The sequence below is a fragment of the Dipodomys merriami genome, unplaced genomic scaffold, assembly GCF_024711535.1.
Source record: "Dipodomys merriami isolate MVZ:Mamm:240054 unplaced genomic scaffold, mDipMer1.0.p SCAF_6, whole genome shotgun sequence".
NCBI lineage: Eukaryota > Metazoa > Chordata > Mammalia > Rodentia > Heteromyidae > Dipodomys > Dipodomys merriami.
Genome location: NW_027206179.1, coordinates 13,097,574 through 13,382,996, shown reverse-complemented (window position 1 = coordinate 13,382,996; position 285,423 = coordinate 13,097,574). Strand labels below are relative to the sequence as shown.

The 285,423-nt window shown below is 47.7% G+C and overlaps 4 protein-coding genes and 1 long non-coding RNA gene across 11 annotated transcripts; 3 read left to right on the top strand and 2 right to left on the bottom strand.

The window, feature by feature from the left end:
* Nucleotides 1-43,354: 43,354 nt before the first annotated feature.
* Ankrd10 (ankyrin repeat domain 10) lies at nucleotides 43,355-74,895 on the bottom strand. The gene is made up of 6 exons (XM_070002608.1): nucleotides 74,614-74,895; nucleotides 71,463-71,615; nucleotides 66,410-66,501; nucleotides 58,007-58,242; nucleotides 48,546-48,641; nucleotides 43,355-45,070 (listed from the first exon to the last, which is right to left on the bottom strand). Exons 1-6 carry the CDS (start codon nucleotides 74,818-74,820, stop codon nucleotides 44,607-44,609), a joined length of 1,248 nt encoding a protein of 415 aa, XP_069858709.1. The 5' UTR covers nucleotides 74,821-74,895; the 3' UTR covers nucleotides 43,355-44,606.
* A 545-nt stretch (nucleotides 74,896-75,440) lies between these two features.
* Nucleotides 75,441-122,138, top strand: LOC138813967 (uncharacterized). The gene is made up of 6 exons (XR_011367882.1): nucleotides 75,441-75,911; nucleotides 76,262-76,323; nucleotides 113,708-113,750; nucleotides 113,833-114,116; nucleotides 114,206-114,300; nucleotides 119,488-122,138. It is a non-coding gene; the product is annotated as an uncharacterized lncRNA (long non-coding RNA).
* On the bottom strand, nucleotides 83,071-100,996 carry LOC138813484 (sperm acrosome-associated protein 7-like). Of its 3 annotated transcripts, none has more exons than XR_011367811.1 (6): nucleotides 93,021-93,088; nucleotides 92,535-92,597; nucleotides 91,669-91,761; nucleotides 90,378-90,464; nucleotides 84,417-84,497; nucleotides 83,071-83,253 (listed from the first exon to the last, which is right to left on the bottom strand). XR_011367811.1 is itself a non-coding variant. In XM_070001927.1 (6 exons), exons 1-6 carry the CDS (start codon nucleotides 100,937-100,939, stop codon nucleotides 83,171-83,173), a joined length of 501 nt encoding a protein of 166 aa, XP_069858028.1. In that variant the 5' UTR covers nucleotides 100,940-100,996; the 3' UTR covers nucleotides 83,071-83,170. The 3 variants fall into 3 exon arrangements, 2 of the variants coding, with proteins under 2 accessions (XP_069858028.1, XP_069858029.1); XM_070001927.1 differs by lacking the exon at nucleotides 93,021-93,088 and adding an exon at nucleotides 100,846-100,996; XM_070001928.1 differs by lacking the exon at nucleotides 93,021-93,088 and adding an exon at nucleotides 100,846-100,996 and having other exon boundaries at nucleotides 84,417-84,494.
* A 16,558-nt stretch (nucleotides 122,139-138,696) lies between the features above and the next one.
* Nucleotides 138,697-244,742, top strand: Arhgef7 (Rho guanine nucleotide exchange factor 7). Of its 5 annotated transcripts, none has more exons than XM_070002603.1 (22): nucleotides 138,697-139,086; nucleotides 165,078-165,164; nucleotides 186,796-186,880; nucleotides 189,292-189,422; nucleotides 195,320-195,521; nucleotides 203,195-203,283; nucleotides 213,817-213,911; nucleotides 214,317-214,412; nucleotides 214,787-214,909; nucleotides 219,793-219,931; nucleotides 220,656-220,715; nucleotides 221,655-221,801; nucleotides 224,210-224,296; nucleotides 225,639-225,717; nucleotides 225,853-225,992; nucleotides 228,352-228,576; nucleotides 230,614-230,707; nucleotides 233,787-233,876; nucleotides 236,102-236,278; nucleotides 242,975-243,074; nucleotides 243,261-243,315; nucleotides 244,387-244,742. In XM_070002603.1, exons 1-22 carry the CDS (start codon nucleotides 138,922-138,924, stop codon nucleotides 244,507-244,509), a joined length of 2,589 nt encoding a protein of 862 aa, XP_069858704.1. In that variant the 5' UTR covers nucleotides 138,697-138,921; the 3' UTR covers nucleotides 244,510-244,742. The 5 variants fall into 5 exon arrangements, with proteins under 5 accessions (XP_069858704.1, XP_069858705.1, XP_069858707.1 ...); XM_070002606.1 differs by lacking the exon at nucleotides 138,697-139,086 and adding an exon at nucleotides 164,938-164,988; XM_070002604.1 differs by lacking the exon at nucleotides 236,102-236,278 and having other exon boundaries at nucleotides 138,839-139,086.
* Nucleotides 244,743-253,289: 8,547 nt separating this feature from the next.
* Nucleotides 253,290-263,007, top strand: Tex29 (testis expressed 29). The gene is made up of 6 exons (XM_070001926.1): nucleotides 253,290-253,451; nucleotides 253,705-253,798; nucleotides 254,525-254,635; nucleotides 261,302-261,371; nucleotides 262,035-262,180; nucleotides 262,908-263,007. Exons 2-6 carry the CDS (start codon nucleotides 253,741-253,743, stop codon nucleotides 262,934-262,936), a joined length of 414 nt encoding a protein of 137 aa, XP_069858027.1. The 5' UTR covers nucleotides 253,290-253,451; nucleotides 253,705-253,740; the 3' UTR covers nucleotides 262,937-263,007.
* Nucleotides 263,008-285,423: the final 22,416 nt, after the last annotated feature.

The window sequence follows — 285,423 nt, the reverse complement described above, 5'->3', positions numbered from 1 at the left end:
TATTCTAAGGTTTCAGAGTCAGCTTGCCAACTAAGCCCCACCCTTTGTCCCTACCTGTTTATAAGAATCCATTAAGTTTCTATTTCCCCGATGTTAACTGTTTTCCCAGTGTGACTACAAATTCCTGTGCCAGTTGCAACAGTCTCGCTACACTCCTTCTTGGAATCTGACTTACTCCTCCAATTCCTGTAGTTTATGTAACACCTTCATAACACCTTCTTCTCAGAACTGACTCTACCTCCCAGATTCCCACAGTCCACATAATGTGACCCATGTGATTGCCCATGTGACCTCTAAAATTTTGTTTAAATTCTGCCCACTTGTCCATTGGAGCTGCCTCCATTTCTTTCTTTTTTTTTTTTTAAATTTTATTTGTGAACATACTGTACAGAGGGGTTACAATTACATGGGCAGGATAATGCGTACATTTCTTACCAAGCATTGCAGCCTCCTCCTTTTGTTTACCCTTCACGTCCCTTCCCAGCCTCCCCCCTCCCCCCCAATCCCAATCCTTCTCCTTCCCCCCCCATTCCCCCCCCCCCCCCGCACCGACGTTATAAAGCTCGTTTTGGACATGACAACTTGTACTTCTCATTGTTGCAACAGGTCCACCTGTATCCTTAAACAACTGGTTTTTCCCCATCTCCTCCTCAAGTTATACTGATATCAAATATAGTGAAAGCAAGGGTTATACTGTGGGGGAGGGACATACAAAGCAACAAAGAGATAATCTTATAAATGCGTTAGAAACACATGCATGAAAGAAAAAAAACATTAAAATACATATCTAAGGGTTCATTTTCCTGACATCACATTATCTGACCTTTTCCGCTTGACTCATGCATATACTAGATATTGCAAATAAGGGAAACCATGGGACCTATGCTTCTTTGGGCCTGGCTTACTTCACTTAATATAATTTTTTCCAACTTTTTCCATTTCCTAACAAATGGGGCAATGTCATTCTTTCTGATGGAGGCATAGAATTCCATTGTGTATATATACCACATTTTCTTGATCCATTCATCTACTGAGGGGCATCTGGGTTGGTTCCATATCTTAGCTATGGTAAATAATGCTGCAATAAACATTGTTGTGCTGGTAGCTTTAGTGTGGTCTTGTTTGTAAACATTTGGGTAAATGCCCAAAAGTGGGATTGCTGGGTCATAGGGGAGTTCTATGTGAAGTCTTTTGAGGAACCTCCATACTGCTTTCCAAAGTGGTTGAACAAGTTTACATTTCCACCAACAATGAAGTAAGGTTCCTTTCTGTCCACATCCCCTCCAGCATCTGTTGTTGTTAGAGTTCTTGATTTTTGCCGTTCTAACTGGGGTGAGGTGATATCTCAATGTTGTTTTGATTTGCATTTCTTTTATGGCTAGGGATGTTGAACATTTCTTCATGTGTCTATTGGCCATCCTTCTTTCTTCTTCAGAGAAGCTTCTCTTTAAGTCTTTCGCCCACTTATTTATTGGGCAGTTGTTTCTTTGAGGATTTGTTGTTGGGGGGTTTAATTTTTTGAGTTCCAAGTATATTTTAGATATGAGACCCTTGTCCGTTGTATGGCTAGTAAAGATCTTCTCCCAATCCGTGGGCTTTCTATTGATCTTGCTAGCTATGTCATTTGCCCTGCAGAAGCTCTGCAACTTTATGCAATCCCATTTGTCCAACCTTTCTTTGATTTGTTGTGTTTCCGGGTCTCTATTCAAAAAAATTTCGGCCTGAGCCAAGGAGACCTAGGGTTTCTCCTATTCCATCCTGTAATGTTTTCAGAGTGTCTGCTTTGACTTCAAGGTCTTTGATCCATTTGGAGTTGATTCTGGTGCAGGGTGATATATAAGGATCTAGCTTTAGTTTTCTACATGTAGTTAACCAATTTTGCCAGCACCATTTACTGAAGACTGCCTCCATTTCTGCTTGGAGCAGCCCAACAGGTCTGCCCTCCAATAAACCTTGAGCCTGTATTGGTCACTCACCTCTCATTTCTTACATCCTGGTCTTAACACTTTCCAGGTAGGCCCTGCTTAAGAATTACTTTTAATGATCTTGTTTCAATGAACCAGAGCTAGGAGGTCAAGAGAAAATAGTTTATGAGCATGCCTATCTAATGCCCATACCTGTCTATCTTTTAGCTGGGCAAGAATTTATCTCTATTACCTGATATTTCTATTTATAGTGGGTCTTCCATCCATACTCTATAATTCAGACATCTATAATCCAGGAAATGATCAAAGCCTCCCACCAGCCCCTTACACACTCCAATGCAGCCCCAGCTTCTGACATGTAATTCTTAACCAGTCCATCATGCTCTTCCCTACCCACTGGCCAGATGTTAATCAGTCAGAAGTTGTTAGGAATATGATCCAACAACTCCAGGATTGCCTGGAATGCAGGAGACAGGAACTAGCCAAGTCAACCAGTTTTTTTCTTTTTTACTTTTTAAATTGTTTTGGTCAGTCATGGGGCTTGAACTCTAGGCCTGGGCACTGTCCCTGAGCTCTTTAGCTTAAGGCTAGTGCTCTACCGCTTGAGCCACAGTGTTACTTCTAGACTTTTCTGTTTATGTGGTGCTGAGGAATTGAACCCAGGGCCTCATGCATGCAAGGCAAGCACTCTACCGCTGAGCCACCTTCCCAGCCCCGTCATACAATTTTTTCTTTTCTACTCTGAATAGATTGCTGTCCTCCCTTCTGCTGTTTGTAGATCCTCTAATAATGTTTTTTTCTTTTCTTACTGTTTGGCCCTTGCCTTGTAAGACTTCTTTCAGACTTCATCCCAAGATACATATGCACATTCACCATCAAGGAACTCTTACTTGTCCCTTCCTTGGACCAGATGACATTTCCACCTTCTATCCTCAAACTGACACTCCTGACCAACAGGAAGCAGCTAGAGAACATCTCACCAACCCTCTACCTCTTACTTTTCTTTTTCTTTCTTTCTTTCTTTTTTTTTTTTTTTTGGTCAGCTGTGGGGTTTCACCTCTGGGCCTGAGCGCTGTCCCTGAGCTCTTCAGCTCAATGCTAGCATTCTACCACTTGAGGTACAGCACTACTCTGCCTCTTACTTTTATACCTATACATAAAAAATATGGGAATCTAAGGTCTCAGAGTCAGCTTGACGATCAAGTCCCCGGCCAGTGTTCCCATCTGTTTAGAATCTATTCTCCCTGCAAATTCCCACATCCATATAATGTGACCCATATGACTTCCCATGTGACCCATGGGACTGCCCCCCAAATTTTGTTTAAATTCCATCCACACCTGTCCAAAGGGGCTGCCTTGGAGCAGCCCAGCAGGTCTGTCCCCCAATAAAACCTTGAGCCCCTACCAGTCACTCTCTTCTCATTGCTTACACTTAGCAAGCACAAATCCCTGAGTTCAAACTCCAGTACCAAACATCAAACAACAACAAAAACTGACTATTGAGAGACCTGGGTTTCTTCCATTAGGAGGACACCCAGCAAGATGATGTGCAGAAATATCTGATACCATGGGGATCCATGTTGTTAGATATTGGGCCTCAAAAGCTCCAAAAGTTAGTGCTGGACTCCCCAGCCCTTCAACTACTGAACGTAGCCTTCTTTGTCTTAGTGGCTGAGACCAAGCAGAGGAAGAAAGATGTAGGGCATGAGATGAGAGATGAAACCAGAGGCTGGAAGAAAGGCAGGGCAAGTGTTCGGCTCCCCTCCAAAAAGCACGGATGCCTCTTGTCACCCCAACCTCCAAGACCCCCAAGTAAAGGGGTTTGCTTTTCCTGCCAACAGTCTGTGCATCAGAGCACAGAATGCTTTCTAGAATGACAGTCACCAAATACCTGCCACTCTGCATGGAAGAAAAAGCAGCACTGGACACAGATGGCCCCAGGTGTGGAGGGAGCAGGGTTCCAGTGCAGAAGAGTGATTGTTGGCCAGGCTGATCAAAATGGCCCCGTCCCTCCACTGACTGGCCACACAGGCCCATCCGCATTGGAGAGGAGCCTTGGGTGACTGGGCATGTCTGGTGAGCTTACTCTATTCCTTCCTCATGACAGAGGTTACTGTTCAGTTTTTACTCATATCCTGGGCTCTTTTTTTTTTTTTTGGTCGGTTGTGGGTCTTGAATTCTGGGTCTGAGCGCTGTCCCTGAGCTCTTCAGCTCAAGGCAGGCACTACCACTTGAGCCACAGTGCCACTTTGGTTTTCTGGTAGTTAATTAGAGATAAGAGTCTCACGGACTTTCCTTCCCGGGCTGGCTTTGAACTGAGATCCTCACATCTCAGCCTCCTGAGTAGTTGGATTACAGGTGTGAGCCATGGGTGCCCGGCTCCTGGACTCTTCTAAAACCTGCAATATTTTGGAGGCAAAGTACCCACCAATTTGCCTTTTTGTGTCCCAAAATGCAATCACAGTCATTCACACATATTTTCTTGCCTTGTACTAAGATAGCTCTGCTGTTCAAGGCCATTTGAGAATTTCATTATCTTGCCCAGATTTCTCTGAGAAGCAAGTTTTGTTTTTATTGTTTCTCTTTATTGTATATTAACTATTTCAGTAAATTTTTTCCTCCCCCTCTCTCTCCCTGCCTCCTCCTTCTTTTGCCAGTACTGGGATTTGAACTCAAGGATTGCTCAACTGAGATGACCATTGAGCCATCTCTCTAGCCCAGCTTTTTGCTGATTATTGTGAAGTATCACAGACTTTCATGCCTGGGCAATCCTTCAATCTTACCCTTCTGAAAAGCTAGGATTATAGACATGAGTCAGCACTCCACTGCTATTTCTTTCTTATGTTCTTTCCCTCTCTTTGTACTTATTTTGTTGTCTCTTCCCCAACGGTCTCTTTAATTCCTGCTCTCCGCAACCCATGTTATCTCTACACCACAGGCAGGTCTGTATGTTTGGCCAGATTTTCTGGTTCTGTTCCACAGAACCTGGTCCAAACCACTGAGCCAGTGAGCCTGGTCCACACTCCTGCTCTGAGAACGTGCTTTCAATTTTCTGTTGTTTTCTTACTTTGCTCTTGCTATGTTTTCCCTGTGTCTATCCATGACTCCTTTCTCTCATGGTACCAGGAACCTTTCTCCCTACTCACTGCTGACCAGTAGCCTGGGCTGGGTGACAGCACTGACAAGTTTGGTTTGTCTACACTTGTTTAGGGCTTCCTGAGTCTCCTCAGGGTCTTGTAACAAGGGGTGAGAAATTGGTTTCTCATGGTTGTGGAAGCTGGACATCCAAGGCAAGGCCATACCACGCTTGGTGCCTAGTGACTGCCCACTGTCTGATTTGCAGATAGCTGCCTTCTAAGTCCGTGTGTGTGTGTGTGTGTGTGTGTGTGTGTGTGTGTGCATGTGCATGCTAGTTATGGGTATGCTTGTTGGGTGTGTGTGTGTGTTGGGTGGGCATATGCATGCATGTGTTGATGTATGTGTGCATGTGATGGGTATGTGTGTGTGTTGGGGATATGTGTATAGCCTGTGTGTGCATGTGTTGGGGTGTTTGTGTGTGTGCATATTGGGGGTGAACAGGCTGTTTGGGAACTCTTTTATAAGGGAATTAATCAGGTCATGAAGCCCCTGTATTCATAACTAATCTCTTCCAGAGGGTTCCCTCTTAAACACGAGCACAGCAGGGGGTAGGGTTTGACATGTGCAATCTAGAGATGCACAAACAGTCCATGGCAAAGGCAGAGCACCAAAGCTATGGTGGCCTCACAACTGAGCCAGGATACAACCCCTTTGTACTTCAAAGGCTGAGGATTCTTCCTTAAATGTTTAGGAGAAGTCACAAGCTAAATTCTGTCACCAGTAAGTTCTATTTTTTAGGACCTCATTGGTTTCATCAAAATCTTTAATAATTATCATACATTTCTCATAATATCCTCTTACTGCCGTTTTAAGCTTTATTATCTTTACATAGTTGTACAAAGGAGTTGCCATTTGGCAAAGCAGTTAATGAGCACATGTATCTTGATCAATGTCACCCCTTTCAACCTTCTCACCCATCTCTTCCTCACTCATCCTAATTTTGTAAGAAATACTTGACTGCATCCTTCCCTTCTCTTCTTAATTTGTTCACCTTTGATTTAGCCTTTCTAAGGAATTACACTGTACTCTCCCCCGAATCTACCAAATTTCAGTTAATACATTTCTGTCCTCTTGCATGCCTCTCAAATAATTTACTTATATATTTATAAAATAACTCTAGCTTCCATATATAAGGAAAAAAATGTAACCTTTGTGTCTCTGGGCCTGACTTCACTTAATTTTTTTCCAGTCTTTCCATTTCTGTGCAAATGATACAATATCATTTTTTTCTAATGGATGAGTGGAATTCCATTGTATATTTTTACCACATTTTTTTGGGGGGGTCCAGTCTTGGGGCCTGAACTCTGGGCCTTGACACTGTCTCTTCAGCTCAAGACTAGCGCTCTACCACTTGAGCCACAGCACCACTTCCGGCTTCTTTTTCTTTTTGCTTATGTGATGCTGAGGAATGGAACCCAGGGCCTCAGGCATGCAAGGCAAGCACTCTACCACTGAGCCACCTTCCCAGCCCCTATACCAGTATCATTTTCTTGATCCATTTGTCCTTGTGAGGCATCTGGGCCTTAAATAGTGTGAATAGTGCTGCATCTTATTGACATTTTTAACTTTGCAGAACTTAGAGTAATACCTTCCTTCTTTGGCTTGAAATTCTCTGTCTCTCTGTCTCTCTCTCTCGCTCTCTCTCTTTCTCTCTCTCCTCTCTACTCATCTCTTTTGCCAAAAGCTTATTATTTTGCTAGACTTCTCTGAGGTCCCAGTTAGGGTTTTATTGACTCTCCTTATTGTGTGTTAACCACTTCATTAATTCTGCTGTGGTCTTTCTTATGCTCTTCCAGATAGTGTTTCTGTATTTATTTTGTGGTTTTGTTTCCAGTCTCGGGTCCCTGGCTGCCAGCCTGGCTGTTCTGTGAGCTGTGTTATCTCTCCCAAGCCACAGGCAAGGTTTGCCACATTGGCCAGCTTTTCTGGTTGGACTCCACGGGGGACCTGGTCCCAGTCACGCAGCTGGTCATTCCTGGAAGCACAGACTCCTCACTCCTGGTCCCAGTTGTTTCTGTCTGCTGCCTGTACTCAGTGTGCAACAAAACACAGAAGGAAGGTGGTGTGGACATGTGTGATGGAGCTGATGTGTGTGACAGAATGGACCGCAGAGTGAAGGAAGGTAGGGTGGATGCGTGTGACAGAGTGGATGTGTGTGATGGAATGAGCCGAGGAGGGATTTGGAACTGCCATCTTGCCAGCTCGTTTTCAAAGTGCTAGCATGCTCAGAGCTTGTGGGCCTCTTTCTGGGAGCCTCCCCAGGCCAGTCTCCACAAAAAACCCACTTCCTATCACACCTCCTCTGTGAAGACCTCAGGCTTGCTTCCAGATGCAATGGGTGTGTAGGGGCTGGCTGTATAAGGTCTGGGTGTGCACACTGTCATGTTTTTGCTGAGCTGAGGGTATGTTGAGAAAACAGCTTAGTATTGTACATTGTCTAGCAAGCTCAGACATAAAACACTGAAACTTCTCTTCAACAAATGAAACTTTTTGTCATTCAAAATAATGACTAAAATCAGAAGGTTGGAATCATCCATAAGCACTGACTGCAGTTGGGTCTCGTTCAAGCCCTGTTCGGATCACAGGGCTCCTGCTGCCGTTCACTCCCCTCTGAGGATGGGCCAGCCTTGGGGCTTGCTCAGGATCAGAGGTGGAGATGCTGAAGAGATTCTCCCAGTCTGCCTGACTTCACATCAGGAAGAACTTGAGAAGAAATTTAGGAACAACCATCACAATTGCAAAAGCAACTTTCAGTTCAGTTTTCTGCCTTGAAACAGTTGCACCGCTCCCTAGACCGGCGTCCTAGGCATGGGGCATTCTTTTTCTTTTCTTTTCTCTTTCTTTCTTTCTTTCTTTCTTTCTTTCTTTCTTTCTTTCTTTCTTTCTTTCTTTCTTTTGTTGATTATGGGGCTTGAACTCTGGGCCTGGGTGCTGTCCCTCAGCTCTTCAGCTCAAGGCGAGGGCTCTACCACTTGAGCCACAGCACCACTTCCAATGTTCTGGTGGCTCATTGGAGATAAGAGTCTCTCAGACTTTCTTGCCTGGGCTGGCTTTGAACCACAATCTTCAGATCTCAGCCTCCTGGATAGCTAGGATTACAGGCATGAATCACTGATGCCTGGCTGGGGCATTCTTTATATTAGAAAGCAACAAGGCACAATCTAGACGTCCCTTCAGTGAGGGGCTAGCAAGGAAACTCCCAGCACAAATGCTCTGGAATGCTGCTCATCAAGAACGAGGAGGGTCTGCCTGCCCTGATGCCGACAGCCGTGAGGAAGAGAAAAACTAGGGAAGATGGTGTGCGCCACCCAATGAGAGGCCGGAGTTGGAGAGCCGCAGGGCACCCAGCAGCCCCATCCTGCTGTCCACACCAGAGCCCACCTGCAAGCGTATACAGCGTGTCCATCACAAGACACCACAGGGGGAAAACCTGATGCCCATCAGCTGGTGAGTGCACAGATGAGCTGTCGGTTGCCGGGCCTGGGGTGTGACTTGCCAGTGAACAGGAGTGGAGCACTCGGTAACATTGTAACACAGAGGAGCCCCGAAATTGGTGTGCCCAGTGAGAGGTGTCATTCTCCCAGACAGGGATGCCCAGAAGACAGGAAGCAGGTGACTGACTGCCAGGGACTGGACGGGGAGGTGAACGGGAATGAGGGCTTTGGATGGGGGATGGGAGTCTTTGAAGGAGATCATACATGGTGATGTATAACTCTCTCCAGTAAAAGTCACAAAATCAATCTAAAATGACAGACTGTATGACACATGAATTCTGTGTCAGCACAGCTGCCATGTAAGGGCAGTACGCAGGACTTTGTCTCAGGTTTGTGTGATGATGCGGTGGAGGGCATGTTCTCTGGGGTGGGGTTCTCCAAGGGACCCCTCTGTTCTCAGACATCCTATCCTCGATCACTTCCTTGTATGGTTCCCTGCTTGCATCTGTTATCAGTATATATTACTTACAAAAGTAATTTTCTTACAAAACAAAGGAAGAAGTTGAGGAAAGGAAGAAAGCTTGTCCTATAGGGACTACGGCCTGACAATAGAAGTCAGGTGACACCAGATTCCTTTGTCAACTTCATGACAAGTTAGACACATCCCCACGGAAAAACACCACCAGAGGTCAGGAAAATATAATTAAAAATATAATTAAAGACCTGCCACAGAGCAGAAGAGAAAGAAGAGCATGTTTTTCAGTGAGTGAACGAGAAGTCAGAATGGGCTGTGCACCACGGGCTGGCACCAGGATCCTCAGCACCGGGCTCTGGTGGAGGTAGGCCGGACTCCTCACCACCACACACACACACAGGTGTGGCACGGGGCTTCTGTCCACAGACATGGTGGGCAGTTCCAAGGCAACCCAGCAGACCTGGCTAGCCTGCATTCCCTGGTAATAGGAGTGGCATCTCTGAAGACTGAAGGTTAGGACCAGCTGCTCCCTGCCCACAGAGCCAGGTCATCTTCCTTCAAAGACACAGCTGTTCCCATATCCTTGAAGGGAGAAACCCCCAGAAATGCACCTGGATTGTAATATGGAGAGAGGCATATTCAACTCTGAAAAAGATTTCTACTTATCGCAAGGAAATAAAGAATTTACAATAACAACTTTCCTAAAGACAGCGCTCTAAAAGAGATGGAGGAATCTTTTTTCCTTTTCATATCAGGGACACTTTTCAGTCTCATTTGTTTTGAATTACCATTGCACCACAAAGGCTGTGTGAGAATCAACTGCACCAAGTTTCCTGAATGGCCCACAGCCCTTGCCCTGCTCCTACCTTGTGGGACCCACATTCCTTTTCTCTTATGGGTGGCAATTTTGCACACACAAACACACACACACACACACACACACACATATTGACACTGAAGTTGATGTGCTCTGTCCTTTCCCCTTCTAGAATTTTTTTTTGCAGATTTAATCACACCAATGACAAAGAAGTATGAACACAAAATGTCCACTAAGTTATGTTGAAATGGCTTGTTGTAGAAGTTTTAGTTAGGCACACACAGAGGAGAAAGCAACTATGACTTTGCAGGTGCCACACGCCAGCTGTGGACAGTTGGTTGTGGCTGCTCTTCTACCTCACTCCCTTCTGGCTACTGGGTGCTATTCTAAAACAAGCCCAAAGTTCACACCTTTTATCCTTACCCATTAAAAAAAAATGAGAACTAAAGATAGCATACAGTCATCAAACCTAAATAAAACAGCAACTATTCCTGAGTAATTAAGTGGCCAATCTGTTTGAATTTTTTTTTTTTTGGTCGGTCATGGGGCTTGAACTCTTGGCTTGAGCGCTGTCCTTGCATTCTTAGCGCTCTACTGCTTGAGCCATAGCGCTACCTCCAGTTTTCTAGTGGTTTATTGGAGATAAAAGACTCACAGCCTTTCTTGCCCAGGCTGACTTTGAACCGTGATCCTCAGATCTCAGCCTCCTGGGTAGCTAGGATTACAGGCGTGCGCCACTGGTGCCCAGCTTGTTTGAATTTTTATTTCCACTCCTTGAATGGAAAAATGTGAACACTTGATAATATTTTTCTTTAGATTAAAAAATAATGAAATGTCACTGGTAATTAAGCCTCCTGTTGACTTTCCCTGTCTCTCCTTAAAGGTCATCTCCCTGATGGACCCCATGTATGCACGCTTCTACTTCCAGTCAGTGTGGTTAGGGTTCAACCACATCAGCTCACACGGCCACACATCAGCACGCATGGCCACACGGAACATCACAGTGATGCATCTTCCTCGGGTGTGTGTAGATGCTTGTGTCAGGGCACTGACCGCACACATCTCTGTAAATAGCTTTCTTGTCCACTTCCCTTCTTTTCAATAGGCCTTGTAGACAATCCAGACTTGGTTATGACAGTCTCTGACCTTTAATTCTGGAGCATAGGTCATCATATTCAATATGTTTTCTGATTTGTTCAGATTTCAGTCTACCGTCTTGTTAGCTGTTTTCATCTTTTCTCTTTTCCTCTTCTGTCTTCTATGACATTTATCATTATTTTAATTCATCTCCACTGTAACTTATTTATAAGCCTTTTGAAAAGTGCTTTGGTGGTCGCTCTCAGGTTTACATTATACATATCTAACCAGTTGCAGCGTGTGCTCAGGTAGGAGTACACAGCTCTGCAAGGGGCACAGCAAGTTTGTGGTTGGTGGTGGGCTGAGGTTCCCATTTCCTGCAGCCAGAACACGTTCTGGACGGGGGCCCTGAGGACTGCCCACACCTGTCCAGCAGTAGATGGCTAGATTCATTGCATGCTCTAACTCTGACTGCTAATTCTTGATTCTTGGTCCTCAGCCAAAAAGAGTTCTCTGGAGTGTATGTGCCATTAGATCACATGGGTGGTCTGCAGGCTTGCATTTGCCACACAGAATGCCATATGCACAGGTTCCAGGACTTAATGTGGGGATGTATTTTGGGACATACTTGGGCAGAGTGTGGTGTCAACCACAGATGTCAGAGTCCATTAGCATTTCTGTGATGGATGGACATCCATGGGTCATGAGTTCTTTTGATTCTTGCTCATTTCTTGTTCCTGTTGAAGGATATTTTTCCTGGGTGTAAAATTATATATATATATATATATATATTGTGGTCATGGGGCTCAAGCTCAGGGCTTGGACACTGTCCCTGAGCTCTTTTTGCTCAAGGCTAGTGCTCTACCACTTTGAGCTGCAGCTCCATTTCCAATTTTCTGGTGGTTAATTAGAGATACGAGTCTCACTGACTTTCCTGGCTGGGCTGGCTTTGAACCATGATCCTCAGATCTCAGCCTCCCGAGTAGCTAGGATTACAGGCGTGAGCCACCAGCACCCGGCTGTTTATATTTTTTGTTCTCTTAGTATTAAAAAGCGGTTATTCCATTGTCCACTGGTATTAATGGTGCTTGGTGAAATGTCTGCTGTAAGTCCTCTGCATGCTTTGCTTTGTTCATTTCTCCTGACTCGTCTCAGTTGTCTTAAATCATTTTTGGTGTTTTCTGAGCCTCTCAGATCTGAAATTTGCCACCAGTCATTTACTTTGGACTATTCTTAGCTATTATTTAGTAAAACTTTCTCCTGCTCTGTTTTCCCTTTCACTCCCATGTTGGTAAGCTCACTGATTCTTTCCTTGGCTGGTCTACTGGGCAGTCCTCAAAGGCACTCCTCTCCACTTCTGTGTACCTGGTGTTGCCAGAGGGTTGGGTCCTATCATTTCTGCCACCTCATGTGTGGCGCAAGAATCTCACCAAGGCTCACTCCTTAATCATCTGTCCTCAGCCTTGTGCTGTTGCCATCCATCTTATTTTACATTTTATCTTACATTTAATGTATTGTGTAAGCTCACATACTTGCTAACATGTAGTTCGACCAAGCATGGCCAAAAAATAAGCACATAAATTTAAACAAATTTGAAGACCAATTTTAATCCCTGAGCATGTATTGTACAGCTGGGTTGACATGGAGAAGCTCTGTCACGTCCATGCTTGTTCAGTTGTGTTTAAATCAACACGTGCTCTGCTGAGTGTTCTCCTTCCCTTCCCTTTATGAAAATCTCCTTCCCAAAAGCAAAGGATGCAAAAAAAAAAAAAAAAAAAAAAGGTAAAGTTAGGGCAATCCAGCAATCCTCTCAAGCCACAAAGGCACATAATATGCTTAATTGATAAAGTGAAAACATGAGATCTGTTATAAGGAGATACTTTTAGTGGAAGTTGGGCAGCACTGTGCCCAGTACTTACCTCCTTGCACCTGAGCTCCTGTGGTTTTTCTCCCTGGGATCATAAACCTGAAGATACCTTGGGTCAAATCAGCTACCTTCTGCAGTATTAGACATAACAGGTACTGGTGCTCACACCTATAATCCTAGCTACTCAGGAGGCTTAGATCTAAGGATCATGGTTCAAAGCCAGACTGTGGACAGGAAAGCCTGTGTGACTCTTATTTCCAATTAACCACCCAAAACCAGAAGTGGTGCTGTGGCTCAACATGGTAGATAGTTACCCTTGAGCAAAAAGAGCTCAGAGACAGTGCCCAGGTCCTGAGTTCAAGCCCCATGACCAACGAAATCTGCCCCCCCCTTGCAAAAAAAAAACCAAAACAATCCAGACTGACTGGCCTAAACACTAGACATTTATTCCTTACCACTCTGGAGGCTGGAAGTCCAAGATTGTTGTGCCACTGGCCCTGCCCTGGTGAGAACCTCCTTTCTCCCTCACTGGCCCTGGGGAGGCCCTCCCTCCTCCTCACTTGTAGGTGGACAACTTCTCCCATATCTCACATCGTATCTGAGTTGTGTCTGAACTTGGTTCCTGAGCTGCTTTGTCTTTGGGGTGGTCCTGTTTTTCTTCCCTTGGTGTGTCATACATTGGTGTCACATACCAGGCATCATGAATCGGATAGTGAAAACTGAGAAGATGCAGCGTTTGGAAGTGAGCAGGAGTTTGGGTTGGCAGCTCACATTATCCAGCCTGGAGCCAGGCTGAGTCTGAGGCCTGTGCTACACTGGCTCCTTACCACTCCATGTGTCTCTCTTTGGGCTGTGCTTGCACAAGGTTTCTCTTTGGTCCATGCTTGGCTTTTGACTGTCCTGGGTGTGGTGGGTGGCCTGGACCAGGGAGGTTCAGCTGCTTTCCCAAGGCATACTGATGTCTTATCCCTGTCCCTACCCCTCATGCAGTAGGTTCTTTTTTTGGGGGGGGGGGTCCGGTCATGGGGCCTGAACTCTGGGCCTGGGCGCTGTCCCTCAGCTCTTCAGCTTAAGGCTAGCGCTCTACCACTTAAGCCACAGCGCCACTTCCGGCTTCTTTCTTTTTGCTTATGTGGTGCTGAGGAATCGAACCCAGGGCCTCAGGCATGTAAGGCAAGCGCTCTACCACTGAGCCACCTTCCCAGCCCATACAGTAGGTTTTTTGTCCCAGTCCTGGGGCTTAAACTCAGGGCTGGGGCTCTGTCCATGAGATTTTTTAGTCAAGGCTAGTGCTCTACCACTTGAGCCATTGCTCTACTTCTGGTAGTTTTGTTTTTTTTTTAATTTATTGGAGATAAGAGCTCATAGACATTCCTTCCCCAGACTGCTTTGAGCCACAGCCAGATCCTCAGAGCTCAGCCTCCTGAGTAGCACGGATTACAGGTAGAAGCCACTAGTGCCTGGCATGGTAGGCTTTCTTGAATGCTTTAAGGACAAGTTTCTGAGTGTTGGGGTCCTTGGTCAGTACCGTGTCACCTCCTGAGCTGGGCCCTACCTCTGCTCTAGCGATGCTAGTCAGCTGAAGAGGGGCCCATCACCTCCCATTCTGGTTACATTCAGTGTCAGCACCCTGCTCACCACTCCCCTGGCTTCCTCAGGGGCCAGAAAGGTGACCTAAAAAGGCAAGAGCAGCCTGTGTGTGGTCCCAGGGGTTTCCTGTCCTTTCCACCAGTCTGAATTCAGCCTCTATCACTTTGCGATTCTCAGTGTCAGCCACCACCTGTCTGTCCTGCCTGCCTGCAGCCGGTCTCTCCTCGGATCTCCAGAGAATGGCTTGTCCAGCGACCGTGGCTCTCTGGCAGCTTCTGCAGGAGTTGTGAGCTGTACTTTGCCATCTTTCTTCTGGGAAGGGTCAGGCAATGCTGTCCACATATCCATGCCTGACAGTGGAAATTGGAAGAGTATTCAGTTTTTGAAATCCATTCATGCTTTCCAGCAGCTCTGTAGACGAACTTGTTCATGTGTTTTTTTTTGTTGTTCATGTTTAAAATAAACAAAACTATGCTGAGATTTTACAAAATACCTGTTTGGCATTGCATTTATGATTATGTGATGGTAGGCTCTTATTTCTTTACTGTTATTTGCACACAATGCTGTGCATAGACTGTGGGCATTGATTAGTGTACACTCCATCATCTGAGGGATGGGTTTTATGACAAATACATACACACACATATATATATATATATATATATATATATATATATATATATATATATATATATTTTTTTTTTTTTTGTCAGTCATGGGCCCTGAACTCCGGGCCTGGGCACTGTCTCTCAGCTCTTCAGCTCAAGGCTAGCTCTCTATCACTTGACCAACAGCGCCACTTCTGGCTTTTTCTGCTTATGTGGTGCTGAGGAATCGAACCCAGGGCTTCATGCATACAAGGCAAGCACTCTACCACTGAGCCACCTTCCCAGCCTGCATTTATATTTTTATCAATAGTTCCTAGCCCACTTCCCAAATGACTACCCAAATTTATATTACTACTAACAATGTATGAATTAACCAGCAAAAAGCCAGAATTAGCTCATGTGGTAGAGCAGGCCCTGAGTTTAAGCCTCAAGATTGGTACTGGTAGCTTTTACCAGTAATCCTAGCTATTTATGAGGTTTAAAAACAATCTAGGCAGAAGATTTCAGGAGACTCTTATCTCCAGTTTACTAGCAAACAGTCATGAGTGAGGTGTGGCTCAAATGGTAGAATGCTAGCCTTGAGCAAAAAAGCCAAGTAAAAATTTAAGAGGGCCTGGTGCTGGCAGCTCATGCCTGTCATCCTAGCTACTCGGGAGGCTAAGATCTGAGGATCATGGTTCAAAGCCAGCCCAGGCAGGAAAGTCTGTGAGTCTCTTATTTCCAATTAATTACCAAAAAGCCAGAGGTGGAGCTGTGGCTCAAGTTATAGAGTTCTAGCCTTGAGCTGAAGAGCTCAGGGACAGCATCCGGGCTGAATTCAAGCCCCATGATCATCATCATCAACAACAAAAAAGCTCATGGACAGTGCCTAAGTCCCAAGTTCAAGCTCCAGGACTGGCACAAAAAATATATAAAGGGCTGGGTGCCAGTGGCTCATACCTGTAATCCTACCTACTCAGGAGGCTGAGAGCTGAGATCATGATTCAAAGCCAGCCTGCCTGGGCAGGAAAGTCTCCATGAGACTCTTATTTCCAATTAATCACTCAAAAAATGTAAGTGACATTGTGGCTCAAATGGTAGAGCACTAGCCTTGAGCACAAAGAGGCTCAGGGACAGCGCCCAGACCCTGAATTCAAGCCCCACAACTGACAAAAAATAAAACCACAAAACAAAACAAAAAATGTGTGTGTGTGTGTGTGTGTGTGTGTGTGTGTGTGTGTGTAAGAGTAGAGATTTTTTTTTTTTTTTTTTTTTTTGTCGGTCGTGGGGCTTGAACTCTGGGCCTGAGCGCTGTCCCTCAGCTCTTCAGCTCAAGGCGAGCGCTCTACCACTTGAGCTACAGCGCCACTTCCGGTTTTCTGGTGGTTTATTGGAGATAGGAGTCTCACGGTCTCTCCTGCCCGGGCTGGCTTTGAACCGCGATCCTCAGATCTCAGCCTCCTGAGTAGCTAGGATTACAGGCGTGAGCCACCAGCGCCCGGCAAGAGTAGAGATCTTAAGTGCAAGTCCAGGTACCAGCACACACACAAAAGAAAGGAAGATAGGAAGAAAGAAAGAAAGGAAATATAAACATTGAAGAGATATGATAATCATGATTTGGACATACATAGCATGTCAGAACATTGTCTGGTACATTGTACATACATATGACTTTCATGAATCAGTTGGAAAAAGTCACGTGTGTATTCTAGCTACTTAAATTAGTGAGTTATTTAAAGTACCAATGACAGGATGAGCAGTCTGCGGTCTGGTCTGGTTTAGACTGAGGTTGTGGGGGAACCTGCAAGCGGGTGGAAGCAGACAGCCACATCCAGCCCACCATGAATGATGTGACCCCACAGTCCTCTGGCTGGCTGCATCTAGGCAAGGGAGCCCGGCTATCCCGAGCTCATCCTGCGCGCTCCACTGGCTCACGCTCAGGAAAGTGTGGAGCCATGCGCATGGAAGTGCAGAAAACAAGCCTTTCTGTTTCCAGTGTGTTGGCAGAAGGACCAAGTGGCCTGGGATTTATGAAGCATCACACTGCGCTTGCCAGGAAAGGAAAACCCATTGGCTCAGCTAGACTTTGAAATGTACTATTGGGTCACTGAGTAAAAGCAGATGTTGTTTCCTGTTACAGAAATGAGCTATTGGATCGTGTACAGTGTATAGCGGCCCACATCCCTTGTCCTCTCTCCACGATCAGACTGGCAAGGAAGAAGGCAAAGGAGAACTCCTACCTCAGCTCCTCGGCACGGTGCCCCGGGAGAAGCAAACAGGACCGTGTCCTGCTAAGCTGGGTCTCATTACTGTCTCTTCCCTTCCTGTGGAAGGCCAGCGCAGAGCCTCCCACTTCTCCGCCGTGTGTTCGGGGCTGGCTCTGGGTGACCTTGCTTCTCATCAGAAGGAATGGCAGTTGGGTCTTGGGCTGCTTGCTGCTGGGTGTGCTCCTTCCTGGGCCCGCTGCGTGATGTTTCCCACGTGGGAAGGCAGCATTTTCCTCTCTGCCTGCTGTGCAGTCGCTGATGCTGGAAACACCTCAGTTTGCGCCCATCTGGAGCTCAGAGCAACCTGGAAACCCCATGGTGGGACCAGCCCTGGCTCAGTGCCACTGTGGACAAGCTCACCCTGCAGGCCTCGTCTACCCAGCCCTGCTCCTGCACGCTGCCATCGCCCCTCCCTGTCCCCCACTTCGCCTCCACCCTCAGTTGGTCGATTCAGTTATGGCTCCAGAGGGCTTTCTACTCAAAATTGTAATTCTTTGCCATTCTAATAAAACTGCTCCACAATAAACCATGGGACACATCTTAACACCCTCTGGCCACTTGAGTTGTGTGTGTGTGTGTGTGTGTGTGTGTGTGTGTGTGTGTGAGAGAGAGAGAGAGAGAGAGAGAGAGAGAGAGAGAGAGAGAGAGAGCGTGTGTATGTACATGTGCATGTGCATGTGCATGTGCATGCCAGCCCAGTGAACTCAGGCCTGGGCACTGTCCCTGAGCTTTTTTTGCCAAAGCTCTGCTTCCGACTATTTTGGTGCTTAACTGGGGATAAGAGTATCACAAACTTTTCTGTCCAGGCTGGCTTGAATCAACAATCCAGAGTAGCTAGGATTACAGGTGGGAGTGGCTGTCTTTCGGCACCTGGAGACTGATTTATGAGGCATTGACCCAAGGCAAGGGTGGGTCTTTTCAAACTGCAGGAGTGTATACTGCTCCCGAGGGCGTGGGGGACCTACGCTCTGCGTGTGGCTCCTACAACCCCAGGGGAGTTGAAAAGGGTGCCATGGGTGCCTCAGTCTCCCTAGTAGCTAGGAGAGAGAGAAGTCAAGAAGAAAATCCTGCAAAGGAAATGGAAGCCCAAGCCAGGCCTTGTCTGTGCAGTACGCAGCTCTGCACCTGTCAGCACAGCCCGTGCTGTGCCCAGCCAGCTCTGCTAGGAAGGCCCTCGGCCGAACAGGACCCAGCTCAGCTCTGAAATCATGGCACCAAAGGCATAGGACGTGCCCCAGAGCAATGTCCTAGAGGAAGCACATCCTGACCGCCTCCTCTGTGCGTGGTCAGCACAAGGGGGACCAACCCAAGGGACAGTTCATCGGTGTGTACCGCACCCTGGTCGGACCTCGACCCATTTTGGTGCATCTATTTTACGAGACTTAATTATCTGGGTTTGAGGTAATACAAAGTTGTCTTGTAAAGTCAAAAGTTGTCTTAGAAAGAATCCCCCCCCCCCTCCCTCGATCACCCTGCTGGCCATTTCAGTGAAGCAAACCTGAGCAAATGGAAGGTAGAAAAGTGCTATTTTTGGAGATAGGGTCTCATTACTTAGCCTAGGCTGGTCTGGAACTTTCCATCTGCCTGCCTCCACCTCCTAAGTGCTGGAATTACAGGTCTACCTCACCATACCTGGCTTGGACAAGGTGGTACTTGTACTTTCACTGCAAAGGTTTGTTGGTCACTCAGCAGGCTAAAAACTGATGTGTAAGCAAATCTGACAAGAAGCCTGCAAAACTCAGAATGATCAAGCTTGAATTGTGGATGTACATGGCCAATCACTGAGAACTGCCCACATGGGAAGTCTATGTGTGTCTTGGAGTATTAGCTACTAGTGTGAAATGATTAAGATGAGGGAGACACTTGAGGACTAAACACTTGAAGATAAAGCCTGAGGTGATAGTGCATGCTTTTAATCCCAGCTACTTGGGAGGTAGAAGGAGAAGGATGGAGAGTTCAAGACTTTGTCAGCCACATTAGCAAGGCTCTATCTCAAAACGAAAGACCAGGAGGTGTGGGCCAAATGATAGAGCACTTGCCTAGCCAGATGTACTGAAAAGTGGAGGAGGAAGAAGAAAAGGAGGAGGTGGAGAAGAAAGAGAAGGAGGGACAAAATTGGGAGCCCCGCCCCCGCTGCACGCTGCCCACCGCCCCTTGCTCCAATGAGTCAGCCTCGGCTCCCATGCGCCATGTCTGGGTCCTCCAGCATCACCACGATGAAGAAGGTGGTTCAGCAGCTCCGGATGGAGGCCGGGCTCAACCGCGTGAAGGTTTCTCAGGCAGCTGCAGACTTGAAACAATTCCGTCTGCAGAATGCTCGACATGATCCACTGCTGACTGGAGTGTCTTCAAGTACAAATCCCTTCAGATCCCAGAAAGTCTGCTCCTTTTTGTAGTCTAGTAAATCTTTCAAAGGATCTCCAGACTATTTCCTATGAACCAGTGAATATTCAAGAGAGAGAAAGTTGAAGCCTGTACAGAACCTTCTCTGTAACACACGTGCCATAAAATACCAACTTCTACTTAATGTCAGTCCTTAACATCTACCTCTCTGAATTTTCATGAATTTCTATTTCACAAAGTTAACTGTTTTATATACACTGGCAATGGCAGACAATAAAATACTTAATGTAAAAAAAAAAAAAGAAAGAGAAGGAGGAGCAGGAGGAGTTGAAGCTTTTTTTTTTTTCTCACCATTTTTGGGAACCTAAGTAACGGCATATTATAAAAATTCACTAAATGTTCAATAAATTTCTAGAAGCCTCCTTCGGATTTTGTGACTTAGTAGCAATTTTAGTCAAATACGATTGAGGAAACACATCCATCAGTGGGTCAAATAGCTGAAATACAAACCGAGCAGCAGAGTAGCAGATGGTAAGGTGTTCCTCTATCGTAAGTCGAGGCTGGAGCTGCGAACCCGTGGGATATGAGCCTGTGGGCTGCGGCTTAGAACACGCCACAATGCAGGGGCCCCAGCCATCAGGTGGAACTGTACACACTCCTTTCCAACTTCCAATTTTAACCCAATTTCTAACTTCCTGAAAAACAGCAGAGCTGGAGCACGCACAGGTCCTTCCCCTGCCGCTCCCCAGGCCCACGCACCCGGATGCTTTCCTAGGGTTCACCAGCCTCTCACGTCTGGCGATGCTCGCCTTGATACGAGGCACGGCTCTGCCGTCCCGGGTCTCCGTGAGCATGCTCTGCCATCTCCTGATGAGGAGGTGTCTCATGGAGAGATGCCCGAGACTCTGCAGATACCTGGTTTGTGATCACAGCACACGTGTGTTCTGTGTGTCTCCGCTCCTGGTATTTGCTGTCTTCTGTTTTGGAATTTAATTTAATTTAATTTTATTTATTTATTTTTTGGGTCCGGTCGTGGGGCCTCAACTCTGGGCCTGGGCGCTGTCCCTCAGCTCTTCAGCTCAAGGCTAGCACTCTACCACTATGAGCCACAGCGCCACTTCCGGCTTTTTTCTTTTTGTTTATGTGGTGCTGAGGAATCGAACCCAGGGCCTCGAGCATGCAAGGCAAGCGCTCTACCACTGAGCCACCTTCCCAGCCCTGGAATTTAATTTTAAAGAGATGTATTTCTCAATGGGGAATCTAAAGGAAGATGTATCATAGAATGTATAATCTTAATAATAAGCAGCTTCTAAATAAAAATGTATGATGGAAAAAACTTTAACCAATCTCATAAGAGGAAGAAAGCAGGAGAGCTGGCCTGGGTGACAGATTCCAATTCCTGAGAGGGTTCAGCAAGCTGAGCCAGAGTCCGCAGTGCCGGCGCGCCCTCTCTCAGTGCAGTTATGCTGGCTGCAAGATAAAAGCAGGCAGGAAGTGATGGAAGGAGCCGGGTGCCAGTGGCTCATATCTGTAATCCTCAGAGATGAGATCTGAGATCACACCTGTAATCCTCAGGAGGCCAAATTCTGAGGACCATGGTTCTTTCTTGCCAGCCAGGGCAAGAAAGTCCATAAGACTCTTAGCTCCATTAATCACCAAAAAAAAGCTGGAAGTGGAGTGATTGCTTAAGTGGTAGAGTGACCAGCCTTGTGCAGGGACAGTGCTCAGATCCTGAGTTCAAACCCCAGGACCAGCACAGGAAAAGAAAGAAGGGAAGGGTGAAAGGAAGGAAGAAAAACATGAAAACATGGAAAGATGTTTAGAACACTTAGAAATGAGAATGATTACAAAAATCATGTACAACACAGAGTTTTTGTGATTAAATTTTAGCAAGGAAGTCACAGAGCTATAAGGTTATAACTTACATAGTTGTTTAAAACCTGTGACCTATCATTGGGAAAACAAACAGCTGACAGGTGCACACTTCTTAACAAACACTTTAAAAATAACAATAAACATTGCTAATTTGTACATACAGAATCAAGGTGGCTTCCCCCCCAAAATGAGTAAGAAATCAACATCTTTTCAAAAGAAACAAGAGAACTTTTTGATAACAGATGGACTAAAGTGTTTACTGTTGCCCAAAATAGTGTATGTTACTAAGGAGAATGCTCCTGAGTGTATATTTAAAAACAACAACAGACATCATTTTCTATCTTATTTCACAATATTCCAACAATGGTGGGTTATATTTCCATTTGTTGGATACCACAATGCAATACATGTGTGTGTGTGTGTGTGTGTGTTTGTGTGTGTGTGTGAGAGAGAGAGAGAGAGAGAGAGAGAGAGAGAGAGAGAGAGAGAGAGAGAGAGAGAGATTGCTGGTACTGGAGCTTAAACTTAGCCTAGGTGCTGTCCCTTAGGTTTTTCTCTCAAGGCGGGTGATCTACCACTTGGCCATAGCTCTACTTCCTTGCATGTTTTATAATACATGTCACGAGCTGGATACTAGCACATACAGATACTTTATAAGTGTGCGTCTGTGTGTTGGGAGTTTTGTTCATGTATTTTCACTACTGGGTATGTGGGAGCATGCTCAGAGACCTCTGGTTGAAGGTGGCAAGCCCAAGTGAATTCATATGTATATTCCCTGGCTTGATTCTCCCAGCAGTGTGGTAAGCAGTATTTGTATGAAACTAGTAGATACAGTTTTGAGCTCAGGAAAATGTGAGAAGCGAGGAGTTAGGAAATAAGTTGTGGTCGCAGACAGAGCTGAGCGGGAAATGTCAGGCCCGCAAGCTGTGGTCCTGACTTAGGGGAAACTGTCCTCGGGACAGGCGAAGCTCTAAAGTGGACTAAATTCATCCTTAACTTTTCCAGGAGACTTGTTCCCTGTACAGGGCCTGAACTGAGATTGGTGTGTGCAGAACTGGTGTGTGGCAGGGTGAGGTAACCTGGTGTCCACCCAAAGCCGCCTCTCCTCCGAGGCAAAGCCACTGTGACCCCACATGGGCTACTTTGTTCCTTTCATCATCATGACCTGTCTCTGGAGCTCTCTTACACACGCTGGCTGCTCCCTGACCTTGGGGAACCCTTCCCTGTCTTACGTTCCCTTCTTCTGCAGTCATAGGACTGCATAGTCGCTTGTCAGACCTGACCTCCTAGCCAGAAGGGAAAAAGCTCATTGTGGTGTCCCTCCCAGTCTCCTTTTCCCATTCATTTCTGTGACTAGTTCTTCCTGCGGTGCTCTCACCTGGTGGCATTGCTCCTGGTACTGGTGGTGGTCTTGGTGATTGGAAGCAGAGTTTGGTGTGCAGCTGGCTAGGGCAAGGATGATGGAAGTTCTATAAGGTGCGGGTTTACACACACAAGAATGGACTTGAGTCCATCCAGTCACGGAGGGCACTGAGCACGTCCAATCATAGGAGGGCAGACTCAAGCACGTCCAATCACAGGAGGGCAGACTTGAGTACATCCAGTCACAGGAGGGCAGACTTGAGCACGTCCAATCATAGGAGGGCAGACTCAAGCACGTCCAATCACAGGAGGGCAGACTTGCGCCTTCCAGTCACCGGCACTGCATTCTCATAGAATGGTTTCACAGTGTGTGTAGAATGTACAGCCACAGGAACAGTCCTGAGAGAGACAAAGGACACTAGAGTCAGCCTGGCCCACACTCTAGGCTCAGCTCCAGACATTCCCTGGGAAAAAGGTGTAAAGGCCACATGCCCTGGGGAAATGGAGGGAGACTCCTTTCAAAAGTCTCTGTGAGGGCTGGGAAGGTGGCTCAGTGGTAGAGCACTTGCCTTGCATGCATGAGGCCCTGGGTTTGATTCCTCAGCACCACATAAGCAAAAAACAAAAAGCCAAAGTGGCATTGTGGCTCAAGTGGTAGAGCACTAGCCTTGAGCTGAAGAGCTGAGGGACAGCGCCCAGGCCCAGAGTTCAGGCCCCACGACCGGACCCAAAAAACAAAACAAAACAAAAAGTCTCTGTGATTCTTGTTTGAAAATTGTTATTATTAAGGAGTTAGTTGTACAGGGGGATTGCACTTTCATAAGTCAGGTAATGAGTACAATTCTTGGACAATGTCCCCCTTACAACACTGTCCTCCAGTTTTCCCTCCCATCCCTGCCCACAAGTTGCACAGTTTATTTTTTTCACACAGTGTGTATCGAATAACATGGTAGCACGTGTTCACCCTTCTTCCCTCCCTCCATTCCTGTGCCCCACTTTTGCTCCACATTTGTTTTGACAACATCAAAACCAGAAAAAAAAACACTGGAATTAATTTTGTAATATTTCAGATGTTCACAGGAGTAACGCCTTTGGATTCCTCCCCCAAGTAGACCTCCTTTACTCTGTTCATGTGTAATGCATGAAGCCTTGTATAAATTATCATGACCAGTTGTGTTTTAGATATATCTTCCACAAACGAACAAAAACATGCAGCTTTCTGAGTTTGGCTTACCTTGCTTAACATGATTTGTTCTAGATCCATCCATTTCCCTACAAATAACATAATATTCTTTCTAATGGGTGAGTAAAGTTCCACTGTGGATATGTGCCACATTAAAAAATTTTAATTGTTATTATAAAAGTGATGTACAGAGGGGTTGTGGAAGTCAGGTTAAGAGTACATTTCTTTTTTCTTTCTTTCTTTCTTTTTTGTTTTGTCAGTTGTGGGGCTTGAACTCTGGGCTTGGGCGCTGACCCTGTGCTCTTCAGCTCAAGGTGAGCACTCTACTGCTTGAGCCACAGAGCCACTTCCAGTTTTCTAGTGGTTTATTGGAGATAAGAGTCTCACAGACTTTCCTTGCCCGCGATCCTCAGATCTCAGCTCCTGAGTAACTAGGATTACAGGCGTGAGCCACCGGCACCCAACAAGAGTACATTTCTTTTTAGAAAATGTCACCACTTTCCCTGTTGTCTTCCAGTTTTCCCCTCCCATTCCCACCCATAAGTTGTATAGTTCATTTTCAACAGTGTCCAGTGAATGCCATTGCTGTGTTCATGCTACACCTTTTTTTTTTTTTTGATCTACTTATCTGTTTTAGGGTATCTGGGCTGTTTCTATGATTTGGCTATTGTGAATAGTGCAGCAATGAACATGGACGTGCAAGTGTCTTTATTGTATCCTGGTTTATAATGTTCTGGGTAGATGCTCAGGAGCAGTATGGCTGGATCATAGGGAAGTTCTATGTTTAGATTTTTTTAATTTATTTTTTTTAATCAGTCGTGGGGCTTCAACTCTGGGCCCGGTCACTGTCCCTGAGCTCATCTGCTCAAGGCTAGCACTCTACCACTTGAGCCATAGCACCACTTCCGGTTTTCTGGTGGTTAATTGGAGATAAGCGTCTCACATACTTTTCTGCCTGGGCTGGCTTTGAACCACAATCCTTAGATCTCAGGCTTCTAAATTGCTAGGATTACAGGTGTAAGCCACTGGTGCCTGGCTCTATGTTTAGTTTATTTTTTTAAAATTTGTTATTGTAAAATTGTTGTACAAAGGGGTTACAGTTATATGAGTAGGGTAATGAGTACATTTCATAGCGAGCATTTTTACTCCTCCTTATGTTTAGTTTTTGAGGAGCCTCCCAACCTCCTTCCAGAGTGGTTGTACTAGTTTACATCCCACCAATGGTGCAGTAGGGTTCCTTTCCTACCTCATTCCTGCCAACATTTGTCATTTGAATTCACAATGTTGCCCAATCTAACTGAGATGGAATCTCAGTGTTGATTTGATTTGCATTTCCTTTATGACCAGGGATGTTGAGCATTTCCTGGTGTGTTTATTGATCTCCTCCTCTTCCTACTTCCTCTTCCCTCCCTCTCCCCTCTCTCCCCCATCTCTCTCTCAAAGGTCATGGGGCTTGAACTCTGGGCCTGGGCACTGTCCCTCAACTCTTCAGCTCAAGGCAAGCGGTCTTCCACTTGAGCCACAGAGTCACTTCTGGTTTTCTGGTCGTTAACTGGAGATAATAGTCTCATAGACTTTCCTGCCTGGACTGGCTTTGAACCACAATCCTCTGATCTCAGCCTCCTGAGTAACTAGGATTACAGGTATGAGCTCCTGGCACCCAGCTTCTTCATCTCTCTTTAGCTCCTTTTCCTATTTATTGTTTGGTTTATTAGTTGGAAAGGGGGTAATTTCTTGATGTCCTGTATATTTTGGATATTAGGCTTTTGCTGGATATATTGCTGGCAAATTTTCTCCCAGTCTGTTGGCTGTCTTTCTAGTTTATTAACTATGCCCTTTGCTGTGCAGAAAGTTGTAGTTTGATGCAATCCCATTTTTCAAGTCTCTCTCCTATTTTTTTTTTTGGTCCGGTCGTGGGGCCTGAACTCGGGCCTGGGCGCTGTCCCTCAGCTCTTCAGCTCAAGGCTAGCACTCTACCACTTGAGCTACAGCGCCACCTCCGGCTTTTTTCTTTTTGCTTATGTGGTGCTGAGGAATCGAACCCAGGGCCTCAGGCATGCAAGGCAAGCACTCTACCACTGAGCCACCTTCCCAGCCCCTCTCTCCTATTTTCTGTGCCCCGGGACTCTTCACCTAGCTCCCACTTTAACCAGGCGCCCGTGGCTCACACCTACAATCCTAGCTACTCAGGAGGCTGAGATCTGCCGATCAAGGTTCAAAGCCAGACCGGGCAGTCCGTGAGACTCGTAACTCCAATAAACCACTCAAAACACCGAAAGTGGCACTGTGGCTCAAGTGGTAGAATGCTCACCTTGAGCTGAAGAGCAGCACCCAGATCCAGAGTTCAAGCCCTATGACCGACAAAAAGAAAGAAAGAAAGAAAGAAAGAAAGAAAGAAAGAAAGAAAGAAAGAAAGAAAGAAAGAAAGAAAGAAAGAAAGAAAGAAAGAAAAGAAGTTCCCACCTCTGCCTATAAGTTCTAGTATTTTTAGTATTTCTTACTTCATCTTGCAGTTTCAGGTCTGACGTTGAGGTCTTTGATCCACTGTCAGTTGATATTAGTGCATGGTAACAGAAAGGATCCAATTTTAGTTTCCTACATATGGATGTCCAGTTTTCCCAACATCGATTATTGAAGAGGTGACCTTTTTTCCCAACATATGTTTTTGTTTCCCTGTTAAATATCAGATATCCTGTGTCTTCCATTCCACTGATCTTCAGGACTGTTTTTGTGCCAGTACCAACCTGTTTTGTTAGTATAGTTCTGGGGTAGATTTTGAGGCCTGGAATCATGATACCACCACCATTAAGGGTTTTGTTTTTTTTTTTTTTTTTTTTGCCAAAAAGGGCTTTGGCTGTTGGGGGTCCTTTGTTGTTGTGCATGTATTTTTGGATTGTTTTCTCTATCTCGAGAAAGAACGCCATGGGATTTTGGTGGGGATTGCATTGGATTATTTGGCGCTGTCCCTGGTGGCTGTCTGGGGAGGATTCAGGGGTTCAGGCTGGACGCTTGCTCCCCCCCAGTGTTAGGGATCCCTGCTGAGTCCTGTCGCAACCTCCTGGAAATGTTTTGTCTCTGAGTACGGTGGTCCCAGTGTGTTCCCGTGGCTGCCTTTCCCATTCCCAGACTTCAGCTTCCAGATGCCAGCTGCGCTGCTGTCTGCTGCTGAGGCCGAGTCAGTCGCCCAAGGTGACCAAGGGGGAAAAAGGAGAAAAAGAAATCAGGAAGCCGCTGAGACCAGAGTCTGCTTGCGTTCCTCTCTTAAATTTGGAACCTTGGTGGGCACCACACTCCGTTCATTATCACGTGCTTGATGTGCGTCCTTCGCGTGGAGCTCTGTGCTAAGGCCCTGGGCCTCTGATCAGCGGGAGCTGGGGCTGCTGCCTGCCACGACAGTGCCACCTCCATGCTTCTGCCTTCTCCATCATTCTCTGGGCGGCCTTTGCTGTGGAAGTCTGTGTGAGTCACAAACGCATTTACTGGAAGGCTTTGTGGGATCTTAGGAGTGTGTGTAATGGGACGTGTGGGGTCAGGTCCGGGACCGTGTGCTCTCTCTGCTTTATTTTGGAGGTAGGGTCTTGCAGTGTGGCCTAGGCTGCGCTGATTTCACTGTTGCCCTACTCCAGCCTTCTCTGTGCTGGGACGGAGGCATGAACGGCCACACTTGTCTTCTCGGTCCTCCTTTCTTTGACATGTTCCTCCATTTTTTTGGGGGGGGGGTCCGGTCATCGGCCTGAACTTCTGGGCCTGGGCGCTGTCCCTCAGCTCTTCAGCTCAAGGCTAGCACTCTACCACTTGAGCCACAGTGCCACTTCCGGCTTTTTTTTTTCTTATGTAGTGCTGAGGAATTGAACCCAGGGCCTTATGCATGCAAGGCAAGCGCTCTACCACTGAGCCACCTTTCCAGTCCCCGTTCCTCCATGTTCTTTTTTTTTTTGGGGGGGGGTCCAGTCATTGGCCTGAACTCTGGGCCTGGGCGCTGTCCCTCAGCAATTCAGCTCAAGGCTAGTACTCTACCACTTGAGCCACAGTGCCACTTCCGGCTTTTTTTTTTCTTATGTGGTGCTGAGGAATCGAACCCAGGGCCTTATGCATGCAAGGCAAGCACTCTACTACTAAGCCACTTTCCCAGTCCCCGTTCCTCCATGTTCTAGGTCTCAATGTCTTTATTTGCAACATGGCATGGAAAGATTACTCAGTGAGAGTCACACAAGCAAGGCCCCAGCCTCTTTCTACTGCAGTTCCTGTTTCCTATTTGTCTTCTCCCTTGTCTCAGGTGAACGCAGCCTGTTTAGCTTCCCACTGCCCGACATTCCCATGGGTGGAGTGGACCAGTGCTCAGAACACTCTGCAGCTGTCCTCGTTAACAAACGAAAATAACTAAGTGCTGCCCACCCTGGGCATGGAATGGAGGGGTGCTCTGGCAGTCAGACTGGCACATAGGCGGCTGCGGGGACAGGGTCTGCGTGACCCCAAGTTCACAGAAGCCCCGAGAGGGCTGCCTGCACGGAGTGCCACCGTGGAGTGGGGACTCATAGGCCACGTGTGCTTGGGGGATGGGCAGGCTGCTGCTGGGCATGTACCAACCAGCTGTGAGTGTTTTCCCTCAATCCACACACAGTGTGTGCCGCTGCGGGTTCCCCTCGCCTTGTCTGCTCTGTTCCCTCTAAACCACCAACGCCAGTGGAGAAGACGATGGTGCCAGGAAAGGGGAGTCCGGGCGGGTCCAGGATGTGCCAGGAGCTTCTGCCTCCATGGTGGTGTGTCGCTGCACGTCCTCATCCAAGCTCACGTGTGCCGACAACCAAGCAGAATTATGAGCTTTAGGGCTTTCCAGTTCGGTTTGCGTTAGCCCGTGGCCAAAGAGAGTCATGCCAATGACGAGACATGTATTTGGGTTTCCGCCATAAAAAATAGCTTTGAGGCCCCACGTCATTCGGTTCTTTCCAAGAACGAGTCTCGGGCAGTGTCCCAGGGCTGGGAGGATGGCGTGGCTGGGAGAGTGGGGTGGGTTGAGGCTCCAAAAGCACCCGAGTCTCCAGTGGAAACCTTCCAGCAGTGTGGTCACAGATCTCTGTGGATTTCACCAGAGCGTCCCTGGGAGGCAGCTCCGGGACGTGGCTGGCGCAGTCCTCAGCCTGCACTTCTTCCTTGTTTCAACCCGCTGTGGGTGGGCTGGGAAGGTGGCTCAGTGCTAAAGCGCTTGCTTTGCTTGCATGAAGCCCTGGGTTCGATTCCTCAGCACCATATAAGAAAAAAGCCAGAAGTGGCGCTGTGGCTCAAGTGGTAGAGCGCTCGCCTTGAGCTGAAGAGCTGAGGGACAGCGCCCAGGCCCAGAGTTCAGACTCCACGACCGGACCCCCCCCCCCCAAAAAAAAAAGAGAAAACCCGCTGCGGGTGTCACAGGCCACGCCTCCGTGGTGCTGAGCGGGAGCACAAAGTCATGGAACATGTGGATGGAACACATGCCGTGGAACATGTGCCGTGGGGTGTGTGTGGTGGAGCACACACCTGTGGAACCTACGTCGTGTAACATGCAATGTGGAACACGCACGGCACATTTATGTGAAACATACACGTAGAACATATGTCATGGAACATATAACTTGGAACACATGCCGTGGAACATGCACCATGAAACATACATGACACACACATGTGGAACACATGTGGAGCACATGTGGAACATATGCCGTGGCACATGCACCATGGCACATGTGCCGCAGGCCCCTGTTCTCCCTCCCCATTCACACCCCAGCACACAGCAATGTGAGCGAAGAGGAAAGGTTTAGGGCAGAGGAGACAATGGAGGAAGAGGCGGAGACAGGTTCATCAGACTTGTGAAGGGCCCTCTTATCCCTGGGGCTTCAGGGAGCCTGGGAGGCTCAGAAGTGAGCAGAGTTCTGCTGCAAAGCTAGGACACTTGCGTGACACTTGGTCATGGTGGTGGTCAACACGAATTTGCTCTCTCCTTCTCCAGGCTCAGAGAACCGTACTGGGCTCTTTGCAGCCCAGGCCTGTGGGTCATGCCTGTAATCCTAGCTACAAGGAAGGCTGAGATCTGAGGATCACGGCTCAAAGCCAGCCCATGTAAACAAATTTGAGAGGCTTTTATCTAATTAACCACCAAAAAGCTGATAGTGGAGTTGTGGCTCAAGGTAGAGCTCCAGCCTTGAGCAAAAAAGCCTAGCAAATGGGTAAAATCCTGCGCTGAAGCCCCAGAGTGAGGATTCCTGGCTCGCCCGGACAGAAGGTCCACAGTGTCGGGGTTTGCTCCAGCAGTGCCGTGTTTGGCTGCTTCTCGTGGGAGGGCAATTTTGTCATCCCGGGGGACATCGAGTAACATTGGGGCATGTTTTTGGCTTGTCACACTGTGGTGGCTGCTAATGTTCTATAGTAAGGTAGAAGCAGGAAGTTATTGGGTGGGAATCAAGACTGGGCTTTCGAGTCTGTGGCCTACCTAAGATGAATGAACACTTCATTCCGGCTTGAGGTGGATCAGCAGATGAAGGACCTTTGACTCACCCACCCAGCCTTGCCTAGAGGTCAAACGTAATTCAGCAAGCCTAAGTCCCATGGTGGCAGCGATTGGCCACTCCGTTTGCTCAGAGGAAGGGCACAGGGCAGCCTTGCCAGAATCATCCCATCCACAATGGCAGCAGTGGAAAATGTTTCCCCTTCCCAAGAGAGTACACGCCACGGAGACTCACTGGAGCTCACTCAGGTACCGGGGTTGCAGACAAGTATTGTAAAAAAAATAGCTATCACAGCCTTGCTCAATGTGGTGAGGAAAATATGGCTGTGGACACTGTTTCAAAGCCTCCGCACACAGGTTTGAGATGCAAGGAGAAACTCTGGAAATTCTAGAAAAGAAAAGAGGACACAGACATTGCCCGAAATAGCGTATCTCCAGGTAGGGTTCATGGTCGGATGGCAAAGAAGAGATCCTGAGTGCAAATCCAGACTGTGGGAACGTATCTTGGGCAAAAAGCATAGAGGGGGAGAGACTCAGAAGTACACAAAGGACAAGGTTCACAGAGCTAGTGCAAGGTCCACAGCGCTAGCATGTCAGCAATTATAATAATGGCAGAAGGAAGCTAGGTGCAGAAGAATAATTCACCAAATCATGGCTGACTTACTCGAATTTGCCAAATCATGGCTTGCAGATAAACAATATAAAGAAAAGCTCACAGGATCTGAGTGCAGGTGCTGTGCCCCTAGGTGGATGGGTGGGAGCCGGACCTCTGCACAGCTGGACTTCTGCAGAGCTCCTGAGGTGATGGGGACTTTTTAATTAATGCACACACAAAAACGAATAGCCCCCATTTATACAGAAGAGCTGTTGGAATACAGCACTCCATTTAGTAGTAACAAGAATTAACAGCTTTAAAGCACTGCAGATCACACAAGACTAATGACAAGCTACAGAATAATTATGTGCAGAAATTTACCTTGTCATAAAACTGTCAGTTGTCTAGCTTATTTGTAAATGGAGATTTTTGTTGGTGGTGGTTGTAAAGCTTGAACTCTGGGCCTGGGTGCTGTCTCTCAGCCTGTTAGCTCAAGGTGAGTGCTCTAGCACTTGAACCATAGTGCCACTTCTAGTTTTCTAAGTGATTTATTGGAGATAAGAGTCTCACGGAGTTTCATGCCAAGGCTGGCTTTGAACCACGATTCTCAGATCTCAGCCTCCCGAGTAGATAGGATTACAGGTGTGAGCCACTGACACCCAGCTGGAGGCTTTTTTTTTTTTAACGCCATTTAAAATACCAACAGACAAGAGACAGTCAAGGGCCATAAATATAACCAAAATACATTAGGCAAGTATGAAGATGTTGAAATAAAACCAAATGTTCCCCTCCACACACCCAGTCTTGGGGCTTGAACCCTGGGCCTGGGTGCTGTCTCCAAGCTTCTTGCTCAAGGCTAGCACTCCACCACTTGCTAACCACAGCTTTGCTATCAGCTTTTTGGTGGTTAATTGGAAATAAGAATCTCATGGACCTTGCTACCCTGATTGGCTTCAAGCTCCATTCCTCAGATCTCAGCCTCCTGAGTAACTAGGATTATGGACTTAAACCATGAGCCACCCAACTATGAAGTGGCATTTTAAATCAGCCAGATAGGTGCATAATAATCAAAGAAAGGAAAGCTGGATTCATACTCATATTTCCAAAGCAAATTCTACAGGGATGAAAAATGAAGCTTAGAAGAAAAATAAGAGAGCTATCAAATAACTTCTGACTTGGAAAGGCTTTTCTGACAGAAAATCTGTCAGCCAGCATGTGTTGGTGCACGTCAGCATTTGGGAGGCTGAGGCAGGAGAATTTCAGTTGGGGACAGACTGGGCTACATATAGGACCAGGTTTCAAAAACCAGAACAAAATTCTGTAGGTCAATTTGAACAACATCCCCATCTAAGATATTACTGAATAATAAATATCACCGTAAACAAGATAAAATGAGAATAAATTCACAAACTGTACCTCAAATCAGAGGAACATGGTTAGTTTATTTCATAGTTTCTAAAAATCAGTATTTCAAAAGGCCAAGAACTTAACTGAAAGATGAGAGAAGAACATGAAAAGTTTATACAAAGGCAAAATAAAAACACAAAACACAATTTTTGTTGCTTATGTGCTGGGCGCTGGTGGCTCACGCCTGTAATCTTAACTACTCAGGAGGCTGAGATCTGAGGATTGAGATTCAAAGCCAGCTTGGCCCAGAACTCTTATCTCCAGTTAACCACCAAAAAGCAGAGAGTAGAGCTGTGGATCAAGTGATAGAGCAATAGCCTTGAGCACAAAAGCTCTGGGACAGAGAGAGAGGGAAGAGGTGACATTGTCCAAAAAGAAATGTACTCCTTACCTGACTTATGTAACTGTATCCCCTCTGTACATCACCTTTATAATAACAATTTAGGGGAAAAAAACTGCTGGGCACTGGTGGCTCATGCCTTGTAATCCTGGATCGCACTTCAATGCCACCTGGGGCAGGAAAGTCCCTGAGACTCTTTTTTTTCCCCGTACAGAGGGGTTACAATTACATGGGCAAGGTAATGAGTACATTTCTTATCAAGCATTGTTGCCTCCTCCTTTGTTTCCCCTTCCCATCCCTTCCCATCTCCCCCCACCTCTTCCAAATACCCCCCCCCCCCAAGCCAAAGTTGTAAAGTTCTTTTTTCTTTTTTTTTTTGGTCAGCCGTGGGGCTTGAACTCTGGGCCTGGGCGCTGTCCCTCAGCTCTTCAGCTCAAGGTGAGCGCTCTACCACTTGAGCTACAGCGCCACTTCCGGTTTTCTGGTGGTTTATTGGAGATAGGAGTCTCACGGTCTCTCCTGCCCGGGCTGGCTTTGAACCGCGATCCTCAGATCTCAGCCTCTTGAGTAGCTAGGATTACAGGCGTGAGCCACCAGCGCCCAGCTCCCTGAGACTCTTTTTTTTTTTTTTTGGTGGTCCGGTAGTGGGGTCTGAACTCTGGGCCTGGGCGCTGTCCCTCAGCTCTTCAGCTCAAGGCTAGCGCTGTACCACTTGAGCCACAGCACCACTTCCGGCTTTTTTCTTTATGCTTATGTGGTGCTAAGGAATTGAACCCAGGGCCTCAGGCATGCAAGGCAAGCGCTCTACCACTGAGCCACCTTCCCAGTCCCCTGAGACTCTTATCTCTAGTTAGCCACCATAAAACTAGAAATGAAGCTGTGACTCAAAGTGGGACAGTGCTGAACTTGAGCAGAAAAGCTCAAGGACAGCATCCAGACTCTGAGTTCAAGTCCCAGGACAGGCACAAAAACAAACCAAAATTAAAAAATAATTCACAAAACTGCTTGCCATAACCCATTCTAATGTTTATTTTTCTCTACCTGCATCATTTGTGTTATTACAGGTACTGATGGTACATATGTACTGATAGTATACACACATGTATACACATACTCACAGACACAGAGGTCTTCTTTTGGGAGGGGGAGAGGGGGGATTAGTTGTGGGTTTGAACTCAGGACTTGGGCACTGTCCCTGAGTTCTTTTGTTCAAGGCTAGCACTCTATCACTTTGAGCCACAGCTCCACTTCTGGTTTTTGAGTGGTTAATTGGCAATAAGAGCCTTATAGCCTTACAGCCAGCCCAGGCTGGCTTTTAATTTTTTTTTTTTTTTTTCGGTCTGGTCGTGGGGCCTGAACTCTGGGCCTGGGTGCTGTCCCTCAGCTCTTCAGCTTAAGGCTAGTGCTCTACCACTTGAGCCACAGCGCCACTTCCGGCTTTTTTCTTTTTGCTTATGTGGTGCTGAGGAATCGAACCCAGGGCCTCAGGCATGCAAGGCAAGCGCTCTACCACTGAGCCACCTTCCCAGAACCCCAGGCTGGCTTTTACTCTGACCCTCAGATCTCAGCCTCCCGAGTAGCTAGGATTATAGGTGTGAGCCACTGGCGCCTGGCTACACATAGGTATTTGTCTGGCTGCTGCCTCCTGCTGCCAGCACCAGGCCCCTGGTTGGCTGGCCTAGGCTGCCTTCCTGCAGGGGAGTCTGCAGTGGGCTCAGCCAGGAGGCCCCTCCTAAAACCAGCTCAGCTCTGACCAGCAGCCCCAGGAGCCAGGGTGGTTGGCGTTCCTGCTCAGAGCAGAGGTTTAAGAGAGACTGTGATCTTAAAGAAGTACAAAATCCCCCCCGAACCAATTGCTTTTGCCTTATTTGAGTGATTTTGATAAAAGCATGTGTCTCAATAAGTCAAAAATAGCTCTTTTGACAAGTGTAAAATGAACACCCCGGGTGCCAAGAACATGGTTTTCTGGTTTAATTGGGGGGCAATTTTTCCCTCCGCTGGTTGAATACTGAATGATGAAACATCTCTCTCTGAAGTTTGTGCGGATTGTCTGAGGATGGGTGGGCATAGTTTATTCACCGTAGCCCTGTTTGTGCAAGGAGACAGTTCTGCTGAGTATCCTGCCTGTGGCCGGTGAGCTGGTGCAGGGCCTGGGGATTGGGAGAGTTTTCATTCCAGTGTGGATCTGTCAGTGCCTCACTGTGTTTTAAGTACCTTCTATTATTCTGTCAAAAACATCCTAAAATTACACTGCCTCCCGTGGTCCTCTGAGATAGGGGTTGCTGGAGAGCAGCCACAAGTGGATGGCGCTGCTGCCCCCTCCTGGCAGTGAGTGGCATTGCCAGACATCTGAGCAGGCAGAAGACTGTCACTGGGAGCTGGGCAGAACTGGGGGTTTTCCTACACCTGGGATTTGAAGGAGCTTCACCAGGCCTGTGGTGCACGGCTGCGGGACTCAAAGTCAGCACACTCTGCTTTCCCTACAGAGGGCACTGCAGCTCCTGCGGCTCCTGCCTTCCCTGGGTTCTGAGCAGCTCTCACATCCCGCCTGGATGCACCCGTGTGCCCAGCTCAGAATTTCCCATGATGCACCTGTGTGCTCAGCTCATACTTCCCATCATGCACTGAATGCCCAGCTCAGAATTTCCCATGATGCACCCATGTGTTCAGCTCACACCTCCCAGCATGCACCTTGATGCTCCGCTCAGACATTTCCCATGATGTTAGTAACAGGTGAGAGACAAAGTCTCAGTGTGTTCGTAGGACACAGCATGACCAGACGCATGCCTGTTTCATGAGTGATTCTACATAGCACTATGGCAAATCTGAAGCACAGGGCAGCACCCAGGGTGGGAAGGCAGAGCACAAAATGTCACCTCTTCAATTATGTGGGGATGCAATGGGGTTCTGAACAGACCCTCCCGTGGGGATGTGGGGGACCACGGCACTTCGTGAGTGTGCTCCGTGGGAGAAGATGCGTGACAGTGACAAGCACGTTGTGAAAGACACCGTGGGAGCTGGCAGCACAGAGCCGAGGGTCCCGGGGCCTGCAGAGCCCAGCACCTTCCCGCCGTTCATGTAGGAATCGAGCGTATGCTAAAGGTGGCATTTCAAGAGGTGCGGGAAAAGAAGCCGTTCGACAAGTATTTGTGGGTGGTGTTCTTACATTTATTTAGAAGGAAGTAGAATGCTTACCTTAAACCATTGGCAAAAATAACATCTAAGTAATTAAGAACTAATAAAAAGCAAAACTATAAATGACAACAAATATATAACAGAAAAATTCTGAAATCCTGTGGATGGGAATGCAATCTTGTGTCAGAAGTTAAATTCAGAAGGTATCAGAGAATAAGAGGTCATGTTTGATGATTTGTAGACAACCATCGCTTGGTAAGACAGCAGCACAGGTTGGAAGGCCAAGAGGCTGATGGGACTGGGTGGGCACGAAGATACAGATACCGACAAGGAATCACATCCTGGCCATTGACAGAAGATGATATCCAGCAAGGTCCTGCTGACACACGGTCCTCATGGCCCTGCTTGGCCACCCAATGCTAAGCAGACCCTCCACCTATGTGGGACGGGCCAGAGACACAGCAACCTAGTTTTCTAGGACTGACCGTCATGATGGTCCTGAGACCCCTAGATGCTGAGGTCTTGGCTCCCAGTGACGCTCATGCATGACCCTGCCCTAACATGTGGGCACCTCTGCCTGCCCCAGCTCAGCAGTCAGTCCGTCCCTGCAAAAATCCCCCACTGCTCCACCCAGCATGAGCACAGTGCCTCATGGGAATGCAGAGCCCGTGAGCAACACCCCAGGACTGGGAGGCACCAGCGCTTCAGCCAGATGCCCATCTCTTCTCCCCATGCCATCTTTAGGCCAAGGCCTGGTGGACACGGCACCTTCACTGCCTTTGCCCAGAGGGCCATGATGGTCACACGGGATGCTGGCGAGCCACGGCGCTGCACGGGCCTCTAAGAGGGCCGTGTGAGGGGCTCCATGGCGCAGGGAAACAGAAATCCCAATAGGGCTCTGAGGCCGGAGACTCAGGACCCCAGAGGGGCAGGGCCAACTGCAGGAGAGAACCCCCCCACTCCCCTGCGACCTGTCTGTCCATGCCCACCGGGTACACGGGGACACAGACAGCTTGGTCCTCACTGCGGTGAGTGTGAGAAGCACGCACCGTGCATGGCTGGCTGTGCTCAGCCACAGTGTGGTCAGCTCCTGCCGTCACCAGCCGCCTGCCCACCAAGTTGTTAAGAGATACACTCTGCACCCCAAATCTAGAGTCAAGTGAGCCCCCTGGGTTGACCACAGGGCCCAGAAGGGCTATGTACACCAGGGGCGGGGCTCTGCTCAGGACTGCCTTCAGTGGCATGGATGGTGATGGCTTTCTCCTTTTCATGTGACCCACAGAAGTTCCTCCTCCCCTTCTTCTTCCTCTGAGCTGGTCCTGGGGCTTGAACTCAGGGCCTGGGCACAGACCCTGAGCTTTTTTTTTTCTGCTCAAGGCTGGCATGCTCCCACTTGAGCCATGGAGCAGTTGTGATTCTAATCCCTTCCCTAGCCAGGGCTCAGAGCCCATCCCACTGAATGACAGCCCTCTGCTCTGTGAGTGTGCTCATTCTCTCCCTCTCTCTGTCTCTGTCTCTGTCTCTCTCTCTCTCTGTCTCCCTCTGCCCCCCCCCCGCAAAGAATTGCAAAGAGTTTCAAAACCACTGGAATAAGGGAACAGCACGATTGTGTTGTGTTGGAAACATAATGTGCCACTCGCTGTCATGGCTCATGTTGTTTTGCTTGTGAAATTGGCTTCAATTATCTTGAATTATGTGAACTGTCAGAAACCGAAGCAGCAGATGATGGTAATAAAAAGTATCTTTTAGCAGAAAGGGAGCGGGAGGGACTCACTGGAAACCTAAGCTGCGATGTTGGTGGCTGTTTCTTGGCCTGTCACAGCATTGGAAAGCAGGGGACACAGCACCAGAGGAGGCTCGGGACCAGAGGGAAACTCGGCGCCAAGGAGACTGGGAGCTGCGAGGGAAGATGCTGAGCCTGTTCCAAGTCCATCAATTATTATTATTATTTTATTATTATTTTGTTACTGGGGTATGAACTCTGGTCTCTCACTTGCTAAGAAGATGCTCTACCCCTCAAGCCATGCCAACGGTGCCTTTTCATGTTATCCTTGAGATGGGGTTTGGCTGCAGTCCTGGTCTGTGATCCTCCTATTTGTATTCCCCTTGTTGCAGGTATGACAGGCATACACTACCACACTCCGCCACTGATTGAAATGGAGCCTTGCAAGCTTTTATGCCTGGGCTGGCATTGAACCACAGTCCCCAGGTCTCTGCCTCCTGAGTAGTTAGAATTACCTGCTTCAGTCACCATGTCCACTGTGTTTATAGAATTTGAAAACATTTAGCAAAAACTAAAGTATTTAGCTAAATAAAAGTATTTAGCTTGAGCTGTTCATTTATGAAAAAGCCAAAACAAAGCCCCAATGCCACTCCTAGTGGGCCTCCTGTCCCCTCACCTGTGGGTGCCCTCTGCAGGTGGGCACCATGCTGGGCCGTGTCTGCACAGGCAGGGTGGGGCAGTGTGGGACTGCACTGTAGACAGGCTGTGGGAGACTTGCTCACCCTGCTTCCCGTCTTCATGGGTTGTTTCACCTCTGAGTTTGCTGCTACAGTGAGTGGACGCGGCAGGACCTGGTGGCCCGTGTGTAAACTCGGCTGCTCAAGAGGCAGGGATTAGGAGGATCCGAGTTTAAAGCCAGTCTGTTGTAGTGAGGCCCCATCAGGACACACAGGCCAAAGATGCGATGAGCCTCAGTAATCATAGCCACAGGGGAAGCTTCAAGGTGACCTTGGTTGAAGGACGGGCATGGATCCGATTCAAAGAATGATTAAAGCAAAAAAAGGACTGGAGTTGTGGTTCAAGTAGCAGAGCACCTAGCTAGCAAGTACAAGGAAGGCCCTGAGTTCAAACCCCCAGTACTGGCAAAAACCAAAAATGGGAGCATCCCTGTCTGTCATGGCTGACACGCTGTGACCCAACCCAGCTCAGCCTCCTCCAGCATCTCAGAGGGACTGCGTCCGTGGACTTGGGTGGGCTCAGTTGAGTGACATGGCCAGGGGCAGCAGCGGTGATGAGTGAGGCAACTCCTTCCCTCCCTCGCTCCCTCCCTCCCTCCCTCCCTCACTAGCTCGCTCTGGGGGACATCCGTGACCTGTACCTACCTATGTGGAGTCTGAGCTGAAGAACTGGTGACTGTGAGCCAAACCAGCCCACACCTGGAGGCAGCAGCCCTGTCACCCTCTGCAGAGGGCTAGGGGCAGAGACCCCCAAGAGCTGGCCAGAGAGCCCAAGCCCCCACCAGACCTGGCCACAGGCCCCCAAGAGCTTGATCTGAGCACCCCAGGTTCTGAGAGCAGCTGCTTCCGCCTGTGTCCATTTCAGATGGTTTGTTCTGCACAACAGATAGTGCTGTGCAAACTGTGGCACTCATTCCAGAATGAGATCGCTGGGGCTGGGACTTGTCTCCACTGAGCCCCAGGACAGCCAGAGTCCCGTAGACCGCCAGCTGGAAATGAACACGAGGCCTCGATGTCTTATGTGCACTTACCTCACAATGTGCTGCTGGCTCCGGTCCCGGCTCTCCTCTGGGAGCCCGGTTGCTGTGTCCTTTCACGCAGCTGACCTCACCACCCCATGGATCCTGTGGTTTGTGAATCTTGTAGTCCGGAGTGTTGCTTTAACTCAGTGAATTCCGCAGCATGGTGTCGGGCTGTGCGTGGCTCCCGTGTGCTTCTGCTCACGTTGTTTTTTTAAATCAGTAGATTTTTTTTCTTCTGTCAGTCGTGGGACTTGAACCCAGGACTTGGGCACTGTGCCTGAGCTCCTCTGACTCAAGGCCAGCGCTCTACCACTATGAAACATAGTGCCACTTCCAGTTTTCTGGTTACTCAAGAGGTCTCACAGACTTTCCTGCCTGGGCTGGCTTTGAACTGCAATCCTCAGATTCAGCCTCCTGAGTAGCTAGGATGACAAGTGTGAGCCACCAGCGCCTGACATCATTAGATGTTTTTATTGTACACATATTGGGCTTGGCTCACATTTTCGATTGGCTAACACGAGAGCTGCTTTGTGTGGTTTGTGTCTCAAGACGCTTTATGAACATATGTTGTTGCTTTCTTAACACTGAACCTGGTGCAGGCTGAGTTGTAACTGTGAAAGCCACTCATCTGACATCAACGCAAGAGGACGGCCTGGAGCATGCGCAGCACTGGAGACAGCATGTGTGCCTGCCTCACACAGTGAACCCACCAGCAAAAAGCAGACACGAAGAACACGTGTGCAAAATGCCCAGAAGGTCGTGTGCTGACTGCACAGGGGCGCACACACGCAGGCAGTGCGTCCAGAACCCCTCGGCTGGGAGCACGTGGGCAGGGCTGGCAGCAAAGGCACCGGAGCACAGTGGGGTACAGAGAAACCTTAGTGATCTGCAGTGACGTCACCAGGACCACCACACTGCATCTGTAGGACTGGGTTTGGAGACCGAGCCCTCCCCTTTGGCTTCCTTTAACGCCATTCTTTCAGGGACAATCTAGCATGGATCCTGTGGCGTTATTGATTCTTGGCACCCTGAACCCGAATGCACCCTGTATCTGCTCTCCATGAGCGGATGCAGCAGCAGTGGGGCAGTTGTGTGTGTGTGTGTACACAATGACCCCACTGCCACTGAAGCCCTGTCCATGGCCTGGCCACCTCTTCTCCATGCCCCCTGCACAGAGGTACCGGGCATAGCAAGTCACCATGCTGGTGCAGTGCCCGAGTGAGCCCCAACTAGTCCTGTCTGTCCTCCTCCCAGAGGTGTGGCCTGCCTCCACTAGTCTGCAGCCTGCCCCAGCCCAGGCCTGGGGTGTGGGCCTTCCCAGACCTCCCTTCCCATGCTGTCTGCCCGGGGCTCACAGCCAGGGAACCCTCTCTAGGATGCAGCCCCTGGGGTCCTGAGTGGCTTCCTGTGTTCCCCACTTTCTCCTCATTCCTCCTGTGCAGCTTGGGCTGCTGTTTCTTCCTTCCACCTGGCTCAGCTCCTTCCTCAGCTTCGACTGCTGATCTAACTGCACCTTGAAATCACCACCCTCCACCCTCCAACCTCAGCAAGACCCAAAGCACCAATCCCTAAGGTCTCTTTTGGGGCTGGTTTAAAGACCATCTCCTTCACACCACAAAACGTTTAAGTAAACCCAGGGCAGGGCGCAGGCCCATCTGGTGCTACTTGTAACAAAAGTCACACTCTTCTCACTGGAGGCAAATTCACTTCTTCGGCTGCACACACATCTGGTCATCTCCTAGCCATTCTCGTGGCCTACAAGCCAAGTGCCCAGTACACCACACACACACACACACACACACACACACACACACACACACGCCATTCTCGTGGCCTGCAAGCCAAGTGCCCAGTACCACACACACACACACACACCTCTAACACACACACACACACACCTCTAACACACACACACACACACACACACACACACACACACACACACACACACACACACACACACACACACACACACACACACACACACCTCTACCTGCAGCCAGGTCAGCCCCAATCCCCTTCCCTTTGGTCTCCGTCTCTATCCACACTGCTTTCATCACGACCTGGGGCTGAGCAGTTTCAGTGTTCACCATGAGTCCCTGTCCAGCTACTCTGTCTCTTTCCCATCAGTCTTCAAAGGTGACACTTTTCCTACCCATCTGGAAACTCTTTGATGACACACTCCCTCTGCCCTCTCGAGAACTGTCCTGCTTTTGATTTCCTCTCATTTGTCTTCTCCCATCCTCCGCTACCTTTGTTTTAGTCTAGTAACAGTGGGGGTACTTCGTGAACCCCCTCTTCATTTCCTAGCACCCATCGCTTAGTTGCTTGGCTTTTGTTCAGGACCTTCAATGTGGTGAGAGCAGGAGTTGTCAGGCTGCTCTGCAGAACCTCTGGGAGGGGTGGGGCTCCAGCACTGTCTGGGAGCCACAGGCCTAGGCTCTCCTGCCCCACGGCGGATTTCTGCAAGGATGACTGAAGACCGGCAGGTCACACAGCCAGCAGACAGCAAAAGCCCTAGTAACAAATCCTCCTGGTTATTCTTTACTGCTGTACTATGAAAAGGAAAGCCTATTTTATTATTCTGGTTTTTCTTTATGCCACACTGAAAGAGAAACTCTAACTTAAGGAAGTCCTTGACTCAAGTGACAATGATTCACCTTGTTAAACTTCACCACAAGTCCACCCTGATGAAATGGGACGTGGGATCTCTACCTCTTACCACACGGACAGCGCAGGGAGAGATGTTTCCAGGAAAATCCTTTCCCTGGTGTTCTGTGTCACAACGCAATGCCTTCCTACTTGGAAGGGTGGCTGACAAGTGACAGCCAGGAAGGCTTGGGTGTTTAGCAGACGATTAAAAGTTACTAGCATAATTGGGTTGTACAAAGCATATCATTGTGAATGTTGTTATCCCACCTCCTCTCCTTGGGTACCACCGCTCCCCCCCGCCCCCGCCCATTCCCCGAATGCCTATAGATCAATGGCTTTGAGATCCTTTATGCTGTAAAAGACTGCAAGATTATTTGACCACTTCCTCCTTTTCCTTTTCTCCTCAGCCAGTCATCCCTCAGAATCACATTCTAAGTGTGTATGTATCTGCACACGACACACGTAGTTTTAAATATGTAGGCATATGCACCTATGTCTTCTAGGCTGCTTCCACATGAGAAAAACCCTCCACAGTATGTTTTTTTGAGGTGATGTTCAATTCCAATCCATTTTCCTGGAAATGATATGGTCTCATTTTCTTTTCAGACTGTGTAGTATTCCATGTTCTCTATATGCACCTAGGTGGATACAGATATATTCCTAGTATTTCATGGTTCTGGTGCCTTTTAAAGGATTTTATTCCAATTGTTTGCTGTAAGTAGACAAGAAGGGTCTTCAGAACAAAAAGACCGAGAAACAGCCAGCACTCTGGAAGTTTGTGACTACAACGAACGTTGTATCAACACCTGTCTACCTCTGGAAACCGGGACACTGCCTTGGGACGGCCCATGCGGATGGCTGCTGCGTCATGCTGGTCAGCAGTTCCCAAAACCAATGGAATGTCTTGTTCTTTGCTTGAGGAGATTCATCTGAAAATCTTTCAGCTACCATGAACTTTGGCTGAGCCTCTCAAATACCCTGAAGAATGGTGGTTTTTTTCTTAGCCTTTAAACGCTTGGAGCAATGCAGGCTTCTTGGCTGGGTCCATCAGAAGGAGACTTCTGAGGCTGTCTAGATTCTAAGGGACTCCAAAGCAGTAGCACGTCCAAAGCTTACTGCTCACTCGGGCTGGTGCTAGACTTGTGAGCTTGCGTATGTCATGGCTTTTAGGAACACAGGAAGGGCGCAGAACAGCTCTTCAGCTGGCTCAGTCCACGTCCTGACTGTAATTTGCATTTTCATGCAGCTATGTTAATTCTGATATTTGTAAAAAACCAAAGGAGCACTATATCTGCTGACTTTTGTGGAAATAAGCACTCAGGACAAGGTTAGAGCAGACATGACATTTATACCTCCCTGCAGCAGACTTCATACAACAAAGTACTGGAAACATGATACTAGAGTGGAAAAGAAGAAAAGGAAAGATTGTGTCAACAGATTATAGCAGGCAAAATAAAACAAAATGCCAGACTTAGTAATCCCTTCCCATTCCTTCTCCTGATACCCTGATACTCTTATCAGCCCTGGAGAGAAACTGAACTTCAGCAACCAACTGGCTGTGTTTTGATTTTTAATTCAATTTATAAAGAGCAGCTTTAAAACAAAATGTTAGTACACTCTTAGAACATTAGTTTGTTCATTTGACAGTTTTTATATCTGCACCAATTGTTATTACAAAAATCAGAAAAGTAAAAACATTACAATGTTTGCACAGTGTAACCACTAGTAGACTAAAAACAAAAGCTAATTTCTATAAAAATCATAAACTTAATGCAGTTTATTAGGAGAAATTAAAAATTCCCCCAGTTAAATGGACATGTGTGTATATGTATATATAGTGAGAGAAAAAGTAGTATATATTTTAAAGCAGAAAACCTCAAAAAAGAAAAAAGAAAAAAAAAGTCAAAATAGGTTACTATTTTGACTAGATAGTTCCTACAAATAGTAATTTCCTTTACTTATCTGTGGTAAAAAGTCTCTATAGAGCCCAGGTAGGAAATGTGGAGTAAAAATAGCAAACCTGAGCTCACCAAGTGGAGCCTGCTCCTAAGGAAACCAAGGCAAGAGGTCTATTCCTTGAACAGGGGCACCCGGGAGCCCTCTACAACTAAAACCATCACGAGACAAGTTACAAAGTTTCCGTGAAAAGACTGTTGGAAAAAGACAAAAGTTCTTTCCTTGATATGGTTCACCGGAAGAAATCGTAAAGCTGCACCTTGCATAGGAAATAGCCGTGTGGTCACAAATGCTACAGGAGAGTAAAAAGCAAGCTTTCTAAAACAATGCCCATATGTAAACAGATGGAAGTATCGGGCGCCTCCTGGACTGACTGACTGCCCCAATCCATCAGGTACAATCCGGTTCACAAAAGAAAAACGGCCAATTTTGGTGACAGTATTTAAAAAAAAAAAAAAAAGATACTCCAAAAGTGCATCTTACAAAGGGAGCGGCTTGCCTGTGGCGTGGTCCGCACCAGGAAGCTCTCCTCCACCAAGCAACGGGATGGATGGAAGCCTGCCTCTGCACAGCTGCCCTGTGCCCGGCCAGGGGTGCCTGCCGCCCTGCCACCCTCTCGCCAGCTCAGGAGCCGTGGTGCAGATGCATGGCGCAGTCGTACCGCTGTTCCACCCGCACGCAGCTTGAATGCTCTAGCACACTGCTCAGCTCGGGGATGCTCTCGGCTGTATCCCCAAAGCCGTGGTAGTGGCCGTACTGCAAGCTGTCCCCGAGGTCCTCAGCCCAGGAAGGCCTGCTGGCCACACAGCTGCTCGGGCTCCCGTTCAGGTGCAGAGAGCCGCACATCTCAGGATTCACACGTGCCGTCTTCTCCAAGTCCTCAGTCCCGTCAACAAGGACAGAGGCCAGCCCGCCTGGAAATGGCTGTCCTGGAACTAATCCATTGCTAACTCCGTTAGGGCCTGCTAGGCATGGGTCATTCCCGCTTTCCATCCCACTGGGCTGGGTCATGCAGGGGAAGTCCATATGTCCATTGATGACACATCCATTTGTCAATGTATTCGACGTGGAGCTACTGTTTCTCATATCTGCATTAAGAAATACACCTGTCATCAAAGCTCAGAACCAGATGGGGGAAAAGAAACTATACAATGTGTCATGGCTGCCACAACGGGTAAGACATTTAGTTTCTTTTCTGTTGCTTTTTTTATATAAACCAATGTCTTTTGTAAAGTTTAAAAGTATGCACAGGTAGATTTAAAAATAAAGCACGAGGGTAGTGTGTGCCTGGTATGACAGGAAAAATGTGTGTGTGTGAAAAACTCCAAATACACAAGAGCCATCCAGTATGTTCTCTTTTTAATATGACTTCTGAAAAGCAGCTCTAAATTCATTGTGAAAAGGGTCCATCCACACGGGATGTAAAGCATTCTATGAGGTGAAAGCCAAACACAACACTGCTGCAGTACTTGAAGTAGGGAGGAGGAGGAGGAGGGAAAGGACAGGTGAACAGGACAGGCGAATCAAGGCAGCTCCATCCCAGGACACCTCTAAAGCCTCTTTCCTCACAGTGCACACAGGAATTGTAAAGAAAACTGATTACGTGACTCCCAAACCCCAGATTCCCCCAAGGCTGACGCCAGCACCTCTCAATGCCTTGGACAAGAGCACAGTGCTGGCCATGCTGGCTAGGGCCTCATCTATCAGCTGTGGCATTTAACCCACACAGACATCTTTTGGGACAGAGTTGTCCTACAAAAAAAAAAAAAAAAAGAAAAGAAAAAAAGAAAAAAAAAACCTCACAAATGCCCGGGCTAAGGAATTCACAAGTGTAGCTCTGAAGAGAATTGTAATGTTCTGTTCACAAGGACTCAGAACAGGTGTGCAGTCTTTTACTTGGTAACACAAAGCTCGTTATGCTCTTGGTGGTGCTGGTGTTGGAGCTCAGGGCCTGGCCTTGTGCTTGCTGGTCTGGCCTGCCGCTGCTGAGTTGTGCTTCTGGTCCTGTTTCTCACCCTGTGTTTTTAGGACAGGGTCACCTCCTGCCTAGGTGTGCACCCAGGCCGCAGTCTAGCTGTCACTGCCCTCACTACACCCAGCCCCTCCCCCACCTCCATGGGAAGGAAGGAGTCCTGAGAACTTGGCTGTCCAGAGCGGTTTCATAGGTCCACCTTCCCTAGGTTGGGATGGCAGACTGCACCATGGTGCCCAGCTAGGGGCTGAGGAAGGGCTCTCCTGAACTCTCCTGCCTAGGCTGGCCTCAAACTGTGATTTTCCCATTCTTTGCCTCAACATAGCTGAATTCATAGGCATGGGCCACAGGTGCTCACCAGTAACATGAAATTTTATTTCATTTGTGTGAGGCTGTCCAGATAAGGCATGGGTATCAATACAGAAGAGCTCCGTTCTAGTAGCCTGTAGGAGGGCACATTGTGAACACTCTGACTTTCCTGATGGGGGTGTTTCCAAGAGCTTCCTTTCTATTCATCACTCCAAACCTGACAGAGGCCTCTGTTTCTTGGCAGACTTCTTGCCAAGAAACAGTCCAGCTGTTCACTGATCAACATTCCCTCCTGATCGTCTTGGCAATTTAAACAACAATCGCAACTTAATAACTGTTGTGCCTTTGCTAAAGATAATAGCGTTTTACCAAATTAAGTGATAGCTTTTCTTGTTAAAAGTTAGGCTAGAAGACAAAGATTTCAAGAGCTAAATTGCAAATATACTTTAAAATAAGAAAGCTACATTTTCCCAGGGCAAAATGTATTACAGAAACAAAGTGCATGAAACTCCTAACTGCGATGGCAGCTGTGGTGATCATCATTGAGTGTGCAGTTTACCAACACAAAGTAAGCAGATCTTTCTTTAATACCCAACTGAAATAAAACAAGTTTTATTGCTTCATTTGAATTCAAGGCCCTGACCTTGTCCTGGGATGCATAACCAGCTGAGGGTCAGAAGCGATGATGCCCTGGAAAGATGTGCAGCCGACTATCCCTAGGTGGCGCTCTGCAGCGCACCTTCCCTCTGTTTTGAGCTGGCTGGCAAGGCCTTCCACACTTCCTGCCCACCTACAGGGCCACCCACAGCCACAGCCACCGTGTCCTCCAGGCAGCTGGGACACCACCAAGGAGCCGGTGAGGAGCAGGCACTGTCCTCTTGTAAGTCTTTCTGTGGCCCTCAAACGAGGAGCATTCAAAATACAAAGATATTATTTAAGAAGCTTTTTAAAAGGTACTGTCTTAAAAAAAATTTTGGCCAGAAGATGCATATGAATATTTAAGGGACAACAGGCTGAGGCCTGTATCCCTTCTCTACAAAAGTAGGCAGCAGTTCCCGCACAGGGCACAGGACAGTTTCCTCTGTCTTCTCCGAGTGTACAGAACTGTGGTGGAAGATCAGGGCTGAGCTGACCAGGGCAGCCTGCTTGCTGGCCAGCTCAGTACACCACCCTGCTGATCAACAGGGGTTGTTTCTGTCTGAGCATCCAGCCAAGCAGGCTTTAAGTTTTGGATTTCATCTTTAGTCAAGCAAATAATCCCAAACTACAGGAAACACAGAGTTTCAATATACTATCTGATCAGAACAAGTAGAAAGTCACCCATTTTGTTTAGTTATTTGGCAGAAGGCTAGCCCTGCTTAGAACAACCCCATGGCTCCCAAAAGGAGCTCAGCATTTTCCACTCATTTTAGTTTATGGAAATAGTGCTTTCATGTGGGCCTGGGAAACAAAACACAAGAGTTTTTACTCCTAATGAGAAACTTAGCATACTGAAATCCCTTTGTATAACAAAAAAAGAAAAAGAAAGAATTTAACATAAAGATACAACAAAACTTAAAAAAAAAAAAAAGAGCCAAACTACTTCTCTGGTCACGTAGACAAAAGAGAATGGTAAAAGCATGAGCTAAACAGAGAAATCCTTAAAACATTCTAAGTGCTAAAGGAAACTTTTAAACATACGACGATGAGCTTGCATATGCTAAACATTTCACATGTACGATGCTTTGAGAAAATGCTCTGCACTTGAATGTCTTAGGGTGGGGGACCCCATTCTGGCACTCGGGCACACGTGTCAGGGCCACTGTGTCTACCGGGATCCATGTTTGCAGCAAGCCGCAGGGTCTTGTGTGGACACTGGCACTGGCAGCATTCAATACATTTGCCCCAAGGTGAGATCAGAACACTAACACCGCAAACCCCATTAAAAATTAAGCAAGGCACATTAAGCGAAAGCTTGAATGAGGACAGCAAGACTGCACTTCCCTTTCTCACATCCACAAAATGCAGCAACACTAATCTGTGAATCTATACTCCTGCCTAAGAGATGCGAATGATAGGATAACAGTTCTTAAAAGATACTGGACAACCAAGTGCAGACAAGTTTGAGAAAAAGTGCTGTCAGAAATAATATGCATACTGATTCTTGCAACGACAAGGGGTTTGCATTGCTGAAACAGTATATATTTCTATTTCTTTGGGTCCAACAGAACCACTCTCCCGTGGCTCGGTGTCTTCGACCACTGGGCTGTTGTTGCAGCTAACAGGAAACTGTCCACTCCCACCTGTTTCAGCGGCAAGCTCTCTATCAATGTGCATTTTGTCCGCGTCGTCTTCAAGCTCACCATTCACTAGTGGCATGACATAATCCAGGGTTGGAGCTGCACAGAAACAAAGACATTTTAGATAACTGTACAGACAAGAAAGTCATACTGACAAAACTGAGCATAATTGATGACTTTAAAGCTGTCAAGGAATCAAAAAAGCAAAGGTCACTAATGAACTCTGGATACTAGGGAGAAATTATTTTCCACAATAAATTTTATGTCTTGAAACATGATTTCAATTAAAAGTCATAAATTCTAGAGCCCCTGCCTACATTTACTAGACAGCAAATATTCTGACTGCCCTTTCAAGAACATCAAGAGGCTCTTTGGAGAACAACTTAAAACCACTGAAGAAACCATGTTCAAGTTTTAAAAAATTCACTAATTCCACTAACAAAAGGCATCAGACTGGATGCTGGTGGTTCACACCTGTAATCCTACTCAGGAGGCTGAGACCTAAGTATAGAGGTTCAAAGCCAGCCTGGACAGAAAAGTCCCTGAGAGACTCATCTCCAATTAACCACTCAAAAACCGGAAGTGGTGCTGTGGCTCAAGTGGTGAAGAGCTGAGGGATAGCCCCCAGGCCCAGAGTTCAAGCCCCACAACCAAAAAAAGAAAAAAAAAGTTCAAAGCCAGCCCCCTAGCAGACAAATCCTGGAGACTCATATCTCTGATTAACCAGAAAAGAGCCAGGAGGGAGGCAGGTCTTAAGGGGTAAAGTGCCAGCTGGGAGTGAAAAAGCAGAGTGGGAGTACAAGGTCCTGGTTTCAAGCCCCAGTAGCAGCACAGCCCCCCCCCCCACCCCCAGCAAACTACTTCAGCTGCTAGCTACATGAATTACAACACCTCACTGAAGTCCCTGGAGCTGCCTGTGTACTTCCTTTCCCTTCCACACATATCTAATTAATATACACAAGTGCATCTCTGATGCATTCCAGATTCTGAAATATTCAGAATTGTTTCTGGGCCAAAGAATACAAATAACTTGGAGCAATACATTTAAAAATAGAGAACTGAGCTGTGTGGCTTTAGTGATAATTTTAGAAGCACAAGTCACTAGCAACTGCTAGTCCTCTACTGTTCCCCAGAGACACCACGTAGAGAACCAGAACCCAATTATGAATGATCAGCGTAAGGTAGAGGCAGAAACAGAGCAACGGGATTTCTAGAGCCGAGGAAAGGCATCTGAGCTGGGGTGAGGCCAGGCAGGTGCTCTGAAACCAGAGCTTCAGGCTTTCCACCCAGAGCTCTGGAATCTACCTTCACTGCCAACCTAGGATGCACTTCCCAAAGACCAGCAGCAGATGGGCCACTTGGGGCGGGGGGCGGGGGGGAGAAGAGGTGGTGGTGGAGGAGGGCTGTGTGTGACTCAGGGCTGGACAGCTCCTGCCAAGACGCTCCCAGCTGGAGCCACTGAGTAGTGGCTCAGTATCTTTGTGTAACAAGGCAAGAAGAGTTATTTTTGTCACGTCACCCCTCTGAAAAGCAGGTTTAAAAAACACCTGACAGATTAGGATATGGGGGGGTGAGGTGAGGGGGAAGCCTCATGAAGCAGGGTGGTTTTTCTTTCTTTTCTCTGCATCCAGGGCCCAAGACAGTTCTAGGTCAAGCAAGGAGGGACACTCACTACCGAGAAGGCAGGGGACGGACAGGACAAACTATTAACAACTCGAATACCACGAAACCCTAAGAACCTCAGCTGCAGACAAAACTCAAGTAGCTAGATACTCCCCAGCTACTTCCTGGGTTCAATCCCCAATGCCACTACATATATGGGGCTCTCCCACCCATCTAAATGACCTCAGGCAGGATGGCTGTGGTGACTTGTGAACCAGGGCCCCATGGGGACACCTGAGGATACTCCGTGGAGTAATCCCAACATGGCAACCATTGGGATTGAGGCTCAATCTATAGCAAAACAAACCCCTAATGAGGGCCTCCGAGAGGGTTCAGTTCAGTGGGTGCCTACGTTCTAAGGTGGCTGTGAACACAGCAAGCAGGGCAAGAATGGAAGGATCTCCAATTTCAGCAAGCAAGAAACCAGTGTGAGAATCTCTCAACACCTTCCTAGGGTCCCATTTCCCCCCCTCCCCCCAGCTCCTGAGCCTCTGTGCTGTGATCATCCCACCATCGCCTGTCTAGACACTTAGGCCCTGTGGTTTTATGTGGATAACCCCTCCTCCTTCACAATGAGAAATTGTTTTTTTTCCTATAAGTCATGGGGCTTGAACTCTGGGCCAGGCGCTCACTTGAGCCACAGCGCCACTTCTGGTTTTCTGGTAGTTAACTGGAGATAAGAGTCTCAGGGACTTTTCCTGCAGGGCTGGCTCTGGACCATGATCTTCAGATCCTAGCCTCCTGAGAAGCTAGGATTAGTATTAAGCCCTGAAAGTGCACTGGCCTCTCAAGGTCCAAAGCATTCCAGCTTTGGGCTCCGTCTGCCTCAACCACAGCACCCAGGGCATGCTCTCCACTAGCTCCCGCGCTGTGTCTGGGAAAGGAGGCCTGCAGGCATGTCAGGAGAGGTCTGCTCATTGCACTTAGGAAGGCCGCTCTCTCCCCACATCCTTTTGTTGACTCTAAAACCAGCTGCCTTTCCTGGAAACGTTAGGGTAAGTATATCTTCCATTTGGGACACCCAAGCCAGTACCATGGGAGGTCAGGCTTCCAGTGCCTTTGAGACACGAATGCAGGGTGGGTGTACAGGGCTACTCAATAGCCAAAAGGAGAACAAGATGGAAGAGCCAGTTGTCAGCAATCCTCTACAGTGAGATTGGAACTGGCAGGAGCATGAATAGAGGGTGTGGGGACTTCTCCAACTGAGAACAAGATGGTGGGCTGCGCTGTAGAAATAATGTAACTGGACACCATGACCGCCCGCTGTAGCCTTGTCTGAATGCTGACCGTGGCAGAAGGGGGTGTGTGGCCTAATACTCTACTGGCCTGCAGGGCACAGGGGCAGTGCAAGACTCACTGCCAGCACATGTGCAAATGTACCGGGACCTATTTTAAGACCAAGTGTCTGACACTGCTACATGACGAAGCTGCTCGTTAGCCAGGTCACCGCTCCTAAGGCCTGCCGACAGCACCACGTCCTTAGGGCCACAGGGCAGACACCAAGTTTGCCAAGGACTTCCCTGCAATGAACTCGAGAGATCAGCCAGGACCACCTACTCCCTAAGCAGTGCCAGGCAGGTTGTCCCCCAACCCCAAGGCACTTTCTCTTCTCACGTGTGCAGGTAGCACTGGAGACACGAGCTACAGAGGCCTCAGCTCCCCTAAAGGAGCAAGCACACACCATGTCCCTTTCCATTTCCATCTGCCATTGTGAACCACAAGGGTGCTGACTTAAGCATCTGGGTTTTTGTCTTTGTTTTGGGCCCAGCTTTGGTTATATGTATAGGCCAGCCTGTCCTCAAACTTGTGAATCTACTCTGCTTCCAGCTCCCAAATACTGGGATTAAGGACCTTCACCACACCAGGCTTAAATGTCTACTTTTTCTTAGAAAGGTTCTATTGTTAACCAGCTCTCAAGGTTCAAAGCAAGGTTCTTGGACTACAGGGTGGACCTTGTGTGGTGCCTGAACCTCTGCCAATACTGGAACTCCAACAGCAGAGAGCTTAGGGGATACAAGAAAGGCTGAAAAGACAAAAGAGGGGCAGGGTTTGTTCAAACACTGCAGAGAAGAGGTGGACATAAGGCACTGTGATCCTTACAGCGGAACGTGTGTGCTACAAAGCACGTCTCTAGGGCCATCACACTGAGAAAGCAGGAGGCACACTCCCACTGCTGCTGAACTCTGAAAGCACCTGTCATGCGAATCTGAGGACACTAAGCCAGTGAGAAGCTAAAGTGGATTCTGTTCTAACTTGAAGGAATTTTAACTGTATACCTGCAAAGTATTTTCTTTTTGACATCTCATGTTAAGGCAACTAATAAACATCTGTTCTTTCCCAAACGAGCTGGTCCTGAGTTCTTTTTGATTTTGTGGTACTGGGATTGAACTTGGGGCAAAAGTGCTCTACCATTTGAGCCTCATCCCCAATCCTTTTGTTTTTTTCAGATAAGCTTTCCAGCCAGCTTAGCTCAGGTTGTTCTCAAACTGAGGCACTCCTAGGCGCTGCGACTGCAGAAATGGACTACCACAGCTAGACTATTTTTCTGATAGGAAGGGTGTAGCCAAACCTTGCCTGGGGTGCCCTTGAACCTAATCTATACCCTACCTCCACGAATCAAGTAGCTGGGGTTACAGGTATGGACTACCACAACCAGCCACAACTCTTCTGTGTGTGTTCAAGAGTTATTAAGAATACAAAAAGGAGATTCTTTTTTTTTTAATTGTAAAAAGGAGATTCTTTATTCCTGTTCAATGCATTCTGAAACAAAGTGTACTGAGAAACTTTGCAGGGCTGGTTTAAAATTACATCACAATGCTGCAGATGTCTTTCCTAAAAAAAAAAATGTCTTTTCATTAACTATGAAGTCTCTACATCAACTGCATACATTGGTGGTCCTGCTCCCACGACATCTACTCAAGGCAGTGGCTTCCAGTTAGAGCACAGAGGGCTCCTGGCCTGGACCACCAAAGGAATCCACCACAGAAGAGATGGGATTTGAGTTTCAAGGAATACCTATGTGCAATGTATATTGCATTTGCTTAGCCTGGAGCACTAACAAACCCAAATCAACGGCTATGGAAGAGTAAGTAGCTGTTTTGCAGTTCTGCGGTCCTAACGTGAATGGTTGATAAACAGAAGAGGACACACACTGGCTAACTTGCACCACAGTATGGGCAAACCCCATACTGGGGGAACATGACCCCCACTCTTCATCAAAACCACTACTCAAGGAACTTGAGATTTTATCACCACTACCCCCAAGCTGTGCCCACACTGGCTGTCTCCATTCTAATCAGACTGTACCTGGGACTTGAGTAACTTTACGCGAGTTTATTTTATACTCAAGGCAATCAGCTGTTCACTTATGATGATTTATAGCACTTCTTTCCCAAGGGAAAACAGCCCCAACATACAATGCTTGAAAGCTACTGAACACGCATAGATACTGTTTCTATAGAAAAGTGGGAACATGTCCCCAAGTTCAAAACAAAAGCATATTTTATTACTATTTTTGGAGGTCTGGTCGTGAACTCTGGGCCTGGGAGCTATCCCTCAGCTCTTCAGCTCAAGGCTAGCACTCTACCACTTGAGCCACAGAGCCACTTCTGGCTTTTTTCTTTTTGCTTATGTGGTGCTGAGGAATCGAACCCAGGGCCTCATGCATGCAAGGCAAGTGCTCTACCACTGAGCCACCTTCCCAGCCGCAAAAGCATATTTTATAAGAATCCCTTTAAGAGGTGGCTTAGCCAGAAAAATTTGAGGGATTGCTTTTTTTTTTTGGTCTATCATAGGGCTTCAACTCTGGGCCTGGGTGCTGTCCCTCAGCTCTTGAGCTCAAAGCTAGCGCTCTACCACTTGAACCAGTGCCACTCCCAGTTTTCTGAGTGGTTTATTGGAGATAAGAGTCTCGGGGCTGGGAACGTGGTTCAGTGGTAGAGTGCTTGCCTTTCATGCATGAGGCCCTGGGTTCGATTCCTCAGCACCGCATAAGCAAAAAGAAAAAAGCCGGAAGTGGCTGTGGCTCAAGTGGTAGAGTGCTAGCCTTGAGCTAAAGAGCTGAGGGACAGCTCCCAGGCCCAGAGTTCAGGCCCCACAACCGGAACCCTCCTCCCCCCACAAAAAAGGAGTCTCACAGACTTTTCTGCCTGGGCTGGCTTTGAATCATGATCCTGAGATCTCAGCCTCCTGAGTAGCTAGGATTACAGGCGTGAGCCACCAGTGCCTGGCGAGGTATTGCTTTTATGACTATGAATTCTATACCTTAAATCATTACATGATTCTCAGATTGCAGGACAAAACAGACTTAAATTAATAAAGTCCTAACTATGTATCTATTCTTGGTCAGTATTACCCAGGGGCTGGTAAATGAAATTCAAAGTCTTGTGCTTGCTCAGCTTACTTGCTTGGGTTGGAGTTCTGAATCATGCCTCCAGTTTTGTGGTGATTATTTTAAAGATAAGAATACCTCAGACTTTCTGTAGGCTGGCTTCCAAGTCTATTTAGGATTATATGATACCTGGCTAAAAAATTTTTGAAATAAGTGGAGAAAGAAAAAAAAGACCAACTTCCACTCTTGTAATGTAATATATATATATATACATATATATATATATATATATACACACACACACACACACACACACATACATTTATATATGTATATTATATATGTATACGTATGTACGTCAATCGTGGGGCTTGAACTCTGGGCCTGGGCGCTGTCCCTGGGCTCTTCAGCTCAAGGCTAGTGCTCTACCACTTGAGCCACAGCACTCACTGCCTCATACATGTGAGGCAAGCATTCTACCACTGAGCTACCTTCCCAGTCCTCTTGTAATATTTTTATATGTAAAATTATTTTAAAAGTATTTTTATATGCATGAATGGGTATTCTTATTTTTACTCTGGCATGAGAATAAAAGTTTAACAAAGTGACTAAAGTTGAGACAGCAAAACCTCCATCCATTTAATCAGAAAATCAAACAAAAAGTAGTAATTATAATGCAAAGAAGCAACCTGTTTTGAATTGCGAAGTACAAGGCTGGTCTGAGGATGGACAAAACTATCTAATCCAAGACACTCAGGACATGTGTAACTGGGGATGCAGATGTTCTGGTGAGCACCATGCAGCACCTGACAGTGAGAACAGCAGGAGAAGGAACACAAACACCCAGCTGCTCGAAACACACAAGTGCATAAGGGTCACGCCCAAGGGCTCTGAACCACACGAGGTACTGAAGTATGAGCAATGCTAGGAGATTGGTCACTAAGTCGCAATGAGCAGACAAATCAGGGACAGGAAGGAACAGCTGCAAGTCGTGTATCATGGCACGAAGACACCCTTCCTTGAAGCGCACAGAACCTCATGCTCCAGAATGTGCATCCCCAAACAGTTGTTTGCCATTTCATCCCGAGAGGACAAGCTAGGCTGGACCACAAAGATGGCCTGAGTGGGAAGGACTCGTGGTGAGTTGGATGTGGTAACTGAACCTCTACCACTGAACCCACCAGTCAACTAGAAATCAGCAGGACTCCAGCCAAATCTGTGCAGTGATAAGGTTTAGGTGACTTAAGGAATCCCTAAGAAATACTTTTCAGAATACTTAAGCAATAAGAAATTGGCAAATTCAACTGACATTAAAAACTCTGAGATTAGTTTAAAATATTCCTTAGGGTCTAGTATTTCTGAATCTAATTTAAAAAATCCAATTAGTGAGACCTTTAAAGACACAATTTAAATTTAACAAGGGAAAAGAAAGCATCAACCACTTTGAAAGGATACTTATAACACCGCAATGTACAATTGATACATGATGGTATAAAAAGGCCAACACTAAATACCATCTCACTATATTAACCAGGCATTAAGTGAAACTGCAAACTTTTTAAAAGTAGATGCTTCTTTTGGGTGATACTGGGGTTTGAACTCTGGGCCTGGTGGCTGCTAGACAGGTGCTCTACTGTATTAGCCATATGTCCAGCTTTTTCTTCTGGTTATTTTTTAGATAGTGTCTGTGGGGCTTGAACTCTGGGCTCTTCAACTCAAGGCTAGCACTTTACCACTTGAGCACCGTGCCACTTCATTTTCAGGTGATTAACTGGAGATAAGAGTCTCATGGGGCCTTTTGAACCAGTAGCCTCCTGAGTAGCTAGGATTATGGCATGTCCTAACTTTTTATTGATACAGGATCTTGTGACATTTTTGCCCGGTCTTGCCTTGAACTACAACACTCTTGTGACCTCTGTCCCCCAACTAGTCAAAATAGATGATTTTAAAGGCTTTTTTTTTTTTTTTGGCATTGGTCCAGGGGCTTGAACTCAGGGTCTGGGTGCTATCCCTAAGCTTCTATCCCCAAGGATAGTGCTCTATCACTTGAGCCACAGGTCCCCTTTTGGATTTTTGGTAGTTAATTGGGCGTTTAGAGTTTCATTTTCTTGCATAGAGGGGACTTGAACCACAATCTTCAGATCTCAACCTCCTGAGTAGCTAGGATTATAGGTATGAGCCATCAGCACCCAGCTTAAAAGGGATTTTAATATACATTTTATTTATTTATTTATTTATTTTATTTAATTTATTTATTTATTGTCAGTTGTGTGGCCTGAACTCTGGGCCTGGGTGCTGTTCCCCAGCTCTTCAGCTTAAAGCTAGCGCTATACCACTTGAGCCACAGTGCCACTTCCAGCCTTTTTTGCCTATGTGTTACTGAGGAATCGAACCCAGGGCCTCATGCATGCAAGGCATGCACTCTATCACTGAGCTACCTTCCCAGCACCAAAATGTACACTAGAATGTGGTACAAATGACAGTGGACACTTCATTAAGAAAAAAAATCATCCTAAAATCTACTCATACTTGCTTCATGACTTTCATGTCTTTTCTAGAAATTATTAGGCCTGTAACTTAAAATGTTGATGAACTATTGCATTTAAATTCACACACAATCCTATATATGCAAACTTCAACAAAAAGTGACATAGTCACAAGGAATTTTTAGTGGTGAGATTTACAAACACGGCTTCACAGTAAAGGTTATGCTGAGTGAGGCTGGCGCTGGGCCCAGTATCTACCTGTCTACTTTGACTGCATTTCTTTTAAGACCGCGGGACACAACTTGTGACTACCCTAAGCAAGTCTCGCCAGAGTCTGTGATTTCAGCTGATTTCACACTCATGGGTCCCTGTCCCTCGATGCTTTGGTTAAGCCAGACACTGACCCCTGGCTGAGGGGATTTATAAGCAAGCAGAGGCAGTTTAGACATGCCTCTGGCTGGGAGTCTGACGTGCAGGCACTGGCAGTCTGTCTGTGGGAGACTCTCCATCTTAAGAGTGACCAGTGGCTGCTACTACGCAAAACTCCAAAACGGTTTTTAAGAAAAACCACCTTACTTACCCAAATTCCTCAACTTCAAGTTAATAAATGAATTTGCACTACATAAGACACAGGGACGAGACCAGGTCACACCCTGTGCCTGCGGTGACATGACAGAAAAAGTAGGAAAAGAACTTTTATTCTCAGATCACTGGCAATTTTTATAAGCTCAGGAACAGTCCAAAGAAATTTTAAAGAAAAAAAAATCAGGCTTGGTGGCAGACTTCTTTTTTAATAGTTGCATTTTTTAACAATTCCAATGAAGAAAGCACATGTGGGTGGCACCCCGCCAGCCTTCATCCTCACAGTGGCCACACGGACAGTTCTCCACCTTGGCACGCATGGCTTGCTGGAAGATGCCCACAGCCATGAAAGGAGACTTGCTAAGGTGGCAGCCCCTGCTCTGTCCCACCCCAAGTGGTCTCACCTCCAGTTCTAGCTTTCTTCACTCCCGAGGACGCCACATCTTCCAGACATCGTTTTCGATTTGTTCCCGCACTAACGCAATCGGGAAACACGTTCTCATGACTCCCACTCAGAGTGCCATTATGATAGAAACGGCTCAGATGGTGGTTCCGGAGGCTCAAGAGAAACTGGGTGCACTCCCGGAAACCCTGGGTTTGGGCAATGTCTGCTGCTGTCAGGCCACTGGCATTTCTCAGGCTGCACAACACAAAAACACTGAATTAAACCCCACTGGCATCAAGTTGGTCTCTGCTCCCACTGAACTGACTATCTATCTGAGGTGATATGGAAAAGCCAGTCAATTTACAGAAAATCCTCGTTAGGGGAGCAGTTAATCACCCTGGCTCCCTAACTATCTTCTCTAATACATACGTGATTTCTAAGCAAGATTTTGGGAGATATTAATTTAAAAATCAAGACACTAAATTTAAAAAGGCATCTTCCTATTAACTTCTCAAAATCACATCTTAAATTAGTCTGAAGAATCTAAATTTAAACTACTTCAGACTTCACCTAAAACTGAACTCTATATTATCCTTTAGCTTGAGTAAATCATAACAAACAAACATACACTAGCATTGTCCGTGGCATTTATAGCAAGTGGCTTCTTTCAAATAAAGTCTTGGCTTAGCAACGAGTCAGGGTTCAGCTGACATGTGGCACTGTAAGCAGAGGTCTGGGGGCTCTCTGGTATCACAATGATCTACCATCAAGTGGACTCACTATCTGGAAAGCTGTATTTCATTCGGCCTTTGGGGCCTTGTGCAGGGAATCTGCAGGAGTATTACCTGCTGAGCTCTTGTGGTATGTGTGGACATTTGCTTTCAACAGCCTGTAACACTGCCTTTGGAACCCATCTCCTGGGCTGACACCCTACTTTCCTTTTGTCCAGTAACACTAAGACGTAAAGACCTCATGTCTTCTGTCATACTAAGACTCATCAAGTAGGAAGTGTTGGAAGAACTTTCGTGACAGAGCTGAATAACGTATGAAACAATCAGCCAAACGTGTAAATGTGAGAAGACTAAGACTGAAAGTGAGGCAGCATTATGTACCTGTAACTCCTCTGTACACCACCTTTATGATAACAATCAAAAAATTAAAAATGGGGAATCCTCAAAATTCCAAATAAAGTTTCATTACATTTAAAAAAGAAAAAAGAAAGTGAGCAACAAAAGCAGCTCCATATTAAAGGACAAGAGGGGGGGACAGGGCTTTCCCATGAACTTATCCCATGACAACCACAGACTTATAAACAGGAACTAGAGCAATGCTGAACAGCAAAGACAGCTTCCAGACCTCTTCAGCCAACCAGGCCACAGGCCCAGCCAAGAAGCGGTCCAAGGCCTCCTTAGTGCCCCAGACAAAACCAACCCAACCCTGAGCATTTGTGCTTTGTGGGGTTACTGGTAAGGCAAAAAAACAATCTGAGAGCAAAACTACACATTCAGGGACAAAAGTTTTTATTTTAAACAGTTAGGTATATCCTTTTAAATTCATATAGTTATTAAGTTCCTGTTATATTCATATTTCCAAGCTGACCTAAAGCTCTAGCCTCAGAAATAAAAAAAAAATTATGGGTATTTGGACATTTGTTCTCTAAACATGTCTACTCTGAAAGCCTCAGATAAAGAAATGCAGTATATAAGTGGAAGAAAAACCCAAGTCCAATTTAATGAGACATAAAATAAGACTTGAGATTCATAGTAATTTGACAAAAATTTGTTTATAAGTAAAAGGTAATTATGTATTGGATTGTTAGGAACTAAAATTAACATTTTGCTTTTCCTAAGACTTTATGGTTGTGAATTCTGACAAATAGTCTGTCATAGCACCATTTCAACTTTCACAAATTAAACCACCAAAGTGAACTACATACACTGTTCTAGCACAAGGACCTGCTTGTTACTGAGTGGACACAAGCCCTGCATGGCTCTCAGTTCACAGCAGGGCGACTTCCACAAAACTGCACCGGCATCATCAACCAGAGTGAAGATGGTCTAGACTAGCCTACTCTGTCAAACACAAGCTCTGTGTAAAAATCCATGAACTCCTGACTTAGAAGAGACAGGGAAGAGAAGCAAAGTTCATAAAATCATCATTTCTGAGCCAAGTCCTGGGTCTCGCTCTCTTAACATCAAAGAATATAGAGTGGAGTAGAGTCAGGAGAGATAGGCGCGCTAGAGAGGTGTCTCCTCAGATATGAGCACTAACGACAGCTGACTGGAAAAGTGCTCTTCAGTGGGTGGCAGAGTAAACTACCCAGCACTAAGCTTTCGATTTCAATCTGAATGACCATTCAGGGAGAAGAGGCGTGACTGGCAGTGTGCAGACTGCCAGACACACCCAAGCCCGCTGGCTGGCTCCAGGCCTCACCTGACTGCCCACTAAAAGTACAATTATTGGCACATCACACTTGAATTAGAACCAACCCTACTTCTGGGTGGTTCTGGCACTGTTTTCTAAATTTATTTTAACTAAAAGAAGAGCTCGGAAGAAATGGACAACTAACTCATGCCATGCTTCCCAGTGCAGAGACTACATGAATAAGCAAGACCAGCCAACAGGACAAAGCTCTGGGTTGGCCGCATCTGCCCACCCTAGGAATCAGAAGGGAGTTTGAAACTGGATGGGAGAATGTTGAAGCCTGTGGTATAAATGAAGTTGTGCACACTGTATTTTTAGACTTTATCTTTACACGACATACTCTCTGAATTTAGGTCTGAAGTGTGATTCCCCTGGGCACAGGCTGTGACTGCCATACAGGTTTACCTCTGTCCACATGTGACAACCAAGTAGTGTACTACCAAGTCACACGAGAGCTCTGCTCTGCCCTCTGGTCCAACATCCACCTGAGACATCTTTGAAAATGGGTAGCCATTTCAAAGAAGAAAAAAAAAAACCAACAAGTTAATGTTTAAAGGGATTCTAGTTGTGTGAAGTTTAAAAAACTTTGCTGTGCCTCCTGAGGAAACTCACGCTACTGTCTGTCAGACGCATCCTGGGTGGGCACCCAGTCTCCTAACCCTTCCTATACTAGTCTGTTCAATGTCTCTCTGTGTGCTGGGGTCAAATGTACGACTTCATGTATGCTAAGTAAATGTTCTGCCACTGGGCCATACCTAGCCCTCTGGCTGGTCTTTGAAATACCAGCACCTGAGAAGACAGAACAATCTTCATTATGAATTTAGTATTCTGTCAGACAGACTAGCAGAAAGGAATCAAACTGTAGTAATATTCTGAAGGCAGTATGTAAATTTTACTGTACCTAAGAAGTCCTCCAAGGGAACTTGAGAATGAACTAGCTCCATGCTGAGGTCAGCTGTGTCCTCCTGGGTGTCCACTTACAGTGCCACAATGCCAGGACCGAGAAGCCATTTGATCAGAGCAGATTAGGAAACAGTTTTTAGAATCTGAGGCATCTTACCACCCTCAGAATGTTTTCTTTTTCTTAATGCCATGTGACAATAAAAGATAACCACAATGTTTACATAAATAAAATTTCTGTTAAAATTCTGATCTCAATTTAGCTATTGTTAGTTTACAAATAAAAAGGTAGATATCATAAATTAGGGTAAGCAAAGCATGCAAATCTAAAGAATCTATATCTGAATTCCTAGATTAGCATTAAAACCAATCACCGCAACAAATACCTCAACAGTATGCCTTGTGTGCAGAAAGGAAGCGATACTGAACATTCAATGCCACAACCGTAAGGTTTCGGAGAAGCACCTGTGGCAGTTTCAGCAGTTTCTATAGGAATGCTCCCCCTTTCTAGGGTTACTTGAAAAAATCAAGTCAATTCGAATTACGCAGCTGTAAAACATTGACATGTGTGGTTTTTACAGATTCAGAATCTTCTGCGTGACGTAAACGGGCAATGGTTTATACACAGGAAACTTAAATAATACGGGATCACATTTGCAGGCAACATTTGGATTAAAGATACATACACACATGAGTTGCAGAAGCAGTCATGGAGCTAGGCCGCTGGTGTGTGACCACCGGCACGAGCAGTGCCCGGCAGTGCTGCCTTCTATGACCTCTGGTCACTTTAGCATGAAGCCAATTTAACTATGTCAAATATTTCAACGAAAGTTTAACAGTATGGACTAAAAACCATCAACTCACGATTCTGGTTACTTTAAAATTTGGTATGCTGTATCGCAAATACATTAGTAACTATTCCTAGATGGAAATAAGCAAATAAATGGAATCATTAAAAAAAAAGATAAAAACATTACTAAATGTCCATTTGTACAGTCAAAACATTAGCAACATCCGAAATTACTTCAGTTAAATAAATACGTGTATTTTTAACCCTTTGGTATCCAACTTTTATATATAATTATAGAGCTTATACGTATTGTTCAGTTAACAATAGGAAGAAACAATTCTTTTTCAAAGTTTCTACCTGAATAAATTTGGTGCCAAGTTTTCAAGTTCATTTACTGAGGACAGTTTCATATTTAACTGAGCCACAACTGTTTGCATACATTAAAACATAAAAAGCATGATCATGAAGTTAAAGAGATACTGAAGTTTGTACAAAAAGTAAACAAAACTTCCATCTAACTCAGCCAACAGCTATGGAGTACTGATAGGCGGCATGTGAACATGTGCTCCTCTCTGGTGGGCAAATCTGAAGCAGCTGCCTCAGAAGGCCTGTCCTCCATACTGTGGCCTCTGGGTGAAGAAAAAAGGAGCAGGAAGTAGTAAGACCAGACAAGTCTGCAGAAGTGACAATCAGACACGGAAGCAAGTACTAGAATATGAGGAAGACTAGTTCACAGCATCTATAACATAACTAGTTTAAGTCAAAATTCTAATAAATCTTGTGTTGTAACACGAAGATTATTCTGAAGGGCCAATAAGTAAATGATGAACAGGAACAACTAATTTCAAAAATGAGTGGCTGAGACAGCAAACCTGGGTTGCATCTCTGCCCATAACAATTGCAATACTAAATATGCGCTCATCATGTCTTTGTTGAGTTTTGCTTTGAGGCATAGCTCTATGACAGCATAAAGTTAAGAAAGCATGACCAGGGTTGAGGCATACAAACTACTTCTGTCTTAACTAAAGATGCTAAATGCCCACCTGCTGGTCTTGCGGCACTGTCTGTGAGCTATGCCTTAGATTCCTGCTGTCACAGACCGCTGTGCCCTTTTTCTTATCCAGGCAAATCCTAACAGGCATAGCTGGTAAGACTCCTCCAGTTTAAAGTAGTTTTATCAGCAGAAGGTAGCCAGCCTGCTCTGGCTACCACAGAGCACAGGGCTTCTGGAGAAACCCTTTCCTGCAGAGGGTAGGGTATCAAGCATTGGCATCTGCACCAAGTGTGATTCAGACAGGAGCAGAAGTGTCAGTGGTGCAAGTGATCCCTCCATCTTAAAAGCCCTTTGCTCCTAGCTAAGAAACAGGCAAAGCTGTAATATAGGCAGTTGCTGGGCACTTTCTCTCTCAAGAAAATAAAAGACAAAGTAGCCAAAAGGTTAAATGTACAGCTCAAGATCTGCTACAGTAGCAACAGGTGTTAGTAGTAATAGCAGACAGTCACCACATTTTGGAGTCTTTCTTCAAAATCATATTACTCTAATCTTACACTGTTAATTTATTCTATCATCCAAAGAAAGAAATGAGGGAATATTTTTCTGTCTTGGTACAGGCCCTTCTTCTAATCAAAATGTAAGGGTAAAGAAAGCAGCAATGGAACTCTAATACTACACAAAAGAAGACTAAGGACAACTACAATTTACTCTGACACAGGCCTAGACACTTGAAGGCACGCAAACATGTAGTCTGGTTACAGGACTGAGACTTAACCCCATGTATTTTAAGTTTTAGGTGTAATGGTTAAGTGTTAACCACCATTACATATGCCAGACACAGAAACGCATGTGAAAAAGATAACTTGGCACCAAAACTCAGATTTAAATTAAAAGAAGAAAACAAAAGTCCATTAACATACTCACGTGTGGTGCTAGAAAATTTAATACGATGCACAGCAGCTGAAATGCGTTACCTTAGGGTTGCAACCTACATTAACCAGTGAGTGTTAACAACCGTTCTGGCCACAGACACTTAGCACACGACCACTGCCTCACTGTCTGGGACCAAAACAACTGAAACTGTGGCCACTGTCAGGTAGCAGATGGACGAAAAACAGGAATTAAGAGCAAAATTATTTTTTAAAATAGTGGTATGAGGCAGCTTTTAATCTATTCATAGGAAAAACTTATCTCTTAAATACTGTAGAATACAGAACAATCTGATCCATCCTGAACAGGGGAAAAAGTAAGTAATTCTATACCTCTGATCTCAAAAGTAAAGTATAATTTGCCAGCACTACACTTATCCATACAAACAGCATCACAAGGCATAAGACAGGCCTAAGTACCATCATCTTGGGAATTCAAACAGCTACACTCTAAACGAGATGGGATGAATTATAAAATAAGTGCTTATAAGATATAACAAAGCAATTCTTAGCTTACCAGCAAAACTGACATTTTAACTAGATGTTAAGACTAAATAACCACATACACAAAGTCAATAAATCATGATTACTTGTGTTCTATCTCCAGGTCAAAGATAATTTTTAAGAATTGCTTTTGGCTAGGTAGCTCAGGCTAGCATTTCTTCTAAAAAAATAAATAAATAAAAGTGAGAGCTCAGTCCAGGGCAGTCACCATAATGCAGGGTCTCGAGGGGAGGTTCCTGTACTGAGGAGGGGAACTACGCGAGGCCATGCTCAGCCACACCTGGTGGAAAAGAGACACTTGAGGGTCCTGTAACCAAGGACAGAATCGTAAATAAAAGATGCTCATATTTTAAAAGACACCTACTATAAAAAAGGACAGTGATATTTATTGGCTCAAAGGATTAAGCTATCCATTAAAATGAAAGTAACATCTTTGTAATAAAATGTTTAGGACCAATCAGAGTGTTGTTTAGAAAGTTAAGAGGTCTAATTTTAATTATCCATTATTCCCATAATAATTAAGCAATTTAATCAATTATGTTATATGACTCTGTATTTTAGTCATAGTTAATAAAATTTCATCCATAACTTTAAAGTATTTGAGAATCACATTTTAAAACAATATAATCATATTATCAACTGCTTTTACATTACCTTGTCATACTACATATGAAGTCACAAGGGTCCCTGCAATGAGCAGTTAATACAGGCCATATTTATAACACTGACTTACTACAAAAGTAAAGGATGGAAACTCAAACTAATGGCAAATGTTGCCAGTGGTACTGGAACAGAAGCTGAGGAACTGAGCCAGGGAGCACAGCCTCTGCTACACAGACATGCCTAGATGGCTTAACCTACATGGTTTTGCTGTCCATCTATGTGCAGTATTTATTGTAATACAGAGTCAAACAAGGAAATGGAAACCAAAGGGTTAAACTAGTCTGTGGCTTTTACTTCTCCCAAAGCCATTAGAATAAAGTGATTTCTAATTATTTTCTATGAATTATTTGTAACATTTAAGGTAAAATTTAAAAAGCTGGTACTTCAGTTGTTATGTTGGTCATGAGAGCTCTATAGCTTACACTTGACATTTAAGGAAGGAAAATCGTATCCATTTTGTTAATGCTGTGAACTGCAGAAAAAAAGTTTTAGAATATGCACATCTTCAAGAGAAATTTAAAACAGGTGAATCTCATGCCTTAACAAATGCTACCTAATAATTTTCATTTAAGATCATACTTCTTTATTAACAATTAAAAATCAAATGCTAAGACTGTATTTATCTAGCTGATATCCTAGATACCATCATTTATCAAAACATGAGGTTTGAAGTATCAACTCCAAGTCTCAAATCGTTATTGTACTCGGTTCCATTTTATAAAGGAACCAGTAAGCCATAACTGGCTTTAGAGCAGTAATGTTCTCACGTTTTCCAAGATGAAGAAATCAAGACTTAGGAAAAGCCACAGTCCTCAGAGGACTGTTTCAAACTGGAGAAGCCTGCAGAGGTTCTTTGCCAACCAAGAGCCTCATGCTTGTTCTGAAACAATAACCTAGCCAAGAGAATTGTGAAGACCTGCTGCCACAGTGAAATAACAAATGAGTGGCTGAGTTGGATGTCCAGTTCCAACTCTAAGTGACTTTCTCTCCATACTAATGTGCTTGCTCTACATAGCCACTGAGGCTACTGTGAAAGAAGGGTCCCTCTGCTCATGATCAACTTAGCTCATAATTTTCCTTACCAACAACTGATCTACAAGGCTAAACTGTATTCACTCTAGACACAAGTCCTAGGGCTTCTGCTTACTCTACATGCTTCCTTTCAATAGAGCACCTTGATTACAAGTCTAGCTGGGAGGAATAATCCAGGGTACTTACTCGGCTTGAGCCCCATTGGCCACCAGGGTACTGATGCACTCCAGGCTCCCTGATCGGGCTGCTTTGTGAATGGGAGTTTCTCCCTCACAGTCCTGAAACACACAATGCACTTACTCAGATCTCCCAAAACCTCTCACACTGTGAAAGTCAGAGTAATTAGTACAGATGTGTGATGTGTGTGTCTGTACACTAAGTACACAGTAATTAGTAATTAGGTCAGCTGCCTTCCCACTGATCTCCAAAATGAAACAAAATGGTAAGCAACATAGAACACACAAAGACATGTATTCAAAGGGAAGATGGAAGCAGGGAAGGTGATGCTTTCCACACTGTTTAGCTATAGATCAATGACCATAATTCCTATGCCCTCTTCCAGAGTAACAGCATGAATGCAGTCACTGGTGATTTGAAAGTCATTTTATCCTAAACCATGGCACAATGTTTTGTATACAAATCCCAAATCACTATCATGTAAGTTAAGAAAAATTCACGTTAGAGCAGCAATCTAACCCAATTCATAGCACATAAAAACTAACTCACAACCCAACCTATCCATGCCCCACTTCTGCTACCACAGTGCTCACGAGCCAAATTATCTGCCTCTGCCTGAGGAAGCATATGGGAGGCATATAGTTTGAGGTCAGAGGGCAGAACTAAGAGGAAGAACACGAGGTCAGACAGGACACGCTTCCTAGTCAAAACAGACCTGTTTTAGTAAAGATACTGAAGGAGGCAGCAAGGAACAAAGGCAGGAGTCTATTGCTGGCATCCAAAAAAGATGAACGTGTTTATATGCATGAATAAATGAAAAAACAAAACCCTGAAATAACAACATTCCTAGGCTGTCAGATCAGTAGAAGACAGACACAGCAACTACAATCAATCATCTAAGCAATCAAGAGAAGGGGGTCATTTCTGCTAGGAACATGAGTTTAAGGCTTCATCTACGAAAGCCTGGTAACAATTCAATGCTAGTGGGAGCTACAGTTGGCACAATATGGAATAAAGACTTAAAATGCAGGAATGGGTAACTGTGAATGATGCATGGCACTGGGAAAACAGCTCATTCATAAGCTAAGTAAATTTCTCAGCTCTTCTCCACTGCATATGAATTCTCAAGAAAAGCTGGGGTGTGGGCCTCCCGAATAAAAAGAAAACAGAGTAACACATGACTGTTAGTTTGACACAAACCTCAATAGGGTCTGAGGGGAATATAAGGTGGCATTAAACTCCAGAAAGAAAATGTTCCCTTTCAAAAGGAACAGAATGGCCAACCTCTGTTTGTGATGGCTGTCTGGGGAACTAGCTAGCGAACTTATATTTAAAAGAACAAAATACCTTCCTAAAGAGGAAGGACAGGAGAAGTGGTTTATAATAAACACACATCATAACATCACATGAAAAATAGCACTGAGAAAAACTGCCAGGAAAACTGCAACTCAGATAGACAAGCTCCACAAAATACCCTCAAGGAAGAAAAGCTAATATTAGAAGATGATGAAAAATTCGAAATTTGCTACACCACTTCAGAAAAAGAATGGGATGTTAGCAAAGAAAATATAATCACTGTGTCACACAAAGAACTGTTGAGGTAGATGAAACTGGACAGACACCTGCAGGAGCTGGGGCCTTCATCGAGACAGATGTGTCCTGCAGCACGTTATTTTCACTTTCATTTGAATAAATGTTTTGTAATTTTCAGTTTCCAGTAAGTTTGCAGTAAGATTCTAGAACTGTTGAACACTCCAGAAGAAAGGGACAGGGATAGAAGACAGAAGACAGACAGGGCACTTTGACACTTAATGTCTAACATAAAGAGCACAAACTGGAGATATATAGCAAGGCTGGTTAACACAGGCACTGAAAATACATCTCACTAAAGCCAGCTTTATGTCCTCTTTGGGGAAGCCCACAATGAGGAGCCAGACAATATTTTGTCATCTCACAACTCACCTGACAGATGGCCACAGGAAAAACGAATGTGGCCTGCCAGCAGTGAACACGCTCACAAGGAAGCAGAAGAAATCTACGGTGGATTCTAAGTTAAAGTGCTCTAACAGCAAAGGCAAATCTGGACCTGGCTTTTTAAAGTGGGAAACAAGATAAGTCATCTACCTCTAGAGGAACCAATGGTGTGCTAACACAGCTGAAAAGTTGCTGTGACCTCAAGAGCCAGCAGAAGAGGCCCCAGTCTACCCCAAACTACAGCACCAACTAGTGTCAGAGACTTAGCCCTATGCTCCATATACCGTGATGCCCTAAAACCCTCCTAGAAGAAATTCTAGGATGCTTTTAAGGGTTCCTGCAGTGCTCTGGCACACATGCAAACTGGGCTGTGCATCTGAATACATGTAAGGCTGAAGGGAGAGGAGCTGTGGTTCTGTACTGGGGAGCACAGTGCAGAAGACGATGTTACGAGGTACTCAAGGGACAGTACAAGACACACCCATATACCTTCAGCCCACATGCTCAACACCTGTTGACAATACTCAGCTGCTTTAGGATGCTGGTTGGAAAGCTGCTGCTACACTGAATAATGTCTGAAAAACTACCAGACAATTTCTTTAGAACACACTGAACTTGATATGTAAAATTTAACATTCTATATTTAGATTCCATGTTACTTACATCCATGGAACTGTCCTTTTAAAATTGTTATGATGTACACAGGGGTGACAGTCACATAAGTCAGGTAATGAGTAGTACATTTCTTCTGGGACAGGGACATCCCTTCCCCTGCCCTCTCCCAGTATTGTCTGTATTTTATTGATGACGACTCAGTTGTATGGTCAAGTGCCTTGTCTGAGGCTACAGTGACAAGGCAGTGGAAGCAATGTTCATTTACTCAGAAACCAGAAGCCAAGAGTACAGGATATGATGTTAATGGATGTGGGAACTCTAGAGCCCTGTGGGGGCTGTGACTGGCTGCAGGAGACTTGGCAGCATGCTTAAAGTATGAACACAGTGGAAAATTACTGGCTGAAATACACAGGATTATGAGCGCTTGACCTTTTGCTCTAATTCCTGTCAACAGACAGAGCCCCTGAATGCACTTAATTTAGCGAGGGAATTCCTGGATCGCTTACTGAAACTGTGCTTCCTGTCTTTTGTCATCTACCCCTCCTCAGATGCTCCCTTTTGTCTACTTTCCTGTAATCCCCCTTAAGTTTTCCAAGTGCTAATTTGAACTTATAATAGCAGAGGTGGAGAGATATTGTCAGCTTAACCTTGCCCAGGTGGTTGAGCTCATCCCTTGAATGATGGTGGTTACTGGGATATTATTTAATAAATGGAACTCTAATGTATCACAGCACTGGCTACTTCTTCATCTATCACCTGGAATCTGCTGATCAGAATTGGTAAATGGACAAACATGCTGCTATCCAGCAAGGTGGACACACAGGAGACAATTCACATGAATTGAAACAACAAAAAGGTGGAGAGCACACTTCTAAAGAAATGTGAGTGGAGAGGAAAGGAAGGAAAGAGAACATGAAAAATATAAAAACAAAACAACAACAACAAAAAAAAACTGTCTCTACTCTTCAGGTCTGAAACCCCAGGCCTCTTTCAATACTGCCATTTTTTACGAGGAGTTGCATACAGAGAACAGCTTGCCAATTACACCTTGCAACTCTTTTCTCAACTTGGCCTTCAAGTGGGTATGTTCAGTACTTTGTTCAGTGGACTATGTTCAGTACTTTACACTTGGTTATAATCAAAGAATGAACCTTAGGAAAAAGAAAAATAGCAGAGGAAAGAGTTCCTCTGCACACAAAGAACCTTAATGACTGAGTGGGAAAGCATACAACACCAAGAAAACCACCACCATGCCAAGGATACGCCTCCCTCAGGAGACTGAGTGTCAGGCAGCCATGATCCATCTGCTGGATGCTTCTCTACTCAGAGCTGACAACTTAAGGGCTCACGTGTGCCTTTCACTTAGGTGAGAAAATGTGAATATATACCATGAAAATCCTGGCACATATATACATTGCCATACATACACACTGCCATCTTTATACCTGACCTTAAATACAAACTCCTATGAAAACCTTAGCACACACATACACCATCATTTCATTTACTTCTTTTTAAAAAATTTCTTTTTGAATTCAGGGCCTGAACTTCTTTGCTCGAGGCTAATGCTCTACCACCAGAGACGCAGTTCCAATTCTAGCTTTTTGTTGGTTAACTGGAAGCAAGAGTTTCAGGGACTTTCCTGCCTGGGCTGGCTTCGAACCACGATCATCAGATCTCAGGCTCCTAAAGTAATTAGAATTACAGGAATGAGCCAGGTGCTGGTGGCTCACACTTATAATCCTAGCTACTCAGGGGGCTGAGATCTGAGGATCAAGGTTCAAAGTCAACCTGGACAGGAAAGTCCATGAGACTCTTATCTCCAATAAACCATTCAGAAAACCAGAAGTGGTGCTGTAGCTCTGGTGGTAGATTGCTAGCCATGAGCTGAAGAGCTGAGGAACAGCATCCAGGCCCAGAGTTCAAGCCCCATGACCCACCAAAAACAAACAAACAAAACAAAACAAGTAAAGAATTACAGGCATGAGCCACCAGTACCCAGCTGTATAATCTTAAATACAAACTACGTGAACCATTATCACTTCTTCCTCAGTAAATGAGAATGACTTTTCTGTATCTACCCGTAATCTAACTTATATCTTAAGCAAAACAAATTCACCTTGAAGAGGACTTAAGCCATCTTTTTGCTAGTCAGGGTGTGTTTTTACAGTGTATGTGTGAAGTCAAGGGAAGACAGCATTGAACACAAGCCAAGAAACCTGGGCTTTAGGCCAACTACCTTCAATTACAAGCTGTGACCTTGGGGAAATCACCAGATCTCAGCAGAAGATTTTAGTGAGTCACATAATAGGTGAAGGCACACTATAGACAGAATGCATGCTTCTAGAAAGGGCCTATTATCCAAGATAACTGAAGGAGTAAATTCTAACTGGCCTTAGGAAACATACCAAACTCTGATGAATGTCTCAATGTAAAACAATGCCGTGTGAGGAAGAAACAACAAAAGTCTTACCGGTTTGTTAATGTTGGCCCCCGCTTGAATTAGCCAGACTAGGCACTGAGGATGTCCCCCAAAAGCAGCAATGTGCGCTGGGGTCTGGGCGTAGCGCGTGGTAGAGGTGTTCAGTGTGGCTCCAGCTCTCACCAACTGGATTAAGCACTCCAACTTTGAAAGAGGGGAGGGGGAGAGGGAAGCAGGCAGACATGTCAGCTTACTATTAATACTCCACAATAATCTAGGCCTTTCTCTTACCAATTTTAAGAGAATAAATTTAGTACTTCCTCCCCAATCTTATGAAAACTTTAAAAGGCATTTAGAACTTTTCCCTTGTTCTTATTTAGAAAATGGGCAAACAGAAAGGGAGGGAAGCAGGATTTTTTGAACATGTCAAAGATTTTATTTACCTTATTATTCATGAGAACCAAGCTGATGTCATAACCATTCAGAGAAGCACAATCTTATATGAAGAGCTATGAGATTGATTTACAGAGATACAAAACTGGCTTTTGTAAGAGGAAAAGTCAACTGAACTTCCAAAGGACAGAAGTTGCCTGTTTATAGATAAACACTTTAAAACATTCCATTTTAAAATGAATAAAGAAAGGCGGGTGCCAGTGGCTCACACCTGTAATCCTAGCTACTCAGGAGGCTGAGATCTGAGGATCACGGTTCAAAGCCAGCCTCGGCAAGGAAAGTCCATGAGACTCTTATCTCCAATAAACCACTAGAAAACCGGAAGTGGTGCTGTGGCTCAAGCGGTAGAGCGCTCTCATTGAGCTGAAGGGCTGAGGGACAGCGCCCAGGCCCAGAGTTCAAGCCCCAAGACCGACCAAAAATAAATAAATAAAATAAAATGCATAAAGGAAGAAAGGGGAGGAGGGAGAATGTAGTCAAGAAATCCTTGTATATACCACAAAATTAAGAAAAATAAGAGAAGGGGTGGGCCAAAGGAGGGTGAAATTGTTGAAGGGGTAACATACATCAAGATGCATTGTATACATTGCTTTGTTAAGTGGAAAAAAATCAATACATATCCTACAAGAGTAAGAAAAGTAAGGGAAGGGGTGGGCTGGGTAAAAATGTGGAAAAGGGGTGATGTTGATCAAGATGCACTGTATTCTTAAACTGCTTTGTTGAATGGCAACTCCTTTGGACAACTACTCAGGCAATTATATTTTTAAAAAGACTTTAGAGCAAAACAGTATCTTTATTGTCCTTCAATTGGAGAAGTGAAAATCAGAAATGATTTGCCTGTGTTATTCAAAGGTTTTTATTAGGACTTTTGTACATATAATAAAAATATTAGCTGGGTGACAGTGGCTCACACCTGTAATCCTAGCTACTGAGAAGGTTGAGATCTGAGGATTGAAATTTGAAGCCAGCTTGGGCAGGAAAATCTGTGAAGCTCTTTCCTCCAAATAGCTACCAAAAAGCTGAAGTGAGGTTTTGGCTCAAGTGGTAGAACACTATCTTTGAGCAAAAAAGCTCAGGAACAGAGCCCAGGCCCCGAGTTCAAGCCCTGGTACACCTGAATCATGTGCAGGCACACATACTCACATAAATAAAATTTAAAAATATTAAATGGTGGCAGGCTGTTAGGTTACAAGAATTTGTGTAGCCAACCAAGATCGCTTCCCATCCTTACTGTCCTTACCTGCACATAAGCAGCACTGGCTGATCTGAAGCTCACTCTGTATATTACTTTCTTAGATTTTTAAAACTGTGAATGTAGGAAGAAAATGGCGCCCTCAAACCCCAAAACAAAAGGTACCACACAGCTCAGCTCTGTGCGGAACAGGTGACTTATGTGAAGCAGGGCAAGCTAAGACAGACTATGGGCAGGTCCAGATACTACAGCTGGTCTCTGAGGCCACCACAATCAACAGACCTACAGCAAGTGCCAAGTGCCTACCTACTATCTGCTGACTGTTAGGTTCACCCACCATAACACAGGCAGTGAAAATGCTGTGCCTGACTGCAAGAAAGAGGACAGCCTTTACTACCAGGACAAAAAGTACCCCGAGTCTTCCTTACCCTCCTCACTGAGGCCAACAGATGCTTTTGTGACTGAACTCTCTACAGTTGGAAGTGTGCAGATTTAAAGCAGGGTACCTTTGATAAGCTGGAAAGGCAGTGAAGGCCCAGAGCTGCCTTTATTTTACTCAGAGAAAAATGAACGTACTAACTAGTGATAAGATAAGCACGTTCTAACTTAATATGAATGTACAAAGAAGGAGCGCGCGGCGGAGGGTGGGGGTGGAGAATGTGGTTAATCGCAGGGCTGGCTGGGAATGTGGCTCAGTGGTAGAGTGCTTGCTTAGGATGGGAAGCCCCGGGTCTGATTCCTCAGCACCCCATAAGCAGAAAATGCGGCAAGTGGTGCTGTGGCTGAAGTGGTGGAGCGCTAGCCTTGAGCAAAAAAGTAGCTCAGTGCCCAGCCCTGAGTTCAAGTCCAGAACTGGCAAAAATTAAAAAAAGGCACAAAAGCGGTTCATCTTTAACACCAGACTTCTCTTGCCTAGACATGTGTTCAGTTTAGAAGCTGAGTTTGTAACTGTTTTTAAATACCACGCTACCTACATAAAAGCAGAGTGCAATCAGAGATTTACAACAAAGGTCGGTCCCGGGGGAGGAGACGGCTTCACAAAGGAGCAGCTACCTGGGGCACCAGTTTCTCGACGGCGCACCACTGGGGTCCCACACAAAGGCCGGCGCCGGCTAGCCGGCCAGGGGTCGGGGCCCGGGCCCCCTCCCGGCTGGGGCGTGGGAACCGGGCCCAGAGGCCCGGGGCAAGGCCTCCTCCTGGGTACCACGCGGGCCCCCGAGGAGGCCAAGGGCTCGGGGTCCTCCGACGCTGGCTTGGAAGGCGATCCCGGTGGATTCACACACGCGCACACTCCCAGCAAGCCCGCCGCTGGCTTAACCCCGTAAGGCTGCGGGCACCCTGGGGCCCCGCACACCGCCGGCGCCCACGGCGCGGAGGAGGGCGGACCCATCGGGCGGCGGCCCGCGCAGGCCATCTCCACCGCAGGCCCCCGGAGATGCGCGCGCCGAACCCGCGCCGCGCCCCCCCCCACCAGGACCCCGGCGCCCGCCACGCGCGCCCCCCCCCCCGCAGTCCCGCCGCCAAGCCGCGGAAGATGGCGCCGCGGCGCGCGCCCACCTTGCCAAAGTGCGCGGCCCAGTGCACGGGCGTCCAGCCGTAGAAGGCGTCCTCGGCCGCCAGCTGCGCGCGCGGCGTGCGCGGCAGCAGCGAGCAGAGCGCCGCCAGGTCGCCGTCGCGGCAGGCGCGGTGCAGCGGGAAGCGGAGCGACAGCAGCTCCTCGCTGGAGAAGCCCGCCTCCACGCCGGCGCCCGCGGCCGCCGCCATGATGGGCCGCTGCGGAGGGAGCGCGGGCTAACGGCACGCGAGCGCCGGCCGCCCAGGCCCGCGAAACCGCCGCGCCCGAGCACAAAGGAGAAGCTCCGAGCCTCCGACGCCGCCGCGTCCGCGTCCCGCCCGCCCAGCCGAGTGCGGCGCGCGCCGGGGTGGAGCCGGGCGCCGGGGGCGGGGCCTGCACGGAGGGGCGGGGTTTATCTGGGGTCAGAGCCTGAGGCAGCGCTGACTGAGATTGACGCCTGGGGCGGGGCCTGGCGAGGGGGCGGGGCCTAGCTGTGATGGAAGCCTGAGGCTGCAAAGACTGAGTCGCGCTGTTCAGAGCGGGGCCTGAGGCTATGGGGCGGGCTGGAGCGCGATGGACAGCCGAGAGGACCAGTAATGAGAGCGATTCGGTGCCGCCGCAAGGCGGGACGGGGCCGGACGTGGGACTGTGAGGCCCGAAGGCCACGGACGGTCCGCGGGCTCCGCCTCAGCCCGCGAGGCGCCGCCTCGCGCCGAGCCCAGCCCGGAGGCCTGGGCCCTAGGCGGCAGGTGTGAGTGGCTGGCAGCGAGCCCCGAGCGCCCCCAGTTAGAGCTTCCGGGACGCCTGCGGGGCCGGGGCCGGGGCCGGGGCCGGGGCCGGCCCTTCCCGGGAGCCGCGCGGGGCGCGGGCGGGTCGTCGACAGGTTGTCCCCTCCCCCGTCGGCGAGTCGTCCCTCACACCGCATCCCCGCCGTCGGGGGGGCGTCCCCCACTGCCCCCTCCCGGTGGACGCCGCGGGTCGCTGTGCGGTCGCAGGGTTGCGCCGCCGGCCCGCGCAGGCCCGAGTGCGGTGGAGGGCCAGGTCTTCAGGGAGCACGTTTTTTCTGGTTTCCACGGCGGGGAGGCCCCGCGGCGTTTACGGCTAATCTGGGTGTGCATCTCGCCATCGTCGCGTCTGCCTGTAGCTTTCCTTGTGTAGATGGCGTTTCCCTTGACCAGAGCTCCTTGATGGACTTCCAGCTTCACGTAGGAAACACGAGACTGAACACGCCTCGTGGAAAAAAACAGCAGTGTGTACCTTCAGAGTCGGACCCTGTCTGCTCAAGCTCGTAATTTATTAGGTGAGGCGAGAGGAGCACCTAGTGACACACACACACACATATAATCTATATCTATACATATATGCATTTTTGTCGGTTGTGGGGTTTGAACTCTCTGCCTGAGCGCTGTCCCTGAGCTCCATCCCCGGGCTCAAGACTGGCGCTTTACCACTTTGAGCGAAAGCTCTTCTGGTGGTTCATTGGAGACAAGAGTCTGACAAACATTCCTACCTCGACTGCCTTTGAACCCCCATCCTCAGTTCTTTTTGTTTGGACCAAAATGGTAAAAACTTGGACTCTTAAGTCATTTCAAGCTTTCTTCACTCTAAAATTCTATCCCATTGATTTTAATCTAGTTATTGTCTCTTTAGGACCATCCCCCGGTAATGACTTCCATTCACCTTAGGCAAAAAGTCACATTCTACAAAATGAGGTAAGCCCACCTTGTTTCATATACCAATAGAGGGGATTGCTGATTACCATGTATTCTACAGTTGGTTGCGAGTCTGAGGTAGATAAGCCAACTTGCAGAGCTCGAGATCATACTCAGACCTAGTTTCTGGGTCCGCCTAGCCTAGTGCCTACCGGTCTTAGCTCTGGGGAGTTCCTTTGGTTCCTGGAACACTTCTCTTTTACCAATAAGAACTTCCTCTGTAGGCATGCAGCTTTATCTGGTTTCTTGTTTCCTGTTATCCCCAAGTGAAACAATGTAAAAACTAGTCAAATAAATGTTACTTTCTGTTTCAACCTTATGAAAGCCTCCCTGGAAAAAAATAAATAAATAAGGTCTTGCCTGGGGCTGGAGGGAGAGCTCAAAGGTAGACCACTTGCAGAGGCTCTGGGTTAGTCCCAGCGTCTCTCTATCAAAAGGTAACCTAATGAGAGGTGCCTGAGGCAGCATCTCTGTTTTTTCATTCTTGCTGTTTAGTCAACTGCCAGATAGTTACTATGTTGCCTTGTGTAGAAGGTGCTTGGTGCTTCTATCTAAGCCCTGGAGCCTTTCTGCCTCTCTAATTACTGTATCCCAAGAACCCAGGATAGCACCCAGCCTGCATCTAGTATTCCATCTACACTTGCTGAATGATGTAATACTTGAAGCCATTGATAGCTCCTTTACAGAAAGGGGCACATATAGAAGAGAGATCTCAATTATAAAGAACATAAAAATTCTAGAAATGAGGCAGGTCATGTTGGCCCACTCTTGTGGTCCAAGCTATTCAGAGGGTAGAAATAGGAGGCTCCAGGGTGGAAGCTGGCTTGGGCAAAGTTGAGAGAGATTCTATTCTGAATTTTTCCTATTGTATCTTCTTTTTGTCTTACTAAAACAGCGATTAGCACAAATACTCTCCCGGTTTATTTTGGTTCATGGTTCCAGAGGTTCCAGTCCAAGGTTAGTGCTGGACTTGACCATTGTAGGAGTGTATGGTAGATGAGATTGCTAACTTGGCAAGAATGGAGGCAGAGACGGAGAGGCAGGGGCCCAGTCTCCATCAAGGGCACACCTCCAATAACCCAAGGACTTTTGGCTAGCCCTCTCTCCTGCAACAGTGCCACTTGGGGACCAAGCCTTTTACACATGGACTTTGGGGGATGTACATCCAAACATGACAGATACTCTGAAAAACAGGACAGGGTACCCATGGGCCTGCTCCCTAAGGAAAGGGCCAGTAGGGAGTGGCTGGGAGTGGTCCCTGGGGTAAGATGTCATGCTGGTGGCTTCCTGACACCCTGACTTTTAATTTACCATCCATATAGTCCCTTCAAATGTTTCCGGCTGATTCATTAATTCCCCTATGTCACTGCCATAGAGAAAAGTTCCTAGCAGGTCATTGCTATTATTAAAAGATGCTTCATTGGGTCCACCTAGGAAAGGGATTGGGACACACCCACATCCTCCCCCCAACCCCCCACCACCACAGATGGGGCCAGGAAGTCCTCAAGTTACCACTAGAGGCTCAGATGGGTATGCTTAGCTTTCAAGCAGAGGCTTTTGCCTGGTCACTAGCCAACCCAACACTGGTACCCAGTGTACTTTGATCAGCCTTCCTGAGAATGTTGTGATTATGTTTACTCCATAAGTAGAGTACAGAAACAAGACTCTAGGATGAGAACGCTTTTGCCTTCTCATAGTTGAAGTGACCCTTGCCTGTCAGTGCCAACATTGAGCCAGTGAATGCTGTGTCAGAGTGGTCTCCACCTGAAAGACAAATACTGGATTGTTATCTAGAACTTTCCACCACCCTTCCTGGTGCTTATACAATTAAGACCAGTCTCCACAAGTGAGCAGTAGGATTCCAGGGAAACAGCCAGAAGTGGAACAGAGGCCAAGGAAACAGCATAGCTCAGGCAGTGGCATACTGCCAGGATAGTTCATTTCTCATTATGTCAACCTTCTCCTTTCTCTGTAAGATGAGTGTAAGGTCCTTTGCTGGAAAGAGTTCTTTAGCCTCACTAGCTTAGTTTCCTCATACATGAAAGGAATACTGTAATCATCCTGTGTAGGTAAAATGGACACCACCAACATCAGAGGAAATGAAATGGACGTTTACATTTTGAAGTCATAGGTTACTAGCCATTCTCCAAAATGCCCTTATTAATTTGCACCTCTATTTGTTTACAGAAATCTGTTGCCAATTCTTGTTAGGTTTTTAAAAAGAGGTAGCTGAGTAAGAACTGCACCACATACATGGTATTCAGGTAAGGGGTAGGTTTATTCATCGTTCAGGCTGGCACCAGGCCATCTTGGTCCTCCACATGGTGGGGAAAGGCCTGGGAAAGAGAGAGCTGGGAAAGAGAGAGAAAGAGAGAGAGCTGGGGAAAAGAGCTAAGAGAGAGCTAGAAAAGAGAGAAAATAGCTAGAAAAGAGAAGAGCTAGAAAAGAGCAGAGAGAGCAGAGAGAAGGCGTCTTGGGCCTGGGGTAGACCTTATCTAGGGTATGGGCGGAGAAAGGTGTGGCCACATCAAATTCAGATGTGACCTCAGTGGATGCAGATGTGACCTCTTCCAGGTGTCCCAGTTGCCTAGGTAACGTAGATACTGGGTGGAGACTTTGCTGCAAGGAGGGTGGAATCTGCTAGCCATCCAGGAGCAGAACTTACAATTTTTTCTTTTCTTTTTCTTTTTTGTCTGTCATGGGGCTTGAAATCTGGGCCTGGGTGCCATCCCTCAGCTCTCCAGCTCAAGGTGAGCACTCTACCACTTGAGCACAGCACCACTTCTGGTTTTCTGGTGGTTTATTGGAGATGAGTCTCACAGACTTTCCTGCCCGGGCTGGCTTTGAACCGCAATCCTCAGATCTCAGCCTCCTAACTAGCTAGGATGACAGGCGTGAGCCACTGGTGTTCTGCTGTTACCAGTTCTTTTTGTTGTTAGGTGTTGCTCTCAGGTATTTCCTCCCCTGCCCCCAAGGCTAAATTACAGTGGTGATGGCCTCCAGGGTTGTCTTTGTGAGGATCTGGACTCACTCTGAGTACGGGTCAGCTGTTACTATGTCCCTGGTTCCCACTCTGTTCCTCTGTACTGCAGTATGGTCTGGGAGATTGTCTCTCCTGGGCACGGCACAGAATTCTCACCTTTCACAAGGACTTGATCCCCTGACACCGCTCCTATTTTTTTGTTTTTTGTTGTTTTTTTTTTTTTTTCCGGTCATGGGACTTGAACTCTGAGCCTGGGCACTGTACCTTAGTTCTTCAGCTCAAGCTAGCACTCTACCACTTGAACCACAGTGCCACTTCCAGTTTTCTGGTGGTTTATTGGAGATAAGAGTCTCACAGACTTTCCTGCTCAGGCTGGCTTTGAACCTTGATCCTCAGATCTTAGCCTCCTGAGTAGCTAGGATTATAGGCATGAGCCACTACTAGCGCCTGCCCTGCTCATCTTAAATGGGAAATGATCCCTTCCTCTTAGTTTTCAAGTACAGCAGAGATCAGAATGTAACTTTTAACTGATTCCTTACTGAGTTCAGGTTTGCATATGTTGGCGAGGATATGATACTGGAATACTAACTGGGAACCAGCTCTTGGAACCCAAGACTCAGAACTGAGCCCCAGCCTGCCTCTTCGTTGCAGTAGGCAGAAAGAAAGTTAAACCTAATGCTCTATTACTATTTTTTTTTCACATGAAGTCATGACCATGGTAACTGCAAGTTCTGTGTTCCATTTTTATGCTTAGTTTTGAGCCTCTATAACCTAACACTCAAATCACACATCACATTCCACATGATCACTTGACTGATAGATGAAAGGTCGGAAAGCCTAAATAGGGTAAAAGAGTAAAGGAACTATAGGAGTAAAAGGGGGAAATGAAAAATGTCACTGTGGGCAGTCAGGTATTCTGATCACAAAACAGTGAGTCGAGGTTAGAGTGGGAGGCAGTGATTGTGTTAGGCAGGATCTCGGACAGTTGGGAGTTTGTCACCAGGTGGAGAGGCCTTAATGAATACATCAGAGTGGCCCATGGCAAACTGTGGGGCTGGTGTTATGTGCTGTGATCTGAAGAGTTGTTTGTGCACCTAGCTTGGTTTGCCCTGGTCAAGTTAAAAAACCGGGTGGTGTTGTGTCCAAAACCGGGTGGTTGTTGTTCAGTTGCATCCTGTTCCTGTTGTCTTCAACTCTTTGACTGGAACCAGCTCTGCACTTTGGACAGCCTTGCACCTGAGCTGCTGTGACAACTGAGTTCACTAACACTTCATCTGACCACGTGCAGTGACAGTCTGTCTGCAACTGTGCCCACTCTTTTCTTTGTCCTTTATTGGGTCCCTTTGAAGTCTCCTCTGCTTTAATACTGTCTTACCATTCTGCGGTCTACATGTCCTGTTGTGTGAAATACAAAGTGAACTTAAAGTTAATATTCATAGTTAATATTGGAATAAAAGAACTTGGGTGTGCTAGTAGTCCCAAGTCCCAAGTGAAATAAAATAGTATTTGGAAAATAAAGCCAACAGAATTGTTACAGCTTATGCATTAACTGTTATTCAGTGACATTATGGAAAGACACAGATATGGCTAGCTGACACAGCTTGCTCATGACACAGTAGGTTGGCCACTTGTTCATTTTTTTTTTTTTGAAACACCTCCTCTCCTAGTGTTTTCAACAGATCAGCTTTCTACTTGATTTCTTGAGTATTCAAGATCCCTCAGGGCTGTGGCTTCTGTCTTTGGTTAGCCACTTGCATTTTCTTCCATACTTTCAGGCTCTATATGCTCATGACTCTGCAGTTGATCTCTCTAGCTTAATCTCTTCCTGACTCCAGACAGCCCCAGCACAGAAATACAAAGGCTGACTTGGTATCGCTTAGCATCTCCATGTCTGCCCCCAAAGCAGTCTTTGAGTTCCCCCCAAGGCACACCTGTCACCCCTCACCCCCAAGCATTCTCTAGCTTTGTGACACTGGTGTTTATCTGCTGGCTGCAGTGTAGCCCCTACAGATCAACCCTCCACCCCCTCATGTAATCCATGCATGCCTTGGTCTCTCCAAGTAAAACCTCCAGTCTCTCTACTTCCTTTCTATCCCTTCCTGCTGTTCTGCATGCTCTTGATAAAACTGATGTAATATCTATTCACCATTTCTGGCAACAGCTGGGGGCCTTTTCAAAGTGAAAATCGAATAATAGCATTAGAAGAAAGCATTCCAGTGCCTTTGTGTTGAACTTAGAACAAAATCTGAATGGTACAGAGGCTTGCCTTGCTTTGTTGGACCTCTGCCAGTTTCCTCAATCCTGCTGTCTGTGATTGTGGGGTTCTGGTCCTGGGGGCTTCTCCCACCGCAATGGACAAGCCTGCAGAGCATACGCTCACCAGACTCACACTGGTGCAATGTCTTTTATAGCCATTGCTACAGACATTCTTTGTTTCCTGGGCATTTTCTTGCTTTGGTCTCTTCCTGTCCCTCGTCACTGAGGTAATCTTATTTCTCATTTACTCTCTGGTCCCTGGAGAGTAGGTCTTGCCTGTAGAGACAGGTCTTTGTTCATAGCAGTTACTCATAGCAGTGAACTGATTAATAGGTAATTTTTACTAATTTTCTAGTGGAATTGCATGTTGAGGAGTTGGAAAGTTGTGTTTTTTTTTCCTTTTTTTTTTTTGGTTGGTCATGGGGCTTGAACTCTGGGCCTGAATGCTGTCCCTGAACTCTTCAGTTCAAGGCTAGTGCTCTACTACTTGAGACACTGTGCTACTTCCAGTTTTCTGAGTGGTTTATTGGAGATAACAGTCTCATGGACTTTCCTGCCCAGGCTGGCTTTGAACCCCGATCCTCAGATCTCAGCCTCCTGAGTAGCTAGGAGTACAGGCGTGAGCCACCGGCATCTGGATTTTTTTTTCATCCTTTATTGTGGTGGCTGGTGAAACTGATAACTGAGGAGTCTATCTCTGCTGCAGAGAGGTGAGGAAAACCCCAGGGTCTCTGTAGAGTCTGAAGAACGAGCCCTTTTAGTCCCAGGTAGCCTGACCCTCTGACCAGGAATAATGACCTGTGAAACAGGAACACAGAACTTGCAGTTACCATGGTCATGACTTCATGTGAAAAAAGAATACTCAGTAATAGAGCGTTAGGCTTAACTTTCTTCCTGCCTACTGCTACAAAGGTCTTGTACACCTGCCTGCCACCTGTGCCCTGGGGGCTATCCCACTGCTCCATTCGGGGACCTGCTTTCTCCCAGCAGCTTCATTGCTGCCATCAAATTAGACTGTAGGTTCTGTCCACTTTTGACGTTCATCCTGAGTCTAGTTTGTTTCCTTTTGTTATTAGTAATACACACACACACACACACACACACACACACAGAGAGAGAGAGAGAGAGAGAGAGAGAGAGAGAGAGAGAGAGAGAGAGAGAAAACTATGACTAATACACATACTACATGTCTTTGAAGACATGCATTGATGCCCATCCTGTTAAGACAATGGCAAGAACTTACTTTTGAATCCTCGGGTTTGAACTCACACTCTGCACCTGCTAGGCAGGTGCCCTCCTACTTCAGCCATGCCCCAGCTCTTCTGACTTTTTTTTTCAGATAGATCCTTGTACTTTTGCCCAGGGCTAGCATTGGATCTTAGTCCTCCTTCCTATAATTCCCTATTTGCTGGGATTAAAGGCGTGTGCTACTATGCCCAGTTTCAATTAGGTTTTCATTTCATTTCTGCTTGTTTTAAGGAAAAAAAAAATTTCACATTATCGATAACAATATTTAAATATGCTAATTTTATTTGGCACTCCATAAATGTAGTTCACATGGGGTGATGAGCAGCCTACTTTGTTCTCACCCTAAGGTGGTCTTGTTGCTCACTCTATGCTCGATTTCCCCTTGTTGGCTCGGGCTTTCAGCATGATTTTGTGCAGCTTTCGAGTGTTCTTCAGATGACTTCCTGTGTGGAAAAAAGATTTTCCCAAGAAGGGTACAGATGTTTCACTGATTGTTACCTCTTTCTGAATGTCAGACTTCATGGTTCCCCTTTTTTTTTTTTTTTTTTGGTCCGGTCGTGGTGCCTGAACTCTGGGCCTGGGTGCTGTCCTTCAGCTCTTCAGCTCAAGGCTAGCACTCTACCACTTGAGCCACAGCGCCACTTCCGGGTTTTTTCTTTTTGCTTATGTGGTGCTGAGGAATCGAACCCAGGGCCTCAGGCATGCAAGGCAAGCGCTCTACCACTGAGCCACCTTCCCAGCCCTTGGTTCCCCTTTTTTAAATAAGTTTTTTATTGTGAAAATACTGTACAGAGGGGTTACAATCACATGAACAAGGTAGTGAGTACATTTCTTATCAAGCATTGTTGCCTCCTCCTTTGTTTTCCCCCTACCATCCCTTCCCTCTTCATGGTTCCCTTTTAACAAAGAGACTGTTATAATCGGTAGCCTCTTTGATGACAGGCAGGGAAGGGGTGGTCTTTGGGAACCCATCAGGTGTGGTCCTCCCACCTCCTGTGTGTCAAACTCTGCTCACACCCTGCAAACATCATCACCTTCCATCTCCTTGGTACCCAGAATCGGGGCTAAGATGTCCTCTGAGGACCAACAGGCTGAGGCCCAGGACCTGTATGTGATCACTTGGCAAGGTCACTCCCAGGTCCTTGTACAGGCAGGCCAACGTGGGATTTGAACTGAGGTCCTATTTACTCCAAAGCCTGTGCTCTTATCCTCAGCCCCATTTCCTACGGCTGAGTTGGCCTCTGCATCCACACGGAACTGAGGAGACCAGTGAGAGAGATTGTTGGGTTCAGTTTCCCAGGAGAACGCTGTGTGGCTGGAGGAGAGAGCAGGAAGTAGGGAGTGTCCAGGGGTGTGGAAAAGATAAAGCACTGATTGGTACCATGGCCACTGCCCTTGAATTTGACAAAGCTTAGGTGCCTGACCAGCAACCACTATGGAGCTTTGCTCTGGCAACTTGGAGGCTGAGCAATCTGCTTCTCCCAGTGCTGCTCGGAAGAGACCCAGAGCTCTGAGAGAAACTTTCCCTTCTCCTTGGCCCAGGAAGGGAGCTCCCAGGCCAGCTGCCCATTATCCACAAACCAATAGGAACAGAAGTTCTGCTTACCTATAGCTCTTCGAAGACTGTCAATGATTTTCTCCAGAGCTGTAAGGCTTTTAATCTGAAAAAGTATTTCTTTCTCTTCTTCTATGAAAAAATTGACAGTGATCAAGATTTGGCAAACAAGCCTTAGTTTCAAACTTCTTTTTAATTAGCCAAACTAGCCCAGACCCTGCAGCCTATACCCTTACTTGCTTCCAAGTTCCTGTATCTCTCTCCTGTATTCTCTCTCTCTTTTTTTTTTGGTCCGGTCGTGGGGCCTGAACTCTGGGCCTGGGAGCTGTCCCTCAGCTCTTCAGCTCAAGGCTAGCGCTCTACCACTTGAGCCACAATGCTACTTCCGGCTTTTTTCTTTTTTCTTATGTGGTGCTGAGGAATTGAACCCAGGGCCTCATGCATGCAAGGAAAGCACTCTACCACTGAGCCACCTTCCCAGCTGCCCTTTATATTCTTTTTGTTGTTGTTGTTGTTTTGTTTTGTCAGTCGTGGGGCTTGAATTCTGGGCCTGGGCACTGTCCCTCAGCTCTTCAGCTCAAGGCGAGCACTCTACCACTTGAGCTACAGCGCCACTTCCTCCCCTTTATATTCTTAATAAGTGGTTTGTTTTTAATTTCTCATCAGTTCAAAATGCTGGGAGGGCTGACTGGGCCGCATCAGAGAGAGTAAGCAGATTCTGTGCATTCACTTGCAGGTCTACAATGGGTTACTACTGTCCACTTCTTACTTTCATGTTCTAAGGCCATCCTATGAACAGCTATTATAATAGGGAAAATACCATTAAGACCAAATATGAATGCTAAAAATAAAAAAATCAAACACCAGGAAAAAAAGAAATCACATTATAAATTTCACATGGTTCAGAAAACAGAGTGAGCAGATTTTTAGTTATCCCTGTGCTGATAACTTAACTTCCTCCTGAGAGATTCATTCCTTTAAAACCTTCTTTGCATGCTGGGAATGTGGCTTAGTGGTAGAGCACTTGCCTAGCATACATGAAGCTCTGGGTTCATGTCCTCAGTACCATGTACACAGAAAAATCCAGAAGTGAGTGGCACTGTGGCTCAAGTGGTAGAGTGCTAGCCTTGAGCAAAAGAAGCTCAAGGACAGTGCTCAGGCCCTGAATTTAAGCCCCAGGACTGGCAAAAACAAAAACAAACTTCTTTGCCTTATAATTCCATGGGGACACAATTGTGAAGTCCTCAGTTTTTATAATCATGGAAGTCAGTGGTAGAGCTCAGTGAGCTTTGAACAAGGACCATGAATTTTAGGTCTCTTCTATTTATGAAGGAAATGAACATAGGGCCAACTGTCAGGAGTCAGACTTTTTTTTTTTGTCCGTTGTGGGGCTTGAATTCTGGGCCTAGGTGCTGTCCCTGAGCTCTTTAGGCTAAGGCAAGCACTCTACCACTTGAGTCACAGTGGCACTTCCAGTTTGCTCATGGTTTATTGGAGATAAGAGTCTCATGGACTTTCCTGCCTGGGCTGGCTTGGAACCAGAGTCCTCAGATCTCAGCCTCCTGAATAGCTAAGATTACAAGTATGAGCCACTGGTCCCCAGCAGGAGTTAGACTTTGTGTGGGTATCTGTTGGATCCTTAGAGAAGAGGATTGGGGTGCTGAGTAGTGGTCCAGCTGAGACACCCTGCCTGTGAGGGCAGGGGCACAAGGATTTTCTGGCTGTCAGTGGTATCTGGGCTTCTCTGAGCACCATTGGTGGAGAGCAGAGAATGGACATCTTCGGCAGGAGGAGCCCTTGGGAGGCCATGGGACAAGTAGATGTGTGTATGTGTGTGTGGAGTGGGGAGGGCAGGTCCCCAGGTGCTCCGGGTTTGGGACCTGGACCACTCTGATCTTTAGCAATATTTGAATCTGGATGCAAAAATACTTAGCAAATACAAATTAAATAAAACAAAACTGAGGGATATATAGTAAGAAAGTAGTGCTCAGTGCAGGAATGCAAGGTTGGTTTAAATAAAAACATCAATGTTTTTTTCACCATTTTCACATAACAAAAAAAACACACTTCATAGTAATTTCAATATAGTTGGAAAAACATTTGAAAAAGTTCCCAATAAAAACTCTCAACAACATAAGATAGGGGCTGGGAAGTTGGTTCAGTGGAAGAGTGCTTATCTCGCATGCATGAGGCCCTGGGTTTGATTCCTCAGCACCACATAAGCAGAGAAATAGCCAGAAGTGGCGCTGTGGCTCAAGTGGTAGAGCAATAGCCTTGAGCTGAAGAGCTGAGGGACAGCGCCCAGGCCCAGAGTTCAGACCCCATGACTGGACCCCCCCCAAAAAACAAAAAAACATAAGATAGACAGTAAAAGCATTCTCAAACTAATCAAGTACATCTATAAGAAACTCCCAGCCAACAATGTACTGAAGGACAAAATACTTAAATTTGTTTCTCAGTGAGATAGGAATGAGCTGTCTTTGGCAGGGCTCTTGTTAGGTGACAGTTTTCTCATGCTTCTACCATGTTTCTCAGCATCATCCATGCCAGGATTCCAGACTGTATTTCTCTCTGCTTGACCAGAATGTACAGACAGGACCAAACCAGATCTCAAGCTTCATAATCCCATGTTTATAAATTCCAAGGCAATGTCAAAAGACAATTGACTAAGGAAAAATATTTGCACCATATATCACAGACAAGATACATCATCTTAGCCTGGTACCGGTGGCTCACCCCTGTAATCCTAGCTACTCAGGAGGCTGAGATCTGAGGATCGCCGTTCAAAGCCAGCCCGGGCAGGAAAAGTCATGAAACACTTAGCTCCAATAAACCACCAGAAAACTGGAAGTGGCACTGTGGCTCAAATGGTAGAGAGCTCACCTTGAGCTGAAGAGCTCAGGGACAGAGTATAGGCCCAGAGTTCAAGCCCCATGACCACTAACAAAAACAAAAAATACATCATTTTCCTTCATGCATTAAAAAAAAAGTCTCCAGAAATAAGAATTGTGAAGAAGAGAAAGACATACCAATGGACAATTCACAGAAATATGTGCAAATGATCCATGTATGTGAGAAATGCTTCAGTTGACTTAAATGTAGATTGAGGGGGTTGGGAAGGTGGCTCAGTGGTAGAGTGCTTGTCTTGCATGCATAAGGCCCTGGGTTCAATTCCTTAGCACCACATAGATAGAAAAAGCCAGAAGTGGTTCTGTGGCTCAAGCAGTAGATCACTAGCCTTGAGCTAAAGGGCTGAGGGACAGCCCCCAGGCCGAGTTCAAGCCCCACAACCATCCAAAAAAAAAAAAGAAAGAAAGAAAGAAAGAAATGTAGATTGAAACACCAAAGTGCCATTTCTCATCTTCAGTCTGCTGAAACTAGAAATGTACTAGAATATATTCTGTAGCCAGAGCTGGGGTTTAGTAGGGTTAGTCCATGCTGGTGGAAATGCAGACATCTGAGCCTCCTTCAGGGAAAGGGAATGACCAGAATATAGCTGTGTGTACCCTTACATTTTAACTCAGTAATGTATTTATGGAAATATACCCTGAAAATACACTTCCAACAATATGAAAATATTTAAGAGCAGATGCCCATCAGGGCATTGCTTGTAATTGCACAGTACTAGAAATTACCCAATGCATAGGAGAGTGGTTGAATAAATTACGTAGAATATTCTCCACAGCAGGAGCTATGCAATCATAAAAGTAAATGAGGAGGAAGATATCTATAATTAGTATGGATGGATTTACAACATATAATTGTAGGTTTATTTAAAAAGGTACAAAATATCTGTAGTGTGATGCCTTTCATGTAAGAAAGAAGGTGCAAGAACATACACATTGCCAGGCACTGGTGGGTCATGCCTGTAATCCTAGCTACTCAGGAGGCTGAGATCTGAGGATGGCTGTTCAAAGCCAGTCCAGGCAGAAAAGCCTCCACTGTGACTCTTATCTACAATTAACCACTAGAAACCAGAAGTGGAGCTGTGGCTCAAAATGGTAGAGCACTAGCCTTGAGTGAAAAAAGCACAGGGACAGAGCCCAAGCACTGAGTTCAAAACCTACAACTGACAAAAGCAAAGAAAATGCACATGGACCTGCTCAACCAAGACAAGGAATATGGGAAGGATAAATTAGCAAAAGGACTGACCCACCAGACACAAGTAGGAACAGGATAGGGATATTAGAGGAAGTTATAACACTTCTAGGAACATTGCTTTTTGTATTAGAGCCAGGGAAATGTTTCTCATACTCTGAAATAAGCCAAGGCAAATAGGATAGAAGGAGGCCCAAAATGGAACAGACGCCTCCAAGGATATTAGGTGTAAATAGCATAATCACACGGAAGAGGGTGAGAGAGAAAGAACTCTGGAAAACAGAATTTGACTATGTAGAGTAAAATGTAAAGCAAAAGAGTATATGCAAATCATGTCCTCTAGTAAGCAAACTTATTTGTACAGTGTTCTGCTCTAGTAGTCTGAAGCCCCTCCTCTCCAATCTCCCTCTCCCCCCACCCCTTTCCCAAATGATCCAAATTACCAGGGTCTCATATTAGTCTCTGTTTCCCCTCAAGACCTAGGCTTCACTTCCCCTGCTGCAAACTTATAATACATTTTCATTTCTTCTCTGAGAAAAACACTCAGATTAAGAGGTTCATTTATGTTAGAAGGTGGCCTGGGTCTTGGGATCTCAATGACTCAGGTCCCTGTGGCCTGGTGACGCAGGACCTCACATAGTGGCCACACATCAGGCCCTGGGACTTGCCAGGGCATGTGTGAACAAGGCACTGTGGGTCTACAATCCTTTCTGTATATGGGGCTGGTCTGGGGGAGGAGCTTCCCCCAGTGGCCCTAGCTCCAGAGCCCTAGCTTTTCTCAGTACTCGCTCACCTACCTCCAATCCCTCCTAGCAGAGTGTTCTGAGTCCTAGCTCCAGGATTGTGGTTTATTCTGTCCTGCAGTTGCCCATTCCCTGAAGACCGTGTGCCCACTGCAAGTGACTGCAGTTTATACTCATTGCAGCCCCACCGGCTATGGGTAGCCAGCAGAAGGACCCCTACCTGGTGAATTTAATCAAGAACCACTAGGCTATTTGCTTGGGTCACTGACTGGCACAAACTGCATTTAAATATAACATTTTTCTTGGTTAAGCCCTGAAATAATGGCCTCCATCCTCTGCACAGCAGAGGTACTCACTGGAGAAACCTTTTGGGGAATGGACTGAAGTGCAGATTCCTGGGCTCATGTAGAACCTAGGAGGCTCAGAAATGTTGAGAAGATCCCCTCCCCCGTGCCTGAGGCCACCAGGCTACAGCTGTCCCATACATTTGTTCTATGCATTAGAGGTCTGGTTCTGTGTGTGGGTGTGCCATAGGCATCCTACACATTTGTTTTACGCACTAAAAGTTTGGTCCTGTGTGTGAAAGTTGTCCTACAGGTTTGTCCTATGGACTCCTAGTAGTCTGTTTCTGTGCATGGGAAATCTATGGACTTAATTAATACATTTTTGTCCTGTGCACTAGAGAGCTGGTCCGTGTAGGTGTGCCTCAGATGTCCTACACGCTGTCCTTTGCACCACAGGCACACTTCCTTGCAGTCAATCTTAGGGCACAGAGGTCTGTCATCCCTGGAATCCTGCTTCCTTTCTGAGCCTTTGCCCATGGCTGTTCCCAGAGATCTTATCTGTGATTCCTGGGGTCCCCTGGGGCTGCTCTGGCTCTCTTTGCCACCTCACCACAGGAAGGAGAGGTCACTCAGCTGGGCATCCAAGAGAAAGACAGTGATGTGGCAGTGCCTTACTTCTGCTCATGGCGTCTGCCATGGATTCTCCCGTGCTGTTTTGCAAGGCCTCGTGTCAGGGCTGGGGAAATCTGCCTGACTTGGGTGGAACAGCCGTAATCTCCGATCACACGTTCCTCCCTTCGCTGTGGAGCAGTTCCCACCTGCATCTGCCTGACTGTCTCCCCAGTTACTTTATGAATCCAGCAGGGGCATTGGTGGGTCATATTTACCATCAAAGGAAAGTCTGTTCATTTTCCCAGATGTGAGTTGCTTCTCCTGTTTTTTCTTAAGATTAGTTTCATACATCTCTTTAAGGACTTTGATGAAGAACATGGAAAAGAAAGGGGTAAAATTGTCTTGGTTACACTCTTGTGAACATTTTTGATGCACATTTTATTTTAAGATGTTGGCTAGGAATCCTAGCAAAGTCTTCAAGACCTTTTTGAAAATGCACATGTGTAAACAGCTGTCACCCAACCACCTTGAGCCAAGCTCTGTGGCAGATGTCAGGTGAAAAAATCCCAGAAATGAATATATTTTAATATCTGAACACAAACTCCAAGAAAATGCTGAATCTGCTGCTGCAGAGTGCATTTTTATGGAGTGTGTGGGTATTTCTGATATGCACATCTCCTTAGCCATGGACTGTCCCTCTGTCCTCTCTGGCCTTCGTTGTACTGTTTTACTTCCTGTGGACGGTTTTGGCAAGCGAAGGCTGTACTTTGGGAAGCGCATCTTTATTTCTGTTCACTGCTTTGTGGCCTGGTTGTCATGTGCTCAACTTTGGTTTATCTTTTTTTCTTTTCCTGCCAGTCCTGGGCCTTGAACTCTGGGCCTGGGCACTATCCTTTTTTTTCTGCTTATGTGGTGCTGAGGAATCGAACCCAGGGCCTCATGCATGCAAGGCAAGCACTCTACCACTGAGCCATCTTCCCGGCCCTTGGGCACTATCCTTAAATTCCTTTTGTTCAAGGTCAGTACTCCACCACTTGAACTACAGCACCACTTCTGGCTTTTTCTATGATTAATTGGAAATATCTCACAGACTTTCCTGCTGAGTCTGGCTTTGAGCTGCAAACCTCAGATCTCAGCCTCCTGAGTAGTTAGGATTACAGATATGAACCACTAGCACCTGGCTGGTTTACTGCTTGCCCAATTAGGTAACAGACCTGCCTTGCCCTCTCAGAAACTGTAGGTGAATGCAAACCACAGTGTACATTCCACTATCACCTGCTAGCCCATTCAAAGTTCTTTCTGTGAGCCTCATGTTCTGGACACGGCTCAATCCCACTTGCGTCATGAGAACAAGAACATGCATGAATGTGTACTCAGAGATCATCCCAAATAAAGGCATGCCATCCCTGCTGTGGAGGGGTGACCTCCTCAGTCTCAGGAGGACCTGCCCAAAGCCTTGGAGGATGGCTTCTTTCAGTGTCCACCTGCCTCTGCCCACAGCTGCTGCTGTGTTCATAGGTATCTAGGAACATGGACAGTTTTATAGGTGAAAAGGGATATACTTGCTTTTTTTCTGTGGTGGTTGTGATGTCAGTGGTTTTGGTCTTTCAAGAGATACTGATTTGTTTGGGTCCAAAAGCTCTTGGACTAGAATTTCATCTGGAGAAAAGCACACAAGAACATGTTAGAGACAGGAGTGACATGCAGGATTGATACCATGTGTGCAGTCTGAACCTGAGGCTGTGAGCAGAGAGGATGAAAAGCTGGAACCCAAGGAGCCAGGGGACAGGGACCTGACTCTAGAGATCCTCATCTCAGTGGGCAGACCACTAGCTGCCTAAACAACAAAAACATGAGACCATCTGGGCAGTTCTTCACCATCACCTCCTGCTTTGATGCTAACAGTCTCCAAAGGTCCATGTGTTAAGGCTTGGTACTTGGTCCTAGGGTGGTGATACTGGTGTTGGAACCTTTAAGGGATGGCGCCTATCAAAGTCTCTACATCTTTGGGACTATGTTCTTGTGAGGGGAATTATGGGACTCCGAGCTTTTCTCTTTTTTGGTCCGTGGCCATGAATTGAGTGCTTTGCTCTGCTACAGTCTCTCATCAACTGCTCATGAACTATAAGCCAAAATAAATCTTTTCTCTTTATAATTCAGTTACTTAAGGTTTTTTTTTGTCACAGTAATCAAGAACTGAGTTAATACCTACTGCTCACTCCCTCATGTCAGCATCCCTCCCCAGGGAAAACACGATGCTGAAAACCTTGGCACAAGATGTGATCATGATTCTCTTTCCTGCCCTGCCGCCAGAGCCCAGAGTAATGTGCTTCTGGCCTCAATAACCTCTCACAGGTTATTGAGAAACACCCATAGATAGTGAACGACTCCCTCCCATAGAGATCAGATGTTTGATGAGGGGGGCTTCTTACCAAATACTGTGGCCACATCATCATCCAAACTTTTAAGCTTTGGTGGTAGTGCGGAACTTGACTCTGGCAGGAGAAAAGGAAGCATTTGCTTTAACACTGTTCCTTGAATTTTCACTTCCCCCTCTGCAAGTGGATATTTGCACATGTCCACCCGCCTGCTCCAGGGGATGAGCCTCGTTCAGAGTCCCAGTCCCACCCATAATCACCAAGAGAAGGTCAAGGAGAATGCCTCTGGGAAAGCTGCTGCCCCCAGGGCAGGATTTGCCCTGATGTCCTGAGTGGAACCTGCCTCCTAGCCCCGGCATCGCCCTCCAGATGGGTCCAAGGCTGACTGGGCTCGCTCAGGTGGTGGGTGGAGCAGAAGAGGGGCACACATTTCCTTTGGTAACAAGCTACATTTGCCTCCTTTGATCATGGTGGGGGACCCTCATCACACTCTGGGGTCCTGCCTGAGCCACCCAAGCCCAGCCCACAGGAACAGGAAACCTGCACTCAGCCTCTGTCCAAGGCTTTGTCAACCAGTCGTGTTCATTTTGCTCTAAGAACCTCATGGATATTTTGCTCTTGTTCTCTGTTGGCTCGAACTGCTTATTTGCTAGTGCTGACTCTCGCTGTGGTCTGTACTGGGGGGCAGGAGAACCCAGAGGCCAATCTCTTCCTTCTTCTGCTTCTTCCTTGAGCAAGCATTTTCAGGTGGTGCCATCTGTTGGTAAGAAGTGGAGTCTCCTGGGTGAACTGAAAGGTCCATGATGGCTGTTGTCTTTAGGGTCCAGGGCCATCTGATCCAGGACTTCCGCTCCCTGGTGGACAGGAAATGCCATGCTGGGCACCATGCCGAGGCAGATGGCTTCTAGTGCCACTTCCTGCTCAGCCATTCCCACCCAGGATGCCTCCTGACACAAGTGCCTGTTCTTGATCCAAGGTTGTGGCATCTGTGGATCCTGGTACTTGTCTTTGGCTTGAGGTCAAGGTCAGCCTCAGGCTCTCCTTCTAGTGCTCAGGTCATGGGCACCCTGGAAGGCCAATTGGGCAGGCCTACTCCACCTTCCCTTACTGAACACATAGAGCCTTCTGTAAGAATTGAAGTTCCTGCACAAACCAATGACACAGCTGATTCTCAAGTGGTCTTAATGATGGACAATCTGCATACCAATGGCTCATCTGCACACATGCTCAGAACAATGCAGGAAATGTGTAACAAGGTCTGGGATGGTGATGACAATTGCTTCCAGTATGCTGACCTTCAGTAAAGGAAACAAACAAAAGTACAGTTCTCTTTAGAAGTGACATTAATGGATCATTAAGAATGGTTTCAGCTGCGCAATGCAAGCGCTTTGTTAGAAATATTCTTTTCATCTTGTATGTGTCCCGTAATTACAATGGAAGCGTTGTGCAAGCCAGCCGAAACCCACACAGGGAGGCTTTATGTTCACAGCACCCTGGTGGAGGGCGGTGTGCATTGTCAAGTGTAGCGGCTTCCTGGTCACCTCCTTGTGAGAGTCTCAGTTTGCAGACGGCAGGTGCCCTGTGGCCAGGACACTACAGTGCACTCATCCACGGCTGCCCCCTGCTCCTTCTGGCTTCTTAGAGTTCACGGTTGAGTGCTAAGTCTTCCCTGGATAACTCAGGACATAGCACCACTCCTCTCACCATCACCAGGACCATGTCCACTGTTGCCTTCCTCTCCTGACCAGCAGCTCCATGTGAGGGATGCACTGTAGCCAGCCCAGCTCACGTGGCCATGGCTGGGGAGACCCCAGAATGGGGTGAGCAGATGCGTGCCGACATCAGAGCTGCCAGAAACTGCCCCTGGGCAGTTTGGGGCTAGGCAGCCTCTCCCCTGTCCCAGGAGGCGACAGCCGGTGGTGGTGTCAGGTGAACCCTGTAACAGGCTGAAGAATGCCTGGGTCCAGCAGAGCAAGGTGCTGGGCACTGCACCCAGCAGTGTAGGTGTAGGTGTGGCAACGCTGGCGAGGTGCTGCTCATGTGCATAGTTTGGAGGGCATACACACACCTTCCCTGTATAAGCACCCAAGAACTAAGTTCTTTTAAGAAGACAGAGCATGGGCTGGGAAGGTGGCTCAGTGGTAGAGCACTTGCCTTGCATGCCTGAGGCCCTGGGTTCGATTCTTCAGCACCACATAAGCAAAAAGAAAAAAGCCAGAAGTGGTGCTGTGGCTCAAGTGGTAGAGCGCTAGCCTTGAGCTGAAGAGCTGAGGGACAGCGCCCAGGCCCAGCGTTCAGGCCCCACAACTGGACCCCTCAAAAAAAAAAAAAAGAAGAAGACAGAGCAGTTCCTACTAGTATCTTGGTAGATTCTTGAAGAACATTTACAGATCTTAAAGAATAGAGAACTTAAGTGACCAGCCAATGACTTGGTCCCAAGCAGGCATGGCTGGAGCTACCTGAAGTCCTTTATATAGACTTTCTCCCATAGCAATAAGTAAAGAGTAATAACATAGTGGTGATGGACATTACATCTATAATTCAACATAGACGGTTCCCTGTCCTTTCAAACCACATTCCTGATGAATCTGAGCAGGAACGATAGAGAGTGCACTCAGTATTTTCTGCTGTCTGTAGTACCTTTCTGAACTACGAAAGCTACTACACTTGGTGAGATCTACACTGAACGTAGGTCCCTCAGGCTCTCCTGCAGCCTGTACTGTGTAAAACCCTTAACTACAACCAGAAAAGCCATGGAGAAATTAGACTGTGGAAGCCAATGAGAATTAAACTCAGTAATACAAAACAAGCTGATAGCCCAGGGCACACCAAAAGAGCAGTCTACTCAGTAAGAAGACTACATAAAAATGGAAGAGAGAAACGTTCAAACAAATATGCAGATCTTGATATAGGAACACAAGAAATATGAAATGAGCAAGGCAGAGTGACTTCCCTACCTATAACCAATTTTTAAAATCCTCAGGTGGTTGGAAACTGGTACTTGAAACATGAGAGTGGGGACAATGCAGTTATAATATTCTATGCTGGGTACTGGTCGCTTACATACTCAGGAGGCTGAGGTCTGAGGATCGTGGTTCAAAGCCATCTTGGATATGAAAGTCTGTGAGATCTTATCTCCAGTGAACCACCAAAAAGCTGGGAGTAGAGCTGTGGCTCAAGTGGTAGAATGTGGGTCTTGAGTGTAAAAGATCTGGGGTAGTACCCTGAGTTCAAGCCCTAGGACTGGTGCACACACACACACACACACACACACACACACACACACACACACACACACACACACACTCAATGCATGAAATTAAGAAAATAAAAGGCGGGGTTGGTTTGGGAGGAATGGGGGAAATGATAAAAATGGTGACATGAAGAGGTGTATTTACAAACTGATTTGATAAATTGTAACTCTTTTGTACAACTACTTAAAGACAATAGAAATATAGTTTGGAATCTTGAAATAAATAAAAGCTGAGCAAAATATTCAAAAGAATAATTTTAAAAATGACCTGTGAATTTGCTGGGCACTGGTGGCTCATACTATAATCCTCGATACTTGGGAAGCTGAGCTTGGAGGACTGCAAAACCCCTCCTCAACCAATAGATGGGATAGTGATATTTAGCTACAATGAGAAGCATCAAATAGGCAGATCTCAGTCCAAGCCTGTGCTTAAGCAGGAAGTGAGACCCTATCTTAAAAGTAAACAGCAAAAAAAATGGGTAGGGATATGGCTCAAGTGGTAGAGCCCTTGCCTAGAAAGGACAGGGTTCAAACCCCAATACTACCAAAAAATAAATCTATGAATCAGAGAATACAGGTAAAATAGAAATCGAAATAGAAATAAATAGGTGAATGAACTAAGGAAGACAGTATAGGATAAGAGCTCCATTCAGTTTAGAGAGGTTCAGAAAAATAACCAAATGGAAATCTTAGTAAGTCATATAAAATTTTTTAGCAGAAAGTGTCACCAGTAGACTAGAACAAGTGGAAAAAGAATGTGAGGGCTTGAAGACAAGGTAAAAGAATGATCACATTCAGAATATAATAGAGAAAAATAACACAAGAGGTCTATGGGATAACATTAAAAACTAAAATAATGTATAACTGGAATAGAAGAGGGAGGAGAGCAATATGCAGAAGGCTATCTATTCAGTCAAATAATAGAAACCACCAAATCCAAGAAAGATATAGTCCTGCAGGTGCTGAAATATTTAGAACTCCAGACAGACATGACAGACTGGAACCTCTTTATGGCACTTTTATTAGAAAAGGCAACTATATATTGAAATTTTAGCCAGATGAATTAAACAAGAGAAGGTACAAAAGATACAATAGAAGAGGTACTTAAATTTTGTTTGTAAATTATATGATTTTTGTACTTAGAAAACCCTAAAAACTGCACCTAATCTCTTAGAATTGACAAACTCATAAAGTAGCAATATAGAAAAATAAAACACAAAAACCAGTACTTTTTCTATGTACCAATAATGAACTTCCTGAGAGAGAAATCAGGAAAACAGTCATTCACCGTAGCCTCAAAAGCCATTCAAATAGCCGGGCGCTGGTGGCTCACGCCTGTAATCCTAGCTACTCAGGAGGCTGAGATCTGAGGATCGCGGTTCAAAGCCAGCCCGGGCAGGAGAGACCGTGAGACTCCTATCTCCAATAAACCACCAGAAAACCGGAAGTGGCGCTGTAGCTCAAGTGGTAGAGCGCTCGCCTTGAGCTGAAGAGCTGAGGGACAGCGCCCAGGCCCAGAGTTCAAGCCCCACGACCGACAAAAAAAAAAAAAAAAAAAAGCCATTCAAATAGACCAACAACCACAGCAAAAATAGCCAACTTGGTACAGAGTTAGCAAAGGTCAACAGAACTCTACAATGAAAATGACAAAATGAAGATGGGATGGTAGGCCCTTGTTCATGGATTAGAATAATATTGTTAAAATGGTCATCTTTCCAATGGTATCTACAGATTCGATGCAGTCATTATCAAAATGCCAGTGGTAGGTCTTTTCACCAGTCTTCACAGACCTAAGGGAAACTAAATACTAAAATGCATGTGGTAACACAAAACACCCACAGAAATTCTGAGAAACAACAGCCAGAGGTGTCAAAATATCTGATTTAAAATTATACTATAGAGTGACTCAATGGTAGAGCACTTGCCTAAGCATGCCTAAGCATGCATGGCTCAAGTGGCAGAGTGCTAGCCTTGAACAAAAGCAGCTCAGGGACAGTGCCCAGGCTCTGATTTCAAGCCCCAATATGTGTGTGTGTGTATTAGAAAAAAATTGCATGGTACTGATCCCCAAACAGACAAGAAAGGAGTGAACTCATGCAGAAGTGGAGTTGGAATGGATTACCCATAAATAAGCCCACACAGCGACAGCCAAATGATTTCTCCATAAAGGAGGCCACAGCATATGTTGGGGAAAGTGCAGACTCTTCATTCAACAAATGGTGCTATCTCATCCTGCACAAAAAATCAACTCAAAAGGAATCAAAGACCTCAATGAAAGACTTAAAACTTTGAAACAGCTAGAGGAAAATTAAATATTGGCATAGCCAGTGACTTCCTGAATGGCTAAAGAAATAATAGCAAAAATTAACAAGTTGGATGATGTCAAATTAAAAAAAATTTGAACCAGGCACTAGTGGCTCATGCCTGTAATCCTAGTTACTCAGGAGGCTGAGATCTGAGGATTGTGATTTGAAGCCAGCTCAGGCAGGAAAGTCTGAGACTTTTCCCTCTAGTTCACCACCAGAAAACCAGAAATAGTGCTGTGGCTCAAAGTGGTAGAATGCTAGCCTTGACCAAAAGGAGCTTAAGGACAGTGCCCAGTTCCAGAGTTCAAGGCTCAGGACTGGCTAAATTAATCAATCAATCTGAAAAATCTAAGTAATTTAATAAAAATAGACAAATGACCTGAATAAGCAATCTCAAAAGAAGTTATAGAAATGGCAAATATGTGAAAAATGCTCAGTATCTTTAGCCATTAGAAAAATGCAAATTAACCCACCACCAAGATTGCACCTTACCCCAATCAGAAAGACAGTCATCAAGAATACTAAAAAAATATCAAATGCTGGTGAAGATGTAGAGAGAAAATAACCCAATATAGTGGTAATGTGAATGTAAATTAGTTCAGCAACTACAGAAAACAGTATGGAGATTCCTCAGAGAAGCTAAAAATATGTCAAGTATGGTGTTGTATGACTGTAATCCAGTCCTCAGGATATCAAGTCAGGAGAATTTATAAGTTTAAGGAGTGGTCTGAGCTACACAGGGAGACTGCTTCAAAAACATAACATCATTTTCAGGAAAATGGGTACAAGTGGAGGTGTCATGCTGAAGGAAACAAGCCAGACATAGGAAAATACTGAAGTACTGTATGTTCTCCCACACATTTGGAAGGTTAAAAAAAGGAGAGAAGGAAGAAGAGGAAAAATGACCTGAAAGTAGTAGGTAAGGGATTGAGGAAAGGAACAGAAGATCTGGTGTTTTGGGTGGAGAAAAGGGCAAGAGAGGATAGAAGGGATGGTGTATATAATGGAAATACAATATATACATGTATGAAAACAGGAAAAGCCTAGCAATTAAGATGCATTAATTTCTAAAAGAAAATAAGTAAGAATGCCAGTGTCTCACTGGTTATTTGTGGTCCTGGCAGCCACCTGCCCTCCCCCCCCACCAGACACTGGTCCAAGCCAGGCCAGTTGTGTCAGGGGCTGTGGTGTGCCCTGCTCTAGGAGGTCCTGGAACCTGTGAGGGCTCAGAACCAACTTGCCCATCCTGAGTCCTTGGACTGGGGTCCTGGTCCACCTCTTTTCTTGAGCCTCTGTCCTTGGGTCCCTCTGTGGAAGGCTGAGTGGCCAGAGCACTGTTCCCCAGGTTGGGGTGGGGAGGAGTGGAAAGGACGGGATCCACCGCTTCTGAGGCCTCTGTTCTCCACAGTGCCATCCTCCCTCCCATTCCTCACACAGTCATATGGGAACAAAGTAGGCGAGGGATCCAAAGGCCCAGGAGGCTCTGCTGGTATCCAGCCGACTGCAAAAGGGCTTCTGAGGAAATGCGAATTAAATATGGACTGGTTGTCCATATTAATGCCCATTAAATATGGACTGGGTGTCAGCTAATAGAAAGGATTTTTGTTAATTTTGCTAATGTAGACACAAAAAAGCAATGCTTTCGGGGATGGGAAGGTGGCTCAGTGGTAGAGGGCTTGTCTTGCATGCATGAGGCCCTGGGTTCAATTCCTCAGCACCACATAAGCAGAAAAAGCCAGAAGTGGCACTGTGGCTCAAGTGGTAGAGTGTTCGCCTTGAGCTGAAGAGCTGAGGGACAGTGCCCAGGCCCAGAGTTCAGGCCCCACAACCGACAAAAAGGAAAAATAACAACAGTGCTTTCGCCCATTTGCAAGAAACAATGTGACCTCCAAGTCCATCTGGGAACAGTGCTGAAATACACCTTCCAAGTGTGCATGTGTGTATACATATCTGAGTGTTTTGCAGCATGCAAGTATATGTATTGCATGGGTGTATATGTGCATGTGTATATGTGTATGCACATGCACATGTCTGTGTGTGCACATCAGAGTTATATGTGTATGCATCTGTATGCTCACATGTGAGTGCATATAAATACACATGTGTGTATGTTTGTGTGCATGTGTGTATATATACAGATGGAGTTGACATAATGTACACAGTTACTGAGACAGGAACGAACACGTAGAGGTTCATGACAGTCTTCCTGTACTGTTGGATAATATCTGCTAATAAAAAGTTAAAAATACATAATATACAGAACTCTTTCTTGGAGTTATGGAATTAAAGGGGGCTTCAAAGATAGTAAAACTTGTAGTTTTCTTCATTCTTCAAAGAACAAATGTCTGGTGGTGAATTTGGACCAGCAGGAAAAGAGTTTCTTAGTCCATCTGCACTGCTATCACAAAATGCCTGAAACTGTCATTTAAAATGAGTAGAAATTACTTCTCATAGTTCTGTAGACTGGGAAGTCCAAGGTCACAGTGCTGGCAGCAGTAGTGTCTGGCCAGGGTTGCTCTCTCATTCCAAGATGGCATTCCACTGCTGAATCTTCACGTGACAGGAAGAGGCGAGGTGAACTAACCAAATGCTATGTAAACCCCCTTTATATGATGGCCACAATCCACTCACTGGGGAGACTGGTCATGATTCCATTACCTTAAGAGCCCCAAGTCTTTATCACAATGATCTTTTCAGCATCTAAATTTTGGAGGGGACACTTTCAAACCAAAGCAGAGAAGGGTGTCACCTGCTGGGTTTGGACCTGTGGATTTCTATTTACCAGTCTCCTTGGAACTCTATCTACCTGATTGTATTTTAATCGGCCAGTGCTGCACTTCTTGCCACCTGCACAGCAGGAGAACGAAGGAGAGGGTCCACGCTCCTCTGCTCGTTGCCATGCTCCCTCCAGCTGAGGAAGGAGGGCCTTCCCCCTGGAGACTTCCGCTTCCACAGCCTTGGTCTCCTGGACACATGGAATGTCAAGGGCCTGTGAGATCACGGCCAGGAAGTGAGCTGGGACCCGCCCTGAATGTAGTGGTCCTCTCAGGGGCCTGTGATATCATGGCCAGGAAGTGAGCTGGAACCCACCCTGCGTGGAGCAGTACTGGTCAGGGGCCTGTAACATCACAGCCAGGAAGTGAGGTGGGGTCTTGTCCAATGTGGGGGTACTTTCAGGACCTGTGATTGACCAGGAAGTGAGCTGGGGTCCTGCCCTTTGTGTGTGGAACCTGTCAGGGGCTTGTGACATCACCACCAGGAAGTGAGCTAGGGTCCTATGTCTTGTAGATGAGAATCATACCCAGGATCTGCTCCTGGGAGGAGGGGCTGGTGGTGTTCTCATGGTAAGGAGTATCTCTGTGCCTTCGCCTCAGCCCCCAGACTGTTCAAGCTTTAGCTTTTCAGTTCCAGGAACTTGAAGCACAGGGACTTAGGGCCCCAGTCCCAGACCATCTCCCTCCTTCTATGTGGGCACAACCCTAATTTTGACATGGCTGTCACACTGTCAGCATAAATCACTGCAGAGCTGGAAGAGAACATGGGGATCTGGGGCCCTGGGCATGCACTCGCTAGGACCTCTGGACCTGCCCGTTCTGGCATGTGCTCTGTAACTGGTTGGGTGTCCTAGAATCCCTCTAGCACGTCTGTTCATGGAAAGAGATTGTGCTGAGTTTTGACCACTTAGAGTCTCAATTGGTAATCCATTCATTGGTCCTGGGATCCTAAAGATGGAAGCTCTTTCCTTCTCATGTCTTTGTATGCTCTCAGTCTGCCTGTTGGGTTCTTGACTCAGGGACACCAGTGATTCCAGTGTTGGTCTTTCTTTGTCTTCAACATTGATAGCAAAATGAGCTCCCTTCCCATAGCTTAGTCTACTTCTTCCCCTCTCCACAGCTTAGCATGCTCCCTTCCTAGGCAATACTAGGCCCATTTAGCAAAGGCAGTAAATAATCAGCCTCCAACCCCCCTTTTCCTTGGGATGGCACTTCTCTGGGGCAGCTGCCACCATATAAGGCAGCAAGAGCCCCTTAGAGTGACCTTCAGGTCTGGGCAGCTGCAGGACCCCTTAGCTCCTATATGGGCAGCAGCCATCAATCCTATCTGCCATGATGAAGCCCCTGGCCCTCATGTCCACATCAGGGTCTCTGACTCCTAGCCCCTCTAGCCCCTCCTAAACCTCCTAGGTTATGTAGGTCATCCCAGACAATAGCCGGCGCTTCTCATTTCTCCCTTGTGAGAAGGAGTCTTGCCCACCCCTTTCCCAGCAATAAATCTTTCTTTGTTCTCTGTACTTGGATGTCTGTGTGGTTTTCCGGCAAAAGTCCAAAATAATCTAACAAACATCTTTTAGCTTTTCTAGGACTGGTGTAAGTCCTTTGCCTCGTTCACCTCTATTCGTTGTGGATTTGTACCCAGTCATTTAATTTTTCAGAGAATCTATTTTGTCACTAATTGCTTCAGTTATCTCTGTAATGCTATTGTTAGGCCCTCAATTTGTTTAATCCTGTTACTAGTCCATTTTTGTTGCTATAATGAAATACTTTAGGCAAGCTAAATTGATAAAAAAAAAAAAAAAAAAAGGTTTCTAGAGCTCAGAGTTTTGGGTTCTGCAAGTCCAAGCAGCAAGGTGCAAAGCCCAGAGGGAGATGCAGAGCCATCCACAGTAGGAACAGTCAACACTGAAATGCCAGAGGCCAGGCTCAGGCTTCTGTAAACGTCCTCTTGGGAGGACTGACCAAGGTCCTACAGGAAGAATTCCCTTCTAGGGTACATTCCAGTGTCCTGAAGATGTCCCAGTAAGCTGCAGCAGATTCTCTGCACCACCCAGGGAGCTACACAATCAATGGATGGACGTGGAGAGACAATCTACATCAGTCATAACCCTCTGGGGGGTGATCTAGGCTGTATTTTGCATCTCAGGGCTTTTCTGCAATGTGTTAGGTTTTCCATCATGTGAAGAACAGAGTGGTCCATCCTTCCCTCCACCATGTCACATTTCCTCTGTGTGGTCTGTCCTTTCCTGCTCTGTGCCACATTTCCTCTGTGTGGTCCGTCCATACCTGCATTTTGTCATGTTTCCTCTTTTCCTTTCAGTGTTGTACACTTTTGCTCCCTGCATTTCTTTTCTGCTTCACACTTGGGCCAGTTATCCAGATGGTGAGATACTACCAAATGCTCTTCCTGTCTCCTTTAAATCTCGTGCAATTCCTCCTCACTTTTCCACATCCTGTTCTAAGCAAGGATTGAAGCCTTCGTTCTTTACCGTGGCCAAAGAAATACCATTGGAAAATGAAGTTGGAATGGAAGGGAGCCATGTTTGGCTCCAGACTCCCAATTGAAGATCCTGTTCAAAGCACACTTGCCATTGTTTTTGCTCATGAAAAATAGCCTGCAGACCCATAATTTGGCAATATACATACAAGCAATTATTTTAAAAACAGAAGTGTCGCTGCCTGTTGTGATGTAAACTGTCTTCAAAATGAATTTAAAGAACATAATTGAAGAATTATACAAACAGTGGTTAATATGCTATTTCATGCAAAGACATATTACAACTTATAATCTTCCTTTGTGGGTGTATGTTGGTGTTCAATCGGGTATGTGAGTGTATTCAGGTGTTAAAACCATCCTATTAGCTGCAAATTGTTCTATTATTTTCTGAGTTGTTTACGTTGCATTGTTTTTGGCTCTGCAAGTTCCACTCTAAACTCCTCATGCTGATCTTGCAATCTGTATAACTGTCATCCTTTTTTTTTTCGCTGTTTTATCACTGGTTTATTGTAACCTCTGGTACAGAGTTGAGTTCATCACATTCCTTAGAATGTAATACTTTTTATTATTTTTTTAAATTGTGAAAATACTGTACAGAGGGGTTACAATTACATGGGCAAGATAATGAGTACATTTCTTATCAAGCATTGTAGCCTCCTCCTTTGTTTCCCCTTCCCATCCCTTCCCATCTTCCCTCATCCTTACTTTTGTTTGTAGAAAGCTTTAAATAGATATCTTGGGACAATTGACTTCAGCAGAAGCACACAACGCTGGGGCTTTTGGATTAATGTAGAGATGTCACAGATGTTTGAAAGGCAGAAGGGATCTATCTCAGAGGACCGCAGGAGAGGAGTCTGTGCAGAAGGCTCTGCTGACCAGCCCTAGGGTACTGCAGGGCTGGGACATGTCCTTGGGGACAGCGACCTTGACCTCAGGGGCCAAGATCTCTCTGGGAGGGACTCCCAGGGCTGGTGACCTCAAAGACACCAAGAGAGCGAAGGGAACATGGACTCACTTGGAAAGAAATAGAAAGTGTGTACAGACTAAAATAGGTAGAGATTGTATAACTGAGAAATTCAACAAAGGAAAGCCCAATACTACCAGATTGTGTAGCTGGTGAAGTCTAACCAAGTGTCCAGCAAATTAATACCAGCCCTCTTCAAACTCTTCAAATAATAGAAGGAAGATGCCTAACTCCAGTTTTGACAACACAGACCTCATTTGCATATCTCAAGAGGAATTCAAAGTATATGAAAGGGTTGTATGCAATAACCAAGTGGGATTTATCCAGGAACTCGGGGAATCAGCCAGTGTGACCACCATGTTAGGATGGTGAGGGACAGAGACACAAGTTGCACAGCTGATGCTGCTGGAAAAGGATCTGACATTATTCAACACCATTTTGTGTTAAAACACTGACCACAGAGGAGCTTAACAGAGCTCATCTCTGAGCCATGGGGCTGGAGAGAGGTTGCCTGCTCTCTTCCTTGTGAAGAACAGGGTGGGGGGTCCACTGCCAGCTACTCAACATCCTGTGAGTTCTGCGCAAAAATCTGTGCAGCACAGGAAGAAACAAAGGTGCCAAGCAAGAAAATACTCAGGAATAAATTTCACCAGAGAAGCACAGTGCTCACACCTCTTGAAATGATGTAATTTGCATGATTGTCTTTCCATGCCCTTTGTTGTACCCAGAACTTCACCAAGTCTTCCCCTGCAACCTCACTACCTCCTCCCCCACTCCCATGCAGCCTGTCCTTAGCTGGACTCATGCAATGGCCTGCAGGGTGGGCAAGTTAGAGGAGGTTGCCTGCAGTCTCTGTTCACAGGCCTGATTCATCCGTCAGTTCCTATAGGAACTAAGTTGCTAGCTAAGAAAATCATCCTCTTATTTCTGTTTTGAGGAGTGTGGAGGTCTTAGCTGTAGGGACTGAAACTCTGTTTGAGCCTAGGTGTTGCTGGCAGTCAGATTAGGTCTTCAGGATGAGGTGAGGCCCGGGAGCAGCACCTCCTGGCCTGGGTAGACTGCCTGGGGAAACCAGGCTGCAGATTGCAGGCGTCATACAGCAGAATGGAGCGGCAGCCCGGCTGCTGGGCTAAGCAAATGAAATTTGGGACAGGCTTGGGTCACATTCTCTGGGGATGTCCGGGAGCGAGGGCCTCAGAAATGAGAATGAGCCTGGGCATCTGTGACTGAAGAGCTCTGGCGGGGGTGGTGACCACACAGGTACTTAGAAACTGCCTTTGCTAAAAAGCAGACTCCTTACACAGACCAAAAGTTAATTGCACACAGGATAAAAGCCTGCTGATGGCGCCTCCATTTTGCACGTCTCTTATGTTCTGAGTCATTGTCTCCTGTAGTCACCTGGGATTTCAGAAAACAGGACTGATGGCTAACAGCTTTATGACGAAAAACCAGCAGTACCCCTGAGCCTCACACTACAACTCCATTTCCTGCGATGACAAGTCTGCTCCCAAGGGCAGGAGCAGTTACGGAGACCACAGTGTTTCCTTCAAGCAACTAATTTTTTAAGCCTGAGACAGTCATGGCCCACAGGGCACTTAGGCCAGAACTGCGTAATGCATACCCTTTCCCCTGTTCAGCCCTTCCCTATTCAAACCTAAAGCTCCTGTCAGTGCCCAAGATAAACTGAAATGCTTCCTTTCTGTCTTCTGATGCACAGCTGGTGCAGTAGTAACTCTCCTTTCTCCAATTTCTACCAGTACTACTCTCTAACGTGTGTAATGGACAGGTGGCCAGGTCTGACACGTTGACACCCCTAGCCTTGGCCTGGGGCCTGGGACTCTGTAATACTAGTAGAGTAGCAGCATGTGACGGGATGACCCCAGAAAGGTGCTTCTTCCTCCAGACCAGGATAACTCAGCAGGGGTGATTTGTGCTGTTGGATGGCTAGACCATGTGACTGGCCACAACAACTAGCAGGTCTCCAGAGTAAGAGCCTGAAAGGAATATTGTCTTCTGTTGCCCTTGTCTTGAGCCATGGAGTTTTACCAAAACAGCTGGTTTGTAGTGTCAACAGAACCAGACAGAGGTTAGTGTGGTACCAGCCACGGTGGCTAGTGACTGCACTGAGCTACACTCACACCAGTGCTCTTAGCACCACACAGCCTCCCCTGGTTTCCTCAGGGAAACGGGAGGTGAAGAGAGTCTTGGTATGAGAGGGCAGTAGAGGCAGGATGGACACACGAGGAGACAAAGAAGTTATTCTATTTTTAACAACTATAAAAAGGGCCAGACGAAGTTGAAGCAGCAACACTGTAAATGGGTAGAGACAGGAAGATGAGAAGTTTATCTGGAAAAACAAGTCCTACAACTTAGCTCTTGTCCCTCTGTTTTGGGTAGGCCAAGAAACATCCTGATATTTTAGAATAAGGGGTAGCACCCATTTTGGCCACCCATGGCCATTATCTAATTAGGGGTGACCACAGATCTTTCTTAGTAAAAAAGGCAACAGTTAGCATCTGCCATGCCGAGTCTTCATTTCCATTCTGCAAGAGGATCAGGAGATACTTCTTGCTCTTCTTGTTTCTCCTTACTTAAGCTGCGTTGTACTAAAAATCCTTGCTAAAACCTTGCCAGATGAAACTCTCCTCTTTTGTGCAACACCCTGAATGTTTTCATGAGTGGATGGACTGCAGGGACCTGTAGTTTCATGGAAGATGTGAAGCCAGGGCTCTCATCTGTCCTCCGGCAACAAAGAAAGAAGGGAGGAGTACAGTAATTCAGAATGAGCCTGCGAGGGGTGTGAGGTCCGGAAAGCCACTGAAAGGAAAGAAGCCCAAACTGTGGGGATGTACACATTTCCTGATCAGCCTTGTAGCCAGGGGTTTGAAAGAAAAATCTACATCTTAACTTAAAACTTATACTTGATTCTAGAGTGAAATGTTACCACTTGGCGGCTTCTGCAGAAGTGGTCCTTTGATGAGCAGAGGTTATTTCGAAGATATGATAATAATACAAATACAATACAATACAAAGCATTTTGAGAGTGAGATCATTGCACATTAAAGTCAAAATGTGAAGCCGAGCTGTGAGACCAGCAAACGGTTAAGAGGTTGGAATGCTGCCTAGTCCGGACTCAGAACACTGGGAACTGACCCTGGAAAGGTCAAACAGACCAAGCAAAACAAATGTGTAAGTTACAATTAACTGGATGTTTAAGTTAGAGTTGTTTGGACCCTACAAAGTTTCAGACATTGGGAATAAGATAAATGTTGTGTTATGGTTAAATGTTCACCACTTCCCTCTGCTCCCTAACAATTGGGGAGTCCATTGTCGCTATGTACACAAACTATATCTCATGTTGATGGTTGGAACCACAAGAGAGATTGATAGCTTGTTTACCTGTGCTAACCTGCCCTGCACTGAGCTAAATACAGAGGCGTGCTTGTGAGAGCTTGGGTCCAAGATCCGGTGAGCCTTGACCCCTGGTCCTGGCTTGCTTTATACTGTCTCTACTTACCCCCTTCCCTCCCCCCCTCTCCTCCCCCCCCCCCTGCCCACCTCTGTTCTCCTTTCAGCTCCTATATCCCATTATGCTGTTCCAGGTTGCAGGTAGCAACAAAAATGTATTGAAATGCCAAGTTTTGTTAGAAAACTATATAAATTCTTGCACAGATCTTAGTAAGTATTCATTCTGTCATCTAACACGTCATTCCTCTGAATATCATGGACTTGATTTTAAAGTTGAAATTTCATTTTCTTGTTCTCCTTTTCCTCCTTAGTGGAGGATTTTAAGCTTTGTCTTTCACACTGGGGTCTGAGCCTCAGGCTTGGGTTTCTTTGCTTTCCCCTCCCCCTAGGAGGAAAGGCACCATTTGCTATCAAGACTCTTCCTGCTGTTGGCTCATCTCGTACGGTGTGCCTATGAAAGCATCGTTTGGTAAAAAACACTGACTACTTATTTGGGCTCATGAATTAACTAAAAGCAGGAGAAATGCATGGTATCCCGGCCTCCATTCTGATGTATATCTCTGCTCGGTGCCCTTTGCATGCTGAGTGCCAAGAAGGACACCTGGATGGCTGGTATCTTTATGACAAAGGACCAAAACTATTCCTGGGAAATGATGGAGTCTCCTCAGAACAGATTGTTCACCAGGCAACCATGGCTTGTTTATCCTGACCAGTGATGGCAGCAATAATAACTTCCCAAGAACTCTTCCCAAAATAATGATCGGGACTAGTGAATAATTATGCATACGTTTCTCCCCTTTACTTGTTCTCTGAATGTAAAATCTAAACTTCATGTCTGTACTCCCAAAGACTGTTAAGGATGGCTAAAGTGCTGCCTTCACACAGTATTCCCAAGACAGGGAATACATTTTATTTCTCTGCCTTTCACCACATGGCTTTATTTGGCAGATAGGGGTGAATGGCCAGACCTGACTTTGAAACCCAGGAGTTTGGGACTGAGGGCCCAAAGTTTCAAAGATGAGTCAGGTATATTTGTGGGCTTTCTTCTGGGGTCTCTTTCTCTCTGAATCTGCATGTCTGTTCCTCTGTAGGCCGGGCACAGCCTCAGTCTGGTCCCTACCCGAGAAGTTCTTAATATCGGGAGATCTTGTATCTATTTTGCAAAATTCTCGGCTATCCAAGTCTCTTGTCTTTGCACGAAAGTCTCTTGTCTTTGCATGTAGGTGTTAGACTAACCCTGTGTATATTCACTAAATGTTGCTGTGACAGTGACTTCCTACTGAAATGGCCAGGAGTGCACTGGTGGTGTGGGTTTTTATTGTAAGAGGCCTCCACTTAGGGGAGAGTCCTGCTCAGCACCCATCCGGGGTTAGCTCCACACAGCCCTCCTTTGTTTCCTGCCAGACAGCACTGTTATGCTTTCAATCATTCCCTAAGTCTGTGTGCCAGTGAACTTTCTATCCCTCTGCCAAAAACGAAATCCATATTATAGCAGTGCCACACAGAATGTCTGGGCTGCTGTGGGTGAGGCTAACAGTAGCTGATTTCATGAATGAATTGTGTGGGAAGTGAGGGGAACAAGCAAGTCTCTAAAATACATCCACAAAATCTTTCCTGCCTCTGATGAATTGAGGCTTTTGTTAAATAGAAAATTCATAACTAAATATAACTTTTAGGCTATCAACTGGGAATAATAAACAGGATAGGAATTCTAAAGAGAGTTATTAAGAGGATGGTTATATAACATTCTAGTTACACTTGGTTCTTAAAAATTCCACTTCAGATTTCAAAAGTTTTATGAACTATTGCCATAATTTTTTTAAAGCTATGTTTTGAAGAAAGAAGAATGAATAAGTTCTCAAAGATATAGTTTGACTCAGTGTGTGTGTGTGGTTTTTTTTTTTGGTTGGTTGTGGGGCTTGAACTCTGGGCCTGGGCGCTATCCCTCAGGTCTTCAGCTCAAAGCTAGTGCTCTACCACTTGAGCCACAGTGCCACTTCTGGTTTTCTAGTAGTTTATTGGAGATAAGAGTCTCATGGACTTTACTTTCCAGGGCTGGCTTTGAACCGTGATCCTCAGATCTCAGCCTCCTGAGTAGCTAGGATTATAGGCATGAGCCACCGATGCCCGGCTCAGCTGAGTTTTGAATGATAAACTTTCACTTCTTAATGATAAACTTTCACTATCCTGTACCTGTTAGAAGTTCCAAACATCTGGTACTATTTGGGAGGAAAAGTACTGTCCCTGATGCCACCCCCTGGAGAACAGCCGGGAAAGCACTGACAGGCTTGGGCTGTCCTCTGAGCCCTCCCCACAGGCCTTCCCCAGAATGTGCTCTCTCAGGTGGACATCTTACCCATCTTCTGGGGCAGGGGTATTCTCTACCCCTCACCCTTTCACCCCTTTCCCCTCTTCTACAGACTCACTGCCTTGCTGGCAGATTGGGTGTAGGTTTTGGGTGGTTAAGTGAGTGACTGTACTGTCTTATCTGCTCCTGCTTTCTGTGTGTCTCTTGTCCCCAGAATGGTACTTTGTAGGGGCGCAGAAGCCAGTGTGAAAGAGAGGTGCCAGGCTCTGGAGGAGAGGGCAGACATACTTGGGGATTCTGGCACCTTCCTTCGCTGGCTGGGCATTGTCCTGGCTCATCGCTACATCATCAAGACATTGCCAAACTGCCCTCTCCTCCATGTTCCTGCTGTGAAATGGTAGGCATCATTGCTGCTGTGGGCTGAGTATGGCCTATCCTCGAATTCGCATGTTGAAACCCTGACCTCATGTGCCTATATTTGTGGGAAAGCAGGGGCTGGCATGCAACCTGCCTTGCTGCAAACACCTCGGGTCCTCTAAAAAGACCTGAAAGGACTATGAGGATGGGGCTCAGTCCGAAGCCCTGGAGGGGGCTCTGGGAGACATATGCAGTGAGATGGACGAAGGAAGATGAGGTGTCCTCAGGGCACACGAGCTGCTGCTCCAGCTTGGCTGACCACCACCATTGTCCAGGGCTTGGAAGAGTCCAGATCGCAGACCGTCCACTGTGTGTTCTTCCACTTCCTGGTGTCTCCTGTGTATTCACACAACAGTATTTCTGAGTGTCTGCCAGGAAACTAGGTGTGACATGTGGAAAAGAGAAATTATGTGTGCTGTGGGGGAGGCCCGGTGACACAGGCCCCCCGTGGATGTGTGGCTGTGAAATGTGACAAGAACCTCATGGAGTGACACATGGAACTGTGAGGGGATGTGTCCAGTGGCCCCACGCAAATTTAGCTGTTTCTGGCATGCCTGTGAGGACCTGTGGGTCCTGTCAGGACTAGAGACACAGTTGGCATTCTGCTGAGACTAACAGGGAAGGTCCTGGAGGATTTGAGAAGACAAAGAAAACAAAGCCAAACTGGACAAACAGAAAGCACCAACAGCTGAGCTGTAGAGATCAGTAAAAATGAGAACATTCTCATGCACAGAACTACAGGTGTACCTAGTGGAACGTCAGTTTTTCCCTGTAAGTGGCAACCCATTTTGCATCTATGTATTGTGAATTCATTTCAGCAACTACTTAATAACTTAAAATATAATAGTCAATCAGAGCCATGAGGGACAGGGATTGCTGAGGGACAGTGCCCAGGCCCAGAGTTCAAGCCCCACGACTAACCAAAACAAAAACCCAAAACTGTCCCTGTTTTACCCAAACAACAAAATACTCCACTCAAATTTGGTATTCCAAAACTTAAACAAGGTCACTGATCCTCTGTAATATAAGTTTGTGTTTAAGTAAATGGAATCATTTTTTTTCTTGAATAATTTACTTCAACAGTAATTATATCTCATCCTGTAAACTTGAAGATTAATTCCAAGCCCAATAGACTGTTAAAGACTTGGGGTAATTTTAGGTTAAGACATGTTTTTTGGGGAAGTGGTGCTGTAGCTCAAGTGGTAGAGCCCTAGCCTTGAGCTGAAGAGCTGAGGGACAGTGCTCAGGCCCAGTGTTCAAACCCCATGCCCGACAAAAAAAAAAAAAAAAAAAGACATGCCTTTTTGGATACTCATGTAATTTTTTTTTGGGGGGGGGTCCAGTTGTGGGGCCTGAACGCTTGGCCTGGGAGCTGTCCCTCAGGTCTTCAGCTCAAGGCTAGTGCTCTACCACTTGAGCCACAGTGCCACCTCCAGCTTTTTTCTTTTTGCTTATGTGGTACTGAGGAATTGGACCCAGGGCCTCATACATGCAAGGCAAGCACTCTACCACTGAGCCACCTTCCCAGCCCCTACTCATGTAATTTTTAAGCAGCATAGACTTTAAGTTTATGTATGTTTGATTATTTTCACATGCTAGATGGAGGCCCTGCCTTTGGGTCTCGTTGGTGAGTGTTTCTGCTGTGTTCACAGGGAATGAATGACCTGTGGCCTCTAGAGAACAGGGTAAAGCCCTGCTCACCTGTGACTGACATCACCTGTGATACACATGATTGACAGGTTCAACCATTACTTCCTGTTCTCCACAGACACAGAGCCAACAGGACATCTAGGAACATAGGAGGTGTCAGGGTCAAAGGAACTAGCCCACACCAAGGCCAGGGCTGAGGCGATGCAGACAGCCAGCTGGAGTCCCAGGAGAGCCGATGGTGTATGTCTGGTCCAAAACTGTCAGGCTTGGGCCCCAGGAACATCCCCAGAGGGAGAATGTCCACAGCACAGCTCTGGTAGTCGGGCCAGGAGAGTGGGGTGCGGGGGAGAGGGGGTGAAGCCTTCACTTCTACTCAGAGCCTCAGCCGGCGGGATGAGTCCTCCAACCCTGAGGAAGACACACATTTCACTCTGTCTGCTGAGCAAATGTGCAGGACCGATCTTGCGGACATAGCCAGAACAATGTAGGACCAGATGGCTGCACTGGGGAAGTTTTTACATTTAAACGTCCCTGGTGCAGCACCAATGTTGGTAGAGCTGACTCTGAGCATTGGCCATTGCTCTATTGCCCAGCTTTCCTCAGGAACCAGATGATGGAAACACACCAGGCCTTGGGGAGCTTCGTCCTGGAGCCCTGGGGACTTCTATCCTGGAGCCCTGGGGACCTCTGTGGCTTCAGGCTTTTTTTTGAAAGGGGGATGGGGAGTGTCTCTAGAACCTGCAAGCCCACCCTTTGGACTTTTATTAAGTTGTATTTTATTTCTTTTTCTTTTCTTTCTTTCTTTTTTCTTTTTTGTCGGTGGTGGGGCTTGAACTCTGGGCCTGGGCACTGTCCCTCAGCTCTTCAGCTCAAGGCTAGCACTCTACCGCTTGAGCAACAGCGCCACTTCCAATTTTCTAGTGGTTTATTGGAGATAAGAGTCTCATGGATTTTCTTGCCTGGGCTTGCTTTGAACCGTGATCCTCAGATCTCAGCCTCCCGAATAGCTAGGATTACAGGCTTGAGCCACTGGCACCCGGCTTGTATTTTGTTTCTATAACTATATTTCTTTTTTTTTTTTTTTTTTTTTTTGGGTCCGGTCGTGGGGCCTGAACTCTGGGCCTGGGCGCTGTCCCTCAGCTCTTCAGCTCAAGGATAGCGCTCTACCACTATGAGCCACAGCGCCACTTTCGGCTTTTTTCTTTTTGCTTATGTGGTGCTGAGGAATCGAACCCAGGGCCTCGAGCATGCAAGGCAAGCGCTCTACCACTGAGCCACCTTCCCAGCCCTATAACTATATTTCTTAAGTACTGAAGTTGAAAACTTTAAAATGCACAGCAGTGATAAACACATTGCATGTTTATCTGAGACCTCAGCATTACTGTGAAAGTCGTTTTGAGCTCATGGACTTTTTGAGAACTGTTTCAGAATATTTGATCAATGAAGGACAAACATTGGAAAATGAATTTGATTTGCCTTGTTTCACATTATCTGAGTCTGAAGAAAAGCAGTAAAATATGCACAGTCTCAGCCAGGCCCCCTAAGTTTTGAAGAGCTCAAACGTGCAGTCCTTCCCTCTTATCTTTCCAGGTGCGGAGATTGCACATCGGCACCAGCATCCTGTCTAAAACCAGTGAGTTTTTTTAAATTGGAAATGTACATAAGACCAGTAGAATTCTTCTTCATCCATGTGATTATATGATTTTTCTCTTTAGTGCCTTGAAGGGCAATGAACATTTGTGTGATGCTACATTTTTGTGCAAACACATTTACTGGCAAGAAGTTTATACATCTAAACAGTGTCTTGTGGAGAGTATGTATACATCAAGTTCAATCTCTGCATTGAAGTGACTGGAAGACTTCCTCTGGGAGAAGAGATTGAGCTCATGGCTGGGTAATGGAGATAGCTGGCCACACTGAAGATCCAAGAAGGTGGCTATTTTTAGGCAGCAGGATGTGAGGAAACCTTTGCAGATGGTGGGCCAGACCCTCACTCAAGGTAGGTTTCACCCAGGAGCATCCTTCTCTGGATTTCTGTCCTTAATAATGCATTAATTAATATTTCTTCATTTGTGTTCTCAATATTAGCCCACTTCTGGGAGAGACAGGTGAAATTCAGTCATTCTGCAGGCATGGTGTCAGGAAGGAGTTTTGGATGGAGTTGGAAACCTGTACAAGATTCAGTGAGCATGTCCAAAGGAAATCTCTTGTATTGTCTATAACGATCTCAATTTGTAGTGCCACTTCAGGGTACAGGGCATCAGATACCAAGAATCCTTTTAGGTCCATTTAGCAGAATCCCTCTCAGCCCATTAAAGTGATTTTATTTTTCTGGCTGTTGATCTCCAGTATGCCTTGTGTACAAACCCTCCTTGCCTGAGCTGTAGTTGGAGTAGGGTCCAGTCTCCTAGTCCCTGAACCTAGAGCACTGGTCTGCCCTTGAATTAAGTCTACTACAATCTCCAGCAAGTGCAGTGGAATAGTATTGCTTCTGTAGTAGCTTCAGATGAGTCATTTTAAGTTTTGTGCCTGTAGGAACACCAATGGTGTCTCCTAGGAAATTAGGGTACTAGTGTAAGTAACATTATCCTGTCCTTTGGACATCTTTGCCTCTTGATGAGTGGTCCGGGCTTTTCACCCAGTTGGGGAAAAGCCTAGAAGTCATTCTTTGAATTGCAGATGTGTCAAGCAACAGAAGAGCTGTTCCAGAGAGTACTTGCCCCTGATTGTTCCCCTAGATGGCTTGCTTTACTTATGTATAACACTTTGTTAGGTCTGGTTCTCCACCTGTATCCTGTGCTTTTTGCCTTTGTAAGCTTTGTGCTAGCTACACTCAGGGCTGCAGATCTTTGGGACAGGAGTCCACCTGCAATTCCTGACTTTTCTGTGTCTTGCTGATTGAATTCCCCTATGACACTAAAAGCTCCTTACAGGGTTGCGTGAAGTGTCTTAGTTAATATAGGAATAAGAATGCAGCCAAAGGAGATTTGAAGATTGGTTTTTGTACAATTTGAAAAACTAAGAAAGTCAGACTCTACACGTGAGTTTGGCAGAGACTCAAGGGCCAGCAGGGGATGGGAAGATTGACAGCGGGAAGCTCAGGTGACTGTGACAGCCACTGGTTGCTCCGTGGAAGTGTGGGGCCCTGTGCAGTTAGCCAGAGGAACACTACATAGGTAGCTTTCAGGGGCCGGTCCTGGGCTAGAAGCAGAAACAAAAATTATGGAAGCTGTTGGTTAGTTATGGACCAAGTCTTGGCATTCTTGGTGGGTTATTATAAAAGTTATTGTTCATGATGTTAGGGCCATCTGGAAGTATTATTATAGACATGAAGTTAGAGCCTTTCTGGATAGACTATGACAGAATTTATTACTCATGATGCTAGGGCTTCCTGGGATCCGTTTCCAATGTGTGTAACTGCAGCTTGGCATCACAGTTCCCTTTGGAAATATGGCCTGACCACGTTTGTATATTTGGTTTCTTCCTAGGTATTGAAGATATAAAAGAGTATGAATATGTGACTAACATGATGCATGAGGTTAGGGTTTGATAATTCTTAGTAGAACATTTAAAAACAAATCTCTGAATCTTATCTGGGCTCACTGGACATGGTCCTAGAATCTGCCTTGAGAAGGCAACAGCTGCTACTATTTAAAGCCTTCCCTTGAAGCAGCTGCCGGAAGGCTGGGCGCTGTGCATCCTCCCAGCTGGTGGCTGTGGGCAGTGGAGGGGGAGGACACCCTGGATGGGATTTTCATCTCCAGAGTCACAGAACTGGAGCTAAATAAATGGCACGTATAGCTCCTTCCCTGAAAAACACTTATGAGCTTTTCTTGCAGCCAAGACCAGGGTTCGATCAGCTTACATGTCAGTTGAATCTGGATTCCAAACATCCAGGAAAGTAGTAAGGAAGGAGAAAGGAGCCAAATGCATCCGAGAGGGTGGGAGGAGGGGCTCAGCCTGCTTTAGAGGATGACTTCCAGGATGACCACAGGAAGTTCTGGGGCCACAGGAGCCCAAGGTCCACACACTCAGCAGGTGGACGGAGTTAAGCTGAAGCTGGAGTTTTTAGACCCCAGGCCTCCCACATGTCACATCAGGCCATTTGTCCCTGTATGGGAAATAGAGACATGGTGTAGGGCAAAGCAAGGCTATTACATGGCAGCCTGGAAACGCAGCTCTTCAGCTCATCTTCAGCCATCTTCAGAGGAATAGAGAGGAGCTATGTTTTATAAAGAGTGTGTCAGAGACAGATGGATACATAATTGCTAAATAGGCCTGGTAAAAGTATGGCCTAGTTGATGATTATTTCAGTCCTAATTTGGGGAAGGGACTCAGAGAAGTTTTTGCTGTCATTACTCAAGGGGAGCAAACAGGTCATCACTGCCTGGTGGCATTGTTAAGTAGTTGTACAAAGGAGTTTCATGTCAGCAGTTTCTGAGTACAATGCATCTTGATCAATGTCCCCTTCCATTGTTCTCCCCGCTTAAGCATAGTTTTGATCACTTGTCATAAAGCCCTTATCAGTACTGTCATGTATGTAATAAGGAGTGTGATTAGTGCTACCATGAACATGTGTGCAGATGCCTCTTGTATCCAGACACCTCTTGTACATGCCTTTAGATGTCTGCCCAGGAGTGGGATCACTAGATCCTGGGGTAGTTGTACTTTTAGTTTTGAGGAATCTCCATACTTATTTTCATTGTGGTTGCACTTGTTTATATTCCCATCCGTAGTGTATAGGGTTCCTTTTTCTCCACATATTCACTAACACTTTTAAAAATATGAAATTTTATTCTTATTATTAAGATGCACAGAGGGGTTACCATTTCATAAGTCAGGTAAGAGTATTTTCTTTTCTTTTCTTTTCGTCTTTTTTGCCAGTCCTGATGCTTGAACTCAGGGCCTGGGCACTGACCTTGAGCTTCATTTGCTCAAGGCTAGCACTATACCCCTGGAGCCACAGCGCCACTTCTGGCTTTTTCTGTATATGTGGTACTGAGGAATCAAACCCAGGGCTTGATGCATGCTAGGCACGCGCTCTACCAGCCCCTAGCATTTGTTGTTATTTGTGTTCTTGATGATTGCCATTTTGACTGGAGTTAGATGAAGCGTCAGTGTTGTTTTGACTTCCATTCCCTATACAGCCAGACATGTGAAACCTTTGTTCACGTATTTATTTTTAAGAATTGTCTGTTCATTTGCCCATTCATTAATTGGGTGGTTGGTTCTTTGGGAGCTTTCTTTTTCCTTTGGGATTTTTTTTTTTGTTTCTTGTATATTCTGGTTAATAATATCTTGTCAGAATTATAGCCAACAACTTTTTAAAAAATTGTGTACATTGTCTCTTTATCCTGGTTACTATTTCTTTTGCTATGCAGAAACTTTTTAGTGTAATGCAGTCCCCTTTGTCAGTCCTTGCTCTTATTGAATGTTTTTAATCCCTTTGGTTCATACTTCTTTTTCTTTTTCTTTTTTTTTTTTTTTTTTTGTCGGTCGTGGGGCTTGAACTCTGGGCCTGGGCGCTGTCCCTCAGCTCTTCAGCTCAAGGCGAGCACTCTACCACTTGAGCTACAGCGCCACTTCTGGTTTTCTGGTGGTTTATTGGAGATAGGAGTCTCATGGTCTCTCCTGCCCGGGCTGGCTTTGAACCGAGATCCTCAGATCTCAGCCTCCTGAGTAGCTAGGATTACAGGCGTGAGCCACCAGTGCCCGGCTAATACTTCTTTTTCTTGTAAGTCCATGATTCTTGGATTTTTGTCTCTTAAATGTCCTAAAGGTTTTATATGTTCTACTCATGTTTCTTAAAACTTCCTCTAACTCTCTGTATGACTGTTTTAATACATCTACCTTGTCCCTGAGCCCTGATAGTCTGCCTTCCATTTGACAGAGCTTTTTACTTGACTTACGTGCTATTCATTTCCTGAATTTCAGTTTGATTCTTTTTCAGGATTTCTGTACCTTTATTGAATTTCCTTTTCGTTTCCTGCATTGTTTTCCTTTCTTAGCTCGGTTGTTTATTTGTATCTTCTTTATATTCATTCACTTTTTTATACATGTCTCTTTCATTGTATTGGTCATTCTTCTAACCATGTTTCTGAGGGGCTTTGTCCGGGCTGTTTTCTTCACTCTCTTTAGCATCTATTACGGTGAGGTTGTTGAGCTTGGGGCGTGTCACATGCCTTATTGTTTTCATGTTTGTGTTCCTGTGCCAAGATGTATGCACTTGAAGTAAATCCAATGGTTAGATGCTAATCACCTGTAGTAGTCCTGCAGTCATAGGAAAATAATCATATTTTGCAACTTGTGGGTACTACAGGCTGGTTTATTGGTTGTCAGAAGACAATTCATCCAATATCCTTGATTCTTACAGGCCTTGGCTGGCCTGCCTGATAGCCAGGAGTTAGCAGTATCTGACAGGCTGGACCACTTGCACTGTTTCATTGGATTGCAGTATTCTTTCTCGTCCAGTTTACTTTTTAAACATTGCACCTTTTTAAAAATATTTTTTATTATCTTTAGGTAGTTGTACAAAGGAGCTGCCATTTACCTGAGCAGTTCATGAATACAGAGCATTTTGATTGATGTCACCCTTTCCACTGTTCTCACCCACTTCTGCCATTAGGTACATTGTACCTTTTAACTTGGTTTTTTTTTTTTTTAATTCAGGTTGACAGATAATTGTCTGATATATCAAAGTGCTTTTAGGGAATTTGCTTTTTGAGGAAAAGATTATATACGTGTGCTTCATAGCTCTCATAAAGAATCTTACTCTTCGGCGGAAGTAAATACCAGGTATATGCTACGAGAACAATGATCCTCTCCTCATTCCTTTCTGGCTCCCCTCCCTTCTGGTGCTTTCCAACCCCGCTCCTGCTTTGTGCTGACCTGGAAGGAGATTGCTTTCCCAAGCATGGTTGAGTGAATTGATTTTTTTCAATGAAATTCTGGACAGATGCCAGTGGGAGCTGTGACAGGCCAGGTGATGGAGAGGAGGATGTGCACTGACCCTCAGTGTTCGAGCCGTTGTCTCGTGTCATAAGGGGCATCGGGTAGCTTTCGTGTGACTTCTCTGTGCAGAACTTGAGACCAGAGGTCCTCTCTCATTTTCACCTCCTCCAACTGCATCTTTCTCCCAAATCCTGTCCTCTCTTCAAATGCTGGGCTTTATTTTTCAACTTCCTGCTAGCAAGGCCATGAAAAGACTGTTCCAAGCTACTTCTTTGAAGATCCCCTTGGAAGCTGAGAGGCATAGTCTTGTAATAAAAATGTTTTCTAGAGTGTCTCTGATGAGCCTGAAGTATTAGGGACAACATTGCTAGATAATATGATCAAAAACATGCTGACCACTTCTTTCATTCTTGACACAGGGTAGAAGAATGCATTGACCCCATGCCCGTGTGGACCAGTTACATCTTAATCCTGGCCTCAAAAGAGTTTCTAAAACTCTGATGTGGACGCTGTAAAGACGGGGACCCTCACAGATGCTGCTCCGTCCTCATCCTTCACATCTGGCCCCCTTCCCTCTCACACCCAGCCCACAGCTGCATCCGTGAAAGCCCAGCCAACTCACCAGAGAAAAGTAATGGGTTTTGACATCTGAGAGCTAACAGAAATTAGAAATTTTAGAATGAATCATTAGACTATATTAAGTGAACTTAAATCAATCATGTCAGCAGGTTAATTGTTAAAGAGGGTTTAACGTTATCTTTATCTCTTGAATGTTTTAAGTTCTGTGAATCAAAGTTTTAACCCCAGCATGAACAAAAGTGTTCAGGGTTTAGCTCCCCACCTCAGTGATGGGTGTGTGCTGGGGATGGTTTTGGTGTGACGTCACCTGAGACTGTCTTGGCTGTGACCGGACAGCTGTGTCATCCCCCACACCAGGATTATCTCTGTGGGACACAACTGCTGAGCACTGGAGGGGGGGCGCTGTCCCTCCATCATGAGCATCTCTCCCAGGTGGACAGGGAGACTGACAGCGAGACCACGGCTCAGATTCAGGCTCAGCACTCAGCACTCAGCACTTTCCCACCCTGACTCATTCTTTCCCTTGTAGACTAGCTTTATCCAACATAAGCTGCTTGTTCTGACAAGCACCTATCCTGAATGACAGATCCCACATTCACGCCACCTCATGCTGGACCAGGCCGGGTGTGGCTATTTGGTAGACAAGACCGTTTCTCGCAGGCCCAACCCAGTTCTGGCCTCTGCTGGGACCAGCACCTCATGACACAGACACCTGTCCACAGGAAGCCAACAGAACCACCACCCATGGATGTGAGTCAGGTCCTTGGGCAGACACAGCAGATCAGCTGTCTCCAGTCCTGATCTGAACCAGCAACCAGAACCAAGGGCTTCTCTCCAGCCAGTAGAAATAGCCTGTCACCTGTTGTTTTTATTTTAACAACATTGGCTTGCTCTGCAGAATGTTGAGCCCAGAGACACCCTTGTGGCACCTGCCAGTGTGGAGGAACTGGATTGCCTGCCCAAGGCCTGCTCCCTTTTCCCACAACTCTACATGTTATCAACACCAACGAGCCAGGCACCTGCTGCTCCTAGCAGCCCCGGGCAGACCCACGCTGTATTCCAGGGCCTTACTGGGGTGAGAGAGGTGTGCTGCTGTGTGGCTGCACCTGCCGCCCTCCCTCCCCAACCCAAGGACTGGACAGACTTGTCCTGGCTGTGCCGCCTTGGCTCCTAGCACTGCCCCAGAGCATAAAACCACGGTGAAATCGAGAAATCAAGAAAACAAAGGCAACTTAGTGTTTTAAAGAAGAAGTACATTGTAATTAAATAAGGGAAATCATGTTGAGTAGAGGAGGAGGAAGAGGAGGAGGAGGAGGGTGATGACAACAGAAACCATTAAGGATACCAGTTGTCCTAAGCATACTCCATGAGGGGCAAGAGACCCAAATTAAAGGGAAAATTGAAATATATAAATTATATTGAAAAACATATGCTTAAAAACAAATTCTGAGGAGGATCTGAGTTCAAGCCCCAGGATGTGCACCCACACACCCCCTACATACACACAAATAAAAAACTGGAGAGATAGTGACAAAGGAGAAAATGAATTACCACACAGGGAATTACAATATAAAAAAGAGAGATGAACAGACAACACACAAAAGTATACAATAAGCCTACAGGAAAAGTTCGTTTTTATCATCACACGAATGAAATTAAAATATTATATGGCAATGAGCAAATAGCAGACAATTCCAGACACATCCTGGCCATAAATCAGTGAAGGTAGTTAGGAATATAAGCTTGCTTTGGAGAGCAGTTTGGCAGTACTTTTTTGTTCTGGTTCTGGGGCTTGAACCTGGGGTGTGGGCACTGTCCCTGACCTTTTGTGCTAAAGTCTAGTGCTCTACCACTTGAACCACAACTTCAGTTCTGGCTTTTGGTGGTTAATTGGAGATAAGAGTCTCAGGAATGCTCAGACTGGCTTCAAACCATGATCCTTAGATCTCAGCCTCCCAAGTAGCTAGGATTACAGGCCCAAGTCACTGGCAGTACTTTTAGTAAATGCTAGAAACAAAACCAGTATATTAAAGAGAAATCTTCATTCCATTATTATTGTAGCACCATTCACAGTAGTCAAGATATGGAGTCAACTGAAGTGTCCATCAACAGATGGATAAAGAAATGGGCATCTACACAATGGGATATTATTCAGCTTTTAAATAGTGCAATCCTATCGTGTGTGACAACACACTTGAACCTGGAGGACATTCTGTGGTGTGAAATAAGCCAGGCACAGGAAGACAAATGTTCACATTCTCCCTGGTGTCATTTAAGGCCAGGAAGAGGCTGAGAAGGGATCGCAGGAGGCCAGACAGCAGGAGGCTGGATAAAAGGTTCCAGAATACCATTGCAGTTTCAGATAGCACAGTTCGGGGGCATGATTCACCACATCTGCTACGTATTTTATCACTGATTCTAAGAGAGAAGCTGGAAGGTTCCTACCACATAGATGTGATGAATGGTTGAGGTGGTAGAAATGCTGATTAACCTGATTTGATAGTTAACTGTTATGTACATAATCAAATAATCATGATTATTTGATTATGTACACACATATATATATGTATATGTATATGTATATGTATATGTATATATATATATATATATATATATATATATATATATATATATATATATATGTACCCAGCCAGGAGGCACAGTTATTATGAGTTAAATCTTTACCTTCTTTGCATGTCATGTCTGTGAAATCAGAGTTGGATAAACTCTTTTTTTTGGTCAATCACGGGGCTTGCTCTGGGCCTGGTTGCTGTCCCTCAGCTTTTTAGCTCAAGGCGAGCGTCCCACCGCTTGAGCCACAGCGCCACTTCCTGGATAAACTCTTTGACTATTTAGTACTACCAAACTCTAACTTGTAGCAACAAATGGGCTGAATTATTTAAATCACTGAAAAGGTCTTTTTATTTTTTTTAAGGAAGTTTTCTAGCAAAGTTTAAACATCAGTGACATTGGGCAAAGAGTGTTTTTGTAAGTGCACAAAACCATCTCCTCCTAAGTTGGCTTTCTTCCTCTTCATTTAGAAAGAGCACTGAAGGGCTCGGAAGGTGGCTCAGTGGTAGAGCGCTTGCCTTGCATGCCTGAGGCCCTGGGTTTGATTCCTCAGCACCACATAAACAAAAAGAAAAAAGTTGGAAGTGGCGCTGTGGCTCAAGTGGTAGAGCGCTAGCCTTGAGCTGAAGAGCTGAGGGACAGCGCCCAGGCCCAGAGTTCAGGCCCCATGACCGGACCAAAAAAAAAAAAAAAAGAAAGAGAACTGAAAAGAGAGAGCTAAGGTGAATCACAGAAAAGCTCCAAGAGACCCTGGAAGTTACCAGGATCAAAATGGAGTCACACTTGCCATAACCTAAGCGAAGCAGACATAAGGCAACACATGAAATGGGCGAGTCTGGACCCCAGGGCAGGCTCCGCTGCAGCCGCCACTCCTCCCCACCTCCCCCCCCTCCCCCCGCAGTGGTCCCTGACTCGGCTGTGTACCACGCTACAGGGCCTGGAAGCAGTCCCACCTCATCTCCTGTCCTCCCACCCCACCCACAACCTAGGCTGAAGGCTGAAAATGTGGGGCTTCCCCGGCACAATGGGGTCCCTCCCTCTCTGCCATGGTCTCCCCCTTCCCTCTCTCTCAGAGAACACAGTCCTGGTCCTGGGTGACCTCCTGTCACGCTTGCGGGGTGCACAGTAAGGTCCAGGCAACGTCGGATGGCCCGGGCTTATTTCTGGACACAACCTGCAAAGCAGCAGTGAAGGGCTCACGGTTGAGAGTGGGAAGCAGGAAAGGCCACGTGGTCTGCTTAGCTATACACAGGCCTGAGCTTGGTCTGTGCTAAATGAGGCCGCTACGCCAGCCGCTGTGCAAGAAGCTATTTGAGGCTCGGGGAGGGTGGCATGAGGAGTGGACTGTCCCGTGAGGCCATCTCATCCTGAGGGGGTCTGGCACTTCTGTCTCACTGCCAAGGCAAGGAATCAACATGGGGCACGCCTGTCGCGCCCTGTAGCTCGGGCTGTAGAGGAGGAACTGAACTGCAGCCCCCTAATGCCTTGGGGTCACCAGGCCCGCTGGCAGGGCCTGAGCTGTGTGAGGCACTGGAGGCAGGTAGGACAGTGCAGGGGCCCAGCCCAGATCCACGCAGTGTGAGCTGTAGAGACTAAGGACCTTGGTGATTAACCCCGGCCCCAGGAGTGACCATCATGGGAAGCCTGCTACACTTCTACGCCATCTGAACAAGTGAACAAAGGACAACCGGACAGAACAGCAGCCTCTGCATCAGTTCCTAGCCTTCAGCCAGCTTCAGACCCAGAACCCTTGTGGGAAGCCAGGCCTGGTCCCTGGAGGGGCCCTGGTTCACACCCCAGCTCTGCCACCCAGCTTCCCCAGCGGGCCTCGTCAGAGGTCACAGTCAGGGGCTCTGGGAGGATGTCAGAGAAGAGCGCTTCCCTGTGGTGGCCCAGCCCTTGCGGTGTATGGAGGTCAGGCAACTCCTAGAGTCAGCCCAGGCTCCCAGCAGGGGTTCAGAGTCCCTGAGCTCAGTCTGGTCCAGTTCCCACTGGGCTGCAACCAGTCCTGCGCAGAGTGGGTTGCGAAGAAATGGCTGGGTGGAGAATCTCAGTGCCAAGCTGTGGGTGGTGGGGCTGCTGAGGAATTGAGTGATGCCATCACCTGCTCCGCCCCTGCTGGCCCTGTCTGACCTCAGTGCCAGATCCGTGCCCATGCATGGCGAGAATGCCGCTGGCCTTGCCACACAGCTCCAGAGTGAAGCAATCTTCTTCTCTTGGGCTGCAGCCCTGCAGCTGCCCCTACCACACTGCCACTGCCCCTTCCCATGCACTGTCAGGATAGCCCCACCGTCCCCAAGCAAATGAGGACATCTGGGGACCTTGGTGCTCCTACCTCTGGGTGGTCTGCTGAGAAAGAACACTGACTCCATGGCCACATCCGTCCACTACCCTGCTTCCCGGACCTGAGCCCGTGGTCTCATCTGTCCACCGTGGTCTCATCATCTGTCCACCACCCTGCTTCCTGGACCTGAGCCTATGGTCTCACCTATCAGCCACCCAGCTTCCTGGCTCATCCCGTGAGGATGTGAGGATGTCTCCCACACGGCAGTGACTCCCTGTATTCCCACCCGCTCGCACCCTGTGGGGCTGGACCTTCATCCTTCTGTCTGGAGTAAGCAGAATATGTTAATTGAAAAAGAGTAAGTAGCAGAATGGAGTTACTTGCTTTATCAGCCCAGAAAACCAAGAGCCCACTTGCATAGACACAAGTATTTATGCAGCTTCACTCTGTATCAGACAGGAAGTAACGCTCAGAAAAGGAAATCCCCAACTGTGTGGGATTCCACAGAAGCAATGATTTGCCTAAGGTGATCACCGGTTATGATGTCACCGGTTGTGACAGGTGCAGTTGACACCGAAATAAGGAAAGAAATAAGAGAATGATGTTGCCTGCTGTAAAACCTGCTTCCTGTAGCCTGGGGAACAGGCAGTGCACCTAGGGCCCCCAGCTCCTGATGTTGGGCCTACTGGCCCAGGCACTCAGTCAAGATTTGTTCCATCCACCCTCGATAAACACACAGTGCACAACAGCCCTTCTCCCCCTGTCTTTGTCCAGTAAGACCTGAATTTTTTTTTTTTTTGTCCGTGGACTTGAACTCTGGGCCTGGGCACTGTCCCTCAGCTCTTCAGCTCAAGGCTAGCACTCTACTACTTTAGCCACAGTGCCACACGGTTGCGCGTGGGCCCGCAAGGATGTGCGCTCCTTTCTCCCGGGTGCTCAGGGGTGACCAGCCAGAGCCTCTGCGGCGTCCTCGACAACTGTCCTGCGCCGCCTGCCGCCCTGCTGCGCTGACCACTGGCCATGCCGCGCTGACCACCTGACCACTGCCTGGGCCATGCTGACACCTGACCACTCACTGCCCAGGCCACGCCAACACCTGACCACCGCCCTGCCGCGCTGACCACTGGCCAAGCTGTGCTGACCGCCTGACTACCACCCGGGCCATGCCGACACCTGACCACCACCCCACCGCACTGACTGCCGCCACGCCACGCTGACCACTGGCCACACTGGCCGCATCACATGCTGTCCATGCAGACACCATCCACACTACCCGGGTCTGAGTCTGCTACACAGTCCTATCCACCCCATCTATACCCACGCTGACCACACCGGGCGCTGTCCGTGCCACTGCCATACATGCCAAGCACCAGCCGTGTGACCACAGCAAGCATAGTCCAGCAAGACGAGATCCCACTGTGGATCTGTGAGCTAGAACAGTGAAATAATAACAAAGGCAGAAGCTGCTTGCAAATTAAAAGCATATTAGTAGTGTCCCTGTTGGAGATACCAAAGAAAGATCCAAATCCCTGGACAAGAGAACAGAAAAATAATCTGTGAAGCTCATTCACTGCAGGCATTGCTGCAGTGAAAACAGCAGAAGCTACACAACTAAAATACACGGTAAGCCCTAGCTTCTCTCTGGAGTGGGAAGAACCATGATGATTGACAAAGAGCATGGCATTGCTCACTTATAAGTTCAAAAAGAGAGCCAGCTGCCTTGGCTCAAGCCTGTGACTACTGTAGCTACTCAGGAGGTGGAGGTCGGGAGACTTATAGTTTGAGGCCATCCCAGACAAAAAATTCTTGAGGCCACACCTCAACCAATAACAAATTGGGTGTGGTAACACACACCCATCATCCAGCTACAACAGAAGCTAAATGGGAGGCTTGAGGTCCAGGCTGGCCTGTGCAAAAAGTGAGATCCCATTTGAAAAGTGACAAAAGTGAAAAGTGGGGCTGGAGCTGTGACTCAAGTGTTAGAGCACCTGCCAGGCAAGCATAAGGCCCTGAGTTCAAACCACTGTAATGCCAAAAATAAATACATCAATTAATTAAAATCACACATACGAGTATTGGCACATTACCACCTAATGACTGGATCGACATTTGCAGCCTGGGATCTGGCTTTTGTCAGAAAACTGTTTTCTGATTTGTGCTATGTGTCATTTACACACACATGTGCACATGTGTTCATGTTATAGTATGTTCAAATAAAAGTTGGCCGGGCTGGGAAGGTGGCTCAGTGGTAGAGTGCTTACCTTCATGCCTGAGGCCCTGAGTTTGACTCCTCAGCACCACATAAACAAAAAGAAAAAAGCCGGAAGTGGCGCTGTGGCTCAAGTGGTAGAGTGCTAGCCTTGAGCTGAAGAGCTGAGGGACAGCGCCCAGGCCCAGAGTTCAGGCCCCACGACCAGACCAAAAAAAAAAAAATGTTGGCTTGAATTAATACCCCACAACTTTGGGAAGAGGAGAATGGGGCTGGAGAGGGTCACTTCAGGTCTCTTCTGTGTGTGATGTTTCCTCATTGCAGGAGGATGATGAGCATACAGTTATTCCTCATGCTTCCATCCTTCCAGAATTGAAAAATAGCACCAAGTCAACTTCTGGAAGCTGAATGGCCATGCTGCATCTTTTTTGGGCAACAATGCCAAAGGTTATATACAGAGAGTGAAGGAATTTGGGGAATGTTCTACCATATGAATGCACTAACACAAAATACTGGGAAGAATGAGTAGGAAAGTGTCAATTAATGCCCTTTATTGCCACACAGTATTTTTGGATGGTTACACTGCCTCCAGATCCTTTGCCCTAAAAAAAAAAAGCACTGACATTTTCATCAGTCAGTGAAGTCACCAGGCTCTTCTTGTTAAATATCTACAGATTCCAGGCTGCGGAGCCCTTTATTTATGGAAAACCACGTCACGCTCCCCATCTCCATGAACAGTCATGAAGCAGGAATGTGCACTGCACACTTGGCATTCATAGCTCCCCTTGCTAAGAATGCCCCAGGCCTGCATGTGAGATAATTAATGTATAAATGAGTCAGTCCTGCTGGGTGTGTTGCTGGTCCCAACAGAACAGTGGAGTGAAGGCTCTGGAAACAGCTCAAAGCTGGAAGGACTGCGGTCCCTCACCTAGAGAGGCGGACATGGCTCTTCCTCAGCCTTCCTTTCCCACCCAGACAGTGGCTGCCCTGGCCTCCCATGGGCTTTGGCACAGAGGCAGCTTGTCAGCACACTGACCATGTTCTGGACCCCACAGCCTCTTGTCACCTGGTGTAAGTAGTTGGTGACTTGGGCTAAAGGGAGAGCAATCACAGTTTCATTCTCTCAGGCACTCCTCTGTGGGGCTACTCTTCCCCAGGGCTGAATTGTGCGGAGCTGGGGCCGGCTGACATGGGTCAAGCATCTTGCTAGTTTCCTAAGGGTTGAATTGTCTTCCTTTACTTCCTAGTTCTGGTTTTTAGGATACTGGAGAAATGGGTCCCTAGGTATGGAGGTCTAAAGCTGTGTTGTGGAAACCATCTTCTGATGGTGGCTCAACACCGACCTCCCTGTAGAAACTTCCATCCTGTCAAACCAGAGGAGGCTTAGATGGAGAGGAGAGGGTGCTCTGGACCATATTCAGAGGATCCCAACGCCTCTGGGCTTAAATATGCCTGATGTTGTTGGCCTCCATGCACTCAGCCTTACAGATCTGAATCCTTGCCCAGAATGTGGCACTGGAAACTGTGTTCACTGCATCGTGTAAACTTTCACCGTGCTGACCCGAGACCTCTGCACCATGAGCACATGGGTGGCTCAAGAAACCCCACACTCCTCCTGTTCCTGCAGTCTGTGTGTGTGTGTATGTGTGTGTGTGTGTGTGTGTGTGTGTGTGTGTGTGTAGAGGAACAGAAACAGCACAGTATCCTCAAATGACCACTTAAGTGGCAGGCACAATGTCAGCATCATGTACTTGGCTCCTTCCAGTAACCCCTGTGCTAGAAACCAGCCCACTCCATCTATGGGAGGCTGAAGGTCAGTGAGATAATACCTGTTTTTCCTCTGGTAGACAGTGAAGCCTGCATTCATCCTTCCCAGAAGCCTAGAGATCAGATCCCCTCACAGCCCAGAGGGCCTGGCACCCAGTCACATCCTCTGGGCTGTGACATCATGCAGTGACTTGGTGTGCCTGACAGCATCCTGGCTCTGTCTCCCCAGCAAGCAGGAAGGCTCATGTCCCCTGGGTACCAGAGGCCAGGACAGCGAGCAGCAGGTAGGAGCACAGCTTGGGCAGCTCCAGCCAGAGCCAAGTGGAGGCCAAGGTCACCCCTCTGGTTCCCTTAGGGACAGCAGGGATGGAGGAAGAAGAGAGGGAAGGGCAAAGCCAGAAAGCAAGGGTGGGAAGAAGTGGACTAAGAAAGACTCACAGAGAGTAAGGGAAACACATCCAGCAACGAATGGGAGGCACTGGTGAGAGAAACTACAGTGATGGCAGGATCCTAGGCCTTCAGTCAGACCTAAAGCAAAAAGCGTGACTCCTTGTCTGAGGCCCCAGAGGGCGGCAGCGTGAGCTACAGAGGCCCCCCTCGCAGGAAAGGCAGTCCGGGAAATGCTGATAGTTGAAAGTTCTTTGGATTGTAGATAAGGGTTGGCAACCCGCAGTCAGGGCTCCTTTCTCAGGGTTCATCTGATGGTGGTGCCAGGGGGCAGAGCCCTGCAGCTATGGCTGGTGAAGCCACAGGAGGAGGGTTCACGGGGAGTCCCTTGTCCTGCTGCCACCCCCCTCCCCCAGGACCCTATGGGCCGCAACACTCTGTTGCCTTCAGCTTGAGTGGGAACTCTTAGCCTCCAACCAGTGAGAGATGAATCTTGGCTCTTCATAAATCTCCCGGTCTTGGGTACTTGGTTAGAGTAGCCAGGATTGACTAAGAGAGGGGAAGAAATCCAAAGGCTGATCTGAACAGAGAACAGTTGGAACCAACTTGGGAAGACTCCTTGTTCAGAGGGAGAGCCGGAATGTGTCCAGGGAGAGCATGTGGCAGCCAGTTAATGACAGAGGCAGCTCTCCCAAGGGACCCTGGTGGAGGCCCCAGGGGAGGCTGGCTTCCTGCCGCAGCTCCCAGAGCCCCGGAGGTGGTGCCTGCCATCGCTCCCTGGTCCATGAGGAAGACCTGCCACGGGCTGTGTCATGTCATGTCTGTCAAGACGTCCTGCACGGAAAGCCAGTTGTGGCACTGAAGCAACTCTGTGGCATGATTTACTGTTTAGGCCGCCGCACAAAGGGTGTCCCTATTGTCAAGCCCTCCGAGGGACCAGGGAGCAGAGAGGTCATCTACGCTGCCTGGCCTTGGGAAGAGCCCTCCACGCCCAGAGACAGTGCCACACTGCAGAAAAGCCAGACTCCAGATGGTGGACACAGCAGCCATCTTGTCACAGGACCATCAACAAAGTGTGGAGTGGGCGAACGGTGCCCATTCCACAGAAAGGGTTCTCAATTCCCCCACAGGGTGCCCTGCAGCTTGGCACCTGCCTTGTCTTGGCAGTGTCTGCTTTGCATTGGGCATTCATGGTGCCAAAGCAGATGCCTGGAACTGCAGCTGGGAGGTCTATGCCTGGATCTTCTCTTCGAGGAGGGGATGGGAGGAATCTGACCCTGGAATACCAGACAATTAAGTGTCATGTGAGGTATAAAGAATGTTCTATGCTCTGTATCATTTGCGGTTACCTTTTACTATGAAACATCAGCTTCCATTTACTGTGACTCCTGCCAGCAGAGAGGTGAACCAAAGCTAGAGGCCATTCACCCATTCATGAACTAACTCCACCCTGCACTTCCTACCCAGCACCAACAGGGGGTGCTCACCAGAAGCCCCTGTCATTCATAATGACATGGCTGTCTTCAAACATTTTGGGGAGGTCTATTCTTGATGCCTGGAGGGTAGATGTATAAAATGTCTATACTTTATTATCACATCAATCCCAGGTGAAGTTTAAATTTCTGGTGACTAGTCCTAACTGTGCAGCATAGTGGAGAGTAACTCCAGGTGTGAGAGTCAGCAATCTGTGCTCTCGGCAGACAGCCACAGAGCAGCAGGGGAGATGGCCACAGATACAGGTCTGCTTCTAGGTGTATAGCACATAGCATTTCTAGTCATTTAAAAAATATATATATTGTTGTTGTTTTATTGTACCAGTTCTGGAGCTGGAAGTCTGGGCCTGGGCACTGCCCCCGAGCTTTTGTGTTCAAGGGTAGCATGCTACTACTTGAACCACAGCTCCACTTCCAGCTTTTTGTGGTTAATTGGACATAAGTCTCATGGACTCTCCTATCCCTGGATGGCTTGGAAACTTGATCCTCGGATCTCAGCCCCCTGAGAAGCTGGGATTACAGGCGTGAGCCACCGGTGCCTGGCTCCTCATGCTGTTTTAGAATGAAACTGGAATGAGATGCAGGTGTGGAAAGAATGCAGAGGGCGGTGGCCTCTGGAGACCTGGAACTGACCTTTCTCACCTTATCCAGCAGGTGTGAGCAGAGAGTGCAAGTGTGGAGGCTGTGTGTTTTGCTGGAACGCAGCTAGAGACAGCAGAGCACTTAGGTTCATTCTCCTTTAATACAAACGGAGAACACCTCTTCTGGACTGCAGGAGACATAGCTTTCTGACAGAAAATCCCAGGTGCTCTCTGAGCAGAGACAAACATGTTAGCCCCTGTTGGCCTTCTCATCTACCTCTGCCCTTCAGGACTTGAAGGTGTAACAGGAGGAAGCATCTCCCAGAGCCACAGGCTAGATTTTCTAGCATAATATTGTTACTTAGCTCTTCTCCATCCATCTTGTGGCCAGAACATCTTAACGGAATCCCCAGCTCAGTGGTGGACGACCTATGATCATGTTGGAGGAATTGCCTGTCTGTGGGACAGGCACTGTCTCCCGTGGAGTGGGCCTTCTGACCAGGTTCTACCTGAGTGATGACAGGGGCAGGAAGTACACCCACACTGCTCTGCCATCCACCTCCAGAACATCCTGTTCCTCCCAGACTGAAACTGTTCCCACTGTACACAACCTGCCATTCTCTTCCCCAGCCTCCAGTATCCACCGTTTGCCCACTGCTCTGGGCCTTCAAGTAAAGGCATGCTCACAGTGTCTGTCCCTTTGTGACTGGCTGTTTTCCCTCAGCGCCGTGTTCTCACACTTGACTTTGGCATTCCCTTCCTCCCATGGCTTTAACTCCTTGCATGGACAGGAAAGTCCACTCGTGTGGCAGTGCATGCACTGGGGTGTTCGGCCCTCACTTGCTGTGAGCTGTGCCCCTCTGATTGGGGGTGGTAGCATGTTTCTGTCCTTGGTTTGCTTTCCGGGGTGTATATCCAGAAGTCGGATTGCTGGGCCATAGCGTGATCCGATGGTTATTTTTTTGAGCCTCTTCTATCCTGCTTTCCACCTCGGCGAATGAATTGTGTGTTGCTGGGGCCTTCTGTTGGCCTTGGTATACCAATGTCAAGGGGTTCCAGAGTCGTTCAGAAGGGATGAAGGTCACCGGGTGCAACCACCAAAAAGCCAGAAGTAGAGCTGTGGCTCAAGTAGTAGAACACCTGGACGCTGAGCTCAAGCTCTGACCAGCACACAAAAACAGCAGAACCCTCCCTCCTCCCACAAACAAGCCAAAAGTAAAAAGATGAACTAGGAAGAACTGATGAGCTATCCTCAAGCCCAAACAAACTCAAGGCTTTCAGCCGTGAGTGCCGGAGGATAGCCAGGCGTGAGGCACGGGGACGGCCCGTGGTCACTGTGGAGCACAGACTTGGGTAGCTGGGGCAAGGCCCAGGGGCAAGGGGGGGGGTCACCACACTCCCATGGGGCTGCTCAGCGCAGTCCTAAGCACACTGACTCTGGAAGAGCTCCCAATGCTGCTTTGTCAGCGTGAAGGCAAATTAGCTCTGCCGTGAGCTGCATGTGGTCTCACCTGACCCAGGAGATAAGCAAGAGCCAAAGGAATGGAGATGATTTTAAGAAACTCAATTGCATGGCAGAGCAAAGCCCACAAAAATTTACTGGAATTCAAAAATACTTAGCACACAAAAGAGAGAAACTTACAGCATCTGAGTCCAAATGTAAGGAAGACAGCAGCCGTGCAGAAAGGAAGATGGAAAGATCAACAGTGACCCCTCATGGTATTGTCCAGGAACAGAAATGCACTCATTGCCTCGAGTATAACATGGTAACTCCTTTGTACAACACCTTAATAATAACAATAAAATTGGCCAGGAGCCAGTGGCTCACACCTGTAATCCTAGCTACTCAGGAGGCTGAGATCTGAGGATCACATTTCAAAGCCAGCCCAGGCAGGAAAGTCCGTGAAACTCTTATCTCCAACAAACCACTGGAAAACCGGGAGTGGCGCTGTAGCTCAAGTGGTAGAGCGCTTGCCTTGAGCTAAGGGACTGCACTCAGGCCCAGAGTTCAAGCCCCACGACCATCAACAACAAAAAACTCCCCAATAAAATTATATTAAAAAATAGACCCCAAAATGACACAGATGGTAGATTTATTTAGCAGGAAAAGACATTAAGCTAGTGTGTGTCTTCCATTGGTTCAGTGAGCAAAATAACAGACACATTATGTGGAAATGTGAAATATGTAATAATGACCAGAAATGGAAAATGACAGCAATTGATGGCACACCACACATTACTGAAAGAACAGAGCAGTATGTGTGATACAAATCATCCAAAATGTAAGAGCGAAAATGCTAGAAAGACGTAAATAGCCCACTGGGGACCTTCGAGATGTGAATGAGCTGCAATCCACAGAGAAAGAACCCTTTGCAACAGAGATCCCAGATTTGCACAGTGAAAACAGAAAGAGGGCAGTTTTACCAATGACCCAGTATAGCAGGAGTTAATACTCAAGATACAGATAATCTTGGAATCCTAGCTACTCAGGAGGCTGGGATCCAAGGACCATGATTCAAAACCAGCCCAGGCAGGAAAGTCCAGGACACTCTTATCTCTAGTTAATCACAAAAAAGCGTAAAGTGGAGCTGTGGCCGGTCCTAAGGAACAGCACCCAGGTGCTGAATTCAAGCCCTAATTCTGGAACATATTCTCTCTTCCTCTTTCTCTTTCTCCCTCCTTCTCTCCCTCTCTCACTCCTCCCCCCCCCCCCACACACTGATACAGATACTCTATTTGCAAAAATGGAGAGCTGACTATCACAGGCATGCTAGAACTCCATACCCAAGAATTCCAGCATGCATGCTCCTCCAAGCACACATGCAAGGTCACACAACAAACATTCTTCACTAGGCCATGAGCCAGTGTCCACAGATCTCTGTGACTAATGTTATACACTCCTCTCTGTCTACAAGTCAATGAAGTCAGAGCTCTAACACACACACAGACACACACACTAAAATAAGGAAAGAACTCATGAGTTGAATAATCGCCATGAAAATGTAAAAGTATTTAGAATTCCCCACGTATGCATTCTTAAACAATATAACTTAATTTTGCCAAATGCATATGGGTTAACTTCACGTAAATATCTTCGTGCCTGACTCCAGAGCCAGTCAGATGTTGCTGCATCTGGCTGTATTTATTCATTACAAGCCATGGCGTGGCTTTTCTGGGAGAGGAGAAGGGGACTGTGGTTGCAGGTACATGGGGCTTGTTTTGGGCTAAAGTTCTACAGCTTTGGAAACTGTTTTGAATGCCACCTGCATTCACTCGCAGATTGGTGTCACTGTACTACCTCCAGCCGTAATAGGAATTAGGGCGGATGTTTATTTTTTATTATTTCTGGGCCTGGGTGCTGTCCCTCAGCTCTTCAGCTCAAGGCAAGTGCTCTACCACTTGAGCTACAGCACCACTTCCAGTTTTCTGGTGGTTTATTGGCAATAAGAGTCTCCTGGCCTTTCCTGCCTGGGCTGGCTTTGAACAGCCATTCTTAGCTCTCAGCCTCCTGAGTAGCTAGGATTACAGGTGTGAACCCCGAGCACCTGGCTCAAATTATCTTTGTGTGTGTGTGTGTGTGGTGTGTGCACACATGCATGTGTGTACACCAATCCTGGGGTTTGAACTCTGGGCACTGTTTCTGAGTTTGTTTTTTTTCTACCACTTGAGCCATAGCTCCACTTCCACTTTGTTGTTGTTGTTGTTACTGAATTGAGATACAAGTCTCACAGACTTTCCTGCCTGGGCTCGCTTCAAATCTTGATCTCAGCCTCCTTCGTAGCTAGGATTCTAGGCATCAGGCACTGGCCTCTGGCTTTATTATCTTTAAGTAGTTGTACAAAGGATCTTGGTTCAGCATGTACGTTTGTGAGAACACCCCATTTTGATCAGTGTCACCCCTTTCCTTGTTCTTCAGAGGATGTTTAAAGGACTCCGTTGTAAGTTTCCACTTCAAGGTGCAGCTGTGACCATTACCAGTCACCTTCTTCGCCAGGTAACTGAAGGACCCAGAAGTCATCCACATTTTCTTTACAACAAAACACTGACAAGACGCTGGGACCTGTGAACAATTTTCTGTTTGTATCTCAAATAATATGAAGTCTGGTTCTCTTTTTTTTTATTTTTTATTTTTAGCAACTACGTTTATGTTTAAGCAGCTTTACTAAGGTCTGATGGACACACGAACCTGGACACATTCTGTGTGTGTTATTTATGACCTTTGACCTGTGTGGACATCAGTAAAATTCACTGCAGTCAAGATGACAGGCATAAAACTATCACCTTCAAATTTCCTGTGTCCTTGTGTGTTTGGTAAGAACCCTTAAGATGAGATCTACCATTTTAACCAGTTCTTAAGTGCCCACCCACTACGTGTGCACCTGACTGCAGCAGCCTGGTGTGGAACTGCAGAGCTCAGAGCCAGTTTAACTAGAAGACAGCTTACAGCACATGGCAGTAAAGGAAAAAAGTACAATTAATGATTTGTGAATGATCACCCACTTCCAGGTAGAACTGACTGACAGGACCCCAGGCCAATGGTATTTGGAGGGTCCACGCCCTCTGCCCTCACCAAGCTCAGCTGATCTTAAGAGATCAGAACAGAACGGAGGTCTACAGACACTGCAGGCCCTGCTGAGATTGTTCTGCAAGTCACACACAGGCCTTCTGAGATGCTGTGAGAAGTTGGGGTTTGCTCAGAGCACACACGGATCTCAGGGATCCCCAAGTAAGAGAATTCTGTTAGGTGAAGGCAGAACTGAGCCTGAAGACTGAAAGGGCCAGGATGTCTATTTGTCCGCATCTGTCTTACCTACCCCCTTCCAAAGGCTTCCAACAACTTTCTTCACCGCCTGACATCAGCATGTACCACACAGCCACACACATCCACCTGGCCGGGTCCCCTTTGTGGGGCAGTGTGAGACTTTGAGGTGTGGTTCTTACTTTTTTCTGAGGTGAGGAGGCAGTTGCTGTCTTGATAGAACCCAACATGGAACTCAGACAGCTCATCTGAATCAACCCCGCGTCCTAACGCTAGCGGAGGGCTCTGTCTTTTGTCCAGAGACAAAACAATGCTGAGCATTAAAGTCCATTTCAAAATGGACTTTAAAATCAGCGTGTTAGAGGGAAAACAATTAGTCTTAAAAGTTTGGCTGTTGAGCACGGACAACAGAACCCAAGGGGCACTTCTGTGGGCACATAGCCTGCTGACCACGCCACGGTGCATGTCGCACTGGAGTCCGGCTTTCTGAGGCCAGCTCTGAACGCTGAGTGCAGGTGAGGCCACTCCCGGTCCATACCAAATCCTACAACATCATCCAGTGCTTTCAGAAACAGCTGGGGAGAGGGTAGAGGTGAGACCTGAAGGCCTGGCTCCCAACCCAACAATGATAGGCAGGAAGTGTGGGTGCCTCAGGCAGTGGCGGCAGAAATTGCTGGGGGCCACCATTTCCTCATTGAAGATCTTTGCAGATTTTGGCCCAGAGGATCAACTGCTGCTTGAGGCTGTGGGTGGGGCAGGAACTCGTGGTTTTGGCCCTGCTCTCCCCACTCTTCCCTCTTCTCTCAGCTGGGATTCCCAGTGTCAAACCTCTTTTTATTTTGGTGGGTTTTGTTTAAATAATGCAGAGCAAAGGAGTACATTTGGCATGTATTTAAATCATGAAGAATGACAATGCAAAGTTGAAGAAGAAGGAGGGGACTCCACGGTGGACTCCAAAGTTTGCAATTATTATTCCTATTGGGTTTCACCTTCCACCTTCATCTAGATAGGACTGGGATTCTATGGCATAGCTTTGATGATAGGCTTTGGCCACACCCAGCTATTAGCTGATGGGGCTGTGAACTATTTACCTGGGCCTGCTATTTCCCAATCTCTGCTTCTCAAGTACCTAGGATCTAGGTGTAAGCCACTAGAGCTCAGCCCTTAAATAAACTTTCTCAACGTGACCATATTTGAGGTAAAAGAACTGCTAGCCGGACACTGGTAGCTCCTGCCAGTAATCTTAGGTACTCAGGAAGCTGAGGGCTGAGATTTGAAGCTAGCCTGGGCAGAAAAGTTGAGACTGTTATCTCCAATTAATCTCAGAAAAAGCCAGAAGTGGCTCAACTGTGTTGCCTTGAGCAATAGGAGCTCAGTGACAGCGCCCAGGCTCCGAATTCAAGCCCTCCGACTAACAACAAAAACAGAAAGGAAAGAAAGAAGAAAAAGGAGGGGGGGAAGGGAGGAGAGAGAGACAGAGACAGAGAGGACAGAGACATTTAACATGTCAGGAGCTTGGACAAAAGACCACCGGTGGACTGTGACTTCCAGTCTGTGGGGTGGAATTGGTCCTCCAAGCCCAGTGGTGGCTGGCTTCTTTTCTACAGGACTATTCTGCAGAGGCTCTTGTACACAGAAGGCCTAGACCTGGTTTCATGGAGTCTGAAACCACCATGAATGCACTCTAAAATACTTGCATTAGCAGGAATGTGAGAGAGTGACCTTTGCGACCTCTGTCAATACCCACTCTGGCAACACGGGACATTTTGATGTCACATCAACTGCACCACCGCAGTCTCCTGGCTCTAGAGGCAGATTGGGGGTGGGGAGGTGGCTGAGGTCTGCAGCCCACCCACCCACTTGTGAGGGGCTGGGAAAATGGGCCAGTGAACCCCTTCTCACGATTGGGGTCATCCCAGGCGGAGCCTACTTCGCTGCTACCTCCAGTAGTTGGTCCTTGAAATCCAGGATTCACGCTGCTCTTTTGAATTTCTTGGGTTTGGTTTGTTTGCCTTTTGGTAGTTTCTCAGTCACAGGGCTTGAACTCTGGGTATGGATCCACGTCCTTGAGCTCTCTGGCTCAAGGTTAGCCCTTTACCACTTGAGCCACAGTGCCACTCATGGTGTTTTGGTTTTTTTCTTTTTTAATTTTTGTTTTCTGGTGGTTCATTGGAGATAAGAGTCTCACAGACTTTCCTCCCCAGGCTGGTTTTGAATTGTGATCCTCAGATCTCAGCCCCCTGAGTAGCTAGGGTGACAGGTGTGAGCCAAGGGCACCCGGCTTCCCCTGTTTGTTTCTGGGGACGAAGGTTAACCCTGTTACCAGAAGCTGGGGTTCCCGTTGGCCCCCCAGGAGTTGGCCCCCCAGGACTTTGGAGGCATCTGCAGACGCGGTGGGAAATTCCTTGGGAGCGGGGCCGGGGTGGAGAACCCGGGGTCCGGGTCTGTGGAGGAGGCCCCGCGCCTGCCCCGCCCCGCAGCCCTGTGTCACGCGGGCTCCAGGCCCAGGCGGCCCGGCAGGGCCCCCGCCACCCGCTTTCGGGTACCCACGTCCCCGCGGGCGCGGATCACCCACCCAGGCCCGATCGCCCCATCTGCGGCCGGTTCACTGGCGTTCGAGCCCGGTCGCCGCGGGCGGGCCGGGTGGCAAGAGGACAGCGCTGGGCGTGCGACCCCCGCACCAGCCGGCCCGGCGGGGATGAGCGGGCATTGTGGGAAGTCCACGGAAGCAAACACACAAAGGGCGTGGGGCTGGGGTCGGGCGCGGGGCGCGGGGCGCCGGGCCGGGCGGGCGGGCGGCGCAGGTGAGCGCGGGCGCCCGTGCGCCGGGGCCTGCGCGGGACGGCGCGGGGCGCGGGGCGCGCGCGGGCGGGCGGGCGCCGCGTCTTTCTTCTCCCGGCGGTGATGTCATCGGGCGACGGCGGCTGCGGCCGGGGGGCGGCGGCGGGGGCGGCGCCCGGCGCCCGCAGGTTCCCGTGCGTCTGATGCGCGGGGCGCCTGACAGCGGGCCCGGACGCGCGGGGAGCGGAGCGGAGCAGACCCGGGCCTGCGGAGCCCGCCGAGCCGATCGCGGCGCGCGGCCCCGGGGCGGGGGGGGGGGGGCGCGGGTCGGGGGCGGGGACGGGGACGGCCGCGGGCCGGGCCCGGCCGCCGTGCGGAGGTGCTCGGCGCGCACGGCGCCCCCTCCCTGCGCCCTGCCGGAGCCGCCGCCGTCGCCGCCGCGATGAATTCGGCTGAGCAGACCGTTACGTGGCTCATCACCCTGGGCGTGCTGGAGTCGCCCAAGAAAACCATCTCGGACCCGGAGCTCTTCCTGCAGGCGTCGCTGAAGGATGGGGTGGTCCTGTGCCGGCTGCTGGAGCGCCTGCTCCCTGGGACCATCGAGAAAGTAAGTGGCCCCGGCCCCGCGCCCCCGGCCCCGGCTCGCCCCTGAGCACCTGGCGCCGGCTCGGGCCCCGCGCGCCCTCCTTTGTGCGCCGACGGCGCGGCGCGGCGCGGCGCGGCGGGCGCGGGGGCCGGCGGCGGGAGCTCGGGGCGCCATTGTGTGCGGGGCGCGCCGGGGAGGGGGCCGGGCCGCGCGGGGACGGCCGGGGCGCGCCGACGGGAGTTCCCCGCGCGGCCCGAGATGGAGCCGCTCCGCCCCAGAGCGAAGTTGTTCTCGGGCGCGGGGCCCCCTGCATCGCCCGCGCCTCGCCCGCACCCGCAGCCCCGGAGCGGCCGCCTCGCCTCCGCCGCCTGCCGCCGCGGCTTTGTTCGAGCGGGTTTCGGCGGTGGCCGCCGGCGCCGCGCTGCCTCCCTCTCTCCCGGGCTGGGGACGCGAGTGCTCGCCGGGTTCAGAGCCGCGTCCCCCGGGGGCCGGGGTCGGGGCCGCGGCCGGGCGGTGACGTGACCGGCTGCTCCTCCGGGAAGGACCCCGCGTTCTCCGGCCGCGCAGCCCGCGGCCCGTGGCGCCCCGCTCAGGGCCGGGGTCGGCCCGGCTCCCGGGGCTCCCGGGCCCGCGTCCTTACCGCCAGCTGCGGGGTGATCCACCGAAGTGGACCCCGAAGTGCATCAGAGCCGCAGGGCTCGTCGACACCAGGGTGAACCGGCCCGGGCAGGCCGGCCGCGTGCTAAAACGTGAACTAAGTGACCTGGAAAAGCAAAACGCTCGGTTTTATTTACGTCTGCGGAGTTACGCCGCTGCACCCGAAATCAGATCGGATGACAGTTTATTTAATAGGGTTTTTGCATGCATATCGATTTGAATAGCTTTTCCTGAATTGGAACGTATTTGTGAAAACAAAATGTCCATTTTAGGACAAATAGTTGCTCTTGTCCATGAATTGAATATGAAACTGAGCAATATATATATATATATAATTCAAGGAACATGATCTGACTCCCAAGGCAGTCAAGACCATTGTCATCTGGATGTTGGTACCCCTGATAATAAAACACAGATGTTGGAAAAGCATCAAGATGCATGCTAAGTTTACCAAAATAGGCTTAAAGAAAATGTGGTTCCCTTTCCAAGAGCTCAGCTTTAAGAAACTTGGTGTGTTGTGTTAATTAAAAACATCACCATCAAAGCATATGGTATTTGGTATATTAACTACATTAATATTGATTGGAAAACTCCAACAATCATTTTCCATTTTAAATTCTGTAAAGCTTTTCTTAGAAAACTACAGCACCCCTTTCGTCTCTAACACAACAAAGGGAGAATGAATAAAATATTTAGCTTGTAGCAGTCAAGATTGGAGGACAACATATTCTGGAACCACAGCCATATGGAAATTTGTCGGGTGGAGGCTGCTGTTTCTTTCCCGAGTCCACCGGCTGTTTTAAACATACAGCTAGTTTTTCTTTCACAGTGCAAGTTCAGCCTGAAAGCTATGGGACTCTGGTTCAAAGGTAGGCTTGAGAGTAAAATATTAGCCATTGGCTCCCTCTGAGTTTCAGAAGTCTCTGTTGGCTCAGTCGCTGTTATTTATTTGTGCTTGCGGATGTTTGTGAGCAGTCCAATGTGCCAGGGGCACATATGCGGAATAGCTCTTGCCTAAATGGAGGATGTGAGTCTGAGGTCATTTTTCCTCAAGAAGGAAGGAACAATTGGACACTCGGCTAACATGTATGGATCTGAAAGGATCCTTGCTTGACCTGAGCACCGTGTGTGGGGCCTGAGGCTTCCCTGTGCAGCTCACGTGCAGTGGGAGCCTGGGACAGACACCAAATGCAGAGGTTTCCCATGTGTCTTTTATTAAGGAAACGAACCACCACTCCCATGGTGGTGGCCTGTTCTGTTTCAGAGCAATCACAGGCTAAAGGGGCTTGGGGGCAGTCACGGAAGTCCAGTTCATCTAGAATGAACGGTCCAGGGCCCCCTTCCCTGAAGTCCGGAGGTGAGCCAGAGAGGAAGGACTCCAGTACCTCTCGAGAGCATTTCAGAGAGGCTTTTCAAATGTGCTTTCTGCTGTAGGGAAGAGGAACTTGGGGACTAGAGTCGCCCCAGTCCTGTGTCTGGAGAGCTTGCATGGTATCTTCCCAGGTGGGGGGACCTGGGGGGTGCTAGCTCAACCCTGTCCCCTCAGCACCTCCTCTCAAGGTCAGAAGGTTCCCAAGGCCCTCTGTCCTACACCCCAGGCAGCTCCCCACACGATCACTCCTCAATGCTCCCTAGATTCTATACACCTGGACAGTGATGACATGTAGACATAGATGTGTTAGCGGATGGAGAGGTACCACGAGGTTCATAGGACGCGCTGTTTTACTCATGAACTTGGCAGATAAAGTTCCTTAATTCTCTGTGATTCCCCCAGGAGGAGGGAGAGACTGAGCGATCTGTGTTGTTCCCAAGGAGCGTGGTCCTCCAGTCCTGGGGCAAGGGGGTGGGGGGCAGTGTGCATGTGTTGTGTGGTCTAGGGAGCCAGAAGCCAGGGATCAGGGAGGGTGTGTCCCTCACAGTGAACACTGCCCTCCTACAGATACTGGAGGTCTTGGGTGTGTCTCTGCGTACCTCTAACACCTACTCCACATGTGTCCAGCTTCCTCTTGTGGAAGGACATCAGCCTACTGGGTCATGCCCCACCCCCACCCCAAGTTTTCTGTATTTCTTCATCTCAACTGTACCTGACGTGACTTCATCTCTATCCTGTGGCACTGGAGTTCAGAAATTTGCCTGTGAATTTTGGGGAACACAGTTCAACCCCTAACAGGTTGGCTAAAACATTTTAACCCGATCAGCTTAGGAAGTGCCTACCTGCCTGCCAGTGCCGGCGTTGTGAGGGAATATGGAAGAACACGTTTTTAATGGGTCAGAGCCAGAGAAAATCCAACTCCCAAGAACAATGCCAGGGTCCACTCACAGGGCTGAGGCGCTCAGGAGAGAGGCTGCGGGGTGAGGGGGTCAGGGGATGTTGCTAACGTGTGGCTGTGCCCGGGGCGTGGTTACTCTCAGCTGACTCTCTTCAGCCCTGCATCTTTCAGCCACTTGCAGAAAGCCGGCGAGCGCGATAGAGCAGAGGAGGAAAAGCCACATTCCTGTTTGGCTCAAGCTCACTTCCGCAGGCCTGAGGTCTGAGGCTGGTGAGACAGGAAGGAAGATACAGGAGGTCTCTGACCTGTGGCAAAGGCAGAAGTGCCCAGCGCAAGAATCCACCTTCCCCGAGTACTGCATGGCTGCCATGGTGTAGCACGGTGGCAGCAGGAAGGGGGCCTCACACTGAACGAGTCTGGAAGGCCAAGCCCTGTTGTAGCCATACAGAAAGACGGGTTCACTGACAGCTCATGCAGGAAGGCGTTTTCTGTCTTCTCCAGACAGCAGGCCCCTTCCAGGCCATCTCAAAGGAGGCATCTTAAGACACACTCAAGTCTGGAATTCTTGGTGCCATTGATTCTTCTAAGTAGTCTGCCAAAGAGACCTCTGAGGTCTCAGAACGGCCAACTTCATCATACTAAGCATTTCCTTTGGAAGCACGTGACTCTCAGCCCTTGCTCAACCCTGAGCCAGCCAGTGATTCTGCCTGGAGAAAGACACAGCTGGAGCTGCGTTTGCTGGCTCGTTCAAAATAAAGAAAACAAACTGAAGTTCAGCTGAAGTCAGGGACATCGAAAGAGATTTCCTGAAAGCCAGGCTGGAATTGTTGTAGCGTTTGTGCTGGCATGACACCCTCCCCCCCCCCCCCCCACAGCTGTATACCCAAATGCATACAAGCACATGTACACACAATCACACAGAAGCATGCATGCATTCACAGATGGCATAAGTGCAGGCATACAGGTGCACACAGTCATGTGCACACACAGAAGCATGTAAGTGCATTCACAAATGCACACAGTGCATGGATGTGATACACAGTCATGTACACACAGAAGTATGTGTGTACGATCACACAAATGCATGCAGTATAGGAGTATTATAGTCATGTGCACACACAGAAGTATACTCACACAAGTGCACACAATGTACAGGTGTGGTGCAGTCATGTGCACATGCAAAAGCATGTGTATGCACACATGCACGTGCACATGGCACACATATCCAGCTTGGGTTGGGGAGGGCCTGTCACTGGCGTGTCCTCTGGGGCTGTGTCCTGTGAGCCTAGCACGTGCTGTCCAGTGAGGCCTCGTTTTGTAAAAGGAATAGTGCAGAACTGCCCACTCCCCTCCTCACAAAAGCACTGCCTGCCTTTAAAAACAGTAATTCTAGAGACATAAAGTCTGTCCAGGCACCTCTTTTACACACAGTCCCACGAGCGGACCATTTTGCTGAAGACACTGAAACCTGGGGTGCCTCTCACTGGTGGAAGGAGGAGGAAGAGGACGAGGAGGAGAAGAATGACACATGTAACCCTAGTCTGTCTAGGAGGTTGGCAGCTACCACCTAAGGAGCTTATAAGTGGAATGAGCAAAGGTGAGGGACTTGCTCACCTGAGTATCCAGATAGGCAGACTTGGGGGTGAGGGCGGGAGTCTTGGGAAGGGAGGGGCCGAGTGGGGACTTCTGGGAGGTGATAATGGCCATTCTAACTGGGGTGAGGTGGCATCTCAGTGTAGTTTTGATTTGCACTTCTTTTATGCCAGAGATATTGAACATTTCTTAATGTGTCTATTGGCCATTCTTACTTCTCCCTCTGAGAAGTCTCTCTTTAAGTCTTTATTAATTGAGTTTCTGATTTTTTTTTTGAGGACTTAGTTTTGGGGTTTAATTTTTTGAGCTCTAAGTATATATATAGTTGGTTGTGGGGCTTGGACTCAGTGCATGAGCACTGCCCTGGAGCTTTTTCACTCAATCCTACCACTCTACCACTTTTCTACCAGTTTTCTGGGGTTGACTGGAGATAAGAGTCCCACGGACTTTCCTTCCCTGCCTGGCTTTGAACCGTGATCCTCAGATCTCAGCCTTCTGAGTAGCTAGGATTATAAGCGTGAGCCACGGCGCCTGGCTTGAGCATATTTTTGAAATGAGGCCCTTGTCTGATACATATCTGGTAAAAATGTCCCATTCTGTGTTCTCATTATCTTCTTTTTGATTGACATAGAACTTTTTCAGCATGTCCAGAAAACTCTAAGCTCGGGTTTGAAAATCAATGCTTCCCAGATCCTTCTAGTAGCAGGGAAGGCTGCACTCTCTTAGGGCGCAGGGCTCCCTCGTTCTGAACAGATGCTCATTGTCTTGGTGGAACTGTGAGAGGCTCCCAGGGCCTGGCCGGCACCAGTGCAGCTGCCGGGCCACAGCTGCAGGCCGGGTGGAGCTGGTGGAGGGGTACTCAGGTTTCACTTGCAGGGTTTCCTGCCGGCCAAAGGCCAGGGCTCCAGTGGCACAGAGGCTGCAGCCATGGCCCCTGAACCTGGTGGGGACCATGCTGAGTGCTGAGCATCCTCGATCCAACTTCTGACTCCCACCTCTTTATCCACCAGGTCGGGTGAGAGAAATTCATCTTCTGATGTGGCCATGTTTCCCTGAGCATCTGCAGTGTTGTGAGTCCAACCAGGGCTCCCCTTCCACTGCCTACAGGGTGGTGTGTGTCTGCTGCTGTGGGGGGGGTGTCAATGTCTGCACAGGACAGTGGTAGACTGTGATCTCCCTGCTGCTGGATCTCAGCGGCTCACTGCCATGTCCACGGCTGGGATAGTGGCCATTCATTAAGATGGCTGGCCTTGATCCTCCGTCCTCCAAGTAGCTACAGTTACAGGCTTGAGCCATAGTACCTGGTTTCCTTTCTGTCTTGGCAGTTTGTGGGTAACATTATTACTCTACCCAGAAAGGGTCTTCTTGTGACGGGGCGGGCGATGCCCGTGTCTTTTCTGTCAAGTGTGTACAATTCCAAGTGTGATACCGGCAGGGAGGGATGTGGTGGAGTTGCAGGTTCTCCGTGGGTCCCCTGGGACTGCAGTGGGGGAGGCCTGGCCCTCAGTTGGTCATGCCTGTTTCTGCTGTGAAGTGTGGCTTTGACAGTAGTTATTGTTTTGTAGCAGCACCTGCACAGTGGGGTGGTTTGGGGATGGGTTGTAAGTGTTCTGTCCTGTCACAGCTTCTCTCCTTAGCTCTGTGGTTTCCTCAGAGTTGTCAGGCACAGGTGCCATCCCTGGGCATCCTATGTTTCAGGTGCTCTGAGCTCGGGAGAGGCTGTGAGTGCCCTGTGTGTCTGGGGCAAGTCCTTCAGGCCTCAGTCAGGAGCAGATTTTCTGAAGAGGATGGTCGCTCCCACGCACCTGCCAGGGACCACACTCCCCTGCTCCCTTAAAGGAATAGTGCGACAGACACGATGGCAGAAGGTCAGGAGTTTCAGAAGAATATTTCTGGTCCTACCAGCGTCTGCTGGAGGCTCTCCAGAAGAAGCGAGAGGCTCCTAGAATGGTTAGGCCTTTGTCTTTGATTTCTCTTAAGCCACCTCCCTGGAACAGCTGAAGAAATCGCCTTACTTGACGTCTATGATTAGAAGGATAGACATAGTAGCACATACATACCTGTAATCTCAGCTACTTGAGAGGTGGATATCAGGAGACACATGGTTCTGAGCCAGCCCAGTGAGAAAGTTAGTAAAACACCATCTCAACAAAGGAGCCAGGCACGATGGTATATATCTGTAACCTCAGCTAGTTAGGAAGCATCAATAGGAGGATTATGGTCCAAGGCTGGCACTGGAAAGAAACATGAGACTATTCAAAAAGAACTCCAAAAAAATAATCTATGCTTACATAATTCATCTCATGGAGCATGGTGCATGGAAACAGATAGTCTGGTTCTGGTTCCTCTTTGTAAACACATTTTTGTGTGTTATGAAAACAGACTCTATCAGTAGCTTGTGGCCAAATTCTTGAGAGGCCTGTGTCAAAGGCTAAACTTACAGAAGTGCCACAGAGGCCGCCTTGTTCAGTGACAGGAGAGTGACACCGAGTGTTCTAGTCTTTGCCCATCATTTGGTGACAAATGGGAAGATATGCCCCACTTTCTGCGCCTTTGAGGACCTGGGACTCTGCTCTCAGTGTGCAGCGGGCTCCAGCCCAGGCTTGGGCCCCAAGTGTCAGAAAAAGCTTTGCCGACTGCACTCCCCCACCTTTAGCTGTCTTCTGTCTAGAGGAATTCAGGCAAGCGAAACCCAATGTCAGGATGAGAGGAATAAAGCACAGGATGGAATCAGTGGCACAAAAACAAGGAATCCTGGAGAAAATCAAGAAAACCCACAGGTAGGTCTGCAAGAAGACTCATGAAACCCAACCGAGCCTCAGCCCCTCCTCTGGAGGTAACAGCAGGACACTGTCCCACACAACAGCTTTGCTGGAACTGACAAGTTCCTCAGAAGACAAAATGTACTCAGGAAGAAGTAGATAACCTTCATAACCCTCCATCTATTCTAGAATTTACATCTGGAGGTCAAAAGTTTCTGATAAAGAAAATTCTAGGCCAAATAGCTTCCCTGGTGAATCTACGAAACATTGAGAGAAAAATAATGCCATTTTGACACAAACTTCTAAAAAAAAAAAAAATAGCAATGGGTGCTGGGCATGATGGTGTATGCCTGTAATGCTAGTTACTAAGGATGCTAAAATCTGAGGATCATAAATCAAAGCTAGCCTGGACAGAAAAGTCTGTGAGACACTATTTCCTCTCCACCTCCCCCCACCCCCCGCCCCAAGAAACAGCAAAAATCTGAGCTGGAGACATGGCTCAAGTGGCAAAATGACAGCCAGGAGCAAGAAAGCCAAGCGAGTTTTTGAGACCCTGAGTTCAAATCCTGATACTGCCAAAAAATTAGAATGAAGAGCATTTCTTAACGTCCTTTCCAAGGTCGGCCTCATCTCGAGAATCAAACCTGATCAAGGCATTCTAAGAAAAAGACTAAAGCAATCACCTTCAGAACATAGGTGTGAGGCTTCAAAAGAAACTATTGATTCAGCATCAGAAGAAAATGGTAACACAGCATAGCCAAGAAGCTCTGAACTTAGCAAATCAAAATTGGTTTCTCATTTGAAAATCATTTGATATAATTTATGGTCTCAACTAGCTGAAAAAGAGCAGCTATAGGATCATCTCAATAGATGCAGAAGAAGAATTTGGTAAAATGCAGCATCCATTCCTGATTTAAGAGAAAAAAAGCCAGCCGGGCACTGGTGGCTCACATCTGTATCCTAGCTACTCAGGATGCTGAGATCTGAGGCTTATGGTTCAAAGCCAGCCTAGGCTCTTATCTCCAATAAACTACTCAGAAAAAGCTGGAAGTGGAACTATATTTCAAGTGGTAGAGTATTAGAGAGACTGAGGGACAGTGCCCAGGTGCTGTCCGGGGCAAACGGAAGCTCAGCTTGCCAAAGGGACATCTGTGAGGCTTACGTCCAATTATCTTACTTGATGGTAAGGCTGGAACTTCCCCAAGACCCAGAGAAAGATGCTGCTCTGGCCTTTTCTACTCAGCCTTGTACTGGATATCAGAAGAAAGAAAAGGTCCAAGGAAAGCCAAGCACAGTGGATCATACCTATAATATCAGCTGTCTATTCAAGCAGAGCAGTTTGTTAGAAACCATTCAAACAGTTGAACATGTTAGTATTCGCTTGTCATTTCAGCCATGCAGGAAGGATAAACGGGAGTATCATGGTCCAGGCAAACCCAGGCATAGATTCAAGACCCTATTCAACAAGTAATTAAAAAGGGCTTGTTCAGGTGACAGAGTGCTTGTCTAGCAAGCCTGAGGCTCCGAGTCAAGCCCTGGTACCACCCAAAAAAGAAAAGATCCATCCCCAAGGCATCCAGCTGAAAAGGCCGAAGAAAAGATGGCGTGGGCACCACTGATGTGTATGAAGAAACCAGATGGAGCCCACAGGACAACAGAGGGCACCCATAAGTGAGTTTCACAAGGTGGGTACGTGTAAGGTTAATGGGCAAAATCCATTACATTTCTGTATACTAGCAAAATGCTCAGAATTGAGTTAATCTACCATTTGCAAGAGCAGAAGGAAAAGAAAAACACTTTTGGGTAAGTCCAGCGGAGGCAGGAGTGAGCTGTGTTCCCTCCAACGCCCCTGCACACGCTGCAGAGAGGCACTGTTGACCCTGCGCCCTCGGAAGCCTGCTATAATGCTCATTCTTCAAAACAAACCCCGACTCAACAGAATCTGCACCCAAATCCCTTTGGTGAAGGAACTTGAGAAATGATTCTAAATTTACATGAAAATGCAAAGGCCCTGCAAGAGCCACAGCAACTGAGATAATCCAGAAGTTGAAGGATGTGGTCTCTAGGCTTCTCAGAAAGCTCCAGCAACTAGGGTAGGACAGCACGAAGGCAGAACACTGGATCAACAGGACAGAAGACCTGAAGGCACGTAGACACCTGACTTTCAGCAAGGATACAGACAGCTCACCATCAATCACATGCTCATGGGGCATGAACTCAGGGCCTGGGTGCTGTCCCTGAGCGCTTTGCTCAAGGCTAGAGCTCTGCCACTTTGAGCCACAGCACCACTTATATTTTTTTTGTTGTTGTTGTTAATTGGAGATCAGTGTTTCATGGACTTTCTGCCCAGGCTGGCTTCGAACCACAATCCTCAGATCTTAGCCTCCTGAGCAGTTAGGATTACAGGCATGAGCCACCAGCACCCGGCTCATGTGTTCATTTTGTGACACGATCCCAGAACAAGTTTAGAAACCTTCTTTGATCCAAAGTTATAAGGTATATTTGTAACCAAGTATTCACAATGAGTTGTAGATTTCCCCAGAAAGGCTCAAACTATAAAACTTCTAGAAAGAAATAGAAAATAGAAAACATCTGTGTGTGTCAGGTAGGCAAGATTTGCACTGTTGGTTGTTTAGGTGATGTAAGTTAACGCTGAGTTGCCGCACCTGTGGTGACGATGCACTGCAAGTCGTCCTACCATGTTGGAGAGAGGAATGAGTCTGCCTCACACACCCTGGCTGTATAAAACTGCACAATCGCTTCAGAAAACATCCACTTCACGCTGGGTGCTGGTGGCTCATGCCTGTAATCCTAGCCACTCAGGAGGCTGAGATATGAGGATCACAGTTCATAGCCAGCCTGGGCAGGAAAGTCTATGAAACTCTTATCTCCAATAAAAATCACCAGAAAACTGGAAGTGATGCTGTAGCTCAAGTGGTAGAGCGCTAGCCTTGAGCTGAAGAGCTAAGGGACAGCGCTTAGGCCCAGAGTTCAAGCCCCACAACCAACCAAAAAAAAATCCATTCACACAGTGAACATGTATCTGCTTGAGGTTTTTGCCATTCCACTTCAGGGAATCTGCCCAGGAAGATGGAGCTGCTCTATCCATGCCAAAGAAAATGGAACTGGTATGTCCATACCAAGGCTGCCACATGTCTTCTGATTGTCACAGAGAGTAAGCTGTGGATGGATAAACCAATTCTGGTATATTCCTGGTGGATGGATAAACGAACTCTGGGACATCCATACAACAGAATAGCAGTTCATGAAGAATACCAGAAGCTCCACCAAAGAATCTGATTCTGTGTCACTCTCAATATGAGAATCTAGGAGGTGCAATGCGATCATAGTCACAGGAGGTCAGTGCCTGTTTGAGGAGCTGGGGCAGGAGGAAGTTACTAGAAAGCCACCAAAAGAGCCCCTTGTGGTGGCAAGCACAGTTATTGTCTGCGTTAGTGAGGGTTTGGTGAGGGGCATGTGTGGACCTTTGCCACACTACATCGTATGTTGACATATGAGGTGTGGGGCAGTCTCTGCCCTGGCAAATTTACCTTTTTATTAGTGCAGTAGAGCTTTAACTCTTGTTGTTGTCTATCTCATACTTTTGAGCCCAATTATGAGGTTAGAGAACATGCGGAGTTTTAATGTGCAGGGGTGAATGGTGTATGTACCGTGTGTAGGGGAAGGGATTTTATTGCTAGAGGGCTTATTCATTTATTCTCTCGTTAGATCTTCATTGAGGTTGACCACATTCCAAGAGCTATGCGAGATCCTGGAGATGTAACCATGTGCAAGAATAGCGTAATGTCACCTGGTTGGAGAGAGCAACGTTAAAGGAATTGCATGAGTCAGTTGTGTTAGGAATGAGCTATGTGCCTGGAAGGCGAGACAGATTTCCAGATATGTGCAGTATGGGACTGCTGGGCCCTCACAGAGGGCTGGGGATGGCTTGGGGACGGCTACCTCAGCACAGTGTCACTGAGGGTGAGCACTGGCAGAGGGCAGCTGTACACAGAAGGGCGTGTGTGTGCCAGATGGGGCCCCTGCGAAGCTGGGGGCTGAGGGACCTGGTGCCCAGAGGGCTGGATGGTCTGTAGTTCAAGCTGGGAACACATGGAGGGACTCTTCGCTGGATGTGCCTCGATGCTTTACAAGGGTTTTAAGGGGTGAAAGATGAGGTTAGCTGTATCTTGGAAGACAGTACTCAACTTGGTGATGGAGACAGAGCCTTAGTGTGGGCTGCTATGGAAGGCATTTGGGAGTCGGGGGTTAGGAGGAGGAGGGATGCTGAAGAGATGAAGAGAGGGTGGAGAGGGGCTCCAGGAGGGAGGAGTTGATGTGGGCTAGGCAGGAGAAGGCCTAGGTTCTGGCTGTGTGGTGAAGGGAGCCCTGTCTATGACTGTGGGCTGGTGAGTGTGGGGTGGGGGTGGGGGTAAAGCTATGGGGTCTGGAGAATGCTGGGTTAGAGCTCATCGTTCAGAGGTGTGACTTGTCGCTGGAGGTGTGGGAAGACGTAAGGGACACTATGGTGCAGACACGTGAAGGCTGAGGCCCAGTTTGGGCAGGGTTGACAGGAGCAAGCGGGTAGTGCAGGAGCCCAGGAGGCAGAGGAGGGTGGGCAGGGACATAGGGGAGAGGACTTGGGGTGGGAAGGTGAGGGCAGGATGGATGATGTGGGCTGAGAGGCTGAGAACTGTCAGCACCAGCCTGAGCTGGGAGGGAAGAAGTCCACCGGCTTAGCCAGACTGGCCTGTATTATCCTGAACACAGGGTCACCTGTGACCTGGTGACCTCAGCCAGCCCTCAGTGCTCATGCAGGGATGGGCTGGAGCGGAAATGTTGCATGGTGTGAGAGAACGGGGCCACCCAACGAGAGCAGCTGAAGCTCTGAGATCTGGGGTGTATGAATTTACAGCTACAGAAGCTCTCTTAAAGATATGGTTAGGGCTGGGAAGTTGGCTCAGTGGTAGAGCGCTTGCCTTGCATGCATGAGGCCCTGGGTTCGATTCCTCAGCACCACATAAGCAAAAAAGAAAAAAAACTGGAAGTGGCGCTGTGACTCAAGTGGTAGAGCGCTAGCCTTGAGCTAAAGAGCTGAGGGACAGCGCCCAGGCCCAGAGTTCAGGCCCCACAACCAGACCCCCCCACCAAAAAAAAAAAGATATGGTTAATGAGTTGGGGCACTGGTGGCTCATGCCTATGATCGTAGCTACTCAAGAGATTGAGATCTGAGGATTGCAGTTTGAAGCCAGCTAGGGCAGAAAAGTCCTTGTGAGACTCTCATCTCCAATCAACCACTCAACAACAACAACAATAGCAAAACAACAAATAACTGGAAGTGGAACTATGGCTCTAAATGGTAGAGCACTGGCTTTGAGCAAATGGGCTCAGGGACAGTACCTAGGCACTAAATTCAAGCCCCATGGTTGACATACATACACAAAACAGATTTGATTAACAGGACATGAGCCTTAGAGGAGACTCTAGAATACCAAGTCCCTGCTGGTAACTTGCAGGAAATCTATCTGGGATCTCTTTCCATAGTGATGGATGACCCGTTGCTTTAAGACCACTGAGTGCTGTGTTAGCCTAGACAGTGATTGCTGGAAAATGGAGGTTTTAATTTTCATCTTATAAGTGTTCTAATGCTGAGTTTCAACCCCATCCTGTGACTGAGTAGTGCCTGCTACAAGGTAAGCACAGGGCCATTGCTCTTGCTGGTGTCTGACTTGCAGTTGATCCTCGGGAGTCCGTGTGTGTGTGTGTGTGTGTGTGTGTGTGTGTGTGTGTGTGTGTGTGTGTGTGTGTGTGTGTGTGTGTGTGTGTGTGTGTGTGTGTGTGTGTGTGTGTGTGTGTGTGTGTGTGTGTGTGTGTGTGTGTGTGTGTGTGTGTGTGTGTGTCTGACTTGCAGTTGATCCTCGGGAGTCCGTGTGTGTGTGTGTGTGTGTGTGTGTGTGTGTGTGTGTGTGTGTGTGTGTGTGTGTGTGTGTGTGTGTGTGTGTGTCGGGAGTCCGTGTGTGTGTGTGTGTGTCGGGAGTCCGTGTGTGTGTGTGTGTGTGTGTGTGTTGTCTGCAGTTAGTCGCCTGTGGGGGTCTGGGCTGATGCCTGATGTCCCTGACCCATGGAGAGCCAGGACACAGCGCTGAGCATCTGCGCCATCCAGGCATAGCCACTGCACCTTCCTACGTGGCACTTCGGGTCCAGAGGGAGTCCCGCCTGCCTCTTTGTCTCCTCCCTGTGGTCAGCAGTACTGAGTGCTCCGGGAGGGAGGATGGAAGGACACATTAGGATTGGTTGCATTATTTTTTGTACATTGTGAAGCTTTCTTCCAGAAGGAGAAGCCCGCTGTTGCTGAGGGCCTGTTGATACAAGGATTGTCCAGGATGGGAGGGATTGAGCCCCTCACCCCAAAGTTCTTGGAAGACTGGATCAGGGCTAGGAGGGTATGGGCCTGAATGAGATGGGTGTCATGAGCCCCTCCTCCCAAATGTGAAGCAGACTCTGCACTAGGAAAACCTGCTCTTCAAACGGAGACTGTGGGAAAAGCAAATGGAGCCAGGCCACGACTGTCATGTGTTGGCCGGCTTGGCTCCTCAGGGCCGTGGGTGTCACGTGGAGCTGGCCAGCTTGGCTCTTCCAGCCCCTGATTCACCACACGATCAGCCCAGCCACACAGTGCCCAGGCTGCCCCTGAGGGACACAGGTCAGTCATCCTGCACCTGGCCTCTTTGGGGTGGGCTGAAGCAGGAAAGAGAGCGTACACTGACAGCTGAACTCCAGTGTGTGTGCCCACTCTGATGTGTGCTTTGCACATGGCTGCAGGGGAAGCCATGTGTTACTTGATCATGGAGGTCACCAGAGAAAGACCAGATGGGGTGCAAAAAAAACTGGGCACAGGGGAGACCATTGGGAGAAAGCTCCAAGAAGCAACAGCAGACAAGAAACACAGACCATCTCAGCCAAGAAATAATGAACATAAAAAAAGAAGCCATTTGCCTGAGACAGATGGCCCATGCCTGTAATCCTAGTTACTCAGGAGGCTGAGATCTGAGGATCCTGGTTCAAAGGCAGAAAAGTCATGAGATTCTTCAATACACTATTAAAACAAAAAGCCAGAAGTGGAGCTGTAGCTGAAGTGGTAGAGCACTAGCCTTGAGCAAAAGAGCTCAAGGACAATGCACAAACATGGAGTTTAAGCCCCAGGACTGGCACCAAAAAAAACAAAAGTCTGATGGGAATTGGAGACCTAAAGGATAGGCATGGAAGTACAGCTCCCTGATGGGCCCAGAAGTTGAATTGGAATGACAGAAGGCACAATCAATGAGTCTGGACATCCATGGATGTATCGGTGAATGAGAGACAACACAACAAGGACAGATACATTGTCAGGGAGGAACTCTGCCATGGAGCTACAAGGAGACAGTGGGCACTGTGAGCAGGGGCATAATTCAGTGCCAGCAGCTAACCTTGTTCATCTGTTCATCCCTCTTCTCTGTCTGTCTCTGTCTCTGACTTATCTCCAGTCATGAAATGTCAGAAGCACATGAGTGCCGCAGCCCTCTTGTGAAACAGCCCAATTAAGCATGCAGGTTTAAGGGTGGCTGCACAAAGTGCCAACAACAGGAGCTGGGCAGGGCCAGCTGGTGGGGGGGACCCAGCATGGAGCCAGCGATTGTCTTTTGAGATAGAGATGATAGCTGTAATCAGAGCTCCTCCTGGCAGCCCTGTCTGCACTGATGTCCTAGTGCACACAGAAGGCTGACCCCCGGGGCTGCCCTGGGCGTGGTCTGTGAGTGTTCTGGGCACCTGACTCCAGGCAGAGCTAGAGGTCAGCATCTGTCCCCCCATCCAGACAGGGTGGCGCTTAGGGCCTCATGCAAAACCGGAGGAATCTCTTCTTTCTCAGTCGTTTTACCTACAGTGACTACATTTCCAAGGGCTTAGTTTCTGGATCTTTCCTGTCTTCAATACCCAGTTCTATTAGAGCAGCTAGTCCTGTGCTGTTGTGACTGTGACTCCATAAGTCATATTGTCCAGTGCCGTCATAATGACTGTAGTGATGTTGGCACGATGACAGAATCACCTCACCCAGTGCCACATTGCTCAGGCCGATTCCCATGATTGTGCATCACCCTCAGTTTTCAGATTCTACAGCAGCATCAGCTTCGCCGTTGGCAGCTTACAATCCAGTGATTTTTGGTACCCAATTGGAGTGTCATAGGCACAGATCCTTAATTGATTAATTCACTGAGGTAATAGTATATGAAAGGCCTATACATGTCATACTGAAATAGAACATGGAGCAGCCTTTTGCCTGTGGCGGGCATGCTATGTGGTACCAGGAGACTCTAAGTGCCGTTCCCAGGTGAACAAGTGTGGGGCTCCAGAGCCAGGCCTTGGACATCAGGGCGATGCTGCAGTTTAACGGAGGAGTCACTATGTTGTATACTTGCACACAGGCCTGATGCTGGGTACAAGCAAAGGAAGGATCAATGAGGATGCTTGGGAGGAGAGTGTTTCCCACAGAGGGAAGAGCTGTGAGAAGGTCCTGAGGCAGAGGTACCTGAGAGTCCCAGGAATGGCAGAGCCAGTGTGAATGAAAGAGCGCGTGGCTCCTGTGGTCCCAGTGGCCTCCAGCAGGCGAACGGCAGTGCTCAGCCCACTGTAGACACGCGCACTCTACAGACTCACTTTCCACAGTGACATCATTTTGTCCTTTGCAGTCCACAGCATATGGTCTTTCCCCAGTGGCATCTTTCAGCGTGCACTTAGGGTTTTCCACATCTGCTCATGTTTGGCTAGGTTTCTTTTAGCTATTGGATAACGCGGTCGCATGATGTCCATTCACCTATGATACACATATTGGTGAGTCTTAAACTCGTTGGCCGAGTACCACAGTATGTGACTGCTGGATCGTATGCTAAGACAATGTGTCGCTCCTAAGAAACCACCGGACTGCCTCCTAAAGTTGGGAGTACCAAAGTTTTGCCTTCCTCTCACTGTTCCTTTCTCTCCACATGCTCTCCAGCTCCTGGTATGGTTAGTGTTTCTGATCATGCTGATAGCGTGTGTCTGAACTTCTCTGTGCAGTTTCTCCAGTGACAATGTATATGATGTGGAGCATGCATGTTTATATGCGCAATGTTGGGCAATGGTTGCTATGGGTTGGAGGAATTTCCCAAAGGGCCATGTGTTAAAGTCCAGATCTCAGCTAGCCTAGAGCAGAAGGGGGCAGGGACTGTTGGTTGTTCGTCGCGCCCCACCCCCCCCAGTCCTTCCTTATGCCACATGCCAGCAGCTTCTTCTGCCCCTCCATCCCCCCCATCTTGTTGGCATGGACATGGACCCCAAAGCAAAGGCCTGAAACCTCAGAGACAATGGGTCAGAGCAAACCTTTCCCCTGTATAGAAGTTGGCTCACCTCAGGTACTGTGTGTGGTCATGGAGGCTGACTAATACACTTGGCCTCTATTCATCATTTTTAGTGAGTTGTTTTTCCAGATCTTCTTCTTCTCTGGTGTGTGTGTGTGTGTGTGTGTTGAGGGGCAGTACTGGGGTTTGAACTCAAGGGCCTCATGCTTATAAACTCTTAACTACTTGAGCCATTCCATCAGCTCCTTTTTGTTTGGGTTATTTTTGTGATAGGATCTCACTTTACACCTGGGTATCCTGGACTGTGATTTTTCTGTCTGTGCTTCCTTTTGCCACCAAGGTGACCCCTGGTATGCTACTGTGTCAGCCCTTGTGTGTCTCCTGAAGTTAGGGATGACAGGTGTGCATCATGAAGGCCTGGCTATCAGTAGAGATGGTATCTTGGGAAATTCTTACTCCTGGGCTGGCCTCCAACTGCTGTGCCCATATTTACCTCCCAACTGGCTAAAATTATAGGCGTGAGCCCCTGTGTCTGCCCTCCTGGCTTTTGGAGTTATTTTTCTTATTGAGTTGTTTTTAATTGTTTTTCACCAGTTTAATATTCCTGATAGAACACGTAAGGTTTTTATTTATTTAAGATTAAGTATAATCTTTGTATATGAAAATTTATCTTATAAAATGATTAACAATCTTATTGAGTTTTAAGACTTCTTTGTATATTTAGGATATAACTCTGCTTTGATATGCATTTGCAAATATCTTTGTCCTTTCTGAGGTTTATCTTTTCATTCTCTCAAAGGACTTTGGCTTTTTCTCTGAGTAAAGTGGGAGTTTTTTTTTCTTTAATCAGTTGTAAGGCTTGAATTCAGGGCCTGGGCACTGTCCCTGAGCTCTTCTGCTTGAGGCTAGTGTACCGCTTTGAGCCACAGCTCCACTTCTGATTTTCTGATGGTTAATTGGAGATAGAAGTCTCATGACTTTCTTGCCTGGACTGACTTTGAGCTGTGATCCTCAGATCTCAGTCTTCTGAGTAGCTAGGATTACAGGATTGAGCCACCAGTGCCTAGCTAAAATGGGGAATTTTTAAGGGATTTAGGCAGAGGAGTAATGTAACAGTCAAATTATGAATAAACAATGAGATATATGTTATGGAGACAAGACAAAATAGGTTTCCTGTGTACAAATTGGCTGCTTTATCTTGAAAAAGGTCCATTTGTCTATGTGGTTTTAAATAATAGATCCCCCAAGGGGATTATCTTGCAGTGGTGTTCTGACTTATTTCAAGACCCATTGTGCTCAGATCTACGTGTGTCTAGGCCACAGTGACCTTTCTATCACCATTTTTTTGGTTTGTTTTGTTTTTGCCATTCTGAGATGCCACCTAAGTCCTGTTTCTGGGTAGGCAGTTCTTGCTGTCTGGAAGTGTCCAGGGTCCCTGTGGCTCCTTGCTGGGGCGGGGCCCACCTGCTATTTAAGGGTTGTCTTTAGCCCCACATGTCCTCAGCTGTCATCAAGCCTCTTCCTCAGCAAGTGGCTCCAGTGTGCTTTACTAGCCCCTGTCCGCCATGGCCCTGTCCCCTGGCATGCTGTGTCAAGGGTGATGCGCCTGAGCAAGTGTCCCCAAATAGAGCTCTTCCCAGAGGCTTCCAGTGTGGCTCCGAGGCTTCTGCTTCTGCACATACAGCTTCTTGAAAAGTTCAGGAAACAAAGGCTTATCACCGGGGGGGGGGGGGCGCGGGGCGCACAGGGACAGAGTGTATGTGGGGTATCCACTGTCACCTCAGTTTTGCCGCATGGAAAGGACTGCGGGAAGGACCCTCAGAAGTGGTCTGACAAGCTGAGGTAACCCGGCCGGATGCGTCAGGACAGCCATCAACCATCTGGCACATGGAGCACCTAGATCTGAATGTGGCATGCGGGCTGGGACTGCGGGAGGGAGCCATGGCTCCCCCTCCCCCCGTGCCTGCTCAGTGGGAGCTGGCTGGATGGGAAGCAGTGGCAGCCGTGGACCTCCCTCCGCTTCCCAGCAAGCCCGGGTTGCCAGATCAGCGCCGGCCTTCCCCACAGGAGCCCTCCGTGGTGCACAGAAGGAAGCAGTCTCACCACCCACCCAGATGCCGTCAGCAGGAGAAGAGACAGACACCAGAGGATAGAAATAACACAGGGATGGTGCTTCGGAGAGCAGTGAGCGGCTCACTCATGAAATGCTGGGCCACGGTTTACTGGCTAGTGCTTAGGTCACGAGCATGTGGCTGGACAAAGCCGGCCGCTCCGTGGGAACAGGCAGAAGTTGGAAAATAACCTCTGGCCACAGGCATGGCACCAGTGTCCTTAGGAATCTGAATTTCTCTGGAATTTCCTGTGCTAAGATTCCTCTGAAGGTCCAGCCTGCGACAGTGGCTCATCCCAGCCCTGCGGCTGTATTGTCCGTCACCATGGAAGCCAGCTGTCACCCCCAGAGGCTGCAGCCATGGGGGACACCTGCTCTTCTCCGGGTCACATTTCCTTAGCAGCCAGTACACACCTGTCTTATGTTTGTATCTAATATTGAGAGAAGAAAATACAGCTCAGGGAGAACTTTAGATTATGTGATGGATGTTTTACCCTTAAATATTTTCTTATCCATTTTTGGTACTAATATGAATTTGGGATAGTTGCCACCAGCTCTGAAGGACTTCACGTGCCCAAGCAACTTGTGGGAACCAAGCCTTCCCAAGGGGAAGGATTTAATTTAAGCAGTGTGCTCTCAGTCCTCTCCTGGACATGTCACGTCTCTGCCATGTCTGAGTTTGGGATGGGAACTGGAGACTTAGTATGTTTTTATTTGCTATTACCCTCTAATCTGGCCAGTTTTCCATTTATGGAAAGCATCTTGGTTTCCCCTCCCTGCCCCCACAGGTGATTGTAGCAAGCCATGTAGGACCTGGCCTATGCTGTATATTGGAAAAGAAAAACCAAAGGAAAAAATACACATCAAAGGCTTAGCTTTCTTTCAGTAAATTGCTTATTATTATTAGGCTAAGCATTTTTGACAAGTCTTCTTATCTGGCATTTATCAAGCACATCTTTGGGACTTATACTGTTGCTCTACTTATTCCCAGTGGATTTGCACCTTGTCCTCCCATAGCGGGGGTCTCCTGTGCATTCCTGGCACCCACCCCATGCCCGTGGAGGGCTGAGAATGGGTGCAGCATGCTGGGAAGAGCAGGCTGCTGCTGCAGTCCCACCAGTACAGTCTATAGCTACCGTGTGATACACACTACTGTTCAAGTCCACTTTATTTATTTTTTCAAATTTTTATTGTGATTAAGTGGTTACATAATTTCCCAAATTTCACAGTATTGTGGGATAGTGATGCTCAGTTAAAGTCACGAACACATTCTAACTTTCCTGGAGCAAATTGTCTATCATGGTCTATAACATTTATGAGTTCTATGAGCTTTGCGATACAGTTATTTCTTCCACATTGGGTGGTATGTACATTTCTTTTGTTTTGCATAGCATCAGCTGTTCCCTCTTTCCCACTTGTTCCCTCCCTCCTATCACTGCCATTAAGTTGCTTACTTCATTTTGATAAATGTCCAGTGCAGCTGATGGGTCCTGCTGTTGTATGTTTTTCCCTGATTCCCTCTAGTTCTGTGTCATCTTCCTGGTTCCCCTCCGGTGTACACATATATATCATATATGTGATCAGCAGCATGGGGTTATTTAGTAGTGATTTGACCAGATGAGTGGAAGTCCTTTGTTTCTTAAGTCCTGTTAATTTTGTCGTATCACTTAACATTTTGGATTTAACATCCACTTATCAGGGAGACCATGTACCATTTGTCTCTTTGCTCTTGGCTTACCTCGCTCAACATGATTTCTTTTAGCTTCATCCATTTCCCTGCAAATGCCATTATTTTGTCATTTCTAATGGCTGCATAATATTCCATTGTGTATAGATACCACAATTTTTGGATCCATTCATCTGTGGTGGGACATCTGGGTTGTGTCCATATCCTGGCTATTGTGAACAGTGCTGCAGTAAACATGGAGGTGCATGTGTCCTTGTATACTGGTTCCTGTTGTTCAGGATAGATGCCTAGAAGTGGTATGACTGGGTCATAAGGGAGGTCAATATTTAGCTTTCTGAAGATCCTCCAGATTGCTTTCCAAAGTGGTTATATAAGTGTACATTCCCACCAGCAGTGTAATAGGGTTCCTTTTTCTCAGCATCCCCTCCAGCATTTGTCGTTGGCTGACAAGGAACCCACCCCGTCCGTGGGGGGACTGTGGAGGGGGAGGTGTGCTGGCTGAGAGGAAGAAGCTGGAGCTGGAGTTGTGGCATACTCTTCTTCTCTAATGCACGAATAACATCCTGATACACTTAATAACACATGCACAGAACTCACAGGGTACAACAAGTGGACACCAAGGGGGCCTCTGTCCCCAGCCCCAACTATCCACTCCCTTGGGTCTCCTCTTGGAGATAGCCTTCTGAACACATGCATACATTGTAACATGTGTTAAAGATGAACATTGCCTACACAGCTCTGTGTGTTCCTTATCCTGCACTTGTGTAACCTAGAGACTGTATGCATATCTGGCTGTGTGTGTGTGTGTGTGTGTGTTTTGTGTGTGTGTGTGTATGTATGTCAGTCCTGGTGCCTGACCTTAGGGCCACGGCACTGTCACTGAGCTTTTTTGCTCAAGGCTAGTACTCTACCACTTGAGTCACAGCGCCACTTCCAGCTTTCTGGTGATTAATTGGCGATGACTCTCACAGACTTTCCTGCCCAGGCTGGCTTTGAACTTCTGTCCTTAGATTTCAGCTTTCCGAGTAACTTAGAATCACAGGTGTGAGCTACTGGCACCTGGTTAACATTGTCTGTACTACCTGGTGGCCAAACAACCTTGTGCAATTTGGGTAAAGACCGCTGCCTGGATTGGCATTTGGCAGGGACTGTGAGGGGAATTTACTGTTCCCGACCCTACGTAGCTGCTGAAGAGTGCAGCAGTGCTGGACAGCTGTGGAGGTTCTAGAGTTCTACCTTAGAAATCAGTTTGTGACCAGTTTTCATATCAGACAAATTCCCTGTCAAATATTGAACACAAACAATATTTCTACAGAAGATCATACTGGTTTTCAACCTGATTATCATTGTGAAGAAATTGGGCCACAGTTTCTAGGATATGAATGGCAGGGAGCATCTCCTGTCTCCTGGAGGAGAGCTTCCTGAAGTCGCAAAGGTTCTGCTGATTATCAATCTGTGGTGTTTTAGGCCATATGTTTTTGCTTCCCTTGGGTTAAGAATTGCTGGATTCTGGAGTAGAAGGCTGTTTAACTCTGTGTGAATGGCTAGGCCTGTGGGTGTGCCAGTCTGTGCTCTGCAAATCCCTCTTCAGGTTTTGGTCATTCTCCATCCTTGCCTATCTGTGACTCAGGCACCCCTTTCCATGTGCCCTATTCTAGTGGGTGTGCACAGTCAGCTGTGGATTTACTTTGAAACTTCTCTAGTGGGCTAGTGATAGCCAACAATGCCCATTGACCATCTATATAGCTGCTTTTATTTTTATTTTTTGGAGGTACTGGGGTTTTAACTCAGGCCTTCAAGTGTTACAAACTGGTTATTTTGAGACCGGGTTCAGTTCTTGGCCAGGTCTCCAATGCTCCTGCTTCCTCCAGTAGCTGGTAAGCACCAGGACACCTGGTGGTTTGTTGATATGTGGTCTTGCGAGCTTTTTACCTAGGTAGGTCTTGAACTGTGATCCTTCTCCACCTTTTGAGTAGCTAGGATTTGTCTTTGGTGAATTATGGGGCCTTTGCTTACCTTGTTCATACAATATTATACATTTTGTTTTTCCTTAAACTTTCCCCATGATCTCAGTTGTTGTGACTATGTACCATCCCTGAAAACGCTATTACCTTTTAAAATGCTACACTTACTGTGTTCTTAAAAGATGGTGTTTCCTGTGCTGCTCTGGCTGGTCTTGAATGAATGAGGTGAAATGGTCCTCCCACCCCACCTCTCTAGGAGTGGGAGTGCAGGTTAAAGGTCACACCTCTGAGTGCAGTTTCACCTCCCAGGTGCCACTCACAGGTTATATGAGCATGGAGATTACCTTGTTTGGCTGTCGGCTGTGTGTGCAGCTTCTGTGGTGGAGCACACTATTGCATGTGTGCTTCTGCCCCGTGCTGTCACTGAGGGCACTAGGACCTAACTATTTGACATCAGTATTGTTGAATTAACTCATTATCTATTTGATCTTCCCAACTACTCAATGAGAAAGGCCATGCTAGCCTTGAATTGGATATAAGCATAGATGCTGAGGGTTGAGGTGACTTGCCTCTGGTGATATAATGTGTTTGCTAGCACTATTTACTGATGAAAAACTTTAAGACAGGTCTCGCTGTGTGGCCCTGGGTAGCCTCACACACCTGACCCTCCAGCTTTCAGCCTCCTGAATGTAGGTGCTGGAATCACAAGCACTTCCACTACTGCCCCCCCCCCCCACAGTCCTGGGGCTTCAACTCTGGGCCTGGCCACTGTCCCTGAGTTTCTTTTGCTCAAGGCTAGTGCTCTACCTCTTGAGCCACAGCACCACATCTGGCTTTTTTTTGAATAGTTTATTGTAAATAAGAGTCTCATAGACTTTTGTGCCCAGGCTGGCTTTGAGCTGTGATCTGTAAATCTCAGCCTCAAGTAGCTAGGATTATAGATGTGAACAACTGGCTCCCAGCTACAAGTGTGCACTTTTAGTTTGATTTTTGGATAGTTTTTCCTATGAGTCTGATCTCTGAAGAAACTAGCTATATGCTCCTGTGCAAATGTTCAGAGGCTTTTCAGGGGATTTGCAGGCAAGGGCTGGTATATATACAGTATTTCTGTATATATATTTCTGTAATAAAATGAGTTTAATTACAGCATTATGTAATGCACTATCATATGACTAACTCAGTCATACAAACACAAAGCACAGTACACAACAACCATAATATAGTACCATGAACATACACTGTATATACAATATACAGTACACATACACTATTTCTATCGGAATGGAAATAAAGTGCTGGAAAGAAGAAAAAATTACAAAGTTTTACAAAAAATATTAACTAAAATCTTATTGAGATGAAACTTCACTGAATCTGTGAATGTTTTGTGCCAGTCTTGGAGCTTTTGAACTTAGGGTCTGTGGACTGTCCCTGAGTTTTGTACTCAAGGCTGGCTAGCATTTACCAGTTTAGCCACAGCTCCACTTCCAGCTTTTCTTGGTAGTTCATAGGAGAGAAGTCTCATGGACTTTCTTGACTGGTCTGGCTTAGAACCACGATGCTCACTTACATCTCAGCCTCCTGAGACACTAGGATTATAGGCATGAGTTACTGGTACTTAACCATGTGGTTTTTGCCTTGCCTTTCCCCTTGAAAACCAGGATGGTGTGGGAACATGTTCTGCAAAAGGGGAAAATGTCACAATGAGGATGGTATACTGTGATCCAGTAGCTCTACCCTGGTGGTTTGGCTTTTGTAAACTGCACAGAAACACTGTTTTAGCTTTGTCTGCCTGGCTTTTAGCCTCGTGTTTATATGTTTTAGAGTAAGGGAATAAGTGCATTTGTGAGATGTTTAAATGTGAGGGTGTGTTAAATGTGGGACATTTTTCTGTATAACTGAAAACTTTTTCCAGGGCAGAATCCCATTCAGCAATTTTGGCTGTAGTGTGGGGGCAATCAGTCTACTGTTCGTGTCCTTGGGCAGACTCTCTTTGCTAAATCTGAAGCCAGGCTTTGTCACCTCCTCCAGGTCTTTTTTGGTGGTTGCCATTGCTGGTTTTTTTTTTTTTGGTCCGGTCGTAGGGCCTGAACTCTGGGCCTGGGCGTTGTCCCTCAGCTCTTCAGCTCAAGGCTAGCGCTCTACCACTTGAGCTACAGCGCCACTTCCGGCTTTTTTTCTTTTTGCTTATGTGGTGCTGAGGAATGGAACCCAGGGCCTCATGCATGCAAGGCAAGCGCTCTACCACTGAGCCACCTTCCCAGCCCCGTTTCCATTGCTTTCTTGGCCAAAATTTCCACATCTTCCTTCATAGCATCAAAACCCCCTTCATTTATTTGCTGTGGAATATGCATTATGTCTTTCCATAATACCTTCAAGGCCTTTGGAATTCTTCACCATAGTCTGACCAAGTGTTTTTCCAAGCTTGTTTGATGTTGTCCCAACACTATCAGTAACATCACATACTGTGACCGATCTTAGTAGTTTCTTGTGGTGGTTTCCTATCATCGCTTGAGTCTCACAGGCATTATTGTACAGCTCCCTCATGCAGTGTACGTGGAAAGATTTTGTTATGCAGGGCATATGTCAGGACAGAGGGGCTGGATAAAAATTGAAGTATTTACGGGCACGAAGAGGGGACCGCTACACTGGCATTTCTGGGTTCTTTGTAACAAGGAATTGGGGGCATTATTTCTCCTAAGAACTTTTCAACAATTAGAGGAAAGGGTATAATTCCATCGCTTTTGGTATCCGTGAACAACCTGGTTTAGACTTGTAATTTTCAAAGACGCAAATATTGTGCAGTGAAACCACAGTATTCCTGAGATCGGCCTCACGGAACGCCGTGATTTCCCCCTACAGGATAGGACAAAACCACCTGGAATATTCTCAGTGCTCCAATTCTGGATGATGCGTTAGTGTAAATGCCAAGCTTATCTCTTCTCACGAGGTTCTGAACACACTTTCTTCTTCACCAGCCGCACAGTCCTTGGATTTAAAAGCAAAACAGCTTTCCGGGAAGTGGCGCTGTGGCTCAAGTGGTAGAGCGCCAGGCTTGAGCCCTGAGCTCAGGGACGCCGCCCAGGCCGAGTGCAAGCCCGCGGCCGGCAAAACGGCAGCTTCCGGGTTCTCCGGCCTCTGCCCCGGCGGAGGCCCGTCCCCGGCGGCGGGCTCAGGGGTCCACCCCGGCGGGCTCGCCGTTCGCTGACCGAGGCCCTGGTCCGCGTTCGGGAAGGCCGACTACGGCCGCCGGTCGCTTCCAGTCGCGCACTGGAGTGGCAGTGGCATCCCGGCGAGTCCGCGAGGCGCCCGGTGGGTCCGTGGGTCCCCGGCCTCCCCCGAGGGCCCGGAGCCGCCGCGGGGCGGGCGCAGCAGGTGGCTCCCGCGGGCAGGACTCGGAGCTGGCCGGAAGAGGCCGCGGGCGCGGGGTGACGACGTCACTTCCGGCGCCGCGCCCACTTCCGGGTGCGGGTAAGGCCGTGAGCCGTAGCATCTCTGAGGAAGGGAAGCGGGTGAGCGGGCCGGGCGCCGGGCGGCGGAGGCGGGCGGCGGAGGCGGGCCCGGGCCGGCCGCCGCGCTCACGCCGCGCTCTGTGTTGCAGGTGTACCCGGAGCCGCGGACCGAGAGCGAGTGCCTGAGCAACATCCGCGAGTTCCTGCGCGCCTGCGGGGCCTCCCTGCGCCTGGAGGTGGGTGAGCGCCGCGGGCCGGAGCCGGGGACCGGGGTCGGAGCCGGAGGGTGCTGGGGCTGTGGGGTCAAGGGGGCGGGCAGAAGGGGCGGGGTCAGGGGTCGGGTCGGGTCAGGGGAATGGGGGGCGGGGCTGGGGAGGGGGTGGGTCAGGGGCATGGGGGTGCCGGGGGTGGGGGCGGGGACGGGCCGAGGGGCGGGGCGGGTGAGGGGAGTGGAGATGCCGGGGGTGGGGTCGGGGCTGTGGAGGGGTTAGGTCCGGGGAGCGGGTTAGGTGCCGGGGCTGCGGTCGGGGGAATGGGGGTGCCGGGGGTGGGGGCAGGGACGGGAATGGGGGTGCCGGGGGCGGGGCTGGGCGATCCCGGGTTGCCTTGGGGACCGGAAGGGGGTCGAGGGTCCAGGCGTCCCTTTCGCTGATCTTGCTGCCTTTGTGGTTCGCCGCGGCCGCAGGCGTGTTAGACCCGGGGTGGTTGCCCCCGTAGTGGAGCGGCGGGCGTGCGGAACCCCGCTCTGCCCCTGCCCCCTCAGGACCGGTGGTTGCCCGGGCGCGCGCCAGCGAACCTTCATAACCACCGTTGTGGGGGGCCCGGGCTCCCGTCCAGTCCTGAGCCGGCTCTGGGGCATTCTCCCGGCTCTGCGTCCAGGTCCTCAGCAGGTGATCTAGTGGCCTGTGTTGAAATGAAGTGGCCGGAAACCCTCCTGGCTCCCTGCCTCCTCTGCCTTTTCCCCCTCGGGCTGGGAACCCTGTGGTTTTACTGGACCTCTTAGCATGTACATTCGGAAACTCTTAGGAACCGGCGTGTGGCGTTGTAAGATGTAGAGAGAGAGAGACAGAGAGAGAGAGAGAGAGAGAGAGAGAGAGAGAGAGAGAGAGAGAGAGAGAGAGAGAGAGAGAGAGAGAGAGAGAGAGAGAGTGTTCTCCCCCCCCTTCCCATGTTGCATAATGCTTTCTATTATGTGTGGCTCATTGCATCTTCCATGGTCAGCTCTGGTGGTTTCTTTTATCATTTGTAATTTTTCTAATACCTGGGGTAGTGCTTTACACCAGAAACCTTTTCTAGAAAACTGCTTGCTGAAATGGTTGCAGTCAGTTCTAAACCTTGCCATTTATGTTTGGTACTTTTTTTAGCTTAGCATTTCATCTTGATCTTTGTGGTACGATTTTATTTTCTTCAGACCACCGAGTTTTGTTTGTATGTCTGTATTTTTGAAACTTCCATTGCACATTAAGATGATGTGATGCCAGTGTTAAGACGTTTTAAGAAAGTATTTGTTTTTAAGGAAGTTAAACCCTCATTTTTATTTTTCCAAAGTTGCTCTTGGTATTTCATATAGCATCTACCTTTTTTTTTTTTTTTAAAGCAGTTGTATATTCAGAGGCACTCTGAAGAGAGTCTTTCACTCTTGTGTCCACAGAATCTACATCAGTGCTTGGCACAGAGTAGGCCTTGCATAAAATACTTGTGAAAGATCAAGTGAAGTTAGCACAGAGTAGGCTTTGTAAGTATTTTGTATAGATCTGGTGAGTTTGACTTTGTTTGTTTTTATTTTGGCCGGTCAAAGAGCCTTTCACCTCTTCAGCTCAAGGCTAGTGCTCTACCACTCAAGCCATAGCACCACTTATGGCTTTTTCTACTTATGTGGCACTGAAGAATCGAACCCAGGGCCTCATGCATGCAAGGCAAGCCCTCTACCACTGAGCCACCTTCCCAGCCCATGAGTTTGACTTTGTAATGGGCAACAAGTAGTTTTCCCTTGAGACCTATCAGTTGTGACTTATTTTGTGACTTATGTTGTGATTATTTTTAGAGTACCTCCAATTAGATTAAAATGAACACAAAACTAGTATTCTTTCAAGCTGAGTGTCCTAATTACCTAGGAGATAATAAAAATAAAATAGTAAGAAAACAGCATATGAAAAGACTCCATTTGTTTAGTCACTGATTTTCAGGGAGTATCCTGATAAAGAACCTGTGTATGATATGGCTCCATCTCTGGCTCACAACGAGGGATCAGTGGTATTATACACTAAGTCCTGTTTCCCACAGCAGAAAGAACTCCTTGGGTATTCTCTCAGTGAGATGGAGGAGATGGGAAAGACATTACATGTGTGAAGTGTGTCCCAGGATTTACACATTCATTAAATTGTGAATGTGAGAGACTGACAGGCAACATTGTAAAATCTTCAATTATCTCTTATATTATTCTGTAGAGATCCTTTCAGACTGAATCATGTTATTAACACCTTTTTTGGTGTATGTATTTTATAGTTTGTTTCCAGTTTAAACACACTCAGTGATTTCCTGAAGGAAAAAGAGAGCATCATGGCTACTGTGTCAGTTATTTTAATGCACACACTTCTTAATTAGCTGTAGAAAATCAGATACTCCTTTAGGAGTTGTTCTGATTATGAAAGAAGCTTCGTAGGTTATATTTAAAAGAATTTCATGCAGTTAACATTAACTGTTAGAATTTGAGAAACAACTGTAGGCTTTTATTTAGAAGACATTTGCTTTTGTAATTTAAGAATTGGACAGTTTTGTGCTGTAAAGCAATACACACAACTTAGATGACCTTTTCAGCTTCTTGGGGGGTAACTTTTCTTTGTCACCAGCATATCTTTTTTTAAAAAAAATAGATTATCTTCCCATGTGTTTGTAACTTTAATTTCTTTCAGCAGTATTTTGTGTATTCCCCACTCCCTAGTTTTGAGAATTTTGGTATTTTTGATGTTATTGTAAATGTCATTTTCTTCTTAGATCAGTCATTGTTAATGCAGAGAAATACAACTTATGATTGTATTTTGGTTTTGTATCCTTTATTGTTTATTATTATTCTAAAGTGATATATGGAGGGATTACAGTTACATGAGTCAGGTAATGAGTACATTTTTTTTTTCATACAGTGTCTTCTGTTCCCCCATTCCTAGTCTGCTAAATTTATTTATTTATTTATTTTATTTATTTATTTTTTTGGGTCCGGTTGTGGGGCCTGAACTCTGGGCCTGGGCGCTGTCCCTCAGCTCTTCAGCCCAAGGCTAGCGCTCTACCACTTGAGCCACAGCGCACTTCCAGCTTTTTTTTTTTGCTTATGTGGTGCTGAGGAATCAAATCTAGGGCCTTATGCATGCAAGGCAAGCACTCTACCACTGAGCCACCTTCCCAGCCCTGCTAAATTTATTAGTTGTAATTTTTTTCATGAGTAGACAACTGTGTGTGTGTATGCATGTATGCACACATTTGGTCATGTCATCTTCAAAGCTAGGTAATTTTACTTTTTCCTTTCCAATTTAGATGACTTTGACTTATTTTTCTTATTTAATTGCTCTGATTAGTACTTGTAATACTATGTTCAATAAATACAGTGAGAATGATGCCATTGTTTGTTCCTGGTATTCCAGTAAAACTTTTAGTTTTCTTGACCCCTAACTGTGCTGTAGCTTTGGGCTTAGCTATATGGCTCTTACATTGAGGTAGCAACGCTCTTTCTTGAAAACCTTTTTGTTTTTGTCATTCGGACAGGAAACCTGGGTACCGGGTTGCCAGTTTCCTTCTATTTGTAGCTCACAGAACAACCAAAATCTTAGTAATGGTAATGATGATAATAATGATGAGGATGTGTTAGGAATCTTATTTAAGGGAAAGTGAGTTAGAGAGAGGCAAGCCAGACCTGTCATAGGACATTGCTTGTGTTTTGTCAGGTAAAATAGCCATAGAGATGCAGAATAATTCCTCTCCTTTTCATTCCCCTCTCTGTACCAGTTTTAAGGCTTACACTCAAGTCCCGAGCACTTTCGTGTTTTGTGTTTTTTTTTTTTTTTCTTTTTTTGGCCAAGGGTAGTGTACTACCACTTGGGCCACAGCTCCACTTTAGGCTTTTTGGTGGTTAATTGGAGATAAGAGTCTTAGGGGAGTTTTCTGCCTGGGCTGTCAGTGACTCTCAGATCTCAGCTTCCTGAGTAGCTAGGATTACAGGTGTGAGCCACCAATGCCTGGATAGAATAATTTGTTTTTCAGTGTTTTTGCTGCATTACTCAAGTGTTGGCAATTTATATATGATGTTTGTATACAAGCAAATGTTGGATGTGTATGCACGTTAGTTTATATATTCAAATACAGTGCATAAGCTGCCAAGATTTTCTAACCCAGTACATTATCTAAATAAGTATCTGGAAGGAATTGAAGCAGAGATACCTTCCTAGGGAAAAAACTATTTGTTAACACCAGTACACCTGTGATGTGTTTACTAGTTTGTATTTTAAGATCTAAGTTTAGGACATATGAGTAAGTCCATTTTTCAAATGGCCCACTATTAAGCTAGCCCATATTAATAACTTGTAGATTGAAGGATGTTATCAACAAAATGATTGTTATAAGCTTATAAGAAAAGCATCTACTGTTTTAAATTTTTTATATTTGCACATACTGGGTAATAATTATAATGTACCTAGCTTTTTAGTTACAAATTTGAAACATGGACTTTAGCATTCGTATGGTAAAGGTGGATATTTAAGTTTGGATTTTTCAGTCTGAAGTCCAGATTGTAATTATGAAGTGGAAGCCATGCTTGACTTGTAAGTTTTCCTAGCATAGTCCTCTCTGCCCAGATAGGGCCCATCTTGTGGGATGGAGGAGGGACTTGAATGACTGTACAAGGGAATCGTGACAGGTAGTTCATTGCCAAGGCTTTGTGGCTGAAGAGCTGATGATGGACTTGTGCAGTGTGGCCACATAGCTCTGGAGAGGAAAGTAATGCGTTTTGGATGGCACTGTTGTTGTGCCTGCCAATAAGAAATTAAGGGAATCTGTCAGCTGAAGCAAAACATCCGTTTATTCTCCATTCTAATTCTAGTGCAGCTACATGTGCCCTGGTGGGAAAGGTAGCCATAATTCCATTGATCTTCCCATCTGTTTGGCAGACAAGCTAACCATGAAATTATTTGCTAGCTCTGTGTGTGCACGTATGCGTGCATGTACACATATATGTACTGGCTCTAGGGCTTGAACTCAGAACCTTGTGCTCTCTTGACTGTGCCAGCTCACAGCTGGCACTCTACCAACTGTACCATACCTCTAGTGAGTCTTTTTGTTGGTTACTTGGAGATAGAATCTTGTCTATTTTTCTGCCCAGGCTGGCTTGGAACTATGTTCCTCATAAGTACCTAGGATTACAGGTGTGAGCCATTGGTGTCTCACTTTGCTAGCTTCATATATTTATTTAACTTCTCTGGAGAAATAGAAGCCATCCAAAGGCTCAGGTTTAGAATGGAAATCCCTATTTCCACCTATGCTCTTAGACATTTTTGTTAGTTTTTAGGTCTCTAGAATGAGTAGAGAATGAATTGTAGACCAGTAATTTACACAAAGCTTGCTTCATAATCTAGGTTTTTTTTTTTTTTTGTTTTTACTTCTTTTTATTTTTAATTTATGGGACTGAGATTGAACTCATGGCCTTGTGAATGCTAGGTAAGCTCTCTGCTACTTACAGGTTTTTACAAAAAAATGCATTTCTCTGCATTAATGTGTGATATGATGATAATCATTTAACCATTGTAGAATGATTAAATAAAGCTAATAAATATATATAGTACCTTATGTTCTCATTTGTGATGAGAATGCTTGAAATGTCTTTAGTCACCATACTGTGTACAAGTTACCACGTGAGGCAGGCAAGTTGTTCTGGGCAGCTCTGGCAGAAAGCAGGGCTTGAGAGAGTGGCTTTTCATTTTCCAGTCTTACAATTGAGAGAGTTAAAAGAAGTTTAGGTGGTTGGTATTTTTTTTTTAATCCAAATATTTTTAAATTTAATTTTATTGTCAAGGTAATGTATAGCAGGGTTACAGTTACATACATTTCTGGTTGGTGTTGTTATGATCTGGGATGGCTCAGTGAACTGTAGTGAGGTTTTGGAAAGGAAAGACCCCATTTCTGAAATTCTTTATATATAGGCTCCTCCATGGCCTGTGTAACCACACAGGCTTCACATGAGGAACTTAAGCTTCACTCTCTGGCTTCTCTCTGAATTTTGTTACTGATGGGGATGGGCTCAAGGTATTTTCACGTTCTGCAGGGGATCTTTCAGCTCATCACATTCCTGGCAGAGGCACACACTGTTCCTCAGAGGCCTGTCCCGTGATGGAAGAGTACAGGTTCCCCATCTCACACAGCTGTTGTTACAGAGTGAGGACTGAGCTGCTCAGAGCCCCAGTGCTGCCGCTCTGCTGCCGCCTTTGGTTTTTGCAGTCTCTAGAGCTGTTTCTGTTCCCGTGCACTCTGTGTGATGTGTGACCTGTTTCATGCCCCGATAGTCGTGGGCTTCTCTTCTCCACTCTTGGCCACCCTGCGGGGGTGGCTCTTGTAGGCTCCAGTTTGTGTCTTGCCAGCCTCCATCTGTCCCTGATGTGGTGACGCTCTGCCTAATCAGGATGATGGGAGAGTTGCCATCAGGTGGCGATGTGTCTAGGAACTGCCCGTGGTCCGAGGGGCCCTAGTGTATAACCTCCTTCTTGCCCTTTCTTGTGCGCTAGGGCTTTTAGTACCAGTCCTATAAGACTCCGTGAGATGTCTCTATAACTAGTGCTTGTTGATTGGCTTGCTTGCTTTTAATGTGTGATCTCTATTCTGTGCTAAATTTCAATGATTGAAGTAGCTCTACAGATGTTATTTATACCTGCAACAGCTACTGTGAAGTATATGTTGTTTTCTAGAGATTGAGGCACTGTGGCCAGCAAGGGAGCGTAGTCCCTTTGCTGTGAGCATGGGGCCAAGCTACAGTTCTACTGTCCTTCCCGTGTCTGTGCCAGGAGTGGACTCTCTTTCTTTCCATTTGCAGAGCCTCTTCTAAGCCAGCTCAGACCCCATTACTGCTGCCGCTTCTCCATTCTTTCTGGGTGCTCTCTCTCTTTGCTTATGTCTCTTTTGTGCTTTGTACAGTGTCAGCTGTAAGGGAAACCTTCCACTGGAAGGCGGGTTGGTATCTCACTTAAAAGGTAGTAAGTACAACATGTTGTACTCTCCCCTACTTCATAAACACCATTATGCTTCTTAGCACTAGTGTGTTATTCATGTTTAAGGCTTTGTATTCAAAAACTCAAGTAAACAAGCAGATTTTTAAAATCTCCATGTCCAGTAGCGTATGAGCTGTCATGTCATATCAAGTGACTGTTGCTGGTCCTGTCCCCTGAGGTCACTTTGAGGGAGGGACAGCCGGCAGGTGGCATGCTGCTGCATGTTGACTTGGCTGGCTCCTGCTTTTGGTGCTGGCTCACCTGTGGCAGAGCTCAGTGGAAGATGCCCAGGGCTCTGGAAACAACCACTGCAGAGTGTGAGAGCTGGTGAGGCCCTTGAGTCTGGTTTACAGACTGCACTTGCCCTGTTTCTCTTGCTCTGGGGTAAGAGAAACTGCGGTGGTCTCATTCTGTGTCTCCTCCTTGTGCCTGCGTGGTTCTGTACTGGTCTGGCTCTGCATCAGGAAAGTGGTTACAGCCGTTCTAGATCTTTGTCTAAGGACAGGCAGCCCTAGGAAGCGTGGCAGGTGCAGAGTGAAGGAGCCCATGCACGATTTTTGTTCCCTTCCTAGAGCGTGTCTAGTTGAGACCAGGTGGGGTGGTCATTGGGGTTGGGTGTTCTGGTTGGCTGGTAGAGGGGCAGTTTGTACCTGCCAGTTAAGCCTCAGGAGTGTCTGCAATGCAGCCTCTCTCCCTGGCTGTACAGGTGAGAGCACAGGGTCGATGCCTTGCTCTGTCAATTTGGCATTCTGCTGCCAGGCCAGGTCTGACCTCCTGAGTCTGGGAAGGTCACGGGTAGGAACTCTCATACTCTTACAGTGTGGCCAGTCACAGTTTGCTGTGAACCAGGGAGTTCAGTATTAGCCAAATGGGGTGTGTGTGTTGGGGGGAGTTATACTGAGAGAGTCCATATTTTTATTTCCCCCTAAGTGCTATGGAGAATGAAACAACGATAGTCATTAGGAGTGGGGAAATGGGCGTGAGGTATGAGCTGTGGACAGGCTGGGCTGAAATGGACCAGCACTGGTTTCTGGAAAACTATGCAGTCACCCACCTACTGAGCTCCCCTTTTCTATTTCGTGTGTGTGTGTGTGTGTGTGTGTGTGTGTGTGTGTGTGTGTGTGTGTGTGTGTGTGTGTGTGTGTGTGTGTGTGTGTGTGTGTGTGTGTGTGTGTGTGTGTGTGTGTGTGTGTGTGTGTGCACTAGCTATCTTACTGGCTAGGCAAATGCTCTGTCACTGAGCTACATGCTCAGCCCCTCCCACCTTTTCTGAGTCTTGTGAAACAGGTTTCTTTGATTATCTTTTTTTTGGTTGGTTGGTCATGGGGCCTGAACTCTGGGCCTGGGTGCTGTCCCTCAGCTCTTTAGCTCAAGGCTGACATTCGCACCACTTGGAGCTACAGCGCCATTTCTGATTTTCTGGTTTTCTAGTGGTTTATTGGACTTTGCTGCCAGGGCTGGCTTTGAACTGCGATCCTCAGATCTTAGCCCCCTGAGTAGCTAGGATTACAGGCGTGAGCCACCAGCACCCAGCTCTTTGATTATCTTGTAGTCTTCATCTTTCTATTTTTGTTTGAAAACAAATCAAGAAAATCCAGGTCACAGTGGAAGGGGAGCCCCTCCCTTTGCCTGGCAGGTGCAGAGTGTTCTGGGGACTTGCCAGGGAATAGCTTCCCATGTGTTAGTGAAACAAACTCCAAACACTTCCCAGACCATATTTAAACATGAAGTCTGGTACCTAGTGTGGTTAGTTTTTTCATGTTTTAAAAATTGTCTTAGATCAGTTATCTGGGGGTGGGGTAGGGTCTCATCATTCACAATTAAACACAGTATTCCAGTCCATTTTATCCCATTTCACACTTCCTGCACTCTTCCCTCTAAGAAACAGCATTGCTGGCATCCCCTTCTCATGGTTGAAAACTTTGACAGTGTTAGTCCTCTACCCTCCCTCCCCTGGCACTCCCCCACTCCTGCTAGTCTCCACTGGCCCTCAGAGTCTCTGCCCACTCCCCACTCACCATTGTCTTTTGTTGAGTTTCTTTATGCTGCGCTCATAGATACTTGTGATGTGTAATAGTTACCCACTCTCTTTCTCTTTCCATTCTCCCCTCTTCTTCTTCTGAGTAGTCTGTTAGCTTGATTCATATTCTCTTTAGCCATCATTTTTATACTTAACTATATGTCCTTGAGTATGTATGAATGCTATTTAGGTCTAATTTCCACATATAGCTGATTTTTTTTTTTTTAGCTCGGCTTTTCTTATTCAGTAGGATGTCTTCTAGTTGTCTAGTTCTCTAACATATAGCTGGGTTTTTGTTTTTTTTTGAGCTTGTCTTGCTTGCTCAGTAAGGTGTCTTCTGGTTGTGTAGTTCTCTAGTTAGTCTAGTGTGGTAGTTCATGCCTGTAATTCCAGCTGTGTGGGAGACATATCTAATTCTGGCCTCCCTAAAAAAAATAAAAGCGAAAAGGATTAAAGACATGGTTCAAGAGGCCTTGGGTTCAAACCTCAGTACTACACTCTCCTCCTACCCCCCCCAAAGCCCCAAACAAATGAAACTTTATCCAGAATATGTATTCCTGCCTAAATTTACACTAGTTTGTATTTTTTTTTCCTCAAAATTTGGAGACGGTAACTTCAGAAGCTACCCTGTGTCCAGTGGTCCTGCTTCTCCTGGCTAGGTGAATGCGGAAATAGGATATTTGCTTTTATTCTGCCAAGAAGACTGATGTGTCAGTCCACGGATGATACTCACCAGGGTTTGAGTGGGGAGCCTCACAGAGACACCTGCCCCAGGATTTGGAGGTGCTGATGAGTCTAGTATTTGGAGTTGGTCAGTGAACTGGGGTCTTCAAACTGGGTTCCTTCTGGAGGAAGGCACCTTGTTTCCCAGGCCTGCAAAAGAGCAGGAAGCCATGGCAGAGTAGGGCCAGGGAAATGCACTTTTCTCCAGCCTGTGTGCTGAGGCAAGAAGACAGCATGAGGCCAGAACAGCGTAGCACAGGACCCACTGTTGTGGCACTCTGGGAAAGGCCCGTGACTGGGGAGGGGATGCCTTAATCTCCTGTGTTGGAAGAGGGTGTCCAGTCGGTATAGAGCCTCACAGCCCCTTCTCCCCTGTGTGTTTATGTTGAAACTTTAACAGACCATTCGAGCAAATACCTGTGTGCCTTTTATAGCTTACTGGTACTCATGTTCTGCCCATGTTTTGTCTCTAACCCATTTCAATTTTATTTTGTTTATTTTATTTTTTTGTTGGTTGTGGGACTTGAATTCTGGGCCTGGGCTCTGTCCCTTAGCTCTTCAGCTCAAGGCGAGTGCTCTGCCACTTGAGTCACAGTGCCACTTCTAGTTTTCTGGTGGTTCATTGGAGGAATGAGTCTCATGGACTTTCCTGACCAGGCTGGCTTTGAACCATGATCCTCAGATCTCAGCCTCTTGGGTAGCTAGGATTACAGGCATGAGCCATCAGCGCCAGCTCAATTTTATTTTTTGTCATGACTTTTCATTTACAAATTATTTTGTCTTTATTGTTTATGAGTGTGTGTGTGGGTGTGTGTGTGTGTTGCAGACAGGATCTCTCTATGCAGCAGACAGGATATCTCTATGAGATACTTCTCAGTTTCCCAAGTGCTTGGATTGTAGGTGTACACCTTTATACCTGGCTCTGTATTTTGAAATAAGTGAGCCTTTTAATTTATTTGTGGTGTTGGAGTTTGAAACCAGGGCTTGCTTACTTCAGCTGATTATCTATTGCTTGAGCCATGCTTGCTGCCCTACTTTTTGCTGGTTATTTTGGAGATGGAGATTCGTGAACTTTTCTGCCCCCATGGGCTCTGAATTAGGATCCTCTGGATCTAGCCTTCTGAGTAGCTAGGATTATAGCTGTTAGCCACTGGTATCTGGTTGTGATGTCTAAAAAAATTTTGGTGCTTGTACAGGGGCTTGAACTCAGGGCCTTGTGCTCTCTCTCTCTCACTTGGCTTTTTTGCTCAAAGTTGTCATTTTGCCACTTGAGCCATAAGTTTTGCTTATGGCTAATAGAGGATAAAATCTCTTGGATTTATCTCCCCTGACTGACTTTGAACCACCCTCTTCAGATCTCATCCTCCTGCATACCTAGGATTACAAGCGAGAGCCACCAGTGCCTGGCTATAGTGAATTTTTAGTAAGTGAATATTTAGGTGCAGATAACCTGTGCTACAAAGTAGAAAGAAATTTAGTTAAGATTTAGATGTGTAGGTCAAGTGTAGTGGGTCATGCATGTAACCCCATCTATGCGTGAGATGGAGATTGGAAAGATCTTTCTGTTTGAGGTCAATCTGGGCAACAAGGAAGAACATCGGCTCAGCCAGTGAGCAGAAGCTATGGCCTGTACCTGTGCTGCTGGTTGCGTGCTGTGGTCCCGGCTCTGTGTGTTGTCATAGGCAGGAAGATTCTACTCTGAAACTGGTTCTGGACAGAACTCAAAATACAACCTAAAGCAAACTGGAGGTAAAGTGCCTGCCAAGCAAGTTACAAGGCCCTGAATTCAAACCCTGCCACTGCCAAAAAGATTTGGACTGTGAAATTACAGAAGCAGCTTTCTGTGTATCCTGTTTATTTGGACTCTGATGCATAACTCTGAGCCAGTTAGTGAAATGCAGGGTATGTTTGTTGCCAGGAAAACAAGGGAATGGAACAGGTGAGTTCCGTGTAGCTCCAGGTGTAAGTCAGCTCGACTCTTGTATTTGTTCACTATTCTCTCTTAACCTAGCGTGAGTTGATTGACAATTCAGATTGTACGACTCTATGAACTATGCTTATATGGGCTGTAGTGTACGATGCGCTTGTTTCGGATTTCATTGTGATGGAGGTACTAAAAGGAAGAACCAGAGCAAGGAAGCTTTGGGGTGGGAATCTGCATGGTTAGAGCTTTGAGCTGTCTGAACTTCAACATTGTGCTCCTTTATGGAAAGAAGAGCCAGGAACTTTCCTTCCCTTATCAGCATGGGGCTCTTGCTTGGGAACTAGCCTGTGGAAGACGAGGCTCTGGAACAGGAGGGGCCACTTACTTCAGGACGTGAGCATTCCAGGAAGAGGTAGTGGAAGCCATGAGATCTGCTTACTTTAGCATTGCTTGGATGGCTGATGTTCTAACAGTGGTTTGGGTTTGTTTCATGGTGAATGGGGACACTCCAGTTTGTATACAGCTTAGGGAGAAGCACTTTAATCTGCTCCCTTGCCCTGGGGAGAGTAGGTAGCTTGGTAAATACTTGAAAGGGGCACTGGGCAGGGATGTGGGTGAGGTATACCTGGCATGGCTCAGGCTTAAGAGAGCAAAGAAACACTAGTGGCTGGGAAAATGCAGGGAGCATCTGATGGGGGTAGCTTTTGGCCAAGATTTGATGAAGGTCAAAAGACTTGTTCCTGCTGCTGGATTGACAGCTGGGCAGCTCAAATGAACCAAGATGTTTTGGTCTGATCAAGTGTTGGGAGAAAGAATGAGAGGACTCTGAACTCCTGTGGCATTTTAGGTCCTGGCCTAGGGCTTGGAGCACAGGGACCTGGTGTTAGGGGGAAGAGCCTGGGTAGGGTGGGATGAGGGTGGGGGAGGGGTGTCTGCGAGACAGCTTAGTAGTGGTGGAGTTTGAGGCAAAGTGAGCAGTTGAAGTCAAGTTATGATGTGCAGAAAGCCACAGGGACTGCTTCCCAGGGCCACAAAGGACTGTTTCCCAGGGGCACAGGGGACTGCTTCCCAGGCACAGGGTACTGCTTCCAAAGGACACAGAGGACTGCTTTCCAGGGTCACAGGGGACTGACTGCTTCCTACTGTCAGGAGCCAAGAGCTGTGGTACATGTAGAGGAGGAGGTCTAGAAGGCTCTTTGTTTCCTGGGAGGAGGCACCTGTTAAAAGCTGAGCAAACTGTTCTTCGTTTACCTTTCTTTCCCATGTCTTTAATCCGGGAAGGAAAGGGAAGAGGAAGAATCCATTCCTTCCATGTGGTGACTTGAGCAGCATTGGGAGACAGAACTCAAGAGCTCAGAGCTCTAGTGCTAACTTGGGATTGCTTTGGGCATGGAAGGTAATGGTCAGTTTAGCTAGCACATGCCCAAGCATTTCTGAAGGCAAATTGTTGTTGTTGTTGTTGTTGTTGTTGATTTTCTTCTAAGAGAAATGGGACTCAGCACCAGAACTTAAACAATATGGAGTGGAATGAAATACAGTATCTGGTTACAAGAGGACTGGAGCAGTTGCCAGCACTCAGCTGTCCTCATGTAGTCCTTGTGTTATGCTAGCAGGCTTGTGCAGTGAGTGATTCTTGCTGGAGAGATGTGTGCCATGTGTGTGGATGGGCATTAGAATCCAAGCTGAGGAGCCACAGCCATGGGGCATCTTATAGCACTGTGCACAAGCATTGGTGTCTGAGTTTCTGAAACACAGAAATGCTCTCACTGAAAACATGAGTCATGTCTTTTTCCCCCTTACTCTTTGTTGCTTGCTTTTTGTGCATGGTTATTTCGATGGCTTTACCTGTAGACCCATTGAAAGGGCCGCCTGCTGTCTGTCCTCATCTCACAAGCTTTCCTTGGACTCCCCTGGTCCTCCATTCTGCTGGGAGTTGTTTTGCACAGCACTAAGTCATTTATGAAGTACTTGTGTGTCCTCATCCCTTGTAATTGGTTGTCAAGAGGTCCTTGTCCAAGAGGATTTACCTGTGAAGCCCTCTTGTTTCTCAATATGGCTTCCTTAGTTTAGATCTGCTGGAAATGGAAAGAACTTAGTGCCCTTGCCCTCCTCCCCTCCCACAGCCAGTGTCCTGTCTATACTAATCGTATGACTTTGCAGTTTTAGGTAATACACTAGAAATAACCTGTTCTTTCTCCCCCCTCACCCCCACACATTTGGTACAGTACTGAGATTAAACCCATGAACCTGTGTGGCTAGATCAGTGCTCTACCATTGAGAAACGTTTCCAGTCTCCTTTTTCTCTATGTTTTGAAACATGGTCTCATTATGTGGCCCTGTATGGCCTTGAACTCATGATACTAATTGGTGTGCATCCCATCTGTCTGGAAACTTGTATTTCTTTTTTTTGGGGGGGGGGTCACTACTGGATCTTGAACTCAGGGCCTCTCTCATTTGCTTGCCTTTTTCACTCAAGGCTAATGGTTTGTCTACCACTTCAGCCACTCCTCTACCTATTTTTTTTTTCTTTTTTACTAATTGGAGATATGAGTCTTATGGACTTTTCTGGCTTGCCTTGAACCTCAGTCCTTGGATCTCAGGGAAACTTGGGTTTCTTGACTTAGCTTCCCTCCTGTGACGTGCTTGAGGTTCTGAGGAAGGTTACTGCAGGGTAGGGGTGGATTCATACTCCCGGCTTGGCCCTGGCTAGTGGACAAACTTCAGTTACCCCCTTGGATGTACAGTTGGGGACAAGGTGATTGTTGAAAACATTTCTTTCCTTTCTGGCCCTTTGACTAAGGTGCTTAGGCTCTCCCCCTCCTGTGCTGCTCATGGAATCTAGAGTCTTGTGCTTGCTTGGCAAGCATTTTACCAGTGAGCACACAGCCACTCACCCTTGAGCACAGGCTTTTCTTGGGGATTTTTCTTGGGGATGATTTTGTCTGTACCAACTGGTGTTTGTGGGTTGCTGGCTTCCTTAGCATACAAGTCAGGGCTTTTTAAAGCAGGAGGAAGACCGGAGCATCCACTCCTACTCTTCCGCTGTGTTCTTAGCTTGCGCTCACAGCCAGTTTCCGTCTCCTCTCCAGTATGCCAAGCCTTGGGCTCGTTTGTATGTGGTGTCCAGAGCTTTTGGCTGCACTTAGCTGGAAGACTGGAGATGCATCTTCTCCACTTCTCTGGAAGCCAGATGGCATCTGTTATTTCCTGCCGTCAGGGAGGTGAGTGAGGGGCAGTGGGGCTGCATGTTCCACTGCAGTGGTGTGGCTAGCAGCAGGCAGAAGAACCCACGGGGATGGCTTTAAAAAGCTCTTCCGAAGTAGAGCTGAGGGACAGGGTGCCTCTGCGTGTCTCCTACTTGGCATTCTTGACAGGACTGTGCAGGCAGGTGGTAGAGCTCTTGGGAGATCTTACTTTGGTATTGAATGGCTGTTCCTCCCAAATTCCTTCAAGGCCTTTCTGTGACCGGGAATACCTGAGGTTCATCTCCCGTGAGGATCCCATGTAGGTAGGCACCTGCCTTTCATGAGAGTGAGGTCTGGGCCCTCGGCTTCCCATCCCAGAGGAAGGGCTGTGGGTGCAATTGTCTGTCTTTCCTGGTGTTTGATGAGAGGGTCCATCTGTTTCCTGTCTTCCTGTTTTCTGAAACCTTGTGCAGACTGCTCATCGCCTCCCCTTCTTCCTCCTTGGCACTCTGGAGGCTTTAAGCCTTTCATTTTTTTTCCCATGATACTCAGGGATGAATGGAAGTAAATGAGTGCTTGCAAGCTATCATCGTGAAATGCTTCTCCAAGGATGGTGTTGTAACTGCTTGTTCTGAGTTTTAGCGTTATTGTACTGTTCTCATTGCTTCTATAGCTCTGTTTTCACTTCAGTTACTGATAGCCCAAGTAAGATTTCCACCTCTGTCTAGGTCCTGCTATCCCGTGTTCAGGTTCCAGAGCAGATGGGCAGTGCTTTGCAGGGGGTGTGCATTCTTCCAGTGAAGGCACAGTCCTGGGACAGGTGTCCGCATGACCTCTGTGGGGTACACTGTCCCCCTGCGGTGACAGCATGGTGTCATGGGCAAAGCCAGACTGATCTGGATCAGTCTTGGTCTGCTCTTGTCAACTTGGTTACCTTCTTTTGGAGGCTTGTGTTCCTTATCTGTGAGATGAAATGGACATGCAGTCTGAATTACAGTGAGAGGGCAAGGCTGTGCCCTGCCCGCGGTGGCAGAGTGGCTCTCAGCAGGGCTTTATCTCCCTCGCTTCCTGCTTGGGCATTGTCACTTCCCTCCCTCTCTCTGGGCTGGGGAAGGGCAGGTTGCCAGCACTGGTCAGACAAGATACTGTGTTGCTTTTCCCATTTCTGCGCTCCTGAGGGCTCTACCTTCTGCCAAAAAAGTCCTTCCAGGAAATAACCAAAATATTTGGTTATTCATCGCATTTGGGTGTTGGTACAGTGGAGTCCACAAATCTGAATGAGATGTGATATTTATTTTAAACTGAAATAAGTTGTTTGAGGTATTTAGGATGAAAATTGTAGAATTGATTGGATCCATTATCAAACTTCTAATTTTATCCTTTGCGAGTTGGAGTAGTTAGAATTAAGAATAAAATCTACAGAAGCCAATAAGATGAAAATTCAGCGTTGGATTTTGGCTTTTTACATACTCCCAAAATATAGACCATTTGCATGAAACTTAAATAGCACCTCATTTAAGATTCAGTTTTAGTCATTCTTGTTCTAAAATCACAAATTCTACTTGACAATGTGATAGGACAAGATTGTATTTTTAAACTTTGCAAGCCACACTCCGGTATTCTGTCAGAAGTAACTTTGGTTTTAGAGTGGGGGGGGGGCGGTAAAAATAGCTTTCTCATAAACTTGGGGAGCTGAGCTAATGTTAAAGCAGGTTGAAGAATCTTGTGACGTGTTCTACTGTGTTGAGGTTGTGGGGAGGAAGGGAGAACTTTCCCTCTCGCCCTCCTCATGTGTGCTTGCTGGGTGTATTGTATGCCCCCAGCACATCACTCATTTTGAGGTGGGCCATGTCCCTTGTGCTAGTGGTGGTGCCTGAGTCATGTGGCCAGGTTGCTGTAACTTGGTTGAGAGCATTGGGCAGCAGGGTGTATGTGTGCGTGTGTGTGCGCGCATGCATATGCATGGGTGCACATGTACACTTGTGATAAGATTCAGATCATGGCATGTGCTAGATCCTGTGTATGTGAATAAGCTTAGTGCTAGCATGAGTTCTGGGGTAGGTGTTGCAGCAGGCTTGCCACCCAACATGAACATGCTTGTCAGCTCCTTGCGCAAATGTCCTTGTCCTGGCTACTGGCTTCAGCTTTACCTGTTTCCTGTTGGTCCTCTCCTACTTTGACACTTGTCCCTTCTATAGGTAGAGCTGTGAGTATGGGCTGTATGGTGACTCTTAATGAATAGAATGTGGTGTATGTGACTTCTGATCCTGGGTTATGCTGTTCCTGAAATTTTAAACACTAGCTTTCCTCTTGGCTTGCACTCAGTGTTACCCAAACACTAATGACACAAGGGATGAAGGCTTCCTGCCAACAGGGGAGTGATGGTCCTGTCTTGTTAGCAGAACTCCAGTGATACCTGCAAGGTGCTGGATGCCCACAGCTCCACCTGGAGGCTGGCCTCTTGAGAGACCCGGTGCCACAGTCACGGAGCCAAGCTGCTCCTGAGCACCAGTGCATAGAGACAACAAGACACGGATTGTTTGTTGTTGAAGCCACGGAGGTTTAGAAATGGGTGACTAACTTGGGTGTCCAGAGGCTCTCAGCATGTGGCAGGTCCGTCACCTGCTTCCTCTTCCCCTTTCTGCTGCTCAGAATGCCCAACAACTAAGAGCAAGTGAAGGAATGCACTCTCTCAAGTCCAGTGTGCACATGTCTCTTCTTGGAGTTTTCTATGAAACAGTAACTATCAGTACTTTTGTAATTACTGCATTTTTGACTGGAGAAGGAAGGCTAAATCTCATTTGCTGGGGTGTGACAAGTACTTGCTGAAAAGTCTGTTATTTTGAATGACAGATTCTATATCTGTCTTAGCCAGCTAAGAGCTCAAGGACAGCCCACACCCTGAGTTCAAGCCCCACAACTGACAAGACAAAACACACACACACACACACACACACACACACACACACACACACACAGATCTTATGCCACACAACTGATAAGACAAAACACACACACACACACACACACACACACACACACACACACACACACACACACACACACACACACACACACACACACACACACACACACACACACACACACACACGTGCGCGCACGCCCAAATCTTATTCTGAATGATTGAATGTGTCTTGTTGTGTTTTGTTTTTGAGATGAATTCTCTAGTCTTCAGCAGTCATAAAGATGATTACTTTGCTGGAAGGCACCACATTTCTGTGCCCCATGACACTAGAAGCTTTTTTTAATACCCGTTCTATGTAGCTGCATGTAGACAGTGCTGCTCCAAGCCTCTTTGTTCTAGAATCTGGGCTATTGGGGCAACTCCATTTTGGTCTTTGACTTTCTTGTTTAAAGGAATAGGACAGGGAGGCTGGTTGAAACGCTTCTTCCTGAGAACTGTGTGGATCAGGTCCTTGGAGCTCACATGTCATTGGCCACTGTGAGTCAGGTGGCTGCAGACTATTGCTCAGGGAATGTCACATCTAGTAAAGGTGTGCAGTGGGAAGTGGGAAGATAGCATGCGGATTGTGAGAGGTCCAGGTGGGATCTGCATGGTGGAAGCATCTCTATTTATAACTGTTTCTTTTAAGACACAGCCATTCCCTGTTTGGAGAGAGGGTTTTGCATCTAGGAACTTAGCTCCTTATGCTTACTTGAACACCTGAGGACTGTCAGGAGGATACGGAACCAGTCCCGTCCCATCTTCCTGCTATGTCAGATGTTCCTTCAGGACCTAAGCTTGATGTTTTTACAAATAACCAAATGAAATAAAATACTTCAGAGAAATGGCAAGGTGAAAGCTAGAGGTCAAGTCTGGATGAGGTAACGAAGTCTTTGAGGCTTGATTATAGGGTCTAGGAAGCCTGTGTGGTGGGTGCTGCGAGACCGGAAGGCTGGGTGGCAGGGAGAAGGAACACAGCCATTCATTTGGTCGAGGAGGAGGTGTCTTCAAGGATTTTCATCTCTAGAGTCACCAAGGAGATCCGTATGCACAGCTCATAGAGACAGGGACTGCTCCTGAGGCCACCTAAGAAAGGCTGTGGGCAGTAGAACCTGCCTCCTTCCCCTTTTGCTCTCTGTTCTTCCACGAGTGGAATCTGTGGCTCTTTGGGACATACCATTAGGGCAGCTGAGTGGAGGCCTGAGGACTAAGTCCAGTGCATTTTATCTGTCTTGTATACTGAATGACCCCAGGGAACAATTGGCAGGTTTTAACCTGGTGGTAATTCTCTTGTTCACACTAATGGATTTCTTAAGAAAAGAGGCATTTCTGTGAAAGTTCTAAGGAGACTGACCTTATTCCCTTAGTAGGAACTTTTTCTGTGCTGAGATTTTTCCTGCTTTTTGCTTTTTATTGCCTGCATTTCTGTTTTCAGGAATTAGTCTGTAATGTTCCTTGGAGAAGCACTGTAGTCAGGATGTCATTGGCTTAGGATGTGCCCTCAGGCATTTCTCTTCTCTCCTCTCATTGTGCACCTTCCTGTGAGGAAGGGGCTGTGTGTGTCCACCAAGTTCTGACATCATGCCTGCAGTGATTGGTGGGCAGCTTGTGCCAGTCCAGCCCTTCCTGGTATCCCAGTGACACAGCTATCTAGTGCTGGAATAACAGGAAGTCTCCATTCTCACATCCTGTCGTCTGGGCTTTGTGACTTGCAACCTCACCACCATGAAGGTTAGTGGATATTTATACATGTGTTTCTTATAGAAGTTTCCAGGAGTTTCTACAAGGAGATTATCAGAGCTGAAGGACATAAGAAAGTCAGTTTACATTTAAGGGAAATTTCTTGGTTTTACACATGAGGCTGAGGCCTATTAAGATTCATATGTGTAGTTCTTTAAAAAGATTCATTTGGGTTGGCCCAGATGGAGCTGACTTTTTTCATAAATCACAGGCATCACACACATTAAACTGAATCATAAGGTAGTTTTCAGTACTGAGTTCTAAGGAATGTTTTGTAGTTGGCCTGTTGCTTCATGAGATCCCGGCCAGGTGTGAAATGCCCAGATACAGTCACATCTTTGTTTTTTACATTTGATAGTTCTATTTGATTCTTTTTCCTGAGCTTTAGTCAGCATGCCATGTTTTTGGCCCTTTCTGGGCTGTCTGGTGAATGGGGCCTCTTTCCTGAGATAGTTTTCCTGCTCGCTGTGTGGTCTTGTTAACATAGATGTGCCTCCTGACGCTGTACTCATTTCAAAAATTGTACACAGAAGAACAGTAATGAGGTGGGTTTTGAGAAGGCAACAAGGAGTAGTGGGCTTGGAACTGTTATTTCCCAGGTCTCCGTGACCATCTTTCCCCGTGGCAGATGGCCTGTGGGTGGCATGGAAGCCATTGGGCAGGCGTTGGCCAGGCACCAGGGCTGTGTGTGGCCCCTGTAGGGTTTACCCTCCGTGGCATGCAGGCCTGGACAGCAGCTGTGGACTTACCCTGTGACAGATGCTCTGGGGTGAGCTTGTTAAAGAGTCAGTGAGACTCTCCAGGCAGAAGGTTCCTGCAGGAAGAGAGATGAGTAAGACTCAGCTAGGAAGTGGGGGTAGGGGAAGGCAGGAAGAGGAGGAGAAGGGGCCTGGAGAAGGAACCAGGAAGGAGGCACCAGCCTAGAAGGAGGGTGAGGTGCCAAGCTGGCTGGGCACTGAGGGTCAGGTGTGTTCCTTTGTGCCTCATGGAGAGAGAAAGTATGATAATGCCATGTACATTTGAATATCAAGTTACGTTTTTCTGATATTTGCACCTCTGAGATGTTTTTCATAATTTTTCTGGGATAGCATTGTGGATGATTTGTTTATTAAAATTATTTAGGAATCAAAAGTCATATATCAGGAGCTGGGAAGGTGGCTCAGTGGTAGAGTGATTGCCTTGCATGCATGAGGCCCGGGGTTCAATTTCGTAGCACCACATAAACAGAAAAAGCTGGAAGTGGTGCTGTGGCTCAAGTGGTAGAGCGCTAGCCTTGAGCTGAAGAGTTGAGGGACAGTGCCCAGGTCCAGAGTTCAGGCCCAGAGTTCAGGCTCCACAACTGGCAAAAAAAAAAAAAGGACATACCGACTTTACATAGTATTTGTCTGAGCACACTATTATGTGTACGTGCAGTCACGTATGCACACAAACACTCTTAATTCTGACACATACCTGCAAACTCCACTTATTCATGTCTAACAGGTCAGTACCTTATTGCTCTTGTGTCTCGTGGCTGATGCAGCCATAGAATACAAATGCTCAGGTGTGCGGACCCCAGCTGTCTACCCACAAGCTCCCACACTTGCCCAGCTGTCTACCCACACGCTCCCACAGCTCCAACTAATGTTGTGAGGTACCTATCCTGCCCTATGCTGACACTTCAGGGCCCACAGTCCTACTTCTCTAGAGCCCTGCCCTGGGGACCATCTGTCTTTCCCTGGCCTCATCTTACCTCCTAAATAGAATATCTGTATCATGTCTTAACCCTGTAGCCTTTGCATAATTTAAAGAGCCACAGGCTTCTGCTGAGCCTTTTTTAGCCCTTGCATCCAGGTGGCCCCTGCCCTGTGGGGGAGGGAGCAGGCTGGGGCTGGTGGGCAGGCAGCTGGTGGTCATTCATAAATGTAGGCTGGCAGAGACTGGGTCATTCATGAGTGTAGGTGTCGCAGACTAGGCTGTCTTGCAGAGAATTGTGCTCCTTGGGATGCTCATGGACCCCCTTGCATTGCAGAACTCTGCTTGTCCTTTGTCCTCAGTTCTAATTGTGCTTGTTTAATTTTTCCTTTCAGACATTTGATGCAAATGATTTATATCAGGGGCAGAATTTTAACAAGGTCCTCACTTCCTTAGTGACTCTAAATAAAGTAACAGCAGGTAAGACTTTTTCCTTTTTTTAATGAACTTGAGGGGGTGGGCTCCCATCATGAAGTAAACGTGACTGCTCATTGCTGCTTAAAGTTTTGAGTTACTTAGTGCTTGTCAGCAGAAGGATCCAGTTGGCAGGTGGAGAGCTGGGGAGGGCTCCAGCCTGCACGTGGGCCTGTGCCATCATTGCTCAGGTTTGAGGGAGGCCCTGTGACTTGAGGTGAATGAGGGAATAGAAACCAGGACCGACGACTGTTAGACACAAACTACCTTTGTTTCATCCCTTGCATATGCAAAAGTATTTTTCCTGTGTTTTCCTCACTATCCTGTTTTCTTTCTTTCTTTCTTTTTTTTAATATCTTTTGGGCCAGAGTTTCTTTATGTAACCTGACTGGTAAACTCATGAGCCTCCTGTCTGCACCTTCTGAGTGCTAGGATTACAGATACGTGCCAGCACATCCAGCTTCTCACAGATTGTTGGTGTCATCCAGGATGCACTGGATCTCATATATGCAGTGTTTTTATTTCCAGATTTTAAATAATATTAGTGACCCCTTTGCTACAGAATTGTTTGCTTTTCTCTTCGTTGGCTCCCTGCTGATAGTTTTTAAGTCAGTATTATGGAAGTGACTGTATCTTCCTAGATCCCAACTCTTAAGTGATTGCTTTGGCAACAGGACAGTTGTGTGGCTGTCCTCTGCTTTCATGCTTATGGCCAGTTCAGTCTGCATAATGAGATCCTATCTCCTAGAAGCTAGTAAATGAGGTGAAAGGTGCTTTCCCTGACAGGCAGGAATAGTGGGACTGCAGGCTTCGGCGGGCAGCTCTGCAAGAAATGCCCTCACTTGTTAAATCTGTACTTGGGGTGGTCTATGGTTTTTGTCTTCCTAGGTAGAAAATGCTCTGTGGAGAGCGCCCCCTGTATGTAGTGCCAAGCTCATCTGAGAGGCAGCTGCTGCGGTGGCCGGGATGATTCTGAGCATGGTTCCATGCCCAGCTGGCTGTGAGCTGGCAGCAGTGTCTGGTAGGACCAGAAGGAAGAGGCTTGCCAGGCTCTTGTGCTGTGCTGCCCAGCCCTGAGCCAGCTTCCTCTGCAGGTAGACATTGGTAACGTGGCTCAGGGCACCAAGAGCAGTGGCAGCACTGTGGATTTCTCTTATGTCTTCAGACTCTTAATTCAGAATTTGGAAAGACACTATGTAAGCTGATCCAAGCAACTCCAAGAAAAGTGGGCCCTGGACCCATCAGTGTATTTTTGTGAAGGCTCCTATATCAGCATAGCCGTGTGTGTGTGTGTGTGTGTGTGTGTGTGTGTGTGTGTGTGTGTGTGTGTGTGTGTGTGTGTGTGTGTGTGTGTGTGTGTGTGTGTGTGTGTGTGTGTGTGTGTGTGTGTGTGTGTGTGTGTGTGTGTGTGTGTGTGTGTGTGCGCATTTACCTATTGGTTGGACTTGCTTGATGGGAATGCAGAGAATGGAGCTATTCCCCTTCATACCTGCTTGTTGTGGAGAAGTGCAGCTTCCTCTCGAGATGGTACTCAGTAGCATCTCCAGATGGCAAATACACAAGGATTTTCTGTTGCTTTATTTATTTATTTGTTTGTTTATTTATTTTTGTCAGTTGTGGGGCTTGAACTCTGGGCCTGGGCGCTGTCCCTCAGCTCTTCAGCTCAAGGCGAGTGCTCTTTCCTGGGCTGGCTTTGAACCATGATCCTCAGATCTCAGCCTCCTGAGTAGCTAGGCTTACAGGCGTAAGCCACCGGCACCCAGCTTCTTTTGCTTTAAAGAAGTCTTTTCCGGGGCTGGGAAGGTGGCCCAGTGGTAGAGTGCATGCTTGCCTTGCATGCATGAGGCCCTGGGTTCGATTCCTCAGCACCACAAAAGAAAAAAAGCTGGAAGTGGCGCTGTGGCTCAAGTGGTAGAGCGCTAGCCTTGAGCTGAAGAGCTGAGGGACAGTGCCCAGGCCCAGAGTTCAGGCCCCATGACCGGACCCAAAAAAAAAAAAGAAGTCTTTTCCTTTTGTTGCAAAGTGATTCTCATTGCTTATCGCATGTTGTCTTGGAGAAGCGGGCATGTGTGGAGAGAGAGGGTTTTTCTGCTCTGCAAGGTAATTGAATTTGAGAGGATGGCTTTTCCAAAGGGGAAGGGGAAGAACGAAAAAGTTCACAAACTGAAAAAAATTATACTAGAGAAGAGCTGATAAGTAGTCATCTCCAGACAGTTGTCTGAAGAGGTAATTGGGGAATGAATGCAAGTTATTTATGGGACAAAGAATCTGCTCTTTGTGTACTGTGTAAATGGCCTGCTTTGTGTGGTCTTCGGTGTGTCCCTTCAGACTGGCCCAGTTTTAGCGTCAGTGTGGGGAGCATCTGTGGTGTTGGGCATTGTCAGTGCTTTTTCCTTCTGTGTGCATGACCTTTTCAGACATTGGACTGGGAAGTGATTCCGTGTGTGCTCGGCCCTCTTCACATCGGATAAAGTCTTTTGATTCCTTGGGATCCCAGCCTTCACACAGTCGGACTTCAAAATTGTTCCAGGGCCAGTACCGGAGTTTGGTAAGTGCAAGAGGTTTTGTTACTCAAGTGTCAAATGTATTTGGGGATATGAGATGTGTCTGGAGGATCTCGGTACTTTATCTACAGAGTGCTAAACAGCAGGAGGATGGCTGCAGGCTGGCTGGGCGTTTGTTTGCCACCAGAGCCTCTACGTACTGTGCCAAATGAGAGCTGTGTATTGGGATTGTATTTAAGACTCCTAGCTTCTGCACTTTGACATTCTTCCTCTGTAGTATTTTCTTCCCCCTGTTGTTCCTCAGTGTGTGGAAGTATGAGGTGTGTGTGTGTATGTGTGTGTGGGTGGTGGGGGGCTAAGGGTGGGGTGGGGTGGAGAGCATTTAGTGTACCTAGAAGAGAGAAAGGGGTAGAACTGATGGTTCATAGGCAGCCTTTTCTCTTGCTACAGCATCTTCTGGTGTCTTACTGAATTTCTAGGAAGTTCACAAATATAACATTGAGGTTAGTGTTGAGGTTAGGGAAATACTACGTGCAGGCCCTGATGTGGTGTTGGGGGGCTGTGCCACTGCTTCCCTGCCTAGCTGTGCTTCCTCTTTTGAGTTAGAACATTGGCAGGAAACATTTTTCCTCATGTTTCTCCTTGGAAACATAGTGTATTCTTGTGCTGAAAGTAATGAAAGTCTATTTTTTTCCAGAGATTTAAGAGGACTGTGGCTTTCCTTCTGCTCTGAATCAGGAAGGAAATTGATAGTTTGCTAACAGTGAGCCTCAAGAAGTAAAGGTTAATTCCGATAGAGTTGTATTTTACAGAGCATGTTAAATAACACTGGAAAGATGTGGAAGGAGCACGAGGTTTTTGTGTATCTAAGTGTGTTCAGTGATGCTAATGGGGGCCATGTTCCCTCTTAGAGAAGCCCATTTGCTCTGATGCAGGAGTGCGCAGTGGCACTGTGCCAGCCACATTCTTACACAGCCCTGCAGCTGCCAGCACTGGGTAGGGTCTGCCCTGTCCATAGGACTTGATTCTGGAGAAACTGAGCATTAAGGACAAATTACAGAGAAACACTCACACTACTTCAAACATAGTTCAGTGTATTCACCTTATAAAATATGAGGGAGTTGTAAGAAATGAAATGAGCACACTTTGCGTGAAGAAATACCTGCAGCCTGCCTGCCTGCCTGCCTGCCTGCCTTCCTTCCTGCCTTCCTGCCTGCCTGCCTCCCTCCTTCCTCCTTCCCTCCCTCCCTCCCTCCCTCCCTCCTTTCCTTCCTTCCTTCTTCCCTTCCTTCCTTCTTTGCTCCCTTCCTTTCTTCCTTTCTTTCCCAGTCATGGGGCTTGAACTCAGGGCCTGTTCACTGTCCCTGAGATTCTTTTGCTCAAGACTAGCCTTTACCACTTGAGCCACAGTGCCACCACTTCTAGTCTTTTTCTGTTTATGTGGTACTGAGGAATCGAACCCAGGGCTTCATGTATGCTAGGCAAGCACTCTACCACTAAGCCACATTCTCAATCCAAGTCTGACTATTTTATCTGGGCAATTTTCATTTTTTTCTTAGTGAGTAAATGAATGGATTACAAATGTATAATTTTAAGAGAAATAATCTTAAATATCAGGTTGGTCATGAAGCTTATTGAGGCCATAATTAGCATAGGACTAGTTTTCACTAGCTAGGAGAATGATCAGCCTCAGCATTCTTGCCTGTGTGTTTCCTTGTGGCTGGTCAGTTTCCCTCTCCTCGGGTCATGGGCCACTGCCAAGGTGACTTTTCTTTCATGGGACATTACAAGGCCCTCTTACATGCTGGGGTTATTTTTTGTCCTTGGGTTTTTCTGAACATGGTTTATTAATAGCATTGTAAGATGATTTTCTTGAGTCCAAAGTAAGATTATAGTGGAACGGGACTGGTAAATGTTTGCCCACAATTAAATGATAGGTATATGGAGGGCCACCTGTTACTCTCTACTTTCTCCTGTGCTTGTAGTTTTTATCAGAAAAACAAGCTAAGCAACTTGTGACTCTTGAACATCTGCTTTTGGATCTTTTTAAAATAAAGTTCAGCTTTTATTTAAAAAATAGTTTTTATTGATGCCATCCCTTGGGCTTAAACTTAGAGCCTGGGCACTGTCCTTGAGCATTTATTTATTTATATTTTGCTCAAGGCTAGCACTGTACCACATTAGCTGAAGTTCCACTTCTGGCTTTTTGGAAGATAATTGGAGATAAGAAGTCTCACAAACTTTTCTGCCTAGGCTGGATTTGAACCACTATCTCAGGTCTCAGCCTCTGAGTAGCTAGGATTACAAGTGCGAACTACTGGCACCTGGTCACATACTTTTTTTTTTTTGGTGCCAGTTCTGGGACTTAAACTTCGGGCTTGGATGCTGTCCGTAAGCTTCTTTTGCTCAGGAAAACACTCTACCACTTGAGCCACAGCTCTTCTTCCAGCTTTCTGGTAGGTTATTGGAGATAAGAGTCTCATGGACTTTCTTTTCCCAGGCTGGCTTTGAACCGTGATCCTTAGATCTCAGCCTCCTGAGTAGCTTGGAGTTCAAGTGTGAGCCACTGGCCTCTGATTAAAAAAAAATATATTTTTTTAATCAGCTACAACTCCTTTAGTTTACAGAGCACTCATCGGGCCATCCCTTACTTACTGGTTATTCTCAGTCTTGGTTTTTAGTCTGTGACATCATCGTCATCTCTGCTGAAGACAGATTTCCTCCCTTGGCACAGAAAGACTTGAACAGTTGTGTTTCATTTGCACGGAAGGGGAAGTTCCAAATTGTCTCTTAGATATTTCTGCACCATTCCCTGTCCTCTCTGTTATGTGGTGATTTCATACTATCGCCTTTCAAATGCATTCAGCTGAATTGAGCTCTTCTTTTACCCTGCTTTGTGATGTATCTCTCAGCTTAGTAGAAGAAATGGGCAATTAAATTGAGTGTGGTGGACCCAGGTGGTAGGCCATAATTTTTTTCTTAAGTAGGTTTGATTTCATCCTTTATTCTTTTTTGGTTTTTTTTTTTTTTGGGTCATTTGTGACACTTGAACTCTGGGCCTGGAAGCTGTCCCTCAGCTCTTCAGCCCCAGCCCCTATTAGCAGAACTTTTTTGTTTTGTTTTGTTTTGTTTTTTTGTTTTTTTGGGTCTGGTTGTGGGGCCTGAATTCTGGGCCTGTGCTCTGTCCCTCAGCTCTTCAGCTCAAGGCTAGCGCTCTACCACTTGAGTCACAGTGCCACTTCCGGCTTTTTTCTTTTTGCTTATGTGGTGCTGAGGAATCGAACCCAGGGCCTCAGGCATGCAAGGCAAGTGCTCTACCACTGAGCCACCTTTCCAGCCCCTAGCAGAACTTTTTTTTTGTTGTTGTTGGTCATGAACTGTGGGTCTGGGCAATGTCCCTGAACTCTTTAGCTAAAGGCCGATGCTCCAGCACTTAAGCCACAGCACCACTTCCAGTTTTCTGGTGGTTAATTGGAGATAAGAGTCTCATGGACTTTATTGCCCGGGCTGGCTTTGAACTGCGATCCTCAGATCTCAGCCTCCTGAGTAGCTATGATTACAGGCAAGTCACCAGCACCTGGCTGTCATCCTTTCTTCTTAACATTACTGGTGTTCTGTAGTTTCCAGTGTCACTGTCATGCCCTAACCTTCCACTCTCTGCTGGTTAATAAATTCAACCTTGAGTTTTCAGTGTGACTAGCAGAGCCTTGAGGCAATGTCTGTTAGTTTCCTTTCATTTCTGGAAGAAGCAACTTGATATACCTTCCTTTGCTCGCCTGCTTGCCAGTCAGTACTGAGTCTTGAACTCAGGGCCTCTCTCTCACTTGGCTTGCTTACAGCTTGTGCTCTGTTAGTCTCTTGAGTAATGTTTGCAGCTTACTTTTGCTGGTTACTTGTAGATGAAGTCTCATGGATTTTTCTGCCCAGGCTGGCTTGGAAATGTGGTTCTTTAGCACTCAGCTTCCTGAGTAACAAAAATTATAGTGTGAGCCACCAGCTCCTGGCCTTGTATTCTCTCCGTGGTCCTGTAGGTCTCCAGAACCTGGGCCCCACATTTCCCTGGGTGCTCCCCTCTTGCTGTCTGATAATCTCGCTTTGGTATCAGTCTGTACTCACAAACTGCTTCCAAGACCTGTAAGAAGTTATACCAAAATTTACTACACACATCTCCTTCAGTCTTTTCAACTTGCAGTACAGTACACAGGGACAGTATTGAGTCTCAGACTGTTTTAAGCACATCTGAGAGGGGCACGTGTCTCCTTCCTGTATCTGCTTCTCTTGGTCTTGGAGTTGTACCTCCTTTTTTGGTTGGTTGTCCTTTCTTTTGTAGGTCATGGGTTTATTGTTTGGCATTATTGGGTATCCTGTGTACAAGAAGTATTGTCCCTGAACCCTAGGTGCCTTGGGGAGGGTATCAGCGCTGTTGGGTCCTGTTCCAGTCTTCCTGTCCTCTGGCTGGCTGGTTGCAGGGCCCAGGGCACAGTCATGTGGGCACCTGGGGGTTGCCTACTGCTTTCTGTTATGGTGGCAGCCGTATCTCTTGCCTGACTGGTGAGAGCTGAGATCTGTTGCTCTGTGGCTGCAGAAAGGCACCCTGCCCAGTCCTCTGGCCCGGGGTGGGCTGAGCTTACACCTGCAAGGGGAAGACACAGAGATGAGACCATGGTCTTCACCGGGGCTGAGGAGGTCGGGGTTGGTACAGGGGGGCTGGGATCAGCTGGTTGCCCTGGTCCTGCTCCTGGGGCAGCCACAAGAAGCCTGTCCGGAAATTTTACATAGGCATCTGCCTCTTCAGTGGGCTTGTACCACTGGCCTGTCCAGAGCCAGGTCCAGGCTCTGGAAGACCTCAAACTATGCACTCTCTGAAAAGAAAAAAAATAGCATTAACTGTGGGATACTGTTTTTTCCTATGCATGTGGCAAAGAGGTGTATATATGTTTGGCAGTCTTCAGGGCCAGTGCAAGTTTGGCAAAGAAAGAATTCTTAGATAGTGTTGGTGGGCATGTTACTTGGTGTTAACTTTATAGAACATTTTGGAGGGCTGAGGAGAAATATATTAATATTTAGACAGTTTAGAAATATATATAAAGGGGCTGGGAAGGTGGCTCAGTGGTAGAGCGCTTGCCTTGCATGCTCAAGGCCCTGGGTTCGATTCCTCAGCACCACGTAAGCAAAAAGAAAAAGCTGGAAGTGGCGCTGTGGCTCAAGTGGTAGAGCGCTAGCCTTGAGCTGAAGAGCTCAGGGACAGCGCCCAGGCCCAGAGTTCAAGGCCCCACGACCGGACCCAAAAAAAAAAAAAAAAAAAAAAGAAATATATATAAAATTTAAGAAGTGTTCTTCTTCGGCTCAGACCAGAATTTAGTATTTAGGCTTATTTATAGATGCCTTCAAAGATGGATGTACTTTTTATTATACCCTAGAAAAACACTGTATTGCCATATTAGAAAATACTAGATAGAATAACCTAAAATTCATAATGGAAGCCTAGCTCAAGAATGGCACAATCGCACAGTGTGGTATGCGGCTAATTAGCTAATCAGCTGGCTGGGAAATGAGCGCAGCACGCAACTTTCTGTGTGTAAGAGAGGTATTCAGACTGTGTGTGTGTGTGTGTGTGTGTGTGTGTGTGTGTGTGTGCAGTGCACTACTGGCAGAGTGTGTGTGTGTGTGTGTGTGTGTGTGTGTATGTGTGTGTGTGTGTATGTATGTGCGCAGTGCACTACTGGCAGAACAGGCCTTTCCAGTGTGGAGAGGGTCTCCCTGGGATGTGGGGCCTGGTGATGAGTAAGGGCACTGGGAAATGGGGATTTTCCTGCTGTTGGAATGCTTTAGTTATTCACAATAAGTTTTAACTAGATTTATAATAGTAATATGATCTGATTTTTTTTTTAAATAATGAAGTAGACATTTTTCTCCCATCTTTCCCCCACTTGTCTTTTAGGACATGACTGATAATAGCAACAATCAACTGGTAGTACGAGCCAAGTTTAACTTCCAGCAGACCAATGAAGATGAGCTGTCCTTCACAAAGGGTGATGTCATCCATGTCACGCGAGTGGAGGAAGGAGGCTGGTGGGAGGGCGCACACAACGGCAGGACCGGATGGTTCCCCAGCAACTACGTTCGTGAGGTTAAGCCCCGTGGTAAGAGGCTGAGCCTGCCCATCTTCTGGAGGACGGGATCATGGGAGCACGGGAGCAAGGGAGCAAGGGAGCAAGGGAGCATCTGAAGCTTCTCTGTGGGAGTCCAGGTCATCTGGCCTTAGGTAGTTGTTTGTTTTTACCCTTCCTTACATTGGGAAGCTGGGATAGAGGGTGCAATAGTTACAGGCAAGCTCTGCATTCTGTTCTGTCAGGACTCTTCCAGAGATGAGGATAAGCATCTTTACTGTACTGTTTTCGTTGGTTAGTTTATTTATTTGAGATGCAGTTTTGCTGTGTTGCCTGAGTTAGTCTGGGAACTCTGGGCTAAGAGATTCTCCTGCCTTAACTGTCCAGACAGCTGAGACCGAGGCGCACCCTATGCCTGGCTGTCAGCTGTTACAGCTGCAGTCATGCTTCTCTGGTGGTATCTTTACCCTTTCAGGACTTCGCTGTGTGACATGCAGCTGTATTCATTTGTCATTTGGGCACTTCAGCATGTCACGTACAAGGAGTAGATAATGTAGTTTTTGCCATTTTCTTTTCTCCCCCCCAAAGATTTCTTTATTGAGATTAAGTAGCTACATACATTTCACAGTGCTATGGCATAGTTATACTTAAAAGTCACAAACACCTTTTAACCTTTACAATGATAGTCATCATCATTCTAATCTGCAAAACTTATGAACCCTTTGAACATTTATAACAAAACTTTTTTCCTGATTGGGTGATATGTACATTTCTTTCCTTTTGCTTAGTGTCAGGTCCTCCCTCTTTCCCTCTCCTTCCCTCCTTCCCATCGCCGCCCTTGAGTTGCTTAGTTCACTTTCATCAATGTCCAGTGCAGCTGATGGGCCCCCTGCTTTATTTTCCACCAGCTTTCCACTGATTCTGTGCCTTCCTCACACCTTCCAACTCAGCTGTGCATATGTATACACAATATATGAGGTAAAGAATACAGAGTCATCTAAAAACGCTGAGGTCCTTTGTTTCCTTGTCTTTGGTGTTCTTTTCAGTCTGAATATTATTTATGCACATAGGAAGAGGTGATTATTACAATTTGGTGTTTTTCTCCAGAGGCTGACCTCGTTTGGTTTCACCATGTGTGGGTTTTGTGAGTCCTGTTTACTTTTCATACCTCATTGTGTTTTGTCATTTTCTCTGCCTCCCTTTCTTTGTATTGTCTGTGACTGACATTTTTTTACAGACTCTCTTAAAACTGATCAGTCAGGCTAGTATTTATTGAAAAGAAACAATAGTCTTTGGCACGTTTTCATTTCCACTCAGCTGTGATCCGAGTTGCCAGGATGTGGCTGTTGAAGTCCTATAGGCCAGTGACTCAAGTGCCCAGCCAGTGTGCTCTGTGTTCACTCAACTCAGTACCATTCTTTTTCCTGAAATTGGTGTTGCTCCATCGTGAGTAACCATGGCTCAGCCTTACACACTGAGAAGCGGTTCATTGAAGACTGTTGCATCTCAAACAGGCAGCCTTGTGTTGCACTCGTGTGTGTGTGTGTGTGTGTGTGTGTGTGTGTGTGTGTTGCTTGGCTGTAGGCGTTCCCGTGAGCGGCGTGAGGTAAAGGTGATGTCAGCAATAGAGTCATAAAGGGGGGGTGTGTGGGCAGGCAGCAGCGGAGCTGGGGTCTTCTGACCAGCTATGCGTGTTGCTCCTGAATTTGAAGAATGTCTGTGCGACACCATTCCTCCGATTCTGCCCTGGGAGAGCTGATTCAGGAGCAGGCTGGCCCAGATGTCAGAGAGAGTATTGGATCAGGTAGAGCAAGGCTGACTCGCCTCCTCTGCAGCAGGGGCAGGGGCAGCAGAGCTGGCAGGCCGTGTGCCACCAGCACCGGCACTGACCAGCAAGCTCCTCCCTGTCACATAGCTCGCTTTTCTTCTTAGGCAGGCTTCCTGTTTCACTGGAGCGTCGTACTTGAACTTCTGTAGCAGGTGGTGTGCACATGAAGGGGTGTTTACTTGCCATGTGTTTGTTTCTGTGGATGTTTTGGTTGATTAAGGGAGTACGGGGCCTCCCCAGATGACTCCCACGTAGTTTCTCAGTAGATTTGGATGCCCTTCGTGTTGTCTATGGTAGTGGTTTGTTTCACAGCATACACACCTGGTGTGCGCTGTATGTGTCAGGCCCATGTTTGGCATGGAGTGTGGGACCTAAAGCTAGCTGTGGCAGAAGGCACTTGTGGAAGAACCAGAGTTGTGTGTGGAAGTGTTGTCTCTCAGGACAGGTGTGTCTGTATCTCTGTGGTGCATTGTTGTTGAAAGTGAGTTGTGGGGCTGGAGGTGTGGCTCACTGGTAGAGTCCTCGTGTACTTTGTGTGGGACTGAGGGTTTGCTTCCCACCACTGGAAAAACAGTTGTTTGCAGAAAGCCATAGTACTCTCATATTGAATTCAGAGTGTTCCTGACAAATTGAGGCCTAAGTTGGTTTGGAAAGTTTTTGTTTTTGTTTTTAGCTTCCTTATTCCTTCTACCTTGAGTAATGCTTTTGTTGTTGTTGTTGTTGTTGGTCATGGGACTTGAACTCTGGGCTTGGGCACTGTCACTGAGCTCTTCAGCTCAAGGCAAGCACTCTAGCCACAGTGCATTTCCTGGAAAATATTTTATAATACAGAAAATATTACTGCATTTGCTCCTTTGTGCCATTTTGCTGAATGTTTTTTATTTGATGACGAAGTGAAGGATTGACTTCCTTTCTCCCCAAAGGACAACTTCCTTTCCCCCAATTTCCTGGAAGTATTGTAAGAAAAGGTAAGCAAGTGTGATTTTAAGTGCTGGCAGTTGAAGCAAAGCAGCACAAAGCCAGTTTTTATCCTGCCACTTTCTGTGACTGTTAAAATTGTAGATGAAAGTGTCATTTTAATATTGTGCTTTTTCAGAAGTTTATGTAGTTTTCTGATTTTGGATCAGCCTTTCTTAATTGGGACTTAGTTTTCTGAAGACAAAATTGGGCTGTTTGCAAAGTCTGTTTGCAACAATCTTGTGTCTGGAAACCTGTGAGGACCACTTTGTTATCATCCAGACTTCATCCCTAGTGGGGCTTATGTGCTACATTTCACTTTGACTTATAGATATTCTTATTGTGCAAGTGAAACCAAGGTCAGCTTCTAAGTGATATTTTTAGGTTGCCTTTCTGCAGATAAAATGCTTTTTATTGTCACAGTCTTCTCATCTGCTTCCCTGGGAAGAATAAATGGCCATCAGTTGCTGCCCTCTTGTGGCTGGATTTAGAAATGTTCTTGTGAGTTCATTATTGTCTTTCTGCTTTTGACTTGAGTATGGTTTCTCGTTTTATTTAATTTCTCTTTGGAGACGAATGTTTTCCATGGTTCTGTATAAGAATCTTTAGTTGGCCAGGAGTTGTGTCACATGCTTATAGGGCTAGTAGCTAGGAGGCTGAAGCAGGAGGATGGCCAGGTCAAGGCCATTCTAGGCTACATAACAAGATCCTGCCTTATACAAATCAATCAACCAGTAGAGAGAGAGAGAGAGAGAGAGAGAGAGAGAGAGAGAGAGTGTGTGTGTGTGTGTGTGTGTGTGTGTGTTGAACTCTCACTGGGCTTCATACTCTAGCTTTTTTGCATTGGTTACTACTCTACCATTTAAGTCACCCCTCCAACTCCAGCTTTTTGTTGGTTAATTGGAGATGAGTGTCTCAGATTTGTCTTCCTGGGCAAGCTTTGAAGTGTGATGATCCTCAGATCTCAGCCTCCTGAGTAGTTAAGTTATAGACTTAGCCACTATTTCCAAACTCCAAAGATTTTAATTGTGATTTTATGTATTATTTTTGTAAAAATACTATACATTATTCTTGATATGTACAGTTTCATGGAAGGTGTGTAATTGTTACTTAGCATTTACTTTCTGTGTAAAACTCCTAGGTTTCTAGTGTGTTTTATATGTTTGATACATTCCCAAGCACATAATAGAGACTCTCCCCATTCAAGGAGAATGGGAAGTCAAGGAGGGAGAAACAGCAGACCCTCCTGATAAATTCAGGAGGAGGCGCAAGGATAGATAGAGTGTGGTCAGCGGTACAAAGTCCCGGTGGTTACAGGCAAATATCATGGAATCAGACAGTGGTAGTTGTTTTAGGTGATTATTCCTAATGTTCTGACTTTGATCCTCAAATTTTTGGATAGCTCATCATCTGTTGTACAAGATTTGGGAGTTGGCTGGCTTGAGCCGTGACTCATACCTGTGCTGAGCAGTGCCTCTACAAATGTAGAGGGGGGACAGTCATTCATTCACAGACCCACTGACCTGAGTGAGCATGTGCCCTGCCAGTTCTTCCATTTGTCGTCTTTAAATGTTTTCTGCTTACTTTACACAGAAGCGGCCGTCGCTTTCAAGGCATGAAAGAACAGAGGTAGATGTAGGATGATCTGACGGGGAGAGGAGGGTCCAGGTAGTACAGAGCCTGGCTCAAGTGCCGTCTCTAGTGTGTCCTGGCTGCAGCTCATCCCTCTTTGCTGTGGGCTGACTCTGGGTATGTAGGGGGGGGGAAGATGGTTTTCTGGAAGCACCCAAGGCCTAGGGGGTTCTTCTTGGTACAGATGCATATATTGAACACTCTGATTCTCTGAGGCTACTTCACACACAAATGGGCTATCCCCCCCAAATGCTGGCCTCCTGGCCTGCTGTGGCCTCTGACTCTCTCCATCTTTGGGTGTGAGTGACGAACTCCTTGTGTCCAGGGCACAGCACATGGGACAAGGCTGGAGTCAGGTTGTTAGTCCTCAGTACTGGAGATGTTTTTAAGTTTTATGTCATATAAACATGGGCCTCAGCAAGTTGGAGGAAAGAGCTTTCGTGCTGCAGTCATAGGACTAGGACATGAACCCTTGTCCCCTTCCATCCAGGCTCTGTCAGGCAGGTCGGCCACTTTGCTCCTGCGAGCAACAAGCAGCAAGCAGCCTTCTAGCCCTTGGGTTCACTCTTGCTTTGGTTCATGTTTGCTACAGTTTGTCTTCTGACTCTTTAGCTCCCTGCTCCTCTTTCCTCCTCCTGAAGTTGTTCTTTATTATATTGTTTTACCTTCTGCCCAATCTCTTTGTTGGCAGTGCAGAGTAGTGCGGTTGAGTCTTATTTCGAATTTCATCTGCAGTTGGCTGGTATGGTTTTTTTGATGCCCTCATTTTGTGACATGAGGACTGACTTTGACCCTTTCTTTGTGCCTGAACTCACTCTGCAGGGTCTGCTAGTGAGTGCTCATGTCCCTGTTACAGTTAGCACAGTTACCTGGTTCTGAAATGAGAACAGCATTTACTCAGCAGATGCGTGAGCTGCTGGAACCCACCAGTGCCAAGCCAAGAGGGCTCCTGCTCATGAATCAGGAAGCTCAGCTGAGGAGCTTGCAGGCACAGAGGCAGGGAAGAGGCCACCGTGCCATGTCCTGTACCCTCTGTGGGCACTGTGACACAATGAGACCTAGCTCAGTGTAGTTGCTTTCATTTTTTTTTATTTTTAGCAAATTTTGGTCCCTAATTCAAATAGACTAAGAAAGCCATTATGACACACAAGGAAATTTGCATATAGTTTAAACATTAAATCAGATCAAGAAGTTATGATCTTGTCAGATGTGCTAAAGACCTGTTAGGGTGTCCCTCTGACAGGATGGGAGTGCTGCAGTAATAGTGGCTGAAACAGTATTGCTTCTGGCATTTGTTGTATGAGGCTCAGGAAAAAAAGGACCTAGAATACTAATGCAGTAATACTAATGCATAGAATACTAAGAGCAGTACACAAGATCTGTTTCCCCATATAACTGGATTGCTGTATTGAGTGGGGAGAGGACAGCGATAGTAGAAGACAGGTATGATACCATTTTCACACAGATCAGGAGGGGGCTATCAGCAGACTCTCTCCTAAGGAATTGGGAGATATGGGAGAAGTGACAGTTGAAACCAGAAGGAGGGAGTCTGGGATCCAGGACACTGAGTCAGGCAAAGAACAGAATGGACCACTCTGTATTTACAGAGTGTTATGTGTGTATCCTGGCGAGCAAGTACAGTCTTGGTTGGGAGCAGTACACCCCTGTTCTTCTAACATGAAACATTTTTGTGGTTTTCTCCTCTTCAGTTCAAGTTTTAGCTGCACGAGAATCTGAGCAAAAGAAGGTCAGTGTTAGCAAGATCAGGTTGGATTTCTTAGGAAACCGAGGGTTTGGAAAACATTTGTTTTTGTCTTATTCTTTATTTTTAATCACTTGAGGAAACTTGATGGTGAGGCACTGCTGAAGATTTAGGCAAGAGGCTACGGTCAGGGTGGCATTCTGCAGGCTGGTTTCTGTGGCCGACAAGGGACTGCAGCTTCTGATCAGGCAGTTGGCCATACAACCCCAGGCCTGGGAGCGCTGGGTATGAAATTCTCCCAGAAACCCTCACTGTTAGGCGAGGACAGAAGTATGAGGAAAGAAGAGGGTCTAAAAGGAGACTGTGGACAGGTGCCACTGACCCACCAGAGAGAGGGACAGTGTGTCTCCCTGAACCATGGACATCCGTCCAGTGGGATTCTTGCTTGAGGAGGGATGAGGAAGACTTGGAAACTAAGCTCTAGGAAGGGTTCATCTGTCTGAGTGCCCGGGGAAAGAACGTGGAAGACCGACTCCCCTCCCTTTGTCCTCCCAAACCCTGTTTTTTGCTGTTCTGCCTCTGTAGCCCAGAAAACCAGTGATAGACAGAAGACAAACCCACAGACAGAAGCGCAGGATTAAACTGCCCACTTACCCTATCATTTGCCAGTGATAGATAGCCACAGAACCATTACACCACATATGTATTCATCCCAGAGAGCTAGTGTGAAAACACTGGCACGCCACACCATAGAGCCAGTGATTGACACCCTTAAAACTACTGGCACCCCCCCCCCCCCCCGCATACATTTATATCTGTACATACACTTATTATCTGCTTACCCAGCGGGCCAGCAAGATGTATGCATGTAACCCGGCTTTTGTTGAGTAGCTGCTGCTTCAGTAGGGTCTGTTGAGTGGAGTTGATCTCAATCGCTGTAGTTGCTGGGCCTTCTTTAGACCATGCCACTTTCCTAGTGTTTGCTTCTTTTCCTTCTATTCGTCTCCTGTGTGTGATGGTTATGTTATCTCAAGCCTTATCCCTACCCTACTCAGGTCTTTGTGTTTGCTTATTTCTTTATTTTTTAAAGATTATCTTTAAGTAGTTGTACAGAAGTTGCCATTTAACAAAGAAGTTTATAAATAGTATGAATTGTTATCAACCTTTCATCATTCTCCCACTGATTTAGAGAAAGCCTTTGTATCGAACACTCAGAATCTCTGTAGTTCAGAACAGTGGATCTCAGTGTCTTAGTATTACATATTTGTCAGCATTTTTCTCCAGTTATGTTTGGTAGTGTGCTGTATTATGACAATATGGAGCTATACATGTGGCTGAATGGCTGCATTCCTGAGCAGTAATGTCTCAGGCCTCCTGACTTGAAGTCAGGAGCACAGGGTGGACATTGAGTACAGAGTTGCAGGCAGAGGCTGGGTTCCTGAGCTCAGCCAGAGTCCATTGCAGGTCCTCTCCTGCCTTCCCAGGCTGGTGGTTTTGGTTGAGACTGGAGGATGAGTAGCCATAGTGTAGGGAGGCTGTTTTGCCATTTCTGGTGGTGTTGATCAATAAAACTTGTTTCTATTTCAGAAAAGCCTGTGTCACCCAAATCAGGATCATTGAAGAGCCCTCCCAAAGGGTTTGACACAACTGCCATCAACAAGAGCTATTACAATGTGGTGAGTAGAGGGCGTTTTCCCAAATCATGTCCTGTGTCCTGTGAGGAGGGCCTTCCTGTGGATGCACCCTGTCCTGTGTCCTGTGAGGAGGCTTTTCTATGGAAATGCAGCATCCATGGTCTCCAGCGTCCCCATCTGGTCTCTATGAGCTAGAACTAGTTTTTGTGGTGACCTTGTGTGTTTGGAACTGTGCCTTGACATGTAATTTTAAGATGTGAATGTGATTTTAAAACCATTATATTAGCATTGAGAATGGATTGTAAGTACTTTAGATCAGTAGTCTTTGTTATGTGTTGATAGCATGGAATTAATGACTGAACTTTTTTTTTTTTGGCAGTTCCGGGGGTGGGGGGGTGGGGGGGAATGGTGGGGGGAGTCCTAGGGCTTGAACTCAGGTCCTGGGCTGCTTTTACTAAGGACTAGTGGTCTTCTACTTGAGCCACAGTGCCACTCCAGCTTTCTCTGAGTAGTTTATTGGAAATAAGAGTCTCACAGCCTTTCTAGCCCAGGCTGGCTTTGAACCATGATCCTCAGATCTCAGCCTCCTGAGTAGTTAGGATTATAGGCATGAGCCACCCATGCCCAGCATGTCTGACCTTTATACATGGTGAAGACTGGCGTTTCTGCATCCTGAAGCTGGCTGCATTTTAAAACGTAATATAACCAGTTTATGAGATTAACAATAACTATGGTAATAATATAATTATTAAATAGCTGTGGTAATTATATATATATGTATACACATACACACATATACATACACACATCTTCTCTGTACCTAAGCAATTACATATACTTAGAGAGTTGAAAATTAAAAAAATTTTAAGTTGTTAGTATAAACTTGCTAAATGTTTGTTTTGAATTCTTTGGAAATGTGCATTTGTTTTGCGCCCCCTTGGTTTTTTATTCGTGAGCAGGAGGGGCAAAGATTTATATTTGCATTTTTGACATAATGGCAGCTGGCTTAAGTGAGTGTTTCACTTCTGTACCTCTATACCTTTATTAAGTGATGAGAAGTGTGGTAGCAGATTTGAATAGGACTCTTGCCAAATTGCTTCTTACTGAGCCTTGTGCCTTTTATCTGTGGATCCAGCCTTCCCTTAAGCACTGTCCAGGGTACTAGGAGCCTGGCAGGACTGTGGTCCATGTCCGCCTAGGTGAATGTGTGGATAAGATGGCCTCTTGTCTGATCTCCTGCCTTGCCATCAGCGCTTCCTTCTCTCCACAGCTTCCTGTCCTCTTCTTGTGAGCAGTTATTCTCTTCACAGCTTCCTGTCCTGCTTCTTATGAGCACTTCCACTTCCTTCTCTCCACAGTTTCCTGTCCTTTTTTTTTTTTTTTTTTTGGTCGGTCATGGGGCTTGAACTCTGGGCTTGGGCACTATCCCTCAGCTCTTCAGCTCAAGGCGAGTGCTCTACTGCTTGAGCCACAACACCACTTCCGGTTTTCTCGTGGTTTATTGGAGATAAGAGTCTCATGGAGTTTCCTGCCTGGGCTGGCTTTGAACCATAATCCTCAGATCTCAGCCTCCAGAGTAGCTAGGGTTACAGGTGTGAGCCACCAGCGCCCAGCTTCCTGTCTTCTTCTTGAGAGCACTTCCTTCTCTTCACAGTTTCCTGTCCTCTTGTGAGCACTTCCTTCTCTCCACAGCTTCCTGTCCTCTTCTTGTGAGCACATTTCTGTGCTTTGTGCTCCACTGCTCATCAGCAGCCTTTGCTTCCTTTCTTTGTATGGACCAGGTCCTCCTCTTTCTTGTTTTAGATAGTACTAGGGTTTGAATTCAGGGCTCACTCTGCTTGTTTGTCTGACTGGTGCTCTGCCATTTGAGCCTTCCTCTAGCCTTGCTTTTTGCCTGTTATTTTGGAGAGTGAGTCTCATGGACTCTTCTGCCCAGTCTGGCTTTGAACTGTGATCCTCTGTATCTCAGCCCTGAATAGCTAGGGCCAAGCTCAGACAACTAATTGCTAGACTGGCTCAGATTTCGCAATTACAGGAGATCTTGCAGTTATAAGAGACGAATTTGTGAATGAAGCATGGAGCTGCTAACTCAGGGCATGCTGTCCTAGGAAGTCATGTTCTGGCCAATGCTCTGAAGAGGTGGCTCTTGATGGAGTCTCATTTGGGTTGGGAGGTTGGCTAGGTGTGGTAGATTTCTCCCTATATTTTCAGATTAGGAATGTACGTTCTTGTGTAAGTGTCCTATTCCAGGGGAACTCCTTTGTGTAAAAGGATGAAGTGGTCTGAGGAACTTGTTCATCCCCCCTTTGTGTAAAAGGATGAAGTGGTCTGAGGAACTTGTTCATCCCCCGACGGTAAGGTAAAGCCAGGTTAAAGCCCAGGGTTGGCTGGCTCCCGCACCTACCTCATCCTGCAGCCTGGCTTCTTTGTACATATGGCACTGATGCATGTCACCTGTGGACCCGAAGCCATTCTAACAACATGTGCGAGGCAAGTGCTCCACCACCACCGACCTCTACCCCCACCTTGTCAATCAAGATTGTATGTGTGTAAACACATAGAACACACTTGCCATGAAGGCTGTGAGATATTTGTATAGTCAGGGATGTGGAGTGTCCCTTAAGGATGTTATTTGTAAAGCAAGGCCCTCCTGCTTTGAGGCTGATAGAGTTGGGGTGTGCACACACGCATGTGTGTGTGTGTGTTTGTGTGTATGTGTGTGTAGTGTGTTTTGCTGAGGCTATGGACCAGGCTGTGAGGCCCCATTGTGTAAGTGGACGAGCTCTCTGTGCCTCGTGACTTGAGGGCCGCCCACACTAGCTGACCCCTGTTCTTTGGCCTTTTCGGCACTGTGGTCATCACCACCTCTTCCTGCCCAAGCCCTGCCCCTCTCTTGGGTGGATCCCAGCTGTGGTGGGAGGGAGCACTGGTGTCCAGGCTGTGCGGCCGCATGGGGTCCTGCAGCAGCCAGCATATGTCGGAGGCACCCAAGGGAGGAGAGGTGATGGCAGGTGCATTTGGGTCAGGAAGGGTAGTGAGGCTGCCAGGGTCCCGAGGGCGGAAGCTTCCTAGAGGGCCTGGCTACCAAGGCCTGTGGGCCAGTCCTTAGGCTGTGTTTGTGTGCTTGCTTGCATGTGTGTGCCTTTTTTGGTGGGAAACGATATGGAAGTGGTCTTGAACACCTGCTTGAAAGTCGTATGTAAAACTACTAATAGTAGAAATGAAGCAGCCTAGCAGTGGATATGTCTGGATGGAGCAGTGGTTGTGGTGGCTTTGTGCCCCCTCTGGTGCTCTCTCCAGGGAGCTTTCTGTGTGCTTAGTGCTAGGATCACTGAGTGATGCTTTCCAGCGAATCTTTTCCTCCTTCTACACATGAAAACATTGCTTGTCTGAAGAAACAGCTCTATATGTTTTCACGTACATGCTAGGCAGCTTTGCTAAGGAGGTGTGCAATATTTGTAACTATGAAACTTAATTACCCTTTTTAATCTTATTTACAATATTGTAAAGGAACTTTCTTTAAATGTCGGTTACAGGTTGTATTTTTTTCTTGGCTGGAGGTCAGGTGGTTGCTTGCACCTCCCATTTTTGAAGGATCAGGTCTGGCTTAAAGTATAGTCTCTAGTGCTTGGGCTTATAGCACAGCCTGTCCTCTGTTCACCAGGCCTCTGACACTTGAGTCCAGTGCTTATATTCTAGAAGGAGAGCATTGTCATCATGGACCCAGCACCCAGATTTCCCCATAAAGGAATGAACTCCCTTCATGATCCCTCCCCTTGCTGGCTCCCACCCCCTCCCCAGCCATTCTCTCCATGAATTGACCCATTCAAGGGCAAAACCAGAGTTCATTTCAGGCTGTGCACTGGGTAGCTGCTTAGGAGGTCTCACTTCTTGGTGACTGATTGCCTTCTCCTCTGCTTATAGACTTCTGCAGACAGAAAGTAATCATGTCCATGCGTGAAGCTGGAGTTGAGGTTTACTCACCAGTGGCTTTCCCTGAAGTGTTGAAACTTGTGTTCAGATGGACAGGAAACTGGATGTTCTTGGTGTGTTTATCACTCCTGTACATTGTCTTCCTGTCATAAGTTCAGATTCCTTCCTTCCTTCCTTCCTTCCTTCCTTCCTTCCTTCCTTCCTTCGCCATAACATGCTTCCATTTCCTAGTACTTGTTTTGATACACAGTACTTTAGTAGTTCAGAGGAGTTATACTATGGAATTCCTCCTTTAAGTATACTCACCTTAATCAGTTTGTGTTGAGTCCTGTACATGTTATCATGTCTAGTTGTGTTTTAGATCTAGCTTCCACATAGGAGAGAAAACATGCGTTGTTTGCCTCTCTGTGCCTGGCCTATCTCACTTAATGTGATTTGTTGTAGGTCCATCTATTTCCCTGAAAATGACCTATTATTCTTTCTAATGGATTAGTAAGATTCCATTGTGTATATGTACCCTATTTATTAATCCACTCATCTGTTGTAATGGCATGTCAGTGGGCTGTTTTCATACCAGCAGGGAACATGGATGTGCTACTGTCTTTATGGTATCTTGACTTGTAATGTTCTGAGTATGCCCAAGAGTGGTATGGCTGGATCATAGGGAAATGCTTTGTTTAGTTTTTTTTTTTTTTTGAGGAACCTCCAGATTGGTTGTACGAATTTACATTCCTACCAACAGTGCAATGGAGTTTTTTCCCCATATCCTCAACAGCATTCATTGCTAGAATGCACAGAATTGGCCAGTCTAACTGGGATGAGACAGAATCTCAGCTGTTTTGATTTGCATTTCCTTCCAGGGATGATGAGCCTTTCCTCATGTGTCTATTTGTCACTCTTCTTTTTCTGAGAAGTCTCTTTTTAGCTCCTGTGCCCATTTATTGATTGGGTTAGTTGTGTGGGGGGTATTTTTTTCCATATACATTTTTTATTGTAAAAACACTGTACAGAGGGGTTACAGTTACATGAGTAGGATAATGAGTACATTTCCTATCAAGCTGTGCCCGTTTATTGATTGGGTTAGTTGTGTGAGAGGATATTTTTTGAGCTCCTTGTATAATTTGGATATTAGGCACTTGTCAGATGTATAGCTGGTAAAGATCCTCTACCAGTCTGTTGGCTATCTTTTTAGTTTAGTAACTGTATCCATTTTAGTTGAAGTCTTGCTATTTCCTGAGCCCCTGTGGGGTTCTTTTCCAAAAGCTCCTGCCTTTACTTATAAGCTTTCACTCATGTTTTACGTACTCCATCTTGCTGGAGTTTCCAAGTTTCAAGGTCTGATGTTGAGGTCTTTTAACCACTTGGAGTTGATACTGGTGCATGGTGACAAACAGGGATCCAATTTTAGTTTTCTACATATGGGTGTCCAGTTTGTCCAGTTATTGGAGACACTGTTGTTTTTCCAACATAAGTTTTTGGCTCTCTTGTTAGGTATCATACGACTTTAAGTATATGGCTCTATTTCTGGGTCTTCTATTCCACTATTTTGTTAGTATAGCTCAGTGGTAGAGTTTGAGGTCTGAAATCATGATACCACCAACATTGCTTTTTTTTTTTTTTTTTTCCCTAAAACGGCTTTGGCTGTTGGGAGTCTTTTGTTGTTGTGCATGTATTTTTGGATTGTTTTATCTATCTCGGTGAAGAACATCATTGGGCTTTTGATGGGGATTGCATTGGATTTGTAGATGGCCTTTGGCAGGATAGCCATTTTCACCATATTAATTCTACCTGCCCATGAACATGGGAGGTCTTTCCATTTTCTGATGTCACTTCAGTTTTTTTCCTCAGATTTTTATAGTTTTCACTATAGCGGTCTTTCACTTTATTGATAAGTTTATTTCTAATTTTTATTTTAAGGCTATTGCAAATTGAATTGTTTTCCTGATTTCCTTGTCTATCTGCATGTTGTTGGTATAACTGATTTTTGTGGGTTGATTTTGTATTGTGCTACTTTTTCAAGGTTCTTGGCTCTTGGAGCTTGGGGATAGAATCTCTAGGTTCCTTTAGATACAGGATCATATCATCTACAAATAGGGATAGTTTAGTTTGACTTCTTTCCTTATTTGAATTCTTTTGTGTTTTTCTCTTGCCTTGTTGCTCTGGGTAGAAATTCCAGTATTCAAAAGGAGTAGAGAGAGTGGACATCTCTGTTTCTGCCTTTTTTCTGTCTAGAGGAAAGTTTTACATTTCTCATCATTAAGTATGATATTGGTGCTGGGCACCAGTGACTCAACACCTGTAATCCTAGTTTCTCAGGAGACTGGGATCCAAGGATGGCATTCAAAGCCCGCCTGGGCAGAAAAGTCCCTTGAGACGCTTATCTCCAATTAACCACTCAAATCTGGAAGTGGCACTGTGGCTCAAGTGGTAGAGTGCTAGCCTTGAGCACAAAGAGGCTTAGGGATAGCCCCAGGTCCTGAGTTCAAGCTCCACAACTGACCAAAAAAAGTATGATCTTGGCTGTAGGTCTGTCATATATAGCCTTTACTATTTTGAGGTAGGTTCCTTCTATTTTTAGCTTCTTCAGAGATTTGAACATAAATGTATGTTGAGTTTTTGTCCAAGGCCTTTTCTGCATCTATTGAGATGATCATGTGATTCTTGTCTTTGGTTCTTGTCATGTGGTGTATTAATTATTTTTTTGTTTTTGTTTTGGGTTTGGTCGTGGGGCCTGAACTCTGGGCCTGGGCGCTGTCCCTCAGGTCTTCAGTTCAAGGCTAGCACTCTACCACTTGAGCCACAGCGCCACTTCTGACTTTTTTCTTTTTGCTTATGTGGTGCTGAGGAATTGAACCCAGGGCCTCAGGCATGCAAGGCAAGCGCTCTACCACTGAGCCACCTTCCCAGCCCTGTATAAATTATTGGTGCACAATAAATATATAAAACTAGCCTTGCATCTCTGGCATAAATCCAACTTGGATTGTAATGAATAATGTTTTTGATTAGTTGTTGAATTCTATTAGCAAATACTTTATTAAGGAGCTTTGCATCTATGTTCATCTGATAGATTGGTCTATAGTTACCTTTTATCATTGGGTACCTACTTCACTATTCTTTCTATTGTAATAAAGGTTCCTCTTTGATTTTGCTGCCTTTAATGGTGTGTCTAGGAGTATTTCTTCGGTTTGTCTCCTTGCAGTTCTGTATGCCTCTGTCAGATGGGTGAGACTCTTTGTTGAGGTTGGGGAAGAGTAGTGATTTTTTCATTTCTATTTCATGGAACAGTTTGGGGGGGGAGTATTGGTGTTGGCTACTCTTTAAAGGTCCATATAGAACTCAGCCATGAATCCATTGAGACCTGGACTTCCTTGTTGGGAGACTATTGCTTCTTTGGTCTCATTGCTTGTTACAGGTCTAAGTGGTTTCTATCTTCTTGCTACAGCAAGAAGGTAGCTCTTATGTCTCTAGGAATTTATACATATGGACCAGATTTTTCATTTTATTTTAGTATAGGTTTTAAAAGTAGCACCTCAGAATCTTTTGTATTTATCAGATATTGGATGTGATGTTTCTTTTTTCATCTCTAATTTTGTGGATTTGGATCTCTCTCTCTCTCTCTCTCTCTCTCTCTCTCTCTCTCTCTCTCTCTCTCTCTCTCTCTCTTTCTCACACTGTCAAATTGGCTAGGGTTTGTCAATCTTACTGTTTTTCAAAAAACTAGTTTGCTGTTTCGTTGATTCTGTGCATAGTTTTCTTAGTCTCTTACTTCATTGATTTCTGCCCTAATCTAGTAGTTTTGGGTTTGGTGTTTTCCTGTGAAGCGTTACTTGCACCATGAGGTACTTGAACTGTTCACCCTTGTTTTCTTTATGTACTTGCTTAGAGCTATGAACTTTCAACACAGCTTTTATTGTATCCCAGAGGTGTTTTTCTTTTTTGATTATAGAAACTTTCTGTTTTTTTTCATTATTTCTTCAGTGACTCACCTATTATTCAAAAGTGTGTTGTTCAGTCTCCATGTATTTGAGTGTTTTCTGTAGTATCTTTTGCTGTTGAGTTCTAATTTAATTCCATTGTAATCAGATATGGTACAGAGATATCTCAGTTCTATTGTATTTACTCAGGCTTCTTGTATGTCTGAGTATACTTTGGAGAAGACTCCATGGGCTGCTGAGAATATGTATTGTCCATTTGGGTTATTGTGTCATTTAATTCAGAGGCCACTGTTATTCATTCTCCCACTATTACTGTGTTGGGGTCTAAGTGTTTTTGTAAGTCAAAGATAAAGAAGGTTTAAGTGCATTCAAAGTTATTCTAAGCTTCTTTCTGTTGTAATAAAGGTCCCTCTTTGATTTTGCTGCCTTTAAAATTAGTTCCTTGTTTTAAAACTGGAGTATATACAACAGTGTGTCTAGGAGTATTTCTTCGGTCCTTTCTGCTTGCACTTCTGTATGTACTTCTGTCAGATGGGTGAGATTTTCTTTCTTGAGGTGGGGGAAGTTTTCTGTTACTATTTTGTTGAATAGGTTCTCAATGCCTTTAGTTTTGAATTTTTCTCCCTTTTCTATTCCAATTATGTGTAGATTTGATCTTTTGGCCTAATTTTCTTGTTTTTAAATGTCCTTTCGTTTGTTCTGAGGGTTTGTTGTTGTTGTTTTAATGTCTTTTGACAGTTTGTTCTAATTCCTCTGCTTTATCTTCAAGTCCTGATACTCTCTTTTCAACTTTTTTTGTCCTATTGCCTATGCTTTCAGCTGTTTTGTAATGGGGAGATAGAACTCTTCATGCCTCCTAGCTCTTTATTGAAGTTGTGTTTCATGTTCTTCATGAAAGTTTTCAGTTTCTGCTTCATGTTGATACTGCCTTTCATGTCCTGTATTTTCTTCATCTTGCTTTTTGTAAACTTTCAGTGTTTTGTAAAATTGTTTACAGTCCTGTTTTATCTCATTGCCTATTTCTCTCATCATTGCTTTAATGATTCTTTAGCTTCTCTTCTTACATCCTGTGTTGTTAGCATTTGTTTGTCAATTTTGTAATCTTTCGTTGTGATTTATGCATCTGGGTTCAGGGTTTGTAAAGGCTGTGCAGTGTGGGTATGGAGTTAGTGGTGATGGGAACAACAATATAAAAGCTTAACTATGAATTGAAAAGATTGGGGTTCATCTGTATGGAAAAGATACAAATTTATAGAGGAAAGAGAAAAAGACAGCAAAGAGGACAAGGAATCAGTGTAAAAGAGGAAAATCAGAGAAATCATTCAGTCTATTCCATTGAAGAAAACAAAGATGAGGGGTGATGAGTCTCAGTCCCTAAACACTAGTGCAGCCACCTCTAGGTCACCTGAGCCAGGTGCTGGTGCACACTCACTCAAGCAGAGGCTCTTGAAAAATATCACATGAACACAAAACAAGTCTGAAATTCAGTAAGTAGTCGGTTTTTTTTTTCCTCATCCAGTTCTCTTCTGGGGATCCTCTTCATTCCCAGTCTGAGGCTCAGCCCTGTGAACCCTGTGACCAAGATGGCGGTCAGTGGCTGGACCCTAGCCAGCTTCCGTTGAGTTTGTCCCTGCAGGCTGGGGGCGGGTGCTCAGCTTCCCTGTAGGCTGCTGGGTCCTTGTGCCTGGTCAGGATCCACTACCCACATGTGCCTGGGTTTCAGACCATCCCTTACCATCGCGCAGGCCACTGCAAAGTGTCTGTGCGTCTACATTGGCACCAACAGGCATCAAAGACCACTTCCAGACTGTCTCATGACCTCTCTAGGGCTGGATTTCTCTTCCTAAGCCTTGTACCTGTACGGTCAGATGGAACTCTGACCTTTTTCAGTCAACTGTTCCTCCATCTTCCCAGAATTCCTTTGAAGGCGCTTAAAAGGATAGTTGAGTGAGCTTTGACAAATGTATTTATCTAACAGTTACCCAAATACAGAACCTTTCTATGACTCAGAAACTTAACCGCTGCCTCCTTTCGCCTGCGCCCTGCCCCACCTCAACTTGTTGCCTGATTACTTTGAACTCAACTGGTGGGGTTATGCACTTTGTGGTGGCTTCTTTTGCATAAGATAGTGTTGTAGAGAATCATTAATGTATCAGTGTTGTTGGACTACTAAGGGTGCCTATTTTAAATTTTTTAAAAATCTAAAACTTGGAAGTTGGTTGCTGGTGGCTCATGCCTGTAATCCTTGCTACTTAGGTGAGTGAGATCTGAGGATTGCCGTTCAAAGCCAGCCCAGACAGGAAAGTCTGTGAGACTCCTTTCTCCACTTAACCACCAGAACACTGGAAGTGGCACTGTAGCTTAAAGTGGTAGTGTGCTAGCCTTGAGTGAAAAAGCCTAGGGATAGTGCTTAGGCCCTGGGTAACCATCCCCCCCCCCCCCAAAAAAAAAAAGACGGCCTTGATTGTCTGAGAATGACATTTTATTCTAACTCACTGTAAGCATATATGAGCTGTATGGGACTGTCTGTATGTCAGATGTCTGCCTTCGTGAGAATTTATTATTAGGCTGATTAGTAAGCATTAAACACATTCATATTCTATAGGAGCAACAAAACAAATGGAATAAGGATGAATTTGTCCAGTTTTATAAATCTTGGTGTTGAATACCACCTGAAATGTCAACTAACACTCATCATTCATTGTAGGTGCTACAGAATATCTTAGAAACAGAAAATGAGTATTCTAAAGAGCTGCAGACTGTGCTGTCCACCTACCTGCGCCCCCTGCAGACCAGCGAGAAGTAAGTTGGCCAATAGAATTCACGGATTGAGGTAGTCCTCACCCTGGGCTGAACTCTTTTTTTTTTTTTTTGGTCCAGTCGTGGGGCCTGAACTCTGGGCCTGGGTGCTGTCCCTCAGCTCTTCAGCTCAAGGCTAGCACTCTACCACCTGAGCCACAGCGCCACTTCTGGCTTTTTTCTTTTTGCTTATGTGGTGCTGAGGAATCGAACCCAGGGCCTCATGCATGCAAGGCAAGCGCTGTACCACTGAGCCACCTTCCCAGCCCTGGGCTGAACTCTTTATGCCAGTTTGCCTTAGACATAGCAATGTTTGATGGATTAAGAATTTAGTAGGAGTTTGGGAATGGGCAATGAGACTGTAAACCAGATCAGTTACATTTTCAATGTTATTTTTCTTGGTTCTAGGTTAAGTTCAACAAACACTTCATATTTAATGGGAAACCTAGAGGAAATATGTTCTTTCCAACAAACACTTGTACAGTCTTTAGAAGAATGCACCAAGTAAGTAAGATACTAAAAGCTTGTAAATTCAAATCGAGGCAATTGGTATCAGAAGATCACATTTAACATCATTTTATAATTCATGTTTCTAAAGAAATAAATGAGGCTGGGCATTAGTTTGATTTAATCACCAGTCAGATGGTAGGAGCTTGAAACTACTGGTGATCATGTTCTGAGAGTGCAGCCTGCATAATGGGTTTAGCACCCTTCAGAAGGGGAACCAAGGAGCTGTTCCCACCTCTGTTGTAGGGACACAGCTATGATCCACCATCTTGGAAGTAGACAAAGGCTTATCCCACACACCTTGACACCCCATACCCAGCTTCAGAACTGTGAATGGCAAATCACCCAGCCTCTTCTGTCCATGTCCCCAGGTCTCCTGAGGCCCAGCAGAGAGTTGGAGGCTGTTTTCTGAGCCTTATGCCACAGATGAGGACCCTGTACCTCGCCTACTGTGCCAACCACCCATCTGCCGTCAGCGTCCTCACAGAGCACAGGTTTGTTTGCTGAGACATTTGAGCACCAGAGAAGGTGGACAGCTGTCTGTTGCTGGATATTACCTGATTCTAGTACTAGTGATAATATTTTAATTTCACTTCAAAGTTAATATTTGAGAAAGTCTAGTAAAAATTCTGAGATGCTGGTTCATGTGTTTGTAAAAAGAAAGGGCCCTTTTAGAGTTTGGTGGAAGAGTTGGAGTTTCTGGTAGGTGGCTGGGAAGCCTCTGAGGTAAGCCCATGGGAATCAGGCTTTTCCTGGCTTCCAAAGCTGATAGACAGCTATGCTTGGGGGATGCAGGCAAGTGCCCCATTTCCAATGAGGACTTGGTTTTGTAGGTAGAGCACTGAACTAGAGACCATTAGCTTGAGTTTTTCAACCTAAGACAAAATTGAAACACATGACGCAGGATGGACAGACATTTGTCTTATCTGTTTTGAGTTGGAAAAAGTTGCTTGGCTGTCCCAGGTACACTGGTGAGTGCTGACATTTGAGATTTGACTTTGTGCAAGGTAACCAGCACACTTAGGGCCTAAGTGCTGTTTCAGTTTTTTTTGCTAAAGGCTGGGCTCCATCAATTAAATCGCACCTCTGCTTCTGAGTTTATGGTGGTTAATTGGATCTGAGTCTCATGGACTCTCTTGTCAGGGCTGGATTCAAACTGTGATCCTCAGATCTTAGCTTCCTGAGTAGCCTCCTAGGATTACAGGCATGAGCCAGTGCCATGCCAGTTTTATTAACGTTTTAGAAGGAATTTCATGGTTTGTTCCGAAAACTGCTTCGAAATTTTTGAAACTCATAAATGAGAGAAGTATTCATTAAGCATCAAGATAAATGCTATTGTGCTTCCATAACTCAACAAGCGATAATTTGGCTAAGAGGCTTGCTGTTATCAGCCTGGGATCTCCACAAACTTTGCACTCCAAGGGCTCCAGCTCTTTTTCTGCAGGTCCTGCACATTGGCTTCTGATAAGCATTGAGTGTGACACATATTAATGGACAGGTCCTGTCAGGCAGGTGCAAAAAAAGGCTCATCGATTGATTATCTTAAGAATATAGTTGCTGCTCTATCAGTATGCTCAAGTATGAAGTGAACAGTTTTCTCTACCCCCATTTGTATTTGCAGCCCCAAATGAAGCAGGATCCTGGCATGGTGCTGACAGGCCTGGGGGCTGGGATGTCAGGAGTTGTAGAGAAGAGGGACCCGCCTGCCCCTCTGGGCCTTGCCCTCTTCCTTCCCACTTACTGTCAGAACTCACAGAGCTTATGTTCAGTTAGGTGCTGTGCTGTTGGATTCTGGAACTTACAGTTAAGTGAAACCTCTCCACAAAAGGAAATGCAAGTGTTAAGTTTGTATCTCCCCAAAATACTTCAGAATTATTAAGGCAGTGATGAGGGACATGCGTAAAAGCAGGATCAGATGCTACCACAAATTATAAAATGTTTTTACGTTTCCTTCCCCGGGTCCTGTAAGGTAGTGTTGAGAATGTAGAAAGAGGAAATGAGACCAAATCAGTGAAGGTGTCCAAGTGTCCTAAACCTTAAGGGGAGATGTGTGTGGATGCGGTGACTCTGCAGATCGTGTCTGGAAGGCTTAAGAAAGGCATGGGCTTTACTGAACAGACCAGAGGGAAGAGCAGATTTGGTTTTGAGTGGGGCGCTTGGGTTTCATGTCGCAGGTGGAGTGGGAGCCCGAGATCATGCTGGAGATGGCCTGGTGCAAGTGTGTGGGCAAGGTCGTTGTGTGACCTTGGCAGGGAAGAGGGTCCCCTAGAGCCAGTGGGCACGGCAGCAGTGGGATGTGGTGTGATGCCCCTGAGCCATGACAGTTCACCCATTGCAGATCACATCGCCCTTCTGAGACCGAAGTGGGTGCGTGAGGACTGGGTTGTACTATCTGGCACTGTCTGGCAGCACTTTAGGAGGAGATGCAGCCTGGCAACCGCCTGCCCTTTCCGGAGTGCCTCAGCTGCACATCTTACTAGATGATTCATCTTGCAATGCTTGAATGCTTGAGTCTAGGATTTGGAAGTTGAAGTTGAAAATCTGTTTTGGAGGGTTGGGCTGCAAGCAATGCAGTGAGAGTGCTTTGGAACTTGCCACGTGCACCGCGGCCCCCCCCCCCCCCCCCCCCCCCCGTGAGTGTGAATCTGGGCGAAAGCATGAGCAGAGTCGGCATTCTAATGGGTGGATGCCTTTTCCTTCATCATATGATCATGGACGCTGTATGTTCATGTCAGCTTCTGAATGAATAACAGATTTCATATGTGAATGTGTAAACGGCGGATTTACTTCCCCGTGGTTGGCTACTTTTTAATGTACAAGTCTTATGTGTGTGCTGCAGTGCACCCGCAGCATTGTTTCAGTCGGCAGAGGAGGCACACTGGGGTGGCCAACAGGGGGTAGAATTAAGCTCAAGGTCACTGTGTGTCAAAGGAACTAACTAGGAGGTATGAAAACGACACAAAACTTCTTTAGGAACGTGAATGCAGTTCTTTTTCTTAGCTATGTACATGTTTTTAATGTGTGGACATTCTAAGACGTTAGTTTTGCTTGTGGAAATTTTACTTGTTAGTTTTAGGAATATAGGAGTAATAGTCACTGTCATTATGAGATATCACCAAAACCTCAAATACCAATAAAGACCAGATTAGAGGGTTCCTGGTGTTTTTCTGCTGGTGGCTCATATTTAAATTGCACTGTTAGTATAATAAACAAAGGCTGATTTTTATGAGGCTGTGCCTGGTGAAAGTTGGTAGAATGAAAGTTGCTGGTGTCTTAGGGCCTGGCAGAGAGTGTGATGGGAGGCACCAGGGCTGTACACCAGGTTGTATGTACGTGTGGTGACACCAGTCACTTGCCAGAAAGGAAAGGCCTTTGCTATCTATGGTGTCTAGGACAGTGTGGGTCTGGGGGTTCACTGCCTTGGAGCCTGCTACTGCACAGCTGAGGAAAGGGCCGGGGAAGCGAAGCAGAAGGCATCTCCACAGTGACTGTGAGTGGCTACACACCACAGGCTCTTGGTGATCATCTTGGCTTCTACACAGCATGACCTGAAGGTGCACAGTGCCACATTGCATGCCTGCAGATCTCATTGTGTTGTCTAAATAATCCCAACCCTGCAGCTTTCTGAAGAACACAGAATCATAGAGATGAAGATTGTGAGTTGTGTACTGCCTGTAAAAGTATAGACACACACCCATGTGCACACCCCTAGCAGTAATTGGACAATTTCTGTGCCAATAATTTTAATTATATCATGATGGTGAAGTCTTCGTCATATTTAGAATTGGGAAAAGGTTCCATTCATCTGTTAACTAGGATTATGTGATACTTTCTATAGTTAGCTTTGAGTTTTGTATATATGTATATTTGAAAGATTGATGCTTGGTATGTGTAGCTAGAGCAAAGGTGCTATGCAACACAGGAATGTGCTCAACAGCCTGTCCAGTGAGCCCCCGAGGTGTTGTGGGAGGTACTTGGATAGAGCCTCCTGTGGAGAAGCTCCACACTTTGGAAATGGAAAGCTATTTGCAGCTGGCTCGTGGCTTTTTCACCTGATTCTGGAGTTGGTGTGGTGAGTAATGGTTGAGTAAAGCATCCTTGTTCTCCCTTCAATTCCTAAACACCAGAGGAATGAGGATGGGGTATGGAGGGACGGCCTGCTCCAGCTCACGTTCACACGTGCGCCACCTAAAACATTCACTCTCTGTGGTCTGTCTGTGGCCTGTATTCTCAGCAGGAGCCCCTGGCTTGGGGACGTGTTGGGGGCTGGAGAAGGCTGGCACCTGGTAAGACTTGGGTAGGGAAGGCCAGCTTTGTAGCTCACCTGAGGGTCTCGAGGTTGTCTAGAGAAGGTTAGGCTTAGGACAACTCTTCTTGGGTTGGGAGATGCGGGAGGCATTTAAGTCAGGTCCTTGGATGTCCCCTGAGGTTCACTTGCTTATGTGGGTCTCCTAGGATGGAGTATGCTGCCTGAGCCTCACTCTGGTGCCCAGCCTGGAGTGCAGCCACTGAGGCTCCATGGTTCCTGCAGGTGGCTGTGCAACATGAACAGCTCTGCGGGGGGTGGGAGGGAAGGGAAGGAGGGAGATGGCTCTCAGTCCCCACAGGCCTGCTCATGCCATGCCTGTTGACCTCTGAGGGTAGGGACAACAGAGAGTATGAAGGACTGACCATGTGTGAGATGAGTGCGGTCTGAATGGCTGTGAGAGGGAACTGTGGTTTCTGGTCCTGCCCTCAGTTTCCGCTTCTGTTCTTCCCGCGTCCTGTGGGAATGCAGCACGGTTGGCCTGTGACTCGCCTCTACATATCCAGCCTGTGTGTCTGGCCCTTTTTTGCCATGTTGCGTCACCTGCACTGCACTAGCTGCCCCTGCAGTGTGTAGTGTCCTGCTCTGCCCCTGTGGTTTGGGGCGTCCTTTCCTCAAGCAGCTCGTGTGATTTGGAGATGACTAGAAGCCGGTCGGGTTTTGGGTGACATTCTACCACCGAACTGCATCCTGTCCCTCAGGAAAGGGATATGAATGGAAATGAACAGAGGCTACTGGTCCAGGGTGAGCATGGCCTCCCGGCCCCTGGACCACGAGGAAGGAGCCATTCCTTCTCTGTTCATGCTGCTTCCCCTGAGACAGGTCTGTGTGGTACTCACACACCACAAGCTGCTTGGGCCAGTGGAACTGCAGACGTGTGTTCTATGTAAGAGCAGTAATAGGTTTGACAGGTTCCCTTTTGTGTTGGGACATAACCAGACCAGATTTGATTATTGTAGAACCTATCACCTTTACAGTGAGCAGTTGTCTGAGCCCTGGCTCTGACTAGTAAAGCAAAGCCACACTGTGGCATCCCTAACCCCACATTTCCCTTTCCTGCCCTGCTGCCAGCGAGGACCTGGGGGAGTTCATGGAGACAAAGGGCGCCAGCAGCCCTGGGATCCTCGTGCTGACCACGGGCCTCAGCAAGCCCTTCATGCGCCTGGACAAGTACCCCACACTGCTGAAGGAGCTGGAGAGACACATGGAGGTGCCGTGCGCCCGCTGGGCACTGGGCTTTGGGCAGGGAGTGTGGTGCTGGCACAACATCTGGCAGAGACTGCTGTTCTCAGCTGATCAGTGTGGCTTTTTTAGAAGCCAGCACCAGCATTTAGTTTACCCAGAGTTTCAAAATAATCTTGTTAACTCTGAAGTTTATTTCCTTATTCAGCTCTACAGATGGAAAAGATTTGCCTTCTTATCATCTCTGCCCATCAAAACATTTTGAGAGCCGGGAAGGACTCTCATGCCCAGTAGTGAGGTTGTACAGTGACAGTGATAAGAGTGCTGCTTAAGCAATGGCGACATCTGTCAGTTTTGAACTCTCTGGGTTTGGAGGGCTGTTAGTTTTCCTTCATTTCAGCTCTGCTGTTATAGGGCAGAGCATTCAGAGATGGCCAAAGTGTGGCTTTAGTTACAGAGCTGACAGTGCTGGCCCTCACTTTTGTTCTTCCTCTCCAGATTGTTTCCCTTCTCCCCAAGCCCACTGCTTCATGATTAAGAAAGAAAAAGAGGGAGAGAGGGAGGGAAGGAGGGAGGGGGGGGGAGAGAGAGAGAGAGAGAGAGAGAGAGAGAGAGGAGAGAGAGTGCCCTTTAATGCTGTAAAAGAAAGGGCCATGTTAAGGGCTGAAAAGCATTAGAAAGGTTTTGGGCTAACCTACAGAGAGTACCATTTTTTATTATGAAACCTAATGGTGTGTTTCTTTTATCCAAAGGAATATCATCCTGATAGACAAGATATTCAAAAATCTATGACTGCCTTCAAAAATCTTTCAGTAAGTGATTAAGCATATTACTTTCCCCTCAGGTATTCTTATGGCAAATGCACAGTCAATCAAAAAGTTAGGTGGTAAAAAGTTACTTGTGACTTGAATTTAATGTTTACTCAGTTGAAATAAAAGCAAATGAATAGTAACATTCTATGGCAAAATTCTCTTGCTTTAGTGTTAGTGTACTGTAGGTACCATACAGCGGATAGGCTGATTATGTGAAATTGAGCCACTTTAAGATCATTAAAAGTGTTTCCTCATGTCTCTCCACGGGACCTTTTGTGATACTCTAGGGAATACCCTGCCATTGGCGCTATCTTCTGATGTCACATTGTTTTACCAACTTGCTTTTGAAACCTTTGCCTTATTTATAGCACAAGTGCTACTTACTCTGTTTTCCTTTTCTTTGTTAGCAGGTTAAAAGCCAGAATGGAAATATTTTGCTGTTTGCTGTATAATTCTTCTTTCTAAAAATGACATTATTCTAGAATATTGTTTGGAATATTTTTCCAGAGTCATTGTTTTTCAAGAATTTTGTTTTTATTACTTCCTACTTTGAAGCAAAACTTGCAATTCCATACAGTTAAGAAAATCATTAGCTGATCTGTCTTAAGAAGTAAGACACAGGGGCTGGGAAGGTGGCTCAGTGGTAGAGCGCTTGCCTTGCATGCTCTGAGCCCCTGGGTTCGATTCCTCAGCACCACATAAGCAAAAAGAAAAAAGCCGGAAGTGGTGCTGTGGCTCAAGTGGTAGAGTGCTAGCCTTGAGCTGAAGAGCTGAGGGACAGTGCCCAGGCCCAGAGTTCAGGCCCCATGACCGGACCCCCCCCCCCCCCAAAAAAAAAGAAGACACAAAATAATAATTGTTCTAGGAAAAAGCAATGTGACCAAAACTTAAGATTTTGGAAACTTGTGTCTCTGAACAGTATCACCCTGTGTCTTGCAGGCCCAGTGTCAAGAAGTACGAAAAAGGAAAGAGCTTGAGCTGCAGATTCTGACGGAAGCCATCCGGAGCTGGGAGGGGGACGACATTAAGACTCTGGGCAATGTTGTGTACATGTCGCAGGTCATGATTCAGTGTGCAGGAAGCGAGGTACTGCAGCTAGCCTGTGCCACGACTCTCTTTCCTCCTCTTTCTCTCCCTCTCTTTCTCTCCCCACCTTGCCAGTACTGGTATTTGAACTCAGAGCCTCAAATTTACTGAGCTGACTTGCTCACTCAGGATGGTCCTGTGCTACTTGAGCCATGAGTCTAGCCTGGCTTTTTGTTGGTTATTTTTGGAGATGGAGTCTCCAGAATTTCCTGCAGTTGTCCAGATCTCAGCCTCCTGAGTAGTTGGGAGTACAGCAGTGAACCATCAGTGCCCATCTTATCCTTTTTTTTTTTTTTTGGTCGGTCGTGGGCCTTGAACTCTGGGCTTGGGCGCTGTTCCTGCACTCTTCAGCTCAAGGCAAGTGCTCTACTGCTTGAGCCACATCACCACTTCCCCTATCCTACTTTTTAAAGACTTTGAAGTACAGGCTCTCAAAGGTGCAAGTCCTGGCTTAGGTTATAATTGTGGTTGGTGTTTTGTCCTTGACAGTCAGAGAAAGGCCAGATGTAAGTAGAAAGTTTAGAGCTGCAGGCCCATTAGGTAGTTCAGTGCAGCCAGAGGCAATGTGCTCCAGAGCACTTGTGAAGCAGAGGATGTATCCAGACAGGACCGGCATGTGACATTGAAATCTGCCTCAGGACCCGAAGGCCTGGCCTGGCCTGAGTTTCCCATCAAGCATCCCTCCTGGGAACCTGAAATTTCCAATGTTAAGGCCCTATACTTTTCTCTTAATTGGTATTTATTCTTGGGAGGCACAAGTTTGCTTGTGGGTTAGGTGAAGCAGGAGAATAAACTGGATTCTTGTGCTATCTCCACAGAGTGGTAATTGACCAGTTGTGTTTTATGATTTGTGGAAGTTACATATTTATTGGATCACTAAGCAGTTATCTTACTTTGATTCTACCTTTGCAAAAAAAAAATTAGTCTTGAGGAAGCATGCTAATAACCCAATTTAACCTAAGAAGCTCTTAAAAAAATAAGAAAACTGAACTTAAACTCACACCACATGTTCCTTCCTTGCATGAAATTTTCAAATGGAATTCCTTTTATGTACTTTGAGGCTTTGTGGTATTGAGTATCCTAGAAATTAGACTTTCCTCATTGACCACATTGACCTGAAACCCCCAGATCTTTCCAGGAACAGTTTGTTTCTAAATCCTATAATTTTAAGCTTTTTCTGAAGATAATCTGAAACATTTCCTGAAGTGTGTTTGTTGCAGTACTTGATCTCTGCAGTGTTGGTGGGTTCTACCCCAGACATGACCCACGGGCGTAAGCAACCTGTGAAGATGTCTGTCTGCAGGTGCTTCCTGGGCCAGTGCTCAGGACATTCCCAGCACACATTGTCAGTTCCAAGAGGGGAGCCCGATGCTGTGTTCAGGACTTCCTTAAGATACAGATCTTTTCATTTATTCTTTCATTTTTATGGTACTAGAATTGATCCCAGAGTCTTACTGGATAAGTACTGTGTCATGTCCCTCCTACTTGAGCCACTTCCCTACCCTTTTATTTTGAGATGAACCTCTCTAACTTTGCCCTGGCTAGCTCAAACTGCTATCCTCCTGCTTTGGGTCCCTCCCCTTCTCCCCGCTGTCTCCCCCCCCCCCCCCCAAGTAGGTGGCATTACAGATGTGAGACACTCTGCTGCCCAACTCGCAGTATGGTTGTTGTCTTTTCAAGGCATTTTGTGCAGTTGGTGGTGAAGAGTGTACAAGTGTCTGGCTGGTGTCTCAGTGCATGGATAGGATTCTGGCGTCCCTGTCTGTGTGTATCCTAGACTCTTGGGAAATTTTGTCTGCAGATGTGATCTCTTTGGCTTATGTTATCAAATCATTTTAATATACAAGTCATGTATTCCATGCAAACCAGGAAAAACTAAGAGACAAATGAGAACAGTTTGACTTGTAGAAGCCCCCTATTTCCCTGCCTCTCAGTACATTTTCTGAGTTTTTCTTTTCTGATGTATGAAAAGAAACTTTTAGAACTAAAATAATGTGTTTGTGAGTCCAGGAAACTTTTTAATAGTTTCTTTGTTAGCTTTTATATGTTGAAGTGTTTAACCTGTTGGTTAAAGTGCTCTTCTTATATCAGAATTGATCATAACAATTTAATTAATTGTTATTAATACAATTTGGTAGAAATACCAATAGGAAATATTTGTCAGGTCATATTATAACATTAGCAAGTAATTTTTTTATTGATTTATATCAGACAGGGGATGAAAAATTTCATCTCCACACATTTCAGCTGTGTTCCTCTCTGTCAAACTCACTGACCTCTTTCCCCAAAAAACAGTATCCCCAATAGGTTTTCTTTTTCATTTTCACAATTGCAAATCTGTTTTGATAGTATCTGACCTTTTTTATCCAATAAGTGTGTTTTAGAAAATTACTTTTTTTTTTTTAAAGGAAAAGAATGAAAGATATCTTCTGCTCTTCCCCAACCTTTTACTAATGCTATCTGCCAGCCCCAGAATGAGCGGTTTCATCTATCAGGTAAAACACAGTTGGGTTTATGTTCATTGTTTGTGAGGGATATGGAAGTCATTTTGACACTGGTTTTGAACTTTTGCACTGTGTCACACACATCTGTGTGTGGCCAGTGGCACTTTTGGCACTTGCTGTTTTTAATCAGTATTGTTCAGATAGGAAGAAACTTGCCACCTGGACATCCTACTGTCTAAACCCCGTCTACTTCTCATTGCTTTGAGTGAGTGAATGTTTTGTTACTGTGTATGATGGAGAATGCAAGTACTTGTAAGGAAGGGAGTGTTCACCTGTGGGGTCATATTGTAAAGACACAGTGCTTGGGCGTGTAAGTGTGCCATGCACAGCATCATCTCATGCAAAGCATGTTGGGCTCCACAAGGCACAGTGGGTTCAGTGGGTTGGTATAGAAGAAAGTGTGTTGTAAGGGGTCTGACACCCACAGACCTTCATTATCCCGTCACACGTAGCATGTGCCTGCCTAACCTTGTGGTTTCAGTCCTTCAGTGGTTTCTGCAAAGAATCCTGCAAGAAGTGGGTGGTTCTTGGCTCTGAGATGGGTGCAAGCAGTCTTCCCTGTGCATTCTGTGGGACGTCAGGGGAGGGGGGATGCAGGCTGCCTAGTGCACTGCCTCCCAGATGTTGATTTTCATGAGCAGGTTGTACATTGCCCCATGTCCTGTTGGGGCAGCTTGCTCATGCTGTATTGGGAAGTGCTGCTGTTGGCTTGCTGATGGAGCCCTCCCCTTACTGACAACTTAGCCTCAAACACTGACACACTTTTTCTAAAGATTCAGCCCAATTGGACATGGCTGTGGGACGAGATATTTTGTGTTGGCATCTGCTTTATTCATAAGGATCAGCTTTTCATCCCCCATCTGGGATCTTAAAGCTGACATTTCAGGCCCAGGTCCAGGTCCTCTCATTGGCAGGAGTTGCTGCCGTTAGCACCTGTCTGCAGCCAGCCCCACGTTACTGCCCCCCAGTTCCTGCTCTTAGATTCAGGGTCTTGTTTGCTTCATAATACTGACATGTCCTTTGAAACAGCTGCTGTACTCTGATTTTATAATAGTGTAATGTTTTTTGTGTCTCTGTTTATGTTTAGAGAAATCAACAGATGAACATTCTGTTCAGTTTTGTACTTTACCTTCTGGTGTCTTCACTGTGGTATTATGTCTTACTTTAGGTAGTTTTTAATTTTACACATGCACTGCTATAAGCAAATAGCACAATGCACAATTTGGTGCACAATGTTTCTCTGTCATTTTTAAAGTCAGTTATGTTTTATAATAGCACATTCTCTACTAGAAAGGCACTGATTATGGTTTTTTTTTGTGGGGGATCTTTTTAGGGAAAGCTACCAACGACAGGAATGACAATCACAAAGCTTGAGGACAGCGAAAACCATAGAAACGCATTTGAAATATCAGGTGATGGGTATAAGCTGGTGTGCATCTGCAGCACCATGCGGTGTCACAGCTGCCCTCTGTGCAGATCCTTGCTTGTATATTTCTGGGAGGATGTGTAAATGTGTGTGTGTATTCACCCATTCTTTTTCATCTTAGGGAGCATGATTGAGCGGATACTGGTATCTTGCAACAACCAACAGGACCTCCATGAGTGGGTGGACCACCTGCAGAAGCAGACGAAGGTCACAGCAATGGGCAACCCCACCATCAAGCCCCACTCTGTGCCGTCCCACACTGTAAGGGCTCCCATGCTTCTTCTTGGCCCTGGAAGTGGCCTGGGGTGAGGGGTCTGGCCGTGTCAGGGTTCTGAGACCTGCCTCTCGCGCTCTGTGGGCTGTGGTCTCACATGGGGGTGTGGTGCCCTCTGCCTCGTATGCTCATGAGATCACTGATGTGGGGTGGCTCGCTAGCCTGTTAAGAGCCACTCCCAAGACCATGGGGTGCCCACCAATACCCTAGAACCACTCAATTCATAGGGAGTGTTTTTCTGAAATTTTAACTACGTTTGTTATGTTGTGGTTTTTTTTTAAAGGTAAATTATGATCATGAAGGCAACCAGATTTGTGTTAAAGACATTACAATCTAATTTTAACATATTAATTTAATTTTAAGAAATGCATTATTTTTCAATTAATAAAAAGCCCAGCAGCTTTTGATTTTTTTAAAGAGACACAGCATTTCAAATCAAGAGCCAAATCCAGGCCTCGTTGAACTGTTTGTGATTAAGAAATAGACGCTGAATTATTTTAACATTATCCTTTTTAGTGAAAATTTAATAGGGCTTTTCAAAAAACAAATTATGGCTGGGCGCCGGTGGCTCATGCCTGTAATCCTAGCTACTCAGGAGACAGATATGAGGATCTCGGTTCAAAGCCAGCCCTGGCTGGCAGAAAACTCCGTGAAACTCTTATCTCCAATAAACTTCTAGAAAACCCAAAGTGGCACTGTGGCTCAAGCGGTAGAGCACTAGCCTTGAGCTGAAGAGCGCAGGGACAGTACCTAAGCCCAGAGTTCAAGCCCCATGACCGACAAAAAAACCCAAAAAAACAAAAAAACAAATTATGATTTAATAGGCATTTTCCCTTTAATTTTCCTCCCGTCTTCATTAGACTAGTAGGATAGTTTCTGCTTTTGTGGCTCACTTTCCTGTCTTCAAGGGTCATCATTACATTTACCCCAAAGCTGAAGCTGGGAGATGGCTGTCTCCTGCTCTTGCTCTGTCAGCAGGTGGAGGCCAGAACTAATGCTGGCCCACACAAATGGCCGTGCTCTAGACACTTCTCCTTACATTAAAAATCCCTGTAGATGTTTAGTTTTCATGATATGTCTGAAGCATATCTGCAGGGCAGTGTATGTGGTTTCTCATTCAGATCTTCAGTTGCAGCCTGAAAGTATAGTTTTCTTTTGGGCAGACTTTGCTGTATACTTGGGCCTGTACTTCATTGTTTCTTTCATGTCAGGCAATGGTGCTAGGCTCGTACCCTTCAGCAGGGCACGTGCAGTCCCTGAGGGTTGGGAGAAGATGCTTACCTCAGTTACCACATTTGAAGTGCTCTACCACATTTGAAGTGCTCTACTTGCTCTTGGGAGCATCTCTGGGATTCTCTCTGTTCTGCCTGGGATCCAATTTGAATGTATTTTCATTTTCCCATCAAATATACTCCTGTAACTTTCTTAGATGAGGACAAGTCAGACAATGTTTGACACAACTTTCTCTGCGTGTAAGTTACCTAGTTTGAGGAAGCCTGTTTTGTGTAGTAGTGGTCAGTAACAGCTAGCTCCTATCTAGGAGCTCATAATTGGTGGGGGTGGTGGAGTTTGGCCTTGTTTCTGGGGTCTGTCACACCTTTAGCATGATGGCTTCACCAAGTGTGGACTCCCAGAACCCCTCTGCCTGCCCCATGAGGCACTTGGGGCCCAGTGGTTCATTTTGAATGTTGGCTACTTTAAGATTTTGTTTCATTAGCAGTGTGATGAGATGTTCTGAGGATGTACAGGAATACAAACCTAATGTTAATAACATACCTCTGATAAATTAGATTGAACTGAGTTAAGAGAATATCTTGCTTATCTTAAAGATACAATTTTTTATGATGGGGTAGATGGCTCTTTATCAGTCTCTCAGCCCTTTGCATATGAAGGCCGCCATTAGAAATGAACCTGGCTGCTGAGTGCCAGAAAGACTAGCCCTGCCTGCCTTACCCTGCTTCTGGCCCAGTGGTCAGGCCCTAGCTTTGCTCCTTCCCGGTATGACCAGGTGGTAGTTTAAGTGTGACTGGAAGAACTGTCCTTCAAGTTTCTGTCTGTGAAGGCCTGTTCTTGTATGGACTTCTGATGATGACGCTCAGTGGTTTATGCTCAGTGGTGAACCTTTTCCCAAACATTCCTGTCTGGCAGATGTAGCCTTTGGGGAACTGGCCTTTAGCCCCAGCGCAGAGTCGCTTCTCACAGCCAGAGCCAGCTATCACTGAAATGGAGGGTGGCCTGTGCCCACTGGAAACCCACTGCTGGCAAAGCTGGATGTGATCGGGTTCTTGTGCAGCAACCACACCAGTCTCATGCCGTCTCTGCTTTTCTCACTCTCTGTGCCGACAGCTCCCCTCCCACCCCATCCCTCCATCCAGCAAGCACGCAGACAGTAAGCCCGTGGCGCTGGCGCCCACGTACCACACGCTCCCCCACCCCTCCCACCACGGTGCCACGCACACCACCATCAGTTGGGGACCTCTGGAGCCTCCGAAGACCCCCAAGCCGTGGAGCCTGAGCTGCCTGCGGCCTGCACCTCCCCTCCGGCCCTCGGCTGCCCTCTGCTACAAGGAGGTGAGACCCTTCAGCCACCCAGACACCACCGACCACCGACAAGCACGCCGCGAGCCCGGGTCTGTAGATTGGTCACTTTGTGCGTCCAGTGAATTCAGAAGTGAAGTCCTATGTTTCTCTGTGCCTTCTTCAGAACTGTGTACAGGCCCTACCCTCAGTCTATTGTTGTTTCCTTCTGGTGATGCCAATGCTCTAAGGCCTCCAGATAGTGCCCAGAGGGGCCTGTCTGCACAGTGCATTGATGCCCTCCTGGTGCCTGTTGGGAGGCCATTGGGAGAGCTGGAGATGGGCGTGGCTGAGCCTGTGGTGGCTGTGAACTTGTGGCTGTGAGGGCCTCACCTCCCTTATGCATGCCCTTTTACTGTGCTAGGGATCTGTCCAGGAAGCCTGCCATTGTCTGAGAGGAAGAGCACATGCACCAGTACTGTGAGGGCAGTCTTGAGGCATCTCTTTCCTGCCTCTGCTGCTCTGGCTGAAGCCCAGCTTTATATACACGCGAGGTTCCGTTACATTGCAGCTCCTGTGCCTAAATGGTGTTAGCAGCTTCCCGGGCTCTCACCTATACCTGCTTATGCAGAAGAAAGCCCATCACTGCCATGAGTATGCACTTTTGCAGTGTGAGCAGTGTGGCGATGAGTGTGACACATGTGCAAGTTCATATGCACATCTGTGAGGGTGAGTGCAGGAGTGCGAGTGTGGTGGTGCACCCTCATTGCTTCTGGCCCTACCATGCTAGTAGGGCCGCTGGGCAGCCTCTTCCCCTCCTGTGGTACAGAAAAAACACCCGGGAAAGATGAATCAGCTTCCATGGTTCTGCTCCTGGTGGATATTGTTTTTGTCCAGGATAGTCACATACCAGGTTGGAAGCTTTTTAATGTGGGCAATTGCTTCAAGCATATTCTTTGTCACATAGTGTGAAGGTATTAGCACACATAGTGAGGTATTAGCAAGAACTGGAGATGTCGTTGCTGGGGTTAAAACTGTTAGGCAAAGAAGCAGGCAGAGCAAGAAGGAAGCACTGGGGTGGGCACAGGCTAACTGCGGCCAGGTGGGAGCAGCCCCCACACCCTCGCGACAGCAGGGAGGGGCTGCCGAGAATTGAGGCCTCCTGGAGTGTTGTCCGCAGCCCCTGAGCCTGGCTGGCTCTGAGGCCAGGTAGTGTTGCCTGAGCGTGTACACAGGCTCTCTGGGACACAGGCAAGGCAGACTCAGTTCCCTTGTGCTTTGGGTCTGACATACTGTATAGCTAGAGCACACCTCTTTTTTGAGTGTAAAATTGAAATGGGCTGGATGTCAGCCTCGTTCCCTGTCTGTGACTAATGGATGCTAAGAGGGGCCAGGCTGCTCCCTCTTCACCACACATACACTTGAATTGGGGTGCAGAGCAGCCCCGAGCCTTAGTACTGGGTTACTGGGTTTCTCTGTGCTCAGAGCCTGTCCTCACCAACTCATTTTATTTTTTTCCTGTGGCTTCATCTCTTTTTCTTCTCTTTTTTTTTAAAATTTTAAGTAGTTGTATGCAGTGGTTACAATTCCAAAAGTCGGGTCACTAGTGCAGCACATCTTGATCAGTGTCACCCCATCCACTGTTCTCCCATCCTCCCCAGCAGGCAGCTGCGCAGTTCAATCTTGACATAATGTGCACTGAATTTAAAGACTGCATTTGTTTACCCTCCTCCATTCCTGGGCACCCTTCTTCCCATCCACGTATTTCTTAAAGGAGCTTTTACTTCCCTTTCACAAAATATCCATGGTTTTCTGGTCTTTTATCATTCCTATGGGAGGAGAGTGCACGTGACACCTGACCTTTCTCTCCCCCCCAGCCAGAGTAATTCTGCTGGGTGGCACCGTGGGACATTAAGCCAGGGCTTTCAAGAGTGTTAGTGACCAGTGGCAAAAGGCCCCTCTGGGTTTTGGATGAGCGCCGGACAGCTGTGTGAGCGAGGTGGGCAGCATCGCTGGGAGACGACGCTGCCCTCCTCCTCCACAGCAGTGCCCTGGGGCTCCGTGGCAGCTCTGTCCTGTGTGTCTCCTCAGGATCTTAGTAAGAGCCCCAAGACCATGAAGAAGCTGCTGCCCAAGCGCAAGCCGGAGCGGAAGCCTTCAGATGAGGAGTTTGCCTTGAGGAAGAGTGAGTACCGAGGCATGGGTGGGACCATGGCTTCTGTGTCACAGTGGAGCTTGGGAACAGGACGCCATCAGTGGCCTTCCAGGGGGTTTAGATAAAAGCAGGGCCTGCGTGTCGAGGCGGTGGCAACCAGGCAGGCAGGCAGGCAGGCAGGCAGGCAGCATGTGTGCGGACTGTGACCTGTTGTAGGATCTGCCTGCCCCACTCCACCTGGTCCAGATCACTACCTGACAGCCAGGCCAGGACTGGTTCTGTACTAAGGGGGTAGGGGTGTCTCTTGCTCTCCCCACGCTCAGCCACAGTCCTGTGATTGCCTGTAGGCTCCCCTCCTCCCCTCTCTTCTCCTCTCCCCTTCAGCCTGAGCCAGCTGTCTCCATGCTGGAGTTTGGGCCTCTTCCCTGGCACACTTTGGGGGCGGGCATAAGGCAATGTCTGGCTCCACCTTGAGGTTCACACGTGGCTCTCATGGTGAAATCTCACATATGGGTGCTCAGTTGACAGCCTGGGGACACATAGAGCTTCTAGATGGAATGGAAAGAGTTCCCACCATTCCCACGCCCCTATCTGGGAGAAAGGATACAACGAGCAGATGGATGTCTGGCTGAAGGGAAGCACCACTGTAGGAGGTGCTGCCTCTCACTGTGGACGGGGCTGCCAGCCAGCCAGTGACTCACAGTGACAGAGAGGGTCATATGGGCCTCGTACCTCTGGCATTCTCCTCATACCCATGGAGACACTTCAGGTGTTCTTAAAAGGCTCATGAGAGAGCATTTCAGGCAGAACTTGAGGATGACTGATGATCTACTTGCGGGGGAGAGGGGTAGCAGTTCTCAGATCAGTACCTGCCTAGCCTGGGCTTCAGGCCTGCACCACAGGGTTGCTGCAAGCCTCACAGGGCGCCTTCCTCCTCATGGGAGGCACATCTCCACAGCACCCACCTTTCATGGCATCTGCCAGCGTGCCAGGGTCACCCGTCCTCTCTTTGGGTGAGAGGCTCTGACAGCCCTTCTCAAGGTGAGAGGGTCTCTTGTGTCTGGCAGCACCTACTCTGCTCCTGGAAGCTGCCACTGTCAGATGGGGGACAGTGGGTGGACTGTAGGGGTGGCAGTTGTTTGCCATGTACCTTCCACGTGTAGATGCTTCTGTGTCTGCATGAGGGACGGGGGTGTGAATGAGGAGAACACCCTGACCTCAAGAGCTTACATGCCGTCGGATGACACAGAAGAGAGCTGTGATGGGGTCATCCTCGATGTGTCGTCTGGGGAGTGCTGCCGGCTGCTGGGAGGGGGTAGTGGAAGGACAGCCCAGGATCTGGGCCTAGGTTGTAGTTGGGGGGGCTGCAGGAAGCTCCAGGGCTTAGGACGTGGAGAGTGTCCTTCGAGTGTGGGCAGGTGGTCAGATACCTGTGGGTGCCTTGAGTGGATTAAGAGTAGTGATGTGGGTGCTGCTGGGGATGTGGGCCTTGGTAGGAATGACAGACTGGCTGTGAAGACAGAGCACAGCTCAGCTGTGGCCCCAGAGGACATGTGGCAAAGCCAGAAGATGTTGTAAAATTGCCCCCATCCCAAATGGAGGACAGGGATGCCATACAGTGTCCATCCTGCAGCATGTGCAGACCATGGCTGCCACATGCCCAGTTGTCACCTGCTTTGTGAGGTGGCATCAGGTGGACATGTGGTTCTGACACCCTGGGAAGGCTGGCTTGGGTTAAGTTGGTTGTTTGGGGGGGTTGGCGATGAAACCGTGGGGTACCTGCACCCCTGTCCTACCCACCCCCCAGCGGGTGGGGACAGGAGGACTGTGGATGATCCATAAGTGGTCCACACGTAGCCCTGCAGAGGGTGCAGGGCCGAGAGGGTGTGGTTCATAAGTGGGCCTCAAGTAGCCCCGAGTGGTGCGTGTTGAGTGCTCAGCAGACCTTGAGTGCTAAAGCCGTTGTGCTTGTGCTGCATGGGGCCCTGCCTGGGGCCCTCCGTGTGCTGTGGGCACTGGGTTTCTCTAGTCTGCAGCAGTACCACTGCACAGCAGCGGTGGTGTCCTCCTGGCAGCCACTGCCACTGCCCCTTGTAATCGGGCGTGGCACCAGTGTGGCTCTGTTTGGAAGGCCAGCAGCGTACTTCTTTTTTGCCTTTACATCTTTGATCTTCCACCTCTGAGCTGGGCAGGTGGTTATAGCAGCCATACTATGCCCCTGTAGAACACATCTCTGAGCCCACAGAGTCTCTGCTACCCAGAGGGCGGTCCCTGGGCAGGGCCGGCTTGCTCCTGTCTGAAGGAGAGTGCTTGGTGGCCCAGGTAGTGAAATTTAAGGCTTACCAATAGACTTAACTTTTGGCAGTGCAAACTATTGTCTGGTGGCTTGTTTTACTCGTAAGTTATATTGAGGCTTAATTATATAGCTATAAAGAACTTTATATTCTCTCATTTTTTTCTGTTAGAGCTTTAAAAAATATATATCCAGATTGTGTCCTAGCAAAGGAAGAAATGAAAAAGGGAAAACACAGAAAATAGGCTGACTGTATGGGCCTTTGCCTGCTGGCGAGGGGCTGTCTGGTCTCCCACTGCCCAGATCACTCATCATCTGGGGAGTCTGACTGGGGCTTCCTGAACCTAGTAGATGGAGTTCCGCCTGAGTCAGGGGCAGTGTGCCTTGGTAGGCCTGTAGTCATTGGGTAGGCAGTCTGTAAGTCCAGCAGCCAGCTGTAAAGATGGGATACTTTACTGTTTCTTCTTTTTCTAGCGAGAGTATTTCTTACTGTCTTTGCTGCTCCTTTATGAAATACTTATCCTTATCTCTCACCCAGTTTTCGGTTTGTGTGTGGCAGATTTTTTTTTTCTAATGGATTAGTATACAACTAGGCTACTAACTCTTTGCCAGAGAAGTTACAAATAAGATTATATATTTTCCAAAAATTAAAATCCTTTTGGATGTACTCTCTACTTGTGAATGGAGATGAGTTCCCTGACAAACAGCGAGTTCCACTGAACCCGCGCCTCTGGGCCCCCACGGCTGCTCTCTGGTGAGTTGGCGATGTAGCTCCCACTGAGTGTAGGATGGTGACAGGCGTTCATCTCTCAACAGGCACGGCTGCCCTAGAAGAAGACGCCCAGATTCTGAAAGTCATCGAAGCCTACTGCACAAGCGCCAAAACGCGGCAGACGCTGAATTCCAGTAAGTGTCACAGTGACGTCCTGCTCTGAGGCAGCTACTCTTTCTTAGTGGCTGATATTGGGGTGGGGTAGTAGGTTTGGAGCTTAGGAAGTGGCAAGCTAGAGGACCCCAGGTCTCCGCTGTACCTCTTTAGGTAGCATCATGGCATCGTGCTTAGGAAGGTGAGGATGCTGAAGGCTGGGACTGTCATAGGAGACGCTTAAGCGAAGGGGCAGTGCTGGGGCTGGTTGTTGTTTAAAAGGTCCCTACAATTGCCCAAAAGATAATATAAGGCCTCTGTTGGGGCCGGGGGTGGAAGGAGGCTTCAAAAGTTGGGAGTAAACAACTGATTGATTTGGTAGTCATCTCCCCTTAGGTGGGAGGGGAGCAGGGCCTGGCAGCCACCAGGAGCGGTGCCCAGCCCCCACCCCTTGGCTTCTGTGGCCAGTTGAGCTTCAGTGGTCCTCTTCCTTTGCTTTTGAGAACTGGATATGATGGTGTGTTCTGGCTCCACTCCTCTGACTGTGAGGCGCTCGTTTCCCTCCTCGTCACCTACAGGGAGGAAGGCAGCTTAGGCCAGGGTCATGCCTTGCCTTAAACTGAGCACGTGTGTGTGAGGGTTCTTCAGTGGCTTTAACCTTTGCTAAAGGTGACTGCAGAGAGGATGGTAATGGATAGGGATGGCAAGTTAGAGCCATCCATTTGTGGGTCCATCCAGAAGTTTCAAACCATTTCTAGTATTTTCCCAGCACTGCACCATCTTCTGCCTATGACATTGAGACTTATTCAGTTCTCACTCTCTGGGGAAAGCATCTATTTGTAGTAGTTAGTCACCAGCACCAGGAAGGAGCAAGGCCCACGTGCCCAAGCAAACTGGAATATATGTGTGTACAGTGAAGCAATGATTTCTAAGTCAGATGATTGTGATTGAAAGTCCTTACTTTCCTCCTTTGATAGTGATGCCATCTTAAGTAATAGGCTGAAAATGTGGCCATCAATCTCTGAAGGGTTTTTGAATTGAGATGTTTTAAATTAGCTATCTCAATTTCGCTTCCTTGAAGTGGATATGGACGCAGTAGTCTCGTGTGGGGGGTGGGGCACAAGCAGGTCTGTGAGCACCTGTGGGGCTGGCATGGCTGCTGGCTGTCTGAGGAGCAGCGGTGCACCTCCCACCTTTGGCACACCCTTCTTCCCATTGGCTGTGCCTGGGATTTTGCTTTGGGCTCTCAGAAGTCACATTTGGACATGTGCCACCAAGGCACGGCAGTAACTGCACATGTGCACCCCCAGCGCCAAGAAGTTGAGGATTTTGTCATGGCGTGTGGAGAGGGGTGGACATTGGACGCTCTTCCACATTAAGTGCCCAGTAAAAACGGTCTGTGCCTCTGGTCCAGGAAGAGCTTATCAAGGCTCTGTTCACATGTGACTGATGGCCATGGCCAGCCACTCACCATCACAGCTTAGCACCCTTCGGGAGGCCCTTGCCCCATTTTGTCTCCACTGCTTTCTGTCCTCTTAGCACAGTGACATTGCCAGCCCACACCTGTCTTCCTGAGCATAAAGGGTCTATGTGAGGGTGATAGCATTGTGAACACAGCTTCCCACTTCCTCTGTGCCACAGGCTGAGCCCTGGCCGGCCCTGTGAGCCAGGTAGACGTGTCCATGCTGCTTAGACCAGTAAGGTAAGTTTAGGCCCCTGCTGGTTATGTAGTATATTTTGGCAAAGAGACAATTGAAGAAGTCAGTAAAAAAAACTTGAAGTTATTTTGCATTTGACATATTTATCCATATTTATTGAATAGGAAATAATTTTTAATTGGCCACATAAGCGGTACTTTTTATAAATAGTGTTCTAAATAAAACCATTTATTTGTAGAGTAGGTTAGTTGCTAAACGTGTATATGATCATCATTTGGACATGGGCTTAATTTGTAGACTATTTCTTAGGTAGAACTTTCTCTTTTTATCTTTATGAAGGCCAGTTTGAAATGCTGATCTGGGTGAAGTTCTCTAGCTCTGTTTTAAGGGTTGTGCTTTATTTGTTCTGAGGGCTGTGCTATTAAGACCCAGCCTTTTAAATGAGGGGAAACAAGCGTTGTTGCCATTTTTTTAACAATGTTTTCTCTTTTCCTTCTCTTCCCATCACCTTTTGCTTTTTGTTCCATGTCTTGGTTGTGGCTCTTCCTGTCCGTCCCTCCTCATCCCACCTCTGCCTGTTGCACCTGTCACTCCATCCCCCGTCTTAGCATGGCAAGGCACTGACCTGATGCATAATCACGTCTTGGCTGATGACGACCAATCAAGTCTAGACTCCTTGGGTCGTCGCAGTAGCCTTTCTCGTTTGGAGCCCTCAGACCTCTCGGAAGACTCTGAGTATGACAGTATATGGACAGCCCATAGTTACAGAATGGGCTCCGCATCTCGTAAGAGCTGCTGCTCCTATATCTCTCACCAGAACTAATGCACTCTGAGCTTTTCTTAACCAATGCTTGTTGTATCGCAGCCTGCTTTTCCTAGATGTTTCTTGCTGTTCCTGTCTCTTTTATGTGATATTTTAACAACTTTTAAGAGTGTTCCTGGTATTTCCCATTGTACCTGGTGGAGGCTCCATTGCCAGTCTGAGCACACATTCAAATCGCTGCTGCTGGAGGGAGAGGGGGCCCCCGTGAGCCTGTGCCCAGGGTGCTTTTCCCAAGGGAGTTGTTTTATAAAATTTCCAAATTGTTGTTGTTTTTTTTTTTTTTTAAATTTCAGTGTAGCAACTGTTCCAATTCTTTTTGGATGTAGCTGTATGGACACTTTTATATTTTATACCAAAACCACACAGGTTTGCAATCTCAAGTGCCAGCAGCACGGAGGGGGCCCTGGCCTTACCTTTAGGGACTAAAATTTTTTATGTATAATGTGCATTTGATGGAGTGATTGTGGGGACACGGTGAGAGGAATGTTTGTAGCAAACGCAACACAGTCGCAGTCTGCTGGCTGTTCTGGTGCCTGGTCAGAAGGCTGCGTGGGCCTTGACAGGTGCCCAGGTGTCCAACACCCCATGCTGCTCCCCGCAGGTGCTGTGCAGTGGCTGTCAGGCAGGAGCTCTCCCTTGTCAAGAAGAGCTTGCTCATGGCCACAGCCCAGACGTGCCCTCGTCATCTCTCCACACTGCCTGAGTGGCTGCCCTTACATGAAACCAACAAATCTGTGCCACTCTGTGCCAACTCCTGTGGTCCAGAGGTGTTGGGCTGAGTGCTTGGCTTCCATCACGGCCTGGCTGCCCCTGACATCCATACTTGCGCTCTCTGTAAGCCATGTGCACATTGTTGCTTTCAGCAACCGGCTGCAGTGAAACTCCATTTACAGCAACCCCGTAGTACACTACTCCAATGCTTCATTGTAATCCATAGGGAGGTTACCATGTAACTCACCTGAGGAAGTGGATTTGTTGTAAGGAGTTTTCACTGGTGTCACTCGGGCCAGTCCCTGCTTGAGAAAGAACTGAATGTGATGAATTGCATTCAGTCGTAGCAGCAGCCCCACTTCTGGTCATTGCTGTGGGCAGAACTGTGTTCTCTCTCCCATGCTCTGATGTTAAAATGGAACCTTTAGTTGTATTTTAAGTATTCACTGAAACATGCTTCAGAAACAGAATGCCATAGTAAATTGGGAATAACTTTTTTTCCTTTCTTCAGCGTGGCTGCCGTTCCAGCTGTTTTCACCACCCGCCCTCCTGGCCACGCCCATGTCTTCAGTGTTGTGTCTCCTTTGCACAGAGCGTTCTCTGATGCAATATCACCCTTTCTTGGGGGCGGGATCCTGCAGCTTGCCAGTGAGAGGTGCTAGTGAACCCTGGCCAGTGCCTCCCGCCCCCCGTGGGGAGGGCTGCTGCATCTGCATGGCACAGGGTGGCATAGGAGCCTTGGGATGAGGCAGGGCGGGGCAGGGAGGGGTGCTAGCTGCTCCTTCTGGACTCCTGTCTGTCCTTAGTAGCTACAGAACTGCTCTCACCCACTGAGATTTTGTATTTTTGTATCAACTAGTATAAATAAATTCAAAGAACAATCTTTGAAGATTAGCACCCAGTATTGATTTCCAGGAAGAGTTGAGGTTTGTGTAGATTCAACCAAATAGCAGATGGCAGTATTGAAAAGTATAATTGTGAGGTTCATATGCTTATTCAATATCATGAATGTGATGGGGAAGGGAGTTTTGTTTTGGCCCCCTCCCCCGAGTGGGAGTCCTTTCTAACATTGCACAGAGCATCCTTGCTTTGGGACTTAATCCGTGCTGATGGCCAGTTTCCATGCTGTGTGCAGCACAGCTGCTGCCCGCCAGGTGCCAGCGTTGGTCTGAGGAGGCACATCAATGGCACCTACACCACCACTCCCTTTGTACGAATCAGAACCATTTGACACCGATTTTTGTTCATGCTAGGTTCACTGTAGAATAATAGCCTGACCTTTTCTTTTGTTGTTTGTTTGCATTTGTTTTGAGTGTCTGACGCCACTAGCTTTTGTGACCTGGTTAGAAGTAGCAGTGCCACAGCCCAGAAGATGGCACTTGAGTGGCAGAGGTGACATGGCTTGTGTGGAACTGTAGTCCTGCTGACACGGTACCTTATGTTTATGCAGCTCTGTGGTCTCTGCACAGTTGCTCTTAGAACAGGAGGATGAAGACTGAGCTAGAAGGTAGGTCTAAGCCATCACCAGGCCTTTGCAGATGGCCCGGACAGTGTTCCCTTCAAAATTCACACACACCAGAAGTATTTAATAAGCTATATTAATTACGTGTTTTGCGTAAAATTGCCAAAACACGGTAGTGTGTATATAGTGGTATAAGACCTGAAAAACCTCTATGACTGTGCTCTTTATCTGTGAATGGGAAAAGCCATTTTTAGTACATGAGTGCCATCGAAAACTCAACTGGATGTATATCTGAATGTTGCATTGTACTGTACAGTATGCATATTATTGTTTGTGGTTGCATATGGCAATGAAGTGTTTGTTTTATAAATATAAAAAGACACCTGTTATGTACAGTTGAAATAAATTTTGCCTTTGTTAGCCCGTGACTTTCAATATTTGTTATGTGGGGAAGGGGCAATAGTGTAGTTTGTAGTTCAATATGACTTAGCTCTTCTGCTCAGATGCAGCATTTTCCTGAGACAGGCCAGGCCAGAGAAGAACTAGGACTGTCTCTAGGCATCTGTGCTCTAGGCAGGCACGACACTGCTCATGCATTCCTTCCCCTGTCCCTGCAGTGTTTGTGCACAAGTGAGAAAACCCACAACTTCTGGTACAGTTTTTATTATGTCAGTTTCCTTTCTTTCGTTACACAAAGTGCACACTCAGCTCAAGAGAAATCTCAGCCCAGGAACAGAGCACCTTGTGGTGGGTGCAGGCTGGCACTGGTGTCCACACTAAGCAGATGCTGTGTGCTCTTCCCTTTCTAAGGAAGGAAGAGCAGACTCATTCTCAGCTGTAAGGAAGGTGCCTGTGTGACTTGGGAGCGGATTTTTGTGTACAACTTAGTGCTTCAGTTGAGTGTAATTGGTGCAGTTGTGGAAAAGTCATGGATTGAAGAAGACACATCACAAACATGTCTGACTGCTGCCCAGGCGGGCACTCAATGTTCCTTTGTGAGAAGCTTAGGTTGTTCTTGGGTTTTTGGTTTCAGACAGACACACATGCCGTGGGTCTGTTAGTTGGGCCCTGTCACCCCGAGTCAGTCAGCTGCTATGTGTCGTTGCTGTGGCCCTGGTAAGCAGCACAGAAGGGACAGCTGGGCCCAGGCTCTGCATTGGTAAAATGGGATTCCTTGATTAGATCTGTATTTTTCAAAGTGAGGTCTACAGTCAGGGGTGTCTGAGTGGCCCTAATGGTGGCTGTGTGGCACCATCACTCAGGATGGCTCAGACACCTGAGGTCTGAAGGCTCCATGTTTGAGAGGTGCTGAACTGATGCTGGGTGTCTATTTTTGTTGCATCCACAGCAGGGATGCACCTTCGATGTGTGGTTCACAGACTCTTGGATTGTAGGCCAGTTTGGCGTTCGTCAGATTTGCCTAGAGAACTGCAGGCTGTTCGTTCTGAAGGTGGAAGAAAGCTTCTTCAGATGGGTTTTGAAGAGCTGGATTTGTGAAGCTTAGTGTGTATTTGTATGGCAAACATTATCAAAACCTGTTTTTTTCTCAAGGTGCATTGGGTATCTCCAAAAAGCACAGCTCTCCTCAGCATGTCCTGACGTGCTATGCTGTAGTAGCCTGCCTCTGTCTCCCTAAAACACCCAGGTTTAAGAAATACAGATCTCTGCTGTCCTGAGCCATCACAAATGCGGTCCTTCTTCCAGACTGGATGATTCAGTGAATGTACTTCAGTAACTGCTGAGACCCTTGTCTGCTTTGGAAAGCCTTCTTGCTAAAGATGTAGTCAGCTTATAATCCACCAGGGTTTTATAAATATTCCTTCATTTCTGTTCTGAAAGGAGATACATTTTTTTTTAGTCATCTAAGAATATATTGAAATCAGGTCTGGATAGCTGTGTGGACTAAGAATCCTCATTTGCAGATCTCCTAGCTCATAGTCAGAACCACCAATGACGTTTCTCAGTCCCTGGGTTCTATTGTGCCACTGAGCATGTAGTTCTTGGAAAAGCAAGATCTAGCCAGTCCTTCCTGAGTTTTATAGTTCCTTAAATTAATGATGCTGCTTATTGTAACTTGAAGCTTGTATCTAGGAAGGAATCCATTGGATAAGAGATAGCTGTAAACTGGCTGTGTTCACTCCCAGAACAGCTTTGCTGACATGACAGCTCCTGTGATCTCTTTCATAAGTAATGAATTAAGAAGTGCTAAGTGATGAGAGGGTGTCTGTCACCAGGGCGTGAGATGCCTGGCCCACTGGCAGCCACTCCTCAGCCCTTCTCTGCTCAGTGACACTGCTTTTGTCACCTGGCAGGTTTGTTTGTCACTAGTGGCTTGGGGGCAGATACTGAAAACAGATTATCCCAAGGCTAGCTGAGTGGGAGAAACTGCTGCTGCTTCTGATAAAATGTATTGCAGGCTGTAACTTGCTTTGCCACTGATGCCTTTTTTGATTTGACTGGGTTATCTGCAATAGGGGCCCAGAGCCGGACAGTGGGGGAGTGCCTAACTGGGACGCGTGGGAACCGCAGATCTGCACTGTCCCCAGCTGGCCCCTCTCCATCGGGAGCTGTTGGTTTTCTACACATGTGGCAAAACGCCTGGCTCTTTGGAATCCTTACGTATTTTTCTGCACAGATAGCACACGAACTAACTCTTCCTTCTAGAGACAGGTAACACCTCACGCGTGGGAGGCGCAGGAGCATTCGGTGGTGCTGCTCCCATGTTGCGCGCGCGCTCGTGTCGTGCTGCGTGCACCCACCAGGAAACGAGCCCAGGACCGGCTGTGCTGCCTCGTCGAGGTCTTCCATGGGAGCTCTGTCCTCTGGACAGATTTCTGAGGGGCCTGTTGCTAGGAGCAGGCGGTGGTTTTAAAATAGTGTTCCTCCCTGGAACTACCTTGAAGCCCGCCCCCTCTGCCCTGAGGCGTGGATGGACCACATCCCCCACCCCTCTATAGTGTGAGCGGAGGGCTGCCATCCAAGTAGTCTTTGACAAACTTGTGAATACACCAGATACACCTGCTCCTTAGGCTTTGACAGAAAGTACTGGAGTTTGATTGGAAGACTGACATTACTGTCCGCACACACAAAGTCCTTCTTTCACTAAAACGTGAGTCTCGTGAAGCTCTTGTTGCGCGATGCAGATGTGTGCTTGGCTGTTCATATGAGGGCCCTCTCCCCGCCTGCCCGGCAGAACGGCGGTGTCTGCTCCGCCCGGTTCTGCCCTCCTCATGCTGCACATACGTCCAGCGCGCCGCCTGTGCGGGTGTCTGGGAGCGCTTCCCGGGAGCGATGTTTGGGCCCTTGCCGTCAGCTTGGCGCATGGGGGGTGGGAGAGAGCGGTTCATAAAGCTGCCCTTCACATCCTGTCTTTAAAATGCCGGTGGCATTCGGAGATTTTGTGCAACAAGGACACACAAATGCCCTTCTTAGACCTGACAGCCTCTGGGAAGACACCAGAAACATAAGCAACCAAGCTGATGCCACTGTCATGCTTTTCCAGCTTCCCTCAAACAGGTGTGTGCTGTTTTCAAGCAAAGGTATTTAAATGAGCCCAGCTCCATATCAAGGGCTTGTATTTCACAGTGGATTATATCCTCCTGCCAACTCGCATCTGAAATATTTTTTTCAAAAATACAAGTGTTTATCACAAGGTATATTCTTTTTTTAAAGTTTAATCCTATCTTTTTTAAAGTTGCTATTATAATGGTGATGTACAGAGAAATTACAATTACATGAGTCAGGTAATGGGTATACAATGTATATACTTGAAGCAAGGATTTTTCATTTTATTCAGAAAGATTTGACTTTCTTCCCTCTCCTTTTAAAATGAGTATTTGGGATACAATTGACCCCTGAAGTGTTACCGAGAGGCTGCCCCATGTGAGCGTTTGTGCTGGGTATTGGCTGGCGTGCCTAGCCGTCCTGACTTCCTTCTGATGAGCCTGCGCATTCCTGCCACACTGGACAGCTCGCTTCCTTCCTTTTAGAAAAATGTTCAGATTCTAGGGAATAAAATATTCATTAGCTAACACAGTGGTACTACTTTTTCCTGAACTTGTGCTGTAATACCTTTATTTTTAGATGTTGCTGTTTTTCTAATTGCCAGATTTTTTAATTTATAAATACAATGTATGTGTTCTATATGGTCTTGTATGTCTTCCTAAAATTCCTGGAATAATATAACGGCTTAAATAGGTTGAGTATGTAGGCAACATGGTCAGAACCTTGAATTTCTACATTGTTGAAATGCTAAATCTGCTATTCAGACTCAGAAGTTGAAGTTTAATAAATTGCAAAATGGCTGATGTTTCCTTTCTCTGTATGCTTGGAGAGCGAGCTGCACTGGGCCATGCTCTCAGAGTGGGAGGGTGGGGGGCTTTACCCTGGAGTCCCATGGTAGCAAGCACAATGTAGTTGAGTAGCTGTCTTCCGTGCCTCTGCTGTCACATTCACTGAGGTCTTTTTTTTCTTTAATGACCCTAGGTTCACGCAAAGAATCTGCTCCGCAAGTGCTGCTTCCAGAAGAAGAGAAAATCATAGTTGAAGAAACTAAAAGTAATGGTCAGACAGTGATGGAGGAAAAGTAAGACATCTTCTGTGTGAGGCCCCCTCCCTCTCTCCCCCGCCCCCAGGTCTGTGGAGGAGGCTGGGAAACCACTTCTAAAATACCCTTGCCTGTTGGTGTTCACCTGGGCTAGATTTAGTTAGGCTGAGCAGGGCAGAACCCTGAGCCTCCCACTTCACCTGCTCACTCTGTTTCCTCTTCCAGGAGCCTTGTCGATACTGTGTATGCATTAAAGGATGAAGTACAAGAGTTACGACAGGTGCGTTTGTCCGATTTCCATCTTAAAAACAAAGGAGAAAGGAGAAAAGACAAAAGACATTGTAACTTTTAGAAATCTGGCATGGAAAGCCACTGGTCTTCTATAAGAGTAGACTAGCAAATGTGGGGGGTTTTTTTGTTGTTGTTTTTTGTCAGTTATGGGGCTTGAACTCTGGGCCTGGGTGCTTTCCCAGCACTCTTTAGCTGAAGGCAAGTGCTCTATCGCTTGAGCTGCAGCACCACTTCTGGTTTTCTAGTTATTAGAGATGAGTCTCACGGAGTTTCCTGCCTGGGCTGGCTTTGAACTGTGATCCTCAGATCTCAGCCTCTGGAGTAGCTAGGATTACAGGCATGAGCCACCGGCGCCTGGTGCAAATGTGTTTTTAAAGTGACTTAGTTGTATCTTTATTTTATTAGCTATAAACCACCTTACATGTTGGAATAGTAATGTAACATAAAATGTTGTCTGGTTACGAATTCTGAGAAGCCTGGCTCAGAAGTGAGTCTTGGTAGGTGCACAGCCAGCTGGGTGTGCCCATGACCAGCAAGGTGAGGCCAGATTCAGGGGGAGGTGGGCTAGTGCTGGGAGTCTGAGGCCCCGCACAGCCCTCACCACCGCTGGCTCCGGCTCCTCTCATGTCCTGGGTCCTGCTTCCTCCCCAGTCCGTGCCCTATGCCTTCTTTCACTCCTGGGTAAATTTTCAGCCTGTTCATTGGCTGTTGCTTCCATTCCTTATCCAACTATTGGAGAATTAAAAATGTGGAGTAGACTGGGTAAAAGCTGGGCCTTTCACTCTTCATAGCCCTTTTGTCTTAGTACATTGGTTTATAACATGTAAGCCAGAGCCACAGGGCCTGTCCTCTCGCTGTGATGGAGCTTTCGGCGGGAGGGGTGGGGGGGTGGGGGGGGGAGATGAAGTGGCAGAATACAATGCCAGGCAGACCGCACTGCCTTGCTCTCAGATCCCTACCCCACCCCAGGCCTGCACACGCTGTCGCAGTGTGCAGTCTCTCAAGCAGGGGTTCTCAGTGCACTGTGTCGTGAACCTGCCGTGGTCTGCTTGGCTTACAGGATAACAAAAAGATGAAGAAGTCTTTGGAAGAAGAGCAGAGGGCCCGCAAAGACCTGGAAAAGCTGGTGCGGAAGGTTCTAAAGAACCTGAATGACCCTGCTTGGGACGAGACCAATCTATAAGGCTGACTGGTTCTGTGAGCTGAGGACCTGTGACCAGGTGAGCCAGGCGGGGCGACGTCCGGGATGGAAGAACATTGTCATCATGCGCAGATAGCAACGATCACACCGTCACGGAAGAGGCCAGGCTGCGCTCATCCCCCTCTGCTGACATCTTGAGTACCTCACTTGGCAATAAGTTTGGTGACTGACTAAAGTCTGCCTTTCGGGCTTTTCAGTTGAGTGTGTAGACACCACACATGCGTACTTCTGTAAATACTTCATTCTGAACATACATCCATGACTGTGTCTGGGCTGACCCTCTTGCTAGGACTTCTCACCAACCCCCGGCTCCAGGAGGTGCACTTGGGCCCCATTGCAGGCAGAGGGGTGGAAGGCGCCTCTGGCAGGCCTGGGTCCTGAGCCAGCTGGTCCCCAGGGTACCGTGTTGGCATGTTCCCTGCCGGCGCACTATGCCAGCTTGACCTGGTGTCATTGGTCTTCTCTTGCAGCAGTATTCTGCCCAGAAGCCTGTGATGTGTCACAGGGACACAGGCCCAGTGGGACCTGGCCCCGAATTCCAGGCCGTGGACACCATCAGGCACATCTGGAAGCTGACTCCTGCCGCCTCATGCAGGACTCCTTCTCAGTGCAGGGGGCATGGCCCAGGTTGTCCCACACAGGCTCCTGTAGAAACCTGTTAATAGTCTACCATTACATCCTCCCCAGAGAGAAAACTAGAATCTGTACATAAATGTTATTTATTATATACGCCACAGCCAGTCAGAACCACCCGAGGCAGCGCTGTGAGCAGTGGGCGGGTTTTCACTTTAGCCCACTTTCACCCTGAGAACTGTTTTGTCATGGATGTGGCCAGCATTGTCTCATGACCACTGAAAACCCACTTCTCCCTCATTCGGCAAGAATAAAGCAATACTAAGTGCAGCTGAGTAGGTCCACTGGTGGGGACACGGTCAGGAGCCCTCACTCACCCCGCTTCCTTGCCTCCCTGGGCCTGGGGGCTCCAGACAACCAGCAGCCTGGGCGGGAGAGCCTGGTTCAGCTGTAGCAATAAGTTATGGCGGCGCAGCAACTTGCCATCGGCGCTCCTCCTCCAGGGAGGTCGGGCCTGAAGTAAGAGCCACTTTTCTGCAGGAAAATAATATCTCCTTCCCAGATACACAGCACTTCTGAGTTGCTTGACCCCGACATGCACTCTGTCCGTCACTCTGACCAGGGTACTCAGGAGAAGCCTCTGGAAGCCTTTGAGCTGGGTGCCCAGAGGTGCTCTGTTTTCCAGTGTTCCGGTTCCTCTCCTGCTCTTGTTGCCTGCAGCCCCCGCCCTCGCGGGCCCCGGGTTCCATGCAGGATTGCTCACTTCTGTACTTGCACTCTTCCACTTCCCACAGGGACCAGACATGATCACATCCTGTTTCCTTGTTCAGAAACCCTATTTATACAAGTGTTTTGGCGACTCGTAAGATGTGTTGAAAAGCAGATTTTCACTCAGGAGCCATTCTTCTGGGATCTCTCTTCCCGGGCAGTGGGTGCTGAGTCACTGAAGGCTGTCCTCCACTCCCTGGACCGCCTCCTCTAGACCTGCCTTAATGACTCGCCTGAGGTGGTTCCTGAGAACTCCGTGTTTTTAACACCCCCTCCCCAAACTGGGCGTTGAGGTTTCTCCCTGCAGACCACCCTGTGGGCTCTGGGGAGTGGGAGCCCACACCATTCCTTCTAAAACCCACCCTGCTGTACATACCTATGGCCTTTGCACAGGGACTCATGGAGGGTGGGGCTCGGATCCTGACGTCACAGCGATGCTGTTTACCAAGGCCACCCTCTGCCCAGTCTCCGAGGAGTGAGGGACGAAGCCATCTCCTGTCCTATAGATGTGAAGCACTTTCCGTGTGAAACCGCGCTGAGATGTTAGCCGTGTGTGGAGCTGCAGAGTGTGCCGAACACCTCCATGTACGCTGCAGCCACACACTCTGGTGCTGGGCCTTAAACACCTGCTGCTGCCTGTGTGCACTCCCCAATGCCAATCTCTCCCACTCTGGGACACCCGGGCGCCGGCCCCAGGGGAAGCTGTGTGCAGGCAGTGTCCTGGGGTTGACTACTACAATGTTTGTGCTACATCGTTGTAATTAATTAAACTGATTATTTTTCCTATTTCACAAAATGGTACTTTCATCTTTGGTACATGGGCTGTGTGTCTAAAAGCTTTTCACATTAAAAAACTCTAGGGAGTTTTTGATGGTGGGAGGTTCACATTTTTCAAACCCAATTGAAGAGACTAAGATGAGGAAAGAAGAGGTTTGGGGAAGGAAGCGGCAGCAGCGGCAGTGTGCTCTGTTGAGCACAGGCCCAGCCCAGCAACTGTGCTGGGCATTTACCTCTGTATGGGAAGATGCCCAAACCACCATTGGTGTTGAACAGATAGCTCGAGTCCCTCGTGTGATTGCCATGACTCGAGAGGAAATGGCTTTATGTGTCTGCCTTGCAAGAGTTCCCTGGTAAAAGTCCTTTTTTTGGTAAAGAGGGTTGGAGAAAGACTTGTTAGAAATTAGGATCTGGGTTCACTTGCTGTGCTAGCTTTCTGCTGCTGTGGCAGAGTATCTGAGACAGCTTAAAAGGAGGACGGAGCTGGCAGTGGCCACGCACAAGATCTGAGGATTGAGGTCAAAGCCAGCCTGGCCAGGAAAGTCAGTGAGACTTCTCCACAGGTGGAGCTATGGCTCAGTTCCAGCCTTGTGCAAAAGAGTTATAGTGCCCAGGCCCTAAGTTCAAGCCCTAGGATGGGCATAGAAAGGAGGGCAGGGGGAAGATGAGCCATTTCAGGGACTGGTCCATGGGTTCCTGGCCCTTTGTCTCTGGACTGTGTGACTCTGATCCCCAATGGCAGGGCACGTGGATTGCCCTTCACTCACCATCTTGGATGGTTAAGGCTGGGCATACTGGACCCGGGGTTCTGGCCACTTGTAAAGCTGTGTTGACCATGCATTCATCTTAATGGCAGGTGTCCTTGAGTCTGCTCAAGGACATGTGTAGAGCACATGGCAGATACCCCTCGTCCTTGGGGGAGGGAGTGCTGGAGCCAGAGGTGCTCTGGTTTCATGGGGGAGGGGGTCTGCCCATTCTTTGAAGGCACTTAGAACTGACTTCCTTGGCGGCTCTGCAGTTTGGGGTTCTGAAAAGAAACCGCACTCAGGGCTTCACAGTGGCTGGCTGCCCTTGGAGGTGGGTTGGGCTGGGTGCACCCAGAAGGTCCTCGTGCCCTTACTTGTCTTTCCTCCTCTCTCACTTTCCTGTACCCTGCTCTCCTGGGACAGCTTCTTCAGGGTCATTTCTGCCCCCCTCCTCCCCATCCCTGAACAAAAACTTCTTAAACAGAACTTTCTGCCTGCTGCTGCTGTTTTGTTACTAAGCTTTTCCTTATGGCAAACTTCAGGCTTAGAAGACAAATGGCGGCCATGCTTCCAGACTTACTTCTCCTGTAGGTGGTGCTGGGTTTTCCTGAGCCAGGAACCCTGGGAGCCCTGGCCACCATTTTGCCTTCCTGGTCTCTAGTGCCAGGTTCCTTTTAGTGAGGTTATGGATAATGTGCTTTGGCTTTGTAGTGTGCTCCTAACAGCTGCTTCAGCTCTAGATTTCCCTTGCCCCGCCTGTCCCTTGTCGCTGCCACAGGCAGAGCCAGGGTGCCATCTCTCTTCCCGATATCGTCTGTCCTCCCAATGCCTTCTTAGCCCTCCCTAGTCTGGCTCAGCTCCTACACCCGCCCCCCAGAAGAGGTGGTTTCCCCTGCTCCTGGACACCATGCCCCTTCTGCCCTGCTGTGCACCTGCCCCGCCCCTTAGCTGTAGTGACATGGGTGGCTCTGTCCCTGTGCCCAGCCCGGCTTGCTGGATGTCCACAGCTCCTCCCAGTGGCCTGGGGAAGGAGTGCGCTGGTGAGAGGCAGCCCAGCCTGCCAGCAATGACAGGCTGCCCACCTTGCCAGGATACAGGAGGCTACATGGTCTGAGAAACCAGCCAGGTCTTAGGCCGATGGCTCCCAGGAGCATGGAACCCATGTGGTAAGTGTGAGGCAAGTCTACTTTCCCCTGGCAGGAGGGGGGACAACAATCAGTTTTCCTGGCCTCCCCACCTTTGGCCTGGGGTACCCTGCAGCAAGGTTGAGTCCACAGGGCATCAAAGTTATACCTGAGTCCTCAAACTCAGATGGCAGTGTCCTGGATGGAAGTAAATTGTTCTTGGACTGGATCATCGCAATGAATGCTGTGTGCGCTTAGTGGAGTGGTGAGCCATGTCTGACGCATGGAGCAGAGAAGGTCAAAACAGACGTGCCCCGGCTCCCAACAGTTGAGCAGGCTGAGACCTTGCCCTATAGGAGGAGCTGGAACTAAGGCTTCCAGCAGGGTGCTGAGACTAAGATACTCCCTTCAGTGGCCCATGCAAGCCCTGTGCAAAGCTTCCCACTCTGCCTTGTCTGGAGCAGTGGCCTCTGCATTAGAGCACAAGCTTTAATGTGTGTATGGAAGGCAGCGGTGGAGTCAGTTGCATGTCTGGATTGGTTGTCTATGGGGAAAGCCATCACCTGGCTGCAGAAGAGCTGTTAGTAGTAATAAGACAGGCCCCTGCTGCAAGTGCAGCACTCAGAAGAGCGGCCCCCACAGCCTCTGGTCACCTTTCATGGCAACACCTTGGCCAAGGTGCTGCGGTTAAGGCTCTGGGATGGAAAGGTGGTTCTGGGTTGTACTACTGGACCCTTCTGAGGGAGGTGGAGGGCCAGGCCTGAGGCAGCATGTACACCCTGATGGAAGCAGGATGGGAGCAAGCAATGGCCCCAAGCCAGGGGGTGTCCGAGTCTGCAGAAGTTGGAAAGGTGAGGGGATGGTTTCCCGAGCTCCCATGGGGGACACAGCCCTGTGACACTTAGGTGTTATTGCTGGCCTCCACAACTAGAAGGGAACCGCTTGACACAAAACCCAGTGGCATTCTGCAGAAGTAACATCTAAAGTAGCAGTCACATCAAAGCCCATGAACAGCTCAAGAGACTCGCGGTTTAGACACTGACTATTGACATACTGGGACTAGAGAGGCCTATGCAGATGTGTGCTTGGATCAGAGTTCCACCCCCCTCCCCCCCCCCCGCCACACACACCCCCTTTCTGACAGGCTTCCTGATCACCCTCGTACCCAAACCCCACAGACTGATGCCCTGGGAAGGCCAGCATGTTGTGGCTCTGAAACTCTTGAGGGCAGAAGCCTAAGGAGCCCAGAGGCCAGCTGCCATGCGCCTGTCCTCGGCATGGACATGTCCAGTGCCATGCCAACCAAGGGGGCAGACTAAGTGTCAGAGTCTGCAACTCCAGGCCTGGCGTTTCTGGAAGAGGATGACTGGGAATAGAGTAGGGCCTACCATGAGCTGAGTTGGGGGCAAGAGGGGGAAGCCTTGGTCAGAAATGCAATCAATTCTTAGGAAAACTGTAAAGGTGAGGAAGACCATCTGTGTGAGCCATGTCAGGAAGGGAGGTAGCTGTGCGCGCCTCAGTGATGTGTGTTGGTGAACTTACACATGCAGAGGGCAATGATGGCAGAGGTGTAAGGAAGTTGAAAGTGCCCATGTGTACACATACCCTCTCTGCCAGAAGTGGAGCAACCTTAGGAGTTCAAGTCCCATTTCTCCAGCGGAATATTCCAGTGTCAGCACCACCCTGAGGGTGACAGCGCCAGACAGAAGATGTCAAGGGCAATTCTGGACCAATCTCATGGGAAATGAAATAGCCCCAAGAAAAGCTACCTCATAACCAAGGCTGGGTGGAGGAGGGGGGGCTGCTCCAGGATCCAAGTTGGAGTGTTCAAAAGAATTAAGAATGCATTTACAGAAAACCCAAAGGCTTTGATTATATGCTTAGATTAGGAAATGCCCAATGCCACACACGCTCCTGTGAGAAATTTTAACAGAACCCTGGCCGAGGGCAAATGCCAAATTAACTGTCTCTGTGTGAGATTCAGAGGTACAGCCGCCCCCCTCCACAGTGCCACGTGGAGGCAGAACAGGAGAGGGGACACCAATGGTGGAGAAATGACAGATGATGTCATTTTCAGTCATGCCACCATGTGTGAGGGAAGTGCACAGTGCCCACAGTTAAATGGTGCCAAACACATGATTGATGTAGAAACTGGATTTTCTGCAAGCCAGGGACAAAATGGAAAACTTAAAAGATCTTTTCAATAACAAAAAAGGTCAACTAGGAAAAATAAAATGAAAAAAAAAATGTAAGAGGCAGACCTCATGGTTTATGCCTGTAATTCCAGCTATGGGAGGTTAGAGGGAAGATTGAAGTCCAGGGCAAGTGCAAGTAGCATGAAATTCTATCTGTAAATCAAACTACAGGCAAAGAGCTAGGGCAGAAGGCATGGAGTCCCCTTCACCCCCAGTACCACTTGGGAGGAGATTTGCCCAATCTCTGCCTGTCTTCACATGGGGTTTCTCCCCAATGCACTCCCTCTTCAATACCTGTCACAGTAGATTGGGACCTCCTTCCTCTAGGGACCTTATTGTTGCTAACTTTATATCTGCAGTGACCCTGTTCCAGGGATCTTGAGGTACTGGGACTTAGGCCTTGAACACACACCATGGCCTGTGTGTCGTGTCCAGCTGTTCAGCCCCGGGCACCAGGAAGTGTGTTCTGATGCCAGGTGCACAACTGAGAGGTGGTACTCCACAGGGCCTGTGTGAATGAAGGACACCAGGGCTGTCAGCCTAAACCTTGGAGAGCTTGGGGGGAAGCCAAGCACTTGGAGCCTGCCAGCCACCCACAAGGTATAGCCCTTGTCCCTGGACCAGGTTGGGTCCTCGTGTTCTGCCACTTGTCAGGTGCTTCTCTTCTTCCATTTCCAGGTCCAAAAGTGCCAGAGGGTTCCAGTGTCTCGCAGACATTTCTGGAACTCCACTAGTAGAAGAGTGTGCCCCTGAATGAAGCTCCACAAAACTTGCTCTGGCTGGCAGCGGTCACAGAGGTCTGCAGGGGCCTTTTCCCATAATGCACAAGTGCTACCACCTGGCCCTGCCCATGTGGAAATGGATGCCATGGTAATCTCCCAGGACTTAGATGAAGCATGCAAGTCGGTCTTGTTTGCAAGCAAAAGATGGAGACCCGTAAAGGTAACTCTTGGGAGTGTGGCAGCGTGATACAATTAGGAGCAGACCACAGAGTGTGGGGGAAGTTTTCATGGAGGCTCTGTGTGCTGACACCCGTGCATGTGGAGTTGTGCAGGGGAGCTGATCTGCTGCCATAGGTGGCAATGAGGGGGCTGTGGAAGGACTGGCTGCAGGGCGGGGGGAAGAACTGGGGGGCCCAGGGAACGGGCACCAGCAGTCAGGCCTTTCACCTCTTTTTGGTTTCTTAGGTTCTCAGCAGTGTCTTACCCAGGGCCATTGTACTTGCTGCCTCTGTGGCTTCCCTCCTCAGTTGGCCACATTAGGTCCATATCTCTCAGATGCTCGTTATAGAGCAAGAAGTATGTGTGTGTGAACATATATATGTGTATGTGTATGTGAGAGACAAAGGCCTTTGCACCAATCATGACAGCCACCTAAGGCAAACGAAGGACTGTATCTGTACCAATCACTGCAGGCCTCTCATGCAAATGAAGAGCTGTCATGCACCAATCACGGTGTCCCTTATGCAAATGAAAGAACTATGATTGCACCCATCACAGCATTCCTTATGAAAATGAAATGCTATATTTATACCTCTCACAGGTCTTCTAGGCTACCTTCTAGCCTGGGTAACATGGATGTAGAGTCATCTAGGGTTCCCAACATCTATAATGGCAAAAACTCCTGTGCAGGCTGTTTGCTGGCAACAGAGCATTCGGCTTCCTGCAGTAGTCTCCACAAAGTGTCCATTCAAAGCTGCTGGTGAGGCAGAGGGCAGCTGACCAGCTGATGGCCCACCACTCAAGGCAGCCAGAGCACCAGGGAAGGTCTAGGAGCTGTCAGTGAGGGAGTCAACCTTCCCCCAGCCCCAACATCTCAGCACACTTACAGTTCTTATAATAAAGACACCTCATGAACACCAGCAGTGCTCTGACAGTAGTTTACAGTGCTCTGACAGTTTGCTGTGGTGTAACACAGTGATCCCCGCCCACCCCAAGAGCTCCCTAATCGACGCACAGCCGGGTCTCCCCCACAGCTCCATGATTGGCCAACTCACAGCCGGGTCTCCCCCACAGCTCCATAATCAATTGACTCCCAGCCAGATCTCCCCCACAGCTCCATGATCAATTGACTCACAGCCAGATCTCTCCACAGCTCCATAATCAATTGACTCCCACCCGGATCTCCCCATAGCTCCATGATCAATTGACTCACAGCTGGATCTCCCCCACGGCTCTATGATCATTTGATCATTTGACTGAGCAGGATCTCCCCACACCTTCATGATCAATGGACTCCCAGCCAGATCTCCCCCATAGCTCCACATCTGCCTCCTCCCCTGGCTTGCACCCACTCAGTCATGTTTAGCAAGGGAGGTTGTGGTAGGGTTCCCACGCAGGGCCAGGATGGGGGATGGGTCCTAGGGAGGGTAAGACTTGAGTTTGGGGTTCAGAATAGTTCCTTGTACTGGAGCCCCTATTCCCAGGATGCCAGGTGGGCCCATTATGCTGTGTGGACAGCATGAGTAGAGCCCTGCTGCTCTCTGAACACAGTGCTGTGTGATGCTGCATGATGCGGCGGTTCCACGTGATGTCACAGCCAGGCTAACTGCCCGGCACTCCGTGTGACGTGGAGGTTCCGCGTGAGGTCACAGCCGAGCCAACCGCCTTACACTCCACTGCTGTGGGCAGCGGACAGGACGAGGTGGCCAGTTCAGGATTGACCAAAAAGTTGTTCTCCCTTTGAAGAGAGCAGAGAGGACCAGGGCAGCCAAGCAGACTTAGACTGGACATGGTATCCAGGTGAGTCATCATGCCAGCCCTCTTGGGAGCAGTGAGTTTGCTCTGTACAGTCCCTGATACCCCAGGAACCTCTAGCAGATGGCAGAGAGCCTACCATGCCGAGGTGCCCCCAGGTGTACGTGCATGGACCCACCTGTGCAGAGGTGTCCTGTCCCCCCAAGTGTCCTTACCCCAGGTGTCCTGCCCCCCCAGGTGTCCCGCCCCCAGGTGTGCATGCTTGGGCCTACCTGTGCCGAGGTGTCCTGTTTTCCAGGTGTGCCTGACCCCAGCGTGTCTGTCAGCTGCTACAATGAGGTATGTGCCAGAAGTCAAGAAGTCCCCACCGCACCTCCTGAAGAAGTTTGCAGGTAACCTGGGAGCCAAGCCGCCGGGCCTCGCAGGGAGCGGGAGAGGCATGATTAGGGGCACATCCCAAGAGTAACTCAGGAGAGGATGTCGGGATGTCTCCGTTCCCTTAAATTTCACGATAAACAGATCTGCACTCTATTTTGTAATTCTGATGTTGGGAGTAGCCTTCTTAGTAAGGAGAAGCAGCCCTGGGCAGCCAAGACCCCCAACCCCATTCCCAGCGGTGTCCCCAGCTGGTCTTGGGCACTAATTCCTGGGGTGGCGGAGGCCACAGTTTTCTGCAAAGCACATAGGACTGCTCGGACTCAGAGCCAGCCACTGTCCCTGCACTGGACACTGGAAAGGCGCGTGCTGTGCCCCTGACCCTTGTGGGCAGCGCTGTGCAGGTAGCCAGTGTTAGGTGCTCAAAAACGTCACTAACTCCAGGTCTTGGCTGATGATGAGATTTGCGTGAGGTATAATTTCAAAAAGGTCTGGTCCTCCCTGTGTCCCCTGTGTCCTCCCCATGTCCTTTCTGTGTCCTCCTCATGTCCCCCGCATCCTCCCCGTGTCCCCCTGTGTCCTCTCTGTGTCCTCCCCATGTCCTCATGTCCTCCCGGTGGCCTCCCCATGTCTTCCCCATGTTCCCTCCCTGTGTCCGCCATGCCCTCCGGTGTTCCCATGCTCTCCAGGGTGGGAAGCCCGCTCTCTTCTGCAGACTCAGGGTGGCGGTCTGTGCCTTGCAGTGTGTGACATCCCGCTGTATGACATCTGTGATTACAATGTCACCAGAGACCGGTGCAAGGACCTGGGGTGCTGCTTCTACAAGGGTGTCTGCTACGAGAAGGGTATTCCTGGTGAGTCCGCATGGCCCTCTTTCCCAGGGCTGCCTCCCCTGCTGCCTCCACTGGGCTGGCACAGGCCCAGGGCCTCCCTGGAGGAGTCCTGTCGTTCCAGGAGTTGCCCAGAGCGGATGTGAAATAACCTGACAGAGACAGTGGCAGTGGGCAGTGCTGCTGGCCATGCGCTGGCGGGGCCTGTGGGGCCTAGCCAGTCATTGTCCAGCCCGGCACTGAGGGCAGCTGACGGGCTCCGCCTGGCTGGACCACTCCTGCATCCACTCTAGCTCCAGAGAGGAAAGGCAGGGGTCTGGAAGTCAGGTCTCTGAGCCTGACGGGGGGGGCTGCAGGAAGGGCTTCCCCCACCTCCCTACAGCTCCCTGGTCACCACCAGCTCCACAAGAGGGTGTGTGTGTGTGGCAGGGATCAAGTACAGAGATGGATCCAGACCATTCTGCTTCCTGGGTGCAATCTTGCTTACGAGGGCTTCGGCCTCCTGTGCTTTGAAATTTTCTAAATCCCAAATTTCCAAACCATTATTAGATTCCTCTAGAAGGTTGACGGCCTTTCAGGAGAAGGGCACTCGGCTCTGCGAGTTGTGCCTGACTCTCACACACCAGGGTCCCTGCCCCAGGGGCCAGCAAGGCACAGCCACTCCATGGAGCTCCATGGAGCTCCCTGCCCGGAGATGGCTCGGGACCACCCATCCCAGCCACGATGCTCCACCATGCTTTGTCCACTACGGACAAAGGCACACTGGCTATGTGCCTGAGGGGACCTTTCTACCCTCTCCTCCTTCCTCCCCCACCCCTCCCACCGCGTCTCTCAGAGACAGAGCCCCAGGTCTCTTTGCCTAGGCTTCCCACAATTCAGGAAGCCAGGGAGCAGCAGACTGCTGGTCGGGTAGCCCCGCTGACCAGTGGCCCCACTGAACAGCTCCTCAGGAGCCTGCGAGAAGGGCTGAGACTCGCTCAGAAGCATGTCTGCATCAGGACAGAAACCTGGCCCACAAACACTTGAACATGAAATATGGAAAAACCAGGTCCCCATGGAAACCATGGCCAGCACAAGGATGTATCGGCACCACCGCCATTCGCTCTCCACCCTAGAAACCCCAGGAAAGGGTGACTCAGCACTCTGAAGACCTGCTGCCTGGGAGAAGCAATGGCAGCTTGCTTGTCTTATTTCTGTTGGGTTGAGTCATACCGTATTGCTTATAAAATTTGGCCTTTTGATGGATGCGATCTGGTAGATTCGAGTCTATTCATGAAGTTGTGCCACCGTCACCGTGGTCTAATCCCAGAACACTTCATCACATTGAAGAGCAGCATCATGCCGGCTAGCTGTCTTCTCTGTTCATGAACAGAATCGCGTGCATGGTTCTTCCACTTCCCCGGCGTTCCCTTCTGTGGTAGAACCCATTGGCACGTGGCATAGACACACCGCGGTTAGTTGATCCATTGATGAGCTGGTGGACATTTGGGTCGTGTCTGTTTCTTGGCTGTTAGGAGTACTGTGGCTCTGAACATTTACACACCAGTGTTTGTGCAAGTACGTATTTAATTCTCATGCGTCTGGAATGGACCATGTATCAATTCTATGTTTAAGTTTTTAAGTTGATTTCTGAAGTAGCTCTGCCATTTTTAATCTCCTCAGCAGCATGAGGGCTCTGGTTCCCTGAAATTCCTACCAACACTTCATCCATCATAGCGGGTTGAACCCCAACCCTTTTGTTTTTGATATAGAGACTTGCTACCTTCTCCTGGGTCCCCACAGCCAGGGGCTGGTCACCACAGCCAGGCCCCAGGACACCACAGTCAGGCCCCGGGTCCCCACCCTTAGCTCCTGCATCTGATTTCTAGAGTTGGTTTTCGTTGCCTCTTCTGGTTGTCCCAGCACCAGCTGTTGAAAAGCATGTATTTATTTGCAGGTGTCACCTTTTCTTGGTTGAAAACCAAACATTTTAGATATATAGCATCACCATTCAGAAAGTCAAGTTCTCCTGGGTTCTCTGGGTTTATTGGTTCTACTGTTTTTATTATGGTTTGATCAGTTTTTCTGAACATATCTGAGAAGTCTGTTTCTTGTGTTATAGACCACGGGAAATTCACTCAGTCCTACTGGTGGTCAGCTGATGGCTGGACACTTGGAGACGTAAGTCTCTGGCTCTTGGCCAGAGGTTCTGTGTTTACATGTAACTTCCACCAACAGCTTCTGGTGAGCCTTGCCTTCACTCGAAATGAGCATGGTGTGGCTCCTGGGTGTGGGCGATCTACACATCTCCCTGCCCTCCCTCTTCCAGCTCCTTCCCTTCCCCAGCTCCTTCCCCTCCTCCAGTCTCATCGTCCCCAGCTGCCTGGAGGAAATGCCATTCTTGCCAAGTGAGCTGCAAGTCCGGTGGAAGAAGGCAAGAGAAGCACCAGTCAGGCCCGACATGGGTGGTTCTTTGTGGGGCTTGGCACCGCTCTGACCCCCGGGGGTGCCAGGCCACTGGCTCTCACCTCAGCCACACATGCTGCTGGCTTTCACAGTGTCTGTGCACTGAGGGTTTTAAAGCCCCATGGAGCTGGCAGGGGAGGTGGGACAAGGTGAATTGAAAGGCCCAATGCTTTACTGCTGTGACATTGAGCTGTTCACCCTGAATAAGCAGATGTCTGCAAGCCTTTGGTTCATTTCCAGATTTCTGGAAAAGCTTTTTTTCTGTTTTTGTTTTCCCCACAGCTTTGCCAGCCATTCTCCTGTTCCCTGTGGAGAAGAGATTTTCTCAGGTTCCCATTTTTCCTTTTTGTGTATATGCCACCCCAGCTGAGCTTGAACTCGGGGCCTCATACTCTCGTTCAACTTTCTTGCTCACGGCTAGGACTTTAGTGCTTGTGTCGCACCTCCAGTCTGGCTTCTGGAGTCTCTGTCAGAGCTGGTTTTAAACCTCAGCCTCCTGAGCAACTGGGATTACAGGCCTGAGCCACCGTTGCTGGCTCCCTTTGTCACGCTTGCCAATATTATCCAGACAGGTAATTCTGGATGTAGCAGGAATCGAGGGGCAAGTGTCACAGCACAACACCTGACACTGGTTCTGGGAGGACCCTCTGTCCCTCCAATCTCTGAAGAAGACCCGCTGCTGCCGGTAGCCAGAAACTCACCTACAAGACCTGTCTGAGTCCCGGGTCCCAGCAAGCTGGCCTAATCGCCCATTCCGAGGCTCTTCTGCAACTTAGATAGCTTGGGAAATTCTCCATCTGGTTCCAGAAAGTACAGACCCGGATTTGTTGTGTCCGTCATCTCCAGCTGGTCACTGTCTTTGAAGCGTGCAGGGTCTCCATTCCCTGCATCCAACAGTGTGAAAAGAGGCGGAATGAGCACCCACGGCAGATTCCAGTGGCAGATCCCCTGCAGGGCTGAGGGGCAAAAAACTGCAAGCCAGCCAGCCGTGCTGGCTTCCATCCTATGCCCAGCGGCATCTTGCAAGGCAGGTGTTAACCAGTCTATGAATGATCTACTTGTGTCATACACTGCTTAAATTAGAACCCTCACCTTGTGCCTGCCACTCTCTTGAGAGCGCGAGCCCTGTCCTCCACAGAGCTTCCATCACTGCACCCTGGGACCCAGGCTCCCAAGAATTTGTGCCTGAAGACAGAAGATGGCTCACTGCTTTGCAATTGGGCTTTTTACATGTGCACGCAGGCGTGCATGTGTGTGTGTGTGTGTGTGTGTGTGTGTGTGTGTGTGTGTTTAAGCAGACAGAGCCAAGTTTATTTGAAAGTGAAAGGAAAGCTGGAGTTGCAGCTAGACTCCACGAGGAGTGGCATCAGAGGGCCATGGTGATGATGCGGACTCCCGCACCTCTCTGGGGCTATGCTTATTGCTGGACGGACCCAGGCATGAGACACCCTGGCTCTTCCCATTGCTTGGGCACCCAGGGCATTATGGGGAGAGGGAGCATTCGAGTGGGAACTCAAGAGGCACCGTGACAGGGCACTTGTTATGTGTCACATGTCACGTGTCACATTTGTCACCTGTTATCCCTACATACCAGCTCCCCTTCTTTCCCTCATCCTCTGCTCCTGTGGGGAAACCTCGGCTGCGGCGAGCACTTGGGCGATGACTGCTCCAGGCAACTTCCTATTGAGGGAGGGCAGAGGGGTCCCTCTGGGAGGCCTTGGGGTACATCATTCTTGTATGGAAGCCCACTTGAACCTCCTGACATCCTTCTGATGTTAATAACCGGGTGTGTGGGCTTGGCTTTTTCTTAACTTCTGACATTTTTTGAGTTAGAGGTTGGGCCATCCGTAGGAAGAGTCTGGGCAGTGAGCCCGACACTCGGCTGCTCACTGTGCCCTTACATTATTTCTCATTCCTTTGACATCTTTCTCCTTCACCACGGCAAATGAGCCGCTGTGCCGCGTAAGTTGTAGTATTCAGTGACAGGGTATCATGAGTTCTTTGTGCACCTAATTCCATGTTATGAAAACCTTTCACCAACTTCTTAAATTGGCTGCTTTGAAGTGCGCATTGTGTTATGTCATAATCTGTATTATTAAGAATATGAACTTGGGGAATTAGCATTAGATCTTTCAGAAAGAACTGGGAGTTAAAAGAGAAAGACTTGCCTCTCGTTCATTCCTCAGTCTTGATTTAGGGCACATTGTTTAACATGTCATTTCTTCTAAGCAGAGTTGAGTTTCTTCATGGGACTTGAAAGGAGTGCAAAACTTTGGTTTAACTGTGTTTGGGGAGATGTTACTGGGAGATTCCTTAAAGAAAAGACTCCTTTCTTCACTTGCTGCTGTCTCTGGGAGATAAGTGATAATGCTGTGCCACAAACGGGGTGGCACAGATACTGGGCAGAGACTCAGAGGAGCCTTAGATGTGGACATGGACAGAGGATGTGGAGGACAGTGTCGTGTGGAGGTGGTGGGGATTCAGTAACATGTCACGCACATAGTTTGTGCCATGAACGAACGTGCAAAGCCACACTGAAGAGTAAACATTTCCTCAAATTCAGGAACTTGGGAGTCACTGTTGAGGACACCTGTGTTTATCCCACCACAGCATCTCTGTGCTCACCGCTGTTTAAAGCGCCCGTTCTTCACCGGAGCCTCTGCCCCTCCCTTGGGCTCTCTGTCACATGGACACTTGGGGCTGGGCTCAGAGCCCTGGGGTGCTGCCGTGCCTCAGCTCCATGCTCAGCCTCCAGGGCCCTGGCTGGGCTGCAGGTGGGTTCCAGGCATCCGTGGAGGCTGCTGCCAGCCTTGAGAGTGGCCTGAGTGTCTTTGTAACATCTTCCTCCAAGCAGGCGGTCCGAGAAAGAAGCTGGAGGCTACGAACGCATGCATGCACGCACACTGCACTGCACACCGGCTCTGGTCAGACATCAGCCGGAGTGGCTGTGGGAGTTTCTCCCGGGCTGTGAGTACCTGGGTGGAGACTCGCAAAGGCAGCGCAGGATGCCGTGGGAAGTGGAAGCAGCAGGCCCACCATCCCGTCCTCCCTGCTAGCAACCTCTGCCAACAAGGGGGACAGTCCGTACGCTTCTCCTGATTCATGCTGTACAGAGTCAGAGCTTGTGATGTGACAAGCCGATGGTTAGGGTTCCCCCGGGAGAGCACTGTAGTCCGTCGCTATCGCCTCCTGGTGTCACATGAACATAAGAAAGGTTAAGACTTTGCCATCTGCAGCTGGGGGCTCCAACTCCCTGTCTGCCCTCGGACTCCTGTCTGCCCTCGGACTCCCGTCTCCATGTAAAGGACGTCACAGCTGCCTCCATTTCTGGAGAGCCAGAGAGCAGCGCAGGAGGTGGGAGGGGGCAGCTGGGGTGCACACTGAACTCTCAGCCCACAGGGTGAGTAAAAGCCCCGGTGCCTGTGAACAGAACGGTGCTCAGAAAGGCTTGTACACAGATGTGATTATGGAAGGTCCCTGGGGAACAGGCAGCCCGGCTCCACAGGAGTGGTGTCCCTGGAAGAGAAGAGACCGAGAGAGCCAAGGAGAAGAACCATGAGACTAGAGGTGGAGACTGAGCTGAGGCGTCTGACTGGGGAACAGCAGTGGGTCCACACCTACCCGGCGTGGCCTTCCCAGACCCCGTGAGGCCAGGCCTCCGACTCAGACTCCGGCCTACGCCCAGGGTGGGGGGCAAGGAGCCGCCGTTGCATTAAGACCCTGCTTTCATCCAGTTTTGTGGCATCTGCTAGCAGGAGGGAGGAGGAGGAGATGAGATCAAATCATGACCCTGGGGCTGGGCGTCCGTGAGAGACCGATCCGATGTCCTTCCCCAAGAGGGGCCAGGGCCGAGAGCTCAGAGGCCGCAGGAAGGTGTGGGGGCACAGGCCCTGTCTGCCTGCAGCTCGCTGAGAGCCTCACCCATGCGCACATGTTTCCAGTTGTCCGTGGCACTGATGAGGGGTGGAGCAGGGAGGTTTTGTTCTGTCAGCCTCGGTAGCAGTGAGCAGCGTCCTGGCTGAAAGGATCATGAGAACTCTTTTAGTCTGTGGAGCGGCCGGCCAGGGTGCAGACAGGCTGGCGGGGCGCCCTGACCTGCGCCTGCTCTGGGTTGAGCTGGTCACCTCTCTGCTCTCTGGGGGGGGAGGGGAGAGGGAGGGAAGGTCTGGGCAGGCTGCGCCCCCTCTGGGTGGACTGATTCCCTCTCGACTTGGGGTTCGGGTCTGAGCCACTGCTGTCTTTCAGTGTACGTGCATGTGTTCTCCGCCTTGATCGTGATCATCGCTGCAGCCTTCATCATCACCATCATCTACAGGTGGGGTCCCTCTTCCTCCAGCTGGGGTGTGGTGGGAATGGCACAGGCAGGGAAGCTTCTCCCTTGCTGGGTCCACAGTCCGGCTCCAGCCATCGCCGGCCCCAGCTGCTCTGGGCATGTTCCTCTTCTGATGAATGTCACACCCAGCTCACAGCCATGCCTAGAGCCCCACGGGACTCCCCAAACCCTCGGCTGCCCAAGCATGCGCCTGCCATGGGCATCTTGGAGATGAGTCCCTTCCTCCCTCTCTCTGGAAGTGTGTGGCCAGAGGCCATGTGTGTGGCTTCCCTGCTAGGCTGGCACACACCTCTTCCTGTGGTGGGACAAGCCACCACAAGGATATGTGTGCAGTGTGCAGTGACAAATCAGGCCCTTTCTGTCCAGCTAGCCTGTCTGGCCCCCTGCCTGCCCACCCAGGTTTTATCTCAGGGAATCTTGAAGCCACACTGCATGGGGTGTGTGTGTAGATCGAAAGACTCGATGTGACCATGAGGTAGACCTCAGAATCCACATGCCGGCTGGTGTTGGGAATGTGCATCTACCTGAGACCACACTTGCTGGCTGGGGGTGTCCTGGGGACCACACGCACGTGTTATATGCATGTGTCATGATGACAGGGTTGGGCCCATGGGGCCTCCACCTTTGTCATTCTCTTCACATCAGAGTTGTTAAGGAGAGCAGGCGAGAAAAGGAGGGTTCCGCAGACGCCAAGGACAACAAAAATGCCTCCCAAGGGTCGCAGAAGTCTCAGTCCGTCTCGCAGAAGTCGCAGACCGTCTCCTTCTCTAAGAGCGTCGACAGCCGAGAAGGTGGCCGTGCCGAGCTGTCCTCAGGTTTTGGGGTGGAGGGCCTGCCCCCTGCCCTGAGGTCCTTCTCAGGGTGACAGCACCTTGTAGTCTCTGAACACTGTTTTAGTTAGTGGAAGGCTAACACGTCCATCTTGGGAGAGCCTGGTGTACAGCAGTGGGGCCTGGGCGGGCAGCACCCCTGTCTCCTCCCTTATCTCTGGGTCGTCAGCCCTGTGGGTGGCCATGTCAGCTCCTGGGCTATGCTGGCCAGGGACACAGCAGTGTTCTCAGCTCTCTCCCAGTCCTTCCCGGGGACACAGGTCAGTATGGCTGCTTTGGGTGCAGCGGATGTGCCTCTCTGTCCGCTCTGGTGTCAGAAGTCATGCAAGTCGGTGACTCACAGGTGGCCTTTGGGGGTCTTTTGCTGCATTCCCCGGGCTGGCAGGCAGCCGAGCGAGGGAAGAGGGCTCTCTGGGCGATGGCTTCTTGTCTAGTGGAGTGTGTCCTGGAAATGGCCCTCTGCCCTGGCCTCCAGCCTCCCTGGCTTCCTGGGAGTCACCTGGGACCAGCGATGGGGAGAAGAGACCTTCTCTGGGCTGCCCGCGCTGCCTGTGGTCTTTCCTGCAGTTCACGGGAAGAAGTTCACACAAGCCCTGGGCAACCCGGCCATCCACGCCAGCGTGCTCAGCGCTCAGCCTGTCCCATCCCATTTCTGCTGAGCACCCTTTTCTCTTCTTTCCTCCAACAGCGGACATGTCAGGGGATGAGATGGAGTGAGAGGTGGAGGTCAGCAGGGAGGAGTATGGGGATGCGGAGGACTGACTGCCCCATGAGAAAAAAATAAAGGTATTTTGTAAGCAGCTGCCTCACCCCTCTGTGTGGGGAGGGGAAGAGCCATGGGGCCAACCGAGGTAGAGCAGCTTGGAGGAGAGGAGCCATGGGGTGGACCGGGGAAGAGCAACTTGGACTCCACGCTGCCACCCGGTGAAATGGTGAGAAGGAAACACACAATGCATGACCATGCACCATGCACAGGCACCGTGCATGGCCTGGGCTTGCTGCCAGGCCCCTCGCAGGCAGCAGGACAGCCCTGTGGACGCCTCCATGTTGCAGTGAGGAATTTTGCTAAGTACCAGAGAAGACACGGCGGAGGGTTTGCTCTGGCTTCTGGCCACAGCTTCCTGAAGTCCTGCAGTGGAGGCTGAGATATGGTGCCTAGAGCAGTGGCCTGGCAGGGAGTGGGGGGGGGGGGAGAGGAGGGACCCTGCAAGGTGGGTAGGACCTTCATCCACGACCAGAGCCAGACTCTGGCTCACAGCACCACGCAGACTGCAGATGACCAGATTCACCCTGCTCGAAAACCACGTGGGTGAGTAATCAGGGATTCCCTTCCCTTCTGCCCACACTTGTCTCCCACAAAGCCCGTGCCCCCTTCCAAGGCCCCAGGGCACAGGATCTGCTGAGGGCAGAGGAGTCAATGGGTGAGAAGAGAAGGTGTTTAAGAATGGGAGGCGGAGGGGCTGGTCAGCACATACAAGCAAGGTGCTCAGTGGTGGGCAGCCAGGCACAGGCTGCCCTGTCGGGGTGTGCGGGCTTCCTGTGTGCTCTGGTGACCTGCCTGTGGCAGGCCCCATCCTTTGGGAATCCTGTGGAGGTGACTGGCAGACATGGCTGACTGCTCATGCCACAGGGGCTCGAGAGCCGGTCAGCCAGTGACGATGCGCTTAGCTGCCCCAGGTTCCTCGGCCCTGGGTTGGTTTGCATCTTCCATAAAAGGAATCCTAGTGTTGGCTGGTTTGGTTTCTTTCACTGGCAGAGATTTTTTGAGATTTGCCTGTGTTGGTGTGTTTGATGCTTCGTGCCTTTTGAGGTGAGCATCGTTCTTGTTGAGAGCATGCCACGGTTGGCAAGTTCATTGACCTGGGCTTCCTGGCTTTGGTTTATCTCAGATGAAGCTGCTGTGAACACAGTTGAGTCTTTATGTGGACACTCACTTCCATTTCTTTGGGGTACATACCTGGGAGTGAATGGCTGGGCCCTAGTAGAGACATATATTGGTTTAAGAAGTCTGTTCCTTCCAGTGCCCAAGAGTCAGCGGCTCATGGTTTTGCCAAGGTCTGGGCACTGCCAGTCTCAGTAACCTCTGCCTGACATGCATGGGAGTCTCTGGTCATCCGATATGGCTTAGCTCATGTTCCCTGATGTCTCACGATGCTGAGAATATCACCTGCATACAAGTTATCTTTGTTCATACAACAGCCATTCATATCTTGTCCATTTCTTAATTGGATTGTTTCATTGTGGAATTTAGAGAAATCTGCATATATTCTGGATCAAGTCATTCCTTACACGTTTTATTTTTTATTTTTTTATTTTTTATGTTTTATTTTTTAAGTTTTATTATTTTAAGGGTTGATGTTAGAGGGGGTTATCATTTCATAAGTTAGGTAATGAGTACATTTCTTTTTGGACATTGTCACCCCTTCCTTCGTTCTCTCCCAGGTTTTCCTTCCCTTCCCCACCCACAAGTTGAACAGTTCATTTTCTTTTGGAGTTTATTTCAATAAACATTATTTTATGTGATCAGATGCACATAAGCATTGCACCTTTGTGTTCCTCTTCTAAGAGTGTCCTCCTCTGGTCTCCCTGTGAGTGACTGTTTAGAGTCCTGTATAATTTATCATGTCCCCATGTATTTTAGATCTAGCTTCTACAATGAGAGAAAACATGTACTGTTGGTCTCTCTGAGTTTGGCTTACCTCATTTAACATGATTTGTTCTTTGTCCATCCATTTCTCTGCAAATGATATAATATTAATCTTTCTAATGGCTGTGTAAAATTCCACTGTGTATAGGTACCACATTTTTTGGATCCACTCATCTACTATAGGGCATCTAGTTTGGCTAGTGTGAACAGTACAGCAATGAACATGGATGTGCAAGCGTCTTTACCACATCCTGACTTGTTCTGGGGAGACACCCAGAAAGTCATTCTTTTTTCAGAGGAGCTATTTCCAAATGTTCTCCAGTATGTGCCCTGAGTCGTTCTTTTCACCATATCTTTCAGAGAAAAGTTTATAGTTAAGATAAAACCTAAGATCAATTTTAATTTTATAGGTCACGCTTCTCTTCCTCTCCGTGTCTTCTCTGTCTCTGCAGTCTGAGCTCTTCACGAGTTCACAAAGAAGTTTCTGGTACATCTCAGCCCTGTTGAGTTGACAAGAGTGGCAGGCATGAGCGAAGGACTCGTTGTGCAGTGGGCACTGGGAACTCGGCTCCATCACTGAGAGGCTGACCTCTTCTCTGCATTGCCAGTCACTGGCCGGGTCATGGTTGGCCTTGGGCGTCTATTTCTGGACATTTTCCAGCTCATGGTCCTATTTGTTATGTGAAACAACTCTGCCTTCTTCTAATCTCTAGATTTATGATGCATCTTGTACTCAGCTGGAGTGATTATTATTATTTTTTTGTCAGTCATGGGTTTTGAACTCTGGTCCTGGGCGCTGTCCCTCAGCTCTTCAGCTCAAGGCTAGCACTCTACCACTTGAGCCACAGCACCACTTCCAGCCTTTTCTGTTTATGTGGTGCTGAGTATTCGAACCCAGGGCCTCGTGCACGGAAGACAAGGACTCTACCACTGAGCCATCTTCCCAGCCCTGGATTATTTTTGAAGGCTCATTTGACTACTTGAATTCTTTTTCAGCAATACAGGCCACCGTGACAGTGGCCGGGTCGTCCCTATGGCTCCCCCCAGCTGCCCATATTAACTCCTAGCAGGATGTCCTCAGGGCTGGCTTCCCCATCTTGGTTGAGCTCAGGAATCGCACTCTGATGTTGATGTCTGGCACTGGGTAGGTGTCTAACCCCGGGAGGGAGAGCACGTGGGGCTTGTCAAGTGATTAGGGAGTCTGGAGCTCCAGTCCTGTGGTGGTCATGTGACCACATATGGTGAAGTGATTTAGAACTACACACCTGAGCCAGGCAGCTTCCTGGCCTGGGCACGGAACTACAACTGTCTGAAGTGAAGGAACACCTTTTGTCCAGCATTCCTATGAACTATGGTTTTTAAAAGTAAGTTAAAAAGTATAAAAAGAATTTTTCTGACAGAAAAAAAGTCAATAAAATGTACTTTAAAAAGTTGGGCAGACTGAGAGATTACAATATGTACTTGATGTTCATCTTGATAACAAAAGACCTGGTTATGCCGTGGCTGCTATGAGGCGGACGGATGTGGTGTAAGAATGGATCTAAGCAGGGATGCCAGGAAGCTGTGTGAATTCGAGTGACCGTCACCAGGCCCAGGAGGCCACAAGATCACACAAGATAGTCATCATGGCACCAGGAGGCCATGAGATCAAGGATGAAGGTCATCGCAGGCCCAGGAAGCCTCCAGAACACAGGTGACAGTCACAGTGGGCCCAGGAAGCCACAAGAACACCCGTGACAACCACTGCAGACACTGTGTGGCCCCCAGTGGGCTCTGCTTCCACCCTTCCCACATAATCCTCTGGTTTAAAAAAAAAATGAACAATGAATCTTTATGGGGACACTAGCTCCCTTCAATAGTTTCAGGGTCTTCAGTTACTCAGCATCTTTCTTTTTGTGTTTTCAGTAGGATCCAATTTTTCAAAAGAAGAGAACAGCTTACTGCATTTATAACTATTATACCAATTACATTTGAGTTATCTCTTTATATTGTTGTTGCTGATAAAAATAGAAAATTTCAAAGCTTCCTATATGAGACTGGAGGTTCCTGGGTAAAAATTCCTTTGTTCTGGGGTATTTTCTCTTCCACGTGCTTGCTAAGTTAGACCTTAGCTTCACTCCCCAAATAGAAAAATCTTACATATTTATTTTTCCAAATTCTCTTCATTTCCTTCCTCTTCCCATACCTTAACTGGTCTCATTAGATTTGGGATTACAGTGTGAAACTATGCCTCCCTTCTTTCCTGGACTGTGAACTCTGACATTCTCAACCCAGCTTACATGGTGGTCAGTCCTAGTTTCCAAATGATTCAGAATAAGTGAGATTTTTCTCATAAATTGCTTTAGGACTTTACTAATGAAGCGTGAACCTTCCACACAAGGATCTGCAAAGACAAAATACCTTTGCTCATGCCAAAAGGCAGTCTGAAAAATGACACAATGTGAACCGGGCGTGGTGGATTACGCCTGTAATTCCCGCTACTCAGGAAGTTCAAGGCTGGCCAGGGCAAGAAATTTGCAAGACTCCAAGTCTCGCCAACCACTAGCTGAGTGTGGTGGTGGTGTGTGTATCATCCCAGCGACAAGAGAGGTGTCCATAGGAGGATCAACTGAAAAGGGATAAGACATGGCTCAAGTGGTAGGGTACCTGCCTACAAACCCCAAAGTACTGAGTCCAAACCCCAGTACTGCCAGAAAAAAAAAATTGGCACGGTGTAAGAAGTCAGTTTCATGAAACATGGATGCCATGTGTGCATGGAAGTCACAATAAGAATTATTCACCAGGAAGCCTGCTCCCATCCTGTGCGTGATTGACAGGCAACGGGGCAGGGAGGGCAACAGCCGTGTGGGCTGAAAAGCAGGGGGGACTGTGTGGGTGGACAGGTGGCCACGGAAATGCATGCTGGCCAGAGCTGCCTAGGAGTTCGAGGAGGGAAACTTCTGCAGAGTGCAGCAGATCTTGGCACCAGGAGGGTGCAGAGATGACTTGTGTTTCTGTGGCAGCCACGTGGCTGTGACCTCGGCTTCTTGGGCTTTGGGCTCACTAGCCACACTCACACTCGACCCAGGCATCAACCCCATAGGTCAACTCTCACTCTGCCCGGAGGGACATTTCTAATGGACACCTGGGGGAAGCTTGCCTGTCAGCTCCATTTTGGGGTACAAGTGGCTCTAGCACTTTTGTTTTCTGTCTCTTAAAGAGGACCCCACATGGCATGTCCGTGGCCCCCTCTCCCCACCTGTCTGTGGCTTCCGCACTGCCGTGCCTGTGTGTTCTGTGCGGGGCACTGTGCTACAGAGTGCTGTCCCCAATCCACCAGGCCCAGCCCAGCCCCATGCAACTGTGCAGGCCGAGGGCAGCTCCCTGTGGCCCATGGGCTCTCCCATGGGTGTCCATTCTAAATGTCTGCAGATTTGCAGTCTGCTGCCCCTATGCAGTGGGGAAAGTGCTAGAAAGCCAGCCCACAGCCCCCATCTCCTCAACACGCCCCCCCCAGGTTATGTAACAACTTCATTGTCCCCTCGAATCTGAGGATAAAATATATGTTCTGAGAGCAATGCAGTGTGAATTATAACCCGATCTTCGTGTGAAGCAAAGAGCTGGTTTATTTTTAGGTGAGGAACTGGCTGCTAGGTCTGTCTGTGGACCCCACTGGGACGCAGCATGGCGGGCTCCATGCAGCCTGGTTACTCAGGGCGCACACCCCACCGTGGGCATCCAGGCCATAGCTTCTTCGCCAGGAAGTCTCAGGCTCAGACTCCGTCTTTCCATGAGCTGGATTTCTTAGTGTTTGTTTTTGTTTCTTTTGTGGTACTGGGTTTTGGACTCAGAGCCTTGTGCTTGCTAGGCAGGTGCCCTACCCATTTGAACTAGCCTGAACTGGCCTGGGCTGTAATCCTCCTATTTATGCTTCCTATGAAGATGGGTTTACAGGGGTGACCCACATACCCTTGCCCATTGCTTGCTTTTCGATTGTAAGCAGAGAGACTGACAAAAATGAATCTCAGGGGCTGGGACACTGCTCTCCATTTCTTGCCTTCAGAGGTTTTTAGAAGTGAGAAGTGGGCGCTGGGGTGAATGTTGTGAGCCTGCTGTCCCGATGTCCCTGGATATGTGTTCTGGATGCGTGTTCTGGGTGCCACAGTCATACCTGCCTCCCCCGCTGGGGTCAAGATGTCCCTATTTGGACATCTGTGACCAGGCAGGCAACCTCTTCTTTTGTAGTCATGGGGCTTGTACTCAGGGCCTGGGCCCTGTCCCTGAGCTTTTTATTCACTCAAGGCTAGCGCTCTACCTAGAGATAAGAGTCTCATAGACTTTCCTTCTCCAGGCTGGCTTGGACCGTGGCCCTCATATCTCAGCCTGCCGAGTAGCTGGGATTATAGACAGGAGCCACAGTGTCTGGTGTGGTGGGGTGGGGGTGCAATCTCCAACCTGACCTTTGATGTTGAATTTTCCCCAGAAAACACATCCTGAAGTACTTCCATGCTTTTCTTTTAAACCAACAAGCACCCCTAGGCTTGGAGAGGCTACAGAATATTCCAGGGCTGGCACGTAGCTAGGCTGAGGCCCAAACCACAGCTTCATCCCAGGACCTGGCCCTCCCTGCTCAGCAGGGCAAGATGAAAATACTCGGGCACTGGACAAGAATAGAATGACTTCAAGGATGATGCAGAGAGATGGAAGGACGGAGAGAAATCTGTGTTAGCAGTGCTAAAAATTCTCCCAGCCACATTGCGTAAGCAGAGTTATTTCTAGGAATCTTGGCCCCATATGCCCAAATTACCACCGAGTGTTTGGAAGCACGATCTGCCCCGGGCCCTGGGCTGGGCTGCCGTCTGCCTTCCCAGGCCCCAGGAGCACTTAGGGCAGCGGCCAGGCCGGGCTCTGAGTGTGTGTGCCATGCACGACTGGTTTTATGTTTTTTCTTTTCCATCTCCAAAGGATGGAGGGTGGGAGTTGCGGTGGCAGACTCACCTGGACTTCTACGTGAGGATGGTGGTCAGCGAACACGAGCTCCTACTGTGGTGTTAAGCCGTGAATTAGAAAACCCGACAGCGGAGAATAAAGACTTGGATATTGATTTAAAAAATCACACCCCAGCCAAGTGTCATTGATGGTATGATGTGGGAACCAGTGGCCCCTCTGAGCTAATCTGAACTTGCAGGGCCCCAGGCTCCCCCTCTGGGCAGAGTTAGTGATACAAAGCCTGGTCTCCAGGCCGGCTGACCCCAGGTCTGCACACCTCACCACAAGCCCGCTGGGCCTGTCTCCTGCTCTCCCCTTGATGGTGAGTGCTTTCATTTTGCTTCTCATGAACACCCAACCCCACCATCATGGCCTCTGTGTCTGTCCTCAGAGTCTTTTAGGAGATGGAGAATCTCCTGGCCCTGGTATGGTGACGCAGGCCAGGCTAGTAACACTTTGACTCTAGATTTGTTGTAGCTGTCAATTTAGGTCTTTTCTTAAAATAATTTTTTATTGAGATCAAGTGATTACATAAATCTCACAAATTTCCCAGTACTGTGAGATGGTGATACTTAAAGTCACAAACACATTTTAACCTTTACAAGACAAACTGTCATCATCGTCTATAATGTTTGCAAATTCTATGAGCTTTGACAATACAACTATTTCTTCCACATCTGGGGATGTGTACATTTCTTTCTTTTTGCTTAGTGTAAGCGGTTCCCTCTTTCCTTCTCCTTCCTTCCTTCCCCTCCAAGAAAGGTGTAGATTTCCATGCTTGCTTCTCTGGGAGCTCATGCACAGCCCAGAGCCCACCTGATGCCAACTGGGACCCCAGCCAGACCGGGCTCCCGATGAGGCTACTACATTGGTCCCCTGTCCATCCTTGTTCAGTTTTTGGGGAACATGGACTCTCTTCTCGTCTGTGGATGATCTGGCTCCTCCCAGACCACTCATGCAAAGGGGGGTGCTTGTGACTGAGCCTGGCCCTGAAGGGTTTACTGTGTGTCCTTTCATAGACAGAGCTCTGGACCCAGGTATGTCCTGGCCCCTGGTCTGCCTGAGGTTATAATGCCGGTGGAGCTCAGCAGCCATGCTCACCTAGAGCCGCACTCTGATCTATACAAGCTGCACGTGCCCAGCTCCCCTCAGGCCCCTGGTGCCTGGGCCTGGGTGATTCTCTGCCTGGGGACTCCAGGGCTCTTCTGAAGAGTGTGAGTTTGTTTCCTCCACACCAGGTTGGGTACCTCAGATCTTCTCAGGCGTTCACACCCTTGCTCACGTGGTTCCCCGGGGAGCAGGGTGGAGCCAGAGGTGGGAAGCTCAGGGGTGGTGCTCTCAGCCTCAAGTTTTTCTCTTTAAAAGCATTTTATCTTCAAGCAGTTGTACAAAGCAGTGCAGGCTGCAATGACTCTTGGTGAACGTCACCCCTTTCAGTATTCTCACCCATCAACTTTTTCTTTTGTTCTAGGCTCTACATGGCAGCTCTTCATCCAGATTCCATCTTCTCTCTTCCCTTGCTCCTTAAATCTCTTTCTAAGTGTGATTGTGATGACTAATCTTGGTTATCCACTTGATTGGGTTGGAAGACACCTAGAAGAGTAATAAAGCTTGCCTCTGGTTGTGTCTTTGATGGTATTCCCAGAGATGATTAGATTTGGCCTAATGACTACCTGGATCCTTTGATGGCTTTATGCTGTGAGGGTGATGGGGAGAGGGGGTGGACAGTAGGAGGTGGGACCTGGCTGGAGGGGAGGGGTCATTGGGCCATGTCCTCTGGAGTCCTATCTTACCAGACTGCTTCTCTTGGCTTCTGTTCTGTCCAGAGGTGAGCAGCCTCTGTCACTTGGTCACATGGCCACATGGTCACATGCCACCATGATGTTCTGCCCCACAGCAGGCCCAGAGGCATGCGAGCCAAGTTACCAGGGTCTGAAAACTCAAACCATGAGACACAATAAACTACTTCTCCCTTAAGTTGTCTTTTCAGGAATTAAGTCACAGCACCAAGAGATGAGAAATGGGTAATATGCCTCTCCTCCTCAGGCTGGGGACAATATGGTAGGGAAAAGCAGTCTTTTCAGCACAGTGCTAGGCTCACTGGAAATGCCTGTGCATAAGAGAGAGGGTGGATTTCCCCTCTCACCATATGCAGAAATTGGTTCAGAATGGACTATAAAACTGTAAGATTTGTGATTTAAAAGCTAAAAAAAAATCTTTCAGCAGAAAACGAGATCTAAGTAGATTTTAAAATCTATGTAGAAGAAATGCAGGTGGCCAATAAGCTCATGCAAAAACACTGCATTTTTGGCCACTAGGGAAATGTAACTCTAATCACTACAGGGATGTAAGACTTCACACCAGTGAGGCCATAATAAGAAGATTGTGACAAGTGTTGTGAGAATGGCCATTGGAACTCTGGTGCCTTGCTGAGCATGTCAGATGGAGTAGTTGCTTTGGAAAACCATTTGACTACTCCTCAAAACATTCAAGTTACCATGTGTCTTGGTTCATATACTTTGCTATAACAAAATACCATAAACCAGATAGCTGATAAAGAACTGACGTTTGTTCTCACCATTTTGGTATCGGGAGGCCTTGACAGATTCTGTGTCTGGTGGGAACTGGTTCCTGGGTCTCAGTTGGCAACTGCTCTCTCCTGGAAGAAGACAGGACACCCAAGGGTGCCCTGGGGGCTCCTTGGAGAGGCGCTGGTCCCACCGCAAGGCTCAGCATTGTCATTTAGCCACCTCCCAAGCCCCCATCTCCAAATACCATGCATTACGTTGAATGTTCAAGTTTCAACATGCAATCCTGGAGTGACACACAACTGATGGATAAAACCAGATGGCGGTAAGTACCATAGAGTTGAAAATACACATACACAGAGCTAGAGAAACCCTACACACACAGGACCCATGCATGACTGATAACAACAGCATGGTTTCTTCATAGTCCCAAGGTGGTACCCCTCCCAATGCATGCCACCTGGTGAATGGCAGAGTCAATGAGGTATTTCCACACAATGGAATATTATTCAGCAATGAAAGAGATGAAGTTTGGATTCCTGCCACTGAATAAATGAGCTTTCTGATTATCTGGTTCCATTTATAGTAAATACGCTGAACGGGCAGACACAAAAACACATGAAACAACGGCTGGCACTGGGAGGAGTAGGCGGGGCCCTGGGAATGAGGACGGGAGGATGGCAGGTGTGAAGCACATGGGCAGCAGGTGTGGAGCACATGGATGGCAAGTGTGGAGCACAAGGACGGCAGGTGTGGAGCACATGGACGGCAGGTGTGAAGCACATGGACGGCAGGTGTGGAGCACATGGATGGCAGGTGTGGAGCACATGGGTGGCAGGTGTGGAGCACATGGACAGCAGGTATGGGAGCACATGGATGGCAGGTGTGGGAGCACATGGATGGCAGGTGTGGGAGCACATGGACGGCAGGTGTGGAGCACATGGGCGGCAGGTGTGGAGCACATGGACAGCAGGTGTGGAGCACATGGACAGCAGGTGTGGAGCACATGGGTGGCAGGTGTGGAGCACATGGACAGCAGGTGTGGAGCACATGGGTGGCAGGTGTGGAGCACATGGACTGCAGGTGTGGAGCACATGGGTGGCAGGTGTGGAGCACATGGATGACAGGTGTGGAGCACATGGGTGACAGGTGTAGAGCACATGGGCGGCAGGTGTGGAGCACATGGACGGCAGGTGTGGAGCACATGGATGGCAGGTGTGGAGCACATGGATGGCAGGTGTGGAGCACATGGATGGCAGGTGTGGAGCACATGGGCTGCAGGTGTGGAGCACATGGGCGGCAGGTGTGGAGCACATGGGCGGCAGGTGTGGAGCACAAGGACGGCAGGTGTGGAGCACATGGGCGGCAGGTGTGGAGCACATGGGCGGCAGGTGTGGGAACACATGGATGGCAAGTGTGGAGCACATGGGCAGCAGGTGTGGAGCACATGGGCGGCAGGTGTGGAGCACATGGATGGCAAGTGTGGAGCACAAGGACAGCAGGTGTGGAGCACATGGGCGGCAGGTGTGGAGCACATGGGCGGCAGGTGTGGAGCACATGGATGGCAGGTGTGGAGCACATGGATGGCAGGTGTGGAGCACATGGATGGCAGGTGTGGAGCACATGGACGGCAGGTGTGGAGCACATGGACGGCAGGTGTGGGAGCACATGGACGGCAAGTGTGGAGCACAAGGACGGCAGGTGTGGAGCACATGGGCGGCAGGTGTGGAGCACATGGACGGCAGGTGTGGAGCACATGGACGGCAGGTGTGGAGCACATGGACGGCAGGTGCGGAGCACGTGGATGGCAGGTGTGGAGCACATGGATGGCAGGTGTGGAGCACATGGACTGCAGGTGTGGAGCACATGGATGGCAAGTGTGGAGCACAAGGACGGCAGGTGTGGAGCACATGGGGGGCAGGTGTGGAGCACATGGGCGGCAGGTGTGGAGCACATGGGCGGCAGGTGTGGAGCACATGGACAGCAGGTGTGGGAGCACATGGATGGCAAGTGTGGAGCACATGGACTGCAGTTGTGGAGCACATGGACGGCAGGTGTGGAGCACATGGGGGGCAGGTGTGGAGCACATGGACTGCAGGTGTGGAGCACATGGATGGCAGGTGTGGAGCACATGGGGGGGCAGGTGTGGAGCACATGGATGGTAGGTATGGGAGTACATGGACTGCAGGTGTGGAGCACATGGGGGGCAGGTTTGGAGCACATGGACTGCAGGTGTGGGAGCACATGGACTGCAGGTGTGGAGCACATGGATGGCAGGTGTGGAGCACATGGACTGCAGGTGTGGAGCACATGGGTGGCAGGTGTGGAGCACATGGGCTACAGGTGTGGAACATATGGGCTGCAGGTGTGGAGCACATGGATGGCAGGTTTAGGAGCAAGATGTGTCATCTTTGTTTTTCACTGAAAGTTGGCATGGCCTCCCTGGGATGTGTCCTCTTTTTCCGGTCTCCCTCCTCACATGCCTTCTCTGAGAGAGCAAACGCTTTCCCCCTCACCTTTGACTCCCAATCTTCCAGGAGTGCAGACCCCACTCCATTCCCAAGGGCTGGAGAAGCTATGAAGGGCGGTGGACAGGCTGATGGTCTCTTCCCGGTTAGCCTCTTCGTCCTGTGTGCTCAGCCCCATGGCCCACAACCCCACCCAGCACCTTCCATCAGACTCGCAGCCTCTGGCTATCTGACATGGAAGCAGGCTTTGCTCTGGTGACCGTGCTGAGAGATTGGAACTCCAAACATTGTAAACCCAGAGAGACTGTGAGGCTTGGCACTTGCTCCAGGAGGGGGGGTACCTGTCCTGACGGGGGTTCTGTGGGACGGGGACCCCTGGGACCAGAGAAGATGCCCAGAGCCCATGAGGCAGAGGGATCTGAGGAGAGCCAGCGATCTGCTAGGAGCCACTGCAAGCATCTGGAAGAGAACCATGTATTACGGTAAGGAAGTTGCAGGCTCAGGAGTCCCTACTTGAAAATGAGCTTCTAGAAGGCGGGGGCTCTCCAGGGTGGCTCTGTGTAAGGAGGGCCTTGGGGACATGATTTCTGAGCCCAGCAGTTGTGAAGCAGCTTAGTCTGCTGCTGCAGCCACCACTCCATGCCCGTTGGTCACAGCTGTCTACACAGCTAGGCTGTCTGGGGAAGAAACAGCAGTGGTCTGCGGCCCCACCTGCAACCTCCCTGGTGCGAGGTGGAAGTATTTCTTGGAGGCTCCGGGAGAAGCATGGTGGCCTCTGGAATATGAACGGGGTCCCCAGCTTCCTTGAGGGGGGGTTGTCCTGGGTGGGAGGTGGGCATCCACAGGTACAGGTGAGGCTTGAACTCAGGATCCAGGTGCTGTCCCTGAGCTCCTTTGTTCAAGGCTAGTGCTCACCACTTGAGCCACAGCTCCACTTTAGTGGCTAGTTGGAAACAAGAGTCTCATGGAGTTTTCCTGAACATGGGGTTTTCTTTGAACATGATCCTTATATCTCAGCCTCCTGAGTAGCTAGGATTACAGGCGTGAGCCTCAGGGCCCAGCAGGACAAAGGTTTTGAATGTCAGTCGTTCATGTCGGGGGCTCCGTCTCCAGGCTGCTCCAGGGCAGGGCGCCTGTGTTGTGGAGTGGAGCATGAGTGCTGGTGTGTGGTCGGGGCTCTGTCTCTGTTGTATGGATGTGGCAAGGTACAACTTCTGGTTCTCGTATCACCAAGGTGGGGACCCCCGACACTTTCCTTTTGGCTTTCTCGACACTTTCCTTTTGGCTTTTCCCATCTTGTTGGGATTTGCTGGGCTGTGCAAAGGAGCCCATTAGAACTACCTGGGCCCGCCTGCTTGCTCACCGCTTGACCAGTGCCCTCTGAAGCTGTTCTTAAATACTCAGACTTGCAGGTGAGTTCCAGGGGATGGAACAAAGTTTCTCCTCACTGTGCTGTGCCAGAATAACCCGCTGATACAACCCTGACCCCGCACCCTGGTGGTCAGCTCTTACAGTTACTGCGAGGTCAGCCTCTCTCTTACGGTCTCCACACTGAGGGGGATGCTGGCCTCCACTATCCGGCTCTCACGTTTTGCAGTGGCACACTCTGTGCCTAGAGGCCCTGGTCAGAGGCCCTGGCACTGGCATTGGCTACCAGATGCTTTGTCCTCTTCGATTGGGGACTGGCCTTAGACTTGCCAGGCTGGAGTGGGAGAGTCTCTCGGGAGATTTCAGCCGGGCACCTGTAGGATAAAAGCAACCGCGGTGGTGCTGAAGCAGCTGCCCCTGGCTCCAGTGGTCTCTGCCAGGTTTTCTGTGAGATAAATGTATCTTTTTGTTTGTTTGTTTTTGTTGGTCCTAGGGCTTGAACTCTGGACCTGGGTGCTATCCCTCAGCTCTTCAGCTCAAGGTGAGCACTCTACCACTTAAGCCACAGTGCCACTGGTGGTTCTTTGGAGATTAGGGTCTCATGGACTTTCCTGCCCAGGCTGGCTTTGAACTGATCCTCAGATCTCAGCCTCCTGAGTAGCTAGGATGACAGGTGTGAGCCACTGGCACCCGGCTAAATGTATCATTTTAATACTTACACGCACCTGATAATCCTCCCCGTCGCGCTGTGTGGAGTTGCACTGTGTGGAGTTGTGTGCACACAAGAGGAAAGTGGGATTGGAGCTTTGTTGCTCCCAATTTGAACACAGCCCCAGCTCCTCGGTGCCCGCGTGTAATCATTCTTCGGAGCTGTGTGCCCTCTCTGGGCCTCTTGCTCGCTCGTTCACACATATGCATAAACGCTGTCCTCCCTGGTGCCTGGGTGGGTTACCTGCCAGCCTGGGTTTGCACTCTCATTCCCTTGGGTTGGCCCCAGGAAGCCTGGCTGCCAGTGGTCTCCAGCCTCTGGCCCAGGGCCGTCCTTATCTGTTTTCTGCAGTGGTGCAGGGTGCTGGCCTTTCTGGCCCCCCTTTCCTGCCCAGCGCAGTGCTCAGCTGCTTTCCTAGGGAGCCTAGCCTCCCATCCTTGGTGACCCTTTTATCCTGAAGTCACAGGAGCTGCTGCAGCTGCCCGTAAGTGCAGGGGTGTGGTTCCCCACCGCCCCGCCTCGGGAGGGGCCCCCTGTACTGGGTGACTCATTTCTGGCATGGGAGACAGGGTGGGCAGGCTCTGCCTCTAGCATGCCAGCCCTCTGTGTGGCCCTGCCTGCTGCCCAACTTTGGTCTGAAGCTCCTTCTTTTCTTTTTGTTGTTGTTTTAAAAAAGAAACGGAAAAATAAAACCCTTGCCTATCGCTCCTGCTTCAAACAAATGCCTGAATGTTGCTTTACTGGGTGCAGCCTGTAGCCCAGCTGTGGCACGCAGATGTGCGGCTCTCCCCCTTCTTAAAGGGCCATTGCTAGGGTAACAGCATGCCAAGGCTGGCTTAGATCCCTGCTCCTTAGAGCATCCTTCAGGCAAAGGTCACTGGTGCAGCCGGCAGCGAACTCTGGCCTGTGAGCAGCATCAAGCCTGGTGTCCACTACACCATTCTTCCAGGTGCTCTAGTCTTGTCATCTCAGGAAATGCCTCACAGATTGAACTATTGAGGGTAGAAAGACTGCAGTGTGAGCATGTGTGCGCCTGTGTGTGTGCGTGCGTGTGTGTGTATGAAAGAGAGAGAAAGAGAGAGAGAGAGAGAGAGAGAGAGAGAGAGAGAGAGAGAGAGAGAGAGAGAGAGAGAGAGAGCGCATTCGTGCATGTTTGTGAGTGAAAATTGTTCTTGGGTTCTAGAATGTGCTTCTGATATGGATGGCCACTGCCCGGAGCCCTGCAGGGAGGCGGCCCTCTGCCTCTGTGGTCGGTCTCAAGGCACAGGTGGCCGGGGAGGAGGCCTGACATCCCTAGCGCTCTGTCCCTGGGCCACCCACCCATCCTGGGGGCGGCCCCTCCTGATGCGCACAAGGTCCCCATCCCCAGGCAGGGCCCCTCGCACCCCGCCTGCTGCCCAGAGTGGCCCGCACCTGGGCTTCGCTGTCCCCCCCTTATTTCTGCACAGCCTCTTCCATTGCCTCTCATTCCAGTCGGGCAGCCATGTCTCTTCTCACACATGCTGGGTGTTCCTCAACATGCTTCATGTGTTTCAAATAATCTATTATTCTGAAAAAAAAGTGAGACAAAATAAAACAACTGTCAACCCACGGAAGTAGATGTTCCCCCAACCTCTGAGAAACTGAGGCACAGAGAGGTCAAACAGGCGGCCCCAGAACACAGAGAGGCAGGGGCAGAATGGAGATCCGAACCCAGTGCTCCAGTTAATTGTTTGTCACTAGAAAATACTAACGCACACGTGTCTCCTGGAGCAAATATTCTCCAGTTTTACTTTGGTACTGATGTCCTATTCCTTGTTGTGTTCCAATTTACCTAATTGTCTCCCAAATGGTGTGTGTGTGTGTGTGTGTGTGTGTGTGTGTGTGTGTGTGTGTGTGTGTGTGTGTGCGTGTGTGTGTGTGTGTGTGTGTGTGTATGTGCATGTGTGTGTGTGCGCGCGCACGTGCTGGTCCTGAGACTTGAACTCAGGGACTGGGTGTGTTGTCCTTCACCTTTTTGCTCAAAGCCAGCACTGCTCCACCACTTGAGCCACAGCTCTACTTACACCTTTTTTGCGGGGGGGGGGGGGGGGGGATGGAGGGGAAGGAGGTTAATTGGATATAAGAGTCTCATAGACTTTCCAGAGTTGGCTTTGAACTGTAATTCTCAGATCTCAGCCCCAGAGTAACTAAGATTACAGGCCTAAGCCACTGGTACCTGGCCTAAATGTCTTTTATTCAATCTAGGAGCCACTAGATTTGGACATTTAAAACATGTCTTGTGTTTTACTGTTGAATTTTTTTTTTTTTTTGGTTGGTCATGGGGCCTGAACTCTGGGCCTGGGCACTGTCCCTCAGCTCTTTAGCTCAAGGCTAGTGCTCTACCACTTGAGCCACAGTGTCACTTCTGGCCTTTTCTGCTTATGTGGTCTGCTGAGGAATTGAACCCAGGGCCTCATGCATGTGAGGCAAGCACTCTACCACTGAGCCACCTTCCCAGCCCCTGTTGAATATTTTTAATAGTTATTAGAAAGGTAATGTGCAGAGGGCTACTGTATCAGGTCAGGTAACGAGTACATTTTTTTTCAGACATTGTCACCTCTTCCTTTGATCTCTTCCAGTTTTTCCCCTCCCATTCCCCTCCCGACCCCAACAAGTTGTAGAGTTCATTTTCAACATACTGTTGTGTCTAGTGAGCACCACTGCTGCGTTTGTTCATCTTGTCCCTCCTTCCCCTCCCCCCTCCAAGACATAAACAAACAAGGCAAAAAGAAAAGAAAAGCCCATGTCTTCAGGTCCTGGAGTTCATTTCAATAGATATTATATGTGATCAGAGGCACAGAGGCATTGTGCCTTTGTGTTCCTCCTCTAAGAATGTCCTCCTCTGGGCTCACTGTGTGTGTTATGACCCAAGGCTGGCCCAGAGTGAAAATGTGAGCCCCTATCTGAAAGAACAAAACAAAACAAAAACCCAAAAGCAAGAAGGACTGGTGTAGTGGCTCAGGCAGTACAGAACATGCCTAGCAAGAAGCCGGCCCTGAGTTCAAAACCCCAAACCATGGGGTGGGGCAGCTCTTTGCAAACCTTATGTCCTTGCTGTGGGTCCTTAGTGCCTCTTGGCTTTCTGATATAAAACACGGTCCAGCGTCTCTCTGACCCTGCCCTGCCCCAGACCCGAAACAGCCAATCTGCCCAGGCCCTGGTTACTTTAGTGGGGTTGGGGCACCGGTGGCAGAGACCCGGTGTAGGCTCCTCATGGCTGGGGGGGGGTTCCTGCTCTGGGCCCATTTGGGGGTCACAGCTGCAAGTTGAAGAGCCTCGGACTTCAGATCCCAGCTCAGCCCTGAACCTCGTCTGATGTTTCCTTCTCTCACTGGAGGATTATTTTTCCCCCAGAATTTAATGTATCTTAGCTATTTTTCTTTTGCTACAGAATCATTTCGAAGGTACTATCCCAACACTCCATCTCTGAGGAGTTAAGGAAGACTGGAGATTCCTTCACAAGAACACAACTGTCCTTAGAACAAGTCACACAGAGTGCCTACAGCGGAGGCTGGGCTTGACGCTGGCTTGTGCTATGCTTTCCTCTCAGGGCCGCTCATGTGTCTAGTTGTTTTAGGTTTATGGTCTGCCTCTTTTTTTCTGTTCAGTTCTGGGGTTTGAGTTAGAGCTTTGTGCTCGCTAGGCAGGTGCTCTACCATTTGAACCATTCCACTGTCATTTATTTCCCAGCCAGCACTAGGATGGTAATGATGGCTTCTGGTATATACGTGTTCCTTCAGTCGCTGCACACTGCTCTGTCGTGTACCTGTACTGTAACTTTTATAACTAGATCTCTATTATGGACACTTGGATTATATAATACAATTACAAACAAGACTTAATGAGTATCTGTCATGAACACTTGTGAAGATGTGTTTTTCAGGGTTAATTCTTAGAAGTGGGATTCCTGAGTCAGAGAGCAAATGCAGTTCTTGGCTACCATGAAGCTTCCTTCCATAAGAGTGAAGTTGAGCATCTTTTTATACAGTGAAGGCCTTTTGCATGTTGTCTGTGAACTCTACTTTCATGTTGGTGTATGTATTCCATTTAGATTGTAGTGTTATTGGACTTGCATTGAAAATATCAGCTATTTTTTTACAGTTTACTTCCTTTTTAGAATTCTTATTACATGTTTATTGGACCTTCTTTTTTCAGCTTCTGCATCTGCAGTTTTCTCCTTGATTTAAAAAGTCTTTCCTTTGTAGTCCAGTCTCTTGCTGCTTTATTTTATTGTTTTTTTTTTTTGTCAGTCATGGGGCTTGAACTCAGGGCCTGGGCACTGTCCCTGAGCTTTTTCATTCAAGGCTAGTGCTCTACCACTTTGAGCCACAGTTCCATTTCTGGTTTTTGAGTGGTTTATTGGACATAAGAATCTTACGGGGACTTTTCTGCCTGGGCTGGCTCTGAATCGTGATCCTCAGATCTCAACCTCCTGAGTAGCTAGGATTACAGGTGTGAGCCACTGGAGCCTGGTGCTGCTGCTTTTATTCTTTTTTTTTTTGTCAGTCATGGTACTTGAACTCTGGGCCTGGGTGCTGTCCCTCAGCTCTTCAGCTCAAGGCTAGTGCCCTACCACTTGAGCCACAGTGCCACTTCTGGCTTTTTCTGCTTATGTGGTACTAAGGAATCGAACCCAGGGCCTCAGGCATGTGAGGCAAGCACTCTACCACTGAGCCACCTTTCCAGCCCTGCTGCTTTTGTTCTTGAATTTTTCTCTTGGGTATCCAGCAATGCAAATTTCTCCCCTTCACTTTCTCTGGAATTCAGCAATTTCTCACATAACATATTTTGATAAACCTTTTCTTTGAACTTTTAGATTTTTGATGCAATTTTTTAATGACACATTTTTGTTTAATAATGCCTCCATTGGTTTGGAGTGTTCCTTTAGACCACAGACAACAGATCGACAGGGCCCATGGCTGTCAGGCCCTGGAGCAATCTATGCTCAGGGCGGAGCATTCTCACTCTATCTTCACTTTGATGCTCCTCTTGATGTTCATGCTACTCACGAGCTTCTTGAGCAATTCTTTGTTCCTGTCACCAAGAGCCTGGAGTGACCCCAACGAGACCATGCCTGCTTCATGTTTTCTCCTGCGTGGAGATTTTTTGCCAGGTGAAATGCCTTCCATTTCCTGTTCATTCTGAAGTGCCTCACTTTGCAGGACCAACTGTGGCCAGCGCTGCCCCATGGCCATGGGAGGCCGGGGCTAAGCCAACACTGCCCCGTGGCTGGTGAAGGCCAGCCCGCTGCGCGTTAGTCTGCTCAGTGCTGGCTGCAGCCGAAACCTTGCTCAGTGCCTGCCTCTAGCTCCTCTGAGCCGCAGACTCCTGCTCACTGTCCAGGTTGTGGGGGTCCAGGGTCCCATGTGGCAGATTCTGCTCTGGCTTTCTCACACACGGTGGCCCTCCCCCTGGGCCTGGGGGATGGGGAGCTGGGGTGAGGAGGTGGGGGCTGTGAGGAGGGGGAGCGGGCAGTAAGGGGTGGGGGCAGGAGGGGGACAGAGCAGGAAGGAGAGGGCAGGAATAGGGCCCAAGCTCTGTTTCTAACCTTCACGTTTCCATGGAAGTCCTACTGGAGATGGGTAGCAAGGGTCTTAGCGCAGTCCTGGAACTTGCTCTCCCCAGACTCCCCCCTTTATTTCCATTCTCTGTACAAGCTTCTTTTTCTTTTCATATTTTCTGAATAGTGGCTTTTCTTTGGGATCTTATTTTGTACTGTGGTTTGCTTCTCTCTGGTTTATTGCTCATTTTGTCTTCCTCGGACATTTCATCCGCCCTGTTACACTGTGCGTCTGAGTGAGCACTGGTGTTCCACCTGTCCCTTCTCTCTGTGTTGTTCAGGGCCTCTGCCCGGTGCCCGCGCGCCCAGGCTCTTGTTGTGTTGCCCGCCTGGGTTCTGTCGCCTTGGGTGAGGCGTCTGGCTCCCGGGGAGAGGTGGGACCTGGATGGGTCTGGCATTGTCTCTTTGGCTTATGAATCCCTGTGTTCCCCTCTCCCCCACCACAACCCTCTTCCTGTAGTGGCAAAGCAGGCTGGCGTGTTCTGGTAGGCATGTGAGCCTGGGCTGCTCAGGGCCAGACCAGGCCCAGGAGGCCCAGCCTCTATACTCTGCCCCTCTGTTCCAGCCACAGCCTCATCCTGGACCAGAGCCCCTGCACTTGTGTGTGGAGGGTGCTGTTTTCTGAGCCTCGGACCAGGGGCCTTCAGCCACACCTGTCCTCAGCAGCCATGTGGCCCTACATGGGGCCTGGGTAGAGCTGGGTTCCGGGCCTCCCTGTGGCCCTGGTTCTTCACTAGACCGTCCTTGTCTCTTTAGGCTCCTGTGCCATTGAGGACGCACCTGCCTCTGGAGGTGCCAAGCCCATTTTCCTGTCCTGCTGGCTGCAGGCGTCCTCCCGTCCTACGGCTCCTTAGGTGGATAGAGGGCGGACGGGATGTCTCAACATCCCGAGTCTAACTGGAGACCACTCCAGAGGCCTCTGTCCACCAGATCTGTTTCACATTCTCATCTCCCTCCATCCCTGCTCCGTCATCTTAGACTCCGGAAGCTGTCATTTACTGCTGCACAAATGCACCTGACTAGAAAGTTTAGACATTTCCCAGCGACAGCAAAATGGGATCCATAGACTCATGTCCCTCTGAGTGAGTGGATGTGTGCACATTTGCATGTGTATGTATGTGTGCATATGTGTGTGTGCATGTGTGTGGGTGTGGAAGTGTGGGTGTGTAAAGTAGAACCGGAGGGCGCTTAGACAGGATGCTGACCTGGAAGACGGCGTGGTGGGGGCAGATGCGTCCGTGCCGGGCGCCGGCTGGCTGGGCTGCAGTCCACCGGGATGCGTGCACGCCACTGATAGCGGGTTAGGCAGAGACATTCTGACACGGTCTTCCAGGAAGGAGAGCGGTCGAGGAAGAGCCGGAGGGTGTGCATTTAATTGGGAAGCCAGCTGAGATGCGAGGGGCTGGCCGAGGATCCTCCGCGCCTCTCCACCGTGGCTTTGGTTGAAGGTTGTATATAAGGTGGCCTTATTAAAGTGACAAGGTAATTTAATTCCTTTGTGCACAATGATTCTACTTCATTGATTTACAATGGGAAGGATATAATTTTGCTAGTGTTGGCAAAAAGCTCAAATGTCAGCCTTTTCAAAATGCCATACTTGCCTTGTCCCGGATGAATAATGAATAAGTCACCTTTTGTCTACAGTTAAATATTCTTGAATAAATACAAAGAACATAAAAGACATAAATGATTGCCTGATTTATATTTAAAATAAAGATCAACATTGTGATAAATGGTTGAAAATGCTGTGTGCAGCAATATGCCTTTCCTGATAATTACATTATCAATTAGGGAGAGCTTGGTGCAGACGGTGTGAAGGCGCAGATGGTACTGGGGTACAGACAGTGTTGGGGTACACATCCACTTGTGAGATGCCCACCTCAGCAGCTCGGGGCTCCCGGGGAAGGGGCTGGGCCGAGGGCGGTGCCTGTCCTCTGTCCTACTCCACATGCCCTGTGCTAGGCTGGCACCAGGAGTGAGCTGCAGGTGAAGGGGCTCTCGCTGGCCTTGTGTCCCTGCTGGGCTGCGGCCTCTGTCCATCCTCGCCTCAAAGGTCTTGAAGTATGTTTTCACACCCTTCATTGCCATCTGCATGTCATCTTTGCGGAAGTATCTGTGTAGATCCTCTCGTCCTGTTTTATTGTTGGGTTTTATCACTGAGTTTTAGAATGGGGATATGAGGATTTGACCTGTTGTAAGGCCTTGATGATAGGAAAACTAAGACTGGCAGATTCATTTAACCCGGGAAAGTAATGAATCCCAGGAGAGGAGGAGGGGAGCAGTCAGTCCATCAGGAAAACTGACCGTCCGTAGATGGACTTCTTTTTTAGATCTTGCAGCGTTTTTTATCGTTATTATTAAGGAGTTGTACAAAGAGGTTACAATTCTATGTCGGGTGAGTGTGCAATGCTTCCTGGCACTGTCACAAGCCCTTTCCTTCCCTCTCAGGCTGACTGGGAAGCTCCCGGGAGAGGGAGACAGGAACAATTAGTGAGGGCTGCTCCCTCGGTCGGTGCACATTGGCAAGGCAGCTTGTGCCTCTGCATAAGCATGTGAGTGTGCGGAGGCTGCTTGTGCCTCCATGTGAGCATGTGTGTGAGTGTGCACAGGCCTCTTGTGCCTCAGCATAAGCAGGTGTGTGCATGTGTGTTTGTGTAGGCCGCTTGTGCCTCAGTGTGATCACATGTGTGTGCACACGTGTGTGCGCACGTGTGTGAAGTCTGCTCCTCCAGAGGCAGAACACAGGATGGAGCCTGCACATGTATGGGGGTGGGGACTAGCACTGGCTCTGCAGGGCAGCTGGCAGGCTGCAGGCCCGGCTTGCATGGTCTGGAGGTGAATCCCTTCTTCCTCAGGGGACCGAGTGGGAGGGGGTGGTATCCAGGTGACCCCCGTGTCTGGGCCAGGCGGAGGTGCGGTATGGAGGAAGGTTTGA

Coding starts and splice junctions, on each gene's coding strand:
- Ankrd10 (XM_070002608.1), bottom strand. CDS start 74,820: ATGGCGGCGGCCGCGGGCGCCGGCGTGGAGGCGGGCTTCTCCAGCGAG. Junction 58,243..66,409: donor GCCAATGGGGCTCAAGCCGA/GTAAGTACCCTG, acceptor TGTGTTGTGCAG/CCTGAGAAATGCCAGTGGCC. Junction 48,642..58,006: donor GAAGAAAGCTAGAACTGGAG/GTGAGACCACTT, acceptor GTTTCTGTGCAG/CTCCAACCCTGGATTATGTC.
- LOC138813484 (XM_070001927.1), bottom strand. CDS start 100,939: ATGGCAACGAGCAGAGGAGCGTGGACCCTCTCCTTCGTTCTCCTGCTG. Junction 92,598..100,845: donor GCCGATTAAAATACAATCAG/GTAGATAGAGTT, acceptor TTCTCCTGCCAG/AGTCAAGTTCCGCACTACCA. Junction 83,254..84,416: donor CAGTCTTCGAAGAGCTATAG/GTAAGCAGAACT, acceptor TTTTCCACACAG/GAAGTCATCTGAAGAACACT.
- Arhgef7 (XM_070002603.1), top strand. CDS start 138,922: ATGAATTCGGCTGAGCAGACCGTTACGTGGCTCATCACCCTGGGCGTG. Junction 165,165..186,795: donor GGGCCTCCCTGCGCCTGGAG/GTGGGTGAGCGC, acceptor TTTTCCTTTCAG/ACATTTGATGCAAATGATTT. Junction 189,423..195,319: donor AGGGCCAGTACCGGAGTTTG/GTAAGTGCAAGA, acceptor CTTGTCTTTTAG/GACATGACTGATAATAGCAA.
- Tex29 (XM_070001926.1), top strand. CDS start 253,741: ATGAGGTATGTGCCAGAAGTCAAGAAGTCCCCACCGCACCTCCTGAAG. Junction 253,799..254,524: donor CCTCCTGAAGAAGTTTGCAG/GTAACCTGGGAG, acceptor TGTGCCTTGCAG/TGTGTGACATCCCGCTGTAT. Junction 261,372..262,034: donor ATCATCACCATCATCTACAG/GTGGGGTCCCTC, acceptor TCTTCACATCAG/AGTTGTTAAGGAGAGCAGGC.